We start from the raw sequence: 274,324 nt of genomic DNA, 5'->3' as shown, positions 1-274,324 counted from the left end.
ATATTATACTTGCACCCTAATAGATATAAAGTAGAACCATTTAGTGTGACACGTGCCCACATCAGTTATGTTAATTTTTTACTTAAATATCAATAGTTGCTGTAAAGTTTTACACCATCCCATGTTTTCAATTATGCTCTTTAATATAAACTTGGTTTCATTTATATACAATTTTTACAGAGGTATATTTCCCTTTTGTTGTTGTTTCTAATGGCACTTGTTAATACCAATAAGCCTGTTTGGTGAAACCAAGCAAATTTAAGGCAGAGGGTGTGTTTCTTGTTTTTCTGTAGCGCCATCTATGACCAAGAATAAGACTTCAGCCACAAGCAGCCCATTTTAAAGGGCATAGATCGTAATCTTGACCTGAACCAGAGAATGATCAATCTCCAATTAATTTCCACCACATGTATTGATTTGTAATGGGAACTTGGAGGACTTTGTGACGTGACAGATTTAACGCTGACCAGTCACCATTTACTACACGGGGCGTCTTCAGTCAGTAGGGATCGAACTCACGACCACACTTCCCTTTCGAGTACTGTAAATGGATGGTAAATCTTTGTGTCTATAATAGAAGATATACAATTATAATTTTCTCTACGGGTTACAAATTTTTACATTGTTAGCTGCTTGTTGATCTGTTGTGTTTTCAGTTTGCATATACCAACTTTTTTACCCCAACGTATTTGACTCGGTTAATAGTTTTTATTAAAGTTTTAAGCTGAGTTGATTTAAGAGTATCACAGAACTACTAACTTACAGCATATTTTGAGAAAATTTTTATTTTTTATGTTTTTTTAAATATAATACATAATATGATATTCTAAATATCTTTTGCATTTAGAAATTTAATTTAAATTGATTTATAGCAACACTGTGAAAAACTAATTAAACATACACATAATTGTATGATAATCACTGATTAGAAGTTTAAGCTCTAACCCAGGGGTTGCCAAACTTTTTTGATCATCGACCCCTACATAATTTTTCGAAATCTCCATCGACCCCCATAAAAGTAATTTTCTGTTAATTAAAATAAAACTCTATTAGATACTGTGTTTATACATTTATTTTATGATTTTGAACATTTATTAAAGTAATAGTACATAGTGTAACAATAGTTTTATGAAAAATATATTAATGTTGAAATATAAATACCTTAATATTTATGAAATAATAAGTAATTATAAGTAAGTAGAAATAATAAGTAAAGTAACTACGGATTTATTGCTTCTTAATCAATGACATGGGTGTGCCTGGTGTTTTTTTTTCTGCAAGGTTCGTTATATTGTTTTTAAAATTGGTCAATTTTAATCTTAAATCCCCTCGAAACTCCACATTTAATTTATTTCTGTTCTTAGTTAAGATTGAATTTACGTGACTGAAACCGGCTTCAACCATATAGGAACTTGGAAATGCTATCATAAATGGCTGAGCTATTTCGTAAAGTCTTACATATTTTTGCATTATATTTATATTTGTCCAAAATTTGCTTATTGTTAAATTTTTAAAAGCGTCTTTGCTTCAAATCCCCATAATAATTCAGCAAGCTCATCTTGCAGGTTGATGTCCACGTTTTCAAACTGAGCAGACAATGGCACAATAATCCAATCAGGGATGTCAAATGTTTTCCAAATCAACAAAACGCAGTTTAAAATCGTCGCTCAATTTTTGAAGATTACCTGTATATATTTTCAAGTCTTCTATTATTTCTAATTGTCACATATCTAAAAAATACTGATAATCCTTCGACCAATCGACCCTTCCGGTTCGGATCGACCCCCATTCGACCCCCTGGCTCAGATCGACCCCCGCTTATGTTAAATAGACCCCTGGGGGTCTATATAGACCACTTTGGCGACCTCTGCTCTAACCAAAAAAAAAAAAAAAAAAAAAAACATATTTCTGCCCACGATTGAATTGAAATTCAAATTCTCGTTTTATTACCTCTGGGTAAAATCTTCCGCGGAAAAATTAAAAGTTGGCAGGTATGGTATCAACTGATAATGATCTGTTGAGTTTATGTGGTAAGAGTTTTTTTTATTTTATGAATCAGTTGTTCACATTTTTGTTCATCGAAATACGTTTTCTTTTGTTAAAGTTATCCGCAATGGTATTTAAGAAATGCAGAAACTGACGTACCCAATAAATGACGTTTAAATTAATGGCAAATACTTAAATATATAATTTAATGATAAATACTTGGGTTCACAGTGTGTTGCTTTCCCTGCATTAGTAAAAGTTAAGATTTTCAAATATTGGAACATTTGACCATTGATCTATGTTTTAATTTCTATGCTCTCAGCACTATCCTAAACGGACTCTTTCGTTGGCAGAAGTCAGAGGGACGCAAACAAACAGCCCTCATTCAAGAAGCGTCTCGGCGAGACGCTGTAATCGACAAATACCTATCTTCGTTGGCTGCCGTTGCTCTTGGTCAGGCTTTCTCTCGACAGATCCGGAATTGTTTTTATAAATTGCACTTGACGCTGGGCGTTTAATTGAAATCTCAACAAATCTGGATTTGAGAATTCCGCACCGGGGTCACATTATAACCCAGGGTCGGATTAAGCGTACGCGGGGGCCCTAGGCCATTCAAAATTTTGGGGCCCTTAGATTAAATTTTTTTCTCGTATATTTTTTATTTATTCAAATATAAAAGTATTTATATATCTTTTCATTTAAGAAAGCAATATGATTAACGTTATGTAAGAAAGATATCGTATTTTATTAATATATATTTGAATTTGATATTTTTTTAAAAAAAAAAATCATTGTTTTTCTTAATTTTTTAACATTTATTTTCAAAAAATCCATTTTAAGGGGGCCCAGGCCTGGCCTAATGGGTAATCCGACACACACACCTCAGTGCTGACGTAAAATATCTACAGTGGTAGACAGATCATGGGTTAGGCTCTTCTTGCCGTCAGGCTAACCGTGGCAGGTTTTCTTTGATTTTCTCTCCGTATAACGCAAACGTGGGTTAGTTCCATTAAAATGGGCAAATTACTCCCAATACTTGATTTAGGAGTTCCCTTGATTTCTGGATGGGGTTCAAAATTAGAAGGTTACAGAGTTGAACATTGGTAGCAGGGCCTGATTACCGAAAAGGCACAGGAAGCAAGTGCTTCCCCTTTTAAATTCTAGGAGGGCCCCCAAATGACTGAAATTAAGGGCCCAATTTCTTATTTTTTGTAGCCAAAAAATTATTAATAATAAAAGAAATAAGAAAAAAAAATGACTCCAACAAAAACTCTCGAAAAGAAAAAAAATGGGATGCTTTGTGTTGTTTTGTAAAAAAATTGGCATAAAAAAAGAGACTCATCTTGCAAAGAACCTTTCGTATAACAACAAGTAATTTTATAATTTAATTTAGTGAAATATTTAAATTTTGTCAACATATGTGCTAGCTACTCCCTCATGTTTTTGTTACTATATATAGTTGGCTACTATACATGTTGGACCCTACTTTACGTGCTTTATAAAGCACGTAAAGAAGGGTCCAACATGATTGCATAGGATCTCTGTATTCCTTTCTAAGGTTCTAATAGTTTTCACATGGTTCTTCCCTCTTTAAAATGTATTGTTTATGGGCGAAAAATATCAAAAGTTTCTTTTGCTCAAGTTAGGGGGGCCCCAAAATCCTATTATGCTTCCCCTATTTTCAGAGGTTAATCGGGCCCTGATTGGTAGTCGAAAATTCAAAATTGAGTCGGCTGTTCAACGAAGTTTTTAAAATATAAAATCTGGATTTGAGACTGGCCTGCATCAAGTGTCCCAACGATTTGCCTTCTCCAAACGTTGTAGCGTATTAATTCTTATTTTTTGAAATTAAGTTAAAAGAACCACAAAATGCATCAAGAAATTTGGCAAGATGTGTGAGCGAACGAATAGCAGATTTTCCATGCGCGCTTATTAAGTCTATTCTTCTACTAGCTCCGCCCCCACACACGTATATGCTTACGTATTCGATACATAAGATTTACATCTTAATTTCGGAACAGTAGCTCCTCTGTTGTTTTCAAGAAATTCGTCATAATATGCAAATTTTCTAAATTTTGAACGTCAGTGTAATTGATTCTGGCTGTTTTTTTTTTTTTTTAATGTAACAAAATTATAAAATTTTTCTATGTATTGCGTTGTTGAATATTGATGAAATTATTCTGGAAACAGTTAAAAAAAACTTTTCTGTTCAAAAATAGGTAATTCTTAAATTAGAATCAGTAAGTTTTATTATTCTTTTGTGTCAAAGTTTGCTTTTGTTACTTTAAAGTAGAAAAAATTATACTTTGTATTTAGCTGTTTGTTATTTTAAAGGTAATATTGTACTATAAGTATACTGTTCCAAAAAGCGTCCTGATTTTTTCTTTGTCACTACGAAGCCTGATTGTAAGACACTGTTAGCTTTTTCAAAGATGTTAAAAACATTACGCAAAATTCTTCCTTTCCGAAATTTTTTCAATATTCCAAAAATTCCGAGTTTAATATACAAAATTCTCGTTTTTTTCTTCTTCTTTTTTTCTAATATTAGTGCAATATTAGAAAAAAAGACGTTGTTATTGGTGTACACTGTGAACTAATTCTTAATCGTTTTCAGTTTAATTTTAATAATTATTTCAGAAAATCGGACAAAAAAAATTAATACTTTTTACTGTTCATAAAACTTATTTTATAAAATGTAATAATGTAATTTTTTCTCAAAATATTTATTTTAAACGGAAAGAAAAAACAATTCTAAGAAGAAGAAAAAATGGAACGTGATATTATCGTTTTCACTTAATGTAAATTCAATCGAAAAACATTGTATACCCAAACTTTCTTTCCTATTATATTTGTAAATATTAAACAGCTTTTGAAAATTATCAATGGAAGTGCAGATGAATATGGCACAATATTTTAATGGAATTTAGTTTCTATTTTCTTATTGAAGCATTTAAATTCTTTGATGAATTACTCATGAAAGAGGGAATTGAAATGTTTGGGGCATGGCGACACTGTTTATTCCTACCATTTTGTTTAATTCATAGAACACTTTGAAGGTCCAATTCATTTGTAACTGGTGTTCATATTTGAGTTTTAATATCCGAAACGAAGTTGCGTAGGCTTTCTTCCTTTCATTTTCCTGCACAACAAAAATACGAACTTTTAAAACTTGCAGTTTTATACTCAAACGTTGAAAATTGTAAAGTTTCGCTTCTGGTATTATACTTCTTTATATTAATCTTTGAATTGATGCATTATTTATTTTGATATTTAACTTTATTAAGTTAAAGTATGGATATTGAGGTGGTATACAGAGTTAGTTTGGCACATTGTAAATTAGTCCAAGCTTCACAATGTATAATACGCGTAAAAAAAAAAAAGACTACTATCTGAATAACTTTTGAACTAATGATCGGAACTTCATGTTCTAAGACTCAATCTTAATTATTTGAGAAGGTAATTTTAAATATGCTGATCAATTAGTGCTGACGATTTTTTAAATTACGAAATTAAACAGAAAACGTTTTTTCTCTAAACAAACATATATTTTTTTCGATTTATGACCCGCAATCTGGGAAATATGGTCCCCATAGTTTGGTCAGGCGATCGTCACGGTTATGTCAGAATCAATGACAGTAACAAAAAATCGTTTCGGAAAATAAATATTTTAAATATAAACTTCAAAAATATTTTATTTAAAACTGACCTTTAAACTATTTACTACGTTTTTACTCGATTCCGTTGATTAAATCATGCTATCAAAATTTTCTCCATTCTTTCTGTCGACCTTTTCTCCATTAGTTAGAGAACTCAAAGTTTTACTAGAGTTTCATATCTGATGACGCTATATGTGATGACGCTTCCCAATTATAAGTATTTTGCTCATAAATAAGTAATCGTGAATTGTATTTTGATCATTTCCTAACTTACTCATGTGCTTAAATTTTAGTTGCAGCTATGCGTAGGATGATAGAACAAGTTTCAATTGTTTCCATTACCATTAAGAGTAAAATTTACCATATTATACCTCGAACGGAATTCTGCTAATCTGATTCTTCATTCTAAATTTTGATCAATTTTCGACATAAATTTCATTTGTAACTCTATGTCTTATGAGCTGCAAGTTACAGTTGCTTCCTAAATTCTAGAAGAAAAAATTATTACCATTTTATCACCAAACGCAATTTCAATCATTTTTTGACGTTAACAGCAGCAAAATCAAATAGCAGGAAATAATATTAACAATAAATTAAACGTTTAAATAGCGATGAAAAGCACTAAACACGATTTCAAATGAACTAAAGAAAACAAAACATTTGTTTTTGTCAAACCTAAAATGTAAAACGTAGGACGCGTCACTGAAAATTGCGTTCAGGTTTTTCAAAAGTGATGCGCCCTGCATTTCTCCCTTTTAAATCTGACAAAAAATAAAACTAATCTTCTTCATTTTAAGCTACTTTTTATTCCATTTTTAAGAAAAATTTACTATTTAATATTGCAATAAATACGAATTAAAGTATATTTTACTAAAAAGCTATATGCTTTTGAACAAAAATCGAAAAAAATATGGGAAAAGGTACCAATAACCCAATTAATATTACAAGATTCGGCAATTAAATAAACGTGATTTTTGGAATGCAAAAGCAAAATTTGTATGCATTCCCCACAGTTAAAATAAAAGAACAGGACAGTAAACGCCCAAATTCACCGTTATATGCGGAATGAAATATATTTTGAAAGCTTATGAACTAAATATTAAATGTGAAAATAACTGCATAGGTGTGGCTAGTAGGGGAAAAAGCCGTATCGAAAAAAAAAGAAGGAAAAAGCTTCCAAACAAAACTACTCGTTTGCATAATATTCCTGATTTACAATAACCCTTTTACCCAATAATTGAATACTATTAAATTTTTAAAGTAAACTAACAAGCTATTTCCCGCTAGAATGATAATTTTAAATGAAAATCGATTTTGTTATTGCTGTGAAAGACATTAGTTGCATTGGTCCATACAATTTTAAAAAGCGAATACATATATTTAATAATTTAAAAGCCATTTTAGTCTTTTTCTTAAGAATAAATATAAATATTTTGACGTTTTGAATTAAGCGTTTTAAACTTTTTTTCATTATTTTTACTCAAGGTTTGTGATTATACTATGTATTATTAGTTTCAAAGTATGAAAGTTTTAATTGTTTCTTACTGTAATGCGATTTTGAATTATATTGTATTGAACTCAAAACTTAATTGTGGTGTGTAGTTTTACAAACCTGATGGCATAATAAATATTTTTCTTTTTTAAGTGTTAAACACTCAAAATATTGTAAATCAGTCACAACTTGATTTGGTTTTTACCATGCAACATTCAAAATTTTAATATATCTATGTCGTTTTAATATCTGATGACAATTTTAGAATGAATTGGTTTGTACAGTTTCTATCTTTTATTATTTTGAAATTTTTTTTTAACTTAATTAATTTCTTAGATTTTTTGAATTACATTCTTTTTAAATTTTAAAAATTTATAAGGCTTACGCTATCAGAATCCAGCATTATCAAAAACTCTATCGAAATCAAACAAATCACTACTGAAGAAAGCGAGTTAAACACATCAAAATCGGCTTAATTTTCGGAAAAAACAAAGCCATTAAAAAAACTATTATTATCATGCCTTCAAAGTTTTATATGCAAATTACTTTCGTTGCATTTCACACCACCTTCCTTAATAGTGATTTGACAGATTTCAATAGCGATTTTGTTTCTTCCTCGCTTTAATTTTAGTTTGCGATCCACCATGTATATACTTCTCTTACCGCATTTCTTGCGTGGATTTTAAAATTATATCTTAAAGGTGGTGGTTACAAAACACCTTGGTTAAGAGAAAATCAAGATTTGTATGCATATGAAAGCTTCATTTGAATAAAAACCAACTCCTAGTTAGCTCTATTTGAGATACAGAAACTTAAATTCTGACGTGGAGGAAGGATATCTCGAATAATTTCTTTTTCTGATTAAAAATTTCTTTTTAGAGGAAAATCCGCTGTAGAGAGATTTTACAGTAATAGTACACCTTAAGTTTATTTCTGCTACTTAACAGAAGGCACTACGATTCACAATTTCATTTTTTTAGTGGAAAGTATTTGTTGTTATTTAAGTCGAAATAAAACAAAGATTTTATCCTGCATCAAAATTCAAAAATAAGGTAAAGTGCTTTTCAAGCTATTTGAACGGATATCTTTTTTAGAGGAAAGTAAACCTTTGCTTTTGTTATTATTACAATCGAAATAAAACAAAGATTTTATCCTGCGTCAAAATTAAAAAATAAGGTAAAGTGTTTTTCAAGGTATTTGAACGGATATTTTTTTAGAGGAAAGTAAACCTTTGTATTTGTCCTTATTACAATCGAAATAAAACAACGATTTTATCCAGCGTCAAAATTCAAAAGTAAAGTAAAGGGGCAAATTTTATAAATTTACCGAAAAAAAAAAGAGTTTGCTATGTATAGTTTTGTGAAAAGGAAGTATAGTATGAAAAGGGAAGTTTTAGAAATATCAGAATATCGAAATTAAAACATAGATTAAAGTATTCAAAGCCATCGTATATTCAGATTGTTTTGTTTAACCCTGGAATATGAATATAAACATAGGGAGCGAAACAAATGTTCCAGATCTTTCCTATATAGTGCCTGAGATACATGTTTGAAATATTTTTGTCCAACAAAATAAAAAAGGAAATTTTTTTAAAAAGAGCCCGGGTCGAAAAAATTGAATATGAAATTTTGAAGTGTAGATGGTTTGGCTACGTTTTACGAACGCCTATTTACAAGATACCAAACTTACCTGGGGGGCACCTGAATGGAAAAAATTTCAAGAGGGAGATCCAAATTGACATACGGAAGACGGCAGGAGGAAAAAATCAGTTGCTAAGGACAGGAGAATTTGGTGAAATAAGCTTGAGGCTGAAAGTGTTTAGATTAGTATTATTTTGAACATATCTTGTATAATTTGAATCAAAATTCGAATTTTATTTTAATTTCACATTTACAATTTCATTTTGAAAATTTTTAGTTTTTTCCCAAGTACTATATTTAACGGTTTTTAGTTCTAACTATATCAATGCATTTTCGAAATTGACCAGTAAAATATTGTTCGGTATTGTATTTACGATTCATTTGATTTATTTCAGCTAATATAAGCTACTCAATTTTTTTTTTATTGACAATAAGTTTGTTATAGCTCGAATATCCGACTTTCAAGTCTAGAAGGTTATAGCTCAAAATTAGTGTTATCCATAATGTAACATCAAATGGTCTAAGATAAAACACAAATGTGGTACAAAACTATGATCTGCTTGGAACCAATTTTTTCTTTTACTCTAAAAAAGAACTTTTTTTTCTGAAGTATATCACAGTATTCCGTAACGAAAATAAATTAATTGATATACAAATGTATGTATTCAAATTATTGAATTCTTCTAAAAAAAACAACACAAATTTGGGTCACCATACAACACAATGCGTGATTTTTTTAAAATTAACACTAGTAACTAAAGAGTGAGTTATAAGCCTATATGATAACAGAAAGTTCTGTATCGATGTTTTCACAAGTCTTGAAACAATTTTTTCTCACTAGTTCCAGTTTTCGCACATAGAGTCATTTGCTCGTAAGTGGTTAATAAAAAATACAGATCAAAGGTGACTATTAAAATATGCGTTAAGTATATTTAAGAATAACATAATATTTGAAAATAGGGGTAAAATAGACTAAAAATGAATTATAACTTTTCTCTCGTAAAAGCTTTGTTTTATAATTTACTATAAAACAATCATGTGCAATATCATGCAACTGCATATGTGTAAAACAGTTTTGTGAATCTACCAAAGAATAATAATTTTGATTGATAAATAACATAATGGGGTAGTTGCAACTCGAGGAGACGACGATACACAGGCACGTGACCTATGACTTCAGCGCCACTGATCGTTTTTTTTATAACCTTCATTGAACATACGATCCAATTTTTGGCTTACGACTACTAATGTTCAACTCCGTAGCCTTGTAATTTTAAACCCGATCCAGAAGACAAGGGAACGCCTGGATCAGGTATTGGAGGAAATTTTGCCTTCGTGGAGGACTTTTAGACGGAACTAACCCGCTAACCCGCATTTGAGTTACACAGAGATGAAAACCACGAAAACCTCCCACGGTTAGTTTAACGGCATGGGGACTCTAACCCGTGATCTGTCGACCACTGAGGATATTTTAGCATTGTGGTCGATGCGAGCTATGTGAGGATTTCGTATCAACCAGCCATCGCTGGGATTCGAACCCGGTTCACCACGTGAACCTGAGCCACCACGGCTTGCCACTGATCGTTTATAAACAAGATGGCGTGTTAAAGTCGAGTTAAGTTTTACTATATATGTTAGAATATTAATAAACGTGAAGTTGTTTAAATACAACGCCGTATCACGCATCGAATTTTTTATAATACCTTCTCGTCAACGTCTTTTTACTTAAATAGATAATTACTTAATAGATTTATTATTTGTATGTATTTTATTGTAACTGTGATATATTTTTGTTTTGTGTACCTGGCAACTTCGATGATAACTAGTTTAATATCCTACATGGCTTCGTGCCTATCTTTGTATTAAGTAAGAAACATATAGTGAAAGATTTCAAATATTTGCGAAAGAATATAGAATGTGTCACTGAAGGGACCTTGCTTAGAAGAACGGGGTAGAATGGAAAGAACAATTGCTAACATAAACAAATGTCACGTTTCAACAACCAATCAAAATCGAGATACCCAAAATACGTCACTTGCACACATCCCACTATTCCAGCTGTTACCCCAGAATGATGGGTAAATGGTTAAAGTTTTTATTAGGCACCATAACTAATTAAACTAGCGTTATATTTTGAACTATCGTCTGCTTAGGAATGGAGAGTAGAGACCTCAATTCCGCTCTTTTTTAATTTTTCACTTCAAAAGAAAACAAAAAGAGAATTAAAACTAATTGAATGTACAAAATAATGGTATAAAAGTCGGATGCGGTTATGCCGGGGAAGAAGGGAAAAACGAAAAGGAGGAAGGAGGGAATAATTAATTACTTTTCACTTTAGTATTTTACTTATTTTGGATTATGTATGATAAATTCTATGTTGTTTTGTAACCATATATTTAAAAATCCGGCATATTCCATGCTATACATCTCGAATATGTCAAATTTAATAACATGTAAGTTCAAAATAAAATTCTAATTTTTGACGATTTATCAATGATTAAAGCTGTATTTTATTGTTTTTAATTGTTATTTTATTGCGAAATCACGTGAATTTTGACAAAACTCAAACTTTCAATTATTTGACGAAGTTGCTTCCTCACTTGTATGGTATGTTAGTGTTTATTTGTCCGACCCGTATATTCCATGAAGGGATGGTGCAGTGGTTAGTGCGTTCACTCATCAAACAGGTTTCTTGGGCTTGAATCTTGGGCCTGAATCTTGGTAGTGATTGAGTTGTCATTGTCTTATTTTATTTCATGTTTTATTTTGTAAATTATTGTGAGACAAATGTTTCTGACGAAATTTATATCCTCAAACAAGTGAAAAAAGTATATATTTTTTTGTTTGGGGAGCATTTTCCACATCGAAGCGAAAGAGTTCGTCAAAAACAAAAAAAAAAATTCGTAAATCTCGAATATCCATTTTTTTAAATCGTGATTAAAAGTATTGGTATTAGAGAATGAGAAAAATGTCATTTTTTCCTAAATATGAAGCAGTTTTTTAAATATCGAAATATTTCTCTTAAAACCACGTTTATTCAATTTTATTGTTTCTTGAACAAAATAAAATATCAAATCCGTTAAACTTGAGTTTACTAAAATAAATATTCAACTCCACTTTCTGATTTTAGCTAAAAAAAAAGATTAAAATATTTTCGCTAATTTGCTCTTATCTATTTTTAGAAAGCGCGTTGAAAAATGAAACGCAAATACGTTTTTCCATAATTAAGAAATTATGATACAGTTCAAATCAGCTTTATTTGTAGTATCAAGAAATTTAAATAAAAATTTAATTAACAAGTATCCCCGGTTGTAACTTTCCACAATTTCCTATTCCTAAGAAGCTTTCAAAATTGAATTAATGCAAGAAGTAAGTTTCAAATTGATTTACTCTGAACGAAGGTAAACTTTATGCCTTCATATTTATACTCAATTAATATTTTTGAATGGTATCACTTTCAGGAGAAATCTAATTCAATTATGAATATAGATGTTGTTAATTTAATGTAATTTGTGTTATCAGATACATATGATGTATTAAAAAGAAAATTTTGTTCGTTCGCAAGTTATAGTAGTATTTTGCCGAGATGTTTGAAAATAAATCTAATACATGTTTGCTTTGAAAATTAGTTGTATTGCGGAAAGTGCAGTGAAGACATACGGAAGATCTTTTAACTTATAGTGCTAGTCAAATTATTAGATTTGATTTTTTCTATGTTTAACTCTGTAATAACATTTGTTTCAAAATTACATTTTTGGAATTTATGAATAATTTTTAAAGTATGTACTACTTATTCGTGTATTCATGATGGAATCTTGAATTCGTGGATTCATTTGTACTAGGAAGTTTCTATAGAAATTTGCTTTAAAGTGTTTTTGAAGATTTATAACTCTGAAACTATTCATCCGATTTCGTCAAATTTAGTATTTTGTTATTTAAAATGATGTAGTTTAAAATGACAGGAACGTTCTTAATAAATTATAAATTATTAAAATATATTTTAGTGATATATTTTTGTTTTGTGTACCTGGCAACTTCGATGAACAATTAGTTTATGCTTCACGTGACTTCGTGCTTGACTTCGCGCTTCTGTGTAAATAGTATATAGTGATAGAATTGCAATTTTTGCGAAAGAATCTTTGTGAAAGAAATTAGAATTTTTCACTTAAGAGAATGGATACTCGAAGGACTTGACTTACTCGAAGCAGAATGGAAAGAACAGTTTCTAACGCAAACAAATGCCAAGTTTCAGCAACCAATCAGGATCGAAGTACCCACACTACGTCACTTGCAGGTGTCTCATTTTCATTAGATACGTCGAATATTTAATTCGAATTAAAATACAGCGTCAAATCAACAAGAGAGAAGATAATGCAAGCATAAAGAAAAAAAAAAAAACACCGTAAAATTCAGATTAACACAATCGATACCGGATCACGCGATATTACGTGACAAAAGTCCCTATTTTTTTCACTTTACAGTTAAATTAAGTCAATAAAGTTAAATTAAGTGGTAGCTAGATGCCTTATTATCATCCAACTATTTTTGTATGTTTTCTCAAGACATTATATTGTTTATTAAAATAAACTTATTTCAAAATTTAAAAACTAAAATGGCTGCTAAAATAAGAAAATTTAACTTTGACTTTATCTTTATAGATTAAAAATTTTCAAAGATAGATATAATCTATCCACATGCACTCGGCTGGCAATGGACATGTTAAACACCTGCCCAAATTTCCATCCAAAAAATCTCTGTGAGTAGTATAAAAACTCATAAATCAGAATTAAATGATTCAAATAATTTATCTTCTATAGCAGTTTTTTATTCGAATGATTACATCATGGCACTAAAAAATAAGTGAGACAGTAAAAATTCTTTTATTAAAAATTATACTTGAATGAAACGTTTTATTTAAAATGAAATATACATATTTAAAATATAATCGGATTCTAAAAAAGCACCAAATATCTCGTTTAGGTTTATCCTTATATTACTCCCCCCCCCCTCTAGTTTAAAAAGTTATCAGACAATAACCCCGTTCTATTCTTATTTATTTTCCTCAAAGACGATAAAACATCTAGATTTTTTTATCACATCATCCATTCATCGCTCATTTACTCATTCTCAACTGTAAAATGACTCTTGATTTGAATTTGCATTTTATAAAATAGTTCAATTTCTAGTAAATTTGTATTTTGATTTAATGTGTCCAAAGGGGAAAAAATTATTGATTTAATGTTTTCAAAGGGAAAAATTTAATCATAAAATTGTTAAGATTTGCCTTGGCTAATACTCTTAAAATTTGGCTAATATTTTTCATATTTGGCTAATTTACTGACGAATAATTTGAAGTCTTTAGCGTGGGCCCTGAAAGGGTACTTACGTATTATATCATTGATAATTTTCGCCAACATTGCTCCAAAGTCATTTTTGTCTCATTCTAATTATATATATATATATATATATATATATATATATATATATATATATATATATATATATATATATATATATATATATATATAGAGAGGAAAAGGTGTAAATATGGGCACCCTCTTTTGTTTTTTGGATAAAGTTACTTTCAATTTGAAAATTTCTAGATTTTTATCTTTCATTAATAACTATAACAAGTTTCCTAAATGCGAGAAGGCACAACAATGATTAACATCAATTATTTCATTTCAGAAACGACGATTTTCAAAAATATTTTAAAAACGCACCTGAAAAAATGGGGTGTAAATATGGGCCCTCTTCAAAAAAGCCACCAAAAATAGTTTAAAAACAGGATAAAACAATACAAAATGGTAGAGAATTTATTTATTACAGGAAAAAAAATTATTTACAGAAATCGCAAGCATAACTGGCTCTTTCAGCCCCGACACAGTGCCCACATTTGGCACATAACGCATCTTACCCACACCTCTCCTCGAGTGTCTTCAGAGAACTTTCCATCACAAAAACTGCAAGTTGCATCGCTTGAGTCTGGTTTATCCCCACCGTTGACATTTATTTGATTCGTATCATCATCGCTGTAGATAAGAGGAGGGTCATCGAGTCTGATGAGTCCGATGATGAATCGTATCGTTGCGTGGGCCGAATTTTCTTTTTTTGAAGGCCTTTCGTCTTCCCACCCTGCCCTCTGGCCGGTCTCTTACCGCGGGAAAACTCAAGGACGTCTTCTTGAGAGCACTTGTTAAGCGTCTTGGTCAACTGATCCTTGTATGGTAATCCGGTGATGAGGCTGGACCTTGCTGCTTTGCGTCCACGAGTAGTGGTTATCTTCTTAATGTTGGGAACAGGAGATATGTCGAACGGAGAAATTGCACTTGAAGTTCCCGGGGAACATTGAGGTATTTCAGCTGCCTTATCAATTGGCATAACTAGAGCCTGATGTGCTAAACTCCACTAAAAGAAGTTAGTGTAATTATGGGCACCCTTTAAATGGGGGCCCATATTTACACCAACCCCACCTAAGAAGGATGGCCACTATCACAAGTAACCTAAAAACGTGCGTGACTAAAGGTGTGCTTCAAAAAATAGCTTAAGATCTTCGCTTTCCGGATATCATTGTCAAATTATTTTTAACTGAACATAAGTACATGAAAAGAAAACGATTGCACATACCTCTCAAAAGTTTGCAGTCCAGAATAAACACCAATTTGCACAATAACTCACGCTGCATCCACACTACTTGAAAAAATGGTTTCAACTGCTCTGTACAATCTTATATTAACAACTGGCGCCATATACAGTCCTTACCGCCAGTCTTCAGTACCTCCCATAGCTACTAGGGAGGGGTGCCCATATTTACACCTGTGCCCATTTTTACACCTTCTCCTCTATATATATATATATATATATATATATATATATATATATATATATATATATATATATATAACGTATTGTATACAATAAATTACATTACATTTAAATTTGAAACTAGTTTCAAATTTATTTTCAGAATTAGCATAAATAATCGATAGAATAATACGTTAAGTACCGTTAAAAGCGATATTAATAGATAAATGGTAATGTTCCGTTTAAGAGAAGTGTAAAAAATCACCAAACTATTACTGATGCCAATGACACGTAATTAATTTTGGTATTAAGTACTGACGAATATAAAAAAATAAGCTATACTTTCTTAGAACTATTGAGGAAAATTAATTGAGAAATAGCCTTAATTAATTTCGGTGAAATGTAAAAAAATAAGTACCGGGGAAAATTGCGTGATTGTGGTAAATGTAGACTATCGTGATTTAGCTTGGAAAAACAGCATCATGCCAAATGATTCTGAATACAGTTAATCTTTATTTTGATGGGATAAACTATTAAACGTTCTTGCTTAATCTAATAAAGTAAAGCCACCGACAAGGAGAAAATATAACATTACATTTAGAAAAGAGCATTATTTTAGCTTTAGAAATTGTTTTAATGTATATCCTTGAATTTTGTGCAGGATTTCGGCTGTGTTGTTCTGTATTGGTATATTGATTGCTTACTTTTTTTCACTCCAAACGAAGAATGAGCATTCAGCTAGTATAATATAAGAACGTTAATAACGCAAGTTCAATAAAATTAACTGTTGATTTTTCCAAATCATTAAATTACTGTGAAAAACCAAATTCTTGAAATAATATGATCCGTACTCTACAAAAAATACTGTTTGGATAAATTTTAGAAAATGAAGAAATGTTGTTATCAAATGTACCCTTTCTATCAATGAGTCATTCATCTTCTTATATTTTAATCCATGGAAAGGGGATATGCCCGGGATTTTCTTATATATTAACAATAAGTCATTCTACTTCCTATATGTTTATTTATCAGAATTATGTGTCCCGGGATTTTCTTATTTATTAGGTTACAAATTAACAGTAAAAATATTTTTTGTCTCAATGCATTAATTTAAAATTTTAAGTTCAATAGTAATTTGCTTCATTTTATTGATTGAAATGAAACAAAAAAATTCAAAAATAGTAGTAGTAATTTGTTACTTTATAAGAAAATTAAGCAACTTCTTGTTAAGTCGAGGGAAATTGCTTTGTTTGTTTTTGCTGAGCAAATTGTGTCTAATTATTTGAGAAAAAAAAGTACAGATCATTTTTTAAGTTTTTTCCTTTCTTTGCATGTAATTATTTCATGCGTAACTTTTTTTTAAAAAAATGTAAAACTAGGTATAAAGAGTTTTTGGGTTACAAAGTATTGTATAACAATATCGTATCGATGATAAAAAAAAATCTTAAAAAAAAAATCTACTTTTCAAGCGTATTTATTAGAGAAAAATATTACTTTTTATTTAAAAATTAATAGAGAAAAGTCTAAGCAAAAAATAAAGTAAATTTTCTGTCTAACATTATACTAAATGATTAACAATTTTTATAATTTCAATCAATTTAAAATTCGAATATTAAATAAATAAAGCTAATTTACTGGATAATATCATACCAAATAGTTAACAATTTTTATAGTTTTAATCAATGCAAAATAAAAATATTAAATAAATTAAATTTACTTGATAATATCTTACTAAATGATTAATTATTTTTATAGTTTCAATAAATTCAGAATAAGAATATTAAACAAATAAAGCAAATTTTCTGTATAACATCATACCTAATAGTTAACAATTTTTCTTGGTTCAATCAATGCAAAATAAGAATATTAAATAAATAAAGTCAATTTACTGGATAATAATATATCAAATAATAAATTTTTTTATAACTTCAATTAGGGCTAAATAAGAATATTAAATAAATAAAACAAATTTACTGGATTATATCATGCCAAATAATAATTTTTTTTTTTTAGTTTCAATGAATGTAAAATAAGAATATTAAATAAATAAAGCAAAGTTTCTTTTTAAAGTCATACCAAATAATTAACATTTTCTCTAATTTCAATCATAACAAAATAGGAATATTTAATAAATAAAACAGATTTTCTGAGAACCAAATCGATGGGAAATAAAATAAATAAATAAGGCAAATTTTCTGTACAACATCATACCAAATAATAAAATTTTTTTTTCAATCAATGCAAAATAAGAATATTAAATAAATAAGGTTAATTTTTTGTATAATACCATACCAAATAATTAACAGTTCTTTTGTAAGAATCAATGCAAAGAAGAAGATAAATTAAATAAATAAAAAGTAAAGAAAGCGCAACTATTATTGCTTCCAGTAGAAACAGAAATATTCGAAAACAGACACCAAAACAATGAAAAGATAAAATATGTTCTGCCCTTAAAAACAAAAGCTTGAATTGTTTCAGTGAAATTTGATCTTTAAGCTTTTCTTTTTTCTCCATCCGGCGTTCGATAGTGACCCTTATTATTCCTTTTAATGCATTGTTTTACGACTCTTTCGAAGTGGTTCTTGTAACGTTCCATTTTTGTGCTCGATCCCTTTCCTCCCCATTGGAACGTTCAGAAGAAAAAAAAAAATGGCTCATTGAAATTTGCGGCCAGCTAAATACGTCGAGATAGCCCTGTTACCCTAATGAGCCGATGATTATTTAACAAATTTCGGACTTAATAGCTACATCGAACCACACGACGTTCGAAATCCCAAGGGGAATTCGATTTTTTTTTCTCTGTCTTGCTGGCTTTCTCACTATTTCTCCACTATTGGCAAGGTTCGATGTTTCGGCTGGCTTTATCGCGATTAACAACTAACAAGATATCGTTTGGTTGCAGTATGTTTTTTTTTTATTTATTCAAAAGAAGCTTTTCAGTACTTTTACTTTAGTGTGGTGATTATCTTGAATTTTCTGTCTTAACTAGATGTAAATTGGTGCTTGGGAAGAATATTTGTAACGCAATTTGTTCTGAATTTTTGCGCTATATTTTGTTTGGTTGTTATTTTAATCTTAGATAAAGGGGAAAAGATAAATTTTATTTTTATGGGAAATGATATTAAAATTCTCTCGTGGTTTAAAATGTACGTTTTGAGGTAATAAAATTTTTCAAGTCTAATTTCATGAGCAGTCGCTTCTTAATTCTCGGTTAATTATCAGTAATTAATGCTGCAATACTTTTAGTTCTGAAACAATACTGCAAGTAAAAATTGGCAGTAAGTTCTAAAACACTATTGCATACAAAAAATCACAAATCATTGAGAAAAAAAGGTTTTATTTTTTAAATTGTCAATAACAGTAGTATTTACCACTGTGGTTTATCTCTAGCTAATCCATGGGTGCGAATTAATCCAGGTAACGAACACGAAGCATTATTCTGCAGCCAAAATCTGCAGGTAAGCTGCGAGTTTTTTTTGACTAATTTTTGCGGAGTTATAGGCGAGTTAAACGGAGATCGAGTTTGTAAACAAACAAAGTGGATGTTTGTTATCACTGCTTTCGAGTTTGAATATCTTGAATTTTTTGCGATTGTTGAAAGATTCCAATGAGGTGAACCAGGTTCAAATCCCAGCAATGACTGGTTGATACGAATTCCGCACCCAGCTAGCACTGACCACAGTGAGCACCGACGCAAAATATCCCTATTGGTTGATTGATCATAGCCGTCAGGTTAACCATGGAAGGTTTTCTAAGTTTTCCTCTCTATGTCACTTAAATAGGAGTTAGTTCCATCAAAAATTGTTGTGTTGATTATTTAGCGTAAGATAGGTTAGCTGATCATTACAGTATTAAATAGTAGAGCTGATCATACATCATGAGACAAGTTAAGCTAATCTTACTCTATTAGCTGAGTTGATCATTTAGCGTGAGATGGGTTAGCTGATCATACGATATTGTATAGTTATTTATCATATGGCGAGAGATAATTGTTCTGATATTACGGTATTAGATAGTTGAGTTGATCATATATCATGAGATAGGTTAACTGATCATACGATATTAGATATTCGATCTGCCCCATATACTAGTTTTAATTAAATCCAACGAAAACAAAAAATAAGAAAAAGAGAAGATGAAGCAAATTCATTTAAAATATGCAAACCAAAGTTCTACCACAAATTATTCGTCTCAAAAGTAAATACTAAATAGAGCATATTTTAAATTGAAAAAAATGTATTAGATAGTAGAGCTAACCTTACGGTGTTAGTTGAGTTGATCATTTAACGTAAGATAGGTTAGCTGATAATTACGATATTAGATAGTTACTGATCATTATGGTGTAATGTTAGATGATCATTACGGTAATAGATAATTAAGCTGATCATGTATCATGAAATAAGTTGAGATAATCTTAGTGTATTAGCTGAGTCGATCATTTAGCTTGATATGGGTCAGCTGATCATGCGATATTGTATAGTTATTTATTATATGGCGAGACATTGTTGTTCTGATATTACGGTATTAGATAGTTGAGTTGATCATATATCATCAAATGGGTTAACTGATCATACGATATTAGATATTTGAACTGCCCACATACTATATTTAATTAAATCTTCTGAAAAAAAAAACCTAAGAAAAGAGAAGAAGATAAGACAAATTCAATTCAAAAATTTAATTCATTCAAAATGTGCAAACCAAAATCCTACCACAACTTATTTCTTTCAAAAGTAAATACTATAGTATTGACATATACCTTAAATTGAAAAATGTATTACACAGTAGATACGTTATTAGTTAAGTAATGTACAAGTTGAGTTGATCTGTGAACACACAGTAACATACAGTATATAATAGGGTAAGGTTGAAAAGCAAGGAATATAATCCAGAGGCTAATTTAAATTGAAAAATAACTTCAGTAATTTCTGAATAATTTTACCAAGTCCATTTTTAAGCAAAGAAACACATAGCATAAATTACATAATATACTGTTCAATGCCGGTTATAAAATAAAATAAAATCCAAGAGTGACTTAAACTTATAAAAACATGAATGAAACTATACGGCTCTTCTTGATGATTTGTAGCGTGAATTACATAATTTTTTCATTAGAAAGCAGCACTGACAAAATTAAACTCCAAGCACTTTATATTACCTTATTATTCCATTTAATACCATGTTCCATAATATATTGTTATTAACTATAACCATTACTATTGAATCTTGTCAATTATCTAAAATCTATTTACAACTTTCTGCTAAAGTTAAATATGACTATCTTCAATATTTTAGAATAAAATGCTTGGATAAAATTATCGTTTATATTTTCAAACAGTGAATATAACATCCGATTTATTCTATCTTCGTCCAAATGCTTTCATATAAATAGGCTTAAGAATATTTCTGCATAACATGAATAAAACAAAGAATCCCACCGAATTTATTTATTTTTTTACAAAAGTATAACAATGCAGTGAAATGCTATTATTTATTCTGAAAAATCAGTTCCCATCTAGAAATTCTCAAAGTAAACAACTAGGGAAAGTTTGATTTTAATTAGGCAAGAAAAGTTTAAATATTCAATTCGTAATTCTGCGTATGTTTTCATTAAAATGAATATTTTTATTTTCTCATTTCTCATCCTCAATATATTTCTGAAATCTGTTTTGCAAATAAAGTTTTATCTTAGTTTCCTATCTAACTTAAGAGTGTAATTATTAATAAACATCGTAATTGTATTCATTAATTCATTGAAAATAGCTTAAAAGTATTTATAATACTTGATTACAAGGTTTCTGTGAATAAGGGTAATTAAAATTTCCTCTTCTCGTTTCGTTTAGAAAAAAAATACGCCCATGTCAGGATATTAATTTTAATTAACTTCCTTCCAATTATACATGAAACTTATTTTAAAAAGTTTTTTGTCAATAATTTTATAAATTAAATATTTAATAATTAAGCCAAACAAAATGAGTTCACGTGCAACTAATATTTAAAGAAAATGTTCTAAATTTAGGATAGTTAAGTTTAAAAAAAAATACTTACTTTCATCTTAAGAAAAAACAAGCGAATATTATTTTTGTTATTGCTTCAAAACTTTCGTTAATAAAAGTAGGAATAATTTTCTTTATAAGATATTAACAATCTTAGAGTTTATTTTTTCTTTTTCGCTTTATCTTTAACTTTTTGCATATTCCGCTTCATCTCTAGAACTTTCTAGGTTAATCGAAAAATATTTACATACAATTATAAAACTCCTTTATCCAAAGATAATTAAGTGCAAAAATAATATTTGATAATTATCTATTATTTTTATTAATAATAACATAATATTAGTTATTTTTACTAATAGTCGAACAAAATTTGAATTATAAAGCATAAAACATTTTACTTTAAAGAATGAAATATTTTAAAGTATACAAATCTTATATTTGAATGTAATTTTAAATGGAAAAATAAAAAATTTGAACGAAATCGGCTGAAAAATTTCAGAGCTATCAATTTTTAAAAATCGTATATTTAAAATTTAATTTGACTTAAAATATTGTCAGCACTAATTGTTTGCATATTTAAGGTTAGGCCTTCTAATCATTAAGATTGAGTTCTAGTGATCTGAGCGTAAAAATCTGATAATTAGTTCTGAAGTTATTCTAGAAATTAATTTTTTATGCATAAAACCCAAAATATTAAGAGCGGAAAAATATATCTAGGCATCCGTATTTTGCATTTTTACGCCTTCCTTGATTGTCTGCAAGTGTATCCAGATGACTTCGAAATCTTATTTCTGGAAACCACAAATCGACCTATTTCATGGCTTGAACAAATCTTCAAAGATTGGCCACAAATTTAAACTGTGTATTCATCATCATATTGTTCAAAATCATATTAATCATATTCTTTACAGATGTATGTTTGATAGTTTAATTGTATTTCACTAAAAGGCTCCTGCCCTAATCACTCTCACTCGTCATTCCAAGAAACTGTTTATGCAATCCATTTGAGATCGCTTTGCTCATACTTTTCGTCTTGGTTTTGTTTATCACTCCAGCTTTTATAATTTAATGCATTTCATACTTCATTTTAATAAAGGCTAATCTTCTTGCTCGCTAAAAAACATCAATTCTGGGAACTGATTGTGCAATTCGAATTCGTTTTAAGTGTCCGATAAGGGGGAGGAATTACCAACAGAACGAAAGAAAATTAAGAGATTATAATGAATTGCTATTCATTCGAAAAAAAAACGTAACTTTTATATTTAATTACTCTTAAATTAGAAGGACATTTTAAATAAAAGGTAAGAAGTATTGTTTATTTTAAAAGTATTTATAGTATAGAGGTATTTATATGATCTAAATGATTTGTTGAGCGTCAGTTTTAAAGCGAACCTCATAAACTGGTACTTACCAAAAATGTTTTTGTTTTTGTGTATTGTTAAATATAACCTAGATATTTCCAAAATGGGAACACTATATTGCTAACAAAAAGGAAGACGTAAGCAAAATTATTTAAAGCTAATTAACGTTGTTGTCACCGATTTTATTTAAACGTTGGTGAACAAACTCAAACTAAACTATTCTAAAAGTCATTAGGGGTTTGAATTTCAACAACTCATGAAACTCATTAGGTTTCACGTTAAAAATTTGTTTATTTTTAGTGTCTAGTAAAGTATAACTTACACATCTCAATCCCCAAAATAAAAACATTTGGGGATTATATTCCATACTGAGGATTATATTCCATTTGGGGATTTTATTATATTCCATTATTAACTCCATATTGACCCCCCCCCCCAAAAAAAAAACGATTTTCGAATATCAATCAACATAGTTGTCAAACATCTTTCACTAAACATTGTCAAATTAATAAGTATTGAATAGCTGGATAATCAATTATTAATAACATTATGAATTAGTTAAAAGAGCCATTATAAAACAGTGCAAGTTATTGCCAAATGCAAATTCTTTTACAAAATGATCCTGTTGGAATTGAGTTTAAGTTTGTTTATTCAGCATGTAAATAACTGAAGTTCACCTTTGTGAAGCGAAAACTATGCAACAGATTTTCAAACTACTGTGAATTCAAAAAGCACGTTATTAACAGGCATACATCATTACTTTCTATTGAGCAGATCATATGGTGCGTATAGTGCGAAATATCTATGACTTATTCTGTGAAATATCTTCGCATCATTTGGAGAATGAAATAAATGGAAGCGCGGAGGAAAAATGTTGCTCTTTTCAGAAGAGCAGAAAAAAATGTTTGGCCAGATGTCCTCTAATTAAATGTCATGTGAGGTGGAGGGTAGAAATGATTCCATTTCTTTGGAAGAATGTTTTATTGTCTCAGATGCGATGGAATTGAAACAAGAACAAATCGAGTGTTTTTTGGAAAACGTTTGGCAAGCTTTAAAATTCGAAGAGAATTTTATAGTAATTAAGAATTTAATTTATCATAGGGACAATATTCTTAATGAATCAGTTACTTAATTGGTAATACCATGCCAGAGGATAATGAAAGGTAATGAAATAGATAATGAGAGAGAAGTAATTAAATTCACGCATGAATCAGTTTTCGGGGATCATTTAAGTGTTAAGAAATCGGAAGAAAGGGTTAAATAGAGTTTTTATTGGAGTAATAAGGCACACGATATTTTAAAATTTTTGTATTAACTTGCAAGGGTTGTTAATTGAGAAGAAAAGAAAAAAATTAGTGACAGGGCCCCAATTATGTCAGTTCTTCGATCAAAACCTTCATTTGAAATTGTGAATGTAATCTTGATGTGTACAATTGAACCTTCATCTGGCAGTGGGCATAAATACACATTATGTTTAAAGAACCAAATGTCTCGTTGGCCTTAAGCGGTACCCCTAAGGTTATTCTCCTCAAAAGTGACTTTTAAACAGATATTCGAGGACGGGGATTCCAAATGTGGTAGCTAGTGATCAAGGAACAAACTTAAAATCTTCTCTGCCTCAGGAGTTTATTAAAAGAATTGGTGCAAGCCTTATGGATATACCTACAGTAACTGCTTGATGAACTTGATGGATAATTTCTTTAATTATAGACAGAGTTGTTGGGCAAATCATCTTCACACCTTTGATCGAGTCTTCTAGGCAAGAAGGTTACGAGAAAAAAAAAGTTAAAAAAAATGTAGAGCATCTGTAAAAGATTATGACCAAAGTTTTATATAATACATGATATTTATTTTTTCTATAATTAAAAAAATAATGAATGTTAATTGGCATTTTGAAAACATTAATCTATGAATATTTAGGAATATTGTGTATAGAATATTTAAGAAATAGCTTCATTCTGCCAAATATGTGAGTTACATGGTTTTCTTTGGATAAAGATAATTTGCTTATAGCATTTTGATGTTTCTGTATCTTCTGAACGGATTTTCGCAAATTCGTAAAATGTTAAATTAATAAATTGCCGCTCAAAATGTTTCACAATTACGATCATCTACGTGTATCATCAAATATGACTGCAATAATCTCGTTGCTTAATTCTTTTTATTACAAAGTTAACGATTCTAAAAACACAATTCTAAATGTTACGGTTATTACGTTGCAATTTCTTGATTATTATAAAATATATATTGAAGAAACTGATAAATATATTATTCCAAATCAATGCATACGTATGTATATCATTGAAATTGTGTAAATTATTCAATAAACATACTGAAAATAAACTTAAAAAGAGAAGATGTATGACTACATTTTATAAGAAGGACTACATTTTTCTATAAAACTCAACATACGTGAATATAATGTTTTATTCAAATCTCTTTGTTAAATTACGAATAAATTTTCAGATGACTCACAAAGAAACATTGTTTTTCATAATTAAAAAAAAAGATTAACATTCGGCTATCAGCGGAAAAAATATGAATGAAATTTGCGTAAGTTAAGTTTTAGGTAAGTTAACCACATTTAAACATTAACCGCCCCATTTAAATATTTCTACATTGCCGTCAAATTAATTTTCTTAAAAATAATTAATTTTAATTTTTCTCTTCTTCTACTAAATAAAAACGGTTGAAACTTTAGAATTTGAAACATAAAAATGCATAGAGTTACATGGTATGAAGAATTTATACCTCATAATTCAAAATTTTTTTATCCACAATTAAATTAAATATTACAAATAAATAAATAATTATTAAAAATTACTATTTGCATGAAATTATCTTTGAACAAATGAGTTTCATCAGTGGATGCAATTTTTTATAAAAATTTCTCAATTAGTTTTAAAGCTATGACTAAAAGACAAAAAGTGAAATTAGCATTAAGGGGACCAAACGTTCATCCTTTTTCTTGACTAAACTATTAGGACCTCAGGTTCCTGATTGCGACTATATTTTGTAGGTCAAGAATTCAAAAATGTATGCTTTACTGAGAGAGAGTTATAACTTGATAGAAATTTATTTCATAAATTAGTGTGGTTATATATTATATTGTTTTTAATACTATAATGTTTTAATGTTTGTTAATTGTTGTTTCATTATTTGATAATTGTTGTGCTTGTGTGTGTTTATTTACTGACAAATTTTTACATAAAAGAAACGTGAACAAAGCACAAATGAAAGGAAATTATAGAAAGTACTTTTACATGTCATTTTTCATGTCATTTTATATTGGGGGGAGGGGGGGTTGTAGTGATTGGCTCAGCGCTTGCGAGCTAGTTGCTGACGCACTCAATCAAATAATTAAGGAAGTAAGAAAGTAGATTAAGAAAAACCGGGGCGTTAGGCTGGTTTTCCTTCTGTTTAATTGTACTTTCAATATTTTTGCATTTAGGCCACTGAAGACTGTTTATTTTCATTACAAAATTCTATGATTGCTTTTGAATTTTAATAAACGTTATTGTTATGGATCTATCACTTAGATTTATTTTGAAAAACAGTGCTCGTTACAGTGTTATCAGTTCCAAGTGTAAAGCGCACTAAAACACACATGTAAATAGTACAATCCAAGATTCGGAACCATCACGAAGAAAAAGTGGTCCTGCTAAATCAATTCCAATTACTTCAAAAACAGCTGCGCCTCGAACTCTATCTTCTGGTAAAATCCCTGGTACTGCTTCCAATTTCCCTTTATCGAATCTTTGACAAGCAATGCATTTTCTCGTGATGTTGCGTGCTATTTTTTACAATTTCAATATTCAAAAGTCTTCTTAGAATTGTTATAGAAACTGATACACCAACTTGGTGGTGTTTGATGCATTTTTCAAAATTAAACGGCGTACCATTGGGTGATTCGAAGGCAAAAAATGGGGTACAAAAAATCTTTATCTGCTCTTTGAACTATATTTGTTTTTACTCTTATTGTTTCTTCAATTTCAAAGGTTCTAAGAGTGTTTGCGTCTATTATCTTTGAGCTACCTTTGAGCTATCTGAAAGCCTTAATTTGAATTAAATGATAAATTGCTTTTTCAGCTCATTCAATTTTTAACATCGATAGGTTTCAAGAGTAATTATTTTCTAATTTCGTATAATAAATCCAGATAATCATATATTAGAACAGTATTTTCTTAAAAGAGGAGAAATGCTTATAATACCAAACTAAATTTTTGTTTATGTTAAGGTTATCAAATAAAGTAATGATAATTTTCCTGCCTACTTTGCTTAATACTTTCTCAACTGGCTATTGATCTGATTGAGACCACTTTTCCGATGGTGGATACAACCACAAGAGGAATCCTCCCACGATTTTGATTGCTGTTATTTTTCAAGATTACCTCCTCTTGATGAGGGTTCAGCAACATTTAGATTTCCGGGAACGCGTCTCCAATCGTCTATGCTTGTTAATGATATTGTTTCTTGAATCAGATTGTGTCCCTCCTATAGCTGACATTGAATGACTCCAGTATGTTCCTGGATTACTTGTCATTCTTGAATTATCTATAATAATTGTAGCAAGTCGAGCATCAATTAAGCAGGAAAGTAATTCTTAGTGAGGTATTTTGATTTCTAATATAGGAGTTATGGAGCTTATAGCGTTCACCAACTGGACTTTTGTATCAAATGTGGCTTCGATTCTTAGTATACACAAGTCGCTTAAGCATGTTTGCTAGCGTCTGAACAAGAACAATGTTAAAAGAGACATTGTCTTTGTTTTCATATTCATCTGATTATTTTTACTTCAGAAAGTAACTTTGAATGTTTCAGCCAAATTTTAAATGATTTCTGATAGAGTTCAAGGAGAATAACATAGATTTTCTAGTTTTAGGTTTCCTGAAGAATTAATTTTGGCCCTAAAGTTACCAGAGCAATGAATCCTATTGGATCGAAAACTTTTTGAGTTATGGACAAAACACTTCGTTTGGTTATCGGTTCTTTTAAATCATAGTTATTCTCTTCTTTTCAAGCTTAACTATTATCTTTCAAATTCTAAACTAGTCCAGCACACGTTTTTTTAGACTCCTTTTGTTCAACCAAAGGACTTTTTACATTAGATCACCAACATCTTAATTAAAATCTGAGGATGCTAAAATTGATCTTGTTCCTTGAATTTTTCCGTCTCTTTCACCTTGTTAAGACTTTTTAAGGAATTGTCTATATAAAAAAGTGTTTTCAACACTTCAGTTTGACTCAAATGCTTCGGCACAGGGTTGATATGATAATCTATAGCGTAGCCGCTGATAGATAATGGCACTATGTAAGTCCGAAAACAGCTCGTCTATATACTAGATCGACCCTAATACATACTTCCTTCGATATCGTATCACAATAATCTAAAAGAAATCGCGATCAATTTCTTTAACCCTTATCTGAAGAAATTCTTTCTTAATATCCGACGTAATTCCCAAACAATATTTCAGAAAACGGTTCAATATATATAGCATAATCTCAATTTAGGTTAAGTCCTTTAGTTAAACAACCGTTGAGTAATGGTTTGCTCCCAGTGAGAGCTAACGCATTAAAAACTGGTATGATCTTCAGTCTCATTGCTTTCTTTAAACACGGGTCTATGAGGTAAGCATTGTGCTTCCAAAACCTTTGTATCATACACCAGATATTTTCAGATTTTCCAAAAATTCAAATTACTCCAACTACTACTACTATCCAACTACTACAACTGGAACTATCTACTATCCAGGGTAGGAAAACTTCATCTTTTCTAATTGTGTTTGCAAAATAATTATCAGTTTTTTTTCTCTTAAAACCTTTTAGTTTGGTTTTTTACCCGAGTAGAAATTCTTTAAGTATCCAAACGCCACGAATCAGTTAATTTAGAATCGGAACATGCAAGGACAAAGACAAATTAGACGAAGAATATTCGATTTCGGATCCGTTATTATTCATTTCGCCCATTATAGTCCACCCTACCTTGGTTTCGATCATATTATTTTCTGAACAATGTTCAACTCTGCCTGTCAATAAGCTCACTATAACATCTGCCCCAATCAACAAATGTGTCTCGTCGGGATAATTTTCAAAAATACAGAATTCATTTTGCTCATTAACAACTTGAATAAATTCCCTTATCTTTTAATTCTCTAAACCAAAATGACTCTTTAATTTTCCTTTTATTTAAAACTGCTATCTCACAGCGAAATTATTCATTTAAATTTATTAAGTTTAATTTGGACCTAATAGGATTTTGTATTTCTCCACATTCCCAAAAGGCACATGTTTAATTTTGTCTTTCTTTATTCTTTCTGGTTTCAATATTTTTGCATCGCAATGACATCTGTACGAATTTGTCGAACCACTGTCAAAAATTGATCGAATTCGACTCTTTGAACCTGTTTTAGCTATCGATGACACTAAAGTTAACTATTGAACAACTGAATAATTTATTCTATCAGATAATGCTCTACTTTCTTTTTCTTTTAGATTCTTTTCTTCTCCACTTTCCTTTTTGGAAAAACTTCTTTTGTAATACATGACCGAAAAATGGCTACCACTGCATAAAGAACATTTTAACTTCCGCTTACGATCACGTGCGATGTGTTTTCGAAACTCTAAACATTTAAAACAGATGCCCTTCCTACGAAGAAGCGGCAGTTTTTCTTCATTTAATAAATTATGAGCGGAATTACACTCCTAGGTTTTCGCGAAAACCGCATAAAAAATCTAACTCATCACTTTTAGTCAATAAATCAAAGATCCTTGCAATTTGTGGTTTTCTGTTTTGCTTTCGCCAATTGAGCGTTCAAAATTTGTAGAATCGTTTTCTCTTTGAGGTAAATCGATAGATAATTTTCTCTAGAACTCAGCTGTTTAAACAAAAAAATTAGAAAGCTCTTTCACTGAGTAATTTTGATTAACGTATTTTCATTGAATTCTGTAATTAAATCGTGCTGCAATATTTTTTTTTAAAAAGATCGGACATAAAAGATTCCCATAATTTTCGGTGTAACATTTAAATATTTTAAAATTACGAATTTGTGTTTAAATTTTAATCAACATATTTCTAAATGGTTTTGGGTCATTCGTATTGCTAAGTGACGGAATATTAAATAAGCTGCTCATACAAGCGTTATTTAATTTTTTTTTTAATTCTCAAATCTTTCTCACAATATCGGAATTACGGTTTCGTAATGAGTACTGGTCATTGTAAGACTTTCAGTGCTTTTGCTCATACAAGCGTTATTTAATTTAAATTTATTCTCAAATCTTTCTCACAATATCGGAATTCCGGTTTCGTGATGAGCACTGGTCATTGTAAGACTTTCAGTGCTTTTCGGAGCACTATCAGCTAAATAAGTTTTAAAATAACTAAATTTATCAATAGCATCCAAAGATATATTTAGTGAATCGCCGTTTCAAATGAGAAAGCAGAATAGCCATTTTAAATGATCTCCATAAAATTTCGAAATACTTATTTTCAGAACTTTAATGTTTATTTTTTATTTGACTTTCTGTGTTTGCTTTAACGATAGAAGTCATCGAACTTTCTGTAGAAGGAATTTCTTTTTGTTTTGATTCCAAGTACCTAATTTTCTTTAATGCTCCGTATTTTCACTTATTTTCTCACGGTATTCTAAGAGTTCTTCATTCAATAAATTTTCGATTTCAGAATCAATTCCTTTAAGTTTTGTTGATTTTTCTTTCAAATGTTCTAATAATTCTTCCAGATAATTATGGATTTTCAAAACTGGTTCTTTTAAAACAATTTCGATTCTCTTAACTGCCGTTTTAATTCACTCTCTTTTTCTTCGCTTTATTTAAATCGTCTGTCTTATTTTCTAAACTATATTCTTAACTTTATCTCAAAAACTTTATTTATTACAAACAATATGTAACAAAATGCTGTTGATAATCGTAAATTCTTGATACTCAAATAGTTGCTTAAAGTTCTAAATTTTAAAGAGCAAGATAATCCCGGAAGGGATAATCTTGCCCGGTTCTTCTAAAACAATTTCGATTCTCCTAACTGCCATTTTAATTCCCTCTCTTTCTTTTTCTTCGCTTATAGCCAGTACGTATAGATACGTAATAGTATAGATATGTAATGCGTATAGATACGTAATAAGCATAGATACGCAATTGCAGCCTCAACTATTTGGCGACTAATGGTATTTTTTTTTTACTCTCCACTCAATTTTGGACAATTGTTGGCTAATGCAATTCGTCAAAGTGGATCTCGATCTTGCTTAGGCACAAGCCTGAGCTGTGCTTTGTCCAGCCAGCCCATTTAGTTAACAACATTGTCACCATACCGCTCCATGATGGACTTAGGAATCACACTGTCTTTTAAAAAAGTTCAGTTGGTGCAACATTGAGCTTATCATGAATTTCCATTAAGAGCTTCTATCTACGCTGAAAGTAACATCTCAAACCTAATTTCACTTCTTAAAGGCTTATTACAAGGATTATTCACTTGATTCTTATTACAAGGTAGTGTGTGAATTAAAAGTAAGTAAGAAAAAGAGGAAGTATTACTTGATTATATCTTACTCATAGAATCAGTCTGTCTTATCTTATGGCTAAATACTTATTACAAGGCAGTGTAATAATAAATTAGTGTATAAATTGACAACAAGGTAAAAAGCGATGATACATTTCTTGATTAAATCAGACTTATGGTACCTGTCCCATTTTAAAAGAAGTCCCTTGCACTTTTTCGAACAAAAATCTCAGATCTGAATTTTTACTTCAGAATAAATTTCAGATTCTAAAAAATCTAAAACAATTTATTTCACTGCATTATACTTATTTTTATGATTTTTCAAAAGCTATTTGTACAACTCATTAACATTTGTGCTGTATCCATTCCTTTTGGCGGCTTTTATTGCAAATTTTAACACAAATAGATATTTTTTGTAATAATAAATATGAATTTCTGTGTTTAGATTCAGCATATTATTTAGATTAATTTCATAGGAGCTCTTCTTCTTTGCCTAAATTTTTATTCATAATTTTTATCAATATAACTGTGATGTTATTATTGGTGTGTTCTCAGAAATCTTCATATTATATATAAAAAAAATATTTTCAGAAAATGCAAGTTAAAATATTTAACAAAGCTTTAATTAAATTAACTAAGGGGTCTAATTAATAAGTACATGAAAAATATGCACCGTAAAAAATATTTTATCCAGATATTGCCAGTTCACAAGAAATTTTGTTTATGAAGAAAATATTATTTGCTTAAAATTTCATTGCTTTTTTCCCTTCGTTTCTTTTTGTTGTCTGTATTCTATTATATAATAGAATATATATAAATAATGTGCTTATTTTAATACATTACAACTACTTTTTCTCATACGTTTTACTGCATTTTACATGAAATGTTAAAACAAATTGGGGCATCAGTTCTCTGTAATGGTTACACAACAATGAAATACTATTAATAATGACTAACTTAATTCTTATTTTAAAAACTTCGTTACAGTGTCAGTCAGTCTTCGAAACTGAAGCACTCGACTCTAAAAACTTAGTAAGAAAATGCAATTCATGTTATTTTATTTATATTTTCAAATATTTAAGTAATTTTGTACTTAAACTCTTTTTTTCTCATAGAATATTCAGAAAATAATTTAAATTCAAGGGAAAAACACAAGTGAATATTAAATTTCAGCCTTTTACCATCTTTCATACCATTTTTGTTAAACTCGAAATTTTACTGTTGAATAGTGTATTAAGCTGACCCCAAATATATTGTCTGCTCGGAATAACTGTAATTTTTTTTAAAACTATATAACAAGTAAAATTCACGAATTTACACTTACCAAAATCATTTCTTTTTGGTACAATAAGACAAAATATAACCTAAAGATCTCCCGAATTGAAAACATTTTCTGCATAATGCAAGCGAAAAGAAAGGTGTAGGTAAAAGAAATACCAATTATTAATAATTTATTGACAATTGCTATTCGTATTCAAAAAGCAGTACCGGAATTGCGTATTCAAAATGCTTACATGAAAATCTCAAGAACTGACATCTAACAAATTTTTTGGTTTTAAATCTATTGCTAAATATGATAGAGATAATATCCATGATGAAAAAAGTAATATTTTATTTCGCCAAACTTTTAGAAAATTTGCAACTTTTCGTTTAGCCGGGAGCAAGCGAAAAAGTCGCCAAAAAATGCAGATCTCCGCCAACTTTATATTTTTTTAACACATATAAAAATTTAATAAAATAAAAAAGTTAAAAATATAGTGGAATTTTCTTGTACTCAGCTAACCGAAAAGTACCGAAAAATCTATTGACAGAAAAAAATACTGAGTTTTGAACACCAAATGATGTAGTTTTCACCAACTTTCATTTGTTTTAGGCGAAAAATACTGATAGAACAATCTTACCATGAATTAATGAAGGATTAGAATTTAAAAAATAAGACATTTCTAATCGTTGATTTAAATTGACAATTCTTTTTCTTCATATTTATTAAGTATTGCCAGAAATTTTAGGAGCATTCAAACTGAACTAACATCCTGAACTAACATAAGAAATAAAAAGTATTTAGAAAAAAAATCCTATCTACAGGATTTCATAAATTGAAAACATTTTTTGATATCTCGCCAACGTAAAAGAAAGCAATCTAAACTCATGAAATACCATTTTTTGAATACAAAATGAATTCAATGAAAACTTAGTTACCTAATCTCATAATCCGTCAAATTGAAGAAATGCTAATTTATGAAGGCTTGGAATTTCTATTCAGTTGGGTAATTGCAACTCGAGAGGAACAGAGCTGAAATCACAAGGTTGTGTATGGTATGGTACAGTCCGCAAAAAAAAAAAAAAAACGAATCACCCTGAATAACTTTCGTTCTACTGATCGGATTTTCACGAACTAAGTGTCAATCTTAATGGTTCCTGGGGTGACCTTAAATATGCTAATTAATTAGTGCTAACTATTAATTAAGTTACGAAATCAGACACAAAAACGTACTTTCTCTGAATAAACATGCATTTTTTTTTACATATTTGGATTTCTTATCTTCAAAATATAGGGGGTAGCCGCAATCTGGGAAATGTGGTCCCCATAGTTTGGTCAGGAGAGCGATTCAAAGTTCGTACCCCTTAATGTTAATTTCGCTTTTTGCGTTTTCAGTCATATTTTCAAAACTAATGAAGCAATTAAAAAAAAATTGCACCCACTCATAAAACTCATTTACCCAAAGATAATTTCATGCAAAAAATAATTTTTAATAATTATTTATTATTTTTTATTATTTAATTAAAGTGAGGATGAAAAAATATTGAATTATAAGGTATGAATTTTTTTATACCATATTAATCTACATATTTTTCAATTGAAAAATCTAAAGTTTCAACTGTTTTTATTTATTAAGAGCTGAGAAAAATTAAAATTAATTAATTTAAAAAAAAATAATTTGGCGACAATAAAGAAATAACTAATTGGGGCGATTAATATTAAAATGTGATAAACTTGGGAGGAACTTGACTTCGCGCGCGTAGCGTAAAATTTCATTCATATTTTTTTCGCTAATAATCGTTTGCTAATCTTTTTATTTTTATTTCTTTCACACTATAAAATACGATGTTTCTTTTTCAGTCATTTAATAATTTATTTGCAATTTAGTAAAGAATTTTGAATAAAAAACACTTTATTCAACAAATGTCTAGTTTTAAAAAAGCGTGCTTCTGATAGAATACACCAGATTGTGCTTATTTAATGTGATTATATATTATTTTTTTTATTTTGTTTTTCAATAACTGATACAATTTCAATAATATACATGCGTATGCATAGATTTGGAATAATATATTTATCAATTTCTTGAATATATATTTTATAAATATTAATAAAAATACGTAGTCAACATTTTTAAACATCTCTCACAACATCGCAAATTTCTCAACATCTTATAGGGTAAACTAAACAATGAAGGAACACTTAAGCTTAGCTTGCCTTTAAAAAAAATTCATAAAAATTTCAAAATTTGTAATTTTAGCTAAATGATGGTGTCGACATATTTGTTATTAAATGCAAATTATGTAAAAAAAGTTAGATAACTTACATAATATTGTTTTAAGCTTTTGGTGGCTTAAATAATAAGTAGTAAGATAACCAAGTGAAGGAACAGTTCTTACCAGTGAATAAACACTAAATTTTCCAGTGAATGAACACTTAATTTTGAGAATGTTTAATGCTCGTTAGGAATCCATAGGCCACACAAATGCCTAAAAACAAGATTTTTCTTGGAATTACAACATTAACGTGGAAAATGTTACTTTTTTCAGGCATGGAATGGAAAGTAAAATATGTTTGAATACATAATTTTAAAAAAATGTTTTTCATTTTTTTCTCACAGTTTAATAGTCCGTTCTAAATTATGAATGTTTATCATTGTGTAATCTGATGATGTTTTTATTATTATTATAATTCGATAATTTTTTTGTTTAATCTTTTCCTCATATTTTTTAAGCTTTTTTTAAAATCTTTTTAAGTATTTTTTTTCTCTTCGTCATGAGTAATTTATTTCTTTTTCTTTTGATTTAACCTTCCGCTTTTTTCCAAATTTTTGGCCAATGTAAATGTATCTTCGAAATTTCTTTTGATTTTCCAGTTCCATTTCCAGAATTCCTCAGTGGATAATAAATGAGAAAAAGGAGTTGCGAAGTTTGAGTAAAACCCATCTCTCATTGACTTATCTAGTAGTTACTTATGAAACCAATCGTTTTTGCAACTAACAATGCCTCAAGAGGACTTATCTCAAAATCAGTTTTCAAGATACTTTCCTTATTAATGTTAGTTGTCTCAGCTTCAGAGCCAAAATTTGATTATACAATTGTTCTTTTTGAAATAAATTCTTCAATATTGAGAAAAGCACAGACTATTGGATATTTGGGAGATTAAACTTTTCCGTCAATGTTCCTTTAAAAATTTGCAACATAACTTGTGAGATTTCCTTCTCAAGCTTCTGAAGAAATAGCGCATCGTTACTCTCGAAGCATGTGTTTTGTTGATAAGTTGTCTTGCTCATGAACTCTTGGTGTCTGTTTTGCATGCATTTGTTACAGTCAACGTTTTCTACATCGAATGAAAAAATATCGCATTTCATAAAAGCATTTTAACTTCATCAGTTGATGCCTACTATTTTACCAACTATTTAATAAAATTTTAACATTTTAAAATTCTTATTCTTTTCCATTTTACGTTTATTATTTCTTCATTAATATACTAATAAATTTTTTAGAACTTTAATTTAGATTTTCTTTAATTTAGGTTTCCTTTTCAAATTATAGTCAAGTTTTTTTAAAGAATTATTGTCTGCTAGCTAAGAATAAAACCTTGTTAAGAAATTAAAAACATTCAGCTGTTTAAAATTATTTAATGCAAAACAGCTGATTATTTACTTAGCATACTATTTTTTTTGAAAAAAGAATATAAATTATTGATTGTCTTTTTTTTTGTTTCTTGTGACTTCAACTTAGATTATCTAAAATAGTGTTCATGTTTTATAAGTCACTACAAAGAGGATAAAGATACCGAACATAAAAAGCTGTGGAATACGTAGCCAATTTTTTCAGTGTCTTAAAATATCTCAGTATCTTAAATGTCGTCCTACTATCTTAGTTGTGAAATTAAATTTTTAATTATCTGACCACGTGTGATTCACTAATTATTTCATTATATCTTTTACTCTTTATGATACCAAGTAGATTTTTTTTCTGATAATATACTAAACTATTTAGTTTAATTTTTTACTTTAGCATGATTTCCAAGATATTATTGTAGTATAATTTGTTATCAGGAAAATGCCTTATTTTGTTAAGCAGGAAATACTAAAAATTGAAATTTGTAAGGATTCCGAAGCTGTGCCAATTTTAGAGTCATCTGATTTTTTAAAAAAATGCTATAAAAATACACAATTTCCGACCTTATTTAAATAAAAATTTTTTTAAAAAAAAACATGGCAAGTAGGCTAACATACTTTTTACAGAAACTGTGAAAACTAATTTTTCCTATATTTCGTCAAAAGAGGATAAGAATGATATTGCTCCAAGGGACCTACTCAATAATTTCACTATTTCCAGAATGAAATCTGTTTGATCGAAACATGTTATTCCTTGAAAATTAAAACGAGGGAAAAATTAACTTTTATTACTTATCGAAGCTTATTCCATTTATTTAATGATAGCGGTATTAAGGTTAAGGATATGCGTCGGAAGCTCCGTTTATTATTATACTATAAATGCATTAAATCATGTAGCTTGAATAATTTATTTTAAGTAAATTATTTAATAATTTTAAGCAAATAAGGGTGTAAAAATAAACTCGATCGAAATACTCCGAAAGTATACCCTGAAATATATGTCGAATAAACTTTGGAATCGATATATAAAAAATACCTTTTAAATAAAATAAAAAAAAATTTTTTTTTTACTGCATTAATTTTTTTACAAAGTAGTGAATTATTTTTTTTCAATCTAAGAACCTGTGCCTATAACATATGTAAAACTTATTTTAATATCGAGTGAAATAATTTAATATGTTGTGTAACTAAATGGATAATCCCAAGAAACTGAATCGAAAATATAAAAACTTCATTGATTTAAAAAATAATAGATGATAATAAAAATAGACATGTTTTGAGCGTCCAATAATAAAAGTCACAAGTTATCCAAGCCTGACAAGTCTTGAGAATGAGCGATTATATTTGAAAACTCGAAACATGTCGACTTTTACTTCCCTCTTCATATGTTTTGAAGCCAGTTGAGTTTTTATCGTCAATTATACTGTTTTACATTTGGGTCTTGATTATTATTTTGATAAGGATTTTACACTAGTTAAAGTAAACATATGCATTTTAATATTTTATCAGGATTCATATGGTCTTTAAAAATGTAAGAACATCAATATTGCAAAAGTTATATTTAACTTAAAAATTAACATTTTGACACCAGATATTTTGAGTTAATGAAATTAAATATTTTATCTCTTAAGTTTTTGTGCCCCCATTTCAGTATCTTAAGGATCTTACGAGCTCTGTTTAAAAAGAGATCATCAGATATATATAAGAAAGCAAAAATAACCATAGTAGCAGTATTTGGCGGTAAATGTAGCTTATCGTAATTGAAGAATATGCGGTGCGACATTTTATGGTGAATTTGCGAACGTATAAGTTTCAGAATGTATCGAAACATGAGGATGCTATTTGCTAATCATCTTTATCCAAAGGAAACGATGTAACCTAAATATCTAGTAGAAGGAAGCGATTTTTTAAACAATGAATCCTACAATTTGCAACATATTATTTCAATATCTTATTCTTAAACATAACATATTTCAATCTTTTTAAAATGCCACTAAACATTCAGCAATTCCTTGAGTTATAGAAAAAAGAAATATCGTAAATTATAGAAAGCCTTGTGAATGTGCATTAGAATTATTATATAATCTGAATTTTATTTTTCAAGCACTTTTTTTTCTTCAAACTTTCTTGCCTAGAAGACTCGATTAAAGCTGTAAAAATGATTATTCCTAAAATTTTGTATATAGCTATAATAAGTTACGCTCATTTAATTTTAGTATAAAATCCTCGAATAAATATAGTAAAAACAGTGTAATCTAAATAATATCAGATAAAAAGTTCATGTATTTAAATTCTAAAAACTATCATAAATAATTTATAAATCGATTCAAATTTACTTTTCAAAGGAGATTAAAATAATATTTTTTTTGCTTTTTGGACAGAAATCCCCTAAAAAAATTGTTTATGGCCTGGAAACTTCGAGATATTTTCTATTAACAATAAATTAAGCCCCTCCGAGCAATCACTGAACATTATTTCAATTTTTTTACTATCAGAGATTGGTTGCGTAGCAACCTAGTAAAATTAAGCACTCCTCTTTTGAATTAGTCAATGGGTTATCTTAAAATATTTATTTGCGCAGGCGACTTTTTTTGGCGGTTTTCTGGACTATCGCCAAATATATAAACCTTTATTGCGGCCCAATTTACTACCCAATTTTTTTAAAATTTTGTCTACCCCCACTAATTCAAGGGTTTAAATTCCAAATATGTAAAAAAAAATATATGTTTATTCAGAGAAAGTACGTTTTTGTGTCTGATTTCGTAACTTAATTAATAGTTAGCACTAATTAATTAACATATTTGAGGTCACCCCCAGGAACCATTAAGATTGACACTTAGTTCGTGAAAATCCGATCATTAGAACGAAAGTTATTCAGGGTGATTCGTTTTTTTTTTGCGGACTGTACATTAATATAGCACCTATTAGGCTCCGTTTGTTATCAAGGAGAATCAATTTTCGGATCAGATTCAATTGGATACCTGCAAGCGATGTCACGCGTGTGTGTGGGGAAAATAACTGGCTGCTGAATCGCGGAATAAACAACTGCTACGATTTACCCTCGTGTGACGTCACTTGCTTGCATCCGATTACAGTTTTTTTTTTTTAATGAAAATGAATATGTTGTAATTTTGCCGTTGAAGAAAAAGAAAATCTGGAACTAATTGCAATTTCAAAGGTATATGTAAAAAGTACTTTGAGAAAAATTGTTTAATTTCAGGTGGCCACTTTTAAAAAAAATATTTGTTTCAGACATTTTTGATACCAATTTTCATGCTTACTTTATAAACTAAGGTTTATTAGACGAAAAGTAGATTAATTATTTCTGGTCCCTAATTCATTAAACCCCAGTTCTAAATGAACTAATCTTTTTAATTCAAATGCGTATTTTTGTAGCTATAATTGGGTTACTTGTTGCTAATATTAAAAAAAAGATACTATGATTGTGACAGTTAGAGTTATGAAGAGAAAAATGGCATTTCTTTGTAAAAATTATTCAAGAAAGAAAATAACTAAAGCATAGTACATATAGCATGTAATAATAGAAACATATAAATCTATTTATAAATAAGGAAAGAATATCTTTATTTATAATTTAATTAATATTGCTGTAACAGACAAAGTGAAATTACTTTGATTTTAAGATATTTTTTATATTTAAACATACTGCTTATAAACTAATTATAATATTTGATTGTAAAAAATATTTATTTTCTTTCGTAGGAATTAATATATGTAATTTTCATAAAATTTAACGCTGGCGGGAAATTAAATAAGGAAAAAGAGAATGCTTACCAAAACAGTAATATCTGGAAAAATTAATTTTTATTTTATGTTTATGCTACAACCAATATAGTGTTATTTATTATATCTGTTGTTTGCCCAATAAAATTTGTTAGTTCGAAATGAATTTTTATACGAAAATATGGCTACTACATAGCATCTAAGATATATTTTTATAAAAATTAAAATATGTGCCATGAATTTTAACAATGGCTTTGAACAACCCGCATGCTTTAATAATGGTAAAGAAAAAACGATCACCCAATGTCACAAATTTAAAATTTATTAATTTTACTAAATTGCCATCTAAGAAAAAGTTTATATAGATTCGTCTGTATTGAAATGAAATGTGTTGTATCAAAAATCTTCATATTTCTTCAGTGGAAACTGAATTAAAAGTGAATTCGCTTTCCAGATATTTCAACTCTTAGATGTTTCTTAACTAATCACAATAAAAAATAAAACTTTTGATTGCTACGTCTGACTATGTTTGAAAGTTGACTGAAACAGCAAAAATAATTTTACTTTTGTCCGACCTGAAACTAAAAACATAGTGCGCATCACTTACGTAAGACGAGTTGGAAATTTTCGGTACCGGTTGAAGTTAATTAAGAAAGTGATGCATCCTACATTTATCGTTTTACGTGCGACAAAAATTTAATTATTTTCTTATTTTTAGTTCTCTTGAGAAACTTAGTTTTTAAAATATTGTTTTTCTTTTATTACTTTTAGTATTGTTTCTGTTTGCTTACATCAAAATTTCAATTTGCTATAATAAGGAAATAAATTTTGCTTGCAATATTTAGGAGGCATTTTTTTAAAACTCGTACTATTTAAAGGCTCAAAGCTTTAGTTGCAATGGGAGCAGTTTAGCTAGATGGAAAATTGTCGAAATTTTAATAAACGATACATTCACTTCGGCAAAAGAATAGCTATAAGTCCTACCTGAGCCGTGATGGCTCAGGGGATAGAGCGTTCGCCTTCCAATGAGGTGAACCGGGTTCGAATCTCAGTCGATACGAATTCCGCATTCGGCTTGAACGGACCACAGTGCTGACGTGAAATATCCTCAGTGGTAGACGGATCATGGATTAGAGTACCCTTGCCCTCAGGTTTACCGTGGGAGGTTCTCGTGGTCTCCCTCCTCATGTAACGTAAATGCGAAGTAGCTCCATCAAAAAGTCCCCCACGATGGCAAATTTCTCCCAATTCTCGATCCAGGAGTTTCCTTGTCTTCTGGTTTGGGTTCAAAATTACAAGGCTACGGAACATCAATAGTCGTAACCTATAAAATTGGGTTGGCTGTTCAACGACGGTTATAATATAAAATAAGTTCTATTTGCAGCGGGAAGAAAATAACTCAATTTGGTACTTTCAATCAGTGCAGAACTCTAATAAAAATTTTAGTATTCCATCTGGCCAGAAATTTGTCGAATGCTTGATTAAAGATAAATGTCTTTTAGCAATAACATGATAATAATTTCTTAATCGTGATAATTTCAGAGGTCCGTTAGTTCTACAATGGATATCTGCTGGTAAGGTTACTTTTGCTTCTGGTCAATAAGATCGAAGGTATGTGGGCAGTCATAAGAAGGGACTTAAGAAAAAAATGTCACCGTCAGTCCGGTATCACAGACGCCATTTTCGATTCGTATTTCGCCGAATTTATGTGGCGATAGAGGTACACAGATTCGATTCATGATAAATTTAGACAGTATCTAACTGCTATTAGAGAATTCTGTGCACCTAAATCTGAGGATATTCAAGTTTAATAAAAAAGTGAGTTGTTTTTTTCCTTTTCTTTCTGTGCTTACTCCATTAATTCTTGTTTCGATTCAAAATGCATTTTATTGGGTTTATTGACTTTGCTTATATTGTGTTCATTGTAATTTTATGAAGTTTTGGCCGATGTTTTGCTGAAATTTTCCAATGTTTTACTGAAATATCATTATGTTTTGGCAGCCATTCCTGTTACCACGGTGCTCTGCGGAAGCGGGAATGGCGCCAAACATAAGTCACTAATTTCGCCAAGGGGCACCCTCAAATATATTTTTACCATGTTCTCCTTTAGCACAATGTTTCATTTAAAATTTGAGTGATCTGGACTTGTTGTAAAACCGTCGGAATTTTGAAATGCGATAATTTCTATGTGGTTGTAATATCACAAGAACTTTCAACAAAAGTAATCAAAAAGTAAATGAAACTATTGAAAATTATGCTGTCATTCCGAACAGAGAATTAGTTAAAATGTGAGTGGATAAAGTAGGGCTTCTTTAGAAAAGCACAATGATGTCCTTTATTTAAAGCATTAAAAATTAAAGTTAAAGTTTGGGGTGCAAGTTTGAAGAAATTAAACTAAGAATAAAAATAAAGTTTTACTTAAGGCTTGCCAGTTAAGGTTTAACCGGAATTTTGGGGGCTTTTGTCTTATAGTCATTAAATCTGAATTTTGGTTTGTAAAATATGCATGCTTCTAATACAGTTTGTTTTTGAGATTCCACTTAAATTCTTTAAGATTTTCAGAAGAAAATAATAAGTGCTAAATTTCGTCTAGTATTTGATCTTAATTATAAATACAATTTAAGTTAGTGGGAAGGTAGTTATTCTGGTTGCTATCTTTTTTTTTAACAGCCATTATATCTGAATTTCGGTTTGTAGAATATATACTGATCTAATACATCTTGTTTTTGAAATTCTAGTTGAATTGCTTATAGCGAAAGAAAAAAATAAGAGCTAAACTTTGTGTAACAAGAAAAGTTGCTTTTTCTCTTTTAAGAACTGAGCTAGAGAAAATTATGAAAGTGAACGTAATTGAAAGAGTAACATAATGGACACATTGAATTAGTCCGTTTATGATATAAAAAATTGGTAATTTAAGATTATATTTAGATCCTCAAAATCTAAATTAAGCTTCCCCAATGCAACTTTCCCACATTTGGCACTAGTAAATTAGACGTGGTAAAATATTTCTGCGCCCTTGATGAAACTTCAGCTTTCTAGAAAAAAAAGCTTGAATGATAAACCGTTTGTGTACTTTTTCATCGCCATTTCGGAGATTTAAATTCTTGAGAATATCATATGGGTTAAAGTGTGCACCTGAAAGATTTTAAAGAATAGTTTCTAAAATACTGGAGAGGGTGAAAAATGCAGATAATTTTATCGACGATCTAATTGTTTGGAGTGAAACTTTAGAAGAGCACAATGCTGCATTTGAACAAGTTTTTAAACTGAGTGTCAAGCACAAATTGAAATTAAATCGAAAAAAATCCCAATGTAAAGCTAGTATTTCTTTTTGGGACGTATTTTAAACAACAGAAAGTATCAGTATAGACAAGATAAAAATAAATCCAATACTAAATGTGGGTAGACCCGAGGATAAGAAAATTTTGCAACGATATTGAGTTCATAGCAGTAACTTATGGCTGTAAAAAGTTTTATCAATTTACTTTTGGTAATAGATTTAAAATATTCACAGACCATATGCCTCTTTTTGTGATGTCTGCGTTGCCTTCACGAATGCAGAGGTTCTGTTTGCAGTTGCATTGCCATGATTTTGAGTTAGTCCATAAATCTGGTCAAGAAATGTAAAATGATATATTGTCTCACGAACGCATCTTTATTTTCGATTTTCTACCTCAGAAGAGGAAACTTTAGTTATTTTCACGATTAAAACAATTCCTACTTCTGATCTTAAATTACAAAAAATGCAAGAAGTCATCAAAAGTGACCATGTGGTGCAAGAGTTGAAATTACTTTTAGAGTTGGGCAATGAGAAAGGAAATTGTTTAGTTATGAAGTATTGCAAATTTAGATACGTGTTAGTAACTTGTTAGTGGTATTTCACTTAAAGTAGATCTAATAGTTATACCTGAACGTTTGAGAAAAAAAATCATAAGCAGACTGCATTAAGGTAACTTTGGTAGTGTTTAAAAATTGAGCATGGCTCGAAATTATGTTTTTTTGTCTAGGTATTGTGGGGGCGGAGTTAAAGACCATGCCAACCTTCATCTATCAAAAGGTACCTCGTGATTGAATCAAGTTAGCATGTCTTATATACCAGTGAATTGATGCTTAATTTTCGTAGTGGCAGTTACGCCACAGTATAACTGAAAATATAAAAGTTATGGTAGAATCCTGTTCCACATGTACTACATTTAAAATTGCAAAAAGTACTGAACCTGAAATGCCACATGATTTTTCTGAAAGGTAAAAGTAGGAGTTGATTTATTTTAATGATAAAAATTACATAGATATAGTTGAGTGTTATTCAAAATTTATTGAGGTGCAAATGCTTAGTTGTCTATAAGTATGTGTGGGGATACATGCTATAAAATCTATTCTTTTGCAAGGCATGGTATTCCTCTAGAAGTAATAAAGTGATGGGGGTCCACCTTTCAATTGTCTTGAGTTTGACAGTTTTGCGAGAGATTGGAAATTTAGACACGCCCGAGATTGTATAACATATCCGAAATTGAATGGGCAGGTAAAACGGTCTATTCTGATTTTTGAACGGTGTTCAGAAAGACTTAAACTGATTCTAAGGAACCCTATTTAGCTTTACCATTATATCGTGCAATGCCGATTCTAGGCACATTATACTCTCCGGCTGAACTGCTGATGAATAGAAATCTAACTACCATTTTGCTAACTTTAGCAAATCCCCTAGTTCAGGGGTCGGCAACCTTTTGAAATGAAAGAACCAGAAGTTACAATTTTACAAAATTTCCCGCGTTTAAAGAGCCACTAAAAATTTTTGATTTAATACTATAGAATTTTTTTATGTATATTTAATTTTTAGTTAAAAAAACGGTTTTGAATACATTTATTCTTTATTTTTAAAATACGTTAATAATTTTTTTAAATTTAGTTTTCATTTAATTTTTTAAAATTATTTCTTTTGGGGGGATAAGAATACTTGGATAATTAAAATTCGATGAAAATTGTAAATTTTCTTACTAATTCTTGTCAAATTTTTAACAGAAAACGCGATTTTTTTTCTATTGAATGTGCAACGAAACGCAATCTTATCAGATAGATTTTATAAAAAAATTTTCTAATTTTTCATAGCAATTCTGCAATAATATTCATTTATATTATATCAGAATTTTTTCACAATTTTCTTTTTTTAAGAAATATGTACCGTCTATTCTTGTAATTGTTAAAAAAATTTTTTTTGTCAAAGCAAACGTTAAATCAACTTATAATGAAGTGCTAGAAACGATGGTCAAATACTTTTTCTATTTATTGTAAAAAATTTAAAAATTTATAGAGCCTCGAGCTTTCCGACTCAAGTAATTTAAAATTTTTTTAAAAAATTAATTTAATGAAAGTCATTGAAAGTAACGATCTTCTATTATTTAAAATATCTTTTATACGCAAAATTACAACATTAATGTATTTGATTATGAAATTTAATAATATGCAGGTGATTCGGAGTGACGGCTCTTAATATGCATTTAAAGAAATTGTGTTTCAAGTGAACGCGAAAAAGAAAGGATAGAGGTCACACGTTAGAATTTTAACTATCGAAAACAAACAAATCACTATTGAGGAAGGCAAGTGTAAAAAGGCGATTAACGATTTTTTACCAAATTAAATAACTTTATAAATTAAAAACTTTAACATTCACCTGGCAATTGAACACGCCTGTTATTATTACTATTATTATAAAGATTATTATCAATGTATTGTATTAGATATTTTTTAAATTCATATGCTTGTTTTTTCCCTTTTAAATTTTAATTTACTACTTCCGCTGAAGTAGATTTTTATCTTTATTTTTGACAAGGTTTATAAAAATTTATATTAAGGGTGGTCTTTTCATAACATCATGTTTTACATAATAATAACATGTGATACACATCAAACCTTTAAAAAATGTAGATGAAAATTAAATTAGTATTTGTTCATTAAACTGAAAAATTATCAGACATCAATTATGACTCGTGCATTTTTTTTTAAATTCTTTATCTAAGAAGGATTCTTTTTTATGCATTTCAAATATTATATGCGTATTTATTTAATTTTAGTAATTTTATTTGCGAATAATTATTTTTAATGCTTATTTATTACAAAAAATTTATTTTTCATTTTTATTTAATAATTTATTTATTTTTATTATTCATTTTATAATTTACATTGTTATTAATATAAGAGCTGTGATTAAAATCTTGAATGGGGATATAGAAATAGTTCTTTTTTTTCTGGGGGGAGATGAACTAGTTTTGGAAGTACAGATAAATTTTTTCATGCATTCTTGCCTTAAATAATTTGAAGAATGCTAAATTTTTTATCCGAATATTTCTTTATATGAAAATAACACAATATAAATAATAAATAAAATTTTAAAAAATTTAACTATATATTCAAACATTGTAGCATGATAAATCATAAATAAATATTTGTAAAATTTGATCATTTGTAAATAATGCTTTACCGAAGAACGTTTAAGTTTTTTTTAAAAATATTAAATTAAAAAAAAAAAACCCTTAAATCGCAAAATAATTTTTTTTCTAGTTAAGGCAGTTAAAGTACAATTTTATTAATTATTTATTTTGTTAATTATCCTGCCTTTTAATACAAAACTGCGAATTGAGTTTTTACATAATTACAAAAATATTAAGTTTCTTTATACTAATAATTAACTTAAACAAATGGAAAATTGTTAACTTAAGTCTAAAATATAATATAAAAAACATTAAATATATATGAAATACATCAACGTAGTAACAAAAAAGATTTAAAAAGAAATTATTTAAAAAAAAACTGAAACTTTTCTATTTTTAAACGCATTAAATTTTTAATAAAATAAGCATTAGTATAGTTTTGTTCATAAAGGATTGCAGTTTGAACTTATTATAAAAACAAATACTACGAACAAATATAGAATTTGATTTTTGAAATTTCAATTAAGTAAGATCTATAAAAAATAATCTCAACTGAAAGAATTAAATTTAAAAATAAATTGCTATTTCAAACACAAAATTAAAAAGCTTAGTAAATAACTGTTTTAAAAAAGGAAAAAGAATTCCTATATTTAGAATTCAAATGTGATTTATCTATTTCTATCTCAAGCTCCTACTAATGAATAAAAATAACATAAAAAATTTTTAATTGCTCTTTTTTCTTTCTTTTAATCATTTTACTGAAGAAAAGAGATTAAAATTTTTTTATCTACTTCAGAAAAATCAATTTTTACCCATATATATTTTTAAAAAAATAATGTTTTTTTTCTTTTTTGAAAAAAGTCTTATACCTAAATTTTGAAGCAATAATTGAGGAATTAATTTATTTTGAAAATAACATATTTAATGCAATTTAATTTTACCTTAATATTTAAACAATAAGACTGCAAATAGTAAATATTCGTAAAATATTTATACTTACATTCAATAATAATATTAATTTATAAAATACGCTTTGAGTACTTGTAAACTGGTACTGGACAGGTCAGTGAAGTAACTGGTGGGGTGAGTGAAAAGAAACTGGACAGTCATATAGAGAAAGCCACAGCTGTATGTGCATTGAGCCCTTTCCTTCCCCTTCTTAACGACATGGACAAAGATATTGTCTTTATTCTTAGAAAGAGTAAGAGAAAACGTGAGAAAAAGGCATTTCTAGCTAAATACTTTTAAAACACCCTTGATTTTTCAAGTTGACAGAAATTTCCGGGGTTTTGTCTGCTGTTTCACAAGATCAGAGCCGCGGGCACCATCCTTTTATTGTGCCTTTTCATAGTGTTGGTAACGGCATGCTCAAACTGACAACACACTTGATACTTTTCTGGGTGAATACTCGGAATCGAGTCCGAATGAGACAACCCTCTAACTCCCGTTAACGATGGGCCTGAGCGTAGCGGTTTGTAATTAACGATTATAATAGAAAGCTCTTGAGAAATTAGGTACTTAAAAATATTTTTTTCTTATTTTTAAGAGTTTTTGGTAACAATTTATAAATTTTTTCGTATGGAACTGGAGAGCCGCAGCTTTACATCAAAAGAGCCACCTGTGGCTCGCGAGCCACAGGTTGCCGACCCCTGCCCTAGTTTAAGATACGAATAATTATTTACATTATCAGAATGAGCCAAACAAGAAATGAATGAAATCTAAATTTTATCGAAAGTTCTCGCCTGAACTTTGCCTAGAAGTGCAGTCATTGTCCATTGTAAGAGAATGGGAACCAGCCAAGGTGTTAAAACAAAATGAAATTCCTCAATTTTATCGTATTCGTACTGTTAACGAATCGGATTTTCACGTACTAAGTGCCAATCTTAATGGTTTCTGGGGGTGACCTCAAATATGCTAATTGTTTAGAGCTAACTATTAATTAAGTTACGAAATCGGATATAAAAACGCACTTTCTCTGAATAAACATAGATTTTTCTTTAAATATTTGGATTCTTAATCTTCGAAATATCAGGGTTAGCCGCAATCTGGGAAATGCGGTCCCCATTGTTTGGTTGGGAGCGCCATTCAAAGTTTGGACACCTCAATGTTAATTTCCCTTATTGCGTTTTTAGTCATATTTTAAAAACTAATTGAGCAATTCAAAAAAAAAAATTCACCCACTCATAAAACTCATTTAACCAAAGAAAATTTCATGCAAAAAATAATTTTTAATAGTTATTTATTATTTTTTATTATTTAATTAAATTGAGGATGAAAAAATTTTGAATTTTAAGGTATGGATTTTTTTATATCATATTAATCTGCATATTTTTCAATTGAAAAATCTAAAGTTTCAACTGTTTTTATTTAGCAGAAGCTGAGAAAAATTAAAATTAGTTATTTAAAGAAAATAATTTGGCGACAATGAGGAAATATTTAAATGGGGGTGATTAACATTAAAGTGTGATTAACTTACGAGGAACTTGACTTCTCGCGCTAACCGTAAAATTTCATTCATATTTTTTTTCGCTAATAACCGATTGCTAAGCTTTTTATTTTTATTTTTTTAAACTATAAAATACGATGTTTCGTTTTTAGTCGTTCAAAAATTTATTTGCAATTTAGTAAAGAAATTTGAATAAAGCATTTTATTGAATAAAAAACATTTTATTCAACAAATGTCGAGTTTTATAAAAGCATGCTTCAGATTGACTATGAATATACAAAATATTGTGCTTATTTAATGCGATTATTTTTTATTTTTTAGTTTGTTTACTCAATAAGGGATACAATTTCAATAATAATACATATGTATACGTAGATTTGGAATAATATATTTATCAATTTATTCAAAAAGTAAAGTGAAGTAAGAGTAAATGATATGTATTTCACAGTTATTAATACGAATACATACTCAACATTTTTAAGCATCTTAAAATTTCTCAACATCTTATATATTGTCTTAATATTAAAATAAATTTTTTAATCCCCCATCCGGTAGAGTTTCGCAGAACTATTTTACCAACGATTTAATTAAATTTTAACATTTTTAAATATCTTATTCTTTACGCTACTACGTATATTATTTCTTGATTAATACAATAATCAATTTTTTCAGTACTTTAATTTAGGTTTTCTTTAAGGTAAAGTTCCTTTCTAAATTATTGAAAAGTTTTTTTTTAAAGGAAAACTTGGAATTATTTTCTGCTAGCTAAGAATAAAACCTTGCTAAGAAATTAAAAACATTCCACTGTTTAAAATTATTTGATGCAAAACAGCTGATTATTTACTAAGCATATTTTTTTCTTCGAAAAAAGAATATAAATTATTGATTGTCTTTTTTTTTCTTTTCTGTTTCTTGTGATTTAAACATAGATTATCTAAAATAGTGTTGATGTTTTATAAGTCACTACAAAGAGTATAAAGATACCGAACATAAAAAGTTAGCGAATACGTAGCCAAAATTTTTAAGAGTTTTAAAATATCTCAGTATCTTGAAAGTCGTCCTAACATAGTTGTGAAATGAAATTTTTAATTATCTGACCACTTGTGATTCATAGAACTATCCAACTAATTATTTCATTATATCTTTTACTCTTTCTTTATGATACCATGTAGATTTTTTCCGGATAATACACTAAACTATTTTGTTTAATTTTTAACTTTAGCACGATTCCCAAGATATTATTATAGTATTATTTGTTATTAGGAAAATGCCTTATTTTGCTAAGCAGCAAATACTAAAAATTGAAATTTGAAAAAAATTCCGAAGACGTGCCAATTTTAGAATCATCTGATTTAAAAAAAAATGCAATAAAAAATAATCAATTTTCGAACTTATTTTGATAAAGAAAAAAAAAAAAAACGAGGCGAGAAGGTTAACACACTTTTTACAGAAACTGTGAAAACCAATTTTTCCTATATTTCGTCATAAGAGGATGAAAATGATATTGCTGCAAGCAACCTATAGCGGTATCAAGGTTATGGATATGCGATGGAAGTCCCGTTTACTATTATACTATAAATGCATTAAATCATATAGCTTGAATAATTTATTTTAACTAAATTATTTATTAATTTTAAGCAAAGGTGCAGCAATAACAAAACTCCATCGAAATACTCTTAAAGTGTACCCTAAAATATATGTAGAATAAACTTTGGAATCGATAGATAAAAAATAGCTTTTCAAACAACTTCGAGTAGAACAGAAACGCTAACTTATTTGAAATAGCTGTCCTTGTAACTATTTAATGACGATTCCTAATGCTAGGGGAAATTCCTTATTACATTCAAATTTTGAACTTTCAATTGTAAATAGAATTTTTTATGTCCTCAAAAACTGTAAAGGCTTGCGCAAAAAAAAATAAAAAAATAAAAAAAAAAAAAAGTTTTTCATTGATTTTTTTAGAAAGTAGTGAATTATTATTTTTTCAATCTAAGAACCAACGTCTTTATCTTGCGTAAAACTTATTTTAATATCGAGTGATATAATTATATAATTTAATATGCTTTGTTACTAAATGAATAATCCCAAGAAACTGAATCGAAAATATAAAAACTTAATTAATTTAAAAGAAATACATGATAGTAAAAATAGGCATATTTTGAGCGTTCAATAAATAAAGTCACCAGTCATTCACGCCTGACAAGTCTTGAGAATAAGTGCTTGGATTTGAACGCTCGAAACATGTCAACTTTTACTTCCTTCTTCGTATTTTTTGAAGCCTGTTGAGTTTTTATCATCTATTATACTGTTTTACATTTGGGTCTTGATGATTATTTTGATAAAGATACTACGCTCTTTAAAGTAAACATATGCATTTTAATATTTTAACAGGATTCATGTGGTCTTTAAAAACGTAAGAAAACCGTAGCATCAATATTGTAAAAGTTATCTTTAACTTTAAAATTAAGATTTTGAGACCAGATATTTCGAGTTAATGAAATCGAATATTTAATCTTTTAAGCTTTTGTGCCCCCATTTCAGTATCTTAAGGACCTTACGAACTCTGTTTAAAAAGAGTTCGGTTGTCAGAGGTGATTAGTAGGAATATAAATTTGAAAAAAAAAATCTATTAAAATAAGACAATAAATTTATCATAAAATGAAAAAGCATGACTGCTTAAGTGCATGCATATCATTTTTGACTAAAATCTTTAGGATTTTCTGATTCAAATCTTAAGATATTTGAATTCTTCTCATTTTAGAAAACTATTTGTGAAGTTGAAACCACAATGAAAATGATAAGTGTGGTTTTATTGAAGCCTTTAATGATATATGCGTATAATTTAAAAATACTTCATGAATTTATTCATGAAAAGAGTTGTTTCTTCTCTCAAGAAAAGAGACATCTTTCAAAAAAAGAATTAATCTTCTTCATGGAATACTATGCGAGGGAGGACGTCATATACAGATATTCAAAACACTTATTTCGATTAGTCTAATACGCTTTTTTATTTAATATGCTGTTTAGTGCTGTTTGAAATATCATTTTAGAATTAGTAACAAATTATGTGACAAATATGGTTAATTAACTAAAGTTCTTTTTCTATTTATCAACAATCTTCTTATTAAGTTAATTATTTATTTATTATATTACATTAAGCGTAAATTCATACTTTTGAAATTTATGCTTAACTTATTGTAGCTATTTATTCTGAAACGCTTCCTTTAAAATATAAATATTTTTGATAAAAAAGTAAAAATAATCTTAGTTCAGAAAATTTTAATTTGAAATTTAATTCATTTTATTTATGAGTCACTTCGTTTGTTTCTCAAAAATATATAGATAAAAAAGTAGGGAGGACGTGCACCTGCTGACCAAAAGTTAAGACCCGCGGGGGCCATGTAATGACCCCTAATCAAATCCTTTAATACCCTTGCAAAAAAAAAAAAAAACGTTCTAATTTTTATTAGAAATATAACACTTTTGAGTCTTCGATGTTGAATACTTATTACTTAACTATTTAAGCTTTTCTATTCACTTTGTGATAAAATTTAAAAGAACACGATAATATTAACCTATCAGATAATTAGTATATAAATTATTATATTTTGCATGATATGAATTATTATATTAACGCAGATATGTATTGTATTTAGTAGCATTTATTTATATTTTGTTTTTTCGGAGAGAATAGTTATACATAGAAATTACAATATATGTTCTTTAGAAGAAAAACAATGATATATAAATCGTTAGTTCTAATAGTTCTCGATTTTTCGAGTGTAACTTCCTTTTAATCAGGACGTTTTTAATTTCTATTTTGGTGAGTAGAGGCTAAAACTGTTTAATATCTGAATTTATTGTGCATGATACAAACACAGATTAACCTAGCGTTTGCTTGCGTTAATCATTGATAAGTGACATAGCAAGGTCTTTGATTTTTATGCAAAGTTAGGTAACGTTGGCGGTTTTAATATACAGTAAGTGGATTTTCATTAGATAGCAAAGCAAATAAAAGTCACTTTAATTGGAAATGAAAAATCACTCGTTGAACTCGTCATCCACGAGAAAAAAAAATGATTTGTGGAACAATTTGAAAGACGCGCGGAATCATTCTATGACCCCAGTAAGAGACAAAACGCTTGTTGGGAGGGGATGCCGAAAATTCCTTCCAATAATTCACAAAAAGCGGGTGAGGATACTAATAAGAAATGAATGAACATGTGTCTAGTTTCTTAGGAATCAGAACTTATAAAATGCACGGGGTCATCAAATGACCCCCGCGCGTTCACCCGGGTTTTTACAATTGTACAATTGTGTAAATTTTTGAACTCTGTATATTTAAAACTTTACTTAAGGCAATGGAAATTTTTATTTTATTTTCACAAACTTAATAAACTTATTGATTATATTTTGATAACAATAGAATTGAGAATAGAGACGGCATGACGAATACATATAAAGGGCTAAAAACATTATTTTTCAATATTTAAGCATTTGGAAATGATGAAACGAAGGGAAGGAATGAAATGAAAATATAGGATGAGGAGAAAAGGAAGTTTTAATAGATATTTATCGGAATATAATGCTAAAATATCGATAAAATTGAGAGACAAAAACGTATAAAGAAACAAGGATCATTTGGAGTTATTAACAGTAATCCACTTGGAATTAAATTGACTCTTAAGTTTCAGTTTGAAGAGAACATTTTTGAACCCATATAATATTTCATTATAAATAAAAGTTATCTCTTCGATATAATATTTTATCCATGCACAAGCATTTTAAAATTTTACTTATTATATAACATCAGAGAGAAAAGATTTAAAAGTATTTCTTGAATTAATTTTGAAATAAGTGAATTGATGTCTAAAAATAATTTTCTTTCTATCTTCCAGTTTGCTGAATTTTAAGGCAGCTTTTAACTTCAGTTTTCCTACCATTATATAACTAAAATTGCATTAAAATTTAACTTACGTAAAAGGCTTTTAAAATATTATTATTCAAAAATATGAATTATATTTACTGTGCATTTTAAACTCGCAAGTTTTTATGTATGTGTGTAATATGTATGTGTATGTGTAATATGTGTTTGCGTAGCGTATGGAAATTCAAACATTAATAGCTTTTATATTATCCTCGTAAATAGTCAAAATTTTAAGGGGAACGTAGAACTCTTTTTAACCGATTTGATAATGTTTCGTTGGTTTAAACTATGGAATATATTCTATAATATGACAGTCATATATTTCCAATACTATTTACCATTTGAAATAAATGACTGTAGAAAATAGTAATATTAGAAAATTTCTTATTAGAATACATATTAAATCGCGAAGAGTTCATAAATTTAGTTATACTGCGACTTCATGCTGAGAAAATTAAATCAAATTCTAACTTGCATAGGTCTCAGGCATTTGGAGTATCATTCTGTTCGATAATACTCCAAACGCTATGTGGGTTTGAAACTTTCAAATTATACATTGTATAATGTCTAGATTGTATAAATTAATCGTAAAGAGCTTGTAAATTAGGTTATCCTGCGTTTTTTTAGGAAATTAAAATTAATTTTAACTTACGCAAGTATCAGACATTTGAAGTATCATTATGAATGATAATACTCCAATTTCTATGTGCTTTTGAAACTTACATTGTATAGTGTCTATAGGCATACATTAAATAGTAAAGAGCTTACTAATCAAGTTGTCCTGAGATATAACGTTAAGAAAATAAAGAAAATTCTAACTTACATAGGTATCAGGCATTTGGACTATCATTATGTACGATAATTCTGAGTAAGCTTTAAACTTACAAATTATACATTGACTGCATTGAAAAATATGTGCGAAACAATTGTAAAATCCTTCAATTATGAAGCTATTTAATATTTTTCAAATTCGGACAAATCAGGCAGGATTAAGTTCTTAAATTTTTTGATTTTTGGAAAATTTTCGATTATGTTTTTGATAAACTATTTGACACGCGGCTTTTTTATTTTTGAGATGAAAATTTTTTTTGTTTTCTCTCAAAATTTTGGAGAGTTGAAGTTGAAGATCTTTTTCCATATAATTTTAATTCATGCAATAGAAATAGTACATTAGCTTTGGAAATGTTGGGAAAAGCTTTTTGAGGTTTTACTGAAAAATTGTAATTTTTTTTTGCGTTTCGTGATTTAATAATTTTTTAAATGATTTAAAATCAAGTAATATTTTGTAGCAAAGAAAAAAAAACGTTACTACACATTCTGAAATACGATTGTAATATTTTTTTCAATTATATTTACTTAACTAAAGAAAACTGATAAAGGAAATTATATTTATCTTTAGAAAATAAGAATCTAGAAAACTGACATTATGGCGTATTTGTGATTCTGATGATGGATTTGATTATATTGAAAAGTTGTTTTGATATCAGTATACATTTTCTCCGAAAGTATGATAATAATAATAATAAAAAAATAGCTTTGGGGGTGCATCAAAAATAATTTATGATCGAACTCTGGGCTCATACTGCGAAAATGAAACATGGTACAACATAAATAAAGACTCCATCAGAGTTACTGAAGTCCCTGATTCTATTCATATTTATATGAATTGAATGCGATTCTAAACATTCCGTTATCCTCTGAGCGGATGCATTCTATCATGTTAAGCCTTTTATTGTGATTCTTCTCCAAAAAAGAAATATTGTGATACACAAAGAACCCATATGATGAAAATATTTATCATATGCTTCATCATTTAAATTTATGGTAAGTTAAATAGGTATTTTATAGACAAATATTTTTGGTTGTGCCTCTTCGATATTTATTGAAAGTTTAATAGTATATATAAAATATAGCGCATTTTTAGACTTAGAACATAGAACTTCTACTCTGTTAGAAATTTCTCGTAAAAAATGGTTAGATAACAATTTATTTTATTGTTATTTCACAGCATTCAAACAAAATAGTCAAATAATTAAAGATATGACGGCATTCAAACTGTTAACTGTGAGAAAAAGCCGTTTTTTCAACTACTTTCACCTAATACGGTTAAAAAACAAAAATTAAATCACATTAAATAGGCTTACATAATAAAGCCAGATAGTTTTTTGCAGCTGGGTACATTTTATAGCCGAGAATATTTTTTCCTCTCCTTTTAACACGAGGAGTTTCCAGTGTCCTGCACTCCCCAATTGGTGATCCTGGACTAGTAGAATATGTCGCTATCATTCACGCACTGATGACAGCAACATAAAACTGTTTAACACCAAGCAGTCTTGTATTTCTCATCTCTTACGATAGAGGAAACAACCAGATAAACTAATTAAAACACATTCCATGATTCCCTTGATAAAACACAACTCAAACACAACTTAGCCTCAATGCCTATTGCGGAATAAAGAAAACTAGCTCCAATGCCCAGTTAAATTTCTTTTTTATGGTTTTGAAACCATGCTAGTTGTAAATGGTTTCAAAACCGGAAAAGGTAGAACAATTTCTTTATCGTAAACTTTACTGTTAATTATAATGACAGACTGCTGCTGGTTATTTTACCGCAATTTTAGAAGGAAATTTCTCACAGTGTATGAATATTTTTTAACAAAATTTTTTTTCCACAAATCTGGGTATTTTAGGAGTTGTGTGGTTTTAAAATTTATAAAATTTTTTTTTAATGTCATGTAGATAAAGGTAATGAAAATGAGTCTTCGAACATACCATTCTTTAACTTCAACGTTTACAAAATCGCTTTCCTTGTAAATTTTCCTTCATATCTTATTTTAGTTTGTGCGCGTATGATCCCCTGAGGAATTTACCTTAAAGAAAACTATTCTTGATTAAAATATGTGGAATTTACTGTTTTTAACCGGTTTATCTTTAATAGAATTAATAGAGCTGCGGTGACTCAGTTGATAGAGAGTTCGCCTCCCAATAAGGTGAACCCCGTTCGAATCCCAGTGGTGGCTGGTTGATACAAATTCTTCTCCGGTCTCACACCGACAACAGTGCTGAAGCAAAACATCCTCAGTGGTAGATGGATCATGGGTTAGAATCCCTTGCTGTTGGGCTAATCATGGGAGATTTTTGCGGTTTTCCTCCCTATATGACGCAAATCCAGGTTAGATAGTTCCATAAAAAAAGTTTCTCACAAAGACTACTTGGTTCCAATGCTTGTTGCAGGAGTTCTTTTATCTTCTAGATCATGTTTAAAAATACAAGTTAAACAGTAAGTCGTAAACTCAGAATTGGGTCGGCTGTTCAACGCTGGATGCAGAGTGGAATTAATCAATTGTCACTTAGGAGTACCCTCCTCTTAGCAAGTGATAAAAATTTGTTGAGGTTTAGTGTGAGATAGTAGTAAAAGGTGGAGAAGCTTAAATATTGCTATCTAGACAAATAAAGTATTATTTTTGATGCATTGTTTAGACTGATCTAAACTGAAATAAGACCAATAGTTTAGGAGTTTTCATGGTCTTATGCATAAAAAGGGCATTTTTCAATTTGTACCTTTTTATGTATCAGCAACGTTTTTCTAGATAAGTGATTCAGTGTTTCTTGTGTACCTTTTCATCCTTAATAAAATGTTGCCAAGTATGTTTTAGTAGAATCGATGATACGGAATCTGTTAGGTTTTTCATATATAATAAATCCTATTTTTGAATTAGCCTCATTCACGTGTTTGACATTGCTACCTAGACAAGTGATCTATTGCTTTCTGCACATTTCTTAGGCTGAATTAAGAGATTTAACTAAAGTAATACAAGTTATCGATTTACCTTTTTTACTATATTAGAAAATAACGTATTTTAAACTGGACTATACACCCACTGAGGATATTGAGTCAAGTTAAGGTAAAGTGGCTAGGCGGAGGCAAAATAGCTATATATTATATTAAAAACATAACTTTTTAATAATTTTTAAATTCAATGCACGTTTCTTTTTCAAGTAATTACGAACTGTGTTTAGTCACGAAAGTATAGTCATGGCAACATTTTTTGTACGAGTACAGTTTTTACAGTTTTTTCGTACGATTATACAACAGTTTCGCTTTAAAATATCTAATTCTACTAATTCTACCCGTAATTTTCGTTTAATCGATGTTTCAACACACTCATAACGAGTATAATTCAATCATTTTTTTAACATTGTTTTCTCACTTACAGCGAACATTTATTTATGCACAATAATACATTATGTAGAATTTAGGAAAAGTTATGTAAACTGCAACAGCCCGTTGTGTGTCAGGGGATCATGAAGGATAAAAAGAAACTTCACGGCCAGCGGCGTGATGGTGACGATGTGATCAAAATTACACACAGGCTGCCTTTACTTCCCAGACCGGCTGGTACCCGTTGATCTGAAGATGAATTGACTTTAAGGTCGTCACTGAAGATCGAACCCCAGTCCTTCACAATGACTGTTCAGTGCCTCAACTACTCAGTCAGCATGGCTTAAAGCAATAAGGAAAATGGCAGTAAAGATTCAATAACTTTAGTCTTAACGTATAAGGAAAGTTCTAAACACGTTCTCCTTTTCATCTCAGTAGTTCACACATCAACCTTTTCCTTGTTTTTAAATATTATATTACGTACCTTTTTTCCGTTTTCTTTCTCCTTCAATTTATGAATAAATGGATAAAATAATTATTTTCCTTAATTTTCTTTTCATCCAAAGTAAAAGAAATAGCATTACATGTTCTCTAATTGCATCCCAATAAATCACACATCAAAGTTCTCTGTATTTTTAAATATTATATCACGTACTTTTTTTTCGTTTCCTTTCTCCTTTAATTTATGAATAAATGGATAAAAGAATTATTTTCCTTAATTTTCTTTCCATCCAAAGTAAAAGAAATTGCATTACATGCTTTCTAATTACATCCCAATAAATCACACATCAAAGTTTTCTATATTTTTAAATATTGTAACAAGTACTTTTTTTTTTCGTTTTCTTTCTCCTTCAATTTATGAATAAATGGATAAAAGAATTATTTTCCTTAATTTTCTTTTCATCCAAAGTAAAAGAAATTACATTACATGCTTTCTAATTGCATCCCAATAAATCACGCATCAAAGTTTTCTATATTTTTAAATATTATATCACGTACTTTTTTTCGTTTCCTTTCTCCTTTAATTTATGAATAAATGGATAAAAGAATTATTTTCCTTAATTTTATTTTCCATCCAAAGTAAAAGAAATTGCATTACATGCTTTCTAATTACATCCCAATAAATCACACATCAAAGTTTTCTATACTTTTAAATATTGTAACAAGTACTTTTTTTTTTCGTTTTCTTTCTCCTTCAATTTATGAATAAATGGATAAAAGAATTATTTTCCTTAATTTTCTTTTCATCCAAAGTAAAAGAAATTACATTACATGCTTTCTAATTGCATCCCAATAAATCACACATCAAAGTTTTCTATATTTTTAAATATTATAACACGTACTTTTTTTTTCGTTTTCTTTCTTCTTCAATTTATGAATAAATGGATAAAAGAATTATTTTCCTTAAATTTTTTTCTCCATCCGAAGTAAAAGAAATTACATTACATGCTCTCTAATTGCATCCCAATAAATCACACATCAAAATTTCTATATTTTTAAATATTATATCACACACTTTTTTTCTCGTTTTCCTTTTCCTTCAATTTATAAATGAATGGATTAAGGGATAATTTTCCTAAAATTAGTTTTCTCCATCCAAAGTCAAATAAATTGTATTACATGTTCTCTAATTGCATCCTAATAAATCACACATCAAAATTTCTTTATTTTCAAGTATTGTATCACGTACTTTTTTCCGTTTCCTTTCTCCTTCAATTTATGAATAAATGGATAAAAGAATAATTTTCCTTAATTTTTTTTCTATCCAAAGCAAAAGAAATTGCACCGCATATTTTCTAATTGCATCCCATTTGTTCACACATCATTTCGAGTTTTCTTTATTCTTAAAATTTAGAACAGTTATTTCTTAAAATTTAGTTTCTGTTTCACTTCAATTTACAAATAAAAGATAAAAAATGTCTTTTACCTTACTGTTTTCATCTAATCTATCAGAAATTGCTTTACATGGTTTTTAATTTCATTCTATTAGTTCCCACATTAAATTTTTTTTAATTCTTTAATGTATCCGTAATTTTTCCCGTTTTTTTTCCTTCTTCATTCTAGAAATAGATAAAATAAGAATTTTCCTCAAATTTTTTCATCCAAAGTTGCATCCGATTTGTTCAGCTATCATCTAAAGTCTTCTTTTCGTATTTTTTATAAATTAGCTTTTCTTTCTTTCTCGTTAAATGCATGCAACATACACCTTAAATGCAATCTTAAACAGTGGCGCTATCACGAACATTAGATATTCCTTTATAAAGAAAATATCCACATTGCAGGAAACAATTTGTAGATGACCCCCTGCTCTCGTCATCCTTTCGCAATATTCATCAACCGATGCTTCCTTCAACAATTAGCTCCTCTTGCAATAATTATAATCCGTGAATTGTTTGCCTTCCGTGCTTCTATTAAGATCACCTCTCCTTCTATACCCACACGTTATGCGAAGGGCTCGAATGTTCAATATCCGAGTTCAAGAGCTTTGCAGAACAATCTCTATCAAAACCCCTCCACTGCGCTCTATTTCCCCAGTGTTCATTTATGTGTCCAGAGATTATATTCCGTGTACGGAATTCCCGCTGCCGATCAGTTTTCACGGAGGCAAATGTCGGGAAACGCTGTCGTCTTAGGTGTCTCTATGGCTAAGTTTAAGGGAAAGAAAATTTATGGAATGGGAAGTGATGGGACTTCTGGAGTTTCACATTTTTCACAGAATTGCCTGGGTATAAGTTTTAAAAAGGAAAGTATTGGCAACAATGAATGATTAAAAAGTTATCGAATTTTCATTCAACGCATTAACGCATGTTGCAGAAAATGTTTTGCGTATGAAAAAGACACATATTACCTGATGAAAACATTTATTCGCTTCAAAAATATATAAATCGACAATTTTCAAGCGCTAAAAAATTGGCGTCCATTTTCGAGACTTACCAAACGTGAGTGTGAAGAAGCAAAAGTGATTTGCAATGTAAAACGTAAAATTGTCAACGAAAAACAAAAGTGAGAAAGAAACTCGAGATTACCTCAATAGCCGAGAGAGAAGAAAAATGAAGAGCAGAACAAGAAAAACCACATTGGTAGAGAGGAATAAATCAGAGTAAAATGCATTTCCACGTGTTATGGAGAGGTGGTGAGGAACTAATGTTATTAACAAGGGAATCAGCAATTAGATGAATAAAACAGGAGATCATTTCATCTTGATGCCCTGGAATCTTTTTTTATTCATTTCTTTCAACAAAATATTTATGATGCGCAGAAAATGTGAATATATTATTTGGAACAAAAACCGTCATGTGTAGAATGAGACGAAACGTAAAATATATTCCATAAATTTTCTTAGTGATATAACATACATCAAATATTAGTTTAATTGAAAACCTTTTTCGGAAATGACAAGATACTTTTTTGATTTTTATAAAATTCTTTGCATGAGTTGCCAAAAAAGACCGTCTTATCCTTTTTTTAAAAATTTGAGAAACTGAAGCTAAGAATCAGCCAATTACTCTTTTTGCAATAAATGTCTGTAGGGGCTTGGGAGAATATAGTGATAAACCAAACTTCTTCGGAAGGTTGCATATTAACATCAAACAGTTACTCAATGTAGTTTTCAACTATGTTTAAAAAATCCGGCCCATTTCATATGTTGGACTTTATGATACTTCAGAATGTCTGGTTCTCTGAATAACCCGTAAAGTTCAGAGTTTGTTCTCCAAATTCCGTTATCTCAAAATCCACCCCAAAATTGGACCGGAGAATCTTCTTCTCAAAAATTGCGAGAGTTCTCTGATCAGCCTGGGACAAAGTCCATGTTTTAGATGTATACGTGAGAACTGTCCTGTTGTTGTTGACGCATGCCATTTAGGCAGAGGGGGTGCGATTGTTCTTGTTTTCCAGTGGCGCCATCTATGACCAAGAATTCGACTTCTGTCACACCCATACGTCACACCCATTTATAGGGTGGACCCATTCATACATCCATTCATTCATTCACAGATCATAATTTTGACCTGAATCAGAGAACGATCAATCTCCAAATCAGAACCCCCAGAGGTGTTGATTTGTTATGGGAACATGGAGGACTTTGAGACTCGACAGATTTAACGTGCATCAGTCACCATTTACTACACGGGGAGTCTTCGACCGGCAGGGATCGAACCCACGACCTCTTGGACATGGGCCCAGTCCCCTACCAACCAGGCTATCCCGCACTTGAGAACTGTCCTGATTAAACTTGTTAAACTAACCTCAGCAACTTGGTGCTCCGATTAATGTTTTCAGAATTCAGAAATTTTCTCAGTCCACAAAAACATTTGTTGGCCGCAGTTATTTTCTTTTGGACAGTACTTTTGGAGACAAGAGACTTTCGGATTTTGAAGCTAAGACAAAAAAATGAGTTCACCTTTTCAAATTTGTATCCTCCAATCTCGATGTGTGTGGAGGTAGCAGTTACTTAGCATATACTTAGTTTTGCTCGGATTAATTGAGAGGCTCATTTTCTTAGCCTCTCTTTCCAGATCCAGGAAAGCTTGCTTGAGATCTTTAGAACTTCTTGCTATGATATCAATATCATCAGCATAAGCAATAATTTGAACAGATTAGGAAAATATAGTTCCTCTTGAGTTATTTTATGAATATCTTACTATTTTCTCAAGATCAAGGTAGAAAAAATCTGCCTAACTTCGTTTTCTATTTCGACATATTCGGATAGACTTCTTTGGAGCGTGACTCTCATTTTTGTGTTCGGGATATTAGTTTTATAAGTTTGCCAGGAACTGTCTCAAAGCATCGATAAGTAGTTCTCTATTAATGCTGTCGTAAGCAGTTTTAAATCAATTAATAGATATATAGTTCATAGCTGTAATTAAAATTGATAATGCCTATATGCATAGTTGATACCTGTATGTGTGATTTTAACGTATTATAATAGGTAATATCTGTTGTATTGGCGACCATTTCAAGCTTTCCCGAGGGAACGTTTTTTGAATTTTTAGCTGATGAATAATTTTTTTCAATTAATTTGATTGGAAAATAAAATCTTAGTGATTTTTTTTTTCTTCTGAAATATATGATAGAATTCGTTCATAAAAATTATGTAAACGTTTAAATCATTGTCCACAAAATGTTTAAACTATTTAAATTACTACTTTCTGCATAAAAAAATAAAAGAAGTTCAAATTGGCTCATAGTGCATCAGTCTATTTCTATATTTTATCGAAGAATCTAAAGTATACCGAATTAGCTGCTTTGATTGAAATCAAATTTAATCTTATAACATTGTTCACACGAAGCGCGATCTTCAAATAACTAGTGATAGATTTAAACTGACTGAACATAATTTTGCCATTAACTATTTTTAGAACTTTTAATTTTACTTTTAAATCTAATGCCTTCAATAGTAGTTCATGGCTCTGTTACCAAGATGCCTTATCACAAAGTTTCAATTAAAATCTCACTGCCAGTCAACAGTTAAAGTAATTGTGACCCTCCAGAATGTCCTCAGGGACATTCATAGACATTTTCAGAGAAATGGCGCGCATTTGAGAATACTTCACAATTCGTAGCTTAAATAATTGTGTGGGAAAGTTCGATGGAAGATCTTCATCCTATTGTGGTGCTCCAGATATTAATTATTCATTTCTCAGCGCACTAATCTTTGGAATTCGGAATAGGATTAATCATGGAACTGAGATAAATGAAATGGAGAAATCTTTTAATCCTTTGAGTTAGAAAAATTCTTCGAGAAAAGGTTTCCTTGCTGACATGAAAAAAATATTTTCAACAGCAGGTTCTTTTCCCACACTATCCGCACGTCTTATTCCGAAATACAAAGATTTTATTTACGTTGTTAGGAATTTCGTAAGTAGCTAAAGTTGAAATTCACTTTATTTTTAGTTTTATGTTGAATTCTTATTGGACAGATGTATTCTTATTGGAATAATATTTAATTTCCGTTATAATTTTTCAAATAGAATGTTTTACATTAATTATACATATTTCAAGGTTTTGGGGGGAAAATAGTTAATTAGTTCTGAAATGGGAAGTTCAACAGTTGTTTTTTTCAAAAATACACAAGGTATGATAAATACAAATTGTTAATGCAGCATGTATTAAAAGTATAATCAGAAATGCTCATGGAAAGTTGGGTAGTTCCCAAGCGTGCTGCGGAGGAGGGGAGATTATAATCATCACTCGCATTCTGATCTAAATTGTGGTAGTGTAGAGTGCGCGTGTGCTAGTATTGTTTTCGGATCAATATTAAAGATGAATCCTAGACCATCGCCAGTAGCCCACTAATGTAATAATAAACACAGCATAATAATATTAAAACCCCGTGTCATACTAAACACCGAAGTACCCACTAGGAAAAAATAGTTAATTAGTTTTGAAATGGGAAGTTCGACAATTGATTCATTCAAAAGTACACCAGGTGTGATAAAAAACAAATAGCTGATACAGTATATATTAAAAGTATAACCAGAAATGTTCTCGGAAAGTTGGGTAGTTTTCAAGCGTGATGCGGAGATCGGGAGATTACAATCATCACTTGCTTTCTGATCTAAATTGTGGTAGTGTAGAGTGCGCATGTATTGTTTTTGGATCAATATTAAAGATGAATCTTAAACTATCATCAGGAGCTCACTAGTGTAATACAGGTGTTACTTTAATGACTAGATAACCAGACCAAGTGATCTAAACACTCCTAAGTTTGAATAATTTGCGACTTCTCAGTCAGCTTCAAAAGTCAGAAAAGGGAAGTTTTACCGTATCACGCATCATGGTTTTCCAGCTAAACGTGTCAGGTTTAGGTTTCAAAAATAACGCACCGAAAACATAAGAAATGTTAAAAATCATTGCATGGTAATAATGGTGGGATTTCTAATTTACGAGTAGATTAAATTGCCATAAGGATTCGATTGAAGACGAGTTACGATCAGATAGTCTTTCGATCTCAAAAACAGTTGTTTAGTTAATTAGTAAACAATATCCAAACAGACTTCAATATAATTTTATTATGCCATCTTACATTAATGATGATTCACAAAGCGATTCATAATTACTCAACTAATTCCACTATAAATCACCCAGATCAACACCACAAAACGATAAGTGTAGGTTCATTCATTTAAACGTTCATCCAAAATCTTAAGACCAATGACATGATGGTCGCAATGCGGTCAGCATACTCACAGACTGTCCTTTTCATCCTTGAGAAGTTAGTACCCTTCAATCTGAAGCTAGTTGGGCTTTAACCCTTTAACAATCGGTTAATTTTCAAGAAAACGGTCATAAAAGTGCCTATATTTTTGGCCTTTGTATTTGTATTACGTATTTGATTAGTGCTGAAATCTAGTTTAAAATAAACTAACTATCTACATTTACCTTAAAAAAAATCCTGGTACTGCTATCTGGTGTGTAAAATGAGAAATAAAATGTTTTCCTGGAAAAAGAAATGAATTAGTTTTATTCTTATTGGCACGTTACTACTGAACACTCCAGCCCATCAATATTACGGGAGCGAGAAATAGCGGGCGAAAACTCACCCCGTCGTTTTTACGCGAGCGAGAAGGGAATACATAAAACTATGATCTCGTATAATGACAGATCATTGTCTGAGAATTGAGTCACCGTTGCTCATAAGTTACTATCAGTTATCTACCTTAATTGGGTGGCACCACAACCACAAATTATGCTGGTTAACCGTAAAATGGTTGAAAATTCTACATATAAACGCATGTTTTAATTATTAGAACACCTTAGAATAAAGGTGAAAACTATGAAAATCATAGTGGACGAGAAGAAAATCAGGGCAGGATGCGTTTCCAGGTGTTATTGAGGGATCGTGAGTAGCTCACGTGAATGAAACAAGATATCAGAGCATCAAGATGAGTTTATGTGGCAGAAAAAATAATATATCAATGCAACATCGGACAAACCAGATGCTCTTCAAAATTTAGGTTGAAGGAACATGATAGATATGTCAGGTATATTAAGAATTCAATAAATCATCTATTGCTGCACATTGTTGGAATCTTAAGCATAAATTTCATTTCGATAGCACCAGACGTCATTCCACCCTTGTCAAATCAGCTCATCTTGATGTTCTGAAATCTTATTCATATGAATGACAATCGTCTTATTATAGACATAAGCTCCTCAACATCTCTCAGTAGCACTTGGAAATGCAACTTGTTTAGTTTTCCTCTCTGCTACCTCAGTTTTTCAAGTTTTATTTTTAATTTTTTCCTTTGTAATTTTAAATTCTTTTTAAATATGTTTTGTTCTACTCATTCACGTCTGATTAGTCTTGAGCACCAATTTTTGATAGCTTGAAACAAGTTTTTTTCCCCTTTAATAATCCATGAAAAAATAAAGTGTTTGCATTATCAAGTATAATTTTCTGCCCAGTTTCTAGAGATTATTCATTTCATATTACTTGTTAAAATTTAAGTAAAATGTAAATATTTATTAAAATAATTATCTACATTGTTAGGTGAAATCAAAATTTCCTGACATAATTGATATAATATACATAAATAATTGTTATTGATAACATATGCATAATGATATCATGACATAATTTTAATATTATTTTCATCTATAATAATTTATAGCAGGAATTCCCACAAGCAAAGCATTAAAAACTTCTTACTTTATACTTGCTTATTTTAATACTTTGATTATAGATTTAATAAAGCCTAATGAAATTGTTTTAAAAACTTGTTTTCAATTCTTTGTGTCTTTTAAGATTCCCATTGGAATAAAAATAGAAATAAGCTTATAAAACATTTCAAAACAATAAATGTAATGTGTTTTGAAATAAAATACAACGATTAATATTTAAAATAAAACTAATATAAGAAATAACGTAAGTGCTATTTTTTTATACAAGTAATGTATAAGTATTGTATACAGTGAGCATAAAAAAAATCACTATGAATAACTTTGGTCATAATGATCAGATTTATGCAAATTAAGTGCTAATCTAAATGAATTAAAGTCTAGACTTCAAATACGATAACTAATTAGGGCTAACTATTATTAAGTTATAGAATCAGATATAAAAAAATACTTTCTCTGAATTAACATATCTCCTTATTCGACGGATTAAAATTTTTTATTATCAAAATGTAGGGTGTCTTAGAAATCTTCAAAATATAGGTCCATTGATTTGGCCAGAAAAGTGGGCAGACGCTTGAGTCTCTACATGTTATTTTCCCTCTTTACTTTTTTTGCCATATCTTTTTTAGAAAATCGAAGAACTTTTCAACGCAATTATAAAATTCTTTTATCCAAAGATAATTATAATAATTTTTTAAAAAAATTATTCATTATTTTTATTATGTCATACAATAAGACTGGATAAAAATCTTGAATTTTAAGGTGCATAAATTTTTGCACCAATTTAATCTTTGCAATTCAAATTTGAGTGGAACCTGCCAGAAAAGCCATATTTTTAAATTTTCATCTCTAATTTCTATTTCTATTTCTATTTGAGAGCCTCAAAGCATGGCTTCTTTTCGTATTACGATGGTCAACAATTGGAATCAGTTGAAAAAAGTATGCATATTCAGACACAAGCCTTCGTGTCTGATTCAGTAACTTCGAAGTTTTCTCTAATTAATTAGCATATTTGAGATTACACCTCTGAGCCATTAAGATTGGTTCAGAGGTGTAATCTCAAACATTCACTTTAAATAGATTCAGTTCGCTGAAATCCCATCATTGACGCAGAATTTATTTATGAGGATGCATTTGTTTCAATTAATTCAAGTAAATAATATCAGCCCTATTTCAGTTTACTTATTTTAGTTCAAATAAATAATGGTGATGGGGTACTAGGTTTAGAGATAAGTTTATTTTATTGACAAGTGGGAAGGGAAAGTATGGGTTATGTAAGCCAACAAATTTTCTTTATCTAAAAATCGAAAATCTTTGTAATTTGCATAAATGTTTTTTTTTTCAAAATTTTAAAAGTAATTAAATTTTGGAAAAACTACGGTATATAAAATGCTTTCGACTTTTTGATTAAAGGAGGGAGAATTTTGTGACGTGTTTGTTATTGCTAATCCAAACGGGATCTAAAATCATCAAAATATACCCATGCAATATTTAAAGACCCATAAAATGCAGTGTTCACGGAGCATTTAGTGCATAGATGTGTGATAGTGCTTGTTTTGCACAATATAATAGCTCTCTAAATCTCTAATATATAATATTTAATTTAAGCAATTGAGAATTTTTCTGTAAATAGGCTAGTAATTTGTAAAGGGCAAGGAACATTTAAAATGAAATTTTAGCATATTTTTTTATGAAAGAAAGACTATTCTTTAATATATATAAAAAAACGGTGTTGAGTTGAGTTGTTCAATTTTCTCAGCATTGGTATTTATTATAGAAATATTTTAAAATAATGAAATTTTTGAAACTTTTCCTCTACGGCTGTGTGAATAATATTTAACATGTTCCAACTCTGAATCTATTTAAAGTGAACAATACTGTTAAGTAAAGAACAAAAGAATAAAAGTACGTTGTAGCTCATCACTCATTAAACTATCGTGACTTTCCACGTGAGCCTCAGGGATATAGGGAAATGAGGATGAGTTGTCTCCTGCCTAAAATTATTCTTCCGAGTTCAACATTTAACGCATCATTAGGAAAACTGTTTAAGTACTTCCCACTTTTGTTAGCAGGAGGACTAGACCATGTATCTCATCTTTCAAAAGAACGAGCGAAATTATTTTTCTCCTCTTGGCTGAAAGTGAATTTAATATTTATTTCAACCTTTTTTTTTGCGAGAGACTATGAAGTTAATAAAAAGCGACCATTTTAACGGGATATTGTAAAATATTTTGTTAATGTTTTGAATAAAATGTACGCGTCATATAGATTTGTTGAAATTAAAATTTTTTGTCTGTTATAAATGAGAAAGTGGAGAACAATTTTTTCGGTTTGTTTTTTGTAGCGTGAGATCTTTTTAACAGATCTTAACTACTTTCGTATCGCTGATTTAAAATCAGCAATCGATTTCTGTCTTCAAGCAACAGTATTATTTTAAAATGACATTTTAAGTCTATTATTTGTCGAAATGTATGAGTTTAAAAAAGTTATATACAACACGTGCCACGTAAATGTTGCGACACACCTCTAGGAGAGTTAGAATACATAATCGTATTTATCAAAATTTCATCCGAACGTATGCCCGGAAATGTAATCATACGCCGCTAGGGACGCTTTTCTTTTACGAACTGTTTCTTTGAGTTCTTCTCAACAGGTCAAAATAGGAAAACGCCCCTAGCCACATACGTGTGCTACGGTGCAGTTTTAATCTTGATGATGTGCTATAAGTTCCCTAGAAGTTTGTCGCAACATTTCCGTGAACACCTGTTATATATAACGTTTTAAAATTTCCACATTTCGAGGAAAAAAATAAACTGAAAATGTCATTTGAAAATATGTAACTTTAAAAGCAAAACTAATTTCGGATTTGAAATCCACACATCCGATTTAAACAAGATCAAGTATCTAATATATATAATTCTCTTATGTGGTTCCCAAATTTTGGCTGTATTTCATTTCCGCCGGTGGCAACGTTTGCTTTGTTTTGTTTACGTTACTAATTCTCTTACACGGCGAATCGACCAATGATTGCCGCTAAAAATGTCACATGCCAAATCTAGTTGAGGCGGCTCAACATATAGCGGAAACTGAAATAACCAGAGAGCATCAGCCGCGGCAATCTCATACTATTAAGCTAGGCAGAAGTGAGTAGTCTTTGCCGATAGATCTCTATTTTAGTATTTTGTCGAAAGTGCTTTTTTCACGAATTTATATATTACGAATTTATTTGACGATTTTTGATTTTTATCACGAATTATACTATAGCACATTTCTAATAGGCTTAACGAATTACATGTCATTTATTTGAATTCAAATTTACTTTAATGACTTAGTATTTACTAAAAAAATGTAATTTTTAAAAATTTTTTTTTTGAATATGGATTTGAATGATTGTTTTGAATTCTTACAATTTTGTGCATTTGCAACGCACCTAAGTTAGTAGCGAGCGAAGCGAGCTTGGTTTTGGAAGCAAACCATATAAGATTACGTAGCAATTTTCGGGGGTTGGCGAGCGTTAGCGAGCAGGGGGCGCAGCCCACTAGTTTATATAAATACAACAAAAATTTTGTTTCCCAGTGTAATTAATGAGAGAAAACATTAAATCAAATTTTTTTCATTGGGATTAAGACACGAAATATCTTTACTAGTATTAATATTTTTAATTTTAAAATTGAGATTTACAGTTATTAAAAGCGGAACTTTAAATCTGTTAAAATTAAAGCAAATAGATCGCTAATTATAAGTAGTATATGGATAATTATTAAAAAATTTAATTGAATATTTTATATTAAAACACTGATATGAAATAGTCATATGAGTACCGATACTTTGCGCAATAATTTTTATTTTATTTAAACATCTAGCGTTTAAATAGAAAAATTAAATATCATTTTTATGTTAAAGTCTGATTGGATTAAATTTATTATCTAAATATCTTTCTGAAATCCGAACTTTAAATAAATTCAGAAATAAATTGCTTAGATGAAAGTAAACTTATAAATTCGATAAAAATTATTTATTTAAAATATTTAATAAATTAAATTTAATTAAAGTATTTCAATTATTTCCAATTATCATATGAAATAATTATAAATTTAATTTTTAGCTTCTTTCGCATATTGTAGGATATTTTTATCGAACATTTCTTTAAATTTTGTACACTGAGTTAAATTTACGCTACTCAAATGATAAGTTAAGAGATAAAACTGTCTGAAAATATACTGGAATTATATTTTTTTACCTTTCTTATATTTTTTAGAAATAAAAATCGTTTAAAATCGTTTTAGAAAAAAAAATTTCGACTAACAAGGATAACACGCAATTATATTTTTAAACAGTCAATTGCTTTGCGAATGCATAGAAGTAGAAAAATCTCATAATATGTTATTTCTTAAGTGTTGAAATTTTGAAGCTAGATGGCTGATAGCTAAAATTTTGTACTCCGGTGACACAGATTCCGGGTTCTATCCACGGTCCGAGCAAGGTTGACTCAGCCTATCATCCCTTCAATGGCTCGATAAAATAAGTACCAAACATGCTTGGAGAAAAAAAAAACTGGGGATTTATGCATTCGATTGAACCAGAACATCTTTTGCACCACGAAGCTCAAGGTCAAGAAAACGGTGATTGGCGTCTGCCGTCCATGAGCTGTCGTGCCACTTAAAATTATACAAAATATTGTTCAATATATTGGACGCTAGATTTCAGGAGGATATATAGTTTTGAATTTTTTCATAAAATGTAGTAATCTTAAAGAAGCACCTTTAAAGTCAGGGAACACGGAGTTTAAACTCCGCAATTTCGTATTCAACGACATAATTGAGGATAAAACCCTAATTCATCTTAACAATAGTTCAATGTCTAATTGTGCAATTGTGGTCATTTATATAACAAGTAAAATGTAAAAAATTCTGTTGGATTGCATATGAATTTTATATCATGTACCGGATAATCAACAATTTGAGAAATCAGTGAAAGAAAAACGATAGGAGACAGAAATGTACAGTTCACAAAAAATGTACCATAATGAATAATTTTTGATCTAATGATCGGATCTTCACTTTTTAGGACTCAATCTTAATGGCTTGAGGAATGACCTCAAACATGCTAATTAATAAGTGCAGACGATAATTTAAGTTAATGAATCAGACGCAAAAACGCACTTCATCTCAATAAACATACCTTTTTTTCGACGGATTTTGTATTTCTGACCCCTAAAATATAGGGGTTAGCCGCAATCGGGAAATTTGGTCCCAATAGTTTGGTCAGGAGAGCGCTCCAAAGTTTGAACCCTAATGTTAATTTTATTTTTTGCGTATTTCGCTATATCTCGAGAGCTTTTTAAGCGAATTGAAAAATTTTTGCACACAATTATAAAATTCATTTGTCCAAAGATAATTAAATGCCGAAGATAAATTTTAGTAAATATTTGTTACTTATTATTATTTTATTCAATAAAAATCGAACAATTTTGAATTGAAAGGTATACAATTTTTTTCATAATTTTGAAGTATGCAACTTTAAATGGAACAATACGAAATTCGAGAAAAACTGGCTGAATAGTTCATGAGAAGTCAAATTTGATTTCTCAGGAACTATCCGACCGATTTTCCAAGGGAGATTACGTACTTTAATGTAATGCAAAACATTTAATACCTTACAATTAAATTTTTTTCGATTATTGTTAAATAAAATTAAAAAAAAAACAATATTGACAAAAATTTGTTTTTTTGTATGGAATTATCTTTGGACAAACGAATTTTATAATTGTGTGCAAAAACTTTTCAACTCATTTCGAAAGGTCGCGAGATATAATGAAATACGCAAAAAATTACATTAATATTAAGGGCTCCAAACTTTGTACCCCTCTCCTAACCAAAATATTGGGACTATATTTCCCAGATTGCGGCTACCCCCATATTTTGAGGGTTATAAATCTGTTTCCGTTCAAAAAAATATGCTTATTAAGATTTATTTACGTCTGATTTCGTATCTTAAAACATCGTTTGCAGCCCTTTGCATACAGCCCTTTGCACCATTAAGATTGAGTCCTAGAACGTGAAGATCCGATCATTAGATCAAAAGTTTTTTTATCACTGTACATGTTTTTCAATACATTATTTTTGTTCATGTTAGACCTTTCATGTTAAACGTTACGGCTTTGAAACTTTTTACTTTGGATAAATAAAGATAATTGCTACGTAAAATTTTTGTTAAAATCACAGTTCAAATTCAATGAATAAACCTACCTGCTTTTGAATTTTAATGAAGAAAAACACGAAAGCCTCCCACGGTTACCATTCGGTAATGTGACACCCATACCTGAACTTTTCACTATTGTTCATATTTTTTTACTCAGTACTGCAGTATTGTGGACTGAGTGGGCTGTAAATTTGTATGCAAATTTATTAAATACAGTTGATGAAGTGAATTATACTGATGTCTTGAATGTTAGAAACAACATATTGTCGATGTATGGAGTTACATTAATGTTGTGAATGATTATAAAAACATTTCGTTAGTAATCTGTACATTCCTGTAGTAAATTGGTATGGTAAATATATAACGTGGTATTGGGGTGGTCAATGCGTCCAATAATATTTTGTTTCCATGATGAATCTTAGCAAATTTTTTTACAGAAATAGTGAAACTGTCTCCGTAAATGGAACAAAAATTATATTTGATTGAATTGTAATGGTATGGTGAATATTAGCAGCAGTATATGGTTGATGTGAGGAATGTTAGTGTAAGAATGAGCCTTGTGGTCCATAAATGATGTACTTATATAGCTAGATCTCATTAATAATAGTGCTTAATGATGAGTGATTCGACTCTGATTGTAGAAAAACAAAATGGTTTATTGACACCACACTGACTGAAATTTTGAAACTCATAATAAATTAAGCAGTGACTTTTTTTACAAATTTATTACAATTTATCATATGATAAAAATCGTTTACAATCATCACAAGAGAATTCTTTTGCAGGCCAAATTCAACCTTTGTTCTGATATCCGATCCAAAGCTGTTCAATTTTTAAACATAAGTTTTAACGTATTCTTTAAAATCCTTAAAGTTAGCAACAATATTTAGTTAATGAACTGCATTCATGTAGTAAAGTTAGCAACACTACTTTTTGTAGGATTATCGGATGATAGGATTTTAAATCTACTGCTAATAGAATATAAGAATGGTCCCATACATCCTAACTCAAACAAAATCCAAACCAATTTTCTCATGAATAATTATGCTATTAAATTACTTCACGTGAATAATAGCTTCTGTAATCACTCTTCCTTTAATATTACTCGAATCTTTTTACATAAAAACGTTTTTAAATATTTAAAATAACATAATCTAATGTATCCTTTATCTCTTTAAAAATTCATAATTCATCAAGATATATCTCGTTCGGAAATGATTGGCATAATTACAAGCTGAACTGGTGGATTTATGAGAGACGTAAAAAGTCGCCAAAAGGTATTCGAGAGAAAAGGAAATGTTCCGGCTTTATGGGAGTATTGTATGGCCGGTAATTTGCACTTCCTTCACCTTCCCAAATAACAGACATTGAAGCCTCCCCCACTTTTAAAATAGCTACACACAGAATTGAGGAGGGGGTGTTCCAGGAGCTCCGGGGCGGGAAATCAATAGCCCTGTCTTTTCTCATTCAATGTAAAACGGAACGAACAGAGATTTTTATTCTTATTATTTTTTTTAGTATTACACGAAGCCGTTTTTTGACGTTCCTTCTTTGAAGATCGATCATTTTTTTATTTTATATTTCGCGGCTTTCTTTTCATATTTTTTTCCCTTTAGGGTTTTGTTTCGTCATTATCACGCTCGTTCTCCTGTTTTTTTTTCTCCTGGAACAGACTATCGTTCTCCGGAATCCATCGCTCTCTCTCTCTCTTCCTCCGTCGCCGGATCCGCGGAACGGGAGAAAGAGCCTAACTTCTCTCCGGATTTTGGCTTAAAAAAGAAAAAAGGTGATTTTTTTTGGCGAGATTTTTTTTGTGCTCTCTATCCCCCTTAACAGTGAGTATCTTCGGGAGTTCGGGATTTTTCCATTTTCTTTCCAGTTTTAAGCATCCACGTGTAAGTGGTAAAAAGATGCACGCATTTTAAAGCTTCCACTTTCCCCCCTTTTCTAGGATCAACTGATATTTCGGTCATATATGCACATATTTTAAAAAAGAGGGGTTGTATGCGATTTATGATTTGTTAATATTAATGTTTCGTGTCAGAAATGAATTTTAAATTGAAATATGATGAAAACATTTAATCATTTTATGAATGCTGTTAAAAAACGGTGCTATACATTTATTCCTTTAATGTGGAGTTTATAAAATATTGAAACAAAGTATAAAGCAATCTATGCTATCTTTTACACTGTTAATAAAATAATTGCTGCAGGTTTCTAAATTACGCTTTAGTTTGAATTCCGACATATGTAAGCATTATTTTGGATTATAGAAAAGTACCTCCGAAGTTTTTCTTTTGACAGACTCAGATTTCATGAATTTTTTCCCGTAAAAAACTGTAAATGTTTTGTTAAATTTGTGCTTGTAAAAAACCCGCATTGAATGACTTTCGATTTGGCGATTAAAGTTTTATTTAAACGTATATTCACTAAATAACATAAGTACGCCCATTTCTTATCGCAAACTGTTTTTGTTGTAAAATAATACATCTCCAGCAAATTTGATAGAGGATTCAATTCTTTCATTTTTGATATACAGGGTGTTTATAAAGTTCATGACCCTTGTCAATGAACTTCCACGTGTGCCCCCCTCGTCGCACGGAGAATATCAAGTCGATAGTCAATTTCACGCCAGGTAGCGGCAAGCATGTCGGCATCCACAGAGGCTATTACGATTGTAATTCTGACTTTTAGGTCATCAGTGTTCGACACGATCCTCCTGTAAACATTGTCTTTATAAATCCCCAAAGAAAAAAGTCCAGCGGCGTTATATCAGGTGATCTGGGTGGCCAAGGAATTGGACCTCCGCACTCAATTCATTCTCCTGGAAAATGGTCATTCAAAGAACTACGAATGATGATACCCCAATGAGGTGGTGCACCATCTTGTTGCAAAAAGATAAGTGGCTGAAGCTCTTCTAGTTGTGGAAATACGAAGGTTTCCAACATGTCTAAGTATACGACTGATGAGACCGTCTTTTCTGTTAAAAAGAAAGGCCCAATGACTCGGTCGTGCAGTAGTCCACACCACGCATTCTGCAATCATAGGAGGATCGTGTCGAACATTGATTAACTGAAAGCCTCTGTGGATGCCGACATGCTTGCCACTACCTGGCGTGAAATTGACTATCGACTTGATATTCTGCGTGCGACGAAGGGGGCACACGTGGAAGTTCATTGACAAGGGTCATGAAACTTTTTGAGTCTATCTAACCATTTATGTTATTAATTTTAATCTATCTTTATTATTTTATGAGTTATTAAACATCAAAATGGGCCCGGGACTTTATAACACCCTGTATTATAAGTATATAATAGCCGACCGGACTGTGTACGGGTCAGGGAATTGGCCTTGCACCAGAAAGGTTCTGAATTCGAATCCCAGACAAGGCATGTTCTTTCAGTCTCAGTACTATCTGTCCTTAGTGTGGGAGCAACGTCGTCCAGTCGTCCAACCTAATATGGTGCACCTGAAAGAGTGGTCAACAAAATCTGCCTTAATACGCCTGAACTAACTAATGTTAATGTTATGAATATATATATATATATATATATATATATATATATATATATATATATATATATATATATATATATATATATATATATATATATATATATATATATATATATATATATATATATATATATATATATATATATATATATATATATATATATATATATATATATATATATATATATATATATATATATATATATATATATATATATATATATATATATATATGACGCCCGGTGGCTGAGCGGTAGCGCTTCGCGCTGTCGTGCCACAGGTCCCTGGTTCGATCCTCGGGCCGGGCAAGGTTGACTCAGCCTTTCATCCCTTCAGTGGGTCGATAAATGAGTACCAAGCATGCTTGGGAACTAAACACTGGGGGTTCCGCGTTCGGCTGACCGGAACATCTGCTCCTGCACCTCAGAGCCCAAGGTCAAGAAAACTGAGATGGGCACAGTAGGCCTTGGCCCTCTATGGGCTGTCGCGCCACTGAGTTTAGTTTTTTAGATATATATATTAAATTCATGAATATTGAATTTTGATACATTATAGGTATATAATATTGATTTTGAATGTTTGGTTCATATGTACTTAGAATATTTGGTTAATGTATACTTTGGTTGATATATACTTTGAGTGATATATTACTTTGAATTGTGGACATAATTATTCAGATCCAGTTTTTAATTTATTTTCAGCACTTATTTTGCGTCGGTATTTGGAGGTAAGACATAAACACTAAATTTGTGTTTGAATTTATTGAGTTGAGTATTGAGTATTGAGTATAGTAAAGTGCGGCGTGCTCTCTGCTTTCGCTTATAGCACTGCGTTTCAATAGGTAAGGCTTAATTTAGCCTAATAAGATTTATTTGAGCTCTGAGGCTCTTCTTCAAATTCCATATTTGTTTACTTGAGAACGATTCCGTTTGAATTTATGTAAGTACCTGTTTAGTTACAACAAGTACATTTAATATTGCTTCGAAATCTTGAAGATTGTAGTGTTTCAACCATGTAATATACTCATTTTTAAAACTTTAAAACTTGTTCATAAAATTGGTTTTTGACATATGATTAAATGATTGCAAGCAGATTGCGGTTAAACCGAAAAATAAGCACTAAAAATACGACATTCAACACGAATGTAATTTTAAACAAATTACATAAATCGTTTTGGTAGGTAGGTAGATATGTAGGTGCTTTATTCACCTAGCTCTAGAGTTGCCCAATGGGGGATTGGCGACTGTCTGGGAAACATCTTTGAAGATGATACGAAGGCATGCGATCTTCTTCATGAAATCGAGAACTTACGGAGTCTTTACGAAGTCGAACAGTTTAACAAGGATGACATGATTTCGTAACATTCATTGTTCAGCACTGATTTATTGATTCCTCCTTGTTAAGAACGGGTATTCAGTCAGTTTTATGTATATTACGAGGTTCTTCCTAAAAGGTTTTCTGTACTTTCCTTCCGATAACCACAATGTAGTTGGTGTGGGCGAGGGGCAGTTCTATTGAACTACTGAAGAAAATATTACTGTTTCGTGTTTGAGGTAACCTAAGAACCTACAACTACGAGTTTTTCTACCACTCGAACCTTTGACCTTCTCTGCAATAGCTAGAACAGTGCTTCGGCTCTATGGCATTAATGTCATAAGATCGCCCCCACTTGTAGTATGCTATTTACTTTACTAGAGCAAGTGCTTTTTCAATGACGTTGGAGAACAAATTTTTTTTTATCAGCCTTTATTCTCCTCAGCCTAATTTTCGCTTATTGTCAAGTTTCTTTATTCCAAAAAACAATACCACACATGCACCCATTTTATATACACTGCTCTTGGGGAGTCAGCGCAATACTCGAAACTGAACTATTTATTTATTTGTTCACGTGTTTATTCATGTAAAATAATCTGGAGAAAACAACGAAACTTTGATGATTGTTACCCTATTTGAAAAGCGAAATATTTCAGTTGGTCAACATGTAAAATTATGTCATTTTTAGGGCAGTGGTAGCTCAGTGGTGAGGGAATCGAACTCTTGTCCGGAGAGATTCAATCCGGAATTCTATCCTCGATTCCGCAAAGATTCATCGAAAACATGTGATATTCCGTTCTCGCAAAATCTGTGGAATCGAAAGTCCTGTGGTTTGTCTGCCGAGAAGTACCACAGGTACTGGAGAAATTTTCCTTCTACTTCAGATTTATGTCTAAATTGAGGAGGTGGCTTTTCAAATTGGGATGGCATATCTTCGGATCATCTTCAGGAATGTTTCCCAGACAGTCGCCTATAGCTCATTGTTCAGCTCTAATGTGACGTAAATATAACTAATGATCATGACCTTTTTAACCAGTTTTGAGGAGTCTCAGTGATTGAGTTGAGTGGTATTGACCGTCAAACGCTGTGTGTAGCATGGAGTAGCGAGTTCGAATCCCGCTGTTACCGTGGACGTATCTTCGTTCTGTTCCTCTCTGTATTGTGCTATCTGTCCTTCTACTTGACAAAGGATTATAAGCCTTAATTGAGCACATAAGTCTGAAAATGTATGTTGTACAAATGAATAAATAAGTTTTAAATTTATTTTCCTGTGCAAGTAATCATGTCACCTCTATGCCTTAACATAAACCACAAACACCCGAACTATAAACATTTTTAAAGGAAACTATACTCATTTTCTTCATTTTAGTTACAAAATCAAGATACGAAGCATGAGATCCATTCAGGTATGGTTGTAAAAACTGACTTACTTTATTGTTTAGTTTCATTTTAGCATGTATTTGTACTTTTCTACAGCAGAAATAAATTTAATTTTGTTATGAGAGTTATCAAAGATTTATATATTTCATTAAATACAAAAAGTAAATTGATTTTATTTAGTAAAATATTTGATATCAAATTTCATGAATCGATTTATTGTTTTTAATCAAATTTAGTGATTTAATTAATGCATATTTTTTTATAATGAGACTTAAAATAAAGGTATATTAATTTATTTGTTACATTAAATTCAGTGAGTAAGTAAATGGATAAATTTTTATTATAAGACTTATTATAAGACAGATTTTTATTATTAGACAGATCGAGATCTTATTTTTATTATAAAACTCAATATCATATTTTGTGTACATGTTATTTAATCGAATTCAGCGAATAAAATCCTGAGTACCTAAAAATATTCCCATTTTTAGTTACTTTCGTAGTGTTCATTTGAAATTGTGTTATTTCTGAATAAGGAGTACATCGATATTCAAATAAATATATGTTAAATTAAATACAAAGAAAGTAACAAAAACACATTTTATTATAATCTTTAAGCAAGTTTACAACTGATCTATTTGCTGATTTACATTGTATCAAAAATTAATTTACAACAAGTGAAATATTCACTAAATCGAAACTAAATTACAAAAAATTCTTTTTTTGTACACAAGTTGATATTGTTTAAAATAATAAATATTTTTTTAAAACTGAATAAGAAATCCTCAAAGTAATTAAAACTACTATAGACTTAATCACGAAACACTTGATATCATGAATTTGCAAAATTGGTATTGCAATTTACAAATAGATATAATATGCTTGTTTCCACTTGTTTTTTGTTGCTAATATTAATCTAAATCAGAATATAAATTGTAACTTAAAACTTTCTTGAAGTTGATATGATCAAATCAAATCAACGAAAAACTGTCCCAAAACAAGAATGAAAAAATTGCTTTTTGCAAACAATCTATTTTTTTGAGCAAAAATGTGGACATAAATATTATTTAGTATAAAATAATATGATCTATATTATTTAGAATTTCTTTTAAAGCGAATAAGAAATGTTCCAGAGTTTTTACACTGAATTAGTCAGGGTGTTCCGTAATGGCAACTCTTATTATGTATTTCAAGAATCTTTATAAAAAATGATCTAAAAACATAGCATTAGAGATGTAACGATTATTATTAAGCGAGAAAAAAAATATTAAAATTTTAAAAAAATCATTAATAAGGAAGGTAGACTGAAATAATCAAAACTAGTTTATCTGGTGAAATTTTTTTTGTAGTATCCTTTCTACTTCTCTGTGTCCCGTAGTGGACTGATCGTTAAGATACGGTTCCCAGCAGATCACCGAAGTCAAGCATCACTGGCTGCGGTCAGTGTGCGGGTGGGTTACCGCTTGGATCAGTCGTAGCTTAGGGACCGAGGGTGTGTAGTATTGGTCCTCGTTAGACCGTTTTACCGTAAAGTACTCGACTTCGCATGCAGGTCGTTGGGCTACCGAAGCAGGGGTGCCACCCACTCTGCAGAGGATCAAAATTGTAGTGGCATGTCTTCAGATCATCCTCAGGGATGTTTCCGAGGCCGTAGCCAATAGCCCATTGTGCAGCTCTAGTGCGACGTAAATGAACTACATTAACAATAACAATAATTCTGCTCCTCTATTTCCTCCGCCATTAAACGAATTTTAATGTTTTCAGTCTCGCCTTCCCAAACTAATTCGTTAGATTTGGATAGAACTTTTTTTTAGCTAAAATATAAATTTTAGACCTGCATTGTTTAAATGTTAACTTCATTCCTGACCAGAATTCTGTAAATATACATTCAGGGCAGTCTCCAAGGAACACCCTGATAATACCAGGGTAAAAGAATCTCAAAATGTACTATAAAAACATACTTTTGTCTTTTTAAAATCTTTAAATAAAATTTAAGAGAAGTTTTATTTTCTAAGGAAGATTTGAATTTAAATAATTCTTACAATTATTTCAATATTTTAAACGTCTTTTGAAAATCGAAAATGAAAGTTAAAAACTTATCGTTTATAACGTTATCGTGTCAACAACGATATCAAAAAACAAAATATCCAACGTAAATGAAACAAACTTTTCCCTATGTTAAACATATACTTCTATATTTTCAGAGGAGAAACAACTTTTCTCACATTTGAATAAACTCAAATGTTCATATGTCTTATAAATAAATGTATTTGTCAACAGTTTTAACACTATAAGTATATACATGTTTTTGGTTAACAGTAACTGGAAAAAAGATTTGCATTATTGTTTATAAATAAATTCTTTTATTTTTAACGCAAAATAATGCAATGGTTTATGAACATTGTGTAGGACACATTTATACATATTACATGGGGTATATTCAATAGCTTTGCACGATTGCAAATAACAAGTTCACCACTTCGAACTAAAGTCAATGGAAAAAGCACCGTTTTGTAATGCATAATTTTTTAAAAAATTTATTGAAAAGAAAAATGCGACTTAAAATCACAGTTTCCTAAAATTAGGCTACAGTTACGGATTCACAATGATATAAAATTTCAAATTTAATTATTTTAGGATAATTTGTTCTTTTGGATTAATTTTGGATTTCATCATCAAGATAGTATGCTTGTGTAAAACTTAAGTGTGCTTGTTCTAAACATTTCGCATTTTGTAACTTTATTTACTTATTTGGTGTCTGCATATTTTTCACCTCTTGTTTATTTAAAAAATATGTGCATGAATTTTAGTTTAATTTGAAATTAATACTTTTTAATTTGAAACTAAACTTGCTAAAACCTGCTCTCTTGACACTCAAAATTGAGATTAAACTTGTGAAATGTAATAAATTTTAAAGGATATAAAGGAATAATATTAATAACCTAATTTCTTTAAATTCTTAAAACTAATAATAATAGTAACTGAATGTTTTTCAAACTTAATTTACTAAACATGTAAAGAAATTTTAAATAATTAAATGTTTGTAAGGTATTTTAAATTTAAACCTAAAATTTAACATTTATCTGTCTAAAATATATTAACCAAGCCATTTAATTTTTTCTGAAAAGGACATAAGTCATTTTCATATTTCAAACAGTTCTTGTACAGCAATATTGAAAATAAAATCATCACCAAGCAACAGTCTTTTTGGCACTTTTTTTAAGACCATAAATTTTTTTTTCAACTTAAAGCTTCGACTTATAAGCGTTGAAATAAAAAGCTGTGACTGCACAATAATTTCTTTTCAGATCGAGAAATATTTAAGAACAAGATTACGAAAATCGAAACAAATTTTGAAGACAGATCTAAATTTCTCTTCAAAATTCATCAAATATTTATTAAATACAGACGGTTTGTATTTTTTTGAATTGAAGAAAAAAATTTTAATTACATTTTTTGCCTCAAAAGTTTTGACACTTTTTGTCGCTTTATACATAATACTTAACTAAATCAATAAGAATATATTATTTAATAATTCATTAGTATCATTAGTTTAATAACTTAGAAACACGTTTTTCTTTACCTATTAAACATAGAAACATAACAGGTGGTTGTACGTGGAACAATTTAGATTTTTTAGGAATGCTATATATATATTACTATTTTGTCTTACGTTTTTGTTAAAAACGCAATTTAGAATGTTCAAACAATTTCTGAATGTTTTATAAATATGAACAACGATTAATAAATTTATATAGCACCAGTAAGCGCTTTTTAAATATCCGCAGAAACTGTTTTGTAACCTTGAATTGTTGCAGAAATTAAACAAAATGTGCAATTACTTATGAAATTATTCAACGCATTGTTGTCAAATCGAAAAAAAAACATGTACTCTTTAGATGTAATACTTCTCGATATACAGATCGAAAATCAGTGCCCACTAGGTCAAACATCTTGATTGATTTTTATTGTAGTTCCAGTAACTATAATACTTCATACTGGACATGTTCGGGTATGATAGGTCCTCACTAAGTATTACTGGCAAAAAGCTCACAATCATATCAACTTTCGTTGAATATTCCGACAGTTGTTCCATGAAATAATAAACAGCTTTGCTGATTCGAAGTTACATAATCCTCTAACTTCAAAAAGCGACTACTGCTTCGTCAGGCACAGTGGATAAGTTACTTGGCCACTACTTATATCATTGGCGAAAAAGGAGAACTAATAACGCCATACTGAACTTTGTCCACGTACAAACATGAGCAGCAGATTGCGATTTCGCTACAGGTCTATCTGAAATAGTAAAGAAACAATAAAATCAGTTACTTTTAAATTATTGATTAACATTGAATACAAACACACAAACAAGCAAATTCTAATCAAACAAACTCTTGAAACAAATTCTTATCAAACAAAATCTTAAAACAAATTCTTAACAAACAAACTCTTGAAGAAAGTCTTTAAGCAATCAAACTGTTTGATTGCTTAAACTTTTTATTGCAATGATTTTTTCAGGAATATAATAGAATAGATAATTTACAACAGAATCTACATTAAGGATGTTTTTCGAAGCTTTTCAGTGAAGAAATATTAACAAACAATCGGTTTTAGTGCAATTAAATAGAAACAAAGTTTTAATTTTTAAACTATTTCTGCCTTGTTCAAAAGAATTGACTGGACTTAAAAACGGACGAAAAGCTAAAATATTTAAAGCAACATTAAACCTTTTTTTAATAGTTGCTAATTTTGGTGAAACAAAAAATTTGTGAAGTATTTTAAATTTTGTTTCTTCAAATTTATATAAGCCCAGACAGTGCGACGTTGAAGCAATTTTTCAAATTTTAAAAAACTAGATAACAAATGGTTTTTATTTTTACAAATCATTGGTTTATCTTTACAATGGCCTTTTACATTATTTTAATTGTTAGCACTGTAAGTACTCTCTGTTAGCGATTCAAACCTAGCAGTCCTAAATACCTGTCAGCCCTAATTGTTACGGCAATAGCATATTATTCAATGAAAATAATTATTTCTTGTAAGATCACAGCAGGTTTTTTTTTGGACTAAATATCACGTATCTCAATTTCGTTTTCATAATAAAGTTCAGATTTTGACAGAAAGTTGTGTGCTCAAATTTCGACTTTTAAAATATGCCTTTTGCCAAATATAAAAATTAAAAACTGCTAGTTTAAAAACTTAACTTTCAATAAAATCTAAATATATATATTCGTAATATTGTCAGACTTCATTAGAATTCTAAATGAGGGCTAACAATAAAAAAAGAAGAGAAGAAAAAAGCTTTTGCTGAGTTTTTCTGAATTCAGTTTAATTTTGTTCAGGGACGGGGGGGGGATTTCGTACAGAAGATTACAGGCTCGACCTACACGCAACTTAGATTTGTGATTCTCCGAAAGAATGACACAGGGAACCATCAGAGGAACCGAATCAATTCTGTTGCGAGTAAGATCGTCAATTGGCTGTAGCAGCTCTCCGGTACTCGAAACGAGATCACCGCAAGATTTTAACGGTTTTAAAACTATTTCTATCTATATTCTGTGTTTGCTCTCAGTAAACGTTTGTTTTTTCCCCTCTTTTTTTCAAAACTGCAAATTTCAACACCACTGAAACATTTTTTTTTAAATCACTTGCCCCCCCCCCCTAGTGAACTGATCGTAAGACACGGTTCTTCGTAGAACACCGAAGTAAGGGATCACTGGGTGAGGGCAGTGTACGGGTGATAGACTGCTTTGATCAGGCTACGAAGTGACCAAGGGTGTGCGGTATCGGTCTTTTTTACACTGTTCTACTGGAAAATGTTCGACTTCTCGAGCTGGTCGTTGGGCAATCGAAGCGAGGGAGCCATCCTCTTTACAGAGGATTGAAATCGTGATGACATTTCTTTGGATCATCCTCAGGGATGTTTCCCAGATCGTCGCCTATACTCCATCGTGCAGCTTTAATGCGACATAAAGAAACAACAACTAAAAACTCCTGAAATAAATAAATGAACTAAGTTTTTATAAATGTATATTCCTTATATTGTTTAGAATTAGCCCTATTAAACTACTTTTTTAGAAAAGGTTTCTTAAAAATAATGCTCTCTTAAATTACGATACTGTTAATACGGTTTTGATTTTCAAAAATCAGGATCAACGACGCATGATATTTGGTCTAAAGGTCATTTGGTAAATGACCACGCTAATAATTATAGACTGATATGTGTACAATTGTTACTTTTACGAACGGTTAAATATTGATGTGTTCACTCTATAAATTAACTTATTTCGTTTCCTGAAACGACATAACCTTAGTATGAATTTAAATAACATAGAATCTATCATGATTTTCATTAAAAACATAAAAAAATATGAATTATATACTAATCGGATATTTCAGAATCTAGTTGCTTATTTTTTACGGCACCATTTCCCCTTGATATTTCGATGTTAATAAAACATGAACTTAAACAGCATTAGAAGTATGTATCCCCGTTTACAAAAAGCAGCGAACTTGAAAACTATGGATTTGCCGTAAATATTAGACATATTTGAATACTTTAACCATCATAACGCACCTTTTCCTTACGCTATTATTACGATGAAACATAAAGATAAATTTAAACACCCTCGTCATTAATATCGGCATCAATATCGGACATCTTTAAATATTAAATGTACCCTAAAATAAGGATTATATTTACATCAATAATAAAGCGACGTTTATCAAATTTACGACATCTGTATGATGCAAATGTATCGTTCAGATGCAAAGTATGTTAACTGTACTTTTAGCAGAAAAATTGAGCTAATATATCATTGGGTCAAGTTTTTTTTGTCCTCTAGGTCTTACTCCGAACCTATGCATGTTTAAAAGTCTTTTTTTAAAAAAAAATCTTATCAATAAAAAAGATCTATAGTCTTTAATTGGCATAGCCACAAGTTTAAAGATAAATGTTGTAAGATTTTCTAAGGGTGGTTAGTTTAGTAGAATAAACAATATAAAATGATAATCCCACTAACAAATCGAAACTTGTTGCTCAACACAGGCACGAATCGTTTCGAAATATTTGCTTATAAACACGATTATTAAATGTCGTTCACCTTTTAAAGCTTATATTTATTTCTGATTAATACAGTTCTGTTCATACAGTTATGATGGTAAGAGCACTTTAATTGTACAAAGCTTAAACATGAAAATATATATCTTATAACGTAATATCTTTGAAACATAGTCGCGAAGAACAAAAATGATTAGAAAATTACTGCATGAAATTTTAATAGCATAGACAATTTTGAGAGAAGGTTGTATTTTTGTTTTTTTTTCTTTCTATAATTAGCAAATGTATAGATTAAATTAGCTTATAAACTACTTTAAACACTAACAATTATATCTAATAACTCGGCACGTAAATTATTTGTCCTTTGGTATTAATACATCGAGGAAGGAACACTGAAAAATCTATCCTAAGTTCAAAACAAGTTTCCAGTTTGAGATGATGGGGTAATTTCAGTATATTTAATTTTCGAGAATTTTCCTTATACTCCGTACTTCATTGCAAGAAGACGAAGGAAGAATTTCCGTCGCTGCCTTGACGAAAAGGTGATGCCATTTATCACACCAGCCCGCGAAAAATTTAATTAGCCAATAATTGAACCCTCTTTTCCTATCCGATACCCCAAGCAATTATGAACGGCCGAATTCGCATAATGAGCCAAAGAAAATGAACCCTCTTGTCTCTAATCGACCGGCTCCTCTCGAAATTTCAAGGAAAGCCAAAATCCATAATATCTAACTCTTGGCGACGTTATAATAAAAATCCCTTTTTTTCCCTTTTTCTTTCCCCCATCGCCCTTTGTTTCTGGATTGCTAACATCAAGCTGGTGATGAGGACTGTTTAACAATCATTGCTCACTACATCATTGGCTATTATTATGAGAGTGTGGGGGCTCTGAAGGAATTTATTTCCCTCCCTTTAGCTTCTTTTAAGACCTTGGCGAGTTATTTGAGCTTATTTACCCTGGTGAGAGTTTTTTTCTTAATCATTCTCATCAGTGTTTTAGTAGGAATTATTAGTTTCGCCGAAAAAAGGTTGCTGAAGTAGCCCATTGAAATTTGAATAGGTTTTTTTAGGGAGAGTGTTTTTTCTTGCTTTTATCTTTTTATGTTTTCTTTTTATTAATATGTGTAGTTTTTTTTGTCATGCAGGAAGTAATCAAAAGTGTTAATGATTCTTTCTACAAAGCTTCTTAATATAAGCAAGTTTTTTTTAATTAAGGATAGTCAAAAGGAGCTTGCTATATGCTATACTAATTCATGTAACATTTTTTAAAAAAAATTTAAAATTATTGAAGAAGCATTGAATTTCCATTTTATGAAGCCAACTTGTGTAGGCAAATATTTATAGACTGTAAAGGTACACTAATAAAACAATTAAAGAGAGAAACGATTTAAAAAAAAAAGAACAAAATATGTAGCGCCTATACGCAAATAGGGTATAAGATGATAACTAAGCTCTTCGTGAACTCTTCTGTCTCGCAGTAGTGTGTGACGTCGAGCAGCAGCGGTGCTGTGATCGCGTTTGTGTAGAGGTATCTCATTTGCTCGCCGAAGCTTGTTGCGTAAGGACATTTTGAAGCATCGTAACCTAGCCTAATCCTTGCTTTTTAAATATCTTTGCTTACCCATCGTTGGTATGGCCAGTCGTCATCGTCTATACAATGCCACAAAATGGAGGATAGTTGGAAGACTCGAGGTAGGCCAACCAGGGGCGGACCACGGGGTTTCGAGAAACGTGGTGTTCATTCTATGAAAACAGTTCACAGAAGCAAGAATAGGGGCCCCGCCGACTTAGTCAAGGCTGCAAAAAAGAAACGCCGGCTTAAGACCATTATTTAGGACTTCTAGCTAAAAGGGATAGGTCCGCGAAAGCGACAAAACTGTCTCTCAACCTGCAGAATGTAAAAGAAACATTCATTTTACGGATAACAGTCTCCCAGAGACATAATGCAAGTGCCCTGTTTGCCAGGCGCCCTGTAGTCTGCATATTTTTGACTGTAAACCACAAGAAGACCGTCTCAGAACACCTGTCTTGGACAAAAAATGATCGGGGTGGGTTCTCTTTTTACGATTCAGTCGTTTCTCAAGAACTATTCAACCGGTTTCGCACAAATTTTCTATCTTGCTAAGAAGTATTACGTACTTTAATATAATGTAAAAAATTGTATATCTTTCAATTCAAAATTTTTCAACCATTGTTAAATAAAATAATAAAAATGATAAATATTTATTTAAAGTTGTTTTTTTTTGCATTGAATTATGTTAGGATAAATGAATTTCATAATTATGAGCGAAAGCCTTTTAATTCGCTTGAAAAGCTCTCCAGTTATTGCGAAATACGCAAAAAGTGAAATTAACATTAAGGGATCCAAACTTTGAATCACTCTCCTGACCAAAACATTGAAATCATATTTCCCAGATTATATTTTGGAGTTCGGAAATCCGTATCCGTCGAAAAGAAGGTATGTTTATTCATAGAAAGTACGTTTGTGTTTCTGATTTCGGAACTTAAAATATCGTCTGCACTAATTAGTTAGTATATTTGAGGTCACCCTCTCAAACCATTAAGATTGAATCCTAGAACGTGAAGGTTCAATAGATCAAAAGTTATTCAGGGTGGTCCGTTGTTTATTTTGCGGGCTGTTCATCAATGTAGAAAAAGAGACTGAAAAATGGAATTTTCATTAAAATGTCCATGCCACCATTCACAATTTTGATCCTCCAGAATCCATTAGTTTCTGGAAGGAGATATTCGTGTGGAAAAAGAGTTCTGCAATAATTCGCAAATTTCAAAGTTGTAATCTATACATTAAATGTGTTCTGCCTCACGAAATATTTTTACAAGTTTAGCTAAAGTTTGCGACATATTTACATTTTTTATTGTTGAATTAACTTTCTATGGCCGTAGATTATTTAAATTATAATTTTTTATTTAAAATAAATTTAATTCAAGTAAAAATTTTTTTTTGCAAAAAATGGCTATTAAACGAAAAGGATCTATCCATATCTGTGATTGGCTCATTAAGTTTGAAGAAAAAGCATCTACTAAGTCATTAGAATCTTCCAGCCACTGGCTACGAAATGAAAATGTATATTTTCAGGTCTAGTTTAATATACTTTAAAATTTCTAGCCCTTTATTTTTCATTATTAAATCACCATTAGAATTAGTAGACCAACACCTGGCATAAAGATAAAGATTAATAACTCACATTGCTGGGAATTTGAACTAATGATCAGATTTACACGTTAAATAGTTATCATAAACTTTAAAGATGCTAATTAGGGTTAACTAAATAGAGTTGCGAAATCAATCCGTAATCTTACCTGGTAAACAGAATCTTACAGTTAATAGTTTATATATTTTTGAAATATAAAAGGATGATTGTTGCAGAATTTGAAAACAGAGACAAGATTATTTTGATTAGTAGGCTCGTCAAAATCTTTTGCTCCTAAAGTTACTCCTTACTGTTGCCGCTTTTTTTTTTTATCATATCTCCAGATTTGTTTGAATTGGAATATTTTTTCGCCCGTTTATAATTGTTCATTTAAACATAATTTGATGCCAAAAACTTTTAATAATTATTTATTATATTTTAATATATATTTTTTAATATCGCAACGAAATAATTTCAAAGTATATGGTGTAATTTTTTTTTATAGAATATCAAAACTTTTCAAAAATCAAAACTGATCTTAAAAACATGGGATGTAACTGAGCTCTTAACTCTGTGCTCTTAATAGTTTGGTCAAAAAATCAGTAAATTTTTTTCTTCATGTTGCTAACTACAATTGTGGAGCTATTTCAATATTATTATTTTTCTTGTATTGCAAATTTTAATGTAGTATTAAAATTGCCTTTGTAATACAATTAGAGTTCTGTCCCTGGTAGTAGCTCGAAGTCCACCAAGATGATAGCCCATTGCAGCCATTATATCAATTGTCCCAAAATTATGTTTTTGGTCAACAAACTAGCTGTTGTGGGATTTCCTCAATTTAAAATTTCTCATAATACCACATTTGTTTTTAAAAAAATTCAGTTATTTTTATGATTCTGCTATTGTTTTGTACTATTACAAATGTTCTTATAAAACTGCAATTGTTTTTATTCCAGGACAAATGTTTTTATGTTACAATGACGCATAAAACATATTAAAATAACGTTATTGGCTCAACTTGACATATAAGACAAATTTCAAAATAATTATTATGCATATGCCATGTAATGTCATATTTGTGTTTTAAAACTTATCAGTATATACATTATGGTAAGCAAAACTCAAAATATAATTTTTGTTTAGATAAATATTTTCTGCACTTTTATTTGGCGATATACGAACTCAAAATTCTACAAACGAAAATGAAAAGTCGAATTTTACCGTTCCTGAAAGTTTTTTTAGTTTTCTCGGATCATTAGTATAGGAAATATTGTATCGTGGGGATATTTTTCTAGTAAATGTTTTCTTTCCAGATCGACTGATACAGCTTTACGGACTTTCTTTTTCAAAATACATGAATATACCTTATTTTTCAATATTTTCTTTCGATTTTTTTTGGTTTACTTAAATACTTTTTTTTAGTTTTAATAATCGTCAAATAAAGAGAACAGAATTCGAAAATAAATTTGTGGTTGAGGTAGTTAAAAAAGATATTTTAAAAATAAACTTACTTTTTTTGGGGAAAAAAAAAGCAAAATTACAGATTTTATCCTTGTTTGAAAAGTTTAAAATATTTTTGAGCTACTCTAAAAATGCACATATAATTTAAAATATAATTATGTAATTTAATTTTTTAAACCATAAAAACTCATTTACTAATCTAATCAGTTTTTAATTTTCCAATTAGTAATCTGTTAATCTATACCAGAAATAACAAACCTTTTGCGATTAATATGTTAATAAATTACAGTATATAATTATTGGGTACTTTGTGCCACTTGTTCCTTCTATTTTTAAAAATAAATTTTTAAACCACTTTGCAATTTATAATCAACACTTTGATGTCAAACTATACGCAATGTGATTCTAATAGTTACGAAATGTGAATCTATAGTTTGATGTCAAACCATAGTATCACATTGTGTAACTATATTTGCTGCTTAACTATTAACTTGGTTCAATGTAAATCGAATAAAAAGTATTTAAAAATATTTCAGTTTAATTTTAAGCTGAGATAAAATATTCCGTAATTGGCACTTTTGGTGGTAAGCAATAAAATAAAATTGAGAAAATTATTATTAGTTATTTTTAGAGTTTAACAGTATGAAAAAGATATTATTTATTGCCTTTAGGTAAACTTAATCGAGGCATTTTTAACTTAAAAATATTTATTTGAAGAACTATTAATTCATTTAAAATGTGTTCCATGACGATTTAAGCTGTCTTTTTTTTAAGGTCATCAATGTGGAAGAAATTTAAATAAATTTTCTAAGAATTCATAAGCTTTCGATTGCAAAGATATATGTAAGGCTAGTTTTAAATTTTAAAACGCTATAACGTATTATTGTCACAAAGCTATTGATGTGTTCAGCTTTTCAAAAGTAGCGTGAATTTAAAAAAATAGTTTAGCAATTTTTTTTTTAGATTATTGCAAAGGCTGAGAAACGGTAAAGATTTTTAAAAAAAAATTTACTGAGCAGTTTCATTGTTTGCGATTGGGACTCACTTCCGTTGTCCTAAAAATGACAGATAATTTAAAAAAAATAGAGGAAAAAACAAAAAAAATTAAGATTTGCTACGTTCTTCTCAGGTTCAAATGATTCACATGTTCTTTACACAATTCACATGCTCTTCACACTTCATTCAAATAATTCGCAAGATTTTATAAAAATTAAAATATTTTTAAATACTTTTTTTAGTATGAATAGTTTTGAGTATTTTTCACATAATTATTCAGTGTACGTGGTTAGCGTTCAGTTCTTACTATTCATAATCACCATGCTTCTTACAGAAAACCTATAGAGATCAACGAAACCCTAGCGATTTGTGTCAAAAAATTCGACTTCATTCTTTTGGAGTGTTTGACTACTTTCGTCAAGCATGATAAAAGTTGTGAAGTTCTTATATCTCAATGGCAGAAAGCTAAAGATAAATGTTTTCTTTTTTTTTACGTCAAGAAGAACGTTTCAGTTTCATAGCTATTATTCCCCAGAGTTGTTTCAAACATTTTATATTGACCTTACTGTTATGGATTCCTAATTTTTTATTTCCTTATTTTTACAATGAAATTCAAATTTGGCTTCTTTAGTTTGATTTAAAAATTTAGAAAAAGGTACAAATAAATGATTGTTTAATTAATTTTAGGGAAACTTTTATTTGATTTGACGAAGTATAAACTTTTTTTTTAATGAATTTGATGGTTGTTTAAACTATTATTTTCTTTTTTTATTCATGACTGTGGAAGTTGAAATTTTAATAATTCTCTAAGAAGGCAGTAGCTTTCAGTGGCAAATATTTATATAAGATTTGCTCTAAATTTGAAAGAGTTATAATGTATCACTGTCATAAAATTGTTATGTTTCAGCAATTTCGAAAATAGCATAAATTGAAAAAAGAATGTTTCGCAATTTTTTATTAGATTATTTCAAACTTTAAGAAGTAGTGAAGAATTGTTTTTTTAAAATTTACAAAGTTAAATTTTTTTATTATGTCGATTAGGACTTATTTCCAAAGTCCCTAATATGACCGATAACTTAAAAAAAAGTATGATTTGATGCGTTCTTCTCAGGAAATTTATCCACCATAGTTTCAAAAAGAGTTACTAAGTTTGTTAAGTGATGTTGCTGCAAACTTAAAACTACTAAACAATGTTTTATAGTTTTAATCACTTTTTGCATTAAGCAACAAGGTTTAATCTTTAAAAAAAAGAAAAGAGGCATGAGAAAATATTTAATGATCTGACTTGTAGTTTTATAGTTTTTTCTTGAGTTAGCAATACCATCTGTTGATTAACTTCGTAACTATTTTCGAAACTTGTGCAGAATAAAAATATAGGCTTCAAAGAGCAAAACTTAGTTAAATGTACAGTTCGATTCCAATTTCTTAATCGATTTTTCAAATCATTGATTATTTTGAAAGTACCCTATTTTAAACTATAGGATTGCTAAAAGATACATTCAAATAATTTGCCAAATTTATAAAATTAGAGAATTAATCATAGTTTTGAGAATGAAAATTTTTGTTTTGAGAAAACACTGTTTAAAATTTACGTCACCAGTATTCGAAAAATTTGCTGCACATTTCTGGTTTATGTAAAATTTCGACTTATACTTTTTGAATATTGAAATGAAAAAACCCGCGTGTTTGAAAATTTTACTGTGGTTTTTCCTCATTAATGCTGCAGTTTTTCATATTGTATTGATGTCATATATTTTTCTTTTTAAGCAAAACCTCTGGGGTTTGTTTTTCTTTGAAAGGCCAAACGCACTTGATCTTTCTTTTTATTTTTGTTTGTTTCTTTTTCATTTTCTTTTTCTTTTTCTTTTTAATTCAGACGAAGTTTACAATGCAATATATTTATCACAGTATAGTCGTCTCTAATTTTTGTGCTACTAAATTCTGCATTTAATTAAACGAAAATAACACATCGCGTAGCTTTTACGTAAAAAATAATATTTGTCACTCTTCAGTGTGTGTATGATTTATTGAATGCACATTTTATCAATCTATTTACTAGGCCTATCGACTTCAATCTCAATACATTCAACGAGAAAAAAACAAACATTATTTCAATGTCAGATGCATACATACGTACAAGTGTCTTGAATATGGGAAGTGCTGCTAGACTTGTATAATATTGATGTTGAAATTACTTTAGCTTCAACACATGAGTGTTTAGAAATACTGCTAATGAATGTTGCAGTATCGAAGCTTAAATAAATTGCTCTTCTAAAGTAGGAAGTTTATTTGTGATTTGAAAAATTCTTGCGCGATACAATGAAAAAGCAAAGTAGTGAAAAAGAAAACTAAATATTACCTTCGACGGCCATGAATTTTTCTGAAAATATGGACTGGAACGAGGGAGCATCTGCGGAAACTTCGCACCTGTAAGTTCCTTCGGCTGATCTACTGGTGTTCTTTAGAAATACTGTTCCGTTTGATGATCGGCTCATCTGTAAGAAATGTATATACACATCAACTTTTGAATATAAACTAAAATAATTCCCCGAAAGGATAAAATATGTACGTTTTTAACATTTTAAGGGCCATTTGTTTTTGTCGACAATGTAAGTTCTTTCGGCTGATAAAAGATGTTCTTTATAAATGCTGAATCCCAAAAGGATAAAACATCTGCGTTTTTAAAATTTTAATGAATTTTCTTAAAAATTAGAATGTAAGTTCCTTCGGTCATGTTACTGGTGTTCTTTAGAAATACTGTTCCATTTGATGATCGGCTAATCTGTAAGAAATTTATATACACATAAATTTTTGGATATTAACTAAAAGAATTCTCAAAAATAATGAAATATCTACGTTTTAACACTTTTAGAGTCATTTTTTCTGTCTAGAATGTTATGTTAAAATGTTTTTAGAATTGAGATTGATTTATAAAAAGAAATTCAATCCTTTAATAACTCGAAATTAATTTGTTTTTCTATGACCATTTTTTTGGTGGGCGGAATTTACAAAATTTAACCTACTGTAATGAATTTGCCATAAACTTGAATCTATAAATTTTGTGTAACTACAAATAAACTTTGGAAGATATGATCAAGTGTCCGAATGCGAAACGAGAAAGAGATATCTCCTCAGTGTTAACATCTCTTCTTGATCTCATGCAAACACGTACTGTTACTCATGTTTATGTAAACAAAACCGTTCTGGTATTTGTTTGTTATTCTGAAGTTGTGAGCAAATATCCGAACAAATCATAGGTGGGATAACAGTTTCCCATCGAAATTTAAAAAAGTAGTGAAATAGGTGGGACTTCTATGGTTTCTAATAAGGTTAAAGTGCTTTAAAAAGATAAAAAAAAGCATAAACAATAAAATAAGACAGTTTGTTTTAAAGTTTATGGAAACCACCAAATATCTTTTAAAATACGCAACCTGATAAAAGCAAAAAGTACAAAAGTAAAATATGTTTATAATTGTTGTCTATTACGGGGTTGAGAAATCGAGATATCAATCTCGACTTCTCAACCCCGTCCCTTGGGTATGTTGAGGGTATCACTTGAAAATACGTCATTAGAACCCCCTTTTTTATTTTAGATTTGGATTTTTTTTGAAAAAGTACCCCAATTTAATCTGCAGGTTTTTGTAATTTCGGTACACAGATGGTGCTGTAATCGCAAGAGAAAAATAGATTTTGAATTGTTTAGAATTAAGATATCTCAAGAAATTAAAAAAAAAGTTTCTTAAACATGTCTGATATTTAAAAAAAAAACCCTATTTAGTGACAAACTCGACTATCGTCGTCTAACTGCAGGAGTGACTCAGAAGGAGGTTAGCCCGAGTTTAGGGTGGTGATTGAGTTTGGAGTTATTAGATAGGTTCCACGACCTCAAAAACACCTGGATGAACATCTCGCATTTTTGAATTTTTTGTCAAATTCAGGTTGTACAACACGTTGACACTAATGACACTTGGGCAAGCTAATGACACTTGTGCAAGCCAAGCTCGCCAGTCATTGACTTTTTGTGAATTAAGTCAGGAATATTATCTTTCTTTTGATATGAGTGCACCGTAAGGGTGAAAGTACGTCCCAACTCAGGATCCCACTGACAGATGGCAGCACCACTTATTCGTGACGCCACTTCCTCAATTTAGACTTAGATTTAAATGGGAAAGAAAGTTTCTCCAGATCCCTGCACCCATGGCACTTCTCCGCGATCGATCATAGGACTTTCGATTCCACACGATTCCGAGTACGTATATCGCATGTACTTGGTTGGTCTTAGCGGTGTCGGGGAACGAACTACTGGGCAACCACGGGAGTCCTTTGTACAACATGTTCGTACAACGTGTGAGTACACCACAATGTAGTTTGAACTTGGTTCCAGTATAGCTGATTCTAGTCGATGTGTTATTAAACTCTGCAATACCTCAGCCTCAACCACGGGAGTCCTTTGTATAACATGTTTGTACAATGTGTGAGTACACCACAATGTAGTTTGAACTTGCTTCCAGTATAGCTGATTCTAGTCGATGTGTTATTAAACTCTGCAATTAATTCAATCTCAAATCAAAAAGTAAATAGAAAAGATTTTGAAACAAAAAATTAAATATTTCTTGATGTGTGCAGTTAATTTATAGATCAATATTGCATCTAGTTTGAACTTTATAATAAAGCATTAAATAAAATTGACTTACAACATACTTGCATTGAAAATGAAGAAAGGCTCAAAGGTCCTAAGTTTACAAAAGGTTTACTTTTTATTTTTATTATTGAGTTATTTAAGACAGAACTAGTGATAAGAAACATGGGAAAACGTTCTAAATAACTTGATTTTTTGTATAAATCTTGTACTTAATTTAAATCATATAAATGAATCACTGAAAATTTAAAACTAGCTTATAAAATATTTGCACTGAAAATAATAAAAAACTATCATAAGGTATCGGCTTCACTGTTTAGATCATAAGCTAAAGAAAATCATTTATTTTCTATTTACTTTTTACTGAGGCATATGAAATATGTTTTAAAACTATATGAAATATTTGATAAAATAATGCTAAATCGTTTTACAAAAGTAAACAATTCATTATTTAAAAATCAAGTTTAAAAATTATCTATATTTGCTTAAGAAATGTAGTTTCGAGTTATTTAAAGAAGTTATTAAAACTAGAAGTAGTAAAGTACGTATAACTAGAACCTAAACTAAAAACTGTAATCGAAAAACTTTGCAGCATTCAAAAATATGTATTCATCAAATATGTGAAATCATTCAAAACAGTAAAATATATAATGCATATATAATACATGAAATGCCCTAAAATTACAGTTTAGACAATACTACTGAATCAAAATTAGTAAAAAATGTTTTGGTGTTTCTATAATAAATATAAATTATTTTTTCTGTAAAATGTTCTTAACCTCATATTATTTATTTGAAAATATGATGTACGAAAATATGGTTAAGTATGTAATAAATATTTTTATTGCCTTGATTCGTTGACAGCATTTGGTAAAAATTTCTTTTAGATAAAAATTTGTACTTTCAATTTAATTTAGTTATTATAGAAAACATATTGAAAAATTATTTTTGAAGTGTTTTTGGCTTTAAAAAGGAAGGAGATAATATATTCTTTAAAATTTATTCTCAATAACTAAGTCATCAATCATAATTACTTTTACAGATATCAGAACTCTTTATTTTTAAAGCATGAATAAATTAAAGATAAAAGCTTTACTTTTCTTTCCATTTTTTTAAAATTTATTATCTCAAGTTCATTTTTAAGATCACGTCAAGTTATTAATAAGTTATATGTATAGCTAATTATATCTAAATTAATTATCCTGCTTCGACAAATATGCATTTTTTGGAAAAAAAAAAACTATACTTAAAAGTCTTAATCTCGATTTTCAATTTAGTTACATAAATAATATTATATTGTAAAGTTCTGCGTTTTTTATTGGTTGTTTTAATAGTTCAAAAATGCTATTATGTTTGATCGCGAGGAAATATTTTTGGAAAGTAGTTCAGCTTTTAAAATTTTTTTAATAGTTTAAGATATTTCGATGGTAACTTGAAAATTTGTACGCAATAATTATGGTTATTTGTTTCGTTTGATACTCACGATTGCTTTCCATCTTTATTTTAGCGACGCATAGGTAAATATTCAATTATGCAAACTACAATGAGTGATAATCCGTTTTATTGATATATTTATGCATGATCAATCTAAATTAGCCACGGTAACTACTTTTCCTTTTAGAAATGGAATTAACTTTCCAGTGCACGGATTTATAAGAGATATGTTTGAAATGAATTTTTTGTTTTTTAAATCCCGATAATGCTAAGAAATCCTGTTTTCGGCTATTTCTTCGTCTCCCTTTGATCTATTTTCTGTCGTTTTATAAATTCCGATCTGATATAGTTCAAAATCCCCTGTATTAAAGTATTTTTAAGCAAATTTACCTTGATTGCAATTTTACATTGAGATAACAAAAAAAAAAATTCTTCCTTCAATGTGTGTACTTTCTGAACTTCATTTTTGACAGTGATTTTTAAAAATGTATATTAATAGTTGTTATAACGGAACACCCTCTATATATAATTCAAAAAATGACTGAGTGAACTTACATCTACATCGACGTCTCTTATTTCGAAAAACTGATTGGCTGGCTTGTCTTTAGGTAGGAAACGAAAGAATTCTATATCGTCTTTGTACCACTTGACTGAGTAAAGATCTTCTTGCTCTGCGTCAAAAACACAAACGAGTCGGACCACTTGACCAGCCTCGATACTCTCTGGTACTTGTAATGCTTTGATCTGTAACGTCAGCACACCTGAAGAGGAAAAAAAAATTAGTTTGTAGTGATTCAAACCAATACCAGATATCACCACCATTTTGATTAGAAACATGCTTATTTCAAAATTTATGAGAATAAATTAAAATAATGCGCACTGTACAGGATGTTCAAAAAATGTTGTGTCAAATGTTTACGAGAAGTAGGGAGTCTCAAAAGGCTAGTGAGTTACAAGTAACCTACGACCGGTAGCTTTAGTAGAAGCAGAGATAGAATGTCATTGGATGGCATAAGTGAGTGATGTATTTAATTTTTTAATCGGTGTTGAACATCCGACTCAGTTCTAAGTTGACTACTATCAATGTTCCGTAGCCTTGTAATTTTCAACTCAGTCCCGAGGATAAGAGAAATCTTGGATCAAGCGTTGGGACAAACTAGCCTTGTGGAGGACTTTTTGTTGGAACTAACCCGTCTTCGCGTTGCATGAATAGGAAAACTTGCCCCTTGAGAGTCCAGTTTCTTTAAATAGTTAAGAAGCTAAAGCCATTTAGTTTTGGGAAAAATTATCTTTGTTTTATTTCCTAAACACTTAAATTTGTTATTAAGAGATCAAGGGAAAAACGTTGTGTAAAATAGTGTTTTAAAAGACTAAATAATCGCTTTTTTGGGATCCTACTGGCCTTCTTTCAAAAAAGCAATAACAGCTCTTCACAAATGAAAACTGATTATTAAGCATCCCTCACCTTCCAAGAAGTCATTTTGACCCCCCCCCCAGGAAAAAAATGTCCATTTTATACTATAGGAAACTGTTCTTTGCTCCCTTATCTCACTTATGATCCGGTGCTCAGAAGCCGAACCAATTCCTTGTCTAATTTAATTGCCTTTAAATTGCCCCAAAGAGAGAATTATTTGTCTGTCATATACAGTGATATTCATAAACAGTTAGAGATGCGAAAAGGGGAAGGACTCTGGTTGGTATTTTTTGGGGTTATTCCTTCCAAAGAGTTCTAAAGAGTTCTAATGGATTACTCATCGTACAGGTGCCATCTAATTTCATTGTCTTTAAATTGCCCTAAACAGAGAATTATCTGTCTGTGATATACAGTCATATTTATAAACAGTTAGAGATACGAAAAGGGGAAGGACTCTGGTTGGTATTTTTGGGGTTTATTCCTTCTGAAGATTTATAATGGATCACTCATTGTAAAAGTGCCATCTGATTTAATTGTCTTTAAATTGCCCCTAACAGAGAATTATCTTTTTTGATATACAGTGACATTTATAAATATTTAGAGACATGAATAGGGGAAGGACTCTGGTTGGTATTTTTTGGGGTTATTCCTTCTAAACAGTTCTAACGGATTACTCATCGTAAAGGTGCCATCTAATTTAATTGTCTTTAAATTGCCCCAAACAGTGAATTATCTTTTTTGATATACAGTGACATTTATAAATATTTAGAGACATGAGTAGGGGAAGGTTTCTGGTTGGTATTTTTTAGGGTTATTCCTTCTAAAGATTTCCAATGAATCACTCATCGCAAAGTCATCGAAATTTTCTTTCGTTTATTTCATTTCAGCATTTAAATGTTTTATTTATTCCAAAATTTTAATTTATTAAAATGTTTTTATTTTCTTCTATTTTGATTGATTATTAATAATTTAAATTGAAATTATAATTTTTTTAATTATCCATTTTGCAGTACATTTGCAATAGATTTTTAAACATTTTATTTATTACTTTATTACTTAATCGTTTCATCATCATCAAATTCTTGATTTTCACAATCATGATTCATGATTTTTACAATCGAAAAATTTTCTGATATAAAAGAGCAACCGATTTTGTAATCATTCAGTAGAATTAGAATTTTGAAGAAGATTAAAAACAAAATATATTATCAGGGTTGGCTCATTACGTATCACAATTCCTTATCTGACTTTTTCCTATGCCAACACATTTTTTTACAATATTTTCTTTAGAAAATTTTAAATGTATGATTTGGTTACTTTTAAATAGTTACTTTTTATTATGCACAAAAAAGGTAACTTTTTCGTAATCCATTCAATAAAATTAGAAGGCTGAAGAAGCTTAGAAACGAATATATTATTAGGGTTGGCTCATTGTGTATCAAAATTCATCATCTAACTTTTTTCTATGTCAACATATTTTTGTTACAATATTCTCATTAGAATATTTTAAATGTATAACATTATTATAAAACTAATCATATAACTATAAACGACCAAAAGTGTAATTTATAAGAGAAAACTTTAAAAAAAATGGACCATTGCTAAAGGAAAACAAAGTCAAAATACAAATCTCTAATAATAGATGCCAATTTGGTGAGATGAAATTTTAGCAATAGAAGGAAAACATAAAATGAATGTAATAAGTATGCTTTGTGTATCGTGAAAATCTGTAGCCCGAAATAAAATTTTATTTACATTATAAACTAAGAAATAAGTAAAAATTATTTAAAACTGTGTGGGGGGGGGACTTATAATTTAATGCCTTTGTTTGACTTAAACTTAAAACAATACATTAAACATTTTTTAAACAATATATTGCAATAATATTTACAAGAAATCTAATCTTTTGATGATTAAAATTAGCTCATTTTAAAAAACAATAGCAAATTTTTTCCATAACTTTATTAACTATTTAAATTTAAGGGTAAATACAATCCAAAGAGAGAAAAATGGTTAAAATAAAACAATATGTGGCGGCAATGCTTAAAAATTGATAATATTGTTTAAAATTAAATTCTTTTAATCCGCATTATTATAAGTAGAGATTAAAATTAAGGACATAAGTTTCATGTTTAACATTTATAACATCTCAATGCTAAGAAAAAAACAACTTATCTAATGATTAAATAATTAAATAAAAAATATGCAGTAGAAAAAGATATTTAAATAAGCTATTTCTTAATAAATTAAGCAGATTATAAAATATTTTCCAAAGGATGTTACTTGTTTGAAATGCAAGTAGCTCTAAATTTAATTTATTTTCAAACAGTAAACCCATTATATAATCAAATAACTAAATTTTCTAATAATTAGGTTTTGGTTTTATTTATTTTCCAACAATAATTTTTTGCAATATTTTATCTTTTTATTCCTTAAATTTTTTATTAATTTTTAATACCACAAAAGGTATGTTTGGAAAAAAGAAAGTCATTCTTTGAAGAAAAGACTAATTATTCAAACTTTAGAAAAATTAATTATTTTTGATGAAAAACAAACTTTATTTGTGTATATTAAGATCAAGATATGTGTAAAGCTTGCTAATAAGCATTTAACTTTTAAGCATATATTTTTTTAAAACTTATTTTTGAAATAAGAACCCATTGCTTTAAGAATAGACAGTTCTAAAAAAATTGAAGTTTTAAAAACGTCCAGTAAAACAATCTGTTTCAGGATTAGGAATTTTCCAGCACTTTTTGCTATTTGCAGTAAATAACGTTATTAAAAACAATTATTGCATCATCCAAAACAAAATTAATGTTTTAAATCAATAAAACTCTTTAAAAGAAAAGGCACGTTATTTTTTTTCAGGACTTTTTGTTCTACCACCGATGTTATTTCGTTACTTGTAACTAGAGAGAATCACAAATAAAAAATACTTCCAAGAGGCTATACTTTAGAATAAATATCTAAAACATATTAATTCACATTTTGAAAACTAATTGGTTATTCAATACTTTGCCATTGGAATGATTTTTAATCTAATGTTAATGGAGAAATAAAATGGAAGAATCGCGCTTAGTTGCCTTTAATTAAAAACCTCCCCTTTCACCTTTCTCCTCGCGATATAAGAAAGGATCTGAAATAGATAACAGAAAAACAATGTGACAACTAAGAGATTATTTCGAGCAAGGCTTAATAATTACTATTTTATCGACCGCCATTTTTTCCCCCTTTTTAACTTCGATTCTTACTAAAATCGTCTGCAGGAAGGAAGAACGTTTTTTCTCCCTTTTCATTATTAATCTCAGTTTTGTTTTCCAAATTTAATTAGGCGTTCATATTGTTTTATCTCTTGGAAAAAATTATTAAATAGGAAAGTTTTTAGATTTTTTTCATTCACATTTAGAGGGTCTTCGTTTATTTATATGCTAATCTTAAAGAAAAATGGCTTTTCGAAGGATTATTTCTTTCAAAGTAATGGGCGTCAAATTAAAGTTGTTGTTATTTTTTTTCCTTTTTTCGTCAAAGTCTGTTTTTCGATGAAATTAGAAGAAGAAAAAAATAATTTACTTTTTAATTTTTTGAGATTTTATTTACAAGAGCGGTAAAGAATTATCCAAGTTAACTTTTTATTATTTTTGATATTGAATATTGCAAGGATATCAATTTGCTCTTCATTAAAATTTTTTAAGAAAATATTTTTAATTGAATTCAAAATATAGTTTTAATCATCGCTGTAAAGGCTTCGATAAAGGTGTTTTTATTCATTATTTTTAATAAATACTATTGCTAATTCGAACTGTTAGCAAATATGAAATATAAAATTATTAATTGTTTAAGTATTGAGGAGGTTTGTATTAAAGTTTATTACCAAAGATTTTAGAGATTAATCGCAATTAAAGTTTTGCGGATTATTGCAATGAGTTAAGGCTGTAAGCTGTAAGTTTTTTCCCAGGAAAAACAATAATAGATATAATATAGAAATGATTTAATTAGATCATCTAAAGCAAACTTTTAAAAGTAACTTATTTTTCAGTAACATGGGTAAATATATGTTATATAATCCCGCGAAAACCTGTTGGAAATCTCTTCATTTTAACTTATTTGATATCATTTTTATTTCTTTTCTCAGGTTTAGTTTAAGCTCCATTTGGTGTCTTAGCAATGAGTACATAAAAGCGTTTGTGTTCAGCTTATTTCGGGCAACGTTTGTGTTCAGCTTATTTAGAACAAAGCTTGTGTTCAGCTTGTTTAGAACAAAGCTTGTGTTCAGCTTATTTAGAGCGTTTCCAGCTTTTATTACATTAAACTATACATCCGAATTTAGGCTTCAAGCAATCTTACATCGCTTTACTTACATGGGGGGGGGGAGAAATTCTGATGAAATGACTGTACTGTATAGTAATGACATTTCTATTTAAAAAAAAAGAAGCATATAATTCAGGTTAATGAAACCAAAATATGCGGTATTTAAGAAAATTCCGTATTTCTTTCGTAATTCTACAGTTCATATGGAAAGGGTTTACCGGAAATTCTGGTTTCAAAAATTATGGTTCTTAATGCAGCACATTTAATAAACAGTAGAAAACTGAAAAGTAAATTTAACTGAATAAATGGTTCCATTGCGATGCTCTAAAGCAGCATCATAAAATCACAAAATTTTACCACATTTACCAAACTTTATGACATTCTATAAAGCTCCCATAGCGTCCCATAGCATCAGACACATGGTACATGTTTGAATATTTTGGTACATTAGACCGTACTTTTTTCTCAGTGCAGTTGGAATCCTATTCATAGATGTGAATTCCCCCCCCCCCTAAACTCCTTCAGCTCTGCTCTCCATCTGCCAATCGTGGTTTCTATGAGTCAATTTATATTTTGACAATTTTAATAATTTAGTTAACGATATAGCATCCCGTACTTTCAAAAAGTTTGAAATACATTCTAATGTGATTCTTACATTTCGCACTCCGGGGTTCCCGCCAAAACCACTCACACTTGTTATCTCTTCCTTTTTTTAATGTCTTGTGTTAAGTTACAGCTAGAAGCATTGTTGGCAGCCATCAGTATGCTGGTGGGTGAATATTTTGATCAGACTGCATAGGGCCCCGAGTGTGCATGTTATCGTTCCTCGTTAAACTGTTTTACCGTAAAGATCTCGACTTCGCGTGCAGATCATTGGGCTATTAAAGTAGGATGCCACCCTCTTTGCAGAGGGTCAAAATTGTGATGACGGATTGTCTTCGAATCATCCTCAAGGATGTTTCCCAGACTGCCCCCAACAGCGCAATATGCAGTTTTAGTCTGACATAAATAAAGTGCCTACCTACTCTTCTACTTCTCCTTCTTAATTTTTCTTGTTTAAGTTTAATCCTTTTCCTCAACTGGTTAAATAATTTATGGGTAATCATTAAGGAATGCCATTATTCACAGATTCAAAGTTGTAGTATGTTCATTTCTACGCATTTTTTTGTGTGCTTTATTCTCATAACTTTGCTCTAATTTTGTATTACTCAGCATAAAGTGTATACTGTGTCCATTTCTTAACATTTCTACTGTCTTTTGGTGGGTAATCATCATCAAGGAAGGTCATTGTTCATAGATTCAAAACTACAGTATGTTCATTTCTATACATTTCTTTGTTCTTTATTCACGTAGCTTTGCCCTAATTTTGTACTACGCAGTATAATGTGTACCCTATTTTCTTTTGGATTAAACGCAACATTAATCTATCAAGCAATTTTTTTAGCTTTTGAATACTTTTTTAGTTGTAATAAAAACTCCTGAATTACATTTTTAAATCTCATATCAGTAATTCAGGTAAATAAGTGTAACATGATGTCGCAGTACTCTTTTTGTCTTTTAATTGTTTGATTTCATATTTATTGTTACAATGAAAAAAAAAAGTTTGGTCAGAATTTCCAGAATTATGGTAACATTTAAAGTCTGGCTCTATCGGAAAACCAAAAAGGCCAACAATTTTTATTGAATTGAGTTGGCAATGAACTTTTGGTCAAATTAACAATAAAATATGATTTTATTACCATGCTGTTAGGAAGTAAATGTGGTAAAATGAAGCAATTTCAATCAAAAGTTGGTAATTTCAACAGCACTTGTATAATTTGACACGACACAAAAGTTTTCAGTTTAATAGCCTCTATTTTATTTAGTAAACACTTGTTAACTTTGTTTTTCGTCAGTTAATTATTCTTTTCCCTTTGATTCTTATGTCTACCCAATTTTTTAAACTATTAAAAAAGTGTAACTAGTAAACTATTAAACAAGACTGAACTAAATCAGTAGTTTAATTGTTATGCATCAGGCCCACCCTATAAACGGGTATCTATGGCAGTGTGGTGTGGGTATTGTTGCTCGCCTCCGTGACTTAGGTTCACAGGTGCCCACTGGGTAACGTTAAATGAGCAATACTTCCGAGGTGAAGAACTTGCTCAGTGCTTGCGGTAAAAAAAAAAAAAAAAAAAAAAAAAAAAATATATATATATATATATATATTGGTCATTTTTGGAATACACATATCACACAGCTAAATTTAACTAAATGTAGTTTAATTTAAAATGCATAGATATTTTTCGAATATTTTTTCAGATTAGCTAAAGTTTTATTGGAGATTTTTTAAAATTAAAAAAAATACTTTAAAACAGTGGTTAATGTAAATTAAAAAAAAAAGAAACTGTTTATATTTCATAATATTTGGAAGGAAATGTATTTAATAATGTGCTAAAATAATTGTTGGACATATGCTTTTACCTTTTGTTCATTAACTATTGTAGCGTAAAACAGGAATGAATTTTATCGTGGAAAACGTAATTACCAGGCACAACTATGATTACTTACTAACACTGATTTTTTCTAAAAACCTATTAGTTGTTAATGATTTCCAAAGTCACAATGTCTTAATGAATATTTCAGAAATGATAGAAATACTTTTGCATCAAAATTAAGACATGGAATAACATGAGCCTGCACGGAACTTAATAAAGCCAATAAATTGTTTTTGTACGAAATCTAAACATAAACATAGAGGAAAAAATATTTTTAAAATAATTGCCTCAGATAAACTTAATTTTGCGGTACTCACTAAAGCTGAAAAAACAATTTCTTAGAATCGTCCAACTTTTTTAACTATTAGCGAAGAATATTTTAATACTATGAACTTCAAATACAATTTCCGTTTCCAATAATTTATTTAATTTTACAGTTTCAGTGTTTTAATGAATATTTGAAAAATGATATAAATACTTTTGCATCAAAATTAAAACAAGGAGTAATCTGAAATTACACGGATTTAATTTAGTCAAGAACTTGTTTTAATGCAAAATCTATACATAAACAAAGAAAAAAAACTATTTTTAATTTATTACTACTATTATTATTTTCCTCATATAAATTCAATTTCGTCCCCACTAAAGCTAAAAAAATATCTTAGAATAGTTTGACATTTTGAACTACTAAAGAAAGATGTTTTAACAATATAAACTTTAAATACAATTTCATGAAATTAATTTTTTATGTCAATATTTGGTGGAAAATAAATTCCTCTTCAAAAATAGGTTTCGTATATACCAGAAGATAATTAAAAACAGTTATGCTTTTTTCAGTTATGCTCTACAGGAAAAATCTATTAACATTATATTTTGAATTTTAAGTATTAAAATTAAATTGAAAAATAGTAAAAGCTATGTAAAAACACAAAAATTTTTTACAATAAACTCTTCTTTTTATAATCGAATCCACCAATTTGCTTTTACAAAACATTTTCTGTAAATCTATAAATGTTTTCGGTGTTTGCCTTAATTTACAGTTTTAAATATGAATTGACCGTATTTCATTTCTTTAGAGTTAAAACTTTAAATTTTTTACACGTGTTTTTTTCAATGTTCAGTTTTCAACAAAAGTTTGTAAACTTTCCTGATCATACGAGTTACTTAATTTTGTAGAAAAGTTAAAACTCAATGAAATTTTTTTTAATTTGACATTTTGTATTTACATTACCATTTTAATCTAGTTTTATGAATTATTGAATCAGTGCAAAAGGCTACAAATAAAACTTTGTGACTAACTTTGAACGAAAGAAATACAATCAAAATAAAAAAATTGATCTAAAATTTATCAGTAAAATGATATTTTTATGAATTTTTGCTCAAGTATTTAAAGGGAATCAGTAGGCAAATATCAATAATGCTAAAACTGAAAATTTTCGTTGTACCCTTTCTAAGAAACAACTTACGTCGATTTGAAATTTTTTGGGGATATTTGAAATTATATCAGTTGTATGTTGTGATAATGTTTAGTATTAACAGGAATCTTTCTTAGTTATGAAAGAGTTTTGATGTAACTTTCTTAAAAAAAGCTCTCAGCTCATTATTTTTTAAACAATCTTTTGCCAAGATAAAACTTAATTGGTATCACAGTGTAAAAATGTTATATGTCTAGTATTCTGTGACAGTGTATTCTGTGAAAGAAACGGAAGGAATATCCTATTTAGATGCATAGCATTTAGATTTCAGCAATTTCTTATTTTAATTTAAATTTTTTTATGATTATTTATTTTGGATTTCAACAATATTTTGGATGCAAAGCATTTAGATTTAAACAAAGTCTTGTAAATTTTCTTAATCGTGCAGGTCACTAAAATGTTAAAAAAGTTAAAACTTAAGAGAAAGTCAATAAATTTAAAATTTTTATTTACATACCACTTTTAATTTAATTTTACGAAGTAATGAAATACGAGTGTTAACAAAATTTCAAAGAAATATAGTACGATTCAAATATTCTTTTTAGCATTACCACATAATTAATTAGACATAATTTAATAATTTGGTAAAATTAAGAACAAACAGAACAGTATAACTAAGTATATTTTGTAGATATTTTACTCAAAGGTGACAAATAAAACTTTGTATCCAGCTTTGAAGTCTAACTTTGAATCAAAAACATAATTGATGCTAAATTAAGCAGTAAAATGACAATAATATGAATGTTTGCCAGGGTTTTTGAAACATTCAGTTTTCATTAAAATCTTGTAAATTTTCTTAATCATGCAGGTTATTTAATTGTTTAAAAAAAGTTACAACTTATTAAAAGTATTTAAATAAGAGATTTTATTTACATATAACTTTTAATCTAATTTTATGAACTGATGAAAGACGAGTCTAATAAGATTTCGAATAAATATAATACAAATTCAAGTACTTTTTCTAAACCTTTTCCACATAAGTTAATTAGACGTAAGTTAATAATTTGGTAAAATTAAAGGCAAACAAAAACAGTATCACTAAGTATATTGGGGAAAATATTTACTCAAAGGTAACAAATAAAACTTTGTGTCTAACTTTGAAGATATGAAACACAATAAAAAAATATTTGATGCGAAATTAAGCAGTGAAGTGACAATGATATGAATGTTGATATTCTATTCTTACAAGAATTAAGTCTAAGCTGTTTCTTAAACAACATTAATAACCCGGAGGAAAATATTTTCTAACTATTCCTGATAAGGAATGTTTATCTGATGGATTTTATTAATTTAATGGAGTTAAGTAATTCAATTAATCAGCTGATAAGAATTTTCTTTTATAGACAGATAAGGTTGTTTTAATTAATATGAATAACTCGCATTTCATGTAAAAATAAAAGGTTTATTTGTTTGAACTGCTTTTATAAGAGAGATGAATAATTTTATTAAGAGATGTATCGCATATAATAAAGTAATAATTCGTTAATATATAAAGGTTTTACATAGGTTTATGTATTTGAATTTGTAAATTTGTATAATTAATCGAGAACTACATTAAATGCTTAATTATTCATTATTATTTGAAAGAATCGGAAAATAATAATAAAGAAATGTTTAATGAAGTTCATTATTTAATTCTTATTATAAATGGTTATACAATTACTTTTTTCATATGTTACGGATAAAGTAAAAAAGACAGACAAATCTAAGTTCATGCAATTAAAATAGAAATTACCTATTTTAGTAGATTAAAATCCAAAAAAGCTCTTGTATTTCAATCTTCAACCAGTTAAAGCGGTGTCTTGGGATATTCATCCACTTTTAGATGCACGTGGATAATTTTTTTTTAAATTTTTTTTTTCCGCACGTGCGCTGTATAAAGCAACTACTTCAATTTCTCTTATCTGGCGCAGTTTTTATTATTATTTTCTTAATTTTAAGGAAATAATTTCGTTATCAGTTTAAAATTGATTCAAACGCTTCGCTTAATTTTTTTTAAATATTTAAGCTATAGCAAAAATGGCACTAGACCTAGTATATATTTCGGACATTTACCAAAGGTCTAGTCATACTAGGTCTGATTAAGTGCCATTGCCCGTTACACATTTGCCTGGTATATCCTACACTAATGTTTTTTTAAGGTCAAGTGCCATTGCCGATATACATTCGCCCAGTATACCCTACACTGATATTTTTTTAAAGTCAAGTGCCATTGCCCGGTATATATTTGCCCGATACTCAAAACACTGATGTTTGTTCTAATCTATTGTCAGTAAGTATTAAAATATCGAATAAATGTAATTATATTTACGAATAAATTAATATAAAATCGGATGTAATAAATATTTCGGACATTCACCAAAGCGACTAATTTGATTGTCAACATTCACCGGTGAAAGTCAACAACCACCGATTTCGGTCATTCACAGTAACATGCACATCATTTACATAATAACCTCATCAGGATGATTATTTCATACTTCGCCTAAATAGCATCCGGCATTTCAAAAAATAAAAATAATTGGTTTTGTTTGCGATGATCTCGTAAGGCGATAAAGAATCATGCATAGTACAGGTAAGGAAGATATTAACCTTGAAGGAAAACTAATCTTAGTAAAACCTAATGTTTATAATGCATATTATACGGACAATAGCCATAATTTTAAAAACTGTCAGGAAGACCGGGCAATGGTTTTGAACCTTAACAGGAACTTCAAGTTATTGAATTTCTATATTGTACGAGACTCATAAGTACTATAAAATGGTAAAGTTTATTATGCAATATCTAGTTTGTTGTTTGAAAATAAAGCACTCTATTAACAACCCATTGTGGACCTGGCGGGTAATGGAGGTTAAGGCTCTACAATTTCGTGACCAAAGATATGAATGTGGACTGGTGGTCAGCATTGCAGACAAATTTTTTTTTACTTCCCAGACAAACTGTTGCCCATTAATTTGAATCTGGACTTCAAGCCACCACTCAGGATCAAACCCCAGTTCTGTACAAGGAGAACTTAGTCCCGTCCACTGAGCCATTTCCGATCGGTATTGCTTAATCGACATTCGTAACGTAGTTTCGAACTTTTATCGAATGGGACTGGTTGGATAACAGTTATTTCTAGTTAAAGGTGGGAAGGTAAGAGATTCTTCGGGCTTTAACTGAGTAGAATTGGTAATGTCAGCTTAAACTTTTTTAAATAAAGGTTTATCTTTCATTTTTACTATATTCGTAATTTATTGGGCAGCCCTACAATAATAGAACTGACAGCAAATAAGTTGTGATGTAAGGGTGAGGAAGCATATTTTAATAAAAATGAACTCCCACGTTTTGCAGATATACTAAGAACCCTTCATAAAATACTATTATTAAGTGTATATACAGATATAGATATTTGCGCTCATTCCTGCTGCTTGAAAGTGATAATTTCAGCTGCAGATTTTCAGCGTCGTCTCTTGGTTTGCAGGAGTCGGTCAAAAGGGCAGTTTTAGTTACGGGTTCTAAGCGTGACAAGGAAGAAGCTTGTCACTCATATCTTGATATCACTGCTCAATATAGACTAAATCATGACCTGGACCGTTGCTGCTATGGAAGTAACATTTATCGGTACCAGAAAATTGATAGAACTAGATAGTATAAAATATCCATGTAGGTGTCGATGTTCAATTTACCAAAGGCCCCAGGACATACCACGAAAAGCATATTCAATCATATATATTAATGTAAATCCTCCTTTATTCAATTCATTATTGTAAAGTAGTGTATATATAAAAAAATAAAAAGTTTATACAGCATATAGAGAGCAAAAAAAAAAAAAAAAAATTCTCGATGCACAATTTTTTGAAAAAAAAATCAATTTTTCAGGTATTTTTGATAAGTGATTGAAACTTGACTGCATTTTGAAAAAACCATTTATTAAAACTTACTTCTTTAAAATGATGTAAAAGTTTTATATCATACAGATGAAAATATTTTCGTAAATATAATAAGTAAAAGTAATGAAAGTAACATGTATATATCAAACATAATTTTTCGCATGGGAATATTTTTAGATAAACACATTTTATAATTGTGAGCAAAATTTTTCGATTCACCTACAAAATTCCCGAAATATTAAAATTACCATTAAGAAGTTCAAACTTTGATTAAGCAACTTTAAGAACTATTAAGACCATATTTCCCAGATTGCGGCTAACCCTTATATTTTAAGTGTCAGAAATTGAAATCAGTTTAAAAAAGGTATGTTGATTCGAAGAAAGCATGTTTTTGTTTCTGATTTCATAACTTGAAATTAAGTTAGCACTATTTAATTTATCCATAACATATTTGATGTTACCCCTCGAACCATGAAACACGAGTCCTAGTACGTGAAGATCAGTTCATTAGATCAAAAGTTATTTAGTTTTTTCCCCCAGTTTATTTTGCGCATTGTATTGACAAAATATTTCAATACAGATAAGATAATGCAGGAAAAAGGTATTTCCAAGTAAAATTATTGCACATGATCTTAATGATTTTACATAGTTAGGATAAATTCAAATATTGATGAAAAATATATGCTTCAATAAAAAATCTCATAAGTAAACGTGTATATTTTTCAACCTTACAGATTGCGCATTAAACTATTCGAATTATGATTTTATAAAGAAATATTTTGAAAGCATTATCCACAGATAAACTCACTTGGTCAGATAGGTCGGGTATAGTTTACCAACCACGCGAAAATTTTGTTATCGACGGAGAAATATGTTTTCCTCACTGTTCTGACCTTCCTCGACACAGAACATGTTCGCCTGTTGCTCTGGCCAGCACGTTCTCCTGATCTCTCACCAATTGAAAACGTCTGGTCAATTTTTGCCGAATAACGGGCACGCCACCACTCGTCAGTCACTACGGTCAATGAATTGTGGCATAATGTTGAAGCTGCATGGAATGCTGTACCTAGTCCATGCTATCAAATCTCTGTTCGGCTCGATGCCCAGGAGTAAAACTGCTGTAATTGCTGCCGGGAGAGGCAACTCTGAGTACTGATTCCTCAGGATCTATACATCTAAATATCCTTAAAATTTAATCACTTGTTCTTCCAACTATACTGTATGTGCCCAATAAATATCATTCTGTTATTTACATTCCTTCTTCGTGTAGCAATTTTAATGGCCAGTAGTATATATATATATATATATATATATATATATATATATATATATATATATATATATATATATATATATATATATATATATATATATATATATATATATATATATATATATATATATATATATATATATATATATATATATACCGAAGAGCCATTACATTATGACCACCCTCCATCTATAACAATGGGCTCTCCCAGGTTTTCATGGTTTCTCGCCCAGGAACAATGTTTTCATGGGGCACATTAGGACCCATAATCCTCATAGAACAATCCCTGACGTCTGTAAGCTACTTGAACGTAGTTGCAAACCAGGTTCACCCATTCATTGCAACAGTTTTTCCTTGGGGGATCGTGTTTACCAACAAGATAATGCACCATGTCATAAGGGTCGAATCGTCGAAGAACATTCCAGTGACTTTCAAGTCATGTCTTGGCCCCCAAATTCACCTGATCTTAATCCAATAGAGCATTTGTGGTCCTACTTGGAGAACCAAATTCGTGCCGCCATTCTACCCCCTCGCAATGTGAGGGAATTGCAAAACCAGTGGGTGAGCGCTTGGTACCAGATACCTCAGACTACCTATCAGCACCTTGTGGAATGAATGCCACGGCGGGTGCTAGCAGTTTTGAGGGCTAAAGGTGGTCCTACATGTTATTAGCAGGGTGGTCATAATGTAATGTTAATAGCTACCTCGAATAATTTAGTGTTTTGAAAGGTGACATTCAAAGCATGAAAAATTAATCTTAGTAAGTGAAAACTCGAGCAGTAAATCTGGAATTATTTAAGACATTTTCCTTCCGACTGTTCATTCAAATATAAAATAGACCATACTGAATAGTTTTTGATTTAATGAACGGTTTTTCACATTCTTGGTTTCAATCTTTATGTTTCGAGGAGGTGACTTCAAATACGCTAATTAATGAGTGCAGGCGATATTTTAAGTTACGAAATTGGACAGAAAAATTTACTTTTTCCAAATAAACGAGTTTTTTTTTCTCCGACGGATTAGGATTTCTGAATCCCGAAAAATAGGGGGCAGGCGTAATCTGTGAAGGGGTCAAAAATTTGGGCCACTCTCCTGACTAATATTATTAGTACCATTTTCCCCAGATTGCTGCTACGGTCTAGATTTTTGGGGGTCCGAAATCTGAATCCGTACGTATATTCAGGGACAGAACGTTTTTGAGTCTGATTTTGTACTTAAAAAATTATCTGCACTAATTAATAAGCATATTTGAGGTCTTTTTTTAAACCATTAAGATTAAGCCATTGAACGTGGAGATACAGCCATTAGATCAAAAGTTATTTAGGGTGTTCCGTTTTTTATTTTGCTCTCATAATAACTTTGTTATTTATAACTTATCACAAAAAAAATTAAACTGCTGTTTGTAGAAAATGCAACACCATGAAAGAATCATCAGAATCAAATGAAATTTAATGCAGTAACGACTTGTACTGATACAAATAAATGATGAAATTTTCAAAACAAAAGAAACAAATTAAGCGTCCGAAATCAGTATTTGGTGCAGCCACCACGCGCTGCAATAAGTGCTGCTATACGACGTGGCATGGAGTCAAACAGATGTTGAATATCTGCTTGAGGAAGAGAATTCCATATCGCTTGTATGCGCAACCAAAGTTCGTCTTTGGAAACTGCAGGACGCGGATCACGAGTGAGACGCCGACCAACCATATCCCACACGTGCTCAATAGGCGACATATCCGGCGAATAAGCAGGCCAAGGAAGAAGTTGCATGCGTTGCGCTGAACAGAAGTCTCTAACAGTCCGCGCAACATGTGGGTGTGCATTATCCTGCTGAAAGATAGCTCCAGGGATGCCTTGAAGGAAAGGAACGACTTCGGGCTGTAGCACTTCACGGACGTATCTGTTGCTATTGAGATTACCCTCAATTCGTATCAAATTGGATCGTCCATGATACGAAATCGCACCCCAGACCATAACTCCGGGTGTTCGACCACTATGTCGTTCAATAATACACTCAGGAAGGCAGCGTTGACCGGCATAACGTCTAACACGAACACGGCCATCATGGGTCCACAAATTGAAGCGTGATTCATCTGAAAAGACAACTTGGTGCCAATCAGCTCGCCAGTCTCTGTGCTCAAGAGCCCACTGCCGACGCAGCCGTCGATGATCCGCCGTGAGGGGAATCCTGTATAATGGCACCCTTGCACGCAATCCACGGCGCAGCAGACGACGACGAATTGACGAAGCCGACAATTGTACACCTGTAGCAGTAGACCAATGTGCTGCCAGCTGCCTGGAGGAAGCAGTGCGATCATTCACCGCCATGCGGAGCAGGTGTCGATCATCGCGCTCTGACGTCACCTTCTGTCGTCCAGTGCCTGTTTTTCGAGTTGTTCGGTGCTCGTCGGTCCACTGCTTCCAAACTCGCATCACTGTGGAACTGTTCCGCTGCTTACGAGCTGCTATTGCGCGATAGGAAAATCCTCCTTCTCGAAGGCCGATTATCCTCCCTCGTTCAAACTCCGTAAGTTGCTTGAATTTCTTATTCTTCCGTCGTGGAGGCATACTCAGGTCTCACTAAACGTTTGCCACTAACAAATAATCATAGACTATTTTCAACGTCCCGCTACAGCACTTTATTTATACGCTTTCAGCATCAATTCAGAGGGCGCTGCGCGCGCCACGCACGCGCGATGGCTCTGAAACTTTATTAATTTGCATAATATCCTATAATTGACATTTGCTGCGAATTTCATTTGATTCTGATGATTCCTTCATGGTGTTGCATTTTCTACAAACAGCAGTTTAAATATTGCTGTTTATATTTCATTTGATATATTAAGCCCTCAAAATTGAGTTTATTTGGCAAAAAAAAAAGCTTACTATGGGAAACAATATTAATTTTTATGTGATAACCTTTTTTATGCTAGTTTTAATACCGTAAATTTATGAAATATTCATTTTTTGAGAAATGTTTTGTTAGAGAGACATATTATCTGAAATTTGTCATTTCTAGCACTTTTTATTTATAATAAACACTTTATAAAAATGCAAATTGTAGCTTTTTATTTATAGTTTGACACTTTAATCACAAAATTGTTTTATTTCAAAGAAAAAAATTCTTGTAGATAAAGAAGTAAACTGCAATGTTATAATCTGACTACCTAAGAGAGTTTGGCATTACAATTTCCCAAAACTTTTCGAAGTTTATTGCATCTTATTAAAAAAATTAAATTATAAAAAATTATTTAATACTTTATGAATAACTGTTTTAATTCAATGAAATACTAAGTATTTTGAATTGCAAGGAGATAGCCTGTTTCTGTTTAATAATGCTCATGTTTTCTTTGAGTTTTCACTCAACAAAACAATTCAGTTTTTGGTTTTCATTGTGAGTTTAGTATTTTAAAAGGGTATTCGATTTAAACCTTTCGAAAGAGAATCATAGCTTGAGGGTTTAAAATGTTTATTCACATCATCAGCGTAACACTATGAGCTGTAATTCCCATTTTATCGCTTTAGATTTAGAATTTATTCTATGAACAACTTTTGGGAATAAGTTTACTTTCCTGGAAGCTTAGAATCACTTTAAGTTGGAATTTAATATTTTAATGGCTTCTCATAGGCTGGAAGATGCGAAAGCTTAATGGTTATCAAATATTGTAATGGAAATTATCTTAATAACTTCATTAAAATACATTTGCTAGATTGCAAGCATATTTCTTAGTATTTTTAGCATAAGAAAATTAACTCAAATTTTCACTAAATTTCAAATGTTTTAATATAAGTATTAAAATATTGTTAATATATTTACGTCACGTCATACTATATTATTGCTCATATGGTGTAATAGAGAGATCTTGCATAGCTTTATGATTCTGCACTGACTTATTTCATTTTCACAACTTTTCGGTCACAAATACCAGTATCGGTAAGAGTTAGTAAGTAAAGTTAGCGTTACGGTTAACGTACTCTATGCAAAATATCTCTATATTGCATCCCATGAAGAATAGTGTCACAGCTGAAGCATACACGAATGAGCTTACTTATATTAACGTGCTGCTGGACTCTTTCAATTTGACGATCGTGTTCAGAAACACATTTTTCCCAATTTTTTATGACTGCCATATAAAATTGAGCGTCTGTCGCATGTTTGGAAGTGAAAATTATCACATTTTGTCACAGTTTTTTTTATAAAAACTCTTCGCGACTTCAAATAAAACTATGTTTTAGAGATAATGTGACGTAAATCTATATACGTACCATGAAGAACTTTAAGAAATATAATGTTATTTTTGTATCTAAATTCTCTTTTTTAAGTTATTCAAAATGGAATGCGTTCTCACATTTGTTATTCACATCCAGCGTTTTAGTTCTAAACTAAAATAAAGGAATGCTAGAATTTAATTGTAAGTTTTTTCCTTAACGAAGCGTGTGTATATATATAATATACACCCACAATTGATTAATAAATATACGTAGATAATGGTGATAGCGATATTCGTTCTTAATTAAGGTTTATTACATTCGAAAATCTTTCTGAATACCCTTTTATATCTTACTTAAGTAGATTTCTAATTGAAATGGATGATTATATGTATTTATTGTTCAAAATTATGATTATAACAGAGATACAGTTTTATAAATGTATATGCTTATTACGTATTTTAATTGTAATTTTTGATATGAAATTCTTTAAAGGATATTTTGTCTAAATGGGGTCACTGTAAATACGACTTTTTTTCTAAGTTTGCTACTATTTTTTTAAAAAAAATTCAAGAGTTGAAGTAAATTTTTTTTAATGTTAGACAGATTTTCTTATTTTAAGATTCTGTTTGAACGTTTAGAGGTCTGGTAGAGCTAATTTCGTATACATGTAAATTTTGTTTTCTAAATATTGAGGTAGTGGTTGTCTTCAACGTATTTAATGATTTAGGTTTTCTAATGTTCATTGTTATTAAAGATTTCTACGATAAACACCCTGATAAAAATTTCTGTGATAAAAATGAGGATTAATTCCTAAGAATCAATATTACACCATTTATCGGAATATTTATTTAATAAATTATATTATTATCATAAAATACCTAATTTACTTATAATTCTTTAATTTAAGAAATAATTGCTTTTGTTAAAACAAAGTCAATTATTTCTTGTGTAGTTGCAAATTAAGGAATAATTATTTAAATTCACAGTATAATTCACACTATAATTAATATAAATTCACTGTATAATTTAAATTCGCAGTTTAAATTTTAATTTTTTACTGGAATTAATAAAATGGAAATTATAGAAATTTTATTACTATCTCTGAGCTGTCATTTAGTATTGATTAGTCAAACTGCTTTATAAAATAAAAGAAACTAATAAACTTTGATAAAAAATAATTTTTCTTCAAAATAAATATTAAAAAACATTTCTAATGCAAATACTATTTTTAAAAATAGTTCTTATTAAAAAATAGGCTCTTAAAAATAAACAAATTTACAAAAACTTTACAATTTCTACAGTTATTAAATATAAACAAATTTTAACAAATCTTGCAATATTATAGGTTCCTACAATATATAACGTGAACCCTTTGGTTCTCTTAATGTTCATTTTATTTTCTACGTATTTCCCCGAGAAATTTTGAATCAAATTGAAATTTTTTTGTACACAATTAAAATATTTGCATATACAAAGATGGCTTTATGCAAAAAATAACTTTTTGTAAATATTTATTACTTTTTATTATTTTATTTATCGATAGTCGAAAAATTTTGAATAGCAAGATATATTATTTTTTGCATCATTTTAATGAATGTAATTTTACATAGCAAACTACAAAATTTGTGAGCAATCCGAATCGAATGGTTCCTGAAAAATTGAATTTTATGAAAGTCGTATATTTAAAATTTGATTTTTCAGGGACTATTGAACCGATGACGATAAATATCGATTACGATATTATCATTAATATTAAAAAAGTATTATCATTAGTATTAAAAATTATACTTTTCGGACAAAAATTGAACTATTTCAAAATAATGTAACGATGTTAATCGCGAAAAATATTGCAAATTATTGGGAAATATCGATTTTCTGAAGATATATCGCAACTATAAAAATTTTATATCACCCAGCAGTAATTGATAATAAAAATGTGTTTTAAAGAAACAGTTTAATGTAAAAAAGATTTAACTAGTATAAATCCTAATAGCATGTCTAAAAAGTAAAATATTAAGCAGTTTGAAAAATATATGATTATGTGTTTATCTCAAATTTTATTATTTTTCTGAAATATTTTTTGTAAAGAAAGTATTTGTTAATGTTTTAAAAATATTTAACATTATTACGGCTTATGAAAAAGTAAATGCAACAAAGAAATATTCATTAGCTAACTCCTTAAAAATAATCAAAATAAAAAGTAACGTCGAAGCTTACGACAAAAAATGTCTTGGTTATTGGAAAAAAAACAAAGGTGAGTAAAAATGTTTGCTTCACGCAAAAATAAATAAAATAATTAAGCACAGTTAGCAAAATAAATAAATTACTAATTTTTTGTGAGAGTTTTTGTAGATTATTTTTCTTTTCTTTTCGCATATGCAGAAGAACGGCAAAATTAACGAGCATTAAAACATTAGAATTATTGATTTTAGTAATTTTTACTGAACAAGAAAAGGAAAAGATATTGTGAATTAATGAAAAATATGTACAATTTAAAATTCTATTTTAAATAATTGTCTACCTTTACGTTTTTTTCCGGCACAAAAAAACGATAAATGCTAAAAAGGTTTTAGGATTATGAGAACTTATACGACTTTATTTTATACTCTAATGAATTTATTTATTTTAATATTATTTTGGTGTTTTATAGTCTGATATATTATCAGACAAACAAACAGTACAAACATAAACATCTTTAGAATTGAAGATACTTTAGTTAAATCAACAAAATACAAGTCAAATATGATAAAATATAATCATGATTGTTATTTAGTAAATTTTACTTTACCGAGAGCATTTTTCACTTTAGCATTAATTTATAAATTTACTTATATTTTATATTTCAGTATTAGTAATGTTCTTTGCATAAGTATTTAATGGAAAAGAAGTTAGTAAATATATTATATATACTAACTACAGAATATGTTTTTATGTATAGAATATGCTTTTTTTATTGTATGTGTATTAAAAAAGAATTTAGTAAATATTTTAATTTCAGTAAACATGGATAAAAAATAAATCAAAATATAGGCAAATTTAGGGCATTTACTCTATGCATACACATGATTAAAATGATAATAAATTATATTGCTTGAGATTATTGTTATATTGTTTAGAGAGATTAAGGTATCCGACTAGTTTCGACAACTTTTTTTGAAAATATTAACATAAAATTTTAAGAAACTAATTTATTTGTTTTATTATGTGTAAAAACTTATAAAAGTATTGTTTTACTTTTTTTTAAAAATGGCCATTTTTAAGTAAAAATAATATTTTGCATATATGCTAAGCACTGTAAAAAATTTCTATCGCTCAAAACAAAAAAAACCTTTGAGGATTCTATTTAGAAGGATATCAATTATGTTTTGAACAATTATCTTAAAAGCAAATGCATATACAACTGAGTTAAAAGAAGCAGAGTTTTAAAAATTTCCGCACTTGTATTTTAAAAACAACATAAGATATCATGTTTAAGGTGGTGTAAAGTGTAAAAATAACTTAACTTAAAGGAATTGAATAACTTTTGGTTTCACAAATTCGCATTATGTTTGAAATTTGGGAAAATGTTATTGAAAAAGTCAATTAAAATTATAGAAGTAAGTCATTGCAGCAGAAATGTAAAAACTAACATGATTATAGGAGATGATTTAGGTTGAACTATCTGAGTACAAGCTTACGTAATCTACCTTATAATTCTTATTATAAGCTCATCCACTGTAAGCTTTGCCTTTTATTTTTAAAAAATTGCAATGTACGAAATCCGTATGCTCAAATTATACTCATTTTTCAGAATTTTTGACAAAATGGAATTAAGATAAGAGTATTAGACATTGTAAGTCTTAAATTTGGCGAGAACAAGAAAAAAACAGCTATCAAAATCTAATGAATCACTACTGGGGAAGGTGATACTAAAAGCAAGGTTAATTTGTTTGAAGGGTTGAAGTGGGATTTCCCTTCCTCTATAGTGTTTCGGCAAATTTCAAAAGTTCTTTCGTTTTTTCATCTGTTAATCATTAAATAGAGAATATTTTTTAGTTCACTTTTGACAAGGATTCCGAAAATATTACACTAAGAATGACCATATCGAAACATCAGACTTAAATCAACTTGAGAAAGAATTATTCTTTTAGATATCTTTATAACGCGTCATCTTATCCTGGCAGTAATATATAGGGTGATTATAAACATCCTCCTTAGACCAACATAGGGACTGTTTTGTTAGATGGATGTCGATAGAATTTGGAATATACGTTATATCAATCATGGGGAAAAATATTCAATATAAATAGTTCGTATTTTGACTCCTAGATAAAACTTTTACTTGATACATTTTAGAGCAATTTAAAAGCCAGTAGACACAACATTATTTTCCTTTATGTCATAACAGAAGAAAAAACTGAAAAAGATATTAGCGTGTACCAAAAGAACAAGCTATTTTTATCCAGAAGAAGGGAAAAAACTGATAGTTAAACTAGTCTATTTTCAACTTGTTTTTGGAATGAATAAAATATCCTTGACTATCAAGAGATATTTATAATTATAACATGCATAAATAATATGGCTAGTGTCTTTAGAAAGCTAAAAAACTGGTAGTAAAATTTCTATATAAATATTAGAAAACTCACTGCTTTACCTTTCTTACTTAATATTCTAAAAACAGAGATTCTTCGCAAAAATTCTCTAACAGAAATATTTTTAAAAAAATATTTATAAGGGATAATAATATTTATATAAATATTTATAAGATGAGAGTTTTCGAATATTCTTTTAGAAATTTCACTATCAATTTTTTCGTTTTCTGATTTCGTTGGTCAGCTTATATATGCTGTACTGTTTCGAATAAAAATCAAATAAATGGTATTTAAACTATTAATATGATTACGGTTTCCGTTCCTATGATAATGGTTTACCGAAAGTTCTAGTTTTCAAAATTATAGTTCTAATTACCGTACATTTAGGGAAAATTCAAAACTACAGAATAAATTTAACCCAATAAATTGTTTTTATGCCATGTTCTAAGATATCATGATAAAATTAACGAATTTTACCAAACTTATCAAATTTTAACCCGTACTATTTTATTGTTAATTTTATTAAAATCATCGCCAAAGCACCATGCTTCCTGATGTTTCTGCAGAGCCAGAAGTAGGGTAGATTTTATCATATTCTTGTAGTTTATTGTTTTTGTTTTTTTCATGTGGGAATAAATTAAATAGTGATATGTATGTGATGCTATAAGAAGAATGACATATTTCCTAGCTTTCAGAATTTCTTCTGTTTTATAAATTTAATTTTTTAATCATTCTTAATCAAATTGTAGTTAAATTAAACCTATTATTTAAATTTTTATTGCATTTTATAAAAAGTAAATATAAATATATTATTCTCTTCTTATTCAATATAATGTATAACTTTTTAATTCAATACAAATGTATAACTTATTAACTAACTGTCGTGACTAAATCGTATATCAAAATCTATTATTTTTAACTTTAAGCTGCTTCATTTCTCTAATCACAAAAATATTTCAGTTTCAGGGTCATATTAATTTCTTACAGTCTTTTCGGTGATTAAGCTGTACCCAAATTCTTTAAATATTAACATGCGATATCGTGAGATTGGCTGAAATATGCTTTCCTTTCGGCAGTGTCCTTTTTCGATAATGCTCCAATATTGGATCTCTCCTGTATAAGAGAACATTGATTAAATACCACTCATAATATGACTTTTGACTAGGCAGGTCAAAGGGGTTTAACTCCCATGGCCTGTCCTTTATTGATATTATTGTGCAAAATTATTTATTTCATTTAGAATGTCCATTCTAAATATTCCTTTAATATTGTATCTTGAGCTCAGCAACTGTTACTGAATAAAAATTTTATTATAATTATGATCCAGTTTTCAAATTTAACTGTCATTTTAATTATTTTGTTCATTATCTTCAATTAGTCATCTTTACCATCTTCATGAACCACACAAAAATTTTCCATTATAGGTTACTTAATAATTAAAAATAGTAAGAATTTAAACTTTACTTTTTAAACAGTCTTTAAAGGAAATGATTTTGATACTAGTCTTTTATCTTTTCCTGGGTAAAAACAGCCGGGGAAATGCCTTTCAAATGGTACTGAATTGAAAGCAAGTATAACACACCATGCTGCTGTTGTAAATCCCTTCGACGATTGAATATGCTATTCCCTCTTCACTCTACAGTAGAATATGCTATTACACGTTTTAAACATATTCTTGACAGAATAAAATGAAAAATATTCAAATATTTATAAGTGCTTGTGACTTGAAATGAATTTTGTGATAATTTTTTTTGTTTCGTGTTTTTTTTTTTGTTCGCATGATGCATTTTTTTTACCTAATTGTCGAAATTTAACTAATTTGCTTTATTGCAGTCTTTTTTTAGTTGTTGTAGTTACTGATTACTTTATTTGATTATTTTATTTCTGACTTACTAATGATTTTTTTGGTTATCCACAAAGTTTTGGTTATCCAAAATTTTTTTGGTACAAAGAAAGCGTATTCAGCTAGTGTGAAGTAAAAATGAAGTTTGAGAAAAGTTAATCTCTTATGAATACATTTTGTTTTTGTGATAATGATACCAGTATAAAGTTGTGAATAAATCAGCCTATCGTTTTTAAATAAAACCAAAATGAAGAGAAATAGCTCAAACACAGATATTAACTTTTAAAGAAATAACCTAAAAACGTTATTTTTTAAAAAAGAGATTTAATTTTTTTAATGTAAAGCATTTCGCTTCATAGAAATACCTAAAAATAGTAGAAAACACTGCACCCTTTTTTTACAGTTACTTTTTGATATTTGAACTGAATTTAGCACTAAAATATCATTTATTGCATTCAAATCATTTGAAAAATCTATATAAAAATATGTTGACAAACTAAGAAAAAAAGTAAGGTAAAAACTGCTGGAACATGGCAAAATTTAGCATGTTCATGATTATATGTGAATACCAAAAAGCTCGATGAATTTTACTGAAGCTATTTGGTAATGATTTTGTAAAATTAACGATAAAATATAGTTTTATAAGCTTTAATAAAACTTAGTAACTGTAGTAAAATTTGATAAATTTATCACGAATTCCTTAGAGCATGCCACAAAAACCATTTATACGTTTAAATTTGCTTTTCTGGTTTGTATTTTTCACAAAATGTGTGCTGATGTCGACTATAATTTGGAAATCCAGAATTGCTCTTAAAACGGTTATCATATGAATGGAATAATTACTAAATGAATGATTTAAATATCGTATATTTTAGGTTTTTACTACCAGAATGATTTCTTAATAGAGATTTCATTATCATACAGTACGGTAGTTTTACGATAGTATTTTACTCCGCGCATCAGAATAAATTTTTCTCTTTTGTACATAAGAACAGATAATAAAAGTTTATATAATAGCCAAGAAAAAAATTTTTTTTTTAAATATTCTTTTTAACTTGGATTCTTTATGAATTTTCTTTATGAATTTTTTTCTGATAAGCCAATATTAAATTTATGTCCAAAAGTGTGATTTTCAAATCATAAAGATATTACATTTTCGATCATTATATTAGCTTTTCATTCGTAGTGATCATTATGTATATGACGATCAATATAGGCTTTAGTAAAACAGAATCGTTACATTTTTAACTTAAGTGTTAAAATTTTTTTTTTGTGAATGCAAAACTTTGACATACGACTCTATTTGAAGAATTTTGTTTCTTAAAAACCATACATGAAAAAAATTGAAACACATTTTTCGGTTTTACTCGTAGATTATTGGAAGAAGAAATTTATTTCTAGAAATATGAAACAAACACTTTGAGATACCTAAACGGCACAAAAAAATGTTTAAACTCAGTTTTAGGGATTTCTTACGACAAAGAAATATATTGTTTGAAATAGGAAACGATGACGCAAAGGTGCCGACTAAAATAACAATATAACAAAATAATATAAATTTTTTATAGTTTTTACTCTAAAAATAAATGTTAGATCATTCTTTGAAATACGGAGTATTATTTGCGCAATTATAAAAACAGTGTTTATAAAAAATAAAGTAACTTTTTTATTCCTTTCTAAAGAAAAAATATAACGTAGTTATTATCATTATTAGAAATACATCTAGTACTAATTTACTTGTACATACAAATATTTGATTATGATTTTGATGTATTAAAATAAATGTTTAATTTGCCAAACGTTTCAAAAAATAAATAAATAAGACTTTAAAAATGTTGCATGGAAGGTAATTGAATGCATTTATATATTATGTGTTAATATAAAGAATTTGTATTATATGACTGTATACTTTATTATGGATAAACCGTTGGCTCTAAAAATATGACATTCAACATAAAGCTAAATGAGTACAATTTTAAGAAATGACGAAGCTCGATTTTCGGTATTTTAATTTTATTTCTTATTCAGATACAGGGCTCTAAGAAACTCAGAAATTTTACCCGTCCCAGAGAACGGCTTGTCCAACAATGTACCCGTCCTTTGAAACTAACCCGTAGCTTCTAAATAAATAAAAATATAATTTTCTCTTATTTATTACAAACATTTATGTATTGCACGATGAATTAGTAGTTACTAGGATTACAAATGCTAGAGTTACAATATACAGTAATAAAAGAAATACTAGGTTACTAATAGTAACCTAGTATTTCTTTTATTTAAATGACAAAGGTCAATTTATCCGAGGGTACTGCGTTTTTTAAATGAATCAAATATGACGTTTGCCAGTTTCACAATCAAGCAAATGATTTACAGAGGTTTCGGCACGGAAATCTGAAAGGGGTTTTGTTTTCCATTTAGGTAGATGTTCATAATTGCGTTTAATGCTTCTTGCTTAAGACCAGTACGTAATGTGTTTTTTTTGTAAGTTCATTGCTGAAAAGCTCCTTTCAACCGCAGCAGTACTCCCAGACAGAGAAAACATCAATTCCACCATGCAACTGGTGTATTTCTAGATTAGAGGGTCATTTTAGAAGTGAGGCGCTAGACTCTTGTAAGATAATAAAAATTGAAAATGTATCAGGAACATTAACGGGAAAATGGCCGTCCGCGCGGAAGTCGGATTCGAAAAATTCGTTGTCCGCCGGAAATTTTTGATCGCCGAAGACGGGCGGACGGGCGGTTTTTCGATGTTAATGATAATTAATTTTGATAATAGTTACTAATTGAACTAAAACATAAGCTATGTGTTGAGTACTAATTTATTGATGCTTATTTTTTTGTGTTGTTCAGTACTGATTTATTGATGCCTATTTTCTGTGTTCAGTACTGATTTATTGATGCTTATTTTTCGTGTTGTTCAGTACTGATTTATTGATGCTTATTTTTTTGTGTTGTTCAGAACTGATTTATTGATGCCTATTTTTTGTGTTCAGTACTGATTTATTGATGCTTATTTTTTTTGTGTTGCTCAGTACTGATATATTGATGCTTGTTCAGAACTGATTTATTGATGCTTATTTTTTGTGTTGTTCAATACTGATTTATTGATGCTTATTTTTTCACCCCGTATGAGAAACGAGTATTCAGCTAGTAATAAAATAAAATGTTGACTAATTTGAGACGATAACTCCATGTTTTTTTTTTTAAATAAAAACATTTCTTCTCAAAGCATTTGATTCAGTCGTAATTTTTTATACTTGCAGTAAATTTCTCAAATAATAAAGAGTACCACTTCTAAATGATAAAATTTTTTCTTAAAAATTTATATTACATGAGTAATTTGAAAAGAAATATTTACATTATTACATTTTATTTTAACTTTTTTGTTATATTAATTAGTTTTGGAAGTGAGCGACTCATTTAAAGAAAGTGTAACAGTTTTTTTTTAATTTTATGATAATGCATCATAAATTTGGAATTACTCAGATAACGATAATCCTTTAAAAAATTTGATGTTATAAAATAAATGCTTTACATCCCTGCTTATTAACAAAGATTAATATATTTTTATTACTTATTTAATGGCCTAAAATTAATTTTTAAATGGCCTTAAAAATAAGATTCATGCACCGTTCCTCTGACTCCTTTTTGAAAAATCATAAACATAAACGCTAAGTATAGAATAATTAATTTCCTCAATTCTCCGTAAATTAATTTTTTACTTTGTACATAACGATTGCTGTTTCTTACTAAGTACTTATCAAAGATAAATTAAAAGCGACGCAATAAGTAATGAGAAAATGTCAATGTTAGTTAAAAATTAGATAAATCAATAAAGATTTAGTTCATGAACGGTATTGGTACACAAAATACTTTAAAATGATGCATGAAGTCGGTTTTTAAATTCCGGCAATATTTGAGGAAAAACTCTGGTGATAAAAAATGAATATTTAGGCGATGATTTAATCCTAGTTTGAACTTCTAACGATGTGTTATTTTAATCTCCAATATTCAGTGTTGTTGAAAAACTATGCAACCGATAAAAGTTAAAGCCATTTTCTAATACAAGTTCCGTTGTTAACTACCTAGTACAGGCTCCTCTTCCGTCACTGTCAAATATTCCGAACGACGAAAAAAATAACGCGTTTTATTTTTGTACATTTTTGACTTGTTTTTTTCATGAAGGAAGTGATTACTTTAAGTTTATGGATAATTGGAAGTTTATTTCGCTATCGAAAGTTTGCATAAAACACGTTTACTTAAAGTGTAAAAAGGAAAAATTAATTGAACGGAGGGAAAAAAATCAGTGAAACGAGTTCTCATATTTATTTAATGAACGATGTTTTATTTTTGCTGCATTTAAAAAAAATTCAGTTTATTTTCGTGAGATAAAATTATAATTGAATGAGTTTTTTTAAAATCTTGATTTTCTTTTATTTACCACAATGAGTTTAACCCTTTCTAAATGAAAACATATTTTTATGCAAAAAACTAGAGGCTCTGTCAGCTGCTCGCTGTTCGTACCAATCCTCCCCTACACAAGATTCCTTCGAAATCTTATTTTTTTCTTGACGATAAATGGAATGTTGCTAAATTATGTTATTTAACTAAAATATTGTAAAGTATTGTAAAGCTTTTCATTGTTATTTAACTGATTTTATTGAGTTCCCAATTTTATTATTAATTTCTCAATTTTATTGAGTTAAAACTTAGATCGAATAATTTTTCTCATATTTACTTACAACCTGCCCCGCACACTTATTTTTTTATTGCTACACTTTTAAACTTTCAATTTTTGGTTACTATGAAAAGTTCTTAAGTGTTTTTCGCCGAAGATATTGTTTAGTAAAAGCGCAGAAAGTAAGCAATTAGTATTTCTTTATACTTTTAAATATTTATTTCATAATAATTATTTTAGTTTGGTACGTTAAAAAAATTATTACAAAAAATAAAATTACCTTTTAATAAAATATATTTACTTTTTAATGAAATATAACTCATTTACAGTTTAATAGTTTTAAATGGTAACTAAATACGTTCATTATGAAATGTTGCGATGTCATTACCATAAGGCAACATTTTATTATAGTAAAAAAATACCACTTTTAGTTTTAAGATTTTAATTTCGATTAGTAGTCAAAATGAAAAATATAATAATATCATCAAAATATTAAGGTGATGTGACAAACAATATATATATCAAATATCCTTTAACGAGTCTGAATTTGATTGTAACCGTTTGCATACAAACTTGCTCATTATCTAAATTTAATCTTTTTTTTCCAATGTCCACCTATGTTAACATCTGTCAATTCAGGCACATACAGGGCGATTTTGTAGGCCTCTTTTACAGGGGCACCATATTAGGTGAGCCAATATCGTTCCCACAGTGAGGACAGATAGTACAGAGAAGGAAAGAACATCCATACCTTGCCCGGGATTCGTTCCCAGAACCTTTCTGATGCAAGGACAGTTCCTTGCCCCCACACAGGCCGGTCGGCTCTAAATTTTATCTTACGAAAACATATTAACTCTAGTAATCCAGGGAACACTTCTTACCTAAAAACTAAACTAATAATTTACGCTAGGTAACATATTAATTTTTGACACTAAAAAGGTGTGCTCTAGTTGCCTTGACAATGAAAGAATAAGTTATCCCATATTTTTGAATTTAAATTAAGTGGGATTTAGTTGTTGAATAGAGCGAGGATTTTGCTGTATTTTTGCGATGTTCTCCTGTAGAAAACGTTATTGTCTTGACTTTGTAATAAATATATATCCTTATGAGTATAATTTTTGCGGTTGGAACGTCAAACTGGATTTTGATGCTGTAAAGAACGATATTGTGCTGTTGAAAATATTCAATGCAATAATTTTTTTTAAACAAAGCAAATATTTGGTTTTAACAATATTAATTACTCTTAATATTTTCATAGATTACATTATTATCAAAGAGAAATATACATGCAATGTCACAAATGATAATATTTTTAACATATGAAAATAATAATATCATTAATCCTATTAATTGTCCTAAATTGTCTTAAATTTTTGGGTATAAATTATATTTTATATACATATAATAAATCGTTTTAAAACCATTACTCCTAATTCATAAGCTGGCTTTGACATGACAGAACTAAAATGAATATATATATATATATATATATATATATATATATATATATATATATATATATATATATATATATATATATATATATATATATATATATATATATATATATATATATATATATATATATATATATATATATTTGAAGAAAAATTTAAACAAAATAAATTATTACCTCACATGAAACTGAAAGGATTACACACAACATACTAAATATCACATCGGGAATATCATAACAAGGAAATCAGAAAAGCTTGTAAGCTGTTTGTGGTTATTTACCACCTACCGAAGAAACTGCTCCCGCACTGATTACATGTTAATGCCAACCTGATGAAGCCGACATGTGTGTCTGCATTTCCACTTAATTTTTTTTCAATATTTAGGGTGTTATTTCCTGTTACAAGCTTTTCGGATTTCCCTGTTGTGATATTTAGTTTGTTATTTCCTGTTATTTCTTTCTCGTTTTTTTCCTGTTGTTGTAATCCTTTTAGTTACATTTGAGGTAATAATTTACTTTGTTTAAATTTTCTACAAATATTCTTCCCTTTATAACACTAGCAGCATGGCGCCGTCGTTGCTTGGAATTATAAATTTTATACTTTTTCTCTTTAATTTTTGATAGTTTTTCATTTGCATCTTAAATTTTATATATATATATATATGTATATATATATATATATATATATATATATATATATATATATATATATATGTATATATATATATATATATATATATATATATATATATATATATATATATATATATATATATATATATATATATATATATATATATATATATATATATATATATATATATATATATATATATATATATATATATATATATATATAATATATGTATTTGATACAGAAACGCATTATTAAGAGTAATTTATATCTGAGGACAGTTATTTTTCATTTCAAAATGGCTCTCGCAAAGGCCTTCACGTTTATTTCTATTAAATTCTTGTTATATTTCTAGTTCTATTAAGCTTATTTATATATTAACGGCAGACACTGAGCGTCTCGTTCTTCGCCTCGGGCCATGCAGGAGCTGCTGGCCAGTTGTTACCAGGTGGGTGCCTGTGAAGTCACGAATTGAGCAACACTACCCACGTCACACTGTCACTGGCTCGTTCATAGGGTTGACCACATTTGCACATCTCACAACAGAAAATAACACACGTAGAGAAATATCGATTCCTTGAGCAGGATTAGAACCAGCAACGATTAACTTCGCAGGCTAAGCTTCATTTCTTATATTTAATTTGTATTTCTGTATTTTTGGTGATGAATAGCCATTTTATAAGCTGCTCAATTTTAATATTTTGTGCGTAGGTTATTGAAAATAAAATGTCAATATCTTTCCTTGAAATGAGCCTAAACTGAGTCTACTATAATGTAACCATTTCTAAATAAGTTTTATTTTATTTTATTTAAAACCAAATTTCAAGATGTCTGGTTTTCCCAAGAGGAAATATTGCAAAAGTTCAATCAATGTTTTTCTAAGAAAATATGAATTTTTTCTTGCTGACTTTATCTTGGGAGAAAAGATTATTTTTAGTAACATTTCAATTTCAAGTCTGAGAATTCCCAATATAGTCATATTGAATATATATGTACGCTTTGATTATCGTTATTTAACTATTTTATATTTATTTTATTTCATGACTATCACTTTCTCTTTTAGTTTTTGAACTCATTTATGTTATTGGACGATGCTGTTGTATTGAATTAACGAAAATATTTATGTTTTGAGAGGGGATTAAAATATTCATAAAAATACTATAGTACAGATTATTTTTTAAAATTGTTTTTATTAAACAAATAAAAGATCTTTCAATGACCAATATTTTTAGAAATCTTGTAAAGTCTTCTCAACTTCACTAACAAGAAGGACGCAAATTAATATTTAAGAAAGGAGAAAAAAAATGCTATTGAAATCTCAGAATGTCGGAAAGACTGACGGTTCTGCAGGCAAGAAGTTGTATTTTCTCCTGCAGTCTTTTACGCGTGGCAAAACTGGTTTTTTTATGTTATTAGATAGGGAAATAGTGTATTGGGGAGAAGCAATCTCCCAATTTTGCCCATATGCTAAACCGCCAATGAGTTGATGAGTCCGAAATCTGAGTAAGTCGGTAACAAGATAAGTTTATTTATGAAAAGAACATTTTTGTGTTTATTTTATAGCGTAAATATCATCTGCACTACTTAATTAACATATTTAAGGTATGCCCCTCGACTTATGATTGCATCGTATTACATTAAATGCCGATTATTAGGCCAAAATTTATTAAAGTGTAAGTAAAAAGCGTTTCTTGGACTTTACATGTCCTTTAATCAATGATAAGGTTCGTTTTAAATATTAAATTGCAAGGGTTTTAATTTATACAATTAACTGAATTAATTCTTATAGGAAAGTAAAATGCGCAAAAAATAATAAAATAAGCGAAACACACTGAATAACTTTCAATCTAATGATCTAGGACTAAATCTAATGGCTCTTAGAAGTGACTTAAAATATACTTATTAATTACTGCAGATGACCCTGCAATAATTAATAAGCATTGTCTTATATTATATGCAATAATGTGCAGTATTATTGCATATAATATAAGACATGTGCAATAATTAATAAGCATTGCCAATAATTAATAAGCATAAGCTTTTTCTAGATAAACATACCTTTCATTTTTGACACATTTGCATTACTGACCCTCAAAATATAGAGCGTAATCATAATCTGGGTATTGTGGTTCAAATAGTTTGGTCAAGAGAACAGTCCAAAATTTGGTCTCCTTGCGTCTTTTTTTTTTGGTATTTCGTTAAAGATCGAGAATATTTCAAGCGATTCAAAAAAATTGTCAAAAAATAACAGGACTAAAAAAAGTCTCTTCCTTTTTTGAAATTTTCTTCTTTTTTTCACTTTTAAACCATAACATGAAATATTTTTTTACATTTCTCAAAATAATTATTCTTTCAACAAAAAAAAGAAGAAATTTTGGATATCCTTTCTTTTATTTTAAAAGCAGTTTAGTTTAGTCTTCTAAGAATACATTTTATTAGAAAATTGCAAGGGATATTTTTCACTAGCTTAAAGTCGTATAAAGGTAATATTTATCGTAGAAAAAGCAGCATTTAAGCTTTTTATCACATTAATGGCAACAAGGATGAAAATTTAATTAAATATGTTTATACATTTACTTAAAAAATATTTTAAAGCTTTCTAAATGCAATCGATTTATAACTTATTAGTAATTTGATGTATGAAAATGAATGATATATTTTTCGACTGTTCTTCAATTAGCTATAAGGAGAGAATCTTTCTTAAAAATAAAGGTATTAGATTTCGGGTTTGTCTAATTTTCAGAGTAAAAAAATAATAAAACTCATGCAAAATACATAATAGGCTCAATTATTATTATTTAATACAGTCGTACTAGATTTTTAATGATTCAATCGTAATTGATTACAATTTATTAAAATAAACTATAAATTATTTGTAAAAACTTCTGAAAATTGCCTCTTATCGTAGGTGAATTATAAATGGATATTTTTCTTCGATTTGTCGATTAGTGATAGACAGGAAATACTTCCTTAAAATAGAAGTAATAGGGTTTGCAGTTTGGTATTTTTGGAATAAGGCAAAATACCCATACATAATATATGATAAATTTAAATTTAATTTTAAATAACTTCTAATATTCTTTGTGCATTAGAGGTAGTAAATGTTTTCAAAAACTGTTGCCTGTAAGCAAATTATTTTCTTTTCTTATTTTTGACAGTAGTCCATCTGTAATATAGAAATCAGACATTATTGTTGATTGTTTTATTTTATTATCTCTCTACAATATCTAGTGAAAAAATGTAAATTTTTAATGGTACATTTTTGTTGATAGTGCTTATCAAGATTAATTATTACTAAGCCTTTCGATTCATATAAAAGGCTACAAATATTTTTCTTCCATAGAGAATTAACAGTCCTTTGTGGGCCAATTTCTTTTTTATAATCTTTTCCGTTCTGCTCTCTTTCTTTCCAGGGTATTCCAGTTATTTACTTTTAAAATCTTCATTAATGCAATCAATCCACTTTGGCCTACTTCTTCTGGTTTGTGTTTCAATAGTTTAATTTGAGTGTGAAGGTGGGTATTCAATCCTAAGTATTTACGGGTAATTTTCCATTCTACTAGGCATCTTCGAGGAACTTAAACACCACGGTTAATTGGATGGACAAACAAGCTGCCGGTTGTCTACCGTAATGTTAGGAAAAAAATTTAGCAGAGCATTTGTTTATGAATGGCCAAACCGTGTGTTATTCCTGCCCAAATCTCCAAAACGAAAAGAAAGTTTCTCGATGGAGCCATATTAGTTTAAATTACAACGAGTAAAAATGCATTAAAAGTTGCAGTTCACGCTTTAAATTCTTTAAAACTTTAGATATGGTACTCGTAATGGTTGAAAATAATAACAATTTCAAAGCAAATATAAAAAGAATTAACATTCTTTCGGCAATTACAGCGACGAACAAAAGAATGTCTTTTAAAACTTTCAACAGTAATACCATGAATATAAATGTAATAAAAGTTTTCTTCTTTTACTTCTAATGGAGACCAAAGAAGCGATATTGCTTGTAAAAATATGAAAGCTAAACTGACGGAGCATGATTTATTTGCAGTTTGGAGTTTATTGAAATAGGACAGTGAGCTTACAACTTGAAGAAGTATTGTTACTTTTTTCTGATTTTTATAAACGCTGATCCATGTTAAAACATCAAGAATATCTCTGATAATGAATGCAAGTGAAACTTTCCAAGAACTTCCAGGAGTCATTATGAATATATATTCTATAGTAATCGTGTATATATACTCCAAAAACACCAAAAACGTTACAACCATTAAATTTCATTTCACACTTATTGAAGGATTTTTGTGTTTTATGATTCCGAAAAGCCCAAAGAGAGTTTAAAAATATTCCAGTTTTAACAGTTTGCTCAGACATTCTGCAACACTTGCAAATGAAATACCCAGAGATGCTAAGAATCGAAGATTATGAAATCAAAACTCTGCTAACAATTATGCTTGCAATATGCAGTGAAATAAACTTTTTTATCAAAAATTTTTTTTCTCGTAACAACAAGGTTGTAAACAATAATTTCTGAATGTAAGGATGGTTTATCATTAAAAAACATTTGCTTCTGACTTTTAGATGAAATGAAATAGAACATATTATAAATTTTGATTATTTTTAATAGTTTTACGAAAAAAAACAGGATGAGATCAGGATTAAAGAAAAAAGACTTTTTTAGTTATTTAATAAAAATCAAAAGCATAAATAGTTATTATATTCATACATTTTTCTTTTCTTTTATAGATATTAGCAATTCTTCTGCTGAGTTGGAAAAAAATTAATATATAGATCAATAATTCCAAACTCAATTTAAGCCATTGGATGCAATTTCATTTCATTTTCTAAGAAATAATTTGATTTGTGTATTTATTTTCTTTTCCCGTTAGAATAGACACGATTTAAATCAAAAACCTCCAGCTCATAAGCCACTCTAAAACAAACCAAAACTAAAATGTGGAGAAGGAAAGTATGACTGGGCTTTAAGAAGTTAGTAAAAAGTGAGTTAATTAAAAATTTAGTAAAAAGTGAGTTCAAATAAGAAAAAAATTCCAAAATAAATTTAAATGCGAAAAAAGTATTACAGGATTACTTCCGACGTAAATGGCCTCTTTTTGGACTCATCAATAACTTAATTGATTTGATGCAGATATTCACCAATGAAGTTATTATAGTGTTTTTGGACTTATTTATACCTTGAAACGACGAGTTTCAAAACAGGTCACATTATAAAAATTTTCTAGTCAAATGGTCGGCTTTTGACCTCATCAATATCTCAGTTGAGTATGAGCTCTAAAACAGGTCATGTTCCACGAATTTCCAATACAAAGATCGTGCTTTTGGAAACATCAATAGCTTAATTGAATCGATGAGTTAAATCCAAATATTCTTCAAGGAATTGTTTTTAAAAAAAAGATTACTTCTTTTCTGACTTATTGATAAATTAATTGAATCAATGACTTAAAAAACAGGTCATGTTCCACGAATTTCCTGTACAAATGACCTTTCCTTTGAGGCATCAATAACTTAATTGAATCGATGGGTAAAAACACTGATAAATTTTTATAGACATTACCAAAATTGATATTTTAATTTAATTGATGGACTTGAAAACAATCAATCTTCAATCAGTTAACTAATAATATTTCGTATTTGTGAACTTATCGATTCAATAATATTGAATTCTTAATAATATGCAAGTAATAAAAGCTCCAACCGTGACCATTACATTAATTTCTTATTTGTGAACTTATCGATTCAATTAAATTGAATTATTAATAAGCTGTAAGTAGTAAAAGCTCCAACTGTGGTCATTACATTAGTTTCTTATTTGTGAACTTATCGATTCAATTAAATTGAATTATTAATAAGCTGTAAGTTATAAAGTCTCCAACTGTGTCCATTATATTTGTTTTCGAGAAGTATATTGCGCTTGAAAACAATCCATCTTCAAACAGTTTTTTAATAAGATTTCTTATTTGTGAACTTATCGATTCACATTAATTGAATTATTAATAAGCTGTAAGTAATAAAGGCTCCTACTGTTACCATTACATTAGTTTTCGAGAGGTATATTAATCCAAACGCAGATAAAGTAATTTCAGGAATGTCTTGAAGACCTTTTATTTCATAAGATTGTTCCCTTTGAATTCTCAAAATATTTTTTTCATTTCCGTTAAATCCGAATGCTTCATGAACGGTAATTTTCAATTCCCGCATACAATCGGGTATGTTTCCTGGTATGTAAAACAGGAAAAATATTGCCAGTGTATTGTAAGCAATGTAAAACATTTGATCAGCAATAACAATCCAACTCTTATTACTGAAAGGATAAAAGAAAAATGACAGTCTTGCAAAGTTTGTGATCAATAAATGTGAGCTGAAATAAAAAATGGAACTGTTGTATGTATTTTGCACATTCCTCAGAACTTTGATGGTTACAAGATATCTGTGAATAATGAGTTTTTCAGCTCGGCGTGAATAAAATGTTTTAAGGGATCTTATATCTGAGTTTAATTTATTAAAAGATTCCGAAATAGAGCTCACGATGGTCAAGAATAACATTAAATATAAAACAAAATAATAATGATAAAAAATAGCTTCGGACAAGCAAACAATCAAAAAGTATAAGCAAACAATCCTTTAAGTTCGTTGATTCGATATCAACATAAAGCAAATATACTCTGTAGTAGTATTCTTCTTTTACAATAGAAGGCACCCATGCCACTAATAACGGATGAATTATTATTACAGTGAATATTATTATACACAATCTACTTGTTGCACGTTTTTTATTAAAAAATGACGAAGAATAAACTTTTTCAACTATAAGTGAAATATTCTTTCGCTGATTGCTTGTAGCGACCCATACAAGAAGACCAGTACAATCGCTAATGATGAAAGCAACGGAAAATGTCAAAATATTGTTACCATGTTTGACTGAAACGTACTCTATGACAAAGAAGTACAGCCAAACAAGAATGATCATTAAACTAAAAAATTTTGCAACACATTTCTCACAAGTACTATTATTTTTGTACTCGATAATTCTAAAATACGAGCATAGGTTCAAAAACTTCCAAGATTTAAATTTTTTCTGTGACATTTTGTTTGCCAAATGTGACTGTAATGGAAAAACACTTCTCGACTTTTAATTTTTCTTCCAAATATTGTTCTTTTCTATTTCTTGAGACACGGTCTTTGATTTCAAGATATTGTATGATTTCATGAACAAAACGTTTCGGAATATATTAAAATATAGTATATAATTCGAAATATATTATGAGGAAAATTTATTTTGAATCTTCTAAAGACATTCTTTATTTCAATTTCTTGAAACACTTGCTATAATTTTAAATATTTTATGATTTAATTAAACTTTGTGATTATTAGTTTTCATGAGAAAATGAACATAAGTTGAGAAACATTCACGATTTAAAATGTTCTTAATACATTCTTCGTTTCTGTGTTTTTAGGCATTTCTTATGATTCCAAAATATTATATAGTTTCAAAAAAGGAAAATAATTTGGGTAATATTCCCTGATATAAAATGTTTATGCGACATTATGTCCTTCAAAATATTAGCTTTTCTATTATATAGTCGATTGACGCAAATAGAATGACATTTATATTAATTTGAATGACTTTAATCATTAGATGAAAAGCTGAAAGTAGTTTCTAAGCAACGCAGTGTAAGCAGTTTATGTTAAAACGCAAAGAATATACTTTGTACACAAAAAATATGCATCAATAAAAAGTTATATTCATGAAACATGAAACATGCAAGCTATAATTTGTCTTCAGAGTTTTAATCAAACAATAAGATTTCTAACCAAATTTTATCATTAAGTGTTCGATCCACATACTATTTCAATTGTATGTTATAATTCTTAAAATTTCAAAATATGTGATATGCTATTATACTTATTGCTTTTATTTTTATTGTTTACAAGTTTATTGTTTTTTTATTGCTTATTTTATTACAAGGGAATGTCAGTATCAGGTACTGACATATACAAATACTAAAATCATGCACATGCGCAAAAGACACTCATTGTTATTTTTTATAATATAGGATTGAAAACGACTAAAAGTCACAGCTACAATTTACTAATGTTCCCCTGAGTGGTTTTTGGCAAAATATATATTGATTTTTTTTAATATCTATGCTAAAAGAAAGCATTTAATTAGATCATTTGCAATTTTTGTTATTAAATTATAAAGATTTGTTTTTGTTACAAAAAATATCCCCCTCTGTAATTCATAAAAATGTTTTTTAAAACAATGCCAGTTAACAAAAATATTTGTTTGTCTTGGTCACATGATTTTAAATTAGAGATACATATTCTGATAATAAAAAAAATAAAGATTTATGAAATAATAAAGTTTAAAAGCCAAAACTTATGTGAAATTGTATTGCTTCATAATATGCTGCAATCTTTTTTTACAAAATAAAATATAAAAATATATAATGATGTAAAGGTACTAAAAAAGTTAGACTTCAATCTATCGGTTTTTACTGACTTTATTTAAAAGGAAAATGCATATATTTAAAATTAATTTCAAAAGAAAAACTCTTAATAATAAAACAAATGTAAGTAGTTTCGTGAATATAAAATTTGTTTATCCAAAGACAATTTTACACAAAAGATAATTTTTATTAATTATTTTTTTACTTTTAATTATTTTACTTAATAATAGTCGAAAAATATTTGAATTGTAAGGTATACAATTTCTACAACATTTTAAAGAGCGTAATTTTCTATAGCGAAATACAAAATTTTATCGAAATTAGTCGAAAAAAATTTATGAGAAATGGAATTTTAAATGACTATTATTTTTAAAAATTTTATATATTTTCGAGTGCAACATATTTTGAGGTTCTTCAAATCCAAAAAAAGGTATGTTTATTCAGTTACATTTGTTCGCTTTTTGTGCCTCATTTAGCAACTTAAAATATCGTCTGCACTAATTAATTTGATTTCCCCTTTTAAGCTATTAAAATTGAGTTCAAGTTCGTCAAAAACTGTTCATTGGATTAAAATTTATGCAGTGTTTCGTTTATTTTCTTGCGCACTGAACCTACTTTTTAAAAAATAAATAAATGTGACTACTTTTTACAAAACTTACCAAAACTTATTCAAAACTACCTTATTTTGAGGTTTTTCGAATCAGTAAAAAAAGGCATATTTATTCAGTTGCATTATTCGTTTTTGTGCCTGATTTAGTAACTTAAAATATCGTCTGCATTAATTAATTTGAGGTCCCCCTTTAAGCTATTAAAATTGAGTTTCAGTACGTAAAAATTTGATCATTAGATCAAAAGTTATGCTGGGTTTCATTTTTTTTTGCTCACTGAACCTATATTAAAAAAAAAAAAAAAATAAATGCAACTACCTTATTCAAAACTTACTTTATCTTAAATGATAAGGAAACCAAATAAAATTGAAATCACTTCATAATGATTTTCTTACAAAGTAAAATTAATTTAAAATGCTATTAAGAATCAAAAAAAATTTTTTTTCCTCTCTCATTTTAGAAATTTCGAGGGGAAAAAGAAAAGCTCTCATAACGATGACATAAAAATGAGAAATCAAAAGAAGCTTTTTGAGCGATATTATTTTGTTACATTCGATTTTGGCATTTCTATTCATGATGTATCCTGATCGTAAACAGGAGCCACTTGTGCAAGAAGCAAAAGGGAAGAAAAAAAAATAACGAAAGAGAGAGATGTACACGAAAAGACAAAAGAAACAAAAACAAAAGTTTAAGGAGCACGGCCGGATCGACGTCGTAATAACGTTAAAGGTCCGTTTAATCTACCGGAAAACGGCTGTCGGTCGACTATAATGACTTCTGTCAGTCCGTGTAAAGGAATAATAAAAAAAAGAAAAAGAAAGTGTGAAAAAGAATTGCTCGGGGTGGGTTTTTCAATAAGGAAGAGTGTCGAAAGGAGAGAGCAGCTGGTAGCTAAGAGCAACAGAGGGTGAGGGTGAAGACTTAAAGGGGGCTTCATCTTATTGTGGGATGTTATGTTTCTGACGTTATTTAACTCTTCTGCGTAACACTTTCTTTAGCTTATTTCTTTTGGTATCAGATTGGGTTGAGAAGTATGCGGAAAGTGTTTTACTTAGAGAATGATGATAATGAAAGCATTTTTAGGCGAGAAAAAGGGATTTTGTTTTCATGGAATTCAGTTTAAACTTTTAGAATGCCATTCGAATATTTGTTGGCAGAAAAGGGATTTTGTTTTCATTGAAATTAGTTTGAAATTTAAGGAATGCCATTCATAAACCGTTCATATATTTATAAGTAAAAAAATTGTTTTTGTTATTCATGTACTATTCACATATTTGTAGCAAAAAAAAAGGATTTTGTTTTTATGGAATTCAGTTTAAACTTTTAGAATGCCATTCGAATATTTGTTGGCAAAAAGGGGATTTTGTTTTCATTGAAATTAGTTTGAAATTTAAGGAATGCCATTCATAAACCTTTCATATATTTGTAAGTAAAAAAAATTGTTTTTATTTTCATGGAATTCAGTATAAACGTTTAGGAATGCCATTCATGTACTATTCACATGTTTGTAGTAAAAAAAAAAGGATTTTGTTTTCATGGAATTCAGTTTAAACTTTCAGGAATGCCATTCATATATTTATGACACAAAAAAGGATTTTTGCTTTTATGGAATTCAGTATAAACTGTTTGCTCTTCCCTTTGGGAGAATATATGAACGGAATGCCGTTCATATACTATTCATATATTTGTTGTAGAAAAAAAAGTATTTTGTATTAAAAGAAATCAGTTTAATATTTTAGAAATGTAATTCGTATATTTACAGGCCAAAATTTTTTTTTGTTTTCATTGAATTCAGTTTGAAATTTTAGGAATGCCATTGATAAACCATTGACGTATTATTAAGAAAAAAAAGTGATTTTGTTTTCATGGAATTCAGTATAAACTTTCAGGAATTCCATTCATATACGATTCACATATTTGTAGGGAAAAAAAGGATTTTGCTTTCATGGAATTCAGTTTAAACTTTTAGAAAGCCATTCATATGTTTATGAGAAAGAAAGGAATTTTGTTTTTATGGAATTCAATTTAAACTGTTTGACCTTCCCTTTGGGTTAATATATGAATAGCATATGAACGGAATGCCCTTCATATACAATTCATATATTTATTGTATTTAAAAAAGTATTTTGTTTAAAAAGAAATCAGTTTAATATTTTAGAAATGTAATTCATATATTTGCGGGCAAAATAAAAAATATTTCGTCTTCATGGAATACAGTTTAAAATTTTTCGAATGCCATTAATAAAGCATTGATGTATTATTAACAAAAAAAAGGGATTTTGTTTTCATGGAATTCAGTATAAACTTTTACGAATGCCATTCTCATACCTTTCACATATTTGTAACCTAAAAAAGGCATTTTGTTTTCGTAGAATTTAGTTTAACCTTTTAGGAATTCCATTCTTATACTATACATAAATTTGTTTTTGCAAAAAAGTAATTTGTTTTCATAAATTCTGTTCATTTTATTCCATAACTTATAAGTTTTTACAAGTTCAAAATATATTTGTTCTGTAAACAAACAAAATCAATTTAAAAAAAAATATTTCGTAAATACGAAAATTTTGTATACTATATGAAAAATATTCTGGGATTTTAGAAATCAAAAGGTTTTATTTTGAAATTTTGAATATTTATTTTTAAGTTTGATTTTAAATTAATAATTCAGGATGTATTTTTAAGATTTTTCTTTTCGAAATTTTGAAAAATACAACTAACATTGTTACGATAGAATTCTGTTTTCAAACAAATTTTAGAATTTCTTTGCTGCATTTGTGGTTAGAAATTTAATTAAACTACAACACGTAACAGAAGCAAAAACTTTCTAGAGCTAATTTTTCTTTACTGAATGTTCAAATGTAATAATAAATGATGATAAGCAACGTCATTAATCAAACTATACTCGTAGCATCAGAAAAAATATGGCAATATAAAATTTACCAATTTCTTCGTTTCCGTAAATTCCTAATATTCCTTGGGGCTTAGAAAATACTAGGTTTTAGACAAATAAAAGTAGCGAAGTACATTTTAAGGAAATCAATTTGGTTTCCTTTTCAATTTTATTTGTAAATAATATAAATATTTTCCTTAGATTTTGAATATACTTCTTTGTATTAAAGTCATAATAATAGCATAAAATTTCAGCATATTGCAATTTTTTAAAGCAACAGCTGGAAACATTCCTCTCTCTATCTGTCTTTTTGTAACACCGAAATAAATTATTTCAATAATGAATTAAGTAATGATTAATTATGATATATAGATTTTGAATTAAAATATCGTTCGACTTATCTGTAAGTTATAAGCTAATTTTTATTCATATTCTCATGTTGTACATGATTGTGTGAAGGAGTATTTGGGCTTGATAATACGGAGATTACAAAACAAATATCCATTTAACTTCTAATGGGAAACGAGCATAACAAAACGGTGTAATCCCGAAATATATGCTTTATTGGGGTATATCTATATGGATAATAAAAGTACAGTTGTCTTATATTGTAGTAAGACCTTTTTTTATCACGTGATCAATAAATTTAAATAAAAAGTTGAACATACTTTTACATTGCTGTCGGTGCATTTTTATTAACCCCAGAATCACCTGGGAGAAATCGGTTTTTGTTCAATGACTTCCATATGGTTGTCATCAGCATGAAATTAATAAAATTCATTAAGCTAAGGAGTTGTCCAAGCCGGCGGCTGCACTATATTAATGGAATAAACCGTGAACAATTCCTATTGGACGATTCATATTCAAACCCCAATAGAAACGTATTCTTATTGGCTGTTATCTGTAATTCATTGATCATTGATGGATTTCCAGAGGACAAATAAGGGAAGCTTAAACATCTCTATTGTTTTCATAAGAACTATATATTTTTATCCCTAATTTAATGGCTTTTACTTGCAACATTTATTATTTTTTTTTACTCTGCTATTGTTACATTTTTAAAATTAACGATCAGCTTCATGCACAAATTGTATATAAAATATATGCCTGCTTATTGGCAAATTATGGTTCAAAACTCACAAAATGAATTAGTTATAACAATAAACCGTTAATTTTAAATGATATTTTAAAAAGCGATTCCGAGTAACAATATTTATGCTAACTGATAAATCTTAATAAAAACGTAATTAAAATGTTTGGACGTATTAAACCCAATTCTTTTTAGTACATATACAATTGAATGATATAATAATTTAATACAACTAGTGAATATTCTTACAGAAAACAGTTTACCACCACTGTAAAAACTTCCGGCGAAAAACTACTGTGAAAAGTAATGGTACACTGTGTGCCGGTACTTTTTACGGTGGAATTATGCTGAACAAAAAAGCTGATATGGCGTAATATTTATTGTAAAAGTTACAGAAAAATCACTGGATCTTTGTAATTAAATAAATATTGTTGTAAAAACTACTATGTGGAATTTCACGGTAAAAATAGACTTTATGGTAAAATGGATATTACGAAAGTTGCACTTAAGGTTCCAGTTATTTCTATCGCAATTTTATCTGGAATTTTTTACAGTGACGAAACGGCAATTATTGCGAAGTAATCATCGGGGATGGTAAGCGGCTTAACTCTCTAGTATATTATATTCTCTGTTTGAAAAATTAAAATCAAATAGATTTAAATTAGGATATAAAACATTTATGCATAATGTTTTTTAGAGTTTTACTGTTGCTTCTTAATTGCTTATATTTTTCTTTATAAAAGATCAGTCTTTCGTAAGAAATGTTCATCAATAAATTATAAAAATTATTCCTATTCAAAATTAATGAGGCTTAAAATTTAATAATGCACACTTTCTTTTATTTTCAGAAAGGAATGAATTACATATAATAATAATAATACAGTTTACCAATAATTTAAACTATTTCAGTGGCGAAAAGAAACAATAACACATTGAAAACATCTTTCCAAACTTACTGAACAACTTGCTGACTTCTATACATAAAATGTTTGCATTTAAAGAATTGTATTTTAAGGAATGGTTTATCAATTTTTCTTAAAAAAATGAGTGAGGCAAGCTGCTTAAAAATCAATAAGTAAAGTTCTTTAATTTATTAAAATTTACTTTTAGACATGATTTATAAAAAGGAAATTTAAACTTTGAGTTCAGTAACAGTTTAACACAATTAGCATCCTAACAAGAAAAAAAGAAAGAAAAAAACCCCGTCAATTTAAGAAATTCATACATCTTTCTATGTTCAGAACATTAAAACACCATCAAGAGTTAGTAATGATAAATTTCAAGAAAAGAGCGAAGAACGAAGAGACAATTACAGTAATTAAGGCGTTTTAATTTCTATGAGAAGAAATTATTCTTCGATTTTTGTATGACTCACTGATGATTTTTTTAACGGAGCTAATGATGGCGATTTATCTCTTTCAAGATCAGTATGTTCGATTTGCATGTTGCTGGGACCATATTTAAAGCTTTCTTATTATTGAGTAATTTTCGATTGAAAGTTAATTGTCCAAAATATTTGAATTATGATTATTGTATAGCAATATCACGCATAAGAATATCACAAAGGAATTTCTTTTAAATAAATTAATTAGTCAAAATTTTTTTAATTGTATTATTTTAATTGAATTAGTTTAAAAAGTTATTTATTTTAAATTGTTCTTTGGTTTTTCGCGTTTTAAGTTTTGAATGTAAGGACATGCAAATAATAATACTGATTAATTAACGTGTAAATGATTGTATACTGATTAATTGATCGAAATACTTGCAAACCTGATTTTAAAGATTTTGTATAGGAAGTTTAATTGTTGATACTGCATCATCATTTTAGATCATCTATGACTAATTATGAGATATAATCTCCGATTAGTTGCTTTACACGAAGAAAAAAAAATCCTTTTGGTAGGATAATGATATTTATGGTGAAAAAACCATAACTCTGGTAATAAAACTAATATACACGGTACATAGACTACTCATTTGGTAAATTTTTCGTTCATATGGTAAAACTTTTTCGGAAATTTTGGTTATTAAAATTATAGTTCTGATTACCATGCATTTAGTAAACTATACAAAACTGTGAAATAAATTTAACCGAATAAATGGTTTCTGTGCCTTACTTTAGAGCAGCATCACAAAATTACGTTATTTTACTATATTTATCAAATTTTATCTCATTCTATTTTTCTGGTAAAATTACTGTACTGTATGGCCATGACATTTCGGATAAAAACATATGTGTAATTCTGGTTAAAATTAATTATATATATATATATATATCCCTAGTTTGTATCCTATATTATCCTAAAAGAATAAGGATAATGTATGGTTATCTATATTATCCATATATTATCCTTATTCTTTTGATATCAAAAAGTAAATATAAAAATAAGCACGTTTTCAATTTGAAGTCTTTAAGCTGAATGATTGGTTACAGATGGTCATTGATTTAAAATATTCAGCTATCCTATTTTGAACTGGTAAATTTAAACTTAAACAACAGTAGAAATATTTGATAAAAGTTTTACAAAAATAGAAATACAATTAAAGTAAAAAAATAAATAAAAATTCACTTCATTTCGTTGTTTTATAAAAATAATATAGGTTTAGGAATAAGATAGGCATTGAGAAATGACTAACTATTACTGTAATAATTACTGGTTTCTTTACATTCGTCCTAAATTTTTATGGATTTAAATTAGAACTTGAATTATAATAATACGTTTCATGAAATAAATAATATTTTAAAATAGAATTATAAGAATAGAAACTATAATTGACGAAAAATAAAAATAAATAAACAATTGAAATGCACACAAAAACGTTCCTACATTGAAGAATAACAATATCATCTTCAAAAGTTTAAAATATCATTTAGGAGAGAAATGAAAAACATTTCTCCATTCGTATTGTTTTTCCTACTTTTGTTGACCTTCATCATTAAAAGAATTGCTATGCTCTAGAATGTATGCAATTATTTTGTAAAAGAGATTAAAAAGTTTCCAAGAAATATCTAATCATGAGTTTAATTAAGTTTCACAATCACAAAGTTTCTTGAATGACTTCAGTTGATGTAGGAATCATAATAAAGCAATTTCCTGTCAAAGTTTCATTAAAGTTTGAATGCATAACATTATTATTATAACTAACTCCCGTAATAAAGTGAAAATATTTGTCTAAATGTATTATGATTGCATGTGTTTTGTATTAAAAGTATTTATATTCAAAGCTAATGTTATTTTCTCATCTTTCATAAATTTTCTTTTACATTTATTTGTTTTAGATGAGAAATTTCTTCATGAGAAGCCTATAAATATTTCATATCATAAAAAAATATATTTGTTCAGAAATATTGTGTGACAGTTACTTTTAAGATGTTACTTCTAACATGTTACTTACGATGTTCTTCGTTAACGCTAAAGTTCTCATTTAATGGCATATCTGTTTTCTTTTTAGAACAATTATTTCTGTAATATATTAATTGCATAAATCTTTTGATTTTGAAAGAAATATGGGAATCATGATTTGTTTAAAAAATAGGTGGTAGCTAATGTAAGAAAATATCTACTCTATTAAAAAATGGCCTTTATGAAAGTAAAATCATAAAAAAATGAAACATATTTATAACAAAAAGTAAATAATAATTGTTTTCTGAGATACCTTTCCCCAGATGATATGCACAGTCATTCAACCCACTTTTCACAACAAGTAGAGACATATTTTTTTGAAAGCTGCTTTAAAGAACTCTGCACTGCCTTAATAACATTAGAAAATGTTTTATTATCTTCAGTAATTCCCTTGATGTGCATTATCTTGATGTATTTCCTTACCAGTTTATGACGCTTGTTTTGGTATGTGGGACTGTTATGCACCATTCACCTTAGTTTTCGGAGGCACACCAGGCTGTTATGTTACACCTTTATGATAAAAAAAAATCATTATAAACTTTCTAGTATATCTAGATTGGCAGATTTTTCTAGGAGGTGGAGAGTCAGCGTGTTTCTATAATAGGGGAAACTTATATTCAGAGAAATCTTTTTAAGACTGAATTTTGCTGCATTAAGTTATACGTAAGGGTAGCTAAATGAGTACAGAATGCTATTTATTGACAGAAATTCATACAATGAACAGTTGGAAGATGCTCTATGGAACAGAATTAGAAAAATTGGTTCATGCTTGATTCCTATATCGGTAATTTAAAGCTTTATATAGTTCATATTTACTTTAATTCAAATAAATTTCTGAAATTTATTGAGAAATGATTGAACTACACAGTACATTCAATCAAGTGTACTAAATAATAATTAATTCACACGACGATATAGTTTAACTTGAACACTAAAAAACACTTGAACATTTTACTGAACCCTTAGCATCTTTTTTGAATTTTTAAATGTTTCATTGTGCAGAATAATTTTTAATTAGGTCTAGTTTGCTCATAAAAATTTCACAAGAATTAGAGAAAAAAATGATAATGATCTGACAATGATAATGATGATTTAATAATAAATGATAATGATTTAATGATAATGATTAAATGATAATTTAATGATAGGAACTACATACTGATGAGCAATGCAAAATAATTTCTTGATTTTCCCGAGTCTACTAAATATATAATATTTAAAAGGTAGTAGCATGGTGCTTGGCAGTGAAAGTCGAACTATCGTTTCTTCTTATTCTAATATTTTAAAGGATTTTTAAAACCATTCAAAAAGGTTTAGATAATTTTAAAAATAGTTTTATTAATAGTTTAAAAGACATGAAATAAGAAAAAAATTTGATAGAACTTCATTTTGTTTTTGAAAAAATTATTTTTCTAGAATCGGATATGCTTTTTACTGTTTCTTTTTAACTCTTATTATTTCACCGCTAGATACTAAAAACGCTCTTTCTGCATCTTATGATGCACACCGTATAATTACAGAAATTGTGATGCCTTGAGAGATGATTAGATAAAAATTTTTCTTTGAAATACAAATGTGAATGACGAAGGGTTTGTTGTTGGGGGCTATTTAGATAAAAACATTTACATACTATAATACAGATGGGGAAATTACATTGGGGAGGATAGGACATTTTGCTGCATCTATGGATGCATTACATAAGAGCTTTATTTGCTCCATCTATACTTTCTGATTAATTAAGGTAAGATATCAGTGCAAAAATTTGATTTTGGGCAAAATTTGTGAAATTGAGTTTATTATAAATTTAAAATTCTTGTATCCCTAGCTTTCAAAAGATGCTTCACCTTTGCCTGTACTCTAATTATTTACAAAGTTATAACAGTTTTTGCGTAAGGTGATAACAGTGGATAGACTAGTGATTTTAAGTTTTTTTGACCATTTAAAAAGTTATAACAATAATATTTTATAAGTTTTTACACATAATAAAACAAATAAACTAGTTTCTTAAAATGTTACATTAATATTTAAAAAAAAGCTGTCGAAACTTGTCGGGTACCATAAATAACAAACTTCTAATTTTACTAATTCTTATTCTTCGACCTTAACTTTAGTATAAAATTGAATAAAAATTCTATAAATAGTTGTCTAAGATAAGTCAAATGTTCTTCTAACCATCCGTATTTTGATCAAGCAGTTTCTTTAAGCGAAAGCTTGTTTTACGATGTTGCTATCGAATTTTGAGGGATCTTTGTCTCTTAAACCTTCGAGACCTAAAATATCAACGCCCTAAATTTCAACATGTCATTAATTTTAATCCCATTTAGGTTTTTAAATTTAAGCATGGAAAATATCACAAATATATAAGATTTCTAAATCCCAATTTGCATGCATATTTTTATTTAAAAAATTTCTGTTTAATTTAAAAATAAAAAAAATAAAATAAATTGAAACCTAAAAAAACGTCACTCTTAGATTTCTTTAAGAATTCAACATCTCAATCAAATTGAAAAATTTAAGTAAATTCAAACATATTCTCATTTTTAAAGTATGGTTAGCGCCAAACAATCCCACCATTATTTATATGAATCGATAAATTTGTCATTTTATGAGTATTAATGGTAACTTTAGAGCTTCTTTTTTTAAAAAAATGTTATTTATCATAGTGTTAAGCTAAAACAAAATATATATAAACTTACACTTCTTTAACTTAACAGTAATCGTCTTACACTAGTAAGATTTCAACTGTTATTTTTTTACGTAGATTTCTCATGTTATTCCATTTATCTTTATTTGATAAATAGTTTAATATAAAAAATTGTTGTGTTTTATATAAATTATTATTTCTATTTTATAACAAATCAACAGCATTTTTCAAACATGAAATGTCTTAAAATGCTATTTGTTGAATGCTATTCATTGAATATACTTGAATATCATTTACCGATATTTCTGTACATTAATATTTTTAGTAGCTTTAGCTTTATGCATGAAATAATAGTTTAGCTATGAAAGAAATTTTGTTTAGTTTGCTCTTGTTATGCAAATATTTGATTCTAAAAGTATAGTTTTAAATGAAAGTATTTTAAAAAAAAGTCTCGGAATTTTCTCCAATTTATAGATATTTCCTTTGGATAAAGTTCACATTGAGAGTTTGTAGACATTCCATCCATTGTAATTTTCAACAGTACTTGTCAAAAAAAAACTCAAATGAAAACCAAACTAAATAGTATTCATGATTGATATAAAAACTTATTTTTGATGTTAAATATTTCAAAATCATTTTTTAAAAAAAAAATAGTTTTACCTATTGTCATTTTGTACAAAAAAGTATTTATATGAGAGAAATAAACGATATTTACTAATAAGTAATACTTAGAGTAGATTACCTTTTTCTTGTAATAAAATATAATAAGTGATAAAAAAATTTGTCAGAAATGTAAAGATAGCTTGTTTCGAGTAAAACTTTTTGTCAAAAACTTTTTTTTATTGTATCATTCATAAAGAAATCCTTTACAATTTTTAGTTTGTAGATATTCTTTTGAGCATGCTTACAGCATCTTTTTAATGTGTTTAGGTTTTATTTTAAATGTGTTTAAATATATTTTCAACATAAAAGCATGTCATAATAAATACATATAATATTTTAAATAAGTTTTTCCAACTTTTTAACAATTTGGAAATTTAATTTCCGAAATGAAGTGAAATTTAATGTGATTACATATGTTGACAAAACATAATCTATAACATTTTTCCTGTCAATGTAAATTCTTTATGTAGAGAAAAAATAATTTTGAAATAAGGTGTCCAAATAAGTGAAATTAAATTATAAAATTTTAATAACTGAATGAAAAATTTCCAAAGTTTTTAAACTAAACTGAACTCAAAGTGCCCCCTCAGTGCCGATAAATTTCAGTTATTTATTTATTTTAAGCTCTTTAAACTTAGTAGTTAAATTTTGTTTAGCTTATGAACTACTGATGGAGAAAAATTATATACACAAAAATGCATTTATTTTCAATATGTCTACTTATTATTTAAGACGCAAATTATTATTAAAATGAGAAAAACAAAAAAATTTAGTTTTGTAAAGCGTGTGGCGTGTTTTAGAATAAGTGTTCGCTTAATCAAATGTATATTTTTGTTATAAAATATGACGCATAAAATTATCTTTGGATGATAAAATATTTGCCTGCCTATACATTTTAGAAACTATCTTCGATTACAACGAATTTTGTTAAGAGGCGTGCGAGTTTTTCTTACACCATTAGTATAATTGTAAGGAAGTACTCTTACAGGGTACTTAAAAAGGAGTTAATAGATTTTTAAATTGCGCATTTAATATGTTAATCAATGAAGTGTGGCATATTAAACTTCATTTTAAGAATAAATAACTTTATAACTGAAATTTCCAGAGAGTATCCTGCTTTCGGTTGAATGTTTAGTTGAATACAGAATTGTTTTTTTCAAGCACCAATTGTACGATTTTGACGAAACACTGCTACATTCATTTTTAAAAAGTTGATGCATAAAATGTATATAAATAACGCATTTAAAATAAGTTCTTTTTCAGTATTTAGTTTGAATTTTCGATTTTTGAATGAAACATAAACAATGAAAATGTTTTGGATGAATTAAATTTGTCAAACTCTTTCTTTTTTTAGACAATCGTTGTCGACTTTTCTCATATCAAGATTATGATTCAAAAGTAACAGTCCTAAAGAAGGTTATGGAGTTAATGTTTTAGATATATATAAATGGCGTAGTTTAGAGATAATCTAATTCTAAATTTTTGTTCGAGAGCAATTCGTTGATTTTTCAGTTGCGTTGGAAATGTTGTGTGTTATTTTTTTCATTAAATAATTAGTACTTAGAGAAAAAAAATCTGGTAAAATTTCCCTACAGTATGGTAATGATATTTTTGTAAAAAATATAATAGTACTTTGGTAGAAAAATATAATAGTACCAAAATATATAGTATTTAAACATTTCATTTGATGTTTTTTTTAATTTCTGTGGTAATGTTGACTGGAAGTTCTGGTTTTGAAAATTACAGTCTTTAGTATCTCACTCTTAGTAAAAATTGTAAAACTGGAAATTAAATTTACCAGAATAAATAGCTTGTATGCTATGCTCTGAAGTATCATGTTAAAATTAACACATTTTCCAAATTTTATCACATTTTATAAACAATATTTTATTGTTAATTTTACTACCAGTCATGACCCGATCTTTTGGTACTCCTACAATTGAACCACGAACAAGGTAAGTTTTACCATATTCTGGTAGTTTTGACCATACATTTTTATCGGTGTATGATTGAAATGAGACGCTTTTAAGTGCTGCTCAACATTTTTATCACGGCAATGAAGCTCCTATGCTCGACTATCTGCGTTTAGAGTTTCCCCGCAGCACTATAATTGAAATGAAATGCAAATTCCTATAAAACGTGTTTATTTTACTCTAAAAAATAATAATCAATAACCATGCTCACTAATATAACAGTAGAGAACAGCTAGTATACCTGGAAGACAAGTAATTGTATACTCGTCAGTTCCGATGAAAGAGTTAAGAGTAAATGTTTGTCCTCCTCCTTTCAGAGAAGTGAGGGGTACAAGTTTGACTAAGGTTACGTTCACATAGTTAAGGGCTACTCATGACCTATTCTAAATATGTGCTTATAATACTGTATAATATATTAAAATAAAATTTTCTGAGAACAAATTATTTTATAAGAATTCCTTGTGATTCTAAACAACTTCGTGATTTCCTAGTTAGTGTTGAAAGAGGTAAGCGTGTTTTTCTTACATTATGAAGGGGACATTGTTAAAGGGGATCTCATTTTATAACCGGTGATGAGCAACTGACCTAATTCTGAGTTTACGACTATCAATCTTCAACTTTATAGTCTTATAATTTCAAACCAAATCCAGAGGATATGGGTACACCTGGATCACGCATTTTGACAAACGAGCTTTCGTAGAGAATTTTTTGAGAGAAGTAAGCTAACATTTGCAGTACACAAAGAGTAGGTTGAACAATGAAGCATAAATGCCATATGTAAGGTCTTAGTTCTCTCATAGACTATTCTTCAATATTTGTCCTTTAAGGAAATGCAGTTTAATAAAGTTCTTTAGGACGAATAAATTATTGTACAATTCGAGTTTTTTTAAAATCATTAGCAATTTTGTCGATTTTGAGATATTTTTTCAAGGCTTGATTTAAAACAAATGCGTGCCTTTTACATACATTTAATATGATTGAACCAAAACACTTTAATAGGATAATAGTTTTTATGAATTCTGCATTTTACGAAAAGTAATTATTATTTTTAATACTATTCATTTTAAATCTATCTAAAAAACACATAAAGTATCAAAAAAATTTTTGAAATTTTTTTTTCAGTATTAATTCTTCAAAACTGTAGTCAACTTAGCGTTTCAGTTCTCTCAAAATTGGTGCAAATGTTTTCAAGACACTGTTAGTATATTTTCAATAAAGCAATTTGAGGTTTTTTTAAAGGTCATTAATTAATGCGTAACACTTTTAGATTAGCTGTTAATAGAATAAATTTACTATTGTCATTAACATTTGATAACATTGTTTGCACTCATTTTTGTAATATACATAATTAAATTAAGTACATTACATTTTGTTTTGTTGCTTTTTGTTAAACATTAATTATTTTTTTTAAGATGTTAGACTGCCTTAATTTTTTTTTCACAATTCACTTATTTTCATTTTTTTCATCAAAAGTTAAGATTAGAGTGTTTGTAATTCTTAGACGTTTAAATATTTTTAAGTATTTTATAAATTTTATTGTAAAATATGCTAAAAAAGATTTCAAAAGTTTTCAAATGTACTTTTTGATTGGTGAGAGATTTAAAAGTAGCATCTTTTTATAGGCTTCAAAAAAATGAAGGAAACAGAATATGGCGCTATGAACAGCATTTTAAATTCAAAATAATATTTTCTTTTCCATTTTAAATACCGATTTAGAAAAGTAAAATATGTTTTTAAATAAAGAATTAGATTTTCTAATTAAAGTTGGATTTCAAATTTATTTTCTTATTCATATTTTTATAACTTTCCTTATTCATATTTTTATAACTATATTTTTCTTATCATATTTTTTTCATTGTATTATTCAATTAATATAGATTAATTTTAAAGAAACCAGAAACATTATCATGTTATAAATTTTTAAAAAAAATTCAAATTCTGAATAAGTAAAATTTAAAAAAAAATATTAAAAGAAATTTTAAATCGTCTTTTTAAAGGAAAAAATAAGAATTTAATTATATTTATTCTCGATTCAAAAGTTGATTTTGAAAAATTTGCTACGAGTTTTTGTATAAATATTAGATTACACTTAAATATTAAAAACAATTCAATAATTTAATATTTTTAATTAATTTAAGAATTCACGAATATATTGAAGTTTTATTTAAAATTACCCATTTATTTTTAGTAAAATCAACAAAAAGTTTATACTTTTATAAATATGAGCTTGTATAAAATATAGTTTATACATATAACATATAAATATATTAATAGATAAATACTAAAAGTATTGTACAATAAAGCAATTTTAATTGTATACTTGTATAAAATTTATAAACCAAACTAAAGACTCTTCTTTTATCAAGTCATATATTTTCACGTGTCAAGCAATATTTCCTTCCTTCAAAGTTTTCAATACTCGCACCACATCAAGATTATTAATAGTCGGTAACAACAGTAATAAATCATAATTTAAAAAAAAAATTATGCCGAGATGCTGGCGAGATTAAAATAAAAATCTGTTCCATCCTTTCAAAAAACAGTTGAAGCCTGATGGACGGTCCCCGTGTGGGGTCAAGCATAGTGCTCTTGCTCTGCCATATGTCACAAGTCTTTTCGAGATTTCAAGATCCAGTCAACCAAAGGGAAGACTATGTTTTATTTCTCTGTTTGAACTCTTTCCTTGTCTTTTTCTTCGGAAGAAGCAGATTTGTCCGGAAGGAGCGTCTCTTTTGTCTATCTCCGTTTCTTTTTTTTTTACTCTCTCTTTCACAATACTTCAAACAAAAAGGTTATTGCTGAAAGCTCACCGAGATAAATATTATAAAATAAATTCTCCAGTAATCAATTCTCTGTCGTAGATTTCTTAGATTAAAATGTCGTGTTTTGTAGTTTTGTTGTGGTTAGGATTGTGAAAGTTTTCAATTCAAATTAAGAAGCTTGGGTTTGAATTAGAAAAATTTAGCTCATGGTTTATGAGGATGTTCTAGTAATAATTTAAAGTTTGTGATTGTGAAATTTGTGTAAATGATCTAATAACTTAAAATTTGTGCGTGTTGTAGCTTTATAACACCATTTACTATTATTTTTTCCTATAACCTCTGTAAGATGACTATTGTAAGTCATTAACTAGTATTTCAGTATTAAAAAAATCAAATAATTTTATTAAGCTTGAAATTCATAATTAAAAAGGATAGTTATTTATTAGTTTTAGAGATCTGTTAAAAGAGTGTTTACAGAGCGATAAATAGTTCCCACCATTAAATTACATTATTAATAAAAATAGTAAAAAATTTTAGTATAATTACGTATTTATTTAAGTTACATTAATAGTATGCTTACAGACCTAGTTAGAGTTGATGCACACGCATTTCCTACTCTATCATTATACTTTTAGTAGTATATTATGTTTTTTTTAATATATTAAATTCATTTTTAAGACATTTTTATTGTAGTTTTTATTGTTTTATTTTTGTTAATTACAATTACAAATTTTTACTTATTTTCTACATTGAATAAATTCTTAAGTAATTTAATGTTATCCCAAATTTATATTTAATACACATTTAACTTAACCCCCTGACGGTTTGGCTCGTAAAAGGTTGCATTTTTACTTGCATTCTTCTCCGCACAGTAAAACCGGGTTTCTCTTTTTATTAGATAGAAAAATAGTGTATAGAGGAGAAACATTCTCCCAGCTTTGTCTTTTTGCTAAACCGCCAGTGAGTTAATAGTCAAATTTCATCTATTCTTTTATTTGTGAACAACAAAGCTAAATATATTTTCCTGAATATTTTATATTAATTCATTGGGCATTTAAAAAAATGGCTGTATTATTACTTTATTTGTTAGTTTTTTGTCTTTTTAAAATTTCTTTTAAAAATTATGTTGCATGATACTATGATTTCTAAAGAAATGTTCTCAAAGAAAAAAGTAAATAGTAGGGATAACAATGAAATACAATGAAGTTTTTAGCATACACAAATGTGGTTTAAAGATATATAGGATGTTGAACCCTCTATTGATAATACTGGATGAGGAAGTATTATGACAACTGTGTTATGATATAGGTTATAACGTAGTTGAACATAAACACTATTTTAAATGCAACAGAAATTTAAAAATCAAAGAAAGATCACTTTGATTCACTTTCCATCATCATATTTATTCCTATTTCTACCAAACATGCTACATTGGCTTTTTAAGTTATTATATTATAAATGACGTATTCATATCGGATTTGAGTTTAGAATGTTTAAATCGGCCAAAATATCATTTTGAATCCATTTCAGAAAAGAGAGGAGCTTTTACATCAAATTCAGGGCCAAATTCTTCGAGTGAAAATATCCCTAACTTTCTTTAATGGGTAGAAAAATGAAGAAAATCACCTATGGTTATCTTGACGCAAATAGAAATTTATCTTATAATTCATTTTATAATTGAGGATGGTGAACACTTGGAAATGGTATGCGAATATATCAGCCATTGCTGGAATTCCAACTTCATTCCTCTTATTAAAAAGCATAACTATTTTGAAACGAAGTCTTGTTTTACGGCAAATAAAGTTTCAGATGGTTGAAACAATTATTGCGAGCAAGAGTTTAGTTCTGTTCGTCGTCTGAAATCTAATATACACAATATCGTTTAATATTACTAAAAAATGATTTATTTGAAGTACTTTAAACAAACAATTCTACTCTAAATAAATAAAATTTCTTTTGATTTGACCCTTTGCCGTATATGTGACACCAGTGTCCCTTCCATAATTTTTTTCTGACACTCTAATCACAAGTAAAAATGTATTTTGGTATTTTTCAATCATAAAAAAAAGTTTAAATAGGATTAAAAAATCTGTTAGTTTATCGGAATTATATTTGTATTAAAATATAAAATCAAAAAAAGTAGTTTGAAAATTTCTTTCCCGCTTATATTGAAAAATTTAAGTGATTTTGTAAATTGAAAAAATTTCAATGATAAATAACTGTTTCTCACATATTTAAATAACTGCAAATAAGTGTAATTTTGAAAAAATATTATTTGGAAGTGAGGTTTGTTAGGAAAATTTTACCTTTGACGAAGAAAATGGACGCCAGTATTTCATGCAGTATTTCATAACCATAAATTATTAAAATACTTATCATAACATTTTTAACGTATTTTGACCTAAATAATTACAAAATTATGAAGAAAGTATAAAAAATACGTTTAATAAAAATTCTGCGTCAAAGGGTTAATTATGACTCTGCAGTGAGATAATTATAAAAATAATTTTTTCCTCACTACATCTAACTTTTAATGATATTTTTACTTCAATAATTCATTTTGCACTTTGAACTACTAACATTTTCAATATCAATCAAAATATCAATAATTTTATAAGCTTTAAACTTAATTTCTATAAGAGCTTGATCAATATAAATTGTTACTGTGATTATGTTTTATTTCGTTTTTAATTAAAAAATATTTCAAATAAAGGCAATTATAAATTTTGAAGTAATTAAAATATATTTAATTGCGCAATTTTTAAAAAAATAATATTTAATAATAGTGTTACCAGAAAATGCCCGCTACCTTTCCCGTGGATAGAAAAGGCGGAATTGTTAGAAGGCTAAAAATATTAAGAAAATTTATTCTTTCAAAATTTTAAATACATTTTTTATGATTAGTATATTTAATTAACACAACGAATTTAGAAACTTTTATAATCATGGTAAAATTAAAATTTCACAAAAAAATTTATTTTTGCATATTTAAACTTAAAGTAGTTAACATAAAAAAATAACTAATTTTCATTTTAAAAATATGTTTTACATAGACTTTTTTGTACTTTATAATCATGCTATTCTAAGCAATTAATCGCAAAATGTTTTTCTTTCAAAATATATAAACTGTATCATATTTTCATTCGAAAAAGATATAAAAATACAGAAACTTATATCTTTTTTTTATTTCCTTAAAAAGAAAAATTTTCTAATTAGCGTGTAATAAAAGTAAGCTCAAAGAAGTTAAAATGAGACAGCAGAAGAAAAAAACTGAACTAAAGAAAACGTATTATTTTCTTTTGGCGTTTGAAAACTTTATTAACTTCGAAGTTGTTTGATATTTATAATATTCAATTAAAATAAAAGGAAACATACAGAATTTAATTAGAAGTTTAAAAATGCAATTTGGTTAATCCCGAAAAGCAGCGACGTAAACAAAAACCCTAAATAATATTAAAGGCTTAAAAAGAAGCATCAATTAAATTTCCTGTGTGAAGTCATGAATAAAATTACTTTCTTGTATTAAACATTTGCAAAAATGAAAGTCCTATAAGACAATATTTTAATAAGTTTATGACTAAAATTTGAAGATACATTGTACGGCATTTGGTGATTTAACATTTTTGCTGTAATTGCACTTCATTTTGTTCTAATGTTAAAATTTACATAGTAACTAAAACAAATTATATTAATTTCTTCTTCTTACTTTTTTTAATTGGGGGTTACGTGTTTGCTTGTCCTAATCTAAACAGTTTGTGCTCGGAAAGAATTTCTGGGAAAATTGCCTTACTGTATGGCAATGATATTTCAGGTTAAAAAAAACAAACTTAGTTTTGGTAATAAAACAAAATGTGTGATTTTTATAAACCAGTTCATTTGGTAATTTTTCCGTTTATATGGTTACAGTTTACCGAAAAGTCTAGCTTTCAAAATTATAGTTCTTATTACTACACATTTAGTACAACTGAAAATTGCATTTAATTGAATAAAGGGTTTCTATGCCATGTTCTAATGTACCATGATAAAATAACCAAATTTTGCCATATTTGCTAAACTTTATCACATATTATCTTTATCACATCACATTATTTTGATGTGATGTGATAAAGATAATATGTGCTGTGTGCAAGATAATATTGCTAAACTTTATCACATCACGTTATTTATCACATATATTTGCTAAACTTCATCACATATAAACTTTACACTATATTTTATAGTTAATTTTACCGGAATCATTACCAAAGCGCCTCTGTAAATATCACCGGTAAAAGTCTTGGTGCTTTAGCTCTTCCATAGTGCAAGAAACTCAGTAACTTTTACCTTATTCTGGTAGTTTTGACTATACTTTTTTTCTCAGTGTGGTTGAAAGTTGAAAAAAAAATCTCTTTAGCTTTATTGTTAAAGTGTAAGAAAGAGCAAAAATTTTTTGGCTTCAAAGAAAGACAACATATAACTAATTGATTTAAACAGAGGTAGGTTAGAAACATGAAATAGCGCAACTGGCTATCAAATAGTTGAAGGGAAATTAATAAGAAAACACGGTAGCCGAAGAAGTTGTGTTGACCAAAGAAGAAAAAACGAAGCAAAATAAATTTTCTTCCACAATAAAGCGGTGGTGAGGAGCCTAGATCAAACTCAGTCTATTAAAGTATCTGTGCTGAACATGAAACATAAGAATCAGCAATTAATCTTAAACAGCACGTTGTTGGAACCTCGGAAAAAACTCGGTAACGCCAGATTTAATTTTGCTTCTGACAAATCAGCTAATTTAAATGACTTTGAGTTTAGTACTCTTTATATCAATTCTGGTTTTCTTGTGAATGATCACAATTCTGGAATTAACTAAATATATTCTTCCTTGATTTGGTTCCTTTGGGCATCACCGTTCTTTTGGCTACCGTGGTATCTATTGTTTTTCCTCCATTAAATTCTATTTAGATTTTTTGTTTACTCCTCGTCATTTTCTTCCTCTAGCCAGTTACTGTTTTCTTCATTCTCTTAACGAGAAGCGATGGAAGCTAAAAGCATCTCATTACGAAAAGTGAGAGCTTGAAATGACTGGAGCTTTCGTCTATTTTAACAATGAACCTACTTATGTTCTAATTTTCAAGTATATTTTTTACGCTAGTTTCTTGGGATAATTCGTTTTTAAGGACAAATTGTGATTATCACTATTGATATAGGAAATGCTTAGTTACAATCATTTTATAATCACATTTTATTACACGCTTGTAAAGAGGTAATATTTTATTTCGCATTTTGACTTCACTTATTTTAATTCTAATGTTTTGGATTTCTTTTAACAGTTAGTCGATTTTGCTATGTAAGGTTTAACTTAGAAATAATACACAAGTATAGCAATATTGTTCTTAATTATAGTAAAGAAAACACTTTTATGATAAAAATTATTGATATTGTTTTTATTAAAATTTGTGATTCAGTGATTTTAAAAAGATTTTATCGCAAATTTTTAATATCTGTGAAATATATTCTAAATTACGCTCACATTTCTGTGGAAAAGAGAAGAAAAATCTAGGCATAAACAATCTAGTTTTATTGGTATGTAGGCGCTTTAAAGACATACTTTCTACTGTACCTTTAAATTTCGCAAAATAAAATATTATTTTTAAATCAACCTCTCCTAAAAACTCTTAAAACTGATTTGCGAAATTAATATTTTGGGCAAAAATAAAATGAGGTAAATAAAGCAGAAGCGTATTATAAAAAAACATGTTTGTTATTCTGTGAAATACATATAAAAATGTATATATTTATATTTTCAAGAATAAAATCCTATTAACTTAAAGTGATGAGTTAAATTTCAACATTTTCAATATTATATTTCACTAGGAATGAAATAAAATATAAAAACTTATATTAGCTAAGGATTTTGCATTATTTTTCTGCGTTTTCAAATCCTGAAATCCTTTAACTACAAAAAATAGCTTTAAAATTAAAAAAAAAACAAACTCATTCATGATTTTGCATAAAACAACAAAAACAAAAATGAAATATTACGCGCAACTTTAATGTATCGAGTTACCATAATCTCAGTTAAGTTTTAAAGTAATATTTTATAGAACGTTTATCTTAAAGTGTATTGTAAGAATTCCTTATAAATTTTTTTAAGAAAGCAGATGAAAAGACGATGGTTTATTTAATGTTATTATTGTTATTCGAAATTTATTTGATGTTATTATTGCTATTCGAAATTTATTTGATGTTATTATTTTCATTTGAAATATATTTGATATTATTATTGTCATTCGAAAACTTAAGTTAAAGTTTCAGTGTTGATGTTAGTTTGTAAAATATACTATTTGAAAACAACGATTGTGTAATACTTTTTAAGTAAGTCACACATTACAAGACAGCTTCTTTTCATCTTGAATTCTTTGAAACTAATCCGAATTCAGAGTTACGCGGTAGCTATTAATTTGACTCTTAGACAATTTCGTATTTTTAATCTTGACAGTATTCATGTTAAGCAAACTTTTGTTATTTAAGGAAAATGCTCTTAAATGTTTAGTCTATAAGTTCCAGTTTTTTTTTATCCAATGTTAATGATTATATTATCTATACAGTAGCAAAAAACCAATTTTTTGTTCAGTTTTTAAAATTCAAAAAGTTATAAATGAATGATTATTTTTTCTGCAATACATTTTTATTCTAAAAAATCAAAAATCTCCACAGGTACATTTAATCGAAAACTTTTTATGTGTGTAAATACACTCTGTAACAAAAAAATCGACGCACCAAGAAGGAGTTGTCCGATTGAAAAGAAAATTGATGGATAGGAAGACAATGTACAGAATAGTAAATGATTAAAATTTCAGAACAATTGAATAATTTATTGCAGAGTTACAGTAACAAGTTCAATAAGGTGTTGACCCGCCTCTAGTCTGGATACAAGCTGCCACTCGGCTTGGCATAGACCGATGAAGCTCCCGGATTGTCTCTTGCGGTATTTCCTGTATAATTCAATCCAATTGTCGAACGAGGTCATCAACATTCCGTGGCAGATGCAATCGCCTTCCCATCATATCCCAGACATGCTCAATGGGAGAGAGATCTGGCGATCTGGCAGGCCAAGGAAGAGTTTGACAAGCTTATAGACAGTTCATCACAACACGTGCCGTATGTGGTCTGGCATTGTCCTGCCGAAAAACCAGCACAGGGCGCTGCAAAAGTAACGGTAGCAAAACAGGTCTTAGGATGTCGTCGACGTACCTCTGTGCAGTAAGTGTACCTCCAATAACGACCAAAGGGGTCAAAGGAAATGGCACCCCAGACCATAATGCTTTGTTGAAGGCCGGTGAGGCTTGCAATAGTGAAGGCAGGATCCCCCTCTGCCCTGTGCGTCTCCAAACACGTCTTCGATGATCGTCAGGACACAGTTGGAAGTGGGATTCGTCGCTAAAGACTTTACGTCCCCAGTAGGCATCATTCCAGCCATATCCTTTCAAAACATTCATGCATTTCAAAGCAATCGAATGATTGCTTCTTGGTGCGTCGATTTTTTTGTTATAGAGAGTAATACAATGAAATTTTATAAATGTCTTCTCAAAATTTTTAAAAGTGTTTTTTAATATACTTCATTTCATATATAAAAAACATAAATATAAAGCGTAAATAACTATTTTATATTCTAAAGGAACTACGCAATCGAAATCTCGTTTCAATAAGACTAGCCACTTCCTTTGGATTCGTAAAGTGGACAGAAAGTACTCAGGTGGACCATTTTATCATTTGATTCGAAATTATCCACCCATTAGCTCGATTAAAGCAATTGAAATGTGCCCTAACAAGCTTTAAGTACATCCAAGAAATCGAATTAAGTGGTTAAATTACGAACATGTTTTTGCCTTCTGTCTTCTTCAACCAGCGTAGCTGGTCACTTCATAGTGCTCGCACTCTACAAAATTGTGATCATTAATTAAAGAAATGGTGAACTGAATAGTCAGTTTTGTATACCAAACTGTTTATTTGAGAAAAATTTAAATAGCGTTCTTTCGAACTCAAGTGACATTCTGATGTTTCTTCTTCTCGCTATTAATATTTATTTTTAATAGATGCTAATATATTTATTTCGAATGAAGTAATGCATTTATTTTTTAAATTTTTTAATAAATTTATTTTCATGAAAGTTAGTATGCGAATAAATGTTTTGAACAAAATATGCAATAAAGAAAATTTTTACATGGGGTGTCACGTAATTACTACCGATAATATACGTTTTTAGCCTTTGTAAAAAAAAATAAAATAGTATACACACTGAAGGTTGCAAATGATTAAATAAAAGAGGAAAGAAAAAAAATCTAAATTAGTTGAACCGCTACTAAGAAAGACAGTATAAAAATCATTAAAACTGGTTTCATTGACTGATGAAACTTGGAGGCGTTTTTAATATTTGTATTTCAACTTTAAATTGTTTTCTACATAATAAAATGGCTTTGTAGATCTCAGTAGCAAACTTTTCTGGAGCGTTTTCCATAGTTTTTTTTAAAAAAAACTTTCCTTGCTTAACTGTTAGTTCCTGTGTATACATTTTCAGATCAATTTTTGACAAGAATTAAAAAAATTATGTTTAAGGAATGGACACAATGAAGCACCCTGTAAACAAATATTTTTATAAAATATCTTTAACTTAAAATCAATTTTGCTGATGTTTTTCTTAATTTTAAAAATTGCTATTAAAAGTTTAATAACGAAAAACCATTTTATAAGTATCGGTTTGTAAAGTTGTGTATCTAGAAAAAATTTTTTTTTTGTAATTTTTACACCTTTGATTTTAAATAAAATATTATGCATTTTTAATCAGATGATTACGGACACATTTCGCTATATATAGAACTTAGGACAATACAATAATAAAACACATTTTGAAATTGTTTAAGTGGCCGTTTTCATTAAGAAAATTTCTGTTTGAAGACTTCACGATGTCTTATAAAGCAATAAATTGCTTTTATGTAATGTATTATTGTAAAATAAATATTCAAGAAGTTTGTAAAGTACCTATTGAGAAACTATTTCCTATACCAAGGAAATGTTTGATGTTAAAACGCTGCCTTTAAGAAAATATGGCTTTTCATGAAAAAAAAATGTGTTACATATTTTAATTCTAGGTTTAAAATATTTTTAGTAGAAAGTATAAGGTCAAAAAATGCCTTTAGTTTTTTTATTGCGTAACAGCAGCCTTAACTATGCAACTAGTTTTTTAATATTTCAAAAATATGAGGCCATAGATTAATTTTATATTACGTAATAGCAGCTACAACTATATAACTAGTTTCAAAGTATTTTAAGTCGAAAATAAGAGACTATGGATCACTTTTACATTACGCATCAACAGCTTTAAATATATAGGGAAGTTTGTAATTTATCAAGGATGACTTGATACATTGTTTGTAATATCTATGTAACTTTAATTTTCAAAAAATACAACGTGAAACCTTTTTTTTAAAATAAAAACGACAATAATGCTTTAATTAAACAAATCTTACATTTTGCTGAAATTCAAAGCTTGATATAGCTTAAACACCTAAATGTTATTAATCTTTTTATTTAGCACTATGCGATTTTTTAATTATCAAAGTGGCTATTGGAACGTAAAAATTTATTATTGCTAATTTTATTAACGAATGCTTGAAGCCAAGAGTTATAAGAATAAAATGCAGTGCAAACTCCCCCCCCCCTTGAACTGTCAAAAATGATTAATAACTTAATGACCTATTTTAAAGTAAGGTGTTATTACTGTTGCTTAATAATGCAGACACTGAAAAGTGGTTTTCTTGGTAAGTGAATTTTGTAGGATCAATTATTACAGTTAGTTAACATAAAATGCCAGTTATATTTGAAGTAGGAGAGTTTAATTATTATTTACAATTTAATACTAATTTATTTTTAGAATGAAATAAACACATTTTATGGGAGTTAGAACTTCGGATATTTTGTTTTAGAGAAAATCTCAAAAAAAATTTTTTTTCTATGGTTATAATTTATAAAATTCAAGACACTTTATGATTTACAGCTTTCGATAAGTTTTATTATATAAAATATGAGCTGTTAAAGTATTACTAAGCTATTAATTAAATTACCTAATTTATTGAATTTTTTAATTAATATAACTTATTTTTTAATTTATTTCTAATAAATGAGGAAGCTATTGTTAAGCTATGTATCAACACTAAATTGTGTTTAACAGTAATCTCACCTTTTTTCTCACTTCTCAGAAAAATAACTATTATCAATTATCAAGATGTAAAATTCATCCAGTTAAATGCAGTTATATGTCTATTATTGTATTTAATTTACAATTTATTTATTATATCAAGTTTTTCGTATCAAACTATAAACAAATTAGTTGCACTTGTTATGTATTGCACTCGTATCAAAGATTAATACATATATAGAACTGAAAAAATTTCTCCGCTTTTGTTGAATACTTATTCTGTGGTAGATAATTTCTTGTTTTAATAACTGATTTTTTGCTTTGAAATGTTGAATTAAAGTTGTTTTCCCCACTACTGCATGTAAATCATTCAAAAGTTCATATGAGTCTCTTTGTTCCAGCTCTCTCGTGTTGGAACTTTTTAAAATGTTGGTAAAATTTTCGAAAATTTGGAAAGTTTTAGTTTTTAACTGTCTATCTCTCTCTATATTTTTTTTCAAAAAAGTGTAGTAGTTGGCAGTTCAGCATATATACTTTTCTTACATTTTCAAGTATAATAAACAATATTGATTTGATTAAAAAAATTGTGTTTTGCTACAAAAAGGAAATGTATGAACAATAAAACATATGAACTGTTTACTTATGGATTCTGAACTTAATTTGGTACTCATAAGATTTGATGAAACGTTTGAATTAATTTTTATTATATGTAGGCTAAATTTATTTTGATTTACCTTTTTAAGTTCTAATTTATTTATTTAGGACTAAAGGGGGAATTTTTTAAAATCAAATAACGTTTAATAAAAAAAACAGTAACTATAACACAATAGGGAAAGGAGAATTTCATATGCGTTAATTATGTATTTAATGGATTTTAATTATTTTATTTTTCAGTTTAAAAAATTCTACTTGATTGAGGTATAAATGATGCGTAGTTTTAACTAAAGTAAAACTATACATCATGTAAACCTATCAAGTTTAAATGTAAAACCTGAAATAATTATTTCATATTTTCTTGAATCATAATTTAGTTCAAATTTGCTGCTTTATGAAATGTTAAATCGAGCCTAATTTCCGTTAAAGTTAATATATATATTTATTATAGTGTTATTAAGTTCAAGAATGATTAATTATCACGATAGATTATTTAGCAGCTAATTGCCCTATTATTGTTAATCATGCGCCGAAATTTCATACAAAGATACGTTTAGCTTGCAGATTGTTTATTTGTTACTTCTTAAAAACACCCAATGCCAAAAATGCATAAATGCTTACAATTTAAATAATAATTGTTTAGTTATGAATTTAGATTTCTAAATTTCACGGTTTTACTGAATATCGTGTCACTAATATAATTGAAAAAAAAATTTTTTAGAGCTTTATTTTAATTTTTATACTTCTAAATATTCGATCATACTTCTGTAATAAGAACTAAAAATTATTTAATCATCATTTTGAAAGAGCTATTTCCTATAATTTATGTAATAGAAAATATTAAAAAGAAGAATTCTTTCATATTTTAAGTTTGAGAAATGAATTTAAAATTCAAATAAGAAAATATAATAAAACTGATAAGAATTTTCAACACCACATTTTCGGCAGGTAAAAATCAATGCCTATTAAATTTAGAACCAAATTTAGATCCAGTTAAACATATCTGAACAAACGACACTGTTGAAAAAACATGTTAGCTCTTTTAAAAGTTCGTTATCAACTGAGAGATATTTTTATTCTAAATAGGAGACAATTATTTTCTTTACAAAAATTGATAATATTTTCGTATTTAACTTATTATGAATACTGAGTAATTCTGAGAAGGAAGAATTTTGATGTTAATAAGATTAAATTTTAAAATTTATGTTTCATTTGCATATATGTTTCATTTGCATTTATGTTTCATTTGCATTATGTTCATTTGCATAAAATTTATGTTTCATTTGCATTATGTTCATTTGCATAAAATTTATGTTTCATTTGCATTGCTCAATAAAAAGTTTTTCCAAATTTAAAACCTCAAAGAAGGTTTAAATTGAGCGTTATATTTCACATACACATAGATATTTTAAAGAACAACGTGAAAGAAATATTTTTATGGACCTATTGTATTAAAAGCAATAGTTAATTTAAGCAATACAAACTAACAGGAACAATTAATTTAAAACTTGCAATAAAAGCTTTCTAAATAGTTTTTACTTTAAAGTTTTAAGTAATTGAATCAACATTAAAAAATAGACTACTCTAAGAGGAAGAATAAAAACTTATTATAGTTAAATTATTATACAAAACATTTTCTTTGCATGAAGCAAAAAAGCCGTTTCATACAAAAAAGTCAAACGAAAAAGTCAAACTTATTTATTTTAACTTAACTCTGAAAGGTTTGCTAAGGTCTCAAATTTTATTCCAATGAGTTTTTTTATTCCTAAACCTTTAATTTGCATATTATAATTCAATTTTTCTAAAATAATTTACCACACATTGAATAAAAGATTGTATCAATCTTTTTTAATACATATATTATAATGTTTATAAATTTTTTAAACCTGTTACATTCGTTATCATTTATTATAAATAATGTTATTCTATTTTCTAGATTCGGAATATTGAAATATTTTCATAGTGAATAATCATTATATTTTACTTTTACTTTGTATTTATTTTATTCAGGATATGACTATTTATGAATTTCATAGTATAAAGTAGTAAAATATGAAGTTAAACATGAGCGATATTCATTAAAAATCAGTCGAGGTTAAATACTTAATTTGTTTGCTTTGGAAATTTTGGTACCTCCATACATCATTTAGAGATCGTTGTCATTTATTATAACTCTCTAATTCTCTAACTCATTTGTTATAACTCTGTAAACTCTCTAACTAGTTATACATAATAGCAACAAATCTCATGGACGTAATAAGCTTTCTACATACATTTCAAGTTAGTTATTCTTATTAGTTGTTCTTAATAATAAACAATCAATTGTCATAAATGATATATACTTAATTCCTATTCCCTAGAGGTAGATATTAAGTAATAAATAAGTAAAAATAAAGTTTAAAAAATAATAAAGAAGTAAAACCAGCTAAATGATGACATAGAAAGTATTACATTTCACTAAATGACCATTTTCGCAGAACTTTTAAGAATAGCACTGTAAAAAATTCAGGAAATACTTGAAGGGAGGTTAATTTATCCGACCAACCCCAAAGTAGGCATACGTCTAATTTGCCTCGCCGCCACCCCCAACAGAGGGGCCCAAGTTCGGTTGACTCCACCCGGTGGAGGATCAACGATGCCCCACCTGCGACATTTATTTAAAATCCAAAATTTCAAACATGTTTAAAAAGTCTAGAGTTTCACTGTTTCAACTTTTCAATGATTTACAACTAATGATCTCTGACAGTGTGACGCGATGTTGTATTGTTCATTTCAGTTAAGGCTCCTATACTATCAGAGCTGACCTATCAAGCAATATTGGAGCAAAAAAGTTCGCAAGTTAACATCATGTTAGTACTGTGCTTATGTTAGCTCTTTGGAGCAAAAATAGATGATGAGTCGGCCTGTCTAATTCAGGGACTATAATTTCAGTGTATCTCATTAAAAGAATAATAAATCTTGAAGTAAATATTACTCTAAAAACGACACTATTCAATTGTAAAGTAAATTATACAGATTCTAAATTAATATAAATCAAGTACAGTAAAAACTTTATTCTTATCCATTATGATGTTATGAACGTTTTTCTAATTTGTTTTTATCTAATCCTATTATCTTGTTTGTTTTGTACTAACTCGGTTTAAAAAGTTCTATATAACCATGACGAGGAGAGGTACAGGGATTAAAGCACTTGCTTTTCATTTAGGTTCCCAGATTTAAATTCTAGTTGAATTTCCTATTGTGTTCTACTTTATATTTTAATATTGAACTAGTGGGCTGGTCGGGATAGCCTGATTGGCTGGGTGCTGCACTCATGTTTGTGAGAACGGGAACTCGAATCCAGCCGGTCGAAGACTCCCCGTGTAGTAAATGGTGACTGGTGCATGTTAAATCTGTCAGGTCACGAAGTCCTCATGTTCCCATAACAAACCAATACCTCTGGGGGTATTGAATTGGATACTGATCGTTCTCCGGTTCGGGTCGAAATTAAGATCTGAGGACGAGTGAAAGGATATGTAAGTGGATACGCTCTATAAACGGGTGTGATATGGCGGAAGTCGAATTCTAGCCCATAGATGGCGCCACTGGGAAACAAGAACAAACGCCCCCCTCCCACCCTCTGCCTTAATGGACGACGACAACAAAAACATCAAACTAGTGGGCTCCACCCCTTATTCGATAACGCTCCCTAACCTCCAAAGATGGCAATGCATGGTTTTCAAAGTAAATTATGCCTGTTTCGATCGCTACTAAGTTAAACCCATTTAAAATGTGTCCTTGTATAAAATTTCAAGAATTTGAATCAATTATTAAAATTTTTAAAACCAATTTCTGTTTTAAAAATTAAAATGCTTAGTCAATTAGTTATCGAAATAAAAAACTTTGAATTGAAAGAAATGACATGCAATAGAGCAAAAATCAGGAATTAAATATTGATTATGCTTTTATTAACAAATGCTATTACATATTAAGGACTTCTTTAAAACACATGATTATAAATTCCAAGATTTGTAGCTATCACGGTAAGGCTATCAAATTATCAAATTCTTGAGAGGCCAATATAAAGTTGTCCATGACTAAAAACTGGTTATGTCAGAACTAAACTCATTTTTTCAAATATCTGGCCTTATGCGACTTTATGATAAATCTGACCTCTGAAAAAATAAGGTCCGTTCTCACGTGGAGTGCCAGTTACTTGTGACTCGATTCATGCAAAAGCAATTGCGGCATTATATCCCGATAATTTCTTTGCCTTGATTGAATTCTCATAGTAAATTTTTTTAGCAAACCAGGAATGATTGCTAAGTCTGGCCACTTGATTCTCCCATCATGGTAACATTTAGTATACTTCCCAGAAGAATTTGTTCTCTTTCGTTCAGAAGTAAGCAGCACAAAAATTACATATTTTGGTAATGGAGCCGATGTCAACAGTAAAATCATGAATGACGGCACGTTTCATAAGCATTCTTTTTATGTTACGTCTTTCATAATTGTCATCAATGCTTTCTTTTGCACTTCAAGTGCTCTTTGTTATTACAATAAAATTTTGTAACATCAAGACAATCCTTATTTTCCAATGAATTACAACTGCAACGAATAAAATTCTTATTTTTAAATCAGCGTAAGTATAATTAGAGCGTAACAGACAACACTTGCTGGTGAGAATTTTAACCTTTCAATTCTTCGCAACTCATAGCCCAGTTTGTTTCAGAATTCAAACATTTATTAACAAGTACGATTCAATTTCTTGCCTATGACAGCTGACACACTTGATATTTTTATTTTTCGTTTCCCAACGCGAAAAAGCATAAGGAAATTCTTTCTTTCTCGACGCACTATATATATATATATATATATATATATATATATATATATATATATATATATATATATATATATATATATATATATATATATATATATATATATATATATATATATATATATATATATATACACTACTGGCCAATAAAATTGCTACACCAGGAAGGCGATACACCATGAACGTGACATTTGCAGGACGTGTGAAGCATATTGTGGTACGCAAATGAATTTGAGCGTTGTTCTCGGGTAAAAGAGTTTTTGTTATGCCTCGTGTAAGAAGGAGAAATACCAACCATCACGTGTCTGTGTTTGATCGAGGTCGAATTGTGGCCTACCGGGACTACGGTTTATCATACCGCAGTATTGCTGCTCGCGTTGGTCGAGATCCCATGACTGTTAGCAGAATATGGTTTCAATGGGTTCATGACGGCCATATAGAACGCCGTGCAAGATCTCAGAGGTCCCCCATCACTAACAGCCGGAAGACAGACTTGTTATCCACATGGCCTTAAGGGATCGTACATCTACGTCACGAATCCTCAGTCAACAAATGGGATCATTTGCAAGACAACAAGTGTCTGCACGAATAGTCCCACGACGTTTGCAGCAGCATGGACAGTCAGTACGGCTACCATCGCTTCGGCTTCCCTTGACGCTGCATCACAGGCAGGAGCGCCTCCAATGGTGGGTTCACGCAGGAATGGCATGACGTCGTCTTGTCCGTCGAATCCAGGTTCTGTATACAGCATCATGATGGCCGCATCCATGTTTGGTGACATCGTGGAGAACGGCCATTGGCAACTTGCATTCGGCATCGCCATACTGGCCCTGGCCCATCACCTAGAGTAATGGTATGGGGTGCCATTGGATACACGTCTCGATCACCTCTTGTTCGCATGCATTACTGGCACTTTGAACAGTAGCCGTTACATTTCGGATGTGTTAGGGAAATTTGCTCTGCCTTATTTTCGAGGCCTCCATAACGCTACGTTTCAGCAGAACAATTCACGACCGCATGTTTCCCGCACTATCCTGATCTTCGTTAACACAGTACGTGTTCGCCTGCTGTCTTGACCAGCACGTTCTCCTGATCTCCCACCGATTGAAAACATCTGGTCAATGGCTGTCGAACGTCTTCATCGTTTTCAAAGCGACATCGAAGTTCCTCTATTTCTGGCAAACGATTTCAGTTTTAATGAGTTGGTACGGAAATGCCTTTTGTGTAGGCGTCATGAAGATGGGATCGATGTATAAAAACTTTGCGTGAGTAAAAATGACCATAACTGACATAATTATGCATACAAACCAATTTGCCAATGAAAAATAATTGAACTATTTTAAATAATGAAACAGTTATGTTTTTTTAAATTTGAGTTTACATTTAATTTTTTATCATAAAAATTAATTAGCTTGGAGAAATGAGAAGGGATTTGTTTGTTTGAGATGGTTATTTTTTTTCCTTCTAAAAAAACTTTTTTTTTCTAATTTCAACTCTAAAATTAAATCATTTATAGCATCGTCTTTAATGTGCTTTAATTTTTGTCGATGTCTCTTTCAGAGATCACAAAAAAACCCTCATTAAGTAAGAGCTACTTGCAAATATTTTAAGTACATTTGAATATACTTATTTGTTTTGCTAATATTTTTTATTTTGATATATTTTTCTTGTTTCCATTTTTGGCCCTTTCCGCATTTGGCGCAGAGGTTTGCGCAATCACCGGAGGAGGTTTTAATGGTTTCTCTTTAAGTTTTCTTTTACTCAAAGTCTATGGAAAAAAGTCCGTGCCTCCCAAAAGTGGTCCCAAATAGAGGAGGTCGCTACACACAGCCATTTTATCCTGTAGGTTACACTGTATATGTATATATAAACATACATATATTGAATTTACTTTTAGAAAATTTAATCGCTTCTTGAGTGTTTTTATATTTTATCATAAATTTTAGAATTACTTTTACTGTACAGTTTTTAGGCAAACGAATCAAATTATAATAACATTAACTTATACTTTATAGAGATTTTTCCAGCTACAACTTTATTGCTGAAACAGAAGCTTTGCCTTTAGATTTATAACTTTAAAGGTTAAAATCAAAATAATAACCTAATATATTTTTCAAACTTTTATAGTAAACAAAATATTTTTATTTTTTCATTTTTCACGGAAGCCTATTATTAACAATTTTATATTAAAAAAGAAAATTTCTTATTTATACTATATTTTTAATTAAGATTAAAAATAATAGGTTAAAAAAATTTCTGATTTTTAATTAATTGAATCGAAAACAATTAATTATATTAACTTTTCAAATAAACATCCTTGTTATTCTTTGAAGTAATAGCAAACATTTTTCCTTTACAAATAAAAAATGTTGATTTTTGTTATTTAAAATAAAATAAAATTAAAAATACTTTATATATGTAAAGTTGGTTGGCTTTCAAGTATTTCAAATACAAAGCGATCAATAAAAAATAAAAACAATAATTCTTTAGAATAAACAGCACTAAAACTTTTATTAAGACAAAAAATAGCTTGGGAAGTAAAACAATATATTTAATGCATCAGCTTCCGAGAAAAAAAAGCACATAAAAATCATTTTCAAAATCTGAAGTTTACAAATCCGTAAAATCGAATTTTATCAAAATATAAAACTGACAACCATCGAACTTTTTCATGTTCCAGTTTTTCTCAAACAATCCGCTGAATTCTTGACATTAATCGGGAAAAAATCTAGATATATTATAAATAAACTCGCGTATATGGGGTGAGGAAGTTAGGATGAAGGTACTGTCAGTTTGTTCCAATTCTGTCTAGAAAAAGAAATGGAACTCATCTTCCTGCAGACGATGAAGGATGGAGAGTTTTCTCTGGCGGAATGCAACCTCCGTAAACAAAATCGCTAGACGCAAGCTGCGTAATATAATTTGTGTAACAGAAAAGGAAGTGAAGTTCACCCAGGCCTATTTCCTTGTGGAACTTTTTTAGAAGTATTGTGTTTGTACTATATTCCTTCTTCTTCTTCTTCTTTTTTTTTTTTTACTGCAAGAAGACAACTCAAACGCGCGAAAATAACGAAGAAGAATTACAATTTATAAAGGATAGTACAACATTAAAATTCGCTTTAAAAGCTTGTCTAAAAAAAGCTAATAAAAATGTCAGGAATTTTATAGATAAATTTATGCTTTGAAATGCCATTTTAAACATTTTGCATGTTATTTTAAATGTTCTTTTCTTTTTATTTAATGTATTATATCTACAAATGTAAGGAGTTGAAGTCACCTAGGAACAGAACATAAGTTCTGTTTCCAATATATATATATATATATATATATATATATATATATATATATATATATATATATATATATATATATATATATATATATATATATATATATATATATATATATATATATATATATATATATATATATATATATATATATATCAAATTACTTTAAAAATAGATTTTTTACGAACTATTTTAAATAATAAAATTAAATTATAAGGTAAGCTGTATCGATGAATTTATGTTTCAAAAGTTTCTTTATTGATTCTGTATGCTACTTTAAATTTTAATTTCTTTCCAGTTTACTATTGTACTATATCTCCAACAGTTGTGGTTGAAGTTTCATAAATGGCTTCAATCATTTTAACCTACGGACAGTTTCTACTTTTATTAAGTAACTAGAAATTATTTAGGAATATTTCTCTTATTATTTTTACGCCGTTACTAAATTTAAAATTTTTAGTAATTTTAAAACTTAATGTATGTTAGTTGCTGAATAAATGCGGTATCTGCCATTTATTCAGCAAATAACATACATTAATGATCATATATATTTTTTTATCATTTAAATATGGTCACCAAAGTTAAAATTTTAGGGTTTTAAATTCTTTTAAAAATTTAAACTTGAAAAAGTTTTTCAAGTTATCTAAAAATTTTAAACTTAAAAACAGATATAATTAGTTTATTAGAACATATTTTCGCGAGTAAAAGGAAACATAAATATTATTTAGCTACATAGTAAATAAGATTATGTAAGTTCTTGTAGTTAATCATCTAGGAATAAAATCTTCTTTCTGCTTGAAGGGATCTTTTACCCCTTAACAATAGGTTAATTTTCAAGAAAACGGTCATAAAAGTGCTTATTTTTTTATCCCTGAAAATTGATGAGTGCTGACATTTAGTTTAAAATAAACTAAGTATCTACAATTACCTTAAAAATATCCTAGTACTGCCATCTGGTGTGTGAAATGAGAAATAAAATGTTTTCTGGGAAAAAGAAATGAATTAGTTTTATTCTTATTGGCGTGTTACAACTGAACACTCCTGCCCGGAAATATCACGGGAGCGAGAAATAGAGGGCGAAACCTCACCCTGTCATTTTCACGGGAGCGAGAAGGAAGGGGTTAAAGAGACGCTTTATATCCATATAACGGATATATCCATATAACGGAGGCTACAAAAAAAAAAAAAAAAAAAAAAAAAAAAAAAAAAAAAAAAAAAAAAAAGACTTCGTAGGTCGTATGTGGCCCACGGGCAGCTAGTTGGTAACCACTGCTCTATACCCTAAAACGGGCAGGGTACTAAAACTGTAAAGGGCACAATATTCCCCTGAAAAAATGGGTTCAGAAAACCTTGCACAGCTTTTAAAGAACCCATAACATACAAGATTCTTAATTTTATCACAAAAAAGTAAACTTTTTGAAAAATAATTCCTCAACTAAATTATCTTACGTGTCATGTATTAAAAATAGCGGGATTTTAAAAACTATATCAAAACGACTCTAAAAATGAAAAGTAACTTTAATAACTACCCTGAAAGAGATTTATGATGGAATCATCCCCAATAGAAAGTGTAAAAGAGTAATTACTAAAATACGAAATTTGCTAGCCGTAACATCGTATTCGAAATATCGGAATTGAAAAAAAAACCCTCGAAAATAGCTGAGAAACGGCTAATAGTTGAATTAAGCTTGTTACAAAGTTGCTCTTTAAATGTGAAATACGCGTTTGTCGTAATAACATATTGTAAAAATTACCAGAATAATAATTAAAGTAGGAGGCGGTCACGAAAAACGATGTGGATTTACGATAGAATCGTTACAATTCAACCTCGTCCAAATGTGATCATTCAAATTCAAAATTCGAGCGTCGCTACAACGTTAAAAAAATATCGGTTCTTAAGAAACCATGTGGAAAAGTCTGAAAAAGGCTAAACAACAAATGAAAAAACTATTATCCAAGAACGTTAAGCTGAGAAAGAATCGTTACAAATCAGATGAGTCAAAAAGTGACTTCTCAAATTTGATTGTCGTTATTATGTCTAATAAAAAATATCGGAATTTGAAAAACCATGTGAGAGTGATCGGAAAAAGATAAGTAACTGCCGGTAAAACATTCATCCAATAACGTGGAAATACGATGTAATGTCCACGAATCGAACACGTCAACAAATGATAACTCAAGTTCAAACGTCGTAATAAATATCGTATTAAAAATATCGAAAGTTGAAAAATCATTTGAAAAGTGCTTAAAAATTATAAATAACTTCTGGAAAAACAAAATTTAAACGGCGTTTAATTATGATTGAATCGTCACGAATCAGGCACGAATGTCGTAACTTCCACTTTGGATAACTCCCGTGAGTATGCAACGTCATACGCACAACTTTCGGTACGTCGTATAACTTGGTTGGGATATGAATTGGGAGAGCAAAGGTATTTCAATTGTTAGGCCTTAAAAAATGACGACTGTTTGTAACATTCTAGGCATCAAATTTAAATTTTTAGGCGCAAATTATGACAAATGACAGCTTAGTTTGAAACCTGTTTATAACCATGCTCTAATAATATAACTAAATAGTTATAATATAAATAAGTTACGTTCTAATAATATGAATAAGTTATGCTATAAACATTTACGTATACCATAATTACGTTATGTTAGAGGCATGTTGCAATAATATAAATAAGTTATGTTATAAACATTTACGTATACCATAATTACGTTATGTTATAGGCATGTTGCAATAATATAAATAAGTTATGTTATAAACATTTACGTATACCATAATTACGTTATGTTATAGGCATGTTGTAATAATGTAAATAAGTTATGTTATAACCATTTTATAATACTATAAATAAGTTCTGTTATAACTATATTATAATAATATAGAAAAATTTTGTTATAACTATGCTATAATACTATAAATAAGTAATTTTATTATCTTAAATTAGATATAACAAAGTTATAGAAGATGGAACGATATCTGTTTCAATTCTAAAAAAAAAGTAATGTGAATGCTATAAGTTTTATGAACATTTTTACTCATTTAATTTAAATGTATTATTATAAGCTTATATAAATACATGACAAATGATATTTCTTAAAATTGAAAATATAATAAATAAGAAAATTTAAAAATTATAACTCTTTTCGGAAGACAGGAATTCTAAAAACTTAAATAAATCAGATTTCGAATGCTTACATATTTTTCAATTAGCCTATCCCCAGATTTAATCAATTAAATTAAATGGAACAGGAATCTAAAATTGAATTTGTTTTTACTATCCATCAATTAACGTTTCATGCTCCAGGTACAAACTGAATCTTGGATATTTTGCTTATCTTTTATATATATATATAAAAAGGAAAGAAAAAATGATAAGAAAATTGCACGTAGGAGACTAGATTTCGTTTTATCAGTTTTGAAGTCCTTATTGCTTTAATAAGTTGTTTAAATATTGAAGTTTCTTTTACGAGCGAGAATTCTTTTTGAACACCGAAGATGGAATATTTGACGAAATGTGATCTCACGAAACTCATTGCTCCCATACGTGCAATTTAATAAAGATGCGTTAAAAAAAAAATAGGTCGCGAATAACATTGAATTTTATCAGGAGAAATTTGAAGCGTTCAATCTGATTTTGTGCGTTACTGAAACGCGTGGCGTCGAGAGGAGAAATATATTTGTTTGTTTAATATTTACGAACTAAGAAAATGTGATTATACGAATACAAGAGCCTTTTCTCTGCGAGAGATTCCTCTCTGAATTACTTGTTTTATTTCATTCTTAGAGACACTTGGTGTAAATAAGCCTTTCGTTAGGTGTGTTGTACAAAAACACCTACGCCATTTTATTGTGTTTACAAAGAATAGTGCGACGAGGAATAATATTCAATTATATTATTTCCTTGTTTTTTACTTAAAATAGTCTTGGAAAAAAGTAATTTTTCAATGCAGCATGTCTTTTAATAAACGGAATTTCTTTTCAATGCATTAGGTTTCAACAATGACATAAATTTACTGAACACTTTTGAAATATTACGATGATAGTTATTAGATTAATCTTTTTGATATTGCGTAAACCATTAACTTTCTAGGTGGTGTGCCTTTCATAATAATTTGATACATTCTTACAAAATATAGATATTTAAATATGTCACACAGAGAAAATAAATATGGTCGAATATAGTGAAATTTTCAGTGTTTTTGTTTCCATGGAAACACCAAAAAGCTCGGTAAGTTTTTATTTTTTCCTCGTGCTTACGAAGAATAGTAGGATGAGAAATTTTATTCAATTATGTAATTTCTTTAAATAATCTAAAGCCGAAATAATTTCTCAATGCAGCATATCTTTTAATGAATGGAATTTTATTTTAATGTCTTAGGTTTCAAGAATGACATAAATTTACCGAATACGTATGAAGTATTATGACGCTAATATTTTTGATTGCCATTCTGCAAACCCCTAAATTTCTAGTAAACACGCCCTCAATAACAACATGATACATTATTATAAAATTTAAATATGTTACACTGAGAAAAAAGTATAGTCAAGAATACCAGAATGTGGTAAAAATAACAGTTTCTGTTTCCATTGAAACACCAAAAACCTTGATGATTTTTACCAAAGCTCATTGATAATGATGTTGGTAATGATTTTATACTATCTGATAAAACCAGGCAAATGTGGTAAAATTCGATAATTTTATCAAGGTACCTTAGAGCAATGGCACAAAAACCTTTCATTTGGTTAAATTTACTTTTCAGTTTTGCATATTTTACTAAAGGCGTAGAAATAAAAATTATAATTCATAAAACCAAAATTTCCGGTACACCGTTAAGGTATGAACAGAAAAATTACGAAGTGAAGGGTTTAATTAACGTACATTTTGGTTTTTATTTCCAGTCAATTTTTTTTTACCAGAAATGTCATTACCATATAGTAAGATAATTTTAACAGAATTATTTTCTCCGTGTACAATGAAATGAGCTTACAAGGCAACAAATTAATCCTAGTACAACAAATTAAAAATATATGCCAAAATCAACTTTATGATCTAAACATATTAAATAAACCAATTGAATTTCGCTCAAAACGGCGTTTCAAATCAAAAATTAAAAAAAAAAAAATATTCAAAATCCGTAAACGCTTTGGTTTATTCATGAGTTTGATAAAAGACAGGAATGGTAAGAACAGAATTAATTCAAATCCGATAACAAGTTATATTAAAATATAAGTTTAAAGAAAAAAAGACAAAAGATTAAAAAAATTAATAACTCCATACATGAGTTTTTATTTTAGATGATGTAGTAACTCTCCCAGAAATCCAGGCCAACCATGATATGCATTTAAGGATGGCATGCAATGAACAAAAATTCGAATTAATGGCCTTCCGTTTAGCAATGTTTTGCGATGGATGTACGTAGAAAATTTTGCTTCTTATTGTAGCCTTGGTGTTCCTCGAAACACTGTTCAGGTTCTCGTTTAGTTTGTCGAACGTATGACAGTTCACATTGACACGCAATTTTATGTATTTTTTCCAGTTGTGAAAGCATTCAATTGATTGTTTGAGGTACGAGAAAAATATTTTGTTATTTGGAGAGAATAGAAATTTCTGTTTTGCAAGAATTTTAGTTATCTGGAAGCCAATTTTTGGAAGAAAAAAAAATTACTTCTTTCTGGTCTAGCATAGTCATGTTTAGGGTTATAAGCACGTTTTATCTTTTTAACGCGAATTTTTATCTTGCTTTTTTTTATCGTTTTCTAATTTAAAGTTGTATATTTTTTTATTTCGCAACGATTGGGTTAAAACAAATAGATAAATCAAAAGGCATAAATTTCGAAAATTTAATAATTACATCGATAAAATACTTGGTGATTCTTTATATTTACTGGAGAAAAAAATAGCACTTAGCCATCTCTTCATGACTGCGATTGTAAAATCACAAATTCCGTTGGTTTTATTAAAACTTAAAAATTTAAAGAAGATCTACGAAGTCTACGAAGTTTGTTTTAATGAAAAAAAATAAAATAAATGAAAATTCCGAAATGAAAACCTGAAGAAAAATGTATGACAGTTCACAAAACGCAGCCAGTGTTCCGTTTTGTTTCCTATTTTCTTGTTAATGCTCGAAATATTGATCGTTTACTGTGGTAAATCGCTTAACACTTTGCTCAACCAAAATAATAAGCACTAGAAGTTAGACATCTTAAATAGTCGCGGTATATCGTCTGAATTTTCAATCATCAAAATCGAATCAATATGGTTCTCATTGATAGTCCACGTATTTTACAAGATCTTCAATGCAGACGATAAAATTTTGTTTAAAAAGACGTTGGGACTCAGGTGCGACTACAAATCAAATAAGCGGTTCTCGAGTATTAAAGAGATTATAGGTGGCATCGGTACTGTATGCAAATGAGCAAGCTTCGACGTCTTGGTCGTTTGGTACATCCCCCCTTTTAGGTAAACTGATTTTCCTGCCTTTTAGCATATTTGCAATATCGGCAGCACGAATGGATTATCTCCTTTCCCCCCTACTTATAACTGAAAATTTCTTCCAAGAAGGCAAGTGCAAAGAATTGAAAGTTTTTGACATCGTTGGCAACGTTTTACATTCGTTTTGGCGGGAAAACAGGAGGAGGGGAAGACCATTGGGAATGAAGTTTTCTTTGGTTATTAGTAGTCAACGAAGAATAAATACAACCAATGAGCTTGATTTTCTAGGAAAGACGCGATCTTTTCAAAATATTAGAACGATAATCTTTATAAAAGAATGCAAAAAAACATTGTACATATTTCGCTTTTGATACATTGTTTTATTGCTTTATATTTCAGTTTGCAAATTAGATTCAACAATAGGCTGAAAATAAAAGATATTAAATACGTCATATATACATTGTATGAACGACAATTTAGCATTAAAATTTTCTAAATAGAATATGGTTTAACCCCCAATGAAAAAATATACACGAATAAAAAGTGATGGTAAAACAATTTTGTTTGCAAAGTAAAAATTTGATTTTTCTCTACTAAATGTAACTAAATCGCTAGGTAAAATGTTTTAAACAAATACAAAATATGTTTCTTTGAGTATATTTTAATTGTCTAAGAAACTTTGCTTTAACGTGCTTGATACTTTGTGTCTGATATTGTAATTGAAAATATCCTCTGCACTTACTACTTAGCATATTTAAAGTTAACCTCTCGAACCATTGAAACTGAGTCCCAGTCAAGGAAAATCTGACCATTAGATCAAAAGTTATTCGGGTTGTTTTTAGCATTGCATTTGGATATAAGGTATTTTGTAAGGATCACTCTTAATTTGTAATTTTCGTATTCCTATCAAAAAGGAAGACAAAAAAGTGTACGTATCGGGAATTTAACCAACGAAAAAACACATGTCACTGTAGGAAATGTAATTAACAGCAAAATGGGCTTAATTGAAGGAACTTGAAAGTCTTTCACGTAATCGTTTTTCAACTTCCTTAATCAAACCTGTCGTTTTTTTAAACTCTTGCCTTCCTGTTCTATGATTTATTTTACCTCAATTAAATATTAATTTGGACCCCATTGTGGGTATTTTTTTATTCTAGATTTTGATGGGGATATAAAAATACATATTCGGAACGGTTTTTATGGAACACCCTATATACATGGTGATTATAAACTAACTATGCCCACTATATCCTTAGGTTAAGCAGAAGATTAGAGAAGAGAGTCAAAAGAAGAAGAGAGTGAAGTTTAATGTAAAGGTCGTTTGCTTTCACGAATAGCGTTTAAAGCCATTATCCAATTCTCACTGCTATGATTGCAGAGAGGAAATTTTAAAATTATCAAATAACAACCTCTTTTCCTTCTTTATTGTAAAGTGATCTTACAGTCACACATTTGAAAAGAGTGGTAAGATAATGAAAAATAGCATGAAAAATTTCTTCGTTAGGCTGAAACAAAGAAGGGATTTGATAAGTTTGAAAGAATCATCAATTCTCAATTTTCCTTTTTTAAGACAATAGCATATCTTGATATGTTTCTCAGCAGTAGTGTCCAAAACGAGCTGATAAGTTCATTATAAATTGTTATTATTGGGTTGGGTAAATAACATTCTCTAAATTCAGGTTGAAAAAACAGGGTATGAGGGCGAAAATATTGCGAGAAATATTTTCAACAAAAACAACCTTTAGCAATAATTTTAAGTACTCTTTTTTATTATTTAAAAACATGTTGTCGTTAAAATTTTGAAAAAAATATATGATATATTATTTGTGAAAAGTTACAAGGAAATTAAAAATTCTTGCCTCTTAAAAAAATGTAATTAAAAATGAAAGAAAAACTAAGAGCGATAAGGATTTTAAAATTTCTCATGCGTACTTAAATTTACATTTTCCCTTTATTTCTTTACTAGCTGAATAATTATTATTTGTATGAAGATAAAAGAAAAACAATCAGTGTTAAACAAAACTTTGACTTCATTTTTAAAACTGAAACATTTATACCAACTCAATTAATTAAGCTGAAATAATTCCCTTTTTTTCAATTTTTCATAGTTTTTTGATCCTTTCCGGTGACTTTACATTATTCGATTAAGCAAAGCACGTTTTTAGTAGGTTTAGTAAGTTTTTAGTAATTAGATGAACTGTATTTAGAAAATTTTTGCATGGTTCTGTTACTCGAGGTCATCTCATGATAATCAAAATTTACCTCATTCAAGCAATTCTCTTTGGTACTTATTCCATTAGAGTAGCCGCGAAAAATCTCGTTCCACTATATCTATATTGAAACTGCTGAATATTGAAGCTGTTCTATTAGGTGCCAAAATAATAATATAATACAATGTACCTATATTCGTGTATTTGGTACTTATTAAAAGTGTACCAGTTACCGTAGTACCAGTAGTGCTTGTTGCTAAAATCATCATCATTGGCGCAAATAATAGTATGGAGATTTTTCTACTGGTACTACTTCAATGAATTGGAAAATTGTCTTCATTAATTTTGATTTTTAGTTTTGTAGAAAACCTTTTAAAATAATGACTAAAAACAATATTAATATGTGTAATTTTTAGAAATACTAATTTGGTAACGTAGTCCACCTTTGCTACCACGTTCATGTTAATCATTGAGTTTCTCTGACATAATGAATAAAAAATAATCAAATATTAAAGAACGTGCAATAAACACATGAGAGCTATAAGCTACCAAACATCACTGATAATATCTTAAAAATATTTGAAAAAACAAAAGTGAATCGTCTCCAGTTTATATTTTATCAGTGGAAATTTTTATGTTAATGAAAAAATTCAATTTTTCAAATGTCTTTCCTGAATGATCAAATTGAAAAGTTTGAGCAATTTATAGGATCGGGGGTTAAAATTACCTCTGCTAAAACTGTTTTAGGATGATAGAACAAATGATTCTTGAGTTATAAAAGAGAGAGACTCCTTATTGTATTATTGTAGATTAGTCTTGAGATCATTAATTTGGTATAATTCACGCATTTAATTTTAAAATTCACAAAATAAAGTTTGTTTTAAAATAATTTGACGCAAATTTTGTTTCGGTACTGATTTATGATAACTATCAAATGCTGACATTTCAAAAAAGTTAAATGTTAAATTAAGAATCCATTATTAATCTGTTTACTAAATAAAAAATATTTTGATACATTATTTTACAATTCAAAACATTTAATACTTTGTTTTATTTATTTTACTAAGTTCATACGATATAAAAATGATACAGTACAAAAATTATACTGTGAATTTCTCTATTAATAGAAATAAAATTTGTCAAATTTGGTTTGCATATGCTTCCTTTCTAAACTCAGCATGCACTTAGGCCAAAGATTAGAGTTTAAAAGCTGCATTTGAATTTATGGAGGAACTAAACAAAATGCTTTTCTCTACTGAAACAGGTTTCCTGTTACCGACCGCAGAGAAATTAGCGGACTCAGTAATTAGTGTGCTTTTAGTACGTAACATTGAAGTGCTGAACTGTTTCATCCAAAATTATCAGTAAACGCAAAGCTGCATAATTTTTTAAAATGTTCTTTTCTGTATCAGCGAATTTTTCTGAAGCTTTGATTATTATATTACGAATAATTATTAATTATGTGAAATAATCATTTGAAATTAAAAGATTAACCTTTTAATTGCTTTATGCTTAAAGTGAAAAGTGGGGAAAAATTTATGACGATATTACAAACCGAGTATTGATACGTATGTTTGATGTCATTTTAAGGTACACTTATTAGAATCGATACATTTAATGTAATAAAATACAAGTTTTCTGTTGTTCTTTCCAAACTTCTTTGCTTCTTAAAATGTTGAAATTATTCATGTATAATGTATATCGTAAATTTTTTTTTCAGTTTATTTATAAACTGAGTGCTAACTTTTGATCCCCACAAATATGTTTTACGATTTTATTGGGATCCATTTGAGAGCCTAAATTTGTCTGGAATAAAGAATACTTAACCCTTTTCAGGTAAAGGACAGAAAGTTTACAAAGTGTTGTATTATTTTTATTGAAATATGCTTAAATTACATTCATTAAGACATAGAAAAAGTTTCGTTTCTGAAAATTCATACCCCATTTAAGAAATAAAATGGTGCTTGCAACATTGGCCTAATCAATGGACAAATCATTTCATTGGATACTAGTTTTTTCATGACATATGTTTTATTTTTATTTTGTTTACAGAACTTCGATCTTTAATTCATCGTAAAAACACTTGATTAATCTCAAATGCAATAACTAAGCGTTTTCAAGAAGTCGAATTTGTCAATAACCACTTCAGGTAAAAAAATAAAATTAAAAAAAAAAAAAAAACAACTAGTGTAGTAGGTCACAAAAATTTCTCAACAGAAAGTGTTTACTTCAATTGAATCACTAATATTTTATTTATAGATATCTTCATAATCCTTGAGAATAGCAGAACATTATAATTAGCGAAAAAAAATTGGCTGAAAATGGGTTAACAATAATACTGCTTTGTCGGCATAACGAATTTGGTTTTCGAATGGTTAAATATATTTTGTTCAAATATCGTTTCTACAGTCTTCATAATGAGAGGTTGTCCTTCAGTTTATAATTTTTCAACGACTTTATTTTTTAATGACAAATTTAATATTTAAAGTCAGAGCTTTTATGTCAAAATTTTATAATGATGCCTAAATTTCATAGTTTTATTTTTTCACTTTTCATTGTAATTAATGTTTAAGTCTAGATATAGATATATGAAACAAAATTCACTAAACTCATTTTTAACCTATCTATTTCTGCAAAGCAGAATATCAAATTTCAGCAGCTTGATTATTGCAAAATGTTAAGTTACTAAAATTAATTTTGATGAAATGTCTCGTTTTTATAACGATAAGACATAATGTATGAATAGTTATAATATTACTGGATTCGTTAAAAAAAAAATCAAAATTTCAAATGTTAAGTACCCGAAAGCACATATTGATAAAATGCCTTTACTAATTGCTCAGAAGAGCGTTTTTGATGGAAAATACGTCAATTACAATGTAAATAATAAGATTTTTTGTGCATTTTTCAGCCATCTAGTGTAAACTTTGTATACTTCAAGTTACCCACCACGAAAAAATACTAAGAAAAAGTTTGATTTTTAAATTTCCAGTTTTAAAAAATGCGTAGATTATTATATTAAACCGTTAAAATAAGTTTGGTTTAAAATAGTAAGGCACCCGAGAAGCAGTTGATTGTCTTTTAGTTCACAAAGCTATTGACCTTCTTTTGTGTGCATTAGCACCAAAGATGAAAGGTCATATCTGTTGATATACTGCTACTATAAGTTAGTTTATTGTTATTTTTATTACAAATAAAAATAATTAGTAGGGGAGAGAGGGGCATATGTGAACAATTTTTTTTATTTCTTCAATTTTCAAAAAATATCATCAATTTCTCACAGTAAAGAAGTCCATATGTTTAAATAGTATTTTCTTTGACTTATGGAATTTTTTGAGATTTTTCAATAAAATATTTCCTTACTTTATGATATTTTAGAAAAATGACTTCAATTGTTCATATGTGCCCCTGTGGGGGGCACATGTGAACTTGCCTGGGGCACATATGAACAAGATTAAAAACACAAAGCTATCATCATATTTCAAAGAAAAAAAATCTTTAATATAACAGATATAGATACACATTATACTGAAGGGCATGTAGCTTACTATGTGAATTTAAATTGTACAACAGTACTGTCAATAAGAAAAGAAAATTTTCGCTGTACAATAATTTTTCCGCAGATGGGTTTTTCGCAACTTCATGTTCCTCAGGAGTTGTAATTGGTCTTTTTCTTTCTTCGCTAATACTCTTTCATGCTTTTTTAATTTTTCTATCTTTTCATTTGTAGCTTCAGCAATTTTATCTTTCTCAGGTGTATCAGTTATTTTGCGTGATGCGCGATCAACCATTTAGTAAAAAAAATTAAAAGAAAAAATTAGTAATTAATAAATTAATTATGGAAAATTTAGGAATAATTATTTTAAATGCATACATATTTTTTTAACTTATAATATCATGAGGACAATAATCTTAATACTATGTAGAGGCACATGTGAATTGCTCACATCTGCCCAAATGTTTTGTTCACAAGTGCCCCCATCATCTTTCCTAAACCTAACTTGAAAAATATAGAATTTTTAATTGAGTAAAAAATTTTTTTTTTCATAAACTTACCTGAATTTTTATATAGTAGTCTGCAATAGTTAATTTTAGCTTATCAGTTAATTTATACTGTACTTTCACATGAAGAAGCGAGTGATTATAATGTATGCAACACCAGCTGATACAAAAAAATTGTCGGAGTAGAACAACAAAATGGCTCATTGTTCTGAAAGTTTTGCAGAGAGGTAGGACTAGTACTGCCATCAACTGAAAATTTTTCAAGATTTTTTATTTCAAATCATATTGATAAAACATACCATGTTCACATGTGCCCCTCTCTCCCCTATATAATTTTATATATTTTACAATGATTTTTTGGATATATCACTATTTTTCTTTTTTTTCACGATATAGCGGAAACTGCTAAATAAATATATCGTTTTTAAAATATGTATGCAATAATATCTCGTTTATAAATTCTTATACCCAAAGCTTTGGTAAAAATTACAGTGCTTTTTGGTGTTCCCATAGAGTCAGAAACATGGTAAATTTTGCCACATTTTGGTAGTTGTGACCATACTTTTGTTCTTCAAGTAGACAGAAATCGAAGAAAAATAGTGCATTATTTTTTATTTTAATTATCGTTTTAGGGTTTGTTATAATTAATTTTAGAATAATCTAGAAGATTTAAGCTTTTTCTAATCTATTGTATGAAGGAAGTGGAAAAGTTAAAAAGTTCGAAAACACAGTTACAAAGTGGAGAAGTGGTTATATTTCATTTTGTATCAAAGGAAAACTTTTTTTAAATCGCATCAGCACGCAATCACTCATAGGTAACTAAAAAATACTTTTTACTTGTTACCTAAAAGTTTGATAGAGGTTAATGATAAACATGATTTTTGATTTATTAATTATAAAAATTGTTTATATTATTCTACACTTTTTCATGTCAGTGTATTTATTCCAATTTTTTTTAAAATTCTTTTTTTTAAATCCCTTTTTTTAAAAATTAGTCTCAACTCAATAAAGTCCTAATGATATGCTTTGATTTCCTAATTACAAATGGCAGTAACATCTTATTTTACACCCTTACAATTCAGCATCCATCGGAACAAATTTTATTAGCGTTAAGATAGTTATTTTAATTCAATTAATTTAGAATTCTAAAGCAAATTGCACATATTTACACTCGTTCGTGAATTCAGATCGAGTGTCTGTTCAATTTATAAAAATTTCAGATCCAACTAAACCCATTGTTAATGGAAGTTTGTCTGCAACCATTAAGTAATTCGGTTTCAACCATTGTTGCAAAAGAAGACTGGATGCGCGTGGAACTTTAGTTGATTAAAACGCGAATAATTAAAGTTGTGAGTTTGGGAAGCCAGTGAAACGAAAGGGTGAAATGAGTAATTGGTACTAAAGCTGTATTTTGTTCTCACGCAACCAAAATAAACTTTTGCTACAAATGAGGATCGTCATAAAAACAGGCCAGCTTTGTTTGGAAATTAGAAACAATTTTTCTACAAATATTTTCTGTATTTTTTAAGTTAAGATTAGGAAATAGAAGTTCACTCAGTTACCCCAAATTGAAAAATGTTTGCACATTTTTTCATCAAAGATATTTTTATATTGCTGTTGCTTGAGATGAAATTTCTGCAAATACTCATACCAAGAACTGTTGTTCACAAAAAATTCTAACAATGTATGTAATAGATCAAATTTATTCTAGCGTGTTCTAGAACTTCTTGATTTTGATGTAATTTACTAAATTTGCTTTAAAATTTATATTTAGCATTGCTGTTGTAGCTAATTTTCTCCAGGAAGTTTCAAAATTCGATGGAACGTCGACAAATAACTTTAAATTATATTGCTATAATGCTTTAAGCTGAAAAATGTTCATGTTTTTTTTCCCGTCAAAGATATTTTTATATTGCTGTAGTTTGACATGAAATTTCTGGAAATACTCTTAATAAAAAGTGCCATTCAAAAACTCTTTTTAGCAAAATATGGATTTGATCAAATTTGCTCTAGCATGTTCTAGAACGTTTTGTTTATGACGTAATTTACAAGGTTTGTTTTAAAGTTTATTTTTAGCATTGTTGGCATCGCTATTTTTCTCTTGAAACTTTCAAAATTCAATATAATGTAGACAAATAACTTTAAAGCATATTGCTATGATGTTTTAAGTTGAAAAATAATTTTTTTCGCCAAAGATATTTTTATATTCCTGTAGTTTGACATGAAATGTATGTAAATACTCGTAATATGAAAAATTGTTTAAAAAAATTTGTTACAAGAAAGTTAGGCATTTTTATGCATTTCACTAGGTATGTCTCACTCTTTGTCTTTATTACTGCCTAAGCATTTTTTCCGGGAAATTTCGAAGTCTGTATATTTAGCAGTGGGAATTTCCAAATAAAGAACTCGAGCGCTGACAAATAACATGAGAATGTATCACTATTGTACACTAAATTAATAAGTGCCAATCATTTCTCCTAAAAAGGTATTTTAATACATCTTAAAATGTAATTTTTTCGAAGAAAAAAAATCTAACGGGAGTTCATGTGAATGAAGCAAATTTGACAAGAGTTATTTAAGATCAAGTTTATTTAAATTGTTCGGAAAGATTTGGTTTTCAGGTGTTTTACTAGAGCTTTAAGCAATTTTTCTGTAGAATATCTGTTCACACAATTTCTAACAGGGAAATTTCCAAAAGTCATATTGTCCTCGAGAGAAATCCATGTTATTGATATAATACTAATTATTCAATTCTTCAGGAAAAACATATTATATGCTCTAATTATTTGCTTCTTTATTGAATAAAGTTTTTATTTTAGTTAATTGTAACATGAATTCCAGATTGAAGCATGAGTTTCATGTTACTTCATTTTGTGTTCTACTTCTCAATATTTTATTTTAAATTAACCACCCGAATTTGGGGTGAAAAATCTGAAAAGCTAAATTTATATGTAAGATTGGTGTGGTTTATCAGAATTTAATTTAACCCTTTCAGAACCGTGATCAATATACCAGATCACGTGACTTTCCCTTAAAAAATCTCCCCTTAATAAAACAAGGCTTTCCTGACTTCAGTGGCCCAAAGTTACACAAATGCGATCTAAATACGGTTTACATAGATCTCGGATTCCGTGGGCATGGGGAAACACTACTTCCTCCTTCCAGTAAGCTGTATAGAGTTCATTAAACAAATGATGAACTTTTTCTAACTAATATCATATTTCTTATTGGTTAATAAAAAACTTGCATCGAAAATATAAAACATTTTAATAGAAATTCTAATATTGATATCAATAAATTCGAAATGAAAGTTGAGAAAATTATAATTGATAAAGATGCAAGCGTATAATTGATAAAGATACAAGCGTTGAATATGTATACTTTAGCTTTTCCGCATTATATTGTATTTTCATTAAATTTTCTTGACAATTAATGTTTTTCTCTTTTATCTATGCATCTTTGGAAATTTACCCAGACGCAAAATGGTTTCTTAAAGGATATACAAAATTTTTCAAACTTAAAAAAGTAACTAATTAATAAATTAATCGAATAAAAGTTCATCAAATAACGGAACAATATATTAATTAATAAATATTTTCACATAATCATACCATTTAAAGGTTAATTAATGTAAATTTATCTCAAAACGTATTTACAAAGCCTAAGAATTATTGCTCAGTTTGGGGTATTGGTTTTAGATCTAAATGTAACTGATTACAAGTAATACATTGCTGATTACAAGTACCTGACAAGTAATAAATATTGATTACAAGTAATAATTATGTTAATAACAAGTGATCATAATTAAATTTTACAATTTTAACCTAAATAACTAGTAATCAAAATGAACCATTCAATTTTAATTGATATTAGAACAATCCTGTAATTTACGGTTACATTCTAGTCGTAGTTGCAATTATTCTACTAAGACTGCCAGAAATAATAAGTAATGATTACAAATAACAATAATTACATTTAATCACGAGAATTATGATTACAAGTATTTATAATTAAACTAGATACCAATGATATAAATTACTGTAATTATTTTTCATCCTGATTACAAATTTATTTTAATTGTAAATAATCATGGTTTTCAAAATTACAGATTTTGTTTTTGTTTCGTAGAAAAGAATATTTTTACGGACATGTTTTTTTAACGGAAAAACTTTAACGGAGAAAAGAAAAAAATAACAATAAGGATTCTTGTAATATATTAAGAAATAACTTTATTGTAAAATTCACTTTCTTGTGTTCATTTTTCTTTATAATGAGTAGAACACTAAATTGAAAATAGCGCCATTCCATTTAATACTTAGAGACACAATTTATAAATTATTAGTAGTTTCTTTAGATATAAATCTTTTTAAATTTTGTATCATAATTTATATTTTTAACGCTTCTTTTTATGTATATTACTTAATATGTAATTCTTTATTTAACGTAAGTGATTTATTTGTGATATTCCACAATACGAAGAATAAAATCGTTTGCTTGAATGAAAGAAAGATTAGCAAACTCGTCACGTACGCAAAAAGTAAAATCTTTCACTTTCTGCGTAATCATACATCTGTAAACAATTCTATTTAAATTTTTATTTCACGAAAAGAATCTTTTACTTTCAAGTTACAGTTATAGTTATGCTAATTCAATAGAGATATATGTAAAAATTAAATTATTTCCTCATTAGAATATCTTCAAAATTTATTATACATCTACGTGAATAGAATGTCGGCGTTGACGATTCCCTTTTTTTCACTTTAAATTGTAATAAATATAAGATCGTTCGTTATTGACATAACGAAAGCATTTTTTCTAAGATAAAAAATAGCTTTCTTTTTCCGGTGACTTTTCTGTGTGCTGTAAGGATAAACAATTGAGGTATTTAGTTCGGGTTCAACATTTTATCTCAACAACAAAGGATTTTTGTAGTATTAAATACGTAATCCTTTCTCTTCAAAGCGCTTTCTCAGTACAAAACAAATGACTTATCGGTTATTTTTGATTGCTTCGTTGAAAAAGTTGATATAGTTTAAAAAAAAGTTTAAAATGATTGCGTCTTCATTTTTCTTTTCTTTTATTAGAGTTCGACGATAATTTCAGAAATCGATATAATTATTTTTTAAAATAATATTTCATTAGAAATATATTTCATCATAGAAGTATATATAATTTATTTAAATTGTCAAACAAAATTTCAATTCAGAAAATTAGTTATCTTTAATTGTTAAATATTAATAAAACTATTTTCAATATCGTAGTAGTTTATTAAATTTTAAGTCTATTTGCATACTAATTAAAGTTTTATAATCACTAAAGAAATAATCGAACACATAGTATTTTATGATAGAATAATACAGCGTAAGTATTAAGCCTTAGAAATATTAAAGATCTTGCAAACACTCTTCTTATAACAAAAATACAAGTTTGATTTTTTTAAAAAAGAAACTAACAAATCTGTATTTCTGAGAGTAAAGTTTGAAATTTTAAAACTGAAATTTGGTATTTAGGTCATATATTGTTAGCAATTGTAGTGCTGCAAGAAAAACTATTTGTAAATGTTTATTTGCTTATGTGTCTAGTATTGTTTTTCAAAAGAGTTAGATATTACTAAATGTTTTTAAATCTTAATGTTCCACTTTGACTGGCATAAATTGTACTCCATAAAAACTTACGTTAAATTTAGCATAGCGTAAGGCCAGTCATTCTGATCAAACAACTGGAATAAAATACATATTGGACTCTACTTTCAACACATGAGGACATTTCTGCACATAATTACGATATTTAAATTTCAATTAATTATCACATAAGTAAAAATTTATTCACATTATTCAAAATACTTTAATAAGCATTCTTATGTCAATTATAACGATTTCTCTTAATCACATCTCAATAACGAAGACATGTATTAATATAAGATAACAAACGTTATTACTAATAAACATTTATTAAACGTTAAAACTAATAGTTTTCTGAGGTTATCAGGAGAAATATTGGTTTTAATGGTACAAAGAATGGTCTTCAATGGTATTTTAAATGACTTTTAAAGCAATTTTTTTTTGAAAAACATTGTAATGAAAAACATCATATTGGTGAAACTTCATCGAACATATTATGTTTTTTTTAATATATAAATAAAACTGGTTTTCAAACTAAATCCTTCAAATATACTGTCTAAATATGTATTGTTAGTCTATTTACATTTATAAATTTTAAAGTGGCCAATTCTTTTACTCTAAAGAGTGTTGGACACTTGTATAAATCAATGCATTTTTTAAAACATTAAACATGTTTTTTCGTATGTTTTGAAAAATTATCCAACTTCAGAGAACTTTTAATTTCTTTTTATTTTGAATTGAAAATCCACCACTCGCTAACTGAACTTTATTAATTCCTAATGTTCTTTTTAGGAACTGTAATAATTATGGTCTGGAAATTTTTCATAATTTGGAGAAAATGCTTTTTTTTCGAAATAAATTTTAAATATTTTTTATTGGTTTCACAATCAAGAGTTCTACTTTTTTCTTTATTTTCAAGTCTGATATAATTTTTTCTCTGCGTGCAAAAATGATGTTTTAAATATTTATTTATTGCTTTTTAAATATTTATATTCCTTTTTCATTTAACAAATTACAATTTTAGAACATTGTTTGCAGAAATTTCACTTATGACACCACGTCTTTATATTTTAGTAGAAAAGTTACAATTTTTCTTTTAAAAATTTATTTTAAATATATTAAATATCAAATTAAAAAAGTATTATTTAAAAGATAAAATGTGTCTTAATTATGCAAGGAATTTCAGATAACATTACTTAGTAATTTAAAAAGTGTTCCATTTGTTGAAGATATAATCTGTTGTAATTAATTGAAAAAGTTCTTTAAGACTAGTAAAAAAAAGTTATGACTGTAAAATCATAGACAAAACAATAGCTCTTGAATTTAATAAGTGTGATTTTTGTTAGAATTTAAATATAGTATAAATTCTTCATTTAAAATATTAATTTTATGCTGTTTTTGTTAAGTGTAATTTTATGGTAAGAAACAGATTTACATTAAAATTACATTGATCATCTTGATAATTGTTTAACGTTATTATGCGAATCAAAAATCTGTAAATGAATGTTAAAGCTAATCTTCTTACATGCTTACTGTTTAAATCTTTACATTCTACGATATCTACGACAGATACTACGATCTTCTTCTTTAAAAATTCACTTATCTTAGACTTTTAATGCATTATTGCAAGCGCTTTATCAATTATTAACATAGCTTGTTCCTCACTTAAAAAGTATTTCACTTTTTAAATTCATTTGGGTGAGAGAAATTTTTTTTTTTTCATTTTATTTATTTTCAAATTGCTTTTGAAAACTAATTCAAATTTTATTGTTTAAAATACAAATTTTTCTCTGTTATTTCTAAAACGACGACCAACAACTTTGCAATACTTGCTGTCTGCAATGTTATAAAGGTTTTTCATTGTAAAATTTATTAAATATTTACTGAAATTAAGTATTTCATATGTTTGAAATTTAAAAATTAAAAAAAAAAAATGTGAACTAACTCCAATGTCTCTATTCAAACAGTCGAAAATAATATTAATTTATTTTGTTTTCTTAGAGTCATTAAAAAATTTAAACATCTAATTTCGATTTTACACCCCCCCCCCAACCTTGCAAACCTTACATCACCTTACAAACTCGTTTCGGAGAAAAGAAGAATGTGGTTAGTTTTATTTCTTTTCAAACTGTCTCTGAAAATTAATTCGAAATCTTTTGCTTATAATATTATAATTTTTTTCCTGTTACACTTAAAACAAGTCTTCCTTCATCGCAAGCAACACTTTTTTTTTTACTACTGTCTACATTGTTATATCAGTTTTTAAGCAATATTAAGTAAGGAAAAAAATCAATGAAATAATTACTGACATTAGTCTTTTTACACACTTACAATTTAAAAAAAATGGAAATAAACTCCGATGTCCACATTTAAATTTTCACAAATCCTATCCATTTAAACCGTTACATTGAACAACGCTTTATAAATTATTAACATAATACCTATTTAATTATTTCGTTATAAATATTTATTAATAAGATTTAACTTACTAAATTTGTTTAAGCGTAAAATTCTTGTATTTAAATTAGTATAAAGAGCATATGAGTGCAAAGAAAAAATTATTTTTTTAATAATATGTCTTCTACTTACAATAAATATTTAAATATATTAGTCAAAGTATTTTATTCATTGTTAATGCATATTTATCAAGAATGATCAAACTTATTATTAATTTAAAAAAAATATTTCGGGTGATAGAATTCGAATAACTGAATGTTCATATGAAATGTAAAATGTAAATATAAAGCTTTTAAAGAATATAATATTATTTTATATTTTTTTTATCAATACATCTGACATTATATTTATTTTATCAATATATCTAGAGAGTTGAAGCTCAGAAAAATTTTCGTAAGATAAATTTTTTGAGAAGTTCTTAAGCTATTTAGATCACATTTTGGAAAAAAGTTTCAGAAAATAAAATTCATGTCTAAAATATATATTCTTAGGAAAATCTAGAGAAAAGAAAATTCCGAATATCATAAGTTATTTGTCCGCATAAACCAATATTTACAAAATATTTCTGATTATATCTTTTTCAGAATTTCTTCAGATTATCTTATTAATATTTTCTTCAGTCTGTATTCTTAATAAAATCTTAATAAGCAGGCAAAATAACTTGAGATATTTTAAAATTTTTCCATTCAGATTCATTTTTGTGGGGATGCTTTTTTACTTATTAACATTGCTTCATTCTGCCTACGAAAATATCCAACCCTTAAATGCTATCTTGTAGAAAAGAAGTTAATGCATAAATTTCATTTCAGATTTTTTCTAAAAACTAATTCAAGTTCTTTTTCCAAAATTACTATTTTTTTCTGTTGTATTTAAAACACATATTTTACTTAATGGCTACCAACAATTTCGTATTATTGCTGTGTGCAACGTTAAGAACTTTTCAGCAATATTAAGTGGAACAAAAATCTATTAAATAATTATTGAAATTAATATTTTACACATTTGCAATACAAATATTTAAAAAATGAGAACAAACTCCGATGTCCCTATTTAAACTTTCACAACTAATATCCATTTATTTCATGACCTCAAACATTTTATAAATTATTAACATCTCTTAATTCTCCCCTACGAAAATATTTCACCTTCGAAATTCATTTTGGAGAAAAGAAGATTATCTTTCATTTTATTTCTTCTCAAACGGTTCAGTTATAACAGAAACAAAACTAAAACCAAAGTAAAAAAAAAAGTTAGAAGAAAAATCACTGAACGTGAACAACGAAAGAGAATAAATGTGTTCGAATATTCTTCTTAAAAACTGATCTTCATAGCTCATTTACGCTTTTTAAACTTTTTTTCTTAAGCTTTTGTCTTTGGCAAAGCATAACTGACGAATGTTAAAATTCGGGGGGAGGGTGTCAAGGGTGGACCCCCAATTTTTTAAAGAGTCATACGACCGAGGAAGTTGCCTTTAAATTGCACATGATGGACGGCAAACAGGGAGGAAATGAAAAAAAGCAAACTTTTTTTTTTGAAAAAGTTCTTTTTGGACGACGTCAAATCATAGAACGATTTATTCCGTGCACCCCTCCCCCGGGTGCTGATCAATATCCTTATCTTTGACTCGCAGCTCGTTATGAAGGTGGGTAAATAGGGGGAGGATTATTCTCCAAGAGAAATGAGTGTGAGCCCTTCAGTTTGATTGGGACGGAAAGGGGTATGTTCTCTACGGAATTCTGTTTTTGGAACGCTGATACTACGTTTAAGAACTGCGTAGAATTTTTTGGCGTTAAGAAAGAACTTCGATATTCCGTGTAACGGTTTCTTCTGACTACCTCTGAGTATCGATATCGTACAAACGAGAAAGAGATTTAGTTATTTATGAATTGAGTTTAAAGCTTTTAAGATGTTTGAGACATGAATTCTGAAGATATAATAACTATAATTATAATTCTGAAAAAGAAATACAAAATTAATTTTATCCAAAAATTAAGTAGCTTTTGATTGGAATGGCATCGCATGGAAAATATACACTATTTTAAAATGTTTGAGATATTTCTGGTATTTTGAACTTCGTGCATCGACTTTCTTGTTTTGACAAAGAAGAAACAACACTTTTTGGCTAATAGGACTACAAAAATATGAGTGTGAGCCCTTCAGTTTGATTGGGACGGAAAGGGGTATGTTCTCTACGGAATTTTGTTTTTGGAACGCTGATACTACGTTTAAGAACAGCGTAGAATTTTTTGGCGTTAAGATAGAACTTCGATATTCGGTGTAACGGTTTCTTCTGACTACCTCTGAGTATCGATATCGTACAAACGAGAAAGAGTTTTAGATATTTATGAATCGAGTTTAAAGCTTTTAAAATGTTTGAGAAATGAATTCTGAAGATATAATTACTATAATTACAATTCTGAAAAAAATACAAAATGAATTTTATCAAAAAATTAAGTAACCTTTGTTTGGGATGGCATCGAGTGAAAAATATATATTATTTTCAATTTTTTGAGATATTTCTGGTATTTTGAAATTCGTGTATCATTTCTTGTTTTGACAAAGAAGAAGCAACACTTTTTTGATAATAGGACTGCAAAAATATGAGTGCAACCCCTTTAGTATGATTGTGATAGAAAGAGGTATGTTTTCTATGGAATTCTGTTTTTGGAACTCTTGTAGTATGCTTAAGAACTGAGTAGGATTTTTTGGCGTTAAGAAAAATATTCGGCTTGACGGTTTCTTCTACCAATGAGTATCGGTATTGTACAAACGATAAAGAATTTTAGTTTGTTATGAATTGAATTAAAAGCTTTTAAAATGCTTGAGAAATGAATTCTGAAAATATTATTACTATTATTACTATTACTATTATTAATATTATTACTATTACTACTATTACTATAATTCTGAAAAAAATGTGAAATTAATTTTATAAAAAAAATTAGTAAATTTTGACTAGAGTGGCATTGAGTGGAAAATATACATGATTTTCAAATTTCTGAGATGTTTCTGGTAATTTCAAACTCGCATATCAACTCTCTTGTTTTGGCAAAGAGCAAACAATACTTTTATGATATAGGGCTACAAAACACTGAGTGTCTACTCTTCAGTATGATTGGGATGGTAAAGGGTACACGGAAAAAAAATTACGGATCAAAATTTTGTAAAAAGTACCGGTACTCAGGGTGCTGATACTTTTTTTTTCTCCGTAAAATCCCTTTTTAACGGAATATGCAGCGGAATAAAAAATTTGTTATAGCAGAATTTTTGCAGAATAATATTTTACGGTAAGATGGATTTTTCGCATGATGCACCCGAAGTGCCGGTACATTATACTGAGATTTGATCAAGAAATTTTTTTAAGTGCATGTTATTTATGGAATTCTATTTGTGAAATGCAAATACTACGTTAAGTTACGCAAATACAATTTAACTAATTAGAGTTCGTCACAAGCACTAAATCTAGTCTCGTGCGTGGTACTTGCAAAAAGAACTGCTTACAATTCTTGGTCTTGCAGGCTTGATTCATTTCTGATTGCTTTAATTAGTTTTAAAGATTTTTTGAGCTGTTTCGTTTGAAAATCGGATTATCCGCTTAAATGTTTTCACATTTTTCGCGTATGTATAGAAAGCTGCTTGCAAATTATAAGTTATTTTCCTGACGAATTCTTGATTGCATTGAAATAATTTATACTTTTTCTTAGAAAAGAAAGTTTGAAGTTTATGTTTTTTTTGTTGCATAGATAAAGCTTTCTATTAGAGGAGGAATGGAAGTGAGAACACATGATTTCCTTAAATAAATGAACTGACCATTTTTTCTGCTGAGAGAAAATAAACCAATAATTTGTAATACGATAAAGTGTTAAGTAGTTTTTATGGTTATGTGTATTAAGAATTTGTAAAATTAAATTTAGGTTCTTGTTAAAAATATTATACAAATATTGTCGACTTATATTGTGCTTAGAATATTATAAATAGAAAATTACTCGAAAAATTACAATTTCTAAACTTTAATACTCCATTGCTAATTAAGATTAATTTCGCGTATTTTTTCAAATAAAGCAATCGGCACAAATTTAAATTCATACATGGTGTGTTTCTTTCTATGCTTCGAAACATACGTTTAAAAGACTTATATTATCATTACCCTAATTTTATTCAAAAATTGATTCAAACCTTAGAGAATTTATTTAGTGTAGAAATAAACAAGTAACAAGTGCATAATATTTCAAGCTGTAATTTTGAATTTTATTCAAAATACAATATTATAACCTTGAATTGATATAAATGTTGAGAGTAAACAAAGGTCTGGTATAACGATTTTGAAGAAATTTTACAAAGTTATAGAATGAATGATGCTGGTATGATTTAATTAATTCTTATTAAAATTATTATGTATTTAAAAATTAATTGTTAATGAAAATTTCACTAAAATTAACTAATGTAGTGTAGTTAAGTAACTTTAAAATTAACTAATGTATTTTTAAAAAATTTAACATTAAAAAAAAGAGTAAAAGTAAAAATGAAAGTTTAGATTCCTTAAAATCTGGTTCTAAATGCAGAGCATAAATTCCAAGAAATGATGCTACATGTCTGTATCAAGCCATGCTGCTTATTTGATGTAAAGTGTTGCAACATATCATTGAAGCTAATCCAGAAAAAAACTTGAATAAGAGGAACTTAAGTTTGTCTAGAAAGGAAACAACTCTACTCCTTTACTTTATCGGAGAAAAATTGCACTACAATCTCAAGATTATCAGATCCATGGAGAACCAAAACATCGGTACCTTAAGCCAAAAAACAGTGTTAAATTGCTTCAACGTTAAGAAATACTAAATCAAACATTTCTTCCGAGGTGGAATCATAGCATCGTTTAATCAAGCTAAACTTGTGTGATAATAAGGTTCATCCTGGCACCAAATTAAGGTGCATACTGTCTTTTTCAATTATATTATGTTTCAAAATACTCTAAAATTCTATCAGTGTATATTTAAATTTAAAAAAAATTAACTATGTTATGGCTTAATATTTGCCCTCATTTTTATGGGTTGATTACAGAATAAATTCCTTGTTAATGATTTGTATTTTCCAAAGAACGCAAATCAGGCTTGCATGTTGAATCAATTATTCTTAGAACGTTGCATTGCTCAAATTTTATTCGAAAAATTATTATCTTCAAATGAATGGGATTCAATTCCTTGTACGTCTTTTTCACAAGCATTCATCATTTTGGAAAGGACCCCTTTAAAATTGCATTCAATAAAATAGTTACCTTACTCCCTTGCATTCGTTCCCTAATTATTTATACCCAAAACCTAAATCGAATCTTTTTTTAAGCGTGAAAAGTATCGCAAACCCCGAGCAGCTTTTCAGTCATTGATTAGAATAACTCAACCCATTTCTATACCTCAAAAAGTGTGAAATTAACATCATTTCCGACTTCTCAATCACATGGAAAACTAATCATACTTCCGATTTCTCCTGCTGCAGAAAGCGCTTAATCTTAAAAGAGATAAATCATTTTCTTATTATGTTTGAATATTGAAAGGGTGGACGAGCTTGGATCATTTATCGCACATTCTCCAACCCCTCCTGAAGAAAAAATTTGCTCTTGACAAACCGATATGGGAAGTCTTTTAAGCTGCTAGGGAACCGATGCAGCGATTAACACGTTCTCCCTTTTTATTGGATGATTCGCGATGTTCAAGGGCTTTTGATAACGGCTCTTCTCTCAAAGAAAGGGTGTGATTTAATTTGCACAGGCAGAATAGCTATGGATAATTTTAACCGTTATTATGGAGTAACTGTATCCGCGGATTGTTTTTAATTCTTCTTGATTGCTCATTGAATTGAAATACGAATAAAAGGACTCTGTTATAAATGTGACATTGATATTTTTAAAAAAATTAATACGTCAATTTTGTTTTTCAAGAGGAGAGGTGTGAAATTTTTTATGTAGTTTCGAAAACGATAATAAATGGAAATTCAATTAATGTAAATAAACTAATATTATAAATTACTTTCTTATCGGAGCTTAATTTTGGTAAACAGCATGGAGATAGGAACAAAAATATCAGAATGATTGAAAGACTTTGGTAGCATATTGCTCTAAACTGGGGAAATTTGAGGCAGTGAATGCAAATTAATCTGAAAGAATCATGCTTCATCAAGAAAATGCAAGCTTTCGTGCGTTATAAGTAACTCTACAAAACTTGTTAGAGCTCAGTTTGATGTTTTATCCTATCTACTGTATTTACCAGACCTTATGTTTTTATATTTCCAACTATTCTGATCATAACAAAACTTCTAAAATGCAAAAATCTGTAACTTTTTTGAAGAAAAAAAACGCTCACGTAAAAAAGTTTTCTACGAAACACTTTAAAAGTCTTAGAATAATAGTTGAAACAGAATGTCAATTAAATAATTTTGCATGTATATACCATAATTAAAATTTATTGAGTTTTAATTTTTTTTAAACTACAACATGAGCTTTTTGAAACTGTCAATATGAATACTTTTATTTCGAATATTAGAAATGATTTATTGTCTTTGTCCTTTTTTAATTAGTTTAAGTATATTATTTTCAGTATCACTATGAGTTTTAATATTGCTGCATTACCTGGATTAGAGTGCTGCAATATTCCTTAACTTCTGAAAATAATGGTGTGTTTCATAATTGTTATTGAAAGCAATTATTCCACTATGAGTTTTTACCACAAACTGTAGAATTTAAAGACAAATTTCAGAAATCAGTATGGACTATTTTTAGCCCTTCCCCAAAAAAGAATAGACAATAATTCTAATTTATTGAAGTCTGTTGATCATTATTGCAATTTGATTGACATTTGCTTATTAGAGAAATAATAAATGTTGGAGTATCTGTAATTTAATGGACAATACTGTTCATGGAAAAAATTCGAAAACATAACTTACAAAAATTCCCTTGTGTCTTTGCAGAAATACTTGTTATTATGTGAGTAAAATTTCCAAGTTAGTATGATTTGAAATCCTTGGTTAACACAAGTCAAAACTTTTAGCAGGTTGTAAGTGGTAGATATGAATTTCAGACTTCCCGAACAGATGAGTCAATCATTTCTAGTTATTGTTGTCAATGCACAAAGTTTCCACTCACGTACACTTGACGATTAGAAAACGTTCACCGAGGGGGAAAAATAAACGAATCCCTCAATTGGTTTTTCGCGTTTTTCCCCACGCTGGAACAAACTATGCTGCAACAAAACTTTTTCAGTTCGTTTGAGCAGTTAAATGATCTGATTTTTCTGCATATGTTGTCTGTTGACTGGAAGATTACATTCTCATACATTTTTGAACCACAACCTTAGAGCTTTTTTAACATATTTATCTTAAGTATATCTATTCTGTTAGAAGTTTTTGCTTCCATTTTGTTTTTCTCTTCTAATGCGAATATTTTGTTTCCAACTAATTTCATTGAAAAATCTTCGAATGAAAAGAAATAAAAAAGTATACCACTCCTCTGCTAATTGAAATATTTATTTCAAAAAATATAAAAATCAAGCGAGTATATAAAGATTCCCGAGCATATTAAGATTCGTAATTTAATATTGATAAATGATTTTAGAAAAAAATAATTTAATGGTCTAATTAACAACAAAAGAGAAACTGATGAAGATATACGAAATAGATTAAACAAATTCCAGAGCAGTTATGATAATCTCAATAAATTCTGAAAAAGCAAAAACATAACAACTTTTAAAAAATTAGAATTTTCAACACTAGTGTTAAATCTGTCCTACTATATAGATCTGAGACATGACACTGCAATAAGAATAACAAGAAAAATCTTCAAGTATTTATTAACAACAGTTTGCGAAGAATCTTACGTATCAAGTGTTTCCATAATATTTGTATCGCAGAAATCCTTGGAAAAGCAAAACAGAAACCAATTGAACTGGAAATTAAAAAACGTAAATGGAAATGGATTTGTCATGTTTTACGTAAACTTGAAAAATTTAAAGTAAAACAGGTTTATGATTGGAACCCTCAGGGCACTAGAAAAAAAAGGCCTGAAAATACTTGGTCCTGGACGATAAATGAATTGAAAACAATAAGAAAGACGTGAGGACAGGGAAAATATCTGGCCACAAATAGGGTGAACTAAAGAGCTATGATAGAAGCCTTATGCTCTAATTTGAAATGAAGAGGTATGTGTATGTATGTAATTTAATGGTCATAAGTGATTGGTTATAATATGTTTTATTACTTGTTAAAGTAGTTTAAAGAAAGTTTCTCGATATTTTAATAAAAATATTATGTTAAATAATATTTTTTTTGAAACTGAATCACTACCAAATTATCATTACTAAAATAAGATGAAAAACATAGATATACTTTCTTCGCGAAAATGAATACTTCCTGTTTTCTATATGTTACCAATTAAGTTCGAAAGCTGTTAGTATGCACATCGCCTAGATTATCTACAGGTTAACTAGGGAAATCCGTTTCAGAACACCACGGTAAAGTACGCATTTATTTTGCTAGGTCAAAGTTCAAAAGTTTGTTTCGTTCATTTTATCAACTAATTGTTGATTGTTCGATCTTATTTATTAATTAAATTCTTCATCTATTTATTAATTTAATTGAAAAAAAGTGATATTATATTAATTTCTTTAATTTTTATAACATTTTAAACCGTTTTTTCTTTGTACTATAGTTTTTAAAGTGATTGATGATTGATTCTATCAATTAATGTGCTTATTAATTAATTTTAGATAGTGAAAAATAAATGAATATCATAACTTAGTACAGAAAGTTGCTGTTGGTCTAACAAAGATCTTATTTTAATATAACGAGAGTCTAGTAAATAATTGCAGATCACCTTTCTTGTTGTCAGTACTCAAATTACTAGCTAGTAACTTTTTGAATTTTGTAACAACACGATTTTTCAGTTTTTTTAACGGATTACACTAGTTAATCTTAACATTAGCCAGATTACATCTAGAGTAACTGATTGCTACACTTCAGTGGTAGCACATTTTATAACTAAATAAAAGTTTTTTTTTAGAGCTTACAGTTCAGAAATTTGTATAAAATCATTTGGCTAAATGAACTAGACTTATTCAAATTGATCCCATAGTATTGAAATAGTTTTAGCCAATTTGATCTCCAAAATGTATCCAGTTCAATTTATGTATATCAGTATATGAGGTTCTAACACTCGAAGGTATTTGAAGCAGCAGATATAGGCAATTACCTTTATACGAGACAATAACGGGGATATTTAGTCACTCTCAATTAAGTTCGTGTATGAAATTATTCAAAGGGTGTTGTTATAAAGACATAAAATCATCATTTTAAGTTACATTAATTGTTTTACGTTAAGTTAATTATTTTAAGATATGCCTGAAAGAATTAGTATATGAATTTTATAACGTAATAATACTGCAGCTTGATATCATATGAACATAGATAAAAGGAATAAATATATATATATATATATATATATATATATATATATATATATATATATATCAAATTTTTGAAAATATTATTTATACCATCGCATTCATTGTAGGTTTTGAGGAAATATTTTATGAATTGTAAACACTATAACTTAAAAAAAATTGATTGATAAAAAAAGAGCACAATTCAAAAACCTCAAAATCTCATTTGAAAACTTTCTCTTAAGGGAAGGTTAGATTAAATGTTTCTTAAACGCAAAATATATTGATAATATATTTTGTGTTTTTAAAAAATAAAGTGTTTTTTCTTTTTTTAAAACACGTGTTTGATTAAATTAATAGAATCATTACTGCAACAATGCTTAAAAATTTTTTTAAAACTTGAAATCAGATACGACTGAAAACATTATACGCTATTAACTGTTGCAGAAGACGAAAAAGGGTTAAGTTATTGAACTAATGTAAAATATTTGAAAAAGTAGTTTGTTTTTAAATTAAAATCTATTGTGGCTCGAAAAGATGTAAATAGCACAACAGAATTTTTTTCGTAAAAAAATATTTCTTCAACGACTATTAGCTTCTAATTGTATAAAATAAGCAAAAATAAAGAATTCTAGAGAGGGAATGATCTAGTGATGTTGTGTTGCAATTAGGAGTACAATTAACTAAAAAAAAACTTTCTTCAAAAAACTATTAAAATATATTTGATTAAAAGTTACTTTTATTAAAGTAAAGGGGTAAATTCAGTTTAAATACAAAATAAAGTAATATTTGTGACTTTTTTATTATCTAGAAACGCTTGTAGAGAACTACAGACGCAAAAACAGAAAAATAAATGGCTTGAACCATAAAATGAAAGTTTATACAAACGTAATCTTTTTTCACAAAAGAAGGATATTTTACATCAAATATTTTTAAACTATTTCGATATTAAATATCATCACGTTTAGAGATATGCATTTGCGATAACACAGACGAACGTAAAGTTTTCGTAGAATTTCCGAAGTCTTTCGGAATTCACGATATCCTTTTTTTTTTTTACCAAAGTTTTCGGTAACCCCCCTTCCACTCCCAAGAGTCAATTGTAAGAAAAACGTGATTTTTCTTAAATATTCCACATTAGTATTCTTATAGGTATTAAAGAAACCAAAATATCTGGGGAAACTGAATTTCTGAGAAAGTTCCCGTTGGCGAATATTATACCCAAAAGCATGTTCAGAACTGATAAATATTTCTATGCAAATATTTATCCAGAAAGATTTTACGTTTGGTCAAGACTAACTGAGAGTTTCGAATCGTCTCACGTATTCATTTTTCCCAGAGGAATAGACACTCACCGGACCAAGAAGGGAATTTGTTAAATTGATCGAATGTACGCCATTCCAACATTTATTGCAAATCGTTTTTTTTTTCTTAGAAAAATATTCTGGTAGCAGCATGTTGAAAATTTAGTTGATGCTTATACTGAGAAGAAACGTATAGTCAAAATTACCAGATTATGGTTAAATCCACTGTATTCTGTGAGAATACCGAAAAGCCCGATAATTTTTACTGAAGCGCTTTGGTAGTGACTTTGGTTTAATTAACCATAAAATATAGTAATTAAATAAATAATCACAATAAACTGAGGCGGGAATATATAATTTGATTAAAAGCTTCATAGCTTCAGAAATATACAAATTGGAAATAACAGTCGACATGTTTTGAGCACTCAAAAATAGGCATCCATTTTCAAGACTGGCCAAACGTGAATGAGAAGAAACAGAAGGGATTTGATAAATAAAAAGTAGAGTTGCCAACGAAAAATGGAAAAATGAAGGTGAGAAACAAGAAAAATATTGCACTAGCAGAGAGAGAGAAATTTATTAAAAACAGAACAAGAAAAACAGCAGCGGCATTAGGGGCAAATCAGGATAAAATGTATTTTCACGCACTTGGAGAGGTATTGAGGAACTAGTGTCGAAAACTCATAAATAAAACCTTTATTTTTTCATTTTTCGTTGGCAGCTTTGTTTCATATTTCAAATCACTTGTTTTTTCTTCTTTACGTTTGGCAAGTCTTAAAAATGGAAGCCTGTTTTTGAGGGTTTGAAATATGTTGATTGTTATTTCCATATTGTACAATTTTGTGTTAACAAAATTGTACAATAGTCATTAAACATAGTGTTATAAAAAGTGATAAAAATAGTAAAATGTAACAAAATTTGATAATTTTATAAAGATTCTTTAGGGTATTTCGTAAAAAACATTCATACAGTTAAGTTTACTTTTCTGCTTTGATTTGTTACTAAATGTTTGGTTATAAGAACTATAATTTTGAAAGCCAATATTTCTGTTAAAACGTTCACATATGAACGGAAAAATTACCAAATGCCGATTTATGAATACCATACCGTTTTGTTTCATTTTCAAAATTATGTAAGTTTTTTACCAGAAATGTCATTACCATATAGTACTGTAATTTTACAAGAATTTTTCGCTTTGAGTATAAAATGTTTTATGTATGTTTTAAGTTCAGATAAATGAAACAAATTTAAATTAATTTTATTTTTCTGTAAAAAAGTATATTAAATATCATTTATTCAAGTTATACATTTGAGCATTCTCTATATTTTATTTTATATTTTATTTCCATCGTTGAACAATCGATCTAATTTGGGGCTAACGACAAACAATGTTCAACTCCATGGCCTTGTAATTTTGAACCCAATCCAAAAGACAAGGAAACTCCCGGATCAGTACCCCCTAGAGGCAAAATTTGTTATGGGAACATGGAGGACTTTGTGACCCGACAAATTTAACGTCATATACCATTACTACACTGGCCATTTATCATTACACTGGCCCTACCACTGGTCATTTACCATTACTACAATTACCGTCATCAATTACCATTACTACACTGGTCTCGGACGGCTGGTTTTGGAACTGACGACCTCTTGGATATGGGCCCAGTGCCCTACCAAAGTGAGGTTAGGATACACTCTCTTAACTAATGCACTGTTTGAGATGTATTTAAATTATATGATATCAAGTTATATTTATTAAGAAAATTGGTGTTTAGGTGTAGTAAAGTGCTTATTAATTATTTGAAAAACTGCTTTCTCAACCAAATACACCGTAAGAAATTCCGGATCACATTACGCTATAAAGTACCTGAACTTAGGGTGCCTCATCCGTAAAATATATTTTAATCATAATTTATTATGCTGTAATTTTAACAGTAATATTGATTTAATTAGATTTATTTAGTGATTTTACAGTAACTATTTCTGTAAAAATTGTGGCATATCTGATTTTTTGTTCATTAATATGTTCCAGTCGAAATAGATTCTAGGGTAAAAAGTACCGGTAGCGTGAGCGACAGTACTTTTTACTTAATTTGATTCGGAATTCTTTGCATTGTAGTGGATAGCCCATTCTATATAATGTAAACAGAGTGCGAAATGAAGGCTGACGACAAAGTTGTAGGATATATAAAAAAAGTGAAAAAAAAATCTCGTGCAATTAATATTGTAAATAGTACCCATAAGACATGGGTTGCAGTAATGTTATTATATTTAAAATAGCATGGAAATAATAAAAATTATTGTGACATTTCATGATGTCACTGTTTCAAAAATATTGTCAAAAGGAGCTTTTTTTTGTTTTCAACTAAGAGCCCCTTTATACTACATCAAAGTTGCTTCACAATTTTATTATCGAATAGTTTTTAGAACTATTTATAGTGCAGGAAATACATCAAGGCCCTCAGAAAATAAGAGGTTCTCATAGTAATATCGAGTTGCTACAATCGCTTTACAACAGTTGGACATTACTTTTGTGACTGTCATTCCAAAAATTATCTCTATGCATTACAATTTTTTTGGAAGATAAATATAGCTAGATAAGGATAATTTAATCATAAAAGTCGTTCATTCATTTTGCTTGAATGTTATTACCGGAGATTGCTACAATTTTCAGTTTCATTAGTTACAAATTTATAATAAAATATTTTGATTAATGAAAAATGCACAGAAATGATGAAATCAACAGTTCTACAGTATTCTCTCCCTGTATGTAACTGTTGCGGGAGCAATCAAAAACATATTTTGCTTTATCGAAGTATTGCTATTATTATAAATTTTGTTAGTTTAAATTAGTTCTATTAAAATCTATACTAAAAACAGAATTAATTTCAATATTAATCATAATTATAGCGTTTAATGTGTGAAATATACCACATTTCCCTCAGATGCTATTTGATAATTTTTCCGTTCATACGGTAACGGTTTATCTTAAATTCCGTTTTTCAAAATTATGGTTCTTTTTCCAAAACATTTAGTAAAAAATACAAAGCAGAAAAGTAAATTTAACCGAATAAATGGTTCTCTAAGGAATCATGAAAAAATTACCAAATTTTGCTAGATTTAACAAATTTTACCACATTTTATAATATTATATTTTATGGTTAATTTAACCAAATTCATTACCAAAGTGCGTCGGTAAAATTTATCGAGCTATTTGGCGTTTCCAGAGAGTCAGAAACACAGTAAAGGTAACCATATTCTTGTAGTTTCGACCATAATTTTTTTCTCAGTGTAGAACTGCATTCAATAATTATTTTTAAATTAAGTTGGAAACATATATAACGAATAAATAATTACGCAGAGTTTTTATAATATAAAAAATAAATTTCATTAAAAACAGTTTTATGATACACCTAATTTAATTAAAACATTTATAGATTAATACCCCAAGGTTTCGTTTTTCTGAAATGGAATTAGAAAAAAAAAACTTTTTAAAATATTTGATGAAAATTTCTAATATTTTACCAAGTAATATAATAAAAATCACAATAAAAATAGTTAAATCTTCATAAAAAGTTGTTATTTGTATTAATAAGAATTCTATTTTTTATACAATCAATTAGTTTATATAAAAATATTTTTTTAGCCTTTTATTTTCTAAAAGATGACAGGCCAAATTTAAATGAGAAACTCCCAGAGTAATTATAAGGAAATTTAAATTGACATTTCCTAGTTTTGCCTTCAGTCTTCTTTTTAAAAAAAACTTATTTTTTTAAATTTATGTAAAATTGTAAAAAAAAAATATAGTAACCATATTATTGTTTATAATAAATTAGTCATTTTTTATACATTTTGCATTCATACGTATTTACATAATTATGCACAGAAGTAAATTTTTATGACGCGAGAAAATTTCGAAGAGAATATGTTTTAAGAAAAAATGGTTTTGAAATTCTAAATTTGTTTATATGCTTTTTTTCCTTCAGTTAAATAATTTGTTTCTCCAAATTTCAATTCATTAAGCGAATTCTTCATTTCGTCTGGTCTATTTTAAATGATGAAATTTTTGAAAATTGTTTGAGAAGACAAATAGGAAGCACATTCTTGAAAATAAATACTGCTGTTAGCCAAAATCATTGAATTAATTTTTTGTCAATTTGAAAAAAAAGCTTTGCTAGCTTCCTTTATTTATAAAAAACATGTTATATCTTGTGTTTTCAAACCATGCTCACATTTTTAAAAATAAAAAAAGCAGAAATATTTTTTTCTTAATGAATTATAACATTACAAATAGATTATAAATTAAAATTTGTAAAGCAATTCTTGATGCCTAAATCATTACAACTTTTTTCATAAAACTAATATATACAGCAAATTATTTGAACTTCTGTAGCTTATTAAGGGGAACAACACAGCAGCAATTAAGAAAGCAGTTTTAAAAATATTTTTGTACTTTTCAATGGTATCTCTTTTTAAAATTATTTTACCTAAATATTGAATTGATATTTGTAAAAAGGTTTCAGCGTAATATGTCGAGAGAAGCGCGATACACAGGATGCAACGAACAAATGAGCATGAGCTCTCAGCTGATTAATGAATTTTCTCCTTCCTATCAAAACATTTTAGTAAAATGCAATCATTTTGAAATAAAATATCATAGAAATAATTTTTATTTTTAAATTGTGTAAGCAAAAGAATTAATGGCACTTTCAATATAAATAGTTGAAATTACAACTTATTTAGATGTGATAAATTTAATGAAGGTTCTTAAGGGTTATCGACAGTTTTTGGTACAATTATAAATGTTGGCACAGCAGCCAAAGAATATGCTCAAAATGAAAGGTGATCGCAGAATTTCGGCTGCTACTCATACATATGAGACCTCACCTGAGGGTAGATTGAAAAAAAGGGCTAGACTAGTACTTGAGACCACTGAGAATAATGACAAACAAGCAACTTATAGACCTGGTATTGATTCATTACAGTAAGATACAAAAATTTCATACATCTATATGGATTATTGATCACAAAACTTTAAGCACCACTTACTTGAAACTGTATGTTTTTTTTACTTGCAGTGTTTCGAATTAATGCATATTTCAATCGATTTAATTCAAATTTTGCCACTATGTCCACATAAAGGACAGTTTTTGTTGCTTGTAGGGATTTTTTTTATTGGGTTGACTGGTTTTGAGTAATCCATAAAAATGAAACTTATTTTTTGTAATTTTTTTTCTTCAAAACACCACCATTTTGTGATAAATATTTTTCAAATTATGTAGTTTAATGAAATTAAAATGAAATCAAATTTGGATTATATTTTTTCAACTATGAGTATAGTAAGTTATGGATAATTTTAAAAAATAAGTTATAAACATTTTATTATGTAAGAGCTAGTTTCTAAAATTCTTATATTTGTAACATGATAAAATGAAGATTGAAACCTGAACAATGAGGTAAAAAGAACTAATGAGCTAAGTTTATTACAATCGTTTCAAAATTCACTAAAAAACCCCTCTTTTTTACAAGCTTTTACAGAGCTGTTTCCCCTTACTAAATTCTACACAATAACTACTGCCATATTAAATATAAAGTTTTGTCATGACATCATGCATATTTCTATTTATATTTAGTACGCTGTTAATAAGCTTAAGGTTTTGGGAAATATCATCATACAATATCATTATTTCCTGAGTTAAATTTCAAAAAATATGAACCTAGTTTTTAGATTTAATACTAAATTGATGTTGCTTTAAAAATCAAAAAAACATTATATCGTTTTTAAATTTTTATTCCTACTATTTCCTAGTAAAAAATCCCTACTTTAGGTAATCGGATACAACAACAATAAAGTATGTTATGATGAAGTATTTAAAAAAATTTTTTGTATCCAGTACATATTTAACTAGAAATTGTTCACAATTATCTTAAGTATATGTTACGATAGAAAGATAATGCATGATAATAATGATAATACATGATGTAAGAAGATAATGCATGATAATGAGTTATGTTTGTTTACGTTTGTAACCCCACTTCTCACGTATAATATTTATTACTTAGAATTAATTCCTTGTAAGACAGATTTGACTCATGAATAGATCTAATATGATTCTATTTCCTTTATGGTTCTTTTATGATCTACGATTGAATAAAAATAATTTTGATTAGTAATATCATTTGAAATAAAATGCATATTAATCGAACAAATTTAGTAAGTAACAATAATTTAATATTTTTACTTACCAATCAGGCAAGTATATTAAGTACGATTTGTGTATGCACAATAAAACATTACTGCAAATTCTTCGGGAAAAAAAAACATATTTTTCATAGAACAAAACCGTTTCAACATAAATACAGATTTTTTTTCTCTTTTTAATTGTTACCTCCACAATGCAAAATATTCCTGTTAGACTTTCCCCGTATATTTGACGGTTTAAAACTACTTTTTACAAAACAGTTTTTTTCTTCTATTTTTTACCCAATTCAAAAACAGATTAAAAATTCAAATTCTAGGCTTTGATATGCAGACTTACTTACCATAAAATTTAGCTTTTTTCAAATCACTTTGCAATTATTTTCTATACTTGTTCTTACTTTTCAAAAATTATTTTATGATTTTGAACATAGTATAAATGAAATTTCGTTTTGACTTTATTGTCAAATTGATACTCTACCGTATTATTATTTGTCTTTAGATATAATTTTTCGATAAGGTAAATTGTCAGACATTTTTATAGGGGTGGGTTACAATAATATTAAGCGTTTTTACCCCAAAAAATAGGATTTCAATGAGTAAGACTTTTAAAATAAGGACAGTTTAAAATTTTTTTTGTAACCAAGAACTAGAGGATAGAGCGCTTGCCTTCCAATGAGGAGACCCAGGTTCGAATCGTACTGTTGACTGGTCATGCAAAGTCTTCCTTCGACTCGCCTCAACTGCAATGCTGATATAATTATTTAATAGATTTTTTTGTTAACATAACAGTACTTATCTACTTAAGAAACTGGCACCCTTTTTTAAACAACAGTATTTTTTTATGTAATAAACGGTTTCATACAGGCTCTCAAGCTGACAATTTTCAACTGTTTATTTAGAGGGGAAAAAATTACAGTGTAAATCATATTGTGCATGGAGCTGATTGTTAAGTTCTTAATCACTTAACGAATCTTTTTAACCCAAATTTATTATAGCATATTAATGTTAATTACAACAAAAAAGTAGATAGTTTTAATCAGACAAATCTTTCAGTTTTAAAATCTTAAATTAGAAAATAATCAAAATCGAAAATGTAAGAACAGCAGAGAGAAAAATGAAAATTAGAGGTATATATATTTTGACGGAAAACAATAACTTTATGACTTTTATTGATTTTATGCTGATGGCAACGAAAAAAATTAAGAAAATTAATGTAGGAAAACTAGATCCTACTGTGTGATTTTCTAACCCAGCGGTTCCCAATTTTTTTTCAGTTACGGAACCCTAAATAATCGACCATCTTTCTCGGCGGAACCCCAACTTAATGAGTAAAGTTCAAAGTAACTGTGAACGTTGCAACCTATAATATAATTATATAATTATTTCATAATTATATAATTACATAACTATATGATAATTATATTTAAAATGTTTAATTACGAGAATGAAGGTTTTCCATTGTTTTACCACTAATAATCTTAAATTTATTGTTTTATGTTCGATAGTTAAATTTGTGCAATATCTAGTCTAGTTACGACTTTGGTTCTAGTGCATATACATAAGCTAAAAAGTATTAAAATAAGCTAAATTATGGTTTACTTCGAAATGGATAATTAAAAGAACTGTTAGAAATGTTGAAAATGGTTATTATGGAATCAAATTCCCTTATCAAATAATTTCGTTATTTTGGTTTGAAAAGAGCAATGAGAAATACTAATGGAATATTTTATAAATGCTTATTTTTAGAATAATTTGTTCAATAAATTGATATTAGAAATATTATATTTTTCTTTAAAATGTTCACTCTCTATTTCGTTGACATTTTACTTGAAATAACTTCATAAAGTAAGATTAAATAAATTATGAATCATAAGTTGAATTTAAATATAATCAGAAGTTTCAAAACTCATCACTGGTTACAAAAAGTGCTAAATCGGGGAACCCTTTTAATTCTTCAATATTTGAGAACCGCTGTTCCAACCAATAGAAATTCAAAGACAGCAATTAAAAAATGCGATGCCATCATTAGATTTCTATAGATAGCATGTTGTTTATTTTACATGTAGCATTAATTTCAAGAAATGTAAACAATAAAGAAAAATTTTAGTGTGAACATGCTAAAAACTATTATTTGATATTTATGATTATAAATATAATTATTACCAAAACTGCAACGCTACTAAAGATATAACTAACTCACTGATAGCACTTTATCAAACCTTCCAAGTAGATTAAATAATTCAGTCTTAATATCTTAGTTGATTGCTTATTTGGTTTAGTTTTAAGCTACAAAATAATAGAAAAACAATCTTATGCATGTTTAAAAAGGATCTTATCTGGGGAAGCGATGAGATATTACTAAATAGATCATTTTAATAAAGATCTATTTTACAAGATCAATATCTAGAAATTTAAAACATTTGAAAGTTAATTCATACGTGAACATGAAAAAAAATTATATTTTTGATTCAAAATACTATTATTTCCAAAATTGTTTCTCTACTAGAAATATAATTAATTCACTTATAATACTTTATCCATTCTTCCAAATAACTTAAACAATACAGACTAAAAATCACGAGTGATTGTTTATTTATTTTTAGTTACAAAATAATGGGAAAACAATCTTTTCCACTCGAAATTTATGCCTGATAAACTTTTCACAGGGAAATTATTAAGCAAAAGTTGTATACCAAGCCTTTCCCCTCCGTTCATTGAACTTTAAGTTTGTTAAACCTTCATTTCTTGTAAAATGAATAATATTAAGTTTTTAGGAGTAACATTCAAGGGTCTTGAATATAAAAGAAACCTCATAATCGATAAAAATATGTTTGGTATTACATTCTAATAAAATACTTGGTATTATTTTTTCTAAAGATGAAACTCCATTAATAGTAATAGATAAATACACCGAAGGGCCATTACATTATGACCACTCTCCATCTATAACCAGGTCTCTCCCAGGTTTTCATGGTTTCTCGCCCAGGAGCAATGTTTTCATGGGGCACATTGCGACCCATAATCCTCATAAAACAGTCCCTGACGCCTGTTAGCTACTTAAACATAGTTGCAGACCAGGTTCATCAATTCATGGCAACAGTTTTTCCTGCGGGGTGTGGTGTTTACTAACAGGATAATGCACCATGTCATAAGGGTCGAATCGTCGAGGAACATTGCAGTTACTTTCAAGTCATGTCATGGCCCCCAAATTCACCTGACCTTAATCCAATAGAGCATTTGTGGTCCTACTTGGAAAACCAAATTCTTGCTGCCACGCTATCCCATCGCAATGTGAGGGAATTGCAGGTCCAGTTGGTGAGCGCTTGGTACCAGATACCCCAGACTACCTATTAGCACCTTGTGGAATCAATGCCACGGCGGGTACTAGCAGTTTTGAGGGCTAAAGGTGGTCCTACATGTTATTAGCAGGGTGGTCATAATGTAATGGATCGTCGGTGTATAGTTTTCATGGTTGAAATTCGTATTTAAACGAAACACTTAAAAAGTATTATCCTCCAAACCATAGTTTTTGCATGTCTGTGTTGCATGTATTTAAATATGGACTGATCTATAATTTTAAAAATATAATGTAAAAAGAGTTTGAAATTAAAATTCCTTCATTAACTATAATATTTAAGTCTTATCAAGAGTTGTTGTACCTACATATGAAATGAAAATATTTATTTCTTAAATTGTAAAGAGTTTTATTTAAATTCTCTTTCCATAAGTTTTCATTTTTTCAATTACCTGTTTAAATATTTAACTAATACAACCTTAAAGTATTTAAAAATTAATATCATAATTAAGAAGATTATTTCTAACATTATAGCAGTAATAAAAGTTTTAATCTTCCTAGGGAATTCATTAAAATATTTAAATAATACAATTTAGATTGTACAGACTTAAATGTATTTGCTTTTAAATTATAATGATGGATATTCTAAGGATTAGAATATCTATTTCATTATTTTTTTGTCTGATTATTTTTTTTAACAAAAATTCTTTTTATTTTAACCAAGGAGTCTTTTTTGGAAATAGATTAATAAATGCTTTTTTAATGAAAAGATGTTTATTTTCGAAGCTTTAAAACCTTATTATAACAATAATTATACTTTTTTATATTATTTCATTCCTTTCAACTTCAAATTCATAAATCCGACTTAAATACCCAATTTAAGAGGATAATTAAAAATAATTTAATTTCTTATTATCCTTAAAAATTAAGATATCATTGAAAGTAAATTAGCATAGACTTCGAATTGGTTTAGATTTGATGTAAAAGGAGAAGAAAAGGTAGACTCCTAGTTTCAAAATTTAAGCTTTAGGTTTTTTAGTGACATGGCTTGGGTTTTTGGATTGAAATAATAAATTTGTTATGAATGATTTGTTTGAATGTTTGTTATATAGTAAAACTAAAATTTATAATTACTGTGAGATATGATACACATGAAAATCGGTAAAGTTATTTTTACGAGGCAATATAATGTAAGAATCAGTAATTCAGGTTGCATACACATGTACTAATTCTTGAAACAAAATGAGTTTGCAAACCAAACATATGCGTATCAGAGAGAATATTAAGAAAAATTTGAACTAGGTTTAAGATAGCAGGAGCGGATATAAATTAGTGATTATAAAATTATTTATATAGCTATAGAAACTTGGAAATTAAAATATAAATATCGTTATTACACAACTTAAAACATACACATTTTTAGAGGACAAGTTTCTGCAGATGAAAAGCAACATTGTGGACAACTGCAAACATTCACCAACTCGTTATAGATTGTAAACAATTAGAAACGAAATCAAAATGTGCTAAAGTTGGAGTTTTCGGAATCGAAAGTATTTAATGCATAGCGTAAAGGCGAGTGATCTTGTTCTAAACATTTCGAATTTTCGACAGTTAGAATTTTCAAAGGCACTATAAATTGCATAAAGAAGCTCGATTTGATGCTAACTTGAAAAAAAAAATGTTCTTTCACGAAGTTGTTCAAGAGACAAAGAGAAGTTTTACTTTTCATTACTAATCAAAATTATGTAGGATGCACACTATACATATTATATAATGTAGAATCTTCATAACACTTTATTTTCATAACATTTTACTTATTTATGTGTAATCGTAATTCCATTAATATATTTTATTTTTAAAAAAAGAACTCTCAAGCTAAAGTTTCTAAAACTGATAAAGTTCATCTTAGAATTCTCTAGTTCATTGAAAAGTTAGTTCTAACTAGCTGTGCCTTTGATTTCCCATCAAAATGTGACGAGTAAGATAGATTGAAACTAAAAAATATAATTTTTGACCACCATATTGCTTTGTAATATAAGCAAAAAGTATTGCAAAATTACGAATCAATTTTTGACATATCACTCACTTCATGAAGCCTGATTAAATTTACAACGACAAGGTGTTAAATTTCATTTTATATATCCCTTTTCTTAATAGGAAACCACTCAAAAGTAGAGTCTATTACTTAAGATAAGGAGGTTTTGTATTAAAAGGGCGCTGAAATAATCTTATCGCCGCCGCCAATCTTCATTCTCGCCAACCTAAGAGAATCTCGCCCTCAGGAATGTCTTTTCTGTGAGAAAATTCCACTCTGTTATATCGCTGCCTTTTAATAAAGAGCTACAGAGAGAGACAGTGAGGAAATCGTCCCCAGAGAAGTGGAAAATGATTCGAAATCTCTTGAAAAGGAAATAACTTCGTTAAAGTGAGAAATCCCCTGAAGACAGGTTTGTCTTTGGCTTTCGTCGCCGCAGAATCTTAATCCTTTTGCCAGCATATTATTTCTTATTCAAAATGAGCCAAACCTTCCGACCCTCATTGAGTGTTGGCTTGTGTTTTGTGGCAAGATTTGGAAATCTGAAGCCAGATATTACTTTTCGCAGCTTTTGAAAGGGTTGAATGAAGATGCTTGAATACTTTTGGGTTTTATATTTATATATTTTTCAATAACAGTTTAAATTATTAAAAACGAATTACAAATTCTAGATGTAAACGGCTTTTGTACGCTTAAATGTGGAATATGCATGTATGCTTACACTGTAAAAAATGTCAGTTAATCTTACAGAAAAAAACTGTCAGTTGGTATGCCAGTATAAACCCATTTATTTTACAGAAAAATATTGTTATTTAAAAACGGATGTCTGTCTTTTTAAGTACATAAGTACTGTTATTTTCCCAAACTCCACTATGCTGACTGAAAAATAACTTCTAACTTCTCTAAAATAATATGTATATCATATATCTGCAGAAAATATATCTGCATAGAGGTTGGTGCGAGCCAAGATCAGATTTAGCGTGACCTGTCAAAGCTGGGATTCGAACCCGGGAAACCTCATTGCCAGGCGAGCACTTTGTGTCCGAGATACGATAGCTCAAGTGTTTGGTTATGAAGAAAATCTTAAATTGTCTATTTCATAAGAGTTTTACTTATCGAAGTCATATTTAACTGTAAAAACGTTTAAAACTATAGTGGCCAACACTCTGAGGAAATGTCTGGAAACTTAACTAACCGAAAAATTACGTCCAAAGACAGACAATAATCGGAATGCAGAGTCAGAATGAATGAATAAAGTCGAATTGCAATTTTACTTCTACGAGGTTCAAAAAAAAGAAACTTTCTGAAAAATAAAAGCAAGGTATATAAAATTATCATAAAATATTTTGAAAATAGAGAAAGTTATCCAACATTAAGCAGAAACTAGAATTTAAATTGACAGTTTTCCGTTTATGAATAGGGTAAAAAATAGAGAGAAAAACTGTTTTGTGAAAAACATATTTAAACCGACAAATTAATGGAGAAAGACTGTAAAGAAACAGGAATTTTTCTCAGCTTGCTGGTAATGATTAAAAGCAATATGGTAGTGATTAAAAAAATCTGTATAGATTTCGAAACAGTTTTTTCTTAGTAAAAAACATTTTTTTCTGTAGAATTTCCAGTTTACTACCTGCTACCAGTTTGCTACCAATCAACTACCTGCATAGGTAAAATATTTCTATTTTTTGGTTTCCTTCATGAAATTTAGAAGATTTTCTTAGTTTGCATTAAGAAAAAACTTAGTGAAATTGTTGCCCCAAATAATTTTATTTTGCCTTTGGCATCTATATCAATTATTTAATACTTCATTCAGAAAACATTTGTACAAAAAAGATATTTAAACTGGTTGTATAGAATTAATACCTATATGTTACCCATCTGAACTAAATTTTACTTTTTATTCAATTAAGCAGTTAAAATATTTGCATTATAACAATTGCATTGGGAGGGAATTTTTTTTAACGCAAAAATGATTAAATTTCCTTTTTTATTTTTAAATGAAAAATCGAAAATATTTTTCTGTTCTAATATTACATAGGATGGCCAGATTAACCGTTAAGCATACTAAGCATGTGCGTAGAGCACCAAAGATTAGGAGGGCATCACAAAACACCAATGAAATTTTTTTTTTCTATAGGAATATTTTGGACACATATTAATTTGATTATGAGCCTTTATACAAGATCATGGTTTAAGCCAAATTGCTATTGTATTTTATTAATTTCAATTCCACGGAAAAGAAAAAGAAAGAAAAAGTTATGTATTGCTGGTGTCCCTTCACAAAATGACCAATAATTTTTTTCTCCAAACGGACCACTTACATAGTCGATAGCATATATGAAACGTTATTGGATAGCTGAGGTCTGAAATACAAAAATAGATTACGGAAGAAGCTTTGTGCAAACAAGAGTAACAAATTGATTTTCTGCACTGATGTGTCAAAACATCTTTTTCCTCTCTGAAACATCTTGGGGACTGCTAATTGCCCTCCCCCCTATACTTTTGCCTTTTTTTCAGCAAAAAATATTATTTCTCTCTTTATATATATTGTTGATGATAAAATAAGCTTAAAATTTCTTTGTGTGGACTCCCGTTACATGAAATTGTGATTTCTTGATTGGCACATCTTCTTAAACCAGTTGCATGATTAGGAGCAATTACTAATTTTCGGTGTACACTTGCTTAAACTTAAACAGATTTTAGAGTGAGACTGTGTAACTCAATGTTGACTCAGTGTGTGGTCTGTTTATTTCATGTTCAAGGAGACATAGTTTGATTTTAAAAGTATTCATCTTTTTTTAAGTTTTAAATATGCAACGAGACTAGAAAAAAAGAAGCAACAACACCCCCCCCCCCCCAGAGATTCTTCGAAGACTTTACGACTGACTTACGTCAGTCGTAAAGTAACAATTTATTTTTATTAAGTTAGTTTAAGTTGTTTTCCTCCTTCCCATTTATTGATTATTGAAATTGTTGTTACACATTATCGGATTTTTACTTATCATAGGGTAAGCCTCTTTAATTAATTGATTATAAATAGGCTATTTTAAATACCAATAACGAGTACTTATCAATAAAAAAATTTCATTAGCTTCAAAATTAATGTAGAAAAAATCGACACATTTCATTGCGTAATCAGAGTTTAATTTTATTTCAGGAGAAATGAATATTTTTTTTAAAAGAGGAGTCGAATGTTCTACTTCAGCTCATGTTAAAATGGCCAAATTTGACTTATTGTATGCAGAAAAAGTAAACTCCTAGAAACTTTTGATCTGATCTAATGATCAGATTTTCACGTACTCAATCTTAACAGATTGAGGGCTTAACCTCCAATATGTTAATTAACGCTGATAATATTTTAAGATTTGAAATCTGACACAAAAAAGAACATTCTCAGAATAAACATATTTTTCGACAGATTTGGAATTCTGATCCTCTAAAAATATGTGGGAGGAGGGAGTCGCACTCTGGAGAATAAGGTCACAATCATTTATTCAGAAAAGTGGTTAAAATTTCGGACCTTTTCATGTTATTTTCACCTTTTGCGTTTTTTGCCATATCAATTTGAAAATCAAATCAAAATGTTTTTGCACACAATTGCAAAATTCATTTCTCCGAGTATAATTAAAATAATATTAAAAAATAATAATTATGTAATAAAAATAATAATTTTTGCTGCCTAAAATAATAACTATTGTTATTTATTTTTATCTATTGAAGAAAATTTGTGTAAGGTATTACATTTTTAAGTATGTAATTTTAAAAGATAAAATACAAAATTTAAATGAATTTAGTGAAATAGTTCTCGAAATTTTAACTTTTAAATATACGGCTTTTAGAATTTTTTAACTCAGAATTCATTATTCGATTACTTTGTTCAAATCTTGTATTTTGTCAATTACAAAAGTAATAAAAAATATATAATTTAAACTGGTGTAAAATTTTGTATATCTTAAAACTTTATAATTTTCGACCACTAAATAAAAAATAGACAAAATAATAAATATTTCTGAAAATTCTTTGTAAATGGATTTATGTTTGCATTAACAAATTTCATGATTGTGTACAAAATTCTTCTGATTCGTTTAAATACTTCTCGTGATTTAGTAAAATAAGCAAAAAGAGAAATCGATATTATGGGGTCTGAACTCTCGACTGCCCTCCTTACTATACTATTGCTACCATATTTTCTAGATTGCAGCTAGCTAACATCTATATTTTGAGAGTCATAATTCCAAAACATCTGAAATAAGTTGTTTATTCAGAGAAAGTGCATTTTAGGTCTGATTTCGTAATTTATTACGCAATTAAAATATCGTCTACATTAATTAATTAGCACATTTAAAATTTGTCCCTCTAAAATATTGATATTCAAAACGTTCTATTTGTTTCTTTTCTTCATATTATGGTGAACAATATTTTTAGATTTTATATTGAATAAATATTAAATTTATCAGCTATAATTTTTTTTCTTTATGTTAAAAACTAAATTTTTAATTGTATTTCTAAGAAAAAAATTCAAATTCTATATTATTTTTAAAGTTAAATCATCAAAATAATATTTTGAATATGATTAAAAACAGCTTAGTATAAACTGAAAAAAGTTTGCTCAATGTTAGCTAGTTTAACAAGCTTATAATTTCTCCATATTTAAATAACTTTAAAAACTTTTATTTTAATAACTTTTTAAATTACTTTACTATTCGAATTTCTATGTTTTCTTTAAATTAAAAGCATAGGAAACAGAAAAAATGGCTTCAATATTGGATAGTGTAGTGCACTGTAAGAATAAAAATTAATTACCATTTTTAGTTAAACATATAAAAAACAATATGTATTAATGTATTAGCTTAATGCATTAAAATATTTCTAATCCCTCTTTATAAGCACAATTGGAAAAATATAAAATTTCTCAAAACAATATTAGATTATTTATGCACATCAAAGAGCCTGAAGACAATAATGGTTGATTAATTAAATGGTTAAGTTATTTTAACAAATAATTAATTTAAAAAAGTGTCTTTATTAGTGCAATTGGTTGTTAACAGTTGTTTTTTTATATTTAACTGTTTTAAAATCTTTTATCAGAGTGAGAAAGGACAATTTTTTTAAATTTTTTATAATTAAATTTCCTGTCGTTAGCCTGTAATCTTTCATGTATTATAATCATTTTAAACTGTTTGCGTTTGAAATATTATCCTCTCCGAATTGTGGTCAGACAGACAGACAAAACAACAATTGTTTTGCTCTAGCCCACAGATTATGTAAACAAAATATAAAAAACATGAATTGAAAGTAAACTTTCGTCAAGCTTCTTCTCTGACAATTTGTAAATTTACAGTAAAATTATTGTTCAATACAATTCAATATCAAAGCATATTGTGCATTTAAAAAACTCGTTGTATCAATCTATCACTTATATGTAAAGCTCACAGAAATGAAATTAAAGTGAAGTAACATATAATGGTTTAATGACAAAATTAATTAATTATTAATTCGAAAACTTTAATTTACTGTATATTTTTTTATACCGCATTGAGTTTTTGTATTCTTTTAAGGAATTCAGTAAAGCTCAACTATTTTTTGCATGAATGCATATTAATTGGAAATCCACAGTGAAGTTTTTTTTTCACTTAATTTTCAGCAAAAAATTTAAAAAATCGTATTTGAAGATATTTAAGGAACACCCGGAAATTTGAATACGAAATTAGGGAATATTTTGAAGAATTAAAATGCATAGAAAATAACTAGTGGATAAGGATTTTTCTTAAAAAATAAGGCACAAGAATTGTCACATTTATTTTTGTTGAACTTTAAAGTCCCAAAACATGTGGTTAGCATTGAAAATTCTTCGAAAAATTAATTGAAAAATTTTGATTTTCACTAGATTCTCAACAAAAGACATTAGATTTCGTACTTGTGTAAACTTATTTATTATATAAACTTACTTTAATTTTACTTAAATATATATATATATATATATATATATATATATATATATATATATATATATATATATGTATGTATGTATGTATGTATGTATGTATGTATGTATGTATGTATGTATGTATGTATGTATGTATGTATGTATGTATGTATGTATGTATGTATGTATGTATGTATGTATGTATGTATGTATGTATGTATGTATGTATGTATGTATGTATGTATGTATGTATGTATGTATGTATGTATGTATGTATGTATGTATGTATGTATGTATGTATGTATGTATGTATGTATGTATGTATGTATGTATGTATGTATGTATGTATGTATGTATGTATGTATGTATGTATGTATGTATGTATGTATGTATGTATGTATGTATGTATGTATGTATGTATGTATGTATGTATGTATGTATGTATATATATATATATATATATATATATATATATATATATATATATATATATATATATATATATATATATATATATATATATATTTTAAAATTTGTGTTGATATTCTTAATTATATTTCAGGAGCATAAATTTTTTTAAAGTTCTTAGGGCCTCTCAGGCTCTTAATTCTTCCATAACATAGGATATTCTCTTATAATCTCCTTTAGTATGCACCAAAAATGCATGAAATATGTATGCACATTAGACTTTCAAAAATTATTTATTTGGTAAAGAAAAAAATACAGAAAGTAGTAGCTCTATTGAATTGTGTTTAATCACGGAGAAAACTGTGATGTAAACAACAAAGGCGCAAACAGTTTGATTAAATAATGAAAATTTTTACAGTAATCATTACTGTAAAATCATAGAATTACTCTATGTAAATATTACTGTTAGAGTAACGATATAATATTTCAAGGTACACATGGATTTTACCCAAAGTACCGGTACTTTATACCGTAATATGTTCCGGAATTATTTATAGTGTGTTAGAAAGAAATAATAAAGTAACTTTGCATCTACTTTTTTCAGTACTAGCAAAAAATATAAATGGAAAAAAAAAATAAAATGACTTTTTCAAACTTAAGAATTTTAGTTTTTTCACGATTCCTCAAATGATCTCTCTCATTTCTTATAAAATATTTTTTATTGGAATATTGCGCGAAAACCGAAAAAAGGAAAGTACTTTAACTTTCCTTCAGACAGACATAATTTAATTGTATTGTTAGAGTTTACCACACAAATCGAAGCTTGAACTTCAAAACCCTTTATGACAGAGTATGCCAAAGAAATTTCATTTTTGTATTTTGGCGAGAGGAAAAAAAAATGAAATTTTTACAACCAATGAGTAATGGTGAAAAAGGCTTTAAAAAAATCGGTTTCCTGTCATCATCGTTACGACAAATCGGTAAACGAAATGAAGACAAAGGATTTATACCGAACTGAAAACGTCGTACAAGGCGTTAGAGACGATACTAACAATTTATTACGATCAATTTGACAAAGCGTTTACTTTTCTTTCAAATCTTACGACTGCTGTGTTTCCTGTACATAATCTCTCAGTTACGACGAAATTTTAATGCGAATTTCTAATGCGTTTTTTGTGAGCATAAAAAAAGGATAAAAAAGAGGCTTTTATCAAGAGAATTGGAAATATTTTATGAATTGTTAATGCAATCGATCGATGAAAATGGTTCCTGAATTATAAAAATAAAAGAAAATAACAGTGTCTAATGTATTTATAAGCTATAAAACTTATTTGGGAGCTATTAAGTTCTTACATGACAAAGTTCTTTATGTATAACATGTTTTGATGAATATATTTATTGAATGTTAAGTATTTACTGAAAGAATTGCCGATGTTAAACCAGCTCAATTACTTTGAGGCCATCTATAACTAAAGCAAGCAACATTTTAGTTAAATATAAATTACAAATGTAATAGTTATTTTTTTTCTTCACATTTTTCAACTACAGAAGATTAAAATTAGAACTGCGGAGACTCAAAGGATACAGCTCTCGCTTCCCAATGAGGTGAATCAGGTTCGAATCTCGGTGGTGGCTGGTTGATAAGAATTCTACTCCCGGCTCATACCAACAACACTGCTAATGTAAAATATCCTAAATTGTAGAGGGATCAAGAGTCAGAATTCCCTTGCCGTTTGGCCTAAACGTGATAGATATTCGTGGTTTTCTTCTCCATGTAACGCGATTTCAGGTTAATTCCCTCAAGAAGTTCTACATGGGGATCAATTATTTTGCACTTGGTCCAAGAATTCCATTGTCTTCTGGGTAGGATAAAAAAATAACCAATCTATGGAGTTGAACATTGATAATTGTAAACTCAAAATTGGGTCAGCTGCTTAACACCAGTTATAAAATAAAATATAAAATAAAAAGATTAAGATAGAATATTTTTATTTTGTGTTTAAAGCAATTTAAAAATTAATTTGAAATAGCGTAAATACAAATTGAAGCGGAAGTATTTATGCATGAATATACTTACATTAAAAAGCATTAATTATGAAATATTCATAATGATATAATTAGGAACAAAATTATTTTTTTAAGGACAATTTCTTTATTATTACAATTAGTTTATGAAAACATTGCAAAGCTTAAATAATTTATTGTAATCATTCAGATAAAATAATGTCCTATTTATAGAGCAATGATTTAATTTACTGTTAAAATTATAAGATCTGAATTATTTCTCTTTTCCTTAAAGTTGTAACTTTAAAATATGAGTCTCAATAAAAATTACTATTGCAGTTACCTAAAATAATTTTTTCCTCTAACGCAACAGTTAATAAGTTTAATTTTTACACATTTTGTAATGAAAATTTTTTTTAAATTGTAGAGTGGTATCAAAATTGGTTTAAATCCTAAACTTCTTCCGCAGCTTTCCAATAAATAAGGAAGAGGTATACTATCAAATATAAAAAAACTAGTTAAACTTTATAATTTTATAAAGAACGAAAATGCAGAACTCATTACGATGGCGCAGAGTATTTATATATCGATGCAATTTAATGAATAAGTCATCCACGTTACAACCATATGCATTTCTTGAGAGCTTAACTTGTTTTTGACATTCTTACTATACTTCAATATTTATATTAAATATAGATTTCAACTTGTTGTAGAACATTAACAAAGTTAGTTAACAGGAAACTATAGGAAAAAACTAACGGTCGCAACTAGCCACAGGGCGATTAAATATAACAAATGGCGATTAAAGAATTCTTTTCTAGCCGCCACCCGATCATTCTATGGGCATTCTGTTATTATTTTTTTAAAAAAAATAGAAGTATTAAGATTACGCTTCATAATACTCAGAAAATTACTTTATTTCATACTTGTTTCCTTAAACCTTACAATGTTTATATCTTGTAATGTGCGTATATTTTAAGAAATGAAATTTAATGAAACATTTTAAGAAATTATTTTAAGAACCTTGTAATGTTTACTATATTTTAATAAATGATTTAAAAAAATGCCTTACATTTTTAATATCAGTTTTTTTAATTGCTAAAAATTTTGATTTCTTGAAAAAGTTAAAACAGATTTTTAAAAGGTAGCTACTTAATGCTCTAAGTGGCCCATGATAAGGTTCAAAATTTCCTGATTTCTTCATTTTGCAAGGAATTTTTTTTTGGGGGGTGGGTTATTCAGACATCTCTGCTTTGCTTGGTAATTTATTTACTCTGCTCTCTTTAAATTTAAAACAGCAGTAAATTATCATTATCTAATTTAAGAAAAAAAATTGAGCTTAGTAAAAATCGAGCAGTTTTCGGCTAAATGAACTCCAATGAACTTAATATATTCATTCAAAACAAGTCTTGATTTTACAAACTCAAATTTTAGGAAATAATATTTAAAACAAAAAACTATATATCAAATTTATATATAATAAATAAAATATTAGACACAATAAGCTGACCCGCAGTGGACTAATCGTAAAGACACGGTTCCCAGTAGAACACCGAAGTCAAGCATCAATGGCTGTTAACAGTAAGTGGGTGTGTAACCGCTTTGATCAGCCTGCGTAGGGACAGAGAGTGTGTGGTATCGCCCCTCGTTAAACTGATACTCTACCGGTAAATGCTCGACTTCACACGCAGATCATCGGGCTACCAAAGCGGAGAAGCCATCCCCTCTGCAGAGGATCAAAATTGTGATGGCATGTCATCGGATCATCCTCAGGGATATGTTTCCCAGACCGTCTCCAATAGCCAATTGTGCAGCTCTAGCGTGACGTAAATAAGGTACTTACTTACTTACATAGTAAGCTATTACCATAGCGCACACTTTGATAAATTTATAACCCATAAAATTTATACACTAAAAATAAAAACAATGTAAGTATTTAAAATAGAGATCAAAGTTTTGAAACCAATAATCTTTCCTTAAAATATTTTTAGAACTATTTATTCAAGACACAAGTTATTCAAGCAAGTTATTAATTAAAAACATTAATATTTTAAGCAATATTTTTCCCATCAACCTATATTGATTCATTGTCTTGTCTCAGTCATCAAGTCTTCACCACTGAAATTATTTTATAATATTATGCCATACATTGAGAAAAAAAAATCTGATAAAATTACTATACTAAATGGTAATGACATTTCTGATAAACGAAGCTAGTTCTGGTATTACAAATCAAAATATACGGTATTTAAACCATTCATTTGGTAAGTTTTCTGTTCATGCAGCTTACCGGAAATTCTGGTTTTCAAAATTATAATTCTTATTACATAAGTATACATTTAGTAAAAAATAGAAAAAAATTAAATTAAATTTAACAGAATACATGGTTTTTATACCATCTTCTAAAGTACCGTAATGAAATTGCCAAATTTTATGACATTTACCAAATTTTATCACGCATTATTAAACCATATTTCATTGTTAATTTTACCAAACTCATTACCAAAAGCACTTGGGTAAAAAGTATCTAGCTTTTTGATGCTCCCCTATGCCAACACGGTAATTTTTAACATATTCTGGTAGTTTTGAATATACTTTGTTCTCAGTGTACTAATTTCATAATATTGAACCATACTAATTTTATAATATTGAGCCACAGTGATTTAAAATATTGAGCCGCAGTAATTGTATAATATTGAGCCGAAATAATTTTTATATTGCTGAGCAATGCTGTTTACTTAAGATGATTGGTTTTGGAGGTATACAGCATTCAAAATAATGCTTTACAAATTGAGTTCATGCATAATAGCGTTTTCAATTCTTCCAAAAAATTTTTTTTTCTATTATCCCGCCTATTACAATAGCATAATAAAAATAAGTTCTAACTAATATGATAATTATGTATAAAACTGTAAGATAAAACTGTATTTCTATTAGAAATTATATTTAACATTTTTATTGTTTCCCAATCTTATGGAAATAATAAATTTAATCGATAAAATCATATTTAAATTTAATGAAATAAATAAACCAAAAAAACGGATTACTATAATCATTTTGCTTAAAATATTTAAACTGTCTGACTCAAACTTATTATAAATGAACGACAGAAAAAAAGATATACTTTAAGAATTTTAACAGGAGAGTCATGCTTCTGGCTAATGGCTTTCGTCAAATATATGAGAGGAAAAATATGGTTTGGTAAATAGAAAATATTTAATTAAAATATATAAAAAGAATAGTTTTGAGTCATTGGTTTAAGAAAATTAGCATGAATTGCATTTCTGAAATAAAATAAAAATTAAATTAATAAATGCTACATTTATTTTTAAATAAATATCAAAGAAATTTTTATGAACTTTTCGTAAATTTAATTAAATAATAATGAAAAATTTTGAAAGGTTCATAAAACAAAGTAAATTTAAAACGTGGGTTTTGAATCGAAACTAATGAGTTTTTTCTCATTAATAATTCGAAAATCTTTAGTTTCGAGAAAATTTAACGTATGATGTTAATAAAATATTTGAAATAAGAAAAACAGAACGGTCGTAGTTAATATAATTTTAGTAGATCTAGCAAATCTGGTAAAATGCCTCACAGTATGGTATTGACGCTTCTAGTAAGAACAAAAATAATTTCGACTCATAAAACTGAGAAATACGGTATTTAAACCATCTATTTGGTAATATTTCTGTTCACTTGTTGATGTTTTACCGTAAATTTTGGTTTTTAAAATTACAATTCTTATTATCACAGATTCAGCGTAAATTCAAAACTGAAATTTAATTTCATCGAATAAATGGTTCCTCTGTTATACTCTAAGTTATCATGACAAAATTATAAAATTTACCACCTTTAAAAGTTTTTTAACATGTATGCTATAAAAACAAATTTCATTGTTAATTTTACCAAAATAATTACCAAAGCCCTTCAATAAAAATTACGGTGTCCTTAGGTGTTCCCATAAAGCCAGAAACACGGTAAGTGTTACCGTATTCTGGTAGTTTTGTCGATACTTTTTTCTCAGTGTATTATAACCCGAAATACAATTTAACTCCAATATAAAATCTGGGCTAATCTTATTCAAAATAAACTTAAATGATCTTTTATTAACCTAATTCCCATGTATCAGACAATACTTTTTTCTCAGTGCAGAAAAAAATATCTTAGAACTCCATATTCAATATTATTGTTCAATTTTTTCCCAAAGAATTATAAATCACTTAATAGTACTTGTCCTAGTTTATCTATAGCAATAATGCGTAAATCTTAGAGAAATCTGTAGACTGATTTTTTTCTTTTACCGCAAAAAACAAAAATGTCGAAAATACAACACATTTCATTCTTAAAAAAAGCATAACCTTTTGGTGTCTAAATATTTAAATAAATTAATAATACATATATGTAGCATAATTAGTTTAAAAATGTAAATGCTTCAAAATAAAATGTTTTAAATTTTTTTCATGATTGTTTGAATTAGTAATTAACAATAACTGGTTGTATAATTAATTATCAAGTAATTTATCATATTAGTAATAAAAAAATTAAAAAAAAATGACATAATCTTAAAAATAAATTTTAAATACCCAATTTCTTTGCATGGCCCAAACGCAAGTAGCGCATAAGCCTTGCAAACAAAATATTAAATTCGTTTTCTTTGTTTTTTTTAATCAACAGATTAAAACGGTAATTTTACGGTTACATTAATTTTACGGTTACATTACATTAAACAGTAAAAAAAAAATTTGCCCAACAAAAGAAATAAAAAGTAAAAACTTTGTGAAAAATTGTAACTGTGGGTTATATAAAAATCATTACCAAATGAATTTAAGGAAAAAAATAATTTCATAAAAGTATACGATAAGATGAACAGCAGTAATTACATTTGTTTCAATAATTGAAATAGGCTAATATTTTAGAACAAACAATTCTATCATATTCAACAGATGACTCCCCTCTTCCCGCCTCTTGAATTCATTAAATGTGCGTGCAGCAGCCATTTTGAACAGCATTTTATTAGACTTGTATACCAGTTGATTGCGAAGATAGGTGGGTGACATTGGGCGTCGCCATATTATATTACCTGCATCATATTAAAGGATGGCTCGGGATGATGTCACGTGATCAAGCATTTAATGGAAATGCGTGACACAACACGAGGACCATTAGGAACATGGATGTGCTTTTGGAATATTTCAAACACCATATGATTTTGAGCAATCACGAATAGTTAGATATTCAGTGAATTTGGGTGTTTTTAGGTGTTTGGACATATCTAGTGTAGGGGAATAGAAGTTTTTATCTTAATTAGGAAAATTTCTTACTTCGCCATTTTTTAAGAAACAAGAAACATAATTTTTGTTGAATAAAGTATGGTATACATTTGTTAACGTATTTTATAACTACTTGAGAATATGTGTTTAATATGAGTTTTGAAAATAAAGAAATAAAAGAAGAAATGAAAAAGGATTTTATTTTTGAATATTTGAACTGATAAAATTTTGCGTAGTACCTATCAAAAAGGACTATTCATAATAATTTGACTTTCATAAAACATTAAATGGATTGATATTTAGTAAGGTGGAAATTAGGTGTTTTTATTTTAGGAAGATATTTAGTAACTTGCAAATTTCTAAAAATCACAAAAATGTATTTTCAGGAGAATAATTTTTGTATCAACTTAAGCATATGTATTTTGTATCAACTTAAGCATATATGCATTAATTTAAGCTTTAAAGAAAAATTCATAAAATATTTATTTTCGAATATTTCAATTATTAAAAGCTTATATAGTACCCACAGTGTGAAAACTGTGGTGAAACATTTTTATACAATCTTGGTGTTGAAAATCTCTAAAAATTGTGGGAATTATTACTTCATTTCAAAATAATACAGAATCGAGCATTCGTATACACTTCAAGGGTGTAGTTAAATCTTAACACCAGTAATCGATAAATATTATACCAATCTGCAACTCATTAGTAATGAATATTATGTTTTCTGAAGCTCCTTACATTTGTCGTATAATTTGTGTATATTTAAACTATTTAACCTAGGGGAAGTGATGATAGGGCATGTTTGAAACGTATGACAAATGCTTTCGGACAAGTATTTGAAAATTAAAGACGAATAACTCTGCGATTTCAAGAACTTGAAAATGTAGCAGCAAAGATGGTGGTTAATTAACATAAAGTGTTTTTCTGGTCAGATTTAATTGGCAAACTCAACATAATATTTAATGCCAAGAAAATTTCAACTATCTTTTCTTATTGATAAAAAAAATTATTATATTCGATTATTTGCCAAATAATTAAAAAAATTTTTGTGGACTACTCATACAAACAGTTCAAAAATGCATGCATGTTATTAATTTTAGATTTACAGAAATCTGTCAATTGTATAAAATACGTTTTATCATATCTAACTTCTATTTACTTTGGTTTTCTTTGAACCTATATTAATATTCCATTTGTGCTCTTAGTACGTTTGGTAAACAAACTAATTTTGTTTTAAGAAGTATTGTATAATATGCATCCAAAATTTATAATTCTTGCTTTCATAATGCCTCGTAAAAATTCTTTACTCACTCTTATGTATATCTTATCTTATTGCAATTATAAATTTAAGTGCTACTGATTAACAAACATGGCGACGGCTACTTTACAGTTTGTAAGGTAAAAGAACATTTTAGGTGTTTCACTACACCAGGAACTATCCCTGGTTTAGTGTAGTGGAACAGTTAATGAAACTCACTATAGTGTAAACGGCTATTTAACACTCAGGTAAAATAGCATTTTAGGTGTTTCACTACACCAGGAACTATCCTTGGTTTTAATGTAGTGGAACACTTAATGAATCTCACTATCGTGTAAAACAGTTGCTACCATTTTTGGTGTTTGAACTAAGAAATTTCACAGTGTATTACTTAGAGAAGTTTGGTTTTTATTCAATATTGAATATTTTCATATCTAATGAAATGCAGTTTGGCATCAAAGTCTATAGTTTGAGTAAAAAGTAAGATATTTTCTGAGCGTTTTTAGGTGCTTTTAATAACAGATACCTTTACTTTGTATAAATTTTTATTATTTAGACAGTCTAACATTTTTTATGTAAATGAAAAAAAAAACAACAAATATCGTATGTTATGTCGTATGCTATGTTTAAGATTGTAAGAAAAACATAAATAGCAATAATTAGGAATAATCATGTCTAAGAACTTCGCTTAAAAAAGCTTCAAACCAATACTTGTTTGCTGTATTGTAGAAAATTTTAAAACTATCTTTGCGTTTAGAACATGAAAAAATTTTAACCATATTAATTTTGATAAAATTACAACTTGAATGTTTTCAAAGTCTGAAATTTAATAATTGATTTCTATTAAATTATAAAATTTGTTAAACAAATCCTAAATTTAGCACAAACTATTATATGTTTTTTTTTTCTTTTAAATTTTCTTGATTTTTAAAATTTCATAAATTTTACTTCTGTTTATTGTAATGGAAGACGTCACAATATTTGCTGACAATTATGTTGAATTCAATTTCATATATATATATATATATATATATATATATATATATATATATATATATATATATATATATATATATATATATATATATATATATATATATATATATATATATATATATATATATATATATATATATATATATATATATATATATATATATATATATATATATATATATATATATATGAAATTGAAAATATATATGAATCTTTGAATCTATATATGAATCTTTGGAAAATATATATGAATATTTTCCAAAGATTTAAAAAAAAAGTAATGTTTTATTTCTTTTATACTTTTTTGATAGAAAAATATTCTAAGAAATAAACAGATAATTTTGTAAATTTAAGATATATTTATGATGCAATGTATTACCAGCATTTAGGTTGATAGTACTTTTCACTGTAATTTGATCAGTTGACACTAAGTATTGAAATTTGCATTTATGGAAATCATATTTTAATCAAGTTTAAATAAACAACGCATGCAATATTGTGATAACAAATATTAAAACAAAAGCTTTTTTTAATCTACCACTAATGTAACATTTATCGAAATTGAAACTGTTTTGAGGAATGTCATTCGAAAAAAAATTAGTATCGCAAATTTTAAATATTTATTTTAATTAAGTTTTCTATTTCTTTAATATTTGATGTAAACTCATTCAGATATTAGTAAATCCTGATGATACTTTTTCACGCAACTTTAAAAGAATCGTTGGTTATTTTCAGTCAAATCCTTTAAAAGTAATTGAAAACATACATACTACATTAGCAGCTCATGTTATTACAAAGCATTATGCAAATTGAAAATTTTTGTTCTCTTAGAAACATTTTCTTTGTGGAAATAAATCTTTTTCTATATCAGCATTGGTAGTTAAATTACTAAGGTTATATATTATTGTTTGCAAGATTACGCTGAATGAATGGAAATTTTAGAAGTGAATGGCAAAATTTGTTGTCAATTAAGAGAAATGAATGTCAAATTAAGAGAAGAAAGCGTTTTTATATTAAGGATAAACTCACCCCCTCAGGGTTTATTTTAGATTAAATAAACATCACTGAAACAAGGTTTATTTGGGCAGGTTTTTATATACTTTCTTTAACTCTTTAAAAAAAAAAAAAGGCTGGTCTGATCTTTAAGTTTTTGACAAAAGTTAAGTTTTCCAAAATTTTTCTCATGAGAATTTGGGCAAAGCTAGAATGCAAAGCAGGCAAAAACAATATTTACAGTAAGAGCTAAAAAATTAGATTTTTTTAAAAGTTCTAGGCATGCTTTTATTTAATATTTAGGAAAACAGACTTGAAATATTAACATTTCATTTAAGGTTTAAGGAGGCTTAAATAGTCAACCTTTCTATTCCAACCAAATGAAAATTGAAATACCATAGAAATGCCTTAAGTTTGCCTGTTATGTAGGAAAAAATAAATTAAAAAAAAAAATAACTCCATGATCCTACATAATTTAATAGCATACTTTTAATAATTTTGAACTGAAGTTTTTAGCTCTTTCTTACTTTTTTAAATCTTTCTTCTTTTTCGAAGTAACAAATTTTGTGATGGCTTTAGTTTTGTAATCGTGTTAAATCTGAATTCTGAAAAAATTATTAATTTAAAATATTAAAAATTTTTTTAATTATCAATTCTTATGTTTAAATTCTTTTAGAAAAGTTCCATTAATTTAATTTTATTATTTGAATTTTAAGTTTTTTAATTTTTTAATTAATAATTTTAGTTTTTTAATTAAAATTTTAATTTTTAAAAAAAATTATTAAAACTTTATTCTGATAGAAACTTTTTGGATATGAGTTATTTTCTTAAATAAATTATGTTATTATTGATTTTATAGAAAATTATTCTTGCTTAATATATTATAAAACTTCTAAATTTAAATTCTATATTTAAAAAAATTCTCAAAAACTTAAACCGTTTAGAGAATTTCTTAAATTTAAATTCGCTTAAAAATCTTCTAAACCATTCTATTCTTTCAGAGGACGTCTTTAAATTTAATATCTTTTAAAAAATAGGGATATTGGGGGGTTCACTCTACTAGCAGACGAGAGTAACAGCAGCCTTAAAAATATTTCCAAATAAAAAGGGAAAATTTGTGAGACAAAATAAAAAAAAAGAGAGTATTATGTTGAATGAAAAATTTCTCATTAGCTGTTGAATAATTCAGGAGCGTTTATTAATTCAGAAATTCCTTGTCGATGTCTTTGCGGTCAACATTTAAAAATAAATGATGATATAATAGCGTGAAATTATAATTGCATTAGAATTTTTTTATTATTTTCAAGCAATCCCAAATTAAATTCTTTTCATTATATTATAGATCAGGTGAAATATTCATCTATTATTTTGGTACATAAATTGTTTGACAGTTTATCATTTGCCTTTATTTCACACTAATATATTACTATCATCTTTATTTATCGTAATCATAGATATCATCTCTATCTTTCTTATCTGCTTTCATCTATCTCTTAAAATTGAAACAATTATAGTAGTTTCAATTTTAAATTTCCTAAATAACATTGAATTATTTTGCTTTTCTTCGGAATAATTTGTTTTGTTTGTTGTAAGTGTTTCCACATTCGCATTTTCCATTTGAAATATACTGTAATTAGTTTTTAAATCTTGTATTTTTAAAATGACAAGAGTTAAGTGAAAAATGGAAAATGATCCTAAAATAATTATAGTATTTATTAAATTTTTTTAATTTATGATTAAGAAAAAAAGGTGTATGCAGATTAAATTTAGGGATTATATGTTCTTTTGCAATATCTTGGGTACAATTACTTTAAGTCTTAAAGTTTATAAGTATATAAATATCATATAAGTATTACATATTTCATATTTTATAATACTTATATTTATTTACTTATTACCCTATGATATTAATCTATTTTATAAGTTTTGCAAAATATAAAATCTGGCTTTAAATTATTTCGTTCAGAAAATATAGGGAAAATTTTTGTATATTTTAAATTTGGAATCAAATTTTTTAAACTCTCAAGAAAAAGCTTACAATGAGCTATTTAAATGATGATTATGCGTTATCAAACATCGTGGTAAATCATCGCTGACAATAATATCACCTTGAGTAATACATCGCTGACAATAATATCACCTTGAATGAAACATAGCTAATAACAATATCACCTTGAATAAACCGTATCAAGGTAAAAATAATCACTTTGATTTTAAAAAAAAGTTAAATTTTTTAACTTGTAGATAAATTAGTAAAAATTAATAAAGGAACAAAAATGTTACAATTTTATTACCCTTATTCTGTTTTAGACGCTCCATTTGCCAAATTAATTGTTAATTAATTTGTAATTATTGTTAATTAAATTTAACAATATTCAAATCTTGCAGGATTTATTTGCTAATCATTTATAGACCTTGTTGTGCTTAGTGATAAAAATTGTAAATATTACTGCATAGTAAATATTACCGTGATTAATTCGTGATATATATTTATAGTACTTGTAATTATTTTTTAAGTATAGTGTTGATTTGTCAAATAAGTATTTTTGCTCATTATTTTATTATTATTTTAATATTTACTGAAAGTGATCTTTTAAAAATTGTTTTTTTATGGAATACCAGTTAGAGCTTTATAGTTATAGAAATACCTTTTTTAATGGAGCGTCTAAATGGAGCGTCCATCGAACCAGGGACCTGTGGTCTTATTCTGTTTTAGACGCTCCATTTACCAATCTAAAACTATACTCAGCGGCGCGACAGTCCTTGAGGGCCAAGGCCTACTGTGCCCATCTCAGTTTTCTTGACCTTGGGCTCTGGAGTGCAGGGGCAGATGTTCCGGTCAGGTGGTCAGCTGAACGCGGAACCCCCAGTGTTTAGTTCCCAAGCATGCTTGGTACTCATTTATCGACCCACTGAAGGGATGAAAGGTTAAGTCAACCTTGCCCGTATCGAGGATCGAACCAGGGACCTGTGGCACGACAGCACGAAGCGCAACCGCTCAGCCACCGGGCGCCCCATTTACCAATCACTCTGTATAATATATTTAGGCTTTTCATTTACGTTATTAACTTTATATTTCTAAATTCTCATCTGAACTCGACTGATTATTTCTCATTTACAATATTTATGCTATACATATTTATTTATTCTAATTTAATTTGCTTATCATTTAAATTACATGTTCTTCATTTTTTTTACACATTACATTCATTATTTCCTCTTTACACTTTCTTAATGACTTAGATACTGTAATTTGTTATGATGTTTTGGCAATGACCATGCTTATGTAAAAAGTTTTACATAAGCATGTAAGTTTTACATACTTTTCTCTTAGTTCTTCTATTTCATTGATATCATGAAAAAGGCGATGTTATTATAAATTATTAATTACAATTAAAAGTAAAAGTATCATCCAGATAAAGTATAATTTCATATATTTTAAAATATATTTATATAATACTATATTGCTTCTATTTAATTATAAAAGATATAAATTTAGAGCTATTTATTTTCATTCATATATGTTTTAATAATTTAGCTTAAATAAGTTGCTAAATAATTTTTCATATTCTGTAATTCATCATTATTAAGCAAAGAAAGCAAAGATTGAAATAAATGATATATTTTCTTTAACCAGGAAAAATTATGCTTCTATAAAGAATTCTAAAATTATTTATAACATTATTATAAAATGTATTATGTTAATTTATACTTTCTTATGATCTATCACTTTAAATAGAATATTCTATAAGAATTTATAGCGGGAAAAATTACTTATCACTAATAAAAGAGTAAGAAAAATTAATAAAGAATAAAATGCTTTTTAAAAAAGTTAAAAAAAAAGAAGCTGGAAAACATCAGCTCATACGACTATATCCGCAAAAAGGGATGCTTTCTATTATTATATGATTATAGTCAAATCAAAATCTATTAATACAATAGCGTTGGTAGCACCAAAAAATTGAAACAAAGCTGATGAGCAAATTTGTTTTACTGCCTTATAATTTTTTTTTCTTTTTTTAGTATTTTTAAAAACGCTTTTATTTATTAATAATTTTTCTTCTTTTTATATATATATATATATATATATATATATATATATATATATATATATATATATATATATATATATATATATATATATATATATATATATATATATATATATATATATATATATATATTATAAGTTTTAGTTGCTTTTCTTTGTGATATGTTGATATGTCATGCCTCTTTTAAATAGCCAAGAGCTAATAAGTTTTTCTCACTCATTCAAATAAATTAATATCATAACGTAAAATAATTACTTGATTCTAAAACTGCAAATCAATGAATAATTTCCCAATAGGTTTATTTCTGTGAAAAGAATATATTCAATGAACGGGAAAATATATTTTAGAATAAAGATTATTCAGTAGGAAAGATTAATGTTATTGCTTTCAAACATAAGATAAAAAAAACCCTTCTTAATTGTAAAGTATTGTAAATTAATTAAAAAGCTCCTTTGATCAATTATTAATTTCTGTAAAATAACTTTTTGTGCTGAAAAGGATTTGTATAGTAAGGAAGGAAATGATTTAAGTATCTTGGGTATCATCCTGCAAGCTTTTTAAAAAATGTAACTACGTTGGCTCAATGTTTGAGACTAAAACTTTTATAGCTAGTGGCATTTACAGAAAACAAAATGTATATGGCTAGTGGCCTTTATAGATTTCAGCAGTAAGAGGTTCTTTGTTTATTTTCAAAGGCGTGAAATGATTAATTTTTAAAAGTTAATGTTTAATAAAGAACTAAAATACCTTGAATATATTAAATAATTAAAAAATTGAAATCTAAATATATATCAGTATTAATAATATTAGTTAGAAAATGTATTGCTCATTTAAACACATTAATAACTATATGTATTTTTTTTTATGTATTAGCTAGATATTCTTAAAATATTCAGATTTACACTTTTTAAAAAAAAAATTATTTATAATTTTAGTAACACCGCAGAATGACTTGACTTTATAACTAACTAATCAAAGTATGAAAATGATTGAAACAAATTTTAAGATAAAAACTTTAAAATAATAACTCAAAAAAGAAAAGAGCTAAAAGCAGCTAAGACCAAACTTGTCTTTTGTAAACTATTTAAATAAAAAAGTAAGAACTCACAAACAAGCAAAACGAAATTTTAAAGAAGCATATGTTAGAAAAAACAGCACTTCATTAAGGGACACACTGTCTGCTAACACATTGAAGCCTTTCTGTACTCAGTGCTTAAACAAAAAAAACAAAAACAAAAAGACTGACTGCGCCTCAAGGTCACATAGCGGAAAAACTAAAGAAATATGGTACTATATAAATGTATTGCGTTCTCTTATTTAGTTTTTAAATTTTGTAGCCTCGGGACATAGTCAGTTTTTGGTTTAACCACTGACTACAGAAAGGCTTCAATGTGTTAACAGACAGTGTGTCCCCTGATGAAGTGCTGTTTTTGCTAACATATGCTTCTTTAAAATTTCGTTTCGCTTGTTTGTGAGTTCTTACTTTTTTATTTCAATGGATTATATAACTAACTACAGAGAGTACTTGCAGAAAAATCAACGTCTTTCCCTCACTTTTACAATTTAGTTTTACTTTTATTCAATTTTAAAATACTAACATGCGATCAATGTTAATAGCTAAAGTATATGACCAGCTAAAGGTCAATTTTTCTTAATAACTAAAGCAAATGCAGCTTTGAAAAAAAATATAAAGAGGAAAAGGGTCTTCTAAACATTAGTCAACTTTCGAAGAGCTACATCCCATAAGAATATAACATATAATTATTATAAATATTAGCAAAGTATCATGAACTGAAATTAAAAATTTGTTTTGCCCACCCCTATGAAGATGGTTACCTATATTGTGAGATATCCTGCCTCCCGGTCTGTATTATGTTGTTTACTTTGCAAAAACAACCATTACTGTAGATTTTGGAGAATTCAATGCTCGCCTATTACACATATATTACATTTTTTTAATTGTGAATGCTTAGTATGTAGTGATCAAATTTAATTTATTAATGTTTAATTTTCACCAGAGGGGATTTTTTTAAATACCTTAAGTTCAAGGAAATATTTTTTCTGACTTCAGATATTAATTTATTTTGAATTTTAAAATCACATCCGGTATCCCACTTTACGTTGATAATCTAACTTTCTATAACTTTTTAGTTAGACTCAAACTTAGTTTTTCGTCATATTACGAGGCAAAAACCATTGGTTTAATTACTCATTCATTCGCGTACAACAAATACTTTGGTAAAAAAGTATAAAAAGTAACTTTAGTTAAGTATTCTAAACTAAATATTCGTTTTTGTGAGATATCATAACTTATTTAATTTGACTATTATTTTCAGGTAGGGCTTTTAAAAATTTTCAGTTGATTTCATAGCGTTTATTATGTGTGTTATATGTATGTTATTATGTGCATGTTATAAAAAGTTACTTTGATATTAATCATCCTTTTTCATCTATATTTCGTTTAAACTAAAACATATAGTTTATTGAAATCTTTAATTTATGTACTTATTTATGGTCAAATAATTTATTTTAGTTTTTAACAGTCTCTTTCTCTCCCCCCTTTATTTTATTAACTGTTCATAAAAAATTAAAAAAGGAACACAAAAATGATTTCTTAAACACTTTAACAACTCCATGAATACAAAAAGCTTCAATAAATTATAAAATTACTTTTCGATAATGCTTTTTATGGAATTTTTAAAGTATCGGCCAGAATATTTATAGATAAAATTTAGTATTCAGAGTTGAGGAAAAATATTATTTGATAATAACATACACGTTTCACAGAGAGGTAGAATATTGTGCATGATAGCATTAAATGCTGCTCCCAAATTGCATTCGTATAAAATATTTTAGATATCGTTAATAATAATTTTATTCGAGCTATTTTAGTAGTAATAATATTAGTAAATATAACACTAAAAAAAGACAATAGAATTTACTGGTTAATTTGATCAACTCAAAAACAATAAAAGTAATAATCATTCTTTTTTCATCAAGTTATAAACTTTTAGAGCTTTTTAGATTAGTTTTAATAATTTTTGTCAATAAAGAAATGAAAACATTAATATTAAATATAAACATTTTCGTTGCTGACTACACGAAATCACGTGACGAAATTCTCCCTACAGTTAGTGTCAATAAAACAGATCAAGTGATAGGGATGCATATTACATCCAACTATTTTTGCAGATAATATGGTATTTTTCCGTGACAATAACATATTGTTTATTGAAATAAACTTATTGCAAAGCTCCAAAGCAAAAATGGCTGCTAAAATAAGAGAAAACAACTTTGATCTATACCTATACCAAATAATCTTAGTTTAGTATATTTTAGCATCTCACTTCTAAATATTCACTTTAAAAATTATTTCTTTTAATCCAGTGGTTTATTTAGTGAAAATATATATTTTATTATAACATGTATTTTGATTTAAATTGTATGTTATTGATTTGAATTTTTTATTTTTATTGGGTATTTATCATCGCGTATATACATATCCAATAACAGCTTATTACTGGCTTATTATTGATGATTTGACTAGTTGCAAATAAATTGTAGTAACACTCTGGGCTTATAGATTACCTTTTTATGAATAATCTCGCCAGTTCTTCATTAAAATATATAGTTAAGATAAAATTATGTTAATAGATATATTTTGTTAACCAAAACACTGTTAAATTCTTGTTACAATGCTTTTCGATGGTCCAATGATAATAATATGCTAAGATACACCATTCTGAATATGCAAATTGACTCTGTATTCCCAAGGGTCAGACGCTTTTATGAAGCTGTAAAGGTTTTGATTCAAACTTGCCATTTAAATTAACCATTAATGGTGAATATTCCAGAAGAGAAAATTCTGGAAAATTACCATACCGTATGGTAATGAAATTTCTGGTTAGAAAAAACTTAATTCTGATTAATAAAACCAAAATATATGAAATTTAAACCAATCATTTGGTTACTTTCCGTTCATATGGTAATGAATTAAGGGAAATTTTGGTTTTCAAAATTATAGTTCTTATTACCCCACACGTTTAGTAAAAAAAAAATACAAAGCTAAAAATAAATTTAAAGAAATATTTCTATGCCACACTCTGAGATACCATGATAAAATTACCAAATTTTGTTACATTCACCAAACTTTATCATATATTATAAAACCATGTTTTACTATTTATTTTCACCAAAATCATTACAAAAGCGCTTATGGAGTTTTTTGATGTTCTCCTACAGTCAGAAACACAGAAATTTTACCATATTTTGGTAGCTCTGATCACTTTTTTTCTCGGTGTATTATAACCCGAAATGTTATTTGATTTCAATAAAAAAAATCGGAATCAAATTAAAGATCAAATTAAACTTAATTAACCTTTCATTAGACTAATTCGTGTGTATCAGTAACAAAATGCCCAGACATCAAATAATCATTGCAATAGTTTCTCTAAATATTTAATATTTTGTTGGAAGATATGTTAACAAGAATAAGCAAAAGTTTAGTTTTTTACTAAATTATTTGCCTTCAGTAAGAGATTGGTGTAAATCTAAATTAGAATAAACATAATTACCTTTTAATAAAATCATTTATATCTATCAATAGCAATTCCTCTAAAAATGTTCGCTTTCTTTGAAGAAAAAATTGCTAGAGTAAACAAAAGTTTATTTTTAAAAAAAAAAAATATTTGACTATAATAAGAGATCGGAGCTAATATATAATTCAGAATTGACTTAATTAACATATTATTAAACTTATTTATGTCTTTCAGTAGCAAAATGTTCAGCCTCTAAATAAACATTGTTAAAACTCCAAATACCTTATAGAGAAGCTAACAGGAATTAACAAAAGTTTAATTATTTTAAATTATTTGACTTTAATAATGAAAAATTGAAGCTAATATTATCTGAAATTGACCCATTTAACCTTTTATTAAACTCATTCATATCAATCAGTAGCAAAATGTCCTTATATAAAATAATTAGTACTATAATTCTTTGACATATATAATATCCCTTTAAAGAAAAACTAACCAGAACAAAGTTTTCTAAATTATTTTTAAAATAATCCATTTAAAAGTTTAAAAATATTTTTTAATCCATCATTAAGCTTTCGATTTTTATTTTATGAATTCTATACAATATCACAATGTAAATAAAATGTTCCCTTGCTTAAAATTATATATTTTTCCTTTTGTAAGTGCGTATATTATTAAAAGCATTAAAATAAAGAAATTGTTCCTTATATACTGTAAATATATCTGTCCCAATATCACCCTTTAGTATTAACCTATATTTTTAAAACTCGGTCGGATAATATATATATATATATATATATATATATATATATATATATATATATATATATATATATATATATATATATATATATATATATATATATATAGTTTTAATGAAATGAGCCAACTTTTTCAATTTATGTCCCGAGATCATTTTTACCTATTTCATTTCCACTTGTGGAAAAAATCCGAAATCTTTTAGAATGAAATTTGATATTTTAGAATCATCCGAATAAAATCAACAGGTGTGGTAAGGAATATCGTCTGAGAGAGAGACAAAAGAATGTACCTTGAAAGATGCATCCCACCGCCGCTGCTAAAAGTAAGAGACACATGGGAAGAGTTGGTTGGGAAGCCAACATGCAGCCGTCCTTCTCACCCACGCGCCCGAACTGCTTTAACTTCATGTGCCGCCCCGGCAGACGATAGGGGCTGTCCGGATCGTTTGTGCGCGCCCTCAACACCCCCACTTAATCATCGGAAGAGAAGTGACCGTTCACGTCCACTTTCCAATCCACCCACTTCTCGAGTCGTCTGGGAGCAATTGTGTTTCTCGGATTTCTTTCGACAGAGGGTTTTTATTCTCACATTTAATGTTTTTCGTTTTTGTTCTTTTTCTTTATCTGTGAAAGTATTATTAGAATAGTACGTATCATTGTGCTTTTGCGCTTTTTGGAAAGGAAAGGTGGAATCGAAATTCATTTTATAAATAATAAATTGAATAAAACCAGTTTATTCGATTTGCTTTTGAAATAAATGTAAATTTAGCTTTGCTATTTTGATTTTTAAAAGTGTTTAATTTTTCTTCTAAAAAAATAATTTACATCTATGAAACGCATTTTTTTTGCATAAAGGTAAAATTTATGCACAGAAAAACGGAAGGAAAAAAAACTACCCTGAATTACTTTTGATAGTTCCTTTAAAAATATAACTTTTATAAAATTCGATTTTTCAAGAACTATTTGCTCGATTTCCCTCGAAGTTTGCATTTTCCCCTATATGTATGAATATATGTATAAATATATATTCTGCATAAATATGTTATATGTATGAATATCTATGAATATATGTATGCATATAAGTAAAAATACACATTCTTTAAAATGATGCAAAAATTGCATACCTAGCTATTCAATTTATTTAGATTATTCTTAAATAAAGTAATAAAAAATGACTTTAGGTGCTTTTAATGGAATTACCTTTCGATAAACAAATTTTATAATTGTGTGCAAAATTTTTACAATTCGTTTAAACATTTCTCGAGATATGGGAAAATACGTAAAAAGTAAAATTAACATAAAGTGGCTCAAACTTTGGGCTGCTCTCATGATCAAACTATGGGGACCATATTTCACATATTGCGATTTCCTCCAATAATTTAGAGGTCAGAAATTCGATTTCGTTGAAAAAAAGAGATGTTTATTCAGAGAAATAAGTTTCTGTTTCTGGTTTCATAACTTAAAATATCGTTTGCACGAATTATCGTTAGCATATTTGAGGCCACATCCTCAAGCCATCAACATTGAGTTCTAAAATGTGAAGATTCGATCATTAGATCTCAAGTCATTCATAGTGTTCATTTTTTGCTCACTTTATTTATATTGTGAGCAGATTCATGAAAATAAGGTCATTAGATCAAAAGTTATACAGAGTGTTTTGATTTTGCTGACTGTAATTGTCATAATATTTTTTGTTTTCTCTTTATTTTGGAAATTTGCTGCTTTCTTAATAACTCGTATAATTTAAACATGTTTCCTTTCAAATAGAACCGATACATTTGCCCGACATTTTGCTCAAAATAGATTTAAAAAAATTTGTCTTTGATTGAAACGACTTAAGAACATTAAATGAGTTAAAAATGACTTATGAATATTACGACTTAAGAATATTAAAAACACGCCCATGCCACGTCTAAAGAATAAAAACATACTTACTTTTGTACAAGAAGCATTTAGGAAGTAAATATCTTTATACGTTTTTTTTTTAAGTTTCATTATAAATAGTAGATAAATATTTCAGCATCGTAAATAAAAACTGTTGGTAATTTTTTTTCCACTTAGTGTCCACCGAAAGTGATGCATTAGTCTCGTAAGAAAACAATTTTCAATAAAACACCCTCATCCACTATGGCTTAGAGATAGAGAGTTCGCCTTCCAATAAGGTGAACTGGGCTCGAATCCCAGGGATGGCTGGTAGATACGAATTCAGCATCCAGCTCTCACCCACCACAGCGCTAACGTGAAATATCTTCAGGGGTAGACAGATCATGTGTTAAAGTTTCCTTGCAGTCAGGCTAACTATGGGAGGGTCTCGTGGTCTTCCTCGTCATGTAACGCAAATGCGTGTTAGTTTTATCCAAAAGTCCTCCACGAAGGCAAAATTTCTCCCAATACGTGATCCAAGAGTTTCCTTGTCTTCTGGATTGGTTTTAAAATTACAAGACTACGTGTTTGAACATTAGTAGTCGTAAACCCAAAAATTGGGTCAGCTGTTCAACGACGGTTATAAAATAAAATAAAACACCCTAGTGAAAATCGGGGCTATCAATTTTTGCGTTATTTCTTTCAGAGCCGCCTCGACAAACGTAAGAAGAGTATAAAGCTGAATGTGAAAGAGTATAAACCTGATGGGATAAGTACAGGGTTGCTCAGGCAAATCTGTCCTACTTTTTGTTATTTTTTAATCAACTGCACTGGAGGTCCAAGATGACACTTCTCCGCTCTAAAGTTCCCAATTCTCAAAACCGCTGAAAATGTAACTGTATGCATTGGCAATCAGTATATAGCCTTCATCTTGCGTATAAAACAAGAGCAGGTCTGGCTATCAGGCAAATTTTGTTTCCTTTTATTGTTTCAGAGTGCGCTACCATGAAAACAGCATCGCTAAAAATGTTTAGTTCCTTTCATTTCAAAAGAGACAGAAGCTCATGAATTCTAAAGAGAATGAAATATCAGATTAAAGTTTGCTAATTATTGAAGCTTGCTACAGTCATTGGTTTACTATTACTTTGTAGCGGCAATGACTCGCATTTATCCCACCATCTCCGCTTAGAGTTCTCCCACCGCATTAAAATTGAAACAAAATTCAAACTACTTTAAAACTTAATTATTTTACTTTAAAAAGTAATAATTTACTTTTAATATTTTTTTGTGCAATAAATATTTTTTATTCCCTTTATAAATAATAATAATCCTTAGCTAAACTTTGAATATAGTTATCGCAAGATAGTGAGTTATCTTTTCATATTAAAAAGAAAATAATCATTTCAATATGGTAAATGTATACTATGCTTCAATTCAGTATCTTTTCTAAATGTCTTTTTATTGCAATTACGATTTTCATTATCTCAAGTCAAAAAATATTAATGATTATAATTAACCCAATATCTCTTCAGAATAGTGTTTTTTGTTTCTTATTAAAATTAATTTTTTTGATTAGACTAAGAAAATGCACATTTATAAATCCTGCGAGGAAGTGCACTTAAGTTCATGTACGCTTCTAGCTAGCTTGTTCTTCGGATATATATTTAGTCCAGCTTCTTATGCATTCTGATAATCTTTTCAAAATGATGTCCTAAAAATATGCGACAGATGTATCCCGTAAAACCTTCGATTCCTAAACATTTTGTTTAATTTCTGTACTGTGCACAAAATAATAAAAGACCATTTGGAATGACTTTTAATCTAATGACCAGATCATCACTTTTTAGGATTCAATCTTAAAGACTCGAATGGGTGATCTCAAATATTCTAATTAATTAGGGCGGATGATTTTTTAAATTACGAAATTAGACTAGAAAACGTTCTTTCTCTGAATAAACATTCCTTTTATTCGTTGGATCTAGAGTTTTGGACCCCAATATATAGGGCCGCAATTCGAACTATGGTCACAATAGTTTCGTCAGGTGTGTGGTCCCAAATTTGTACCTTTTAACGCTTTTTTTTCTTTTTTTTTTATTGCGAATTTTGCTTACATCTCGAGAAATTTTTTAAGCGAGTTATAATATTTTTACACAGTTATAAAATTTATTTATACAAAAATAATTCCATGCAAAAAATAACTTTTAGTAAATATTTACTACTTTATATTATTCTATTTAAAAAAAAGTCGGAAACACTTTGAATTGTTAGGTATAAAATATTTTATTTCATTTCAAAAAATGTAATTGTTCAAAACTTGAGAAAATCGAAGGAAGAAGCTGATAAAAATCATACTAACATAGTAGATAAAAATGAAAGCTGCATTTTATGTTAAATAAAAAAAAGAAATCAGTTCAATTTCCGTTGCCCGGGCGAAAAAAGAAATCTTGCGAGTTTTGTGAGCATACGCGCATTACTGCTTTAGATAATAAGATATTTATGCTCTCTTTTATTACCAAGTTTTAATAATAATTATTATTTTTGGTCATCGTTCTTAAATACAAATACACATTTTAAAAATAATAATCATTAGATTGCAAAAGAACGTTTCATTTACCAATATAGCTGATAAGTGTTCAGTTTGATTAATTCGAAATTGAAAATTTGTTTTCTTTGAACTATTTGAATACATAGTACTTAACAACAAAGCACATTTTATAACTAATTCAAAACGATGCCCTTTTTATTGAGTCCTAGAACTGAAGGAGCAAACATGGAAAAGAAAAAAACCTACTCCTTTCAATTGCGCAGTATATATATATTTTATTATTTTTTTTATTTTATAACCGTCGTCGAACATTGGACCCAATTTTAACTCCGCAGCTTTGTAATTTTGAACGCAATCCAGAAGACAAGGGAACTTCTGTATCAAATATTGGAGACATTTGCTTTCGTGGAGGATTTTTCTAATGGAACTAACCCTTCTCCTATGGTGAGAAAACCACGAAAACCTTATACGGGTAGCCTGATGGCAAGTGGACTCTAATCCACGATCCTTAGACAACTTAGGATATTTTACATCAGCATTGTGGTTTTTTCGAGCCGGGGGAAGGATTCGAATCAATCAGTCATCAGTGTTATTCGAACCTGGCACACTTCATTGGGAAGTGAGCTTTCAATCCCTTTAGCCTCCACAGCTCAATTGTTCAGCATAAAGCGATTCTTATTCATTGTTTTTGCTTATTTATTGATTATTGCTTAGAGGCTGTGAAATCTCGAAATAATAATTTCTTCTAATTTTAATTTCTCTCTGGTGCTCCCTTGTTGTAGGCTAGTTTATTATGAAAGTAATATAAATGTTAAGGTTAGTTTGATTTAAATGCAATATGTATGTTCACAATTTTTTTCCAGTGATATAATACAATCGATAACATAAAAATAAATTTTTAAAGTTTGTTCTTTTCCTATAAAAACTTCGTGATAATAAATTAAAAATAATTGATGATATAATAAATAATTATGATGATATAAAATAACCATTTAAAAAACTTAATGTTTTAAATAGTTACTCTTATTTACCTTATACTTATGGGTGGTACAATATTTGGATCAGAATGTCATAATCATGTTAAGCATCTTAAACAAGAGGTTAACTATTAAATTTAGTTACCTCGTCCCCTAACTATTAATTCTGCGTAATGGGTAACTGCGGAAAAATATAACATATAAGACCTGGGATTGATAGCTGTTAAACCACATATACTATTCGCAAGTAAAAATACAAAGAAATTTAAACTAAATCAATGAATTTTGATGATGCATATTTTAATTCTTAAATAGATATGTTTTTAAAATACTAAGAAGCTATAGTGATGGTTTAATTCTAATTGCAAAAATTTTTATAAGTAATTTTCCTTATATTATTTCCACTATAAAAAGGAAAGTTTATTTCAGTTCATAGTTTCAATAATTTATTCTTATTACTTTTATTCGTTAAAATTAATTTCTGATTTAGTAGAATTCTGTAATTATTCTACTTAGCAAATAATTAAAAAAGAGTTTTATAAAATAAATAGAGGATAAATACTATAAATTTAAATAATGTTTGTAGTAATTTAAAAATATTTATAATACACTGCATTTTTAAGTATATTCATAAATATTATATTCTATTTTGTTATTATATATAATATCATATGGCATATTATTATTATTATTATTTGAGATGGTAACAAAAATCCTGAGCAGCTTAAAAGGAACTCTTTTATGTGTACATCAAAATAAATTTTAATTTGTAAACATATTTTGAACTCAATAAAATCAAACCAATCACGATATCATATTCAATACGAATAGTACTCTGAATTTGAAGTTAATCTGTTTTCTAGATTTTCAATTTCGTTTTCTCAGAATAATGAATTTCAATTTAATACAATATCTATAAAAGTTATATTAAATAAATATTCTTGGAAATTTAATTCAGTGTATCGAAGAATCAAAAGAAGCTCCCTGTTTCAGAATCAGATGAAGATTCTTCTAAATAATCTCTTCTGGTGAAGAATCTTTTAAATAATCTCCGACTAAATTTAAACGCCAAACTAGTTTATTCAAAAATGCTTTCAATGTCTGTCACACGGAAAACAATTATATATCGCCAATTTCCCAACTGGCACCTGAATCGAGGGTATTGCCTCTGCTCGATGACAGTTCATGAAAGTCAAATTCTGTGTTTCAAAACTTTTCGTTAAGTGATTTAAAGTTTAAATGCAGATAGTTGGGGATTTTCATTCTGTTGCAAGCAAAAATGGATTGAAAATATCAGTTGTTAAAATTTAGCAAATAATTCTCTATAGATAAATATATTTTTTTCTTTTTGCTTTAAAAACATTAAAATAAAATATTTTGTAAAATATTTGGTAGAAATATTTGCAATAATTTTAATCGTATGATTTAATTATATTATCGAATTTATTAAATTAACTTTCAGAAAAATTAGTTCAGCTTGAAATCGTAGTACAATTATTACAATAATTCAGCTGTATAATAATTTAATACAATCTAAATTTTGTATTGAATAAGTTTTCTGTTCTTATTGAACCACATTATAGAGTAATCAAATTTAGTAATTACGATATCGTGATTTAACTTGGACCCATCTTAATGTTGTAGAAAATCAGAGCAATATTATGATTCACACGCTCTAAAACTTCTAACAGTATAGTGTACACTTTCAGAAAAATTCATTCAACACTAAATTGGTCACGTATTGGCTATTCTAATATGATTCCTATAATTTCACTCCGGGGTTCCCGCCCAAACCACTCAAGTTTGTTGTTTATCTCTCTTTTTAAATGCCCCACGTAAAGACACGGTTCCCAGTAGAACACCGAAGTCTAGCATCCCTGGCTGCCCTCAGTAAGGGGGTGGGTGACTACTTTGATCAGCTTGCGTGGGGGGCGAGGGTGCACGGTATCGGTTCTCGTTAAACTTTTCTGTCGTAAAATGCTCAACTTCGTATACAGGTCGTCAGGTTGTCAAGGTGGGAAAGCTATCCGCCTGCAGATATGTCTTTGGATCATCATCAGGAATGTTTCTCAGACCGTCGAAATAAAGTACCTACCAACTTCGATTATTACCGACAAATCTTATTATGGGACTAATCTGAACACTTAATAAGGTATTAAGGTTGCGTTAATAATGTATAAACTACGTTGACGTTCAAGTTGAGCCACGGTATTGAGTAATCGAGGTTAAGAAATTAGATAACATTTTTCACCATATTAAAACTACAGAAAATTGTAACTATTTTATGATTCCACACTTTCCGTTAAGTGAAGAATCTTCTAAATAATATCTTTTGGGGGAAAATCTCTTATATGATCTTTGAATAATGTCGAAGGTTCGACTTGTTTATTTGAAAAGTTTTCCAAGACTGAAGTACCAAAAACAACTATACATTACCAATTTCTCAACTGGAACCTGGTTCGAGAGCATTTTTCTGATCAAAGATATTTCATAAAAGTCAATTCATGATTTATTTCATGAAAGTGTTTAAGCACTTAAGTACTTCTTTATGAAAAGCAGATCATGGGAGAATAAAAATAAATTGATCATAATAGTTCTGTATCACTTAAATAGTAGTTAAGAGTAATTATTCATTCATACTAACTAGCTCCGCACTCTGTTCGCTACGCTCACCTAACCACCGTGATTGCTTTTCATTCATCCTTGAAGATCAAGGGAAAACAAAAAATTTATGTTCATTTTTGCAAAAATTACGATTTGATCACTACCTGCTGGTAAAATTTTGGCGATCAAAGCATTCAAGATCGTTAACTTCTCTTCCCCGAAAGTATTTACTCAGCGAAGATGAGCCGTGTTGTGAAAAAATGATTCCTGTTCGTGCCCAAAATCGTATTATCTTCTTCTCAGAATTAACTTTAATGAACGTTTGAAGTGTTTTTAAAAAAAATAATAAAATAAACTTGAAATAAATGCATTTAGAAATAGGGATTACGCAACAAAATAAACAATAATAGATAAATGAGGAGAAATTTTGCTTGTTAACAACTATACGTAACTGTAATCTTATATCATTGCGCATTGGAAAGAGCTTTTATTCCTCTTCAGTTTTTAAATTTTTATTTTCATTTAGTTATGCATTGGAAGTTGTACTAGTTTATATGATGCAGGTAAACTCATAGCAGTTTATGTGAAAATTTTAGCTGCAGTAGTAATGATTTTTGGCACATTGCGCTTCTTAATGAAATAAGGATTCATTCCAGGGATTTGAACAAAATTATTTCTAGAAAAGAATTGTTGCTTTATTTTTTCGAAAAAATATGAGATACATTAGGGACATAAAGATATCGAAATCATAAAGTAAAAAGATACTCCTTTAAAGCAATGTAAAGATGCATTATCTCTAACATGAAAACCCTTCATCGACGGTCGGTCCGAGGGGCGAAACCCCCCTGCCCCCAAAGCCAATAATTCGAAATTAAAAGTAGTTAAATTGTTCCAAACGGACAGTTAGGTGCATGGAAAGCAAGAGATCCATAGTTGGCGACTTATCGCAAGATAAAATAGCCAAGAACAAAGCCGACTCCCCATAATAGATATTAAATTTGAAATAATTTGTCTGCAGTTTAATCACCACAAACACCGTGAGAATTAATATAACCCAATAGCTGAAGCATTTTTGGGGTAAGAAGACTATAGTAATTTAAATAAAGAGTCATAAATAGGTTTTGATGTTCGATTTAGTCGCGACAATGAATTAATGAACTTTACATTTGTATTGAATTCAAAAGTTAGTGGCTACATTGATTGTTAAGAAGAGAGTAAAATATTTAGATCTTCTTTTTATAAAATGTAATAAAAATTAAATAATTGGTTTAATTTAATTAAAATTAGATTTAGAAAGATTTAAAAAAAGAGAAATTCATGAAATTAAAGAAAGTTTAAAAGCTAGGAAATATGTAATGCCTACTCACCTGCTAATTCGTTTTTTTAAGTCAGGCTCGAGCTTATGAAATAAAAGTCGCGCGATAGAAGAATTTTTGTGTAACAATGGGTATTAATAATTGGTAGTGGTGAATAAATTTTATTTAAGGAAAAAATTTGCAAAAAAGGACATTGAAAATTACGAAAATTTTTAAACAAACAAGAATTTTATAAAAAAATGCTTTAGCAAAAATTGAAAAAACACTTGTTAAAGTTATAATTTAAAATGGTCTATCAGGACGTTAAATTTCAACTCTGAAATTGCATTTCAGGAAAAAAAAATATCGTTCAACATGCTTTCTTCCCCACAAGTTTAAGAGTTATTAATTTAGGAACTAATAGTCAAATAATATTTTTTTTTACTCCATTGTGTGATTTTCTGCACACATTCGTAATTTCACGTTTTTTTTGCAAAGGAAATTGTTACGTCTAACAAAAATAATTGAGGAAAAAATTCGCAAAACAGCACTTGAAATTGTAATAACTTTCGATCAAATTAGAAATTCGAAAAAAAAGCTCTCCGTTAAACTCATAAACAATTTAACTCTTTTGAAATTCCAATTTTCAACTCTTCAATTGCATACTTGTGGCGTGGCCTGTTGAGCGTTTCGTGTGGTATTTTTGCTAACAAGTTTAACGGCTAATAATTGTTGAACAGATTGTCAAATGTAAATTTCATATATATATATATATATATATATATATATATATATATATATATATATATATATATATATATATATATATATATATATATATATATATATATATATATATATATATATATATATATATATATATATATATATATATATATATATATATATATATATATATATATATATATATATATATATATATATATATATATATATATATAACTTTCTTTTATCAGACCTAGGACTGAAAAAGAAATGGCGCATCGACTGTAAGCACTAGCGTCTATTCATTTTATTTTATTTCTAATAAATAATTGTCTGTCTAAATATTGACCATATTTTCTTATTGAATATTTTAGTTTGGCTTAGTTACCAGAACATGTTTAGTTTAGCTTTATTTTAGTAAGCAGAAAAACAAAAGTAATAAATATAACACGCTTATTTTAGCTTGTGCTTTTGCTCCTAGTTGAGTTTCCTGGCAAGAAATTCTGATAGCAAGATTTCGTATTTTTCCTTCAAAATGTTTTTAAAAAAATTTTTCTTTAAATTTATTTATTTCGAATAAAAAAATTTCGAGAAATGTTTGAGGCTCTTTGACAGCAACTATTTTCTTTGGGTTTTATGAAATGTATTGTTTCTTTGACTTCTGTTGCACTATATATATACTTCTGTTGCAATTCTATACGATTAGGAACTCAATCAATCTTGTTTTTTGTTAAGATTAAAGACATATTTTTCATTCTTCAAAAAAAGTTTCTTCTCTGGCAAATTTGGGGAGGGTAATTTATTTTTCATTGAGATATGGTAATTTAAATGAGAAAGCAACATGGTCTTGAATCAGTAACAGAAAGTTCATAAGTTACAGTGTCTAAAAAAATTGTGAATCTTTTGAAAAATAAATAAAACAGAACTTGAGGTGGAGATAAAAATACATACTTCGTTGAAGTTAGCGGCGATCTGCATATGATATCAATCATGCATTATTTTAATCATCAAGTTTAAAAATTAGTTACAAAACACTGCTGACTTGAAAAACTGTAATAATAATAATAATAATAATAATAATAATAATAATAATAATAATAATAATGATAATAATAATAATAATAATTAAAGTAATAATAATAATAATAATAATGATAATAATAATAATAATAAAAGTAATAATAATAATAATAATAATAATAAAAAAATAATAATAAAAATAACAATAATAGTAATAATAATAGTAATAATAATAATAATAATAAAAATAATAATAATGAAAAAATAATAATAATAATAATAATAATAATAATAATAAATATGTAAATAAAATTGATACATACTAAACCTTTCGACCTGAATTAATTGCAGGGACGTCTGCTAATTTTAATTTAGATCACGCCTTTTCATTGCAGCTAATAGCGATAATTTTAAATCACTTGTTCTAAAGTTCTTCTCAGTTAGCAGTGCCATCTGATCAAGAACTTAGCAATTATTTTTAAAATTCGGAAGAAAATTGCAATTTACTAAGGAGAACACTTGTTCGTTCTTGTTTTTTTACATTGTTTTTATAAATCTCTAAAAATAATTACTTACTCTTGCTACTGTCGGAGTAAGACTGAAAGCGAATTAAATATTACTTTAGACGGTATTTTTTGATGGATTCAAGCTCAAACAAGCTATCAAAATTTTAAAAAAAAACTTAGTTAAACAAAAGTAAAGTTTAAACAAAACTACTTTTTCTATAACCGTAGTTGAACAGCCGACCCAATTTTTGGGTTTATGTCTACTAATGTTCAACTCCGTAGCCTTGTAATTTTGAACTCAATCCAGAAGACAAGGAAACTCTTGGATCAAGTATTGGGAGGAGTTTGCCTTCGTGGAGGACGTTTTTGATTAAACTAACCCGAATTTGCTTTACAGGGAGAGGAAGACCACGAAAACCTCCCACATTTAACTTGACAACAGAGGGACTCTAACCCATTATCCTTTTACGACTGAGGATACTTTATTTCAACACTATGGCCGGTGCTAGCCGGATGCGGAATTCATATCGACCAGCCATCGCTGGGATTCAAACCCAGTACACTACATTGGAAGACGAAGACTCTATCTCCTGAGCCATCGCGGCTCTCTTACCTTACTACTTAATAGACATTTGCGTTATTTTTCTCTCTTTGTTATCGGTAAAGCCTTCTTATTTTTCCAGTTAAAATACCTCGGTTAGCAGAACTTATTTATTACTTTTTTCCAAAATGTAAGGATACTTATTAATTGTGATTTTTTTAAAATTACTATACATTTTACTTAAAATTTTCTTAGTATTATTTCTAAGTATTATTATTTTTTCTTGGTACTTCTACATAGAGTTCACAGAGGTTACAGGTATATTAATTATATCGTTTCAGTATTAACAAATTGCTGTTTTGAATTTACATAAACTTAATAACGGCAATAAATGTATTCTGCTCAATTTGAATAAGCTTTTTTGAATAAGCAATTAAGCTTTTTTTGAATAAGCAATTTTTAAAAAAAAAAAAATTTTTTTTAATAAGTTCTATTTTTGTTTTCGTGTATGTGTAGGCGGAATTTTGCAATCAAAATTTTGACAGCTTTCTGACTAGCAGGAGCACCTGAATGTTTACAAGAGCTCATATTTATGCAAATTTTAATGATTTTCTGATCAAAGGTTTTTCGTTACTTTAGGGCGGAACAAAAGTTTTCGTTCTTCAAATACTTCCAACCAGTTATTTAATTTTATTTGGAATTCTGTTTTACTCTTATAAGACTTTCAAGTGTTACAGGCAGAGCATTGTCATATTATTGCAAAAAAATTATGATCAGTCAAATGTTTCACCATTTTCTGATAAGCTATAATACTCATATTTTAACGAAAGCTAAGTGTTAAATAGAAATACAAGTATTAACTGATTATTAAGACTATGAAGTCTTTAACTGACTATTAAAAGCAGAGTTTTTCAGATTATTGCCAACAAAACTCATCATCGATCTTAACGTTTTGGATTTTCCAAGTAGTTAGTTAATTTAAAATAGTACGAAAGCTCTTTGTTCAATAGAAATATAAGTTTATATAATTTTCTAAATGATGCGAGCAAAATTTAGTCCTCTTTTTGACACAAATTATTTAACAGACACAATACTTGGAAAAGTTGATTTAAATTTAGGTAATTATTTTATTTTTATCAGACTTAAACATTGAAAGAAAATATGGTCAAAATTACCAGATTATGGTAAGTTTTGCCATACTTCTGACTGTAAGGGAGCAACAAAAACTCAGTAATTTTTATAGAAGTGCTTCGGTAATGTTTTTGGTAAAATTCACAATAAAATATAGTTTCATAGTATGATAAAATTTGGTAAGTATGGTAAAATTGGGTACTTTTATCATGATGCCTTAAAGCATGATATAAAAAAACATACATTTATTTGAATTTACTTTCTATTTTCCTTGTTTTTTACTAAATGTTAGGTATACGATAATTTTGAAAACAAGAATTCTCGTTAAACAGTAATCATATGAATAGAAAATTTGCCAAATGAATGATTTAAATGCCGTATATTTTGTTGTTCTTGTTAACCAGAATTGTGGTTTTTTGCTAGAAATGTAGAAATGTCATTACCATGCAGAACGGTAATTTTACCAAAACATTTTCCTCAGTGAAACTAAGCAAAAAGCTTAAAAAAGTTTTTTAATTGGTGGTAGAATTGAAAAACTAACGTCTACTTTTTTGTTTTTGATTGATAATAATTTTATCGTACTTTTAACAAACAATTACTTTTCTTATATTCTTACTTTTAGCAAACAATTATCCTACTTTTTATAGACCATGTACTTGTCAGGAAATAAGCATTGTGTACTTACTAAGAAATTAATGCTTATTGCCTGATAAGTACACAATACGCTATTTCTTGACATGGAACGATGTAAATTCATACTTGTTTATTATTTGAATAAACTCTTTATTTTAAAAGTATTATAAAATACTTGTAATAGTAAAATTCAACGAAAAAACAATTATATTCTTAACTTTTTTAATTGGCAAAGAAAAAAAAATCTCAAATTATTCCAATTTACTCTAAGTATGTGTTCGTGCCATATCAGTGTCTTAATTTCATTTTCCATTTTTTAAACTAAATTGCTGATGTTGACAAGTCATTTTTTTGTACCTCAGTATCATTTTGTCGGGTTTTTTTTAATTTAACAGGTTTGACTGTTTTATTATAAGAGGTTTTTGAATTGTCTTTGAAGTTCACATTTTCATAATTGCATGCATTTACAGTCAATATCCTTTTTTTCACTAATTAATTATTCTCTTTGTACATATATTGTTCATATAAACTTCATAATTTTGTTTATTAAAAGAAAAGAGTTTAAAAGAATCTGTCAATTCGTTTCATAAAGAACAAGTTAGCTATGACGTAAATTTTATACTAACGTATGCCAGGCTAATTGTGTTGCAGTGATGCAACACAATTAACCTGGCTATTAAAATAACTATTAAAATAAGTGTTACTTCAAAAATACTTGAAATAAGTTGGTATTTTCTTATCTTAGCTACTACTTAAATTTTCATAGTACCGTGGTTATAAATCAAAATTAGAATCTTTATAACACTAATATAACATGATTGACTGCCATGCATTATTTTCCAAAGGTAAAAATTCAGATTCATATATTTTTGCAGCCAGTTTTTACGTTTATTTATTAAACAAAAAGGAAGTTTTCTAGACACGCTACAGTGTTTGATTTAGCATTTAATTTATTTAATGCAATATATGTAAAGAAGAAAGTGTTTAGTAAATATTGATGTTTATTACTTTCATTATGTCGTATGGAAATCTCTGTAGCTATAATTATTTAGAAATAAAACGTTATTAAACCAAAATAACTGAAACAATAATGTGTAAACTCTTTGACGTCGAATGTTTGTCTAAACTTTCAAGTCTTTAATTCATATGCTGCATATATCTTAAATGATGTAGTTTAAAACTTAAAGAATTGTTTTTGTTGACTTATTTAAACATCGAAATGTTATTTTCTTTTAAATCTTCTTAAAATTTTAACAATATAAATTCCTTTTTAAAAATTCCTTTTCCGAAGACGAAGCAGTCATACATACTTTTACAACCTTTCAAAAGTGTTTCAAATAATAAAAATGCGACATTCTTATTATGTAATGCTGAATTTACTGACCAATCATTTTTATTAAGCTACTTGTTTCAGTGAATTTTAAGTTTATTTTTTTTTTAGTGCAAATAAAAAATAAAAGAAAACTTGTCATGCCTAACTTTTTTTTTCTTTTGAAGGGAATTGCGGTTTCAGTAGAATCAATAAATGATCAGTGGTTTACGGATCACGGGTAGAAGACATTTTATTTAAGCCCATATTTAATGCATCCATAGAAATCAACAGATCAGATTCTGTGTTACGTAAGTACATTGATATATTACATTTTGTGAAGCAAAAATAATTAAAATCATTAAACATCAATGAACTTAAACTGTTTTAAATAACTATTGATAATCTTTCTGCCCTCAATTTCCACAAAAGGATTTTAGTAAAGTTTAAATAATGTAAAATGCAAGACCTTTGGACAATAAAAAATCAATCATTTCTGCAACAGTTTATTGTGGGTCAGGGGAATGGTTAATGAGGAATAAGCCTCCTCAATTTCGTGACCACCGATATGGTGGTGGCAATGTAACCTGCATTGCGTACTAACCGCCTTTACTTTCACGACAAGCTGGTACACGTTGATCTGAAGCTACGTTGGCTACCTGGGTTTGAACCCAGTACTTCATAATGACGGCGTATAGAGCGTTAACCATAACAGTTCCTTCATTCATTGTAGTTACATGCTACTCTACTGTAAGATTTAATATTCTTCATACACCCCATTGAGCAAAAAATTGTGGTTAAAATTACCGGAAAATGGTCAAAATTTCAGTAGAGCTTCTACACACCATAAAACTCAGTAATTATACCGTATATTAAATCTCAGTTATTAATACTCAGTTTTAAATACCGTATATTTTGGGGGGTTTGTTACCACTTTTAGTTTTTACAGAAAATTCATTATCTTATTTTACTGTAGTTTTACCAGAATTTTTTTCTCTGTGTATAATTAAATTAATTTACAAGGTAACAAATTAGTCGAAGTCCTATTAAATAATCAAAGAACAACAAATTAAGAGCATTTGTCAAAATTGATAATTTTTTAATGTAGCAATATTGATTTTATTAACCGAAATTATGCATTTTCTTTGTTCCCCAAAACAACATTACCTTACAGTAAGATAATTTTACCGCTATTTTTTTGCGTGCTTGTCAACCTATAGAGAATTATATGAATGCCAAGTGTTTTTTTATTAAGGGAATAATTAATGTTTTGGAATAGTTCTTGTTCAATTTTTTATGATATGAATTTATAATGACAAATAAAAAAATTCTTGAGCTTTAAGTTGAACTTTATTTTTGCACCCATTTAACCTTATTAATCAATTAGCAAGGAAATGTCGCTTAGAATTGTTCGCGATTTATTGCATAAGTATATCAAATTAAAGCGAAAAAGTCATAAAACTTTGACTCTTAGAAATATGAAAATGTTGTTTTCTTCATTATTATTTGAATTATTAAGAGTCAATGAGACAGCAATATTTCCGTAAAAAAGATTAGTTTATTGCTATAATTGAAGTTTTCAATAAAAAGATAAATATTTTGGAATTTCCATCAATTTTCTATTGGAATTTCATAGCTTTCATTCTTCACAAATTAGAATCTAATTGAATCAATCTTGTATTTGAAAAACAAAACTGACTTTAAGTGGGAGTTTGTTGTTTTATTAGGAATTCGTATTAGTTGTCAGAGGAATTCTATTACTCTCAAACCATTACTAATAATTTGTTTTTTCTTTTTGCATTTAAAAGATTCCTTTCAAATTATGTTGACATTGCTATCAATTATATAGAATCAAAGAGGATTATGAGGGTACACTCAATCTAATGTAAGAAGTTTTAAAAGTTTGTTTAACTTAAGGCAGAGTTAATGAAATCAGCATAAACCGTCTCATTCAACCATTTGACGTCTTTAAACTGCCGTGAAATTGAAAAAACAATGTAAGTGCTTCAGTATTGATTCCGAGAAAAGTGGCTTCACAACTTTTCTGGTTCTAATACTATACGGACGCTGAAATAGAATTTCAAAAAACTGATGAAACAAAATTATTATTATTTTGTGATTTGTAAATTACCATATAAAGATACGAAACATATAAAAATCTTAATTTTGAATTTTTTGCGTTGATTTTTAATTGCATGGCAGTAAACGTTATTTGAAAATAAAATCTATAGTTTATTTTTCATCTATATTACATACTCATGTGACTGATAATGTTATATTTTTGTATTAACAGCGTGGACGAATAATGTAAATGTCATTATAAAGTGAATTTTATTTTATTTCATTAATACGTTCATCTTTCTATTTTAAAAAATCGTAAGAGCCACAGCAGATGTTTTTTATTTTCAGAACAATGCTATATTTTTATTAGCATTGTTCATAGGAAATTGAAAACACTAAAGTGTGCAATAAGTGTACAGGGATTACGATGAAATAAAATTAACAATCGAAAATTTGTTCGAGAATCATTAACTGGCTACTTCCATAAAAAAATACCAGGCGGTCAGCTCTACAGATCACAGGAATGGAACTACAGAGTTGAAATTTGGCATGCCGAAGGGAAGGTTTCAAAACTTAAAATTTTATTGAATTTAATTTGAGCTACATTTTGTTTTACTGCTCAAAATCTATAAAACTTGTAAATTTGAAATTAAGAAGTTGTGTTGAAAAATACATAAGGAGTTTGATAGAATAAAAAAAATTGCGATTTGATTATTATTTTGAGAATTGTTAACTGTCAAACTTGTAGTGACATAAAACTATCTTGGTTTATTGATTGTCCGCTGAAATGCAACTACGGTGTTAAATGAAATGCAACTACGGTAGCTCAAAAATCTGTCGCATCGATAGGATTTTGTATTAAAATTTTAACAAGAGTTTTTTTCAAATTCCTATTCGCTCGAATGTTATTGCAATTTTTAATGCTTTTTCGTGATTTTGTCAGCTTTATTGATTTAAATATTGACTATTTATCTATTGTTGAAGAATATTTACTTTTCCCTCATGAGATCTTTAATTTTTTTTCTTAGCTTGCGTTAACGTAGATGTCAACATGTAGCAGTGAAGTAACATGTAGTAATGAGACAACATGTAGTAGTAAAATAACATGCAGTAGTGAAAGTGCGAAAATTTTAAAGTAGAAAATTGAACGAGCAAATAATTATACATTTTCTTCTTCTGACTACACTGTTAGAAATCTCTAAGAAAAAACGGTTAAATAACAATGAATTTCGTTGGGTTTTTTCAACATTCAAGCAAACAGTCAAATAATTATAAATAAGATGGAATTTAAACTGTTAACCATGAGGAAAACCGTTTATTAACTGCTTTCACCCAATACGGTTAAATAACCGAAATTTAGTCGCACCAACTAAGCCTACATACAGAAGCCACTTAATTCCCATCAGATGGGTACATATTATAGCGGAGAGGGATAATCTATCAATTTCATGGCCAACAGAACTAAGGTTTGAGTCCCAGCGCTGACACCACTATGTTTCATCTATTCCCTTCAATACATGAAGAGTTATCAGTGTCCTGTACTCCCCAATTAGTGACCCTGAACTATTATAATACGATGCTCTCAATCACGCATATATGCCAGCACCATGAAGCTGCTAAACTATCACAAATGTTCTGTTAAATTTCTTTTTCATGGTTTTGAAACCATGCTAGACGCAAATGGTCAGAAAATCGTATAGTTTTGTATTCATGGTTTTTTAAACCATATTAATAGTTAAAAACGGTGAAGGTAAAAATATTCTTTACAGCAACATTTACTGTTAATCGGATGGATAAACTGCTGCAAGTTATTTTACCACAATTTTAAAATGAAAATTCAAACAGTGTATTATTTAGTGTTCGGATTAATTGAGAGCTATTAGATGCGCGAGTTTCACCAATTACCAAGAAGAGCTCTTCTGTTGCTGTTTTGCTAATATTTCAAATTAAATTAATCATCTTATATTTTTTTCTAATCTATGCTTTACATTTAACAAAACTTTTACTCGATAACTGTAATTTAAATTACTCTGATCTGTTGTATGCTTCTTTGTTTTAGGAAACGGCTATATTAAAATACATGAAATTCTTCTGAAAATAATTTTCACTCTTACGACTTTGCTTTTGACTGTAATTTTAATTCTAATTTAGATTTAATCCATAAAGTGAAGTCTTGACAAGGGATTGCGAAAATTCTCCCACGCTTCTAATTTTTACCGACTGAAACTAGGTTGCAATGTAAGAAATTGCTTGAAGTTATTCCCTTCAAAATAATATCCTGTAAGATAAAAGGTATACTAGATTTGTTTCATTGTGCCACTCTCGACTATTGTTATAGAATATTATACTTATTAAGGTACACAGTACAATGTACTACAATGAAAGAAGGGCCCTTACTATAATATCGATACAAATGTCTGTTTTTTTAATGATATTTTTGACGATATTTTCGTTTTTTTTCCTCCTACTTTAATTTATTCTATCGCATCAATTACCTTTCTTTTTCAAGATATTTCAGACATAGTTTAACCTGGAAAATAAAAAATAGCATATCTGCGTCTATTAATAATGTGATTAATGGTCTTCTTAAGAAATTCAGCTCTTTTTAAACAGTTAAAAATGTGTTTTTCTTTATATCAAAATTATAAAATCACTCCATTAATTATTAAATTCAATTTTAAATTAAATTTAATTTTATATTAAGTTTAATTTTATATTAAGTTTAATTTTATATTAAGTTTAATTTTATATTAAGTTTAATTTTACATTAAATTTAATTTTAAATTAAGTTAAATTTTACATTAATTTTATTATATTAATATTAAATTTAATTTCATATTTTAAAACATCTACATTTCAATTCTAATTTAAATTTCGTAGCATTTTCTGTATTCCTTTTAAAATTAATTGAAAGTTTTAAAACTGGCATACGTTACAATAATATTTTGTATGTTTTCTTTTACATTACAAGCTAATAATTTACAGTCTGACTTTAAAAAGAACAATAGCTTCAAACCTAAGATTGGAACAGAATAATCCAATTTATTTTTTATATACTAGAATAAACCATACTATGTAGACTAAGACTAAACAAAAGAGGGGGGGATTTAGTGGAAGGTCCCCGAAGCAAGGAAATTCTGATTTCAGAACATGTTGTTTGTTCACCGTCTTTCCCAATATTCCTTACGAGAGTCAATATTTATCTATACCTATGTTGATGCTCTCCCCCCCACACTTAATATGAATAAACGATTTTATATTACCTTATCTCTGGTCAAGAGAATACCTGAAGGCGATGCACTTCCCCATCCCCTTAACGTTAGCCCACCCACTCTGAGAAAGCTTTCCGGAATCAAAAGGTATAAATGTTTAAAAATATGTTGTTTTTTTATGTTGTCTAAACACATATAAGCAGAAGAGTTATAATAATCCTGTATGTTTTGGCAACATAATTGGATTAGTTCAGTAGCATAAATTCTTAATGTTTTTTGGGGTAAATACTAAAAAAAGGTAGCGTCAAAAAATGTGAGCCATTAAAATGTGTTTTTTTTTTCTTTTTTGTAAACCTAAACTGAACTCAGAGCTAAAACAATTATTGTTAATATGCCTATGTGAACACGTTGAGGGTTAGAACGTAAGAAATTTAAATCAATTAAAAAAATTGCTGATTGCGGAAAAACAAAACAATAGTTGTATATTATTTATGTGAACACGTTGAGGGTTAAAACGTATGAAATTTAAAATCAATAAAAAAATTTCTGATTAAATGTGAATAAAACAAGTAAGCTCATTTGAATACGTTGAGAGTTAAAACGTAAGAAATTCAAGATCAATTTAATAAATTGCTGATTATGGGAAACTAAAACAATAGTTGCATATCAACCATGTGAACACGTTGAGGGTTAAAACGTATGAAATTTAAAATCAATTAAAAAAATTGCTGATGAAATGTAAATAAAACGACTGTTGTTAATATGCCCATTTGAATACGTTGAGAGTTAAAGCGGAAGAAATTTAAAATCAATTTAATAAATTGCTGATTATGGAAAAATAAAACAATAGTTGCATATCAACCATGAGAACACGTTGAGGGTTAAAACGTATGAAATTTAAAATCAATTAAAAAAATTGCTGATGAAATATAAATAAAACGACTGTTGTTAATATGCCCATTTGAATACGTTGAGAGTTAAAGCGGAAGAAATTTAAAATCAATTTAATAAATTGCTGATTATGGAAAAATAAAACAATAGTTGCATATCAACCATGTGAACACGTTGAGGGTTAAAACGTATGAAATTTAAAATCAATTAAAAAAATTTCTGATAAAATGTAAATAAAACGACTGTTGTTAATATGCCCATTTAAATACGTTGAGAGTTAAAGCGGAAGAAATTTAAAATCAATTTAATAAATTGCTGATTGCGGAAAAATAAAACAATAGTTGCATATCAACCATGTGAACAGGTTGAGAGTTAAAACGTATGAAATTTAAAATCAATTAAAAAAATTGCTGATGAAATGTAAATAAAACGACTGTTGTTAATATTCCCATTTGAATACCATACCTGCCAACTTTTAATCCCTTCCATTATCATTTTTCCCAGTGGTATTAAAATGGAATTAAAACTTCAATTTTAAGCAAACAAATACGTTGTATTTGAGAAAACTTAAGTTGACAACCATGATAGTAACGCATATTAATATATGTGCTTAATTTTTGTAGGAATAGTGGTGATCAAAATCATTTAAAAATTAAGTTTATAAAAGAAAAAATAGTATATATTTACTACCACTTTAAATATGAAAACAAAATCTTCCAGAAAATCCGGAAGAGTTGGCAGGTATGGAATACGTTGCGAGTTAAAGCGGAAGAAATTTAAAATCAATTTAATAAATTGCTGATTATGAAAAAATAAAACAATAGTTGCATATTATTCATGTGAACACGTTGAGGGTAAAACGTATGAAATTTGAAATCAATTAAAAAATTGCTGATTAAATGTGAATAAAACGAATATGACATTTGAATACGTTGAGAGTTAAAAGTAAGAAATTTAAAATCACTTAAATAAATTGCTGATTATGGAAAAATAAAACAATAGTTGCATTTCAACCATGTGAACACGTTGAGGTTTGAAGCGTATGAAATTTAAAATCAATTTAAAAAATTGCTGATGAAATGTAAATAAAACAACTGTTGTTAATATTCCCATTTGAATACGTTGAGAGTTAAAGCGGAAGAAATTTAAAATCAATTTAATAAATTGCTGATTATGGAAAAATAAAACAATAGTTGCATATCAACCATGTGAACACGTTGAGGGTTAAAATGAATGAAATTTAAAGTCAATTAAAAAAATTGTCGATGAAATGTAAATAAAACGACTGTTGTTAATATGCCCATTTGAATAAGTTGAGAGTTAAAGCGGAAGAAATTTAAGATCAATTTAATAAATTGCTGATTATGGAAAAATAAAACAATAGTTGCATATCAACCATGTGAACACGTTGAGGGTTAAAATGTATGAAATTTGAAATCAATTAAAAAAATTGCTGATGAAATGTAAATAAAACGACTGTTGTTAATATGCCCATTTGAATACGTTGAGAGTTAAAGCGGAAGAAATTCAAAATCAATTTAATAAATTGCTGATTATGGAAAAATAAAACAATAGTTGCATATTATTCATGTGAACACGTTGAGGGTTAAAACGTATGAAATTTGAAATCAATTAAAAAAATTGCTGATGAAATGTAAATAAAACGACTGTTGTTAATATGCCCATTTGAATACGTTGAGAGTTAAAGCGGAAGAAATTTAAAATCAATTTAATAAATTGCTGATTATGGAAAAATAAAACAATAGTTGCATATTATTCATGTGGACACGTTGAGGGTTAAAACGTATGAAATTTGAAATCAATTAAAAAATTGCTGATTAAATGTGAATAAAATGAATATGCCATTTAACTACGTTGAGAGTTAAAGCGGAAGAAATTTAAGATCAATTTAATAAATTGCTGATTATTGAAAACTAAAACAATAGTTGCATATTAACCATGTGAACACGTTGAGGGTTAAAACGTATGAAATTTAAAATCAATTAAAAAATTGCTGATTAAATGCGAATAAAACGAATATGCCATTTGAATACGTTGAGCGTTAAAAGTAAGAAATTTAAAATCAATTTAATAAATTGGTGATTAAATGTAAATAATAAAGCAATTGATGTTTAATTTAAAATTTCCCTTCTCCGATGATGCTTAATTCTATTTCTGAATCATTTCAACTGACTTGAAATTTTCTTGTTTTAATCAAGTTGTTGGTTGCAGAACAAAATAATAAAATATTACAATGATATATTACATCCGAATGAGTTAACATAAGGAATAATTTTTTTAAGAGTTTTAATGTGTGTGACATCATTCTTCTGCAAGACATCACAGGACATATTTTGTCACTTATTCACTTAGGTTTAAAACTACTCTGCTAATTATTAGAATCATTTTAAAGTTTTTCATTTCCAATGCTGAATTTCAATCAACTAGCACAGGACAATCATTTTAGTACTTTCTTAAATATCTCATATTTTGGTAACTTCAATTTTCGGAGTGCAAAAACTGTTAAAAAATATATCTGTAGAAAATAAGCATAGGGTAAGCATAAAGTAATTATTTAAATAACATAATTTTTTCTGGGGAAAAAACTGATTCTTTCATAATAGTTAGCAGCTTTCTTGTCTTGCAGTTTTCTGTAAGAAAACAATTAAAATGCATTAAAGATTTTTGAGATATTCTATTGTCATAAAAAAAAACTTTTTCAATTTCGTATTAATGGATATTTGCTAACAAAATTTAAAAATTGTTAAAAATGAATAATTTTAACTGAGTCCAATCAACAAATGTTAGTCTTTTATGCCAGAAAAATGCCTATAATATATATAATCAAAAATTTTGTCAAACGTACTTAGCCTATTGAATTTTAAATATCTCATAATCAAACTCTTTTAAAAAATTTAAGTTTTATTATTTTTTATCATAATAATGTCCATTAAAGTTTCGTTAAGTATTAAAGTTCGAAGTTGTTAATTAGCGAATTAAATTCTTCAATGATTTATTCTAATATTTAATCTCAAAATATCTGTGGGAAATATTCAATAGCCAACTGAATATGTTCCGTATGAAGCTTTTTAACCTTATAATATAGTTTTAAATACATAAAGAATTGAATCTATTTAGTTAAGGTAATCCTAAATTCTCAGCCTATTGACTGATTCAAATTGACGTGAATAAAAAAACACACTTATTAGCTACTATGCTGTAAAATAAATTCTATACAACGTAAAAATACAGATAGAAGCAAAATAATATGCACTTACTAATAGCTCACTTAAGTCCGTTTTTAAAAAAACTCCAAATTGAGAATCTCGTAAGCAGAAATGCGAAAAATTTTGATATTTTCGTGTGCATTTCTCTAAAAAATAATTCATTTCGGATATTTCAATATATTGTTGTTTTTTTTAATAGAATAATTGCGTGCATAACCACCTATTTTTGGTATGTAGTAAGTTTACTTATCACGGTTTGGGCCAGGGTTCAATTTCTTGTGCATCCAGCTATGGATGTCTGATTAATTTTCACTTTCCTCGGTCATATCTAGGTAGTTCGGTTCCCACTGTTATTAATGGAATTTATAATTCGTTTAAAATATTGTCTTCTATTAATTTCACTATTTTAAGAAACATTCGTAAAAAGAGACTAGAATGTTTTAAAATATACACGTTTCTCTTTCTAATGTTCAGGAACATTTTTCTGAAGAAAATTTCGATAGATATTTAGGGTAAATCAAAGAATAATGCTAAAAAATATTTATTTTGCTAAGTAAACTATAAAGAATCCTTCATGTAATATATTTATATTCATTTAGCGCCCTCTATATGCCACAAATAACATAAATACTAAAAAAACTTTGAATTCTCCCATTTAAATTTAAAAAAAAAATATTTATCGATTTAGTTTAAATAAACAAGAAGAGTTCTTGGATTTTGAACAATCATTATTTCAACGCATTTTATTAGTATTTCAGAGTATTGCATTGGTTGTATCAACACGGTTGAAACATCAAAGTATTTTTCTTAATTTAATATATTTTACTTTAGTAATTTAACAGTGTTACTGTTTTCTTATATACTACTAAAGCAAAAAGTTTATATTTAACAATATAATAAAAAAGCTCTATTATTTTAAGAACAAAAAACTTTTCATAGACGAAGAATTTGCAAAGTATTGTTTGATTCCAGAAAATAGTTTGCTCAGTCACTTTCGAACATTTGACTAAATTTAACAGAAAAATTCGAGAATTGTACAAGAATATATTAAATTGCACCGTCAAAGTTAATGGATTCGTAAATAAGATTGTTCTTCAGAAACGAAGTTGAAAAAGAAAGCCTTGAAATTTTTCATCGGTGTTTGTATTTTGAACTCTAATAAAGAACTAGTGTTTCTCTTTTTCCCGCCATTGTATTTAGAAGTTACGCTTCATCGAAGACACCTTTTGTTGCTATTTGGGTTTGAAATGAGTAAATAAATTTACAAATTAGATTCGAATTTTCTTCGCATCTTTGCTTAGTTAAATGAGGTTATATTTATCTATAAAATGATGTTTTATAATGTAATCATTTGAAGCAAAGTTTAAGGAAGCTACATTAGATCTGGTTTGAGTAGTTCTAAGAAAATTGAGTTATTTCATGTGGTGAAATCGTATTCCCGGTGGCGTTCTTTTTCGAGTTTTCTTCGTTGGTGGTTATCAAAAATTAAAACAAAAATACCAGCTAAACCACCCTGAATCCTAATTGCAATTTTATTGAGTGTCTCTTAAGCTTTTTGCTCTCTCAGTTCCAGTTTGAAACTAATGTCTACGAAAATTAACGATTGTTTTGTGTAAATTTTGAATTTAGATGCTTATATCACGAATGTTTCAGATCTTGGGGTAAAAATTTATAAATTTTGCATTGTTTTAGGATCATCTGAGACTACTTAGGCAGCCAGACGTAGCTTAGACCACTTTTGCAGATTGAATTTTGGATGCTGAATTTAGCAATTCTCTTTTGAGTTTGGTTGTAAATTTTTATTTGATATCTTCCTTGTTTTGGTGAAGTTTTGAATTACACTCATCACAGATGATTGAATAGCACATTAGATCACATGTGAACCGATTTATTTGTGGATATGCATATTTCTTGCACCAAATTCATTTACAAATGAGAAGATGGAGTAAAACGTTTCCCACAAAATGGAAAAGTCACCATATATGAAGAAAGTAATAAGAAAAATAATTAAATTAACGACTTCCAGTAGAATTGTGTTATAATCGTGAAGGGATTTCTTAGGTTTTCTGTCATCTAATAACGTAGATTTCTTAGACAATCATCTAATGACGTAGTATTTTTAAAATCGAAAAAAAGTTCAGTATCATGATTTTTAATTGAGCCTACTGGTTGCCACTAAGTCGAAAACAAGATTCATTCAACTTAAATTATTTTCTTTAACCTTTTGACGTAGAATTTGTAGCAAACATATTTTTCTTACTTTTTTAAAATTATTTTGTATTAATGTAGGTCAAAATAAGGGCAAAATACTATATTTAGCATTTTAATAATTTATGGTTATGATTTACAGGCTGAAAAACCGGTGTCTTTTTCTGCGTTAAAGGTGAAATCTTTTAAACTACGGCTAACTTTCAAACAATAATTTTTCAAATTTACACTTATTTGCAGTTATTTAGATCTAAGAGAAACAGACATTTCTCATTGAAATTTGTTTAATTTACAACAGTAATTATTAATAAATTTTTAAATATAAATGAAAAAAAATTCAAGTTGCTTTTTTTCGATTTTATATTATAGTACAAATATAATTCCGAAAATCCAACAGATTTTCTGTTAGTAACTATTAGACTGTTTTTTTATAATTAACAAATACCAAAATATATTTTTACTTTTAAAGTATCTGAAAAAATGTATAAAATGCAGACCCATGTTCCATCTGCATCAAAGGGTAAATTAGCCATTATGGCAGTATTTTAAAATCCACACAATTGCTTATAATCAAATAACCATCTTTAACTGATCAGATAGCATAAATATATGTTTCGAGTTTCAAGAATTTTTTCCATACAAAATTTAAGTAATATTTGCAAAACAAATGTGAACTATGTTTACCATAGCATTACAAAATCGTTTGCTAATCTCAAAACCGAAACTAAGACGTAATTTGTTTCTATGTTAAAAGTATTTATTTTATGAACCTACATTTTATCGATTTGGCCGATAAATTGTCCATAAGAAAGATCGTTAAATTTAAAATGATATTGTCTAATTATTTATTTAGGTGGTATATTCAATAGCACAAAAATGCTCAGCAATTAAATCATGCTTTTTAATTGATCTGATAACATAAATGCGAGTTTCGTACTTGATAACTTTTAACCCTCATAAAAATTAACTAACATTCACCAAACAACAAGAAGCCAATTCAAAACTGGCAATTTAATTCATAATGCAAACAAACATTTACCGTTAATTGGCACTTTATATGCTCTTTTTATTTTTTTGCTGATAAAAAAAATCATTTATCTAAGATTAAAATAAAATGCTTTCATCTCAAATACAATAAAATAAAAAGATCAAACTAAGCTGTTTTGCGACGGAAAAAAAAACATAAACTCGTTTTCAAGGGAACCAAAAAGTTTAAAACAGAAAAAAATCCCATCATTCCTAATAATCATAAAACTAAATGTTGCTTATCGAATAATTTCAACCATTATGACCATTATTTATGAAATTACAAATACTTTAAGAGCGAAATGGGATTTTAAAAAATAAAAAATGAAGAAGAAACAAAAAAACATCATCGCGTACGTCTGTTTTCAAATTCGATGAGATCTCATTGGATATTCGACATCAACTAAGTAGGATCAGAAAAATGTAAATAAAAATCATCAACAGAGGTTTTTATGAGGTAGGATTAAATGGGCCGTCTTTATTCCACAGCGAGCTCTTGTGACGAAAAAAAAAAAATAACGAAAAGCGTTTATAAAATTCATTAAGCAAGCCGATTAGAAAGCGCCGAAGGATTTATAGAAATGAAAAAGTTAGAGAAAAGGACTGAGTTTCAACTATTTTTCTAAAAATACCGAACTAATTAAAATGGAAAGGTTCCTGCATTCTCTTGGCCGGATTAACAAAACTCAAAAAACGAGAGCAACCCGTTAATTAGAAATGTAGGATTTATTTTCGAACCGAAACCCTTGGAAATGTTGTGTTTTCTGAAAACCGCAGTAATAGTTCAAGCACGGCATTTGCTTTCTTCATTTTGTTGTTAAGAAAGCTAGCGTATTTAAGGAATAAATTTGATCTAGGAATAGTTTTTGATATGCTTTTCTCAGTAAGTCTAATTAAAGAGAGCTCATGTATTTTGAGCATTTTTAAAACATTAATTGTAATATCAGGAATATGTATGTAATATCAGGATCTCGTTTTCTAAGTACTTTTCAGAAAATATATTCCAAATTATACAAAACTGTTAAAAACTTCAACGTTCTAATGTTTTGATATATCTTTCCTGTCTTAGGACATAAATATATTAAATGTAATAATTTCGTTTTGATTGATAATGTCTATATGTTTTGATTATACATGTTGTACCTTAGAATTACCTAAAGACATTAAAACATCCTTATTTCCTTTTGATTGGTAAAGTCAATATGTTTTGATTATGCTTTGGGTATCTTAGAAGGACTTAAAGGTACGTACTAATTTCTTTTATGATTCATTTTGTCTTAAAACTAGTGTTAAGATACATTGTTCAATAATGTTTTATTAAAAATGTAAAAATCAGTGTATTGTTAATAAAATTCTAGTATAAAATACCTGACGAAAAGTACTCCTATGCAAGTCTAAAAAGTGGGATTAACAAACTTTAGCGCGTTTTAAAAAGTAGAACATTTGCGAATCTTACAGAACTGAACAATGGGTTGATACAATTTTAAACTAAATAAATCTATATAACTATACATATAACTATACATATAACTAGGAGTAATAAATAATTGAAAATAATACTAAGAAACAAATAAATGTAAAAATGTCAGCTTTGTAAAAAGTATGACTTATTCCTACATTGCCCTAGGCTCTTCATTCCTTAGTTTTCACTGCCATAAAAATAAACTTAAGTGTCAAACATGCCATTTTTTCATGTGTAAATTTTTTCATTTATACATTTTTTTGTATAAATGTTTTTTGCAAAAACATAATGTCATAAATGCATTTTTAAAACAATATGAAGTATTTTTTCAAGCAAGTTGCAAATTTGTACCAGAATACAAGCAACTTTGAATTCAAAATACATTCTAAATTGATTTTTTTTAAATAGAAAATTCTAAGCTCATGAAAGAAATTTATTCAAGAAGTATAGAAACATATTTCCTGAAAAAATTTTGTGCAAAGAATGAAATTTTGAAGTAATATCTTTAAATATAAAATGGTATATTTTTTTCTCTCTTTGTTTTCGTTAGAATAAAAACATAGATGGAAAACGTCTTCGAAAGAAAAAGAACGAAAGAAAACAGATTTCGAAAAGAATTGACTTAAGGCGACTTTGACGTCAAAAGGGGAAAATACGAATTCTAGCCCATGATATTGATCAATTGATATTTCCCTATTTTTCTCCCGCATTTCCCTCCCTTTTTTTCTATTAAAGCGACTATTCGATATCAAATAACGATGAAGTTTCGAATTTCTCTATTGAAAAATAGAATCAATGTTTCCATTCTTGAAAATCTTTGTTTACCGTCTAATTTATGTCAAACTTGAAAGACAAGGTCTAAAAGCCACTGTTCTGAGTTGTACGGAAACTAGAAATATGCTGAAGCGTGCGTTAAAACGTTTTAAAATGAATAAGGAAAAAGTTCCGTTTTTAGCAATTTGATTTCAAATTTATATTTAGTGAAGTTTTTTTTTGTTGCGAAACTAAACATTAATATTTTCTATATTTTATAAATGAAAGCATTTTTCTTTTGAAGCTAAAGAGAAATGCAATTAACATTGTATTCTAATTGTTAATCGTATTCAGTTAACGTTTTTTTTCTTTTATCTTTAACCTGAATAGTTATAGTGTCTGGTCGAAATTGTGAAATTACAAAACGGTGAATCAAAAGCCAGGAATGGGTCTAAGCCGTTACATACTTACCTGGTATTTCTTCCATTGACTTCATGGTTAAATGTCTGGAATCGAATGTTCTATATCTAATAGTTTATTTTAGAACCAGCATTAAACAGCCAACCCAATTTTGAGTTTACGACTATCAGTGTTCAATTCCGTAGCTTTGCAATTTTGAATCCAACCAAGAAGATAAGAAAATTCCTGGATCAAGCATTGGGACAAAATAGCCTTCGTTTAACATTTTTTTTTTTAAACCTGGATAGTTATGGTGTCTGGTCAAAATTGTGAAATGATAAAACGGTGAATCAAATTCCAGGAATAGGCCTAAACCGTTATATACTTATCAGGTATTTCTTCCACTGATTTTTTCATGGAATCACATGTTCTATATATTATAATTTATTTTAGAACCGGCGTTAAACAGCCAACGCAATTTTAGGTTTACGAGTATAAGTTCTCAAATCCGAAGCCTTATAATTTTAAACCCAACCCAGAAGACAAGGAAATTCATGGATCAAGCATTGTGACAAACTGGCCTTCGTGGAAAACTTTTTGTTAGAACTAACCTGCATTTTCGTTACATGGAGACAGTTGTATTTACAATGTATTCCCATTACTGATATTTTTTAAAGCTCGGTGTTCTCTGAGCTAAGGGTTTTTGTTAAAATGTTCCCAGGTAGCACTCTCTTGAAATGTGGATTATTTTAGTGGCTAAACCCAAATGGGAATCACTATTAATAGTTACCTCTGATTAATAATAATAAAAGCAATTTTGATAAAACAAACAAAAATAAGGTGTTAAGTAGTTATTGTGCGTGATTCATCTACAGTAACGCTAAATATCTATCAGTTGTTACTGACAAATTTAATACGATTTCCTAAACTTAATAAATACTACAAATTTTGCATTCACGGTTTTGTCTATTGGGATATTTGCATTTGCGGCTCTGCCCGTTACGGTTTTGAGAATTTTCTTACAGTCATGGTTTTATTCAGGAATCGAAATTTACATGATATTACACGAAATATGTATAAGCCTTGAACTGTCTCTATTGCCCATTTTAACGTATTGAAAATGATATGAATGCCAATTCCTTATTTATAAAGTAAGATATTAATACTTTGAAATATTTTTCTGATTCAGTTTTTTTTAATTGAAATCCTTTATCAGTGACTTAATAAATAAGGGATTAGAGTGCATATTACTCACCATAGG

At 28.4% G+C, this 274,324-nt stretch overlaps 1 protein-coding gene across 1 annotated transcript; it reads right to left on the bottom strand.

Annotated features, from left to right (window-relative positions):
* Positions 1-81,068: 81,068 nt before the first annotated feature.
* LOC107456635 (uncharacterized) lies at positions 81,069-243,206 on the bottom strand. Its single transcript, XM_016074541.4, has 4 exons — positions 242,965-243,206; positions 98,368-98,573; positions 94,099-94,234; positions 81,069-83,363 (listed from the first exon to the last, which is right to left on the bottom strand). Exons 1-4 carry the CDS (start codon positions 243,080-243,082, stop codon positions 83,272-83,274), a joined length of 552 nt encoding a protein of 183 aa, XP_015930027.2. The 5' UTR covers positions 243,083-243,206; the 3' UTR covers positions 81,069-83,271.
* Between the last annotated feature and the right edge of the window lie 31,118 nt (positions 243,207-274,324).

Source organism: Parasteatoda tepidariorum, chromosome 3 (genome assembly GCF_982258835.1).
Source record: "Parasteatoda tepidariorum strain Cologne lab strain chromosome 3, Ptep-v5.0, whole genome shotgun sequence".
NCBI lineage: Eukaryota > Metazoa > Arthropoda > Arachnida > Araneae > Theridiidae > Parasteatoda > Parasteatoda tepidariorum.
The sequence above is the reverse complement of the archived record's forward strand: the minus strand, read 5'-3'. Positions and strand labels throughout refer to the sequence as shown.

Coding starts and splice junctions, on each gene's coding strand:
- LOC107456635 (XM_016074541.4), bottom strand. CDS start 243,082: ATGAAGTTAAAGCAGTTCGGGCGCGTGGGTGAGAAGGACGGCTGCATG. Junction 98,574..242,964: donor GGTGGGATGCATCTTTCAAG/GTACATTCTTTT, acceptor TTTCCTCTTCAG/GTGTGCTGACGTTACAGATC. Junction 94,235..98,367: donor TAAGAGACGTCGATGTAGAT/GTAAGTTCACTC, acceptor CATTTCTTACAG/ATGAGCCGATCATCAAACGG.